At 51.7% G+C, this 262,513-nt stretch overlaps 1 protein-coding gene and 2 long non-coding RNA genes across 3 annotated transcripts; 2 read left to right on the top strand and 1 right to left on the bottom strand.

Moving 5' to 3' along the window:
- Nucleotides 1–20,752: 20,752 nt before the first annotated feature.
- On the bottom strand, nucleotides 20,753–231,006 carry GALNT17 (polypeptide N-acetylgalactosaminyltransferase 17). Its single transcript, XM_032129759.1, has 11 exons — nucleotides 230,372–231,006; nucleotides 172,062–172,245; nucleotides 148,148–148,314; nucleotides 139,497–139,671; nucleotides 137,649–137,846; nucleotides 89,243–89,360; nucleotides 36,206–36,391; nucleotides 33,026–33,163; nucleotides 30,997–31,092; nucleotides 24,116–24,283; nucleotides 20,753–23,426 (listed from the first exon to the last, which is right to left on the bottom strand). The coding sequence occupies exons 1-11, from the start codon at nucleotides 230,607–230,609 to the stop codon at nucleotides 23,298–23,300; spliced, it is 1,797 nt and encodes a 598-aa protein (XP_031985650.1). The 5' UTR covers nucleotides 230,610–231,006; the 3' UTR covers nucleotides 20,753–23,297.
- On the top strand, nucleotides 194,296–198,574 carry LOC116453845. Its single transcript, XR_004243946.1, has 3 exons — nucleotides 194,296–194,308; nucleotides 194,822–194,827; nucleotides 198,195–198,574. It is a non-coding gene; the product is annotated as an uncharacterized LOC116453845 (long non-coding RNA).
- A 511-nt stretch (nucleotides 231,007–231,517) lies between the features above and the next one.
- LOC116454108 lies at nucleotides 231,518–236,403 on the top strand. Its single transcript, XR_004244009.1, has 3 exons — nucleotides 231,518–232,044; nucleotides 235,236–235,320; nucleotides 236,237–236,403. It is a non-coding gene; the product is annotated as an uncharacterized LOC116454108 (long non-coding RNA).
- The last annotated feature ends 26,110 nt before the right edge of the window (nucleotides 236,404–262,513 follow it).

Here is a 262,513-nt window from a genome sequence, read left to right as displayed (position 1 = left end):
AGCTGCTCGGCTGCCCCAGAGCTGGGGGCATTTTGCCCCAGAGCTGATGCTCTGCTGGGTTCTGGTTCCACTGCTTGTTTATCCAGGGCTCCCCCACTGCTCCGTGCTCCTGCCTTGGGGCAGTTGGGGTCATTTGTCCTTCCCAAGAGCTGTGCACACGTGGAGCAGACGAGCCCGGCCGGACCCTGCGTGTCCTGAGGAGCCGAACTCCTCCTTGTCCTGCAGCTCTGGCAGGGCTGGGCCCTTCCCCAGGCCTTGTCCTGCTCCTTGGGCTCTGCTGGCCCCTCCGGAAGAGGAGCAGAGACAAGGGGCTGGAGTAGGGAGTGCTGAAGGAAGGAGGAGGAAGGAAGTGAAGAAGATCCTCAAGAGGACAGAGATTTTGCCATGGTTTCTGAAAGCAATCTCACAGGAGGGGATCTCCACGAGCACAGCACCCATGGGTGTCACAGGTTACAATGTAAGGTGTAACCAAAAGTGTGTATTCTATCGCCAGCTGCTAAAACCAGCTGGGGCAGGGTTCTTTGTCTCTCCAGTGACACATCCCTGATAACTCCCTCCGGAGGGAAATCTTCTGTTACTGAGCCATCCAGCCTCACTGCGTGACTCTCAAAATTACATCATCCCACTGTGAGATGCTCCACCCAGGGGGAGGAACCAAGCATTCCATCCTGGATGTAATCTGAGGTTTGGAACACCGCAGTCAGCCCTGACCTACTGGATTCCCGGAGGACAAGAGCTACATAACCACCCCTGGACCTTCAGAGGAGACCAGACCCTTCTACAGGATCACTGCTTCAACAGAACCGTATCTATCACTTCAAAGAGGACTGCAGCCACCACCCAACAGGGTGTTGGGTTGTACCCTGACTCTGTCAGTGTTTCTGTTGCATTTATTTTAATTTTCCTATTAAATTGTATTTCTGACTTGGAATCTCTCACTGGTTTGCTTTCAAACTAGTACAATGGGTCATGCTCCCCAATTTATTTCTGACCAGGGTTCAAGGGAGGCAGAAGGGTGGGGACGATGTCCAGGCAGAAGGGTGGGGACGATGTGTTTTGCTTGGTGGGGCTGGCTGTGCTCTGGCCCCTCTGACATCCTGGGGACGTGTCCCAGTGGGGGCAGCTCTGAAGGGCCCCAGCAGGTCCCGCTGTCCCTGTAGCCCGTGCAAGTGGTGAGTGCTGGGGCAGGAACCCAGGCAGAAATCCCTTCACTGGGTTTGTTACTGCTTCAGTTTCACCAGTGCCGCCCTTCCAAAGGAAGAATTAAATTAACATTTAATTCTTGTTAAACTTAGCTTAGGGGACCCTGACATCCTGATGGCCTCACAATAACTGATGGAGACGTCCTTCACACGCTTGCAGAGGGAGCTCAGTGCTCTTTGTACTCTCACCCCTTTCACCGGGTTTGACTGGGAAGGTTCGTGATGGAATTGTTGGAGAATGCCCCCGGCTGAGCTGAGCTTCCAGCAGCAAGAACCAGCCAAGACCCAGTGTTAATAAAATCAATGAAGCATCCTCACAAGGCAGTTTCCCTTTACAGCTCACAGCCTCCTCACGCTGATAGAAGATGACAATCACCAGATGTGGCAACATCAGCTGAGGGCAGCTCCAAAAAGCTGCCTGTTCAACACATCCCAGTTCCCACTAACTTATTTATACAGCCACAGACATTTTTTAATACTTTTGGGACACCTTATCTCATTGGCTGCACAAATCCCCTTCTGCCTGCATCACGTCTAAGTGTGAAATAATGCATTGTTGACGTCCCTGTGACCCCGGGGACAGAGGAGCCCTTCCAGCCACCGTGACCTCATTAACAAAAATCCCTTGTATCGAAATGGTCCAGCCTTGCGGAGGTCTGGTTGCACGGCAAAGAAATCCTGGGATAACAGCACCCTCCTGGCATTCCAAACACGCCCCGCTCCAAGACATGATCTCACCCAAGGTTTTAGTGCCTCTGGCTGAGACAGTGCTGCTCTCTGGATCCCAGGGAATTGCTCCTTCCCTGGCACGCTGAGGCAGGCTCAGGAGCAGGGCTGGCTGCTCCTGCTCTGTCCTGATCCAAACCAGGAGCACTCCGCTGCCTTCCCGAGCCGCTGCTCAGCAGGAGGAGACTGCCTGCCTGCTGCCTCTGGAAAAACAGGATGAGGAATTGCTTTTCCAGTGGCATTTGCAGCAGGAATGAGGCTGCAGGAGAAGCCTCCAGCCAGGAGCACCTCGCAGGCCACCACAGGCCCTGAGGTGTCCCCAGTGTCACTGGGGTGGGGTGGGCAAAGAAAGGAGACATTCCCGGACTTATTCCAACCACAGCACTAAACGTCTTCCCTTCCAGGTTTTGATCCTAACCATGGTTACCCTGGAGGAGCCGCTGGTTTCTGAGAGCAGCAGTGAGACACGGGCAGTGTTAATCAGCAGCGTTAATCAGCAGTGCCAATGGGCAGTGTTAATCAGCAGTGCTAATCGGCAGTTTAATGAGCTGCTCATCCAGGCAGTGCCCCACACTCGTTGATCCAGGATAACAGGCCCAGGTGAAGCATCCAAACTGCACCCATCCACTTCTTCCCATCTGAAGGAAAAAATGCTGGGAAAACTTCATGGTTCTGCCAACCTGTGTGGATCTGAGTGTCCCTAGCACCAGGAGAAACTTCCCTGTTTAACAAACAGCTCAGTCCTCTCCTCTCACCCTTGTCCCTCTGCTAGAGCTGACATCCACCACAAGATTCCGAGGCCCATTTTGGGAGGGATCCCCATTCATCTTCCATTATACCCAAACACTTTTTTCCCCCAGAAATCTGATGCACAACCTGGTACAAACCATGTTGAGCCAAGTTCTTATTTCCACAAATCTTTCACTGAATGAGAGACAAAGCTGACCTAAGCATGAATAAAGAACTCCTGGTCACTCTGAGTCCCACAAATTCCTGGTGCCATTTCCCTTTTCAGGGGTAAATGAGTGTAAACAGCACAGTCTCCGTCTCTTCTGGAGCAGGAGAACAGCACATTCCTCTTATTTGGTTTGGTTTTCCCATTACTCTCTGCATATAGAGGAGCTGCCTTAATTAATGTAAGCTTATTATGAAATTAGAGCACTGATATAATTAAAGCATTGATTAAAAAGCCAATAAAACAAGCAGCTCAAGCTCTTTTGAAAGAGGAGCAGTATGAATCCTCCTTGATTAAATATTACAGATCAGTCAATATTTAACCATTCCATTGTATTGACTTAATTTCTCCATCGAGCTGGGAATCAGCATCCCTTGGGACCTAATTATGGCAGGTTTGCTTCCCTTGTTGTTCTCGGAGTTTGTGGGCTTGCTTGGTTTATTTTGGTATTTCTTAAACTTCTCACAGAGTAGACCTTCCATCCCGGGGAACCATAATCCATGGAGGTAATTCATGGGTAATGAGCAGTTCTGATAATTGTGTTTATCTTTGGAAATTAACTCCCAGAAATCCACCCCGCCCATGAGAACACGTCCTGCCTCCTTCGGCTGGCTCCTGGAATGGGGTTGTTAAAGAACTGAGCAGCCAGGTCAAACCAACAGCCCTGCCCCACATCTCCTGAAGGTCCCTCTGGGGTTTAGTGGAGACATTTCCTTCCCTCCTTTCCACATCCATCCACAGAAACATTGGAGCAACATCCAGAGCCGCCTTCAGCTCCTCGATTCATTCATCTCCATCCGTTTCAGAACTGACTCCCTAAAATGACACTTCCTCTTTGTTACCCCTCCAAAACTAAAACCCCACGTGTGGGGCCAGGCTGTCCCCAGAGCCCTGCCCCACACCAGCCCCGGGAGTGGGGAGAGCACAGGCAAAGTGCTGGAGCTGCTGCAGGACGCAGATCCCTCAGGCTGCAGCTGATTCCCCTCTGTGCTGTGCCACACCGTGGCCAGGAACACGCTGGGGACACGGATCAGAGGTGGCCTTGGCAGTGCTGGGTTCACTGCTGGACTTGGGGGAGTTGGAGGTCTTGTCCAGCCCTAATGATTCCGTGATTTATGAGGCTGTGGCAGTGTGATCCAGCACTTCCCGTGCTCTCCCCACCTGAAACAACATCTGGAGCACCAGGAAGGCTGGAGAGCCCTCATCCCAGGGTTCTCCCTGAAACTGTGTGGGGTGAAGAGAAACCTGTTGGGGCTGTCAGACATCCCCAAAGCTTCCTCTGGGCTGCAAGATGGATATTCTGGAAGAACAAAGGCTGCGCTTCGGATCCCTGCAGCCTGTTTGCTCTGAACAAGCAGCACGACTTCATCTGCCTTTTCTTTCCCTCCTGTTATATTCCCAGCTTTTTCCTTAGGGAAACAGAACAGCTCTGAGGAAGCACCACAGATGAAAGAGCAGGAGGAGGTTTTCTAGCCCTTATTTTTTTAGCTCAGCATTTGTGTTGGATCTGTAACTGGGTCTTCAGGAATGTCTGATCTCTCCCAGGTGTGCAGGGCCAGCACCTCCCAGAGCAAACGCAGCTCACACACAAATATGTGCTTTTCTGTCAGGGACCTGGAGATCTCCCGGAGACAATCCAGGGCTCTGGCACCACCCAGGTGGAATCTTGTCTGTCCCTTGGGCCTGACAGGGCTGCACAGCTCAGAGCAGGGATTTGTCCTCAAATCAAACCAGGGTGAAGTGTGGGAATCCATGGTTTCTGCTACTTGGTCAGCACAGCTCCTCCAGCTCCGGAAAAGCTGGGATGCTGAGAGAACCCTGGAATGCTTTGGACTGGAGGGACCTCAAAGCCCATCCAGTGCCACCCCTGCCATGGCAGGGACACCTCCCACTGCCTCAGGCTGCTCCCAGCCCCAATGTCCAGCCTGGCCTTGGGCACTGCCAGGGATCCAGGGGCAGCCCCAGCTGCTCTGGGCACCCTGTGCCAGGGCCTGCCCACCCTCCCAGGGAACAATTCCTTCCCAATATCCCATCCAGCCCTGCCTTCTGGCACTGGGAAGCCATTCCCTGGGTCCTGTCCCTCCATGCCTTGTCCCCAGTCCCTCTCCAGCTCTCCTGGAGCCCCTTCAGGCCCTGCAAGGGGCTCTGAGCTCTCCCTGGAGCCTTCTTTTCTCCAGGTGGACATTCCCAGAGCAGAGGGATTTGCTGGGTCACTGCCCAGTGCCTCTGTAGGATTCACCATCTCTGGACAAAATGCAGCCTGCTCTGGGAGGGTTGGGCTGGGTTTGGTTTCACCTTCCCAGCCCCAGCACAGAGCAGACACACAACGAGCTCTGAGCTGGACTTAAGTGAGCTAAGCTAAACCTCACCATTTGTTCTGCTCAGCAACAGAACAAATGTCACCACCGCTTCAGGGAAGATGCTGGAGCAGCTGAAAGTTAAAAATGCAAATCAAAGCCCAAAAGAGCTCTGAGCTCGCAGCAGACGTGCCACAGCGTGGCATTTGCAGCGTGGCAGCAAGAATGTGCTGGCACGTGTGTGTGAGGTGGCAAAAAAAGCGTGAAGCTAAGCATGACTTAGAGGGGAAAAAAATGCCCAAAATCCAAAAAAGAGGAGTTTATTCAGGGATTATCAACGTGACTGCCTTCATCAAGCGATGGAGCAGCTGAAAGCACAGAAAGCAGGTCTGAAAATGAGGAAAAAGAGCAGTTTATGACATCTAGTGGCAAGAGGAGATGTCTCCCCCCCACCCCCCCGTGGAGCTCTGGCTGTGCAGGTTCACTGCACTCCCCCTGCACCTCTGATAATAATCTGTGTGCAAAGCCAGAACCTTTCTGGGCAGGCCTATCAAAGCCAGGCCTTTACATGGCACAGCTGAGTGATTTCAGTTCCAGGCTGGGCAGGGAGAGCAGCCCTTCGTGTGGGCTGATCCCACACCAGCAGCAGCGCTGCCAGCTTTTATCACAGCCCTCGGAGCGGCTCTCACAAACCATCACTGCCTGCATCCTGTGCTGCTCTGGAAAATGGCCAAGGCACAGGGAGAAAAAAGCCCCAGGATGTCTGAAGTGAGCAGGAGCACTGAAAAAGGGATGGGGGCACCCCCAGAGGCTCTGGGACATCCCAGAGCACACAGTTCCAGCTGTGCTCTTCTCTGACTGCAGCACCAAAAGATGGCACCTTTGGGCAAAACCATCCCTTTTGTGCCCTTTATTCCCACCTTGTCCTCCAAACAGCCAGTTCCTGGGATTCCTTCTGGGCCCCTGGGATCGTAACAGGCTGTTGATGCAGGATGCAGGATAATTTCAGCTTTCCTGGGCCATTCAGTGCTGCCCTCCATGGAGGTGCTGCCTCAGGCCTGCAGGAGCCCAGGGCTGGCAGAAATCCCATGGAGGACATTGTCCATGGGAAAAGGCTCTGCCCCAGCAGGGCCTCATCCCCTGCCAGCTTCCCTCAGAAGGGGCTGTCACGGAATCATGGAATGCTTTGGGGTGGAAGGGACCTTAAAGCTCATCTCATCCCACCCCTGCCATGGCAGGGACACCTCCCACTGTCCCAGGCTGCTCCCAGCCCCAATGTCCAGCCTGGCCTTGGGCACTGCCAGGGATCCAGGGGCAGCCCCAGCTGCTCTGGGCACCCTGTGCCAGGGCCTGCCCACCCTCCCAGGGAACATTTTCTTCCCAATATCCCACCCAACCCACACTCTGTAAATTTGAAGCCATTCCCTCTTGTCCTGGCACCCAGCCCTTGTCCCAAGTTCCTCTCCAGCTCTCCTGGGGCCCCTTTCAGCACAGGAGGGGCTCCCTGGAGTCAGTGTTCTTTCCTCCAGGAATCCAGCCCAGATCTGGGCTCTTCTTTAACAACCACCCCCTAAATCCAGCTCTGTGTCTGTCCCCTCTCTGTCCTCAGGCTCTCATCCCTCCCTGCACCCAGGACCTTTGCTGGCTTCCCACAGGCTCAGCTCTGCTTGGACCCCAGAATCCAGCAGGGATTGGCAGATATCTGAAGATGGGTCTGAAGATGAAAACCCCTCACTCAAAGGGCCTCCCACACCTCGGGGGCTGAGGGCAGCATTTCCTGCGAGTGATGGCATCCATGTCCATGGAATCACCGTGCCCAGGGCTGGCCAGCACCTCCTCCAGCCCACGAGACCTGAATTCCCAGCTGGAGCACGGGCTCGGTCAGGGTTTGCTGTGACAGACATTGAGAGAGAAGAGGGCGGGTGATGGTGCCCGGGGCATGGGAATCAGGGAGCCATGGAGCCAAGGAAAAGCCTGGAGAACGGGACGAGGGGAGGAGAAGGGGGAAGGAAATACAGCAGTGCGCTCCCGGCCACCTCCCAGCCTCGTGGGGACGTTCAAATGGCACTGCTGCCCCCAGTGCCTCGGCACAAAGCACTCCCAGCTCTGAGGTGGCCGGGTGGATTAATGAGGATCAGGTCAGGACAATATCAGTGTTTGCACGGACTAAGCTCTGTCCTCAAGGCCTTTTAAAGCAATTCTTCCAACTGCTGGAGTATTGATTGGAAAGGTCTGGAACGACTTCCACTGCTGCAAACCCTCTCTGAAGAGTTCCCAAACTCAAAGATCAGCAAAAATCCCGAGTTTCTGCCTCAGACTCACAAGCCAATATCTTTGGGAGCCAAGGGAATGTGGAGATGCCGGGGGAAGGAGAAGGTGACCCACCCTTGGCACAGAGGGACTTCTTCAAATGCCATTTGCACCAGGGCAGGTTGGGGTTGGATGTGAGGAAAAATTTCTTCAGTTCCTGGAGGAAAGAAAGCAACAACTGCCCCCAGCACAGAAAGACGTGGGTCTGTTGGAATGAATCCAGAGGAGACCACGGAGATGCTCCAGGAGCTGGAACTCCTCTGCTCTGGAGCCAGGCTGGGAGAGCTGGGGGTGTTCAGGATGGAGATGAGAAGGTTCTGGAGAGAGCTCAGAGCCCCTTGCAGGGCCTAAAGGGGCTCCAGGAGAGCTGGAGAGGGACTGGGGACAAGGCATGGAGGGACAGGACCCAGGGAATGGCTTCCCAGTGCCAGAGGGCAGGGCTGGATGGGATCTTGGGAAGGAATTGTTCCCTGGGAGGGTGGGCAGGCCCTGGCACAGGGTGCCCAGAGCAGCTGGGGCTGCCCCTGGATCCCTGGCAGTGCCCAAGGCCAGGGTGGACATTGGGGCTTGGAGCAGCCTGGGACAGTGGGAGGTGTCCCTGCCATGGCAGGGGTGGCACTGGGTGGGCTTTAAGGTCCCTCCAACCCAAACCATTCCAGGATTCTGTGTTAACAGAATGGGATGTGTTCTCAGGAATGTGTTCATCCTCCTGAGGGGGTTGTGGGCACAGACTGAGCCCCCCCTTGGCTGGGAAAGGGGAAAAGGCTGAAATTTGGACATTTGATCCCAGCCCCTGGAGACATCCCGACCCCTGAGGAGAAACAACCTCCCCACAGCTGCCTCGGTACATCCCATTCCTGAAAACCCTGGCTTTCCTCTGGTTTGGCTCCTCCCTTGAAGAGTTCCCAGACCGTGCTGGGAGCACCTCAGCTTTCCCAAACCTGCTGGGAAAGTTGGGATCTCACCCCGAGGATCCAGACCCGAGCAGCCAGGGATGTGCTGGAAGTCTCCTCTGGAAGAGGACGAGACCTCTCCCCACCGCTGCTTCCAGCCTTGCTCCTGCACGCATTTTCCAACTGGTTTTTTTTTTCCTCAGGATCCTGGGGACCTCTCGTGGTGGAAAGTGAAACCAGGTTTATTTGGGAAGGGCAGGAGACGTCCCGGCTGGCTGAACGGCTCCTCTAAAGGAGCTTTAGGCTCGGAAACCAGAAGAGAAGAAATTCCCAGCCGGGAACAGCTGCCCCTGCCCTTGGAAAGCTGCAAACACCCACCCTGCAGGTTCCAAGGGATCCAGTGGATGACTCCTGGTTTTCCAGCACAAATACACAACCCTGACAGCTGCAGGGGTGCCAGGCCAGCTGTGCCATCCTTGGGGGTCACCATGAAGCCCCTGGGAACTGGAATCTGACGGTGTTTCCGTGCAGGAGCCTCCCTGGAGGAGCAGGGCCTGTGGCTGTGCACAGCTGGAGCTCCTCGTGCTGCTTGTTGGTGTCTCAGCCCTCCAGTCCCGTGGATCTGGCTCTGCTGGACATTTAATTGGAGGCTTTTTCCAGTAGGAAAAAATTCCAGTGAGGACGACCTGAGCTGTCAGTGAGTGGGGGCTGTTCCACCACTCCTCCTGCAGCTCCCAGCTCCTGAGGCTGGAGTGTGGTGGGTGAGATCAGGACTGAGGCCTCAGATAAGGCAGGAGCTCACCACAGGCACCCAGGAGGGCAGGCTGGACATCAGGAGGAATTTCCTCCTGGAAAGGGTGGTCAGGCATTGGAAGGGGCTGCTCAGGGAAAGGTTCTTCCCCCAGAGGGTGCTGGGCACTGCCCAGGCTCCCCAGGGAATGGGCACGGCCCCGAGGCTGCCAGAGCTCCAGGAGCGTTGGGACAGCGCTGCCAGGGATGCCCAGGCTGGGGTTGTTGGGGTGTCTGTGCAGGGCCAGGGGCTGGGCTGGGTGATCCCTGGGGGTCCCTTCCAGCTCAGGATATTCCAGGATTCTCAGCTCCACAAGGACTTGCTCACTATGAAGAAATTCCAGTGCGATTTAAAGGTTTTTTCCTAGTGGATGCTCCTGCTCAACACCTGCAGGAGCCCAGGACAGCTCCAGTTGGGGGTTTCACTTCCCATGCCCCTGGAATTGCCCACCCTGGCCCCAAGGAGGTCCCAGCACTGGGAGGTGCTGCTGAAGGCAAAGCCCTCCTGCAAGTCCCTCTGTCTCCTCTGAGCAGCTCCAAGCCCCCTCCCCGCCCTGTCAAAGCTTTTACAGTGAAGCTCCAGCCCTGCAAACCCCAGCCCCTCTCCCTCTCCCTCATTCCCAAGGGTTGGATAATTAGCACACCATGGATTGCCTGCAGTGCCTCTTCAGAGGCTTTGGGGCCATGCTGCTCCCGGGGACCCACCCAGGACACCCCGTCCTTCAGCCTGTCTCCCACCTGGCAGGAGCTGCAGAGGAAATCCAGCCTTTCCCAGGGTTTGTCCCAGAGCTGCAGGACAGGATCATCCCTCTGGGCGCTCCAGAGGTGGCTGCTTTGGGAAACCCAGGCCTTTTGCCCCAGGTGCTCTTTCCAAAGGGCAGATTTATGATTCTTCCCTTCTTGCTCCTTCCTCCTCCTGGGTTCCCTTTGCCCCTTTTGAATCCTTCCCTGTCACTCGTGGTGTGCAGAGATGCCTCTAATGAAGGGTTTCCAAGTAGTTCAGGTGGAGTTTTAGGAAGCTCACAGGATTTCTGTGTTGGAAAAGTCCAAGATTCTCAAGACCCAGGAATTCCCAGTGCTGGTGCTTCTGCTGCATGCACAGCACTGGGTCAGCTCTGGCTGCCCCAGCTCCCTGTTTTCTCCAGATACTTCCAGCCCCGGCTCTTGGCCCTCCCCTCTCCCTCGTGTCCCACCACTGGGCTTTCAAGAGGTCAGGCTTTCCTCCTTCCCTGGAATTCCCCACTTTGACAGACAGGACATGGAGCTCTTGGAGCAAGTCCTGAGGATGCTCCCAGTCTGCTCTGAGCCAGGCTGGGAGAGCTGGGAGTGCTCACCTGGAGAGGAGGAGGCTCCAGGGAGAGCTCAGAGCCCCTAAAGGGGGTACATAGAAAGGAGGGGAAAGGACTTTTTACACGGGCAGGCACTGACAGGACAGAGGGGAGCAGATTCAAACTCGAAGAGGAGAGATTTAAATTAGATATTGGAAAGGAATTGCTCCCTGTGAGGGTGGTGAGGCCCTGGCACAGGGGGCAGGAGCTGCACCCTGAGGGTGCTGGGGCACAGCCTCCACCTTTGTGCCCTCTCCAGCTGGGTGAACATGAAGCATTTTTAAACCTTCAGGTAAGGCTGGGCTCAGCCTGGCTGGTTAAAGCTTCACCTGAAGTTCCCAGCGGGGGCTGCTCTGGAGGGAGCCTTTCACAGCTTTATCCAAAAGCCTTTTTTGGCCCCATTTGGGATTTGCCAGCCCCACAGGGATGTCCTGGACTTTGCCATCCCCCTGTGACAGCCCTGCACAGCCAAAACCAAACAGGGCTGTTTGGTTTTCAGGCACAAGGTGGCACTGGAGGAGCAGCTTTGCCTTTGCCTTTGCCTTTGCCTTTGCCTTTGCCTTTGCCTTTGCCTTTGCCTTTGCCTTTCCCTTTCCCTTTCCCTTGCCTTCCCCTTCCCCGTGCCTCATCCCTGGCCAGCACAGCTCAGCCTGGGCAGGCCCCCAGTGCCCCCCATCCTTCAATGAGGGGCTTTAAGGGATGCAAAGAGCCCTGAATCCCAAATCCCAACCCACAGGATATGGGATTTGGGATTCAGGGCAGGAAGTGGTTCACCCATTTCCTGAGCCCCGTGGGGTTTGGATCCCACTCTGGAGAGCATCACCCCAGGGACAGGGATGTGGGGGCCGGGGGACACGTCCTGCCAGTGCCACCTGGGGCACCAAACCCGCCACACTCACACCTTTCCCAATTCCCCTGCCCTCCTGAGCTCTCCGAGGGCACTGGGCATGGGTCACCCCCCCAACCATGGGTGAAAACCCCACCATGGGGCACCCCCACTGCCCCCCTGCTTCCTCTGCTCTGGTGATGTCCCCAGCAAGGTCACCCATCCTCTTCCAGGCCATTCCTGCACTTGGGGTTTCTGACTGCTTTGGGGGAGGTTTTATTATTTGAAACTGATTTATTTTCTACCTGCCAGCACCTCAGTGTTTCCCTCCAACCGAGGTGGGAGTGCTCTGTCCTGGGACACGAGGGAAGGGTCCCTCTTGGGTGGCACCAGAGTCCCTGGCCAAGGGGCACCAGCACCTGCCCGGGGCCACCTGGGCAGAGGGACAGCTCTGGGGCACGCAGGACAGTGGGCATGGATGGGGACCCTCGGGAGCCTCGCTGCAGAGGGGACAGGGAGTGGCTTTGTGGTGACAGCAGCGCCCTGTGCCACCTCCCAGGTGAGAGTGTGCCAGAAGTGAGGGCTGTAGTGGGAATGTAAAGCACAGCAGAGATTTGGAGATCCCTGCGGCTCAAGGGGCTCCAGAGAAAGGGGAAAGCCCCAAATCCAGCAAGGGAGAAAGCACCCACCCTCCCCCCTGGCTCTCCAGGGGCTCCAGAGGTGAGCACATTGCACACAGGCATCTCCTTGGAGCAGGACCAGCTCTGCCCAGCTCCAGGACCATTCCCAAACACCCTTCCCAGTGCTCATGCCTCCCTCAGGAGCTGCAGCTCCATCACTCCCAGCCCAGGACCATTCCCAAACACCCTTCCCAGTGCCCATCTCTCCCTCAGGAGCTGCAGCTCCATCACTCCCAGCCCGGGAACACCCGTCCGGCTCGGGGCACGCGGGGTCTGTCCTGATGAACACCCGGAGCTGAGGCAGGCAGGAGGCTGGGAAATAACAGTCATGAAAGGTTTAAACGCTGTGGAGAGGAGCAGGAGCCTCCCAGGCAGTTTTCCAGCCCAGTGGTTCCAACAAGCTCTCGGTGTGTTTACACACAAATAACAATAATTAAACCAAACCCAACAGAACCCCGGGTGCTCCCCCCCCATCACAGCCACGGCAATAAAGCCCTCTGGAAAGCAATCCCACCTTACCCGTGCTGTTCAGAGTCTCACACGAGTCCAGGCTTTGAGTGAGACATTCTAGGATGCAGTTACACAGGTTAAGGCCCCACTTACCCGAGGACCAGGCTCCCCAGGGAATGGGCACGGCCCCGAGGCTGCCAGAGCTCCCAGGGGTGCCCAGGGTGGGGTTGTTGGGGTGTCTGGGCAGGGCCAGGAGCTGCACTGGGTGATCCCTGGGGGTCCCTTCCAGGATGTTCTGTGATCCCATGAAAACTTCATCCCTCTTGCACAGGATGGGAGCAGGAGGAGTTTTGGGTTCCAGGGCCCTGGGCATGGCTGGGTCCCCTCAAGGACCAGGACCGGCATTTTTGACTGGATGTGTCCCAGTGCAGTTCAACAGCAAAACCACAGAGAAACGGGGCAGTTGATTACTTCCCATAAATTCCCACACAGACTGGTGGGGTGGGGGAAATCCTTCCTCAAAACAGGAAAAGCAGCTGGCTCATCCCAATGTTTTAAGGTTTAAAGGCTTGGGTAATAAACAGGTTTTACCTCCCGCCTCTTTGCAGGGAGGTTTGGAGCACGCTGGGCCCTTCATTCCGTAGGCCATCAAACATTAAGGGACATTTTAAGCAGCGTTTCCCCCTCCTCACCCTGCAAATCCCACCGCTCCATGATTCCTGCCGGACTGAGGGGCGAATCTCCCTCTCCTCTGCCCGCCACGCCTGGAGAAGGAAATCGGTGCTGACGGGGATCGGCGAGGGCTGGGAGGAGGTTCCGGGCCGGGAGGAGGTTCCGGGCCGGGAGGAGGGTCCGGGCCGGGAGGAGGTTCCGGGCCGGGAGGAGGTTCCGGGCCGGGAGGAGGTTCCGGGCCGGGAGGAGGGTTCGGGCCGCGTTGCCGGCCGGGCTGGCGAGCAGCCAGCTCCAGAGCCAGCTCCAGAGCCAGCTCCAGAGCCAGCCCCAGCGCTGCTCGGCGTTTGCGGAGCGCACCTGAGGAAAGCCCTGCTCGGCCGGGGATCGGATCGCTGCTGCCGGCAGCCGGGGACAGCCGCCGGCTAATCTGCGATCTCCGGAGCGCGGAGAGATCCATCAAAGGCCTGAGGAGCGGGCCCGGCGCTACTGGAACAGTTTAACCACTGATGGCGTCCTAATTACCGCGCTATCAACTGCGGCAAAGGCGCTCAGCAGGAGCTGCTCCGCTTCAACGCGGGAGGCGAGGAAATTATCCGGGCGGGGAAGTGAATGGAGAGCGCGGCCTGGCTGCGGTAATTAACGGCGTTGATGATTTATATTATTTATTATAACGGGGCCAAGCTCTCGTCAGGCCGTTGGATGGGCCCTTCCAGCGCTTCCCAGCCGGGATTCGGCATGCGCGAAGCCCCTCTGCACCCAGCGTGGAGGATTTCTGGCTCCAGGGGCCGTGGATTTATTTCATAGATGCTGGGAAGGAATCCCTCCCTGGGAGGGTGGTGAGGGGCTGGAAGGGATTTCCCAGAGAAGTTGTGGATGCCCCTGGATCCCTGGAAGTGTCCAAGGCCAGGCTGGAGCAGCCTGGGATAGGGGAAGGTGTCCCTGCCCACGGCAGGGGTGGAGTGGGATGAGCTTTGAGGCCCCTTCCAGCCCAAACCATTCTGGGATTCTGGGATCCATGATGACCAGAGGGTTCTGCTGGTCTGGGATGGGGAAACACGGAAGAATGGTGGCTTGATCTTTTCTGGATCAGAAGAAGCCTGACACGGGAAATAAGAACAGAAGGAAAGAACCCACGCAGCCTTCCTGTCAGGGCTGGGAAGGGAGAAAGGCTCGAGTTTGCCATTCCAGCAGGAAAATTCAGCCTGGACACACAAAGCCCATTTCTGCCAGGGAGGACAGGGGTGCCTGAGGAAGCAGCTCAGGACCAGATGGGATGAAAATCCCCCAGGAAGGGGCTGTGTTTGGCCACGCTGGGGGACAGAGCAGCTGCCCAGCACCTCCCAGCCCAGCCCCAGGTGCTGCTGGTGGCCATGGCAGGGCTGGCCCTTCGCAGCTCCCTGTGCTGGGTCAGGCCCTGTCCTCTGGCCAAAGCCAGACCCATCCCAGAGGGAGCAGCCCAGGGATGAGCCCAGTGCTCATCTCACCAAATCTGGCCCTCATCCCTTCATTTCCCTTTCTTGATTCCCCTTTTCCTGCCCCACATCTCCTGGTGTTTCCCCTGGAATTCCCACCACCACAGGGCACCTGGGCAGGCATTTCTTCTGCTCCTCTCATTCAGCGTAAAGACTAGTAGAGGATTTTTGGGGGTTTTATCCTTATTAGAAAAAAAAAGACAATCCCAGCCTGTAGCAAATCCAGGTTCCTGAGACTGACTTTGTCCCATCTCATCCCTTTCCCCTCTGGATGTCCACGGGTGATCCAGACCCTCACAGGCTCATCCCACCACCTCAGAGAGATGTGTCCCCAAGCATCAGGGATTTCTGCTGCTTGAAACCAGGATCCACCCATGGTCTGCACCTTCCCATGGCAGGGGGGTCTTGGAATCTGGAAAATCCATGGCATCCCCACCTTCCAGCCTGTGCCAAGGCACTGCAGCAGGATGGGCACCAGCTGTGCTGATGTCTCCTTCTTAGCAATAAAAAGAAAAAAAAAAGGATTTGGATTGATTAAAATTTAAGGAAAGAAACGCAGGCTGATTTCCCACCCAAAATGAGAACTTGGGCAGGAAAGCGGGAGGTGAGGAATCCAAACACACACAAAGAACAAAACCATCAGGAGAGAGAACAAGACTGAGCGGGAAACAAAGCAAGAGGGAAAAAAAGAAGAGAGATAAAACAGGAAAGAACGAGAAAGAGTGAAAAAAAATCTGAAGTGGAAATAAGCAATCAAAAGGAATAACAAAGGAAAAGGAGCAAAAAAAGGAAAACACACAGAGCGAGAGGGGACAGGGACGGAGCAAACTCCTGCAGGGAACAAAGAGGGGACTCGAGGCAGCCCTAGACACAAAACTGAGACAAGACAGCACTGAAGACAAAGGGAAAGCGGGACAAAAATAGCACCGAAGTGGAAACATGAAGGGATTGAAGGTCCGGGGAAGCTGACTCTGGTCAAGGGGCAAAGCTGAGCACGGGGTGACAGCGGCGCAGCCACGGCTCCTGCGCTGCCCCTGCACTCCCAGCACAGCCTGGGGTGGGGAGGGCACGGGAGGGGGCAGAGGGAGCCGGGGAGGACAGAGGGAGCCGGGGAGGGCAGAGGGAGCCGGGGAGGGCAGAGGGAGCCGGGGAGGACAGAGCCCGGCTGGAGCTGTCCCATCCCTTCCCAGGCTGCCGGAGAGGAGACAGCTCTGCCCAAGAGACCCCTCCGAGGGGGAGCATCCTCAGAGGCTCCGAGCTGCTCCAAGAAATGGAGCCCTCCTTTCCACAGCGATCCCTCCTTTCCACAGCGATCCCTCCTTTCCACAGCGATCCCTCCTTTCCACAGCGATCCCTCCTTTCCGTAATGATCCCTCCTTTCCGCAGCCATCCCTCTTTTCCACAGTGATCCCTCCTTTCCATAATGATCCCTCCTTTCCACAATGATCCCTCATTTCTGCAGTGATCCCTCCCTCTCTCCCCAGCCCAAGCTGTCCTGTCCTTGCCCTCCTCCATGTGGGGTCCCAGTGTGAGTTCAGGGTCCAGCTGGCTCCAGACCAGCCGTGCCAGGGCCAAGGCCAGCACTGGAGCTGTTGCCACCTCTGGGATAACACATCCAGGAAAGGGTAAAAATCACTGTGCAGCTGCTGTGGGAGAGAGGAGGGAGGGACACGGCTGAGAACGAGCCCAGCAGAGATGAGGAGCTGCTCCAGGGGCAGAGATTCCCCCAAGATTCCATGGAGCAGCTGGGCCCCTGCAGGCCCTGGAGATCCAGAGGGGAGCAGAGACCCCCCTGGAGAGCCCCCCCCCAGAGCAGGTTTTCTTTCAGGAGCTGTGGCCCGTGGGGGATCCACGCTGGAGCAGCTCCTGAAGGAATTTATCCCACGGGAAGGCACCCCGGGATGGCACAGGGGGAAGGTGTGAGGAAGGATCCACAGGCAAAGTGTGATGGACCAACCCCCATCCCATCCACCTGCACCGCCTGGAATGCCAGAGCTGGGAATGCCAGAGCGAGGCTGAGCCTGCAAAACAGGGTTATTGGGGTTTCAGTTTGTCTCTCACCACCCACCCCATTTTTAACTGCACTAAATCAAATCACTGTTCCCCAAATCAGTGCCTGGGGAGTGACCTCCCTGCCCTTCTCCCACCCCAGGAGATTTCCATGTAATTTCCTCCCCCTGCCGTGCTGTGGAGGGTGGCTGGGAGCAGCTGGGTGCTCTCCAGAGCCAGCCAAGGCCATGCCCAGCACAGCTCTCCCAGCCCAGCATCTCCACAGCCTCGGGAAGCTCCTGCACTGCCGAGGATCCCTGGGCTCCCTCTGCCACCCGGAGCTGCATTCCTGGGCCCGTTTTCCAAGGATGAGGCTTCAGGCACTTCTTCCATGGTGGGGAACCCTGCAGGAAACAGCCCAGGGAGGCTGGAAGGATCCCTGTGCTGGCTGTGGTTGTGCAGCTCAGCTCAGCCCCTTGTGCCCCTCTGGATTTTTTCCCTCCCACATTTCCAAGAGCACAATCAGAAATTAATTCCTGCTTGGGTTCTTGCCCATAACAATAAAACCTGGGATTAGAACAGCCAGCAAAGACATTTGGAGAGCTGTGACCCCTGACAACTCCCAGCCACCAGATGGGACTGAAATAAGAATTCCTCCTCTGGAAAGCTCCCAGGGTTATCCCATCTTTCTCCCTGTTCTTTGCCTGCTGTCAGAGGAACTCCTGACACAGAGGATCAGGGTGGCTGCTCCAGGCTGGGAGTCCTGAACAGCTTCAAAAGGAATATTTGGCACTGTAGGAGCCCCTGGAGCCACTCCTCAGGCTGTTCCTTCTCCCTGCCCTGAGCATAGCCAAGCTCAGCTCAATGGGATCCAAAGCACCTGGGCTGAATTCCCGGCTGGGGTTTGCAGGAGTCACCTGAACCAGCAGAAAATGGGAACTGACCCTTTTTCCTGCCATAAATCCCCACCTGAGCCCTTCCTGGGGGGAGGAGCTGGGATGGCTCCAGCTGAGACAGACAGGGTTTGTCACACTGGTCCTCTGGGATGTGACACGGAACCCTCCTGCTCCTGACAGGATTTCCTGGATAACTGGAGGTTGCTGGGCTCTGAAGCTCCTCATTTCTGGTTTTTTATTTGGTTGTGTTGCTGTCCAAAGGCACAGCCGAGCTTCCCAACGCAGCAGTGCCAAGTCCCCTGAACTCCCGAGAGAGCTGAGGAGCTTCCCTGGCTCCAGGGGCTGTGTGGCTCCTGCCTGCAGGGAGACTTCGAGCCATCATTAATTTGGGGAAGTTTCTGATTGATAAGGGCAGTGATTCCAGGAACCTCCTGCCCCCAACACTCAGGATCAGCTGCCCCACAAGATCATGGCCTTGCAGTAAAAGGAGCGCAGCCCCTCACCTTTCTCAGCTGGAAGGGTTTATTGCTGTCCCTGAAGTGGCCCAAAGTCTTTCTGATGTTTAAAGGACCGTTCAAGTTTGGCAGTGACAGGGGAGAGGCCTCAGTCCTTCATCCCAGTGTCCTTGGCAATCCAGCTGAGACTCCCAATGGCCACAGATGCTTTTCCCAGCCCCAACCCGAGCAAGGATGGCTTCCCATCTGTGAGGAGGAGCTGCAGAGCTCCCAGTGCCTCGTCCCACCCCGGAGTGCCCAGCTCTGTGGCATTAGCAGTGGATCAGTGCCCAAACTGCTCTGTTGGGGAGGATGAAAGTTTGGTAAGGTATGTAGGCTTGGCAGAAAGGTCTGTGAATGTAGAAACTGGGGATGAGGTGGCAATGAAAGCAAGTTTTGATATAGAATAAAGAATGTTTTGCTGAAACAGTGATTGCTGAGTAACTGAGAAGGCAAAGGTTGGAGATGAGTTGGAAGGAGATTTTTAGGAGCAGGACAAAGGTATGTGATTACAAACAAAGACATGTTTTTCACCAAGTAAGTAAGTCTCAAGAAGAGCATAAGTAAATAGAAAACGTGTCTTTACCAAAAAGAAAGATATGGCAGGCAAACAAGAAATGTTGATGTAGCAAGAAGAAAGGTCTAAGAATTTTCCACTGTAACTTGTTAAATTGTAACTTACTTTTGTGATTGGATACTAATGACTAGAATATGGTGATGGTAGTAGCTATGATAGGCTCTAGGCAAATGTAAAGGTATTGTGTATGGTGCTTATTGGTTGTTATGTGTTAAGATACTCTGCAAAGAAAAGTATCTGATGCTTTGTAATTTGAACAGCAAGCGGCTTCAGGTCTGCCTACAGCTGTAGATGGCAGCTGTAGGGCTGGCTCTGGATAGCCACTCCCTGAGCTGCTGTAACCTCGCCTATGCAATAAACAGCTTTCAAGAGAGCCGCCTGAAGTCCAGACATCCTTCGTGAAACTTTCTCCTATACTGCTCCGTGCCCGAGCAGAGGCTTTGCCACTGGGAGTGCAGGAGTTCAACTTTTGGCTTTGAAGTGAGAGTTGGGCTTCGTTTGAGGGCTTAGAGAGAACCTTCTGCAAGTTCTGCTCTCTGCCCTGGCAGCACAAAGCTCCTCAGAGGAAGAGTCCCTGGTGCCTCCAGAGGGTCGTGGTCAATGGCTCAGAGTCCTGCTGGACATCAGTGACCAGTGGTGTCCTCAGGGTCACTTTTGGGGCCAGTGGTGTTTAAATAAATATCTTCATCAACGACACACGAAGGGATCAAGGGCATCCTCAGCAGGTGACACCAAGCTGAGGGTGCAGTGACACCCCCGGAGGGCGGGGCCATCCAGAGGGACTTGGACAGCTCCAGAAGTGGCCCTTGGGAATCTCAGGAGGTTTAACAAGGCCAAGTTCAAGTTGGGGTGACCCCCAGGATCAATCCAGGCTGGGATGAAGTTGGAGCAGCCCCGGGAGAAGGCCCTGGGGGAGCTGTGGGTGACTCTGGACATGTCCCGGCCCTGAACCCCCCAGCCCTGGGCTGATCCCAGCATGGGCAGCAGGAAAGGGACTGGGATTGTGTCCCTGTGCCCCTGTGCTCAGGTGAGACCCCACCTGCAGAGCTGCCCCAGCCCTGGCCCAGCCCAGGGAGGAGCTGGAGCTGCTGGAGGAGCCCAGAGGAGGCTCCAGGGTGATCCAAGGGATGGAGCAGCTCTGCTGGGAGGAGAGGCTGGGAGAGCTGGGATTGTTCACCTGGAGAGGAGAAGCTTTGGGGTGACCTCATTGTGGCCTTGCAGGACCTAAAGGAGCCAAAAAGGAGATGGAGAGAGATTTTGGAAAGGGATGGAGGGACAGGACAGGGGGCAATGACTTCCCAGTGCCAGAGGGCAGGGCTGGATGGGATCTTGGGAAGGAATTGTTCCCTGGGAGGGTGGGCAGGCCCTGGCACAGGGTGCCCAGAGCAGCTGGGGCTGCCCCTGGATCCCTGGCAGTGCCCAAGGCCAGGCTGGACACTGGGGCTGGGACAGTGGGAGGTGTGCCATGGTGGCCCATGGCAGGGGTGGCACTGCCCACAGGATGGGCTTTAAGGTCCCTCCAATCCAACCCACTCCATGATTCTGTGATTCCATCTGCTCTGAGGCCCCTTAGATTGAGCCATTTTCATTGGATGTTGCCCCAGAAAAGCCCTGGGGGTGTGAAATGCTCCCCACAAGGCTCAGGTTTCCATCCTGTGCCATCCTGCAAGAGCCCTGTGGCTGCAAACCAGGGCTGGATGTGCCCCTGCCCCGGTGAGACTCCCCTCAGCTGCTGTGCCCCGGCTCGGGGTGGGGCAGAGCTGCTGCTGCTGCTCCCTTTGGTCACACGGTGCCTCCACAGAGACCCTTCCCCCCACCCAGGACAGCACCAAGCCGGTGTTCAGGAGAACAGGGATGGAAAGAAGGGGGTCCAAGGAGTGCCCCGAGCTCCAGGTGACATCTGGGGACATTTAGGGACACCCGGCCTGGGCTCAGGGATGCAAATGATGCTTTACTGCCCACATTCCATCTCTTCCCAGCCCGTGGGGTGTGACTGTTATCCTGGCAGCAGCAGGGATGGATGGAACGCGAGTTAACCTGTGCCCACCATCTCTCTTGATCTCTCCTTCATTTCCATTTCTTTCAAAGACGGAAGTTTCATTAAAACCGCAGCGCTCTCCTATTAAATGAGTAAGGGACGGGAGTGACTGCCTCTGCATCTCAGCGGCGAGAGTCTTTTGAAAATCACTCAAGAGGCACGGCTCAAATCAGATATTTAATAAGAACCACTTGGAGATCACTTCTTAAAGCAATTAACAGATGATCAGAGATAAGCGAGATGCAACAATGAGGCCCAGATCTCAGACAGGTTTCTCCGGGGCCGGGGTGCAGCCCGGCGTCACTTTGCAGTCACAAACGGCGTCAGGACAGAACAGCAGAGGCAATTCCCACTTTTCAGCCTGATTTTGCTCCTGACTCTGCTCCTTTTTGCTCTTTCCAGCGGCTTGGAAGCTGCAGGTGGAGCAGGGAGAAGGGGCCAACACCTCCCCAGGGGCTCTGCCCCACCCGAGGCTCCTCGAGCCCGGCGTTCATCTCCACCGCCCCTTCCTTGTGCCGAGCCAGGGGTTGCTTTTCCTTCTGGAGCACGAAGGAAAGGCAGCTCTGACCCTGAACACTCCAAAGGATGCCAGAGCTCAGCAGCAGCAGGATCCTCACCCCCGCCTGTCCTGTGCCGCCTGGCACGGGGACATCGCCGGCCCAGCGCCTGTGCCAGGACACGCGGCCATCCCAGAGGGACAGGCAGGCACTGGTACAGAGCTCAGCACGGCCAGGGCCGGAGCCAGGCAGTGGCCACAGGTCCTGTCCAGCCCCGCTGCGGGAGCTGGGGCTGGGGCACCTCGGCGCTGCACCGTGCCGTGTGGCCAAGGCCATCCGCTGCCACCCTGGGCGCTGGCAGGGCTCGAGCTGCGCTCAGTCACAGCACAGCCGACATCCCAGGGCTGGTGGGTTGCTTATCCTGACCCACTCAGGCTCTCCCCTCCGATATCTGCTCAGTTTAAGGGCGTTTGAGCAGTTGGGCCAGAGCTGGGGGGGTCTCAGATCCCTCAGGATCCGCCAGGAAATTGCTTCTCTTGGAAGGCAGCAACAAAGGCAGGGGGAGCTGGCTCATGCACCCACAGACTTGTGGTCATTTTGGGTTTGGAAGTGCTCAAATTTATTACACAAGAGATGATGCAACAGCGAAAAAGAGAGCAAAATTCTACATTGACTCTCTACTCTGCAAGTCAGGACAACTAAGAGGTTTTACTTCATTAAGGAAGGCAGGGAAAAATCAGAGACGGCCCCAGTGGTTGAGGGAGTCTTGTAAAGCCTAAATGAACAATCAGTCCTAGGTGATGCTCATTGCTGTAGAAGGAACAATGAGAGAGATCTGCTTCTGTTCAATAAATTACTAAAACATCATTTATAAACCTGCTGCATGGCATTGGAAATTCAGCTCGTTAAACATCCAGGGATGTTTAGGAATGCAAATGGAAGACAGGCATGAGTGCTCTGCAGCAAAGGACTCTGTGCACATCCCAGCTTGGGAAACATATTTACACATACATCTCATATATTAATCTATTTTAGTGCACCCTAGCCAGAGGGCAGCCACGAAGAGGATTATTCTGGGAGAAGGACAGGAGATGGGCTGGTTTCTCCTCCCTGCTGAGCAGAGCCTGCGTCCATCCATGTACAGCAACTTTGCAGGACCGTGTTTCCCCTCTCCAGGCAGCCACACCTCAGGACCCCGAGCAGAGGTCTCCCAGGTGGATTTGGTAGCCAAGATTTGGTAGCCAGGATTACTGAGAGCCAAAAAAAGATCAGGAGAGATCCCTCCACCAGAGTAACAAGCCTGAAGGGACTTCAGGGCACAGAGTTTTGGCCAAGCTGCCATTTATTGGTGCCTTGGCCTCCCTCCCTGCCCCTCCCACGGCTCAGGAAGGGTGATGAGCTTTGGGGGGACTTGGCCAGGACTGAGCAGGCAGGCCAGGGGTGCTCAGGGCTCAGGAGAACATTGCTGCTGTCACCAGCAGGGCAGGCAGACATCCCAGGCCATTCCCGGGGAAGCCCTTCGGGGTCTCCATGGAGGGCGGTGCTGGCCTGGCCAACAGCAGCGTCTGGGGGATGGGGAGGGGGGCAAGGGGAGATCAGGGGTTTATTCCACTGCGTTTTGTTGGATAACTGCTGTGATCAAGGGTTGGAAAGATCCCTGGGAGCTACTGAGGTGCGTTTTGCTGCTCCAAAACTCAGGGAAAGGGCTGCTGGATGCAGGGGCAGGGAAGGGAAAAGAGAGCGAGGACCCAGCAAAACACCAAATCTTCCAAACTCGGCTCCTTTGGGGCTTGGGAACCTTTTCCTCTCCCAAGCTCCTCAGTTTCCACACTTGCCAGGCAGGTCTGTCCAAGGTCGTGGTGCAAACCTCCCCAGCCCTTTGGGAGAGCTGCGAGTTGGGTGGGAAAGCAGGAATTCCCTGTCAGTAAACGCTCACAGCTTTAGAGCCGTTCCAGCAGGGAACGTGGCACCTCTGGGAGTGCTGGCCAGAGGCAACAGCAGTTCCAAGCCACTCCACACAGCTGGGAGCAGCTGGGGGAGACTCAGATACAATAAAAATAAAGCCACGAACGCCCATCTCCCCCAGGTCCTCTCCCAGGAACACGAGTAAAGCTCTGGTTGATATTCCATCCTTTCCAAAGGAATGCAGTCGCATCAGTCCCAGGCAGCCGTGACTCAGGTCAGACTCCCCTGACTCTTTCAGCCTCTACTTGATGAAGTTTTTAATTGTCCACCTCTGCCCCGTGCAGCTGCGAAGGATCAGGTCAATGCCAGCCATGCCCCTGTTCTCCACCTCCAGGCAGCGGCCCGTGCCCTTGTTCAGGATGGCCCCATTCTGCAGGGAAAGGGAAGAGGAAAAGATGGAAAAATGAAGACAAGATTGGCCTGTGAAGCAAACCAGGGGCAGGAGGGCAGCCCTGGGCACTGCTGGAAGGGGCACTCAGCTGGGTGAGAACGCAATTCAAACAATAAAATAATTCCCCAAATAAATGGAGTGAGCATCCGTTGGCCCTGGCAGCACCCAAGGGACACCTGTAACCTTTAAAGCCCACAGCTGGTGGGAGGGTGGGGCACTTCTGTGAAAGCTGCATTATTTACACTCTGCTTTGGGGCAGAAGTGTTCTCATGAATTTCACTCTTTATCCACAACGACGGAACCTGGAAGTCATTGGCAGACCAGACACAACCAGATCCACCTTGCTGCTACCAGACAGGAAAACTGAGACTAGAAATTGTCCTGAAATGCTGCCCTGATCCCTCTTAACCTTTTCCCTCTGCCCCAGGAGCTGGAACTTGCTGTTCCATGGCACCATTTCCCTTTTGTCCCACCCCATCCTGCTGGCTGTGTCCCATCCTACCCCATCCCGTCCCATCCCGTCCCATCCCATCCCATCCCGTCCCACTGGCTGTGTCCCATCCCATCCCACCCCATCCCATCCCATCCCATCCCATCCCATCCCATCCTGTCCCACTGGCTGTGTCCCAGCCAGGTTTGGGAAGCAGAGCAGCAGCCCCAGGACCCACCTGGATGAAATTCCAGCGCTTGTGGAGGCTGCTCTTGACCTTGTCGCAGTCCAGCAGCTGCGGGAAGCGGCTCTTGCCGTTGTCCACCAGGCAGCGCGTGTCGGGCAGCAGCGTGGTGGTGCCCAGGGCCCCCAGGTGCAGGAACCCCTCCCTGGTGTATCGAGCCAGCTGGGGACAGGGGACAGCAGGGACACCGTCAGCACCCTCACAGCACCGGTACAGAGGGACAGAGGACAGGGCGGTGGAGCAGAGCCCCTGGAAAATTCCGTGGGGATGCACGGGGAAAGCAGAGCTGGAGGGAACAAATCCCAGCTTTCCCCAGCCTCTTCTCCCTGTTTGGGGTGGTTTTCTTCAGATGCAGGTGAGGAACTGAGACGCAGGAAGGGGTAGGAATAATTCCAAGCCTTAAACCCTCCCGGAGCAGACTCCTCCAGCCTCCTGGAACGCTGCGGGATGGGGCAGTGGATGGTTTTCCCTGGATTCCAGCTGGAGCCAGCTGGCCTGGCTGGTGCTGCTGGCCCGGCTCCTGGTGTGCTGGGTGAGCCAGCCTTGGCTGGGCCGGTGCCTCTGGGTGCCTGGCACAGCCCCCAGGGCTCCAATGGGGCACCAGCACCGGCCAGAGGGACCAGAACCGGGATGGGAGCCTGGATCTGTCCCACGGCTCAGGATTGCAGCTACCCCTGGCCATTCCCACCAGATCCAAGTGCCCAGAGCTCCCAGGGGCTGCCTGGGCTGCCCAGGGGTGCAGGATGGGAGCACCGGGCAGGGATGATGGTTTTGGGGACACCGGGCACACAAAGGACTCCTCCATTTCAAGGAATGCCACCACAATATTTCCCTAAACACACTTAGATTCTGGAGTGAGGAGGAAGGGATGCCAGTGTCCTGCCTTTTATAGTTCAAGGCAAAGATCTCCACAGCTGCTTATTTAAATTATGAATCAGGCCATTATCCAGCAGACAAGTAAGGAGGATTCAGCACGTTAATTAACTGAGCATATCTGTGACCCAGATGCCAGGGAAGAGGCTGTAAATCCCACTGGGAGTTTGGGTTATCTGCGCTGGAATAATTAAACACTGGAAAGCAAGTTAAAACAATGTAGCAGGGTCAGACTCCAGCTCACAACCCCAGATCCAGCCACGGTGCCCGGCTCCCTTGGGCTGGGCCTGGCTTTGCTCCCAGGTGCTGCTGGAGTTACACTCGGAGTGAAAATGTTGTGGATCAGAGCAGGCCCTGAGCTCCTCGCATCTCCCTGATCCTCATTTGCCAGGTGTTCACCACAGCAGGGGTCAGGAGCAGCCCAGACCTTGACCACAGAATCCTGGGATGGGTTGGATTGGAAAGGACCTCAAAGCCCACCCAGTGCCACCCCTGCCATGGGCAGGGACACCTCCCACTGTCCCAGGCTGCTCCCAGCCCCAATGTCCAGCCTGGCCTTGGGCACTGCCAGGGATCCAGGGGCAGCCCCAGCTGCTCTGGGGGCAAAGCTGCCCCATCTCATCCCCCTGGGCAGGATGTGCCCTTCTGTCCCCAGAGCCCTTTGCAAGACAATCACAGAATCCTGGAATATCCTGAGCTGGAAGGGACCCCCAGGGATCACCCAGCGCAGCCCTGGCCCTGCACAGACACCCCAACAACCCCACCCTGGGCATCCCTGGCAGCGCTGTCCCAACGCTCTGGAGCTCTGGCAGCCTCGGGGCCGTGCCCATTCCCTGGGGAGCCTGGGCAGTGCCCAGCACCCTCTGGGGGAAGAACCTTTCCTGATCTCCAGCCTGACCCTCCCTGACCCAGCTCCAGCCGCTCCCTGTCTCTGGTCCTTTCTGTTCCCCTCACCAGGAAGTTGGAACTGGGATGAGTCTCCCTTCAGTCTCCTCTGCTCCAGCTGAACATTCCAAGTGCCCTCAGCCACTCCTCACGTGGCTTCTCTTCAAGGTCCTTCCTCATCCTTGTGGCCTCCTCTGGATGCTTCAATAAGCCGAGCCTGGAGCCACACGGTGCTCTCAGCCTGGCAGAGGGATTTGAACCATGCAGCTCATCTGAACTGGCATCTGAGCACTGAATTCAGAGCATTCTGGTGCCCCCAGCACAGGAAGGACATGGAAATGTTGGAGCAAGGCCAGAGGAGGCCTTGAAGTTCAGGGACTGGAGCACCTCCCCTATGGAGATGGGCTGGGAAAGCTGGGATTGCTCAGCCTGGGAAAGAGGAGGTTGTGTGGAAACCTCACAGCCCCTCCCAGGGAAGGCAGAGAGGGACCCTGCATCAGGAACTGGAGGGACAGGACAAGGGGAATGGGGTCAAACTGATGGAAAGTGGGTTTAGATGGGATATGGGGAAGGAATTGTTCCCTGGGAGGGTGGGCAGGCCCTGGCACAGGGTGCCCAGAGCAGCTGGGGCTGCCCCTGGATCCCTGGCAGTGCCCAAGGCCAGGCTGGACATTGGGGCTGGGAGCAGCCTGGGACAGTGGGAGGTGTCCCTGCCAGGGCAGGGGTGGCACTGGATGGGCTTTAAGGTCCCTCCAATCCAGACCATTCCAGGATTCTCTGATGATGCTTCCAGCCTTGCAGGAAGGAAAAGGTGCAAAAAGGCCCAGACAAAACAAAGACAAACCCTGTCCAGGACAGAGGCAGAAGTGACCGAGATGTCCCCAGTGGGCAGTGCCAGTCCCCTGCCATCTCCTGTCTCTGAGATGTTCCCGGCCCGTTGGGAAGGAGCGTGCCAGGCTCTTCCCTTCTGGATGGCTTTTGGCAGCCTGTCCCCAGCCAGCTGGCCCCATGCCCACAGGGCACTGGCATCTCTGCTCTGACACGTTGTTGCCCAACGTGCTGGGGAAAATAAGTCGAGCACGAATCCAATCCTTGCCCGGGAAGGGAGCAGGGTGGGGATGAGCTGGGGAACAAACAGGGATGGGATGCACGAGGCAGGGAGTGCAGCTGGCAGGTGGGATATCTGCTCTGGGAACAGCAGGGAAAGGGAGCCCCAGCACGGGCTGGGCCAGCACAGGGCCTGAGCCACCCCCCAAACACAGCAGGGCCTCAGCAACCCCCACTGCAGCCTCCAAGCCAGCCCTGAGCGGGGTTATTCCCAAAATTCCCATCTGACCTGTGAGTGCAAGTCCCACCCAAGTTTCTGCTTTTGGGATGTCTTCAGAGAATCACAGAATCACTGAGTGCTTTGGGAGGAAAAGGGGCTTTAAGGATCATCTCTTCCCACCCTCTTCCCCTATCCCAGGGTGCTCCAAGCCCTGTCCAGCCCGGCCTTGGACACTGCCAGGGATCCAGGGGCAGCCACAGCTTTTCTGTGCTTCTCTGGGCACAGGAGACAATCCCTTCCCAATATCCCACCCAGCCCTGCCCTCTGGCACTGGGAAGCCATTCCCTGGGTCCTGTCCCTCCATGCCTTGTCCCCAGTCCCTCTCCAGCTCTCCTGGAGCCCCTTTAGGCCCTGCAAGGGGCTCGGAGCTCTCTCCAAAACCTTCTCATCTCCATCCTGAACACCCCCAGCTCTCCCAGCCTCTCCCCATAGGAGAGGTGCTCCAAGCCTTAATTCCTCTTTTGTTGTTTTGCTCCTCTCCAGAGCGAGCCAGGGGTCCCAGCCCAGCCTGGGACAGGCCAAGAAACAAGGGAAAGACCAAGTAGGAAGGACTAGATGAAACAGTTTAAAACTATTCCCAAGCCAAGCATTTCAAAGTGGCTAAAACTGATGAGGTCTTTAACCCCTCCATGGGGTTAAAGCCACATCCCCAGGCAGAGGCACTGACTCACACCCTCAGCCCCTGGGAACATCCTTCCAGTAAATCCCCTCCAGGAAACTGCACCTGGCCACATTCCCACCTTCAGGTGTCCCTGGGGGGAATCCCAGCATCACTGGAGTTGGAAAATCCCTCCAAGGCCACGGAGTCCAAGCTGTGCCCGATGCCCACCTTGTCCCCAGCCCAGGGTACTCAGTGCCACCTCCAGGGATGGGCACTCCAAACCTCCCTGGGCAGCCCCTGCCAAGGCCTGAGCACCCTTTCCATGGGGAAATTCCTGCTGCTGTCCACCCTGAGCCTCCCCTGGCCCAGCCTGAGGCCGTTCCCTCTCCTCCTGGCCCTGTTCCCTGGCAGCAGAGCCCGACCCCCCCGGCTGCCCCCTCCTGTCAGGGACTTGTGCAGAGCCACAAGGTCCCCCCTGAGCCTCCTTTGCTCCAGCCTGAGCCCCTTTCCCGGGGCTGGGGCTCATCCCCCCGGCAAAGCAGCACCTCCAATCCATCTCCTGTGATTGCAATTTCTGCCTGGCTGCATCTCAGGGATGGGAGAAAGTTAATTAGACATCTTAGCACCTGGGAAATAAAAGCCTTGATGACCTTCATTGACTCGATTGGAAAATAATTTAGGGTTGTTTAGCTTCCCTTCTGCTCCAAGCAGACCATCAATTAGCAGCCATCAGTAAAACGTTCAGGATTTGCCTTTTACCACAATTTAATCTGATTAAAGGGTGCTGTTTGGTCACCCCTGCTCCTGCCGTGTCCCCCATGAGCTCAGTATTGATGGCTTTGTCCTCAACTTCTGCTGCTTAAATGGGCAAAACATATTTTATCCTATAATTAAATGAAATGCTCTGCTGGGTGAACATTATCTTAAGTTTTATAGTATTATAGTGCCTTCTATCACCTTAATATATCAGCATGGCTGTGTCACTGCAGTGAGCTATTGCTGCGTTATTAGTGCCATACATCATTACAGCAAGGTGCTTCCAGGAGGGATTGCCTCCACGATGAAGCCATCAAGCAGGAAAAAAATCCATCAGCAGCCTCAATATAATTACAGGATAAAGGGATGATGATGGAATGTCATCATGATTTGACCTGGAAGTGAATGAAAGAAAGAGAATGGAAAGCTGAAGGGAAAATGAGAGAAAAACCCCCCCAAATTTTTCCTCACTGAGGGATGAGTGAGTAAAGCCAAGATCTCATCTGCATTCAGAGGCACCACCCTGAGCTGCATCCAGGCTCAGCTTAAACCCACGGGCAGCCACAGGAGAGAGCAGGAATTGGGGATGGGACACAAACTGGCCTGCCCTGAAGGGCACAAATCACCCCCCTGCAGATACAACATTCCCCCCTCTCCCAGCTGGGCTGCTCCTCCACAGGCTGAGGGATGGCGTGGGATTGCATTTAGGAACAGGGAGGGCTTCCAGGGAAATCCCACCAGCCCTGGCATGGCAGGAAACGGGAGCCACAATCCCGCTGTCCTCGTGATGTGACAGTGGCAGCAGGGAGCCCATGCCTGCCCCTCCCTCCTTCCTGCCAAGGCTGGCAGGGAAACCATCTCTTCAGTGTGAAATAAGGAATGTCTGGGATGCCAAAATGTCTGGGATGGGCCCCAGGATCAAGGAGGGAAGGGGGGACACATTGAGCACACGGGTGTGCTTTGGGATGTAACTCCCCAGGAGCCCAACAACTCCTTGTGGGGTTTCATATACACACAAATAAATAAAAACTAAATATATATATACAAACCAGAGCTTGCATTACTTCTAATTCCATTCCCAGCCATCAATTACAACCTGCAGCCCATTAATTAAACAGTTGTAGGTAAAGTCCAATTTCCTTCATGGTGTCACAAAGGCCATTTCCAAGCTTCTGCACTTGCTGATAGCAGCTTAAAACCAGCATTTTCCAGGAGTTTCACTAATTGGATGTATCATGAAACAAAGGAACTGCCAAGAACTGGCTCTCAGCTAAAGAGGGAAGGGACAATGTGCAGAGGGAAGCCCAGGAAGGATGAAATGGGCAAGCTCCAGGCAGCCAGCAAAAGTTGACTTCAGAACTTCAGGCAGGGAAAGAAAACATCATTAAGTTTAATCCCAATAACACAGAGGGAAAAATAAATAACCCATTCTCAGCCATTCATCCCAAAGCCCAGGGTCAGCACCAATGTCAGCCCAGCCCAGTTTCTCCCACAATAACGCACTCAGAGGTTCGAGTTCCCAGCCACAGAGTGCAAAAGGCAGGTTGTGCCATTTAAGAGAAAAATGGGGTTGTTTGAGCAAGAGCAGGTTCTGTTTAGCAGGGACTCCATCAGCCCCAGGGGCTGAGCTTTGCTTAAGGCAAGGATAACCCAAAGTGGGATTTTCTCCACCCCACAGCTGGTTCCCAGCTCCGTGAGTTCCCAGTCCAGGCTCAGATGAACCCTGGGATCACTTAGTCCAGGGTGACTGTGCAGTGAGAACAGGATTTTTATGCTTTTCCATCCCTTGAACTGTACATTTTTTTTCAGCTGAAAATGAACCTCCTTGAGCCTGCTGGGCCCCAGATGCTCCAAAACATTTGGAGAGGCAAAAGGAGTGCCGGAAAACAATTCCCAGCCAAGCAAAATGGCTCATTACCTCAGCACTAATTGTTTTCTTTACCCCATTGGTCTGGGTTTATTCTTCTGGGTGGAAGAGAAAGAATCCCACAATGGGTTGGGTTGGAAGGGACCTTGAAGATCATCTTATTGCAACCTTCCACTGTCCCAGGTGCTCAGAGCCCCATCCAAGCTGGCCTTGGGAAAGAAATGCTCAGATCATGTCCATGATTATTGTTATCTGCCTTTGTCTGGAAGGTTTTATTTTAAATGACAAATTTCAATTTTTTTTTGTTTGTTTCAAATCGCAAAAATTTCAACTTTTCAACACTTCCAAATTACAAAGATTTCCAATTTTTTTTTTTTTTCCCCAAGGCTTTTCCTTGCAGCTCTGGCAGGATTGTGGCAATCCAGAAAACACTGAAGGAGCTGCTGGGAGAACTCCCTGTGCTATCTGAGGTGTGTTTAACGCCGGAGAGTGAAGGGCACAGCCAAGCTGCAGGGCCCCACCCTGTCCCCTGTGGTGCCACGTGGCTGTGGCAGTGCCACCCTCACCTGTGGGCCCCAGCCATGGCAGGGGTACAGTATTGCTGTGTGGTTCTCCTGCGGGCCCTGGTCCAGGCACACGTCCTTGGCCTTGTTGTTCCGGAGCTGGGAGGGAAAAAGGGCAGAGTTATGGCACCAAAAAGGAGCAGAGTTATGGCCCAAAAGAGGCAGAGTTATGGCACCAAAAGGGGCAGAGTTATGGCACAAAAAAGGGCAGAGTTATGGCCGAAAAAGGGCAGAGTTATGGCACACAAAGGGGCAGAGTTATGGCCCAAAAAGGGGCAGAGTTATGGCACAAGAAGGGGCAGAGTTATGGCACACAAAGGGCAGAGTTATGGCCAAAAAGGGGCAGAATTAAGGCACAAAAATGGGCAGAGTTATGGCACAAGAAGGGCAGAGTTATGGCCCAAAAAGGGGCAGAGTTATGGCACCAAAAGGGGCAGAGTTATGGCACAAAAAGGGCAGAGATATAGCCCAAAAAAGGGCAGAATTATGGCCGAAAAAGGGCAGAGTTATGGCACACAAAGGGGCAGAGTTATGGCCCAAAAAGGGCAGAGTTATGGCACAAGAAGGGGCAGAGTTATGGCACACAAAGGGGCAGAGTTATGGCACAAGAAGGGGCAGAGTTATGGCACACAAAGGGGCAGAGTTATGGCACACAAAGGGGCAGAGTTATGGCACAAGAAGGGGCAGAGTTATGGCACACAAAGGGGCAGAGTTATGGCACAAGAAGGGGCAGAGTTATGGCACACAAAGGGCAGAGTTATGGCCCAAAAAGGGGCAGAATTAAGGCACAAAAATGGGCAGAGTTATGGCACAAGAAGGGGCAGAGTTTTGGCCCAAAAAGGGCAGAGTTAAGGCATAAGAGGGGCAGACTTATGGCACAAGAAGGGGCAGAGTTATGGCATAAAAGGGGCAGAGTTATGGCACAAAAAGGGCAGAGTTAAGGCCCACAAAGGGCAGAGTTATGGCACAAAAGGGGCAGAGTTAAGGCCCTCTCTTATCAGAGATACGCAGGAAAATGCTGCACAGCCCTCTCTATCCTCTCCACCCCTCACTGCTGTATCACCAGGAATAACCAGGCAGAGAAAGGTTTAGAGCTCTGTCAGTTTTCTTTAAATCCAGGTTAATGATGACTGGTTTTGGATAATAGCCCCCATTCCGAGGGGCAGTGCCCCTGCACATAGCTGGCTTTGTGTTTGGTCACGGGTGGTGGTGACAAACCCAGGTTTGGGCTGCAAGGAGCCTGAAATCGATGCAGAACCCCTCAGATCTCAGTGAAATCTCAAAGTGCTCAACGAGGAAGGGAAAAAAGCCCAGCTGGAACAAGGATCCCCTTGGAATCATCACATCCTTGTTCCAGCTGGGCTTTTATCCAACCCAAACCTCTCTGAAATTTCTTTTTTCGATGAAAATAGAATTTTTGGGGAGGTTTTAGCTTGAAGACATTCAGTAACTTTGATAACAAATCTTTCCTAAAATGAATAACCCATCTGGGGTGCCCAGGCTTCAAGAAGCCTCCTCCTGGTGCCACTCCTCCATCAATTCCATTGCAGCAGAGTATTTGTTATTAGCTCCCATAAATGACTCTTTCTATATTCCCAGAATGGTTTCAAAGCCAGCAGAGATTGAATTGAGTCCCCTTATTTTATCTTGTCCTTAAGCTGTTGTGACAAGGCAATGAATCCTCCAGAGACCTTGTCAGGCATTAGGCTGAGTTGAAGTTAGAAGGTTTTAGAAGATGCCTGAGTATTAAAAATACAAATACAGCTCCTTAATCCACGGAGTCAACGGGAAATGGGGATAATTTCTGTCATTTTACTAAATGATGGATTAAAATATTTTACTTTATACAGTCTCCAGGATCAACAATAAATCCCCAAACTGGTTTTTAGAAGAAACTGGGAGCAGATGGGATAATTACAAATTGGGATAATTACACACAGAAAGTCAGTTTTGATTCACACTCCTCTCCTTTGGGGCTGTTTCTCTCCAGGGACTGCAAACATTGCCAGGCTGAGCTCAGGGACTGAATTACCTCTCCATAAGCAATGGTGTTGTTGTATCTCCTCATTTCTGGATAAACATGGTCCAGGTACCACTGGAAGTTTTTACACTTCAGGCTCTTCCTCAAGGCTTTTCTCTCGGAAACATCCCCAATGTCAATGCCTGGGTTCTGGAAAACAGCAACAGGATGTCACTGAACGGTCACACTTCCAAAAAAAGGTAAAAATGAGAGTATTTCCCTGAGCTTTGAGATGCTTTCCAAACTCAGCCAGTGGCTGAGTAATTCCAGGGACTCTGGGATGAGTGTCCAGGCCTGAAATCATCAGGAGGAAGCTGTGGGTTCCAGAGCCACGGCAAGAAGGGGACACCAACTTCTCTGCAATGGCCACAGGCTGGTGCTGGACAGGCTTCAGTCCTGGGGGATGATTTACAAAAGAGGAGCCAAACGGAGAAGAAAAGGTTTGGAAGAAATGTGGGAAGCGCAGTGAAACTCTGGGGAGTCTTCTCCCCAATTCCCCTGGGTTTGGATCCATCTGAGATGTTTAAATAAGGTGTTTTTAAAAGCTTTCTCCTCCTGTTTGGGTTCTGAGGCACAGGACTTCCAGGAGAGCTTAGCAGCAAATGGAGATCAGGATTTCAAAGATGGAAATGCAAACCCTGGCTGGGCACTGAGCACCAAAACCCTTCCCTGAGCCCACCGTGACCCCACTGAGACACAACCCAGAGGAAGGGAGGGGTAAAAGGTGTAAAATAAATGGGAAAAGAATGAAGAAAAGAGAGAAAGGTTTAATATTCAAATACAGCAGAGGCAGACGGCTGAGAAGAAAGGATAAAAATTGCATGAAAAGAGAAGTTGAGGCTGAACCTCCGAGAAACCTCTTGGCAATTTGGGCAGTTCCAGGGAGGAATGGTCTCCCTGGAGACACGGCAGAGCCCCACTGCTCCTGCAGAGGTGAAGCAGCCAAAGCTGTCCTGGGGAATAACCCTGCGGGAGCTGCGGGCAGGGCTGGAGAGCTGCCCCCCTTTATCCCAGCGTGGAGCCTGCGGAGCTGAGGCAGCGGGGCAGCCACAGCAGCCCCTTCTCCTCTTGCACTCTGCTGTGGCTCCTGCTCTTGTCTTTCCCAGCGATCATTAAACACAGCTGGGGAAGCAATTTTCCATTACAACGCTTGTAATGATCTCCTAATGAATTATTCACTCTGCTTTAGGAGAGGCACTGTTTCAATGTGCCACTGGTCGCTGGGAGGCAAAAATAAAGATGATTCGGTGGAGACAGGCTGGGATGGAGTGGGCGAGGTGGGGCCCAGCCTAGGCAGGCAGCACCTGGAACAGTCAGGGCAGGGCTTTGCCTTGCCATCCCAAAATAATCCAGTGCACATCCATAAAATACCCCCCATCCAACCAGGCTTCCCTCAAATTAAATCTTGATTTGATGGGGAAAGGACCTGTATAAAAATCTCAAATGGGTTTTGGGGAACCCAGACCTATTGGGAAGATCTGCATAAAATCCCGAGTTAATTTTGGGTCACCCAGGCCTGTTCCCAGCCCCAGAGCTGATCCATGTGGCCCTGCCTTTCCCCAGCTGTACAGGATGGATTTTAATCCTTTCTGCAAGGCTCCAAAGCTGTTCCTGAGCAGGAGCATGGTGCCTCGCCTCTGAAAAGGAACCAGCCCAAGGATCAGGATTTCTGATGCCTGCCCATGAGCATTTGGATCTTGAAGCCTCTTTTTAAGAGACACCCAAATTCCCTCAGTCCTGGAGGCAGCTCCTCCTCTCCCACCTGGAGCGGTGCCTGTCCCAGGCAGAGCCCTCCTGCAGCTCCCTGGGAGAACAGTTTTTCCTTCCATCCCTCTTCCTCTCTTTCCTGGCATTTTCGTACCTCCTGGCCCTGGATCCCCCCACCCCAGGACCACGAACCTGCAGCTCCTGGCCCTTCCCAGGCTGCTCCCAGTGCAGCACAAAGCTGTGACTCCACGGCTCCAAACGCCAGCAGCTGTCCCCAGACGGAGCCTTTGCTCAGAAAGCTGCAGCAGCAGCTCAGGTTTTTGTGTTTCCCTGGTTTTCCAGAGGCCTGGAGCAGACACCAGCCGGGAATGCTCCCGCAGCTGCACCAGGACTCAGCAGCTCGTTGGGCCTTTGCCAAGCAGGAAGATTTTGTGTTCATTTTTAGCACCAAGGGGTGGCTGGAAATAATTCAGCTCACAGTGGGGCTGGACACTTGTGGCACCAGTTTGACCTCTCAGTGAAACTGGGCAGCCCCCAGTGCTCGTTCACCTGCTCATCCCACCCGTAACCCCGGAGCGTCGCTGCCTCCCCATCCCCAGCTCCCTGCTCCTCCCCTGGCAGTGCCGGGGGCAGGAATGGGGCATTGATCCTGCCAGGACTGCTCCAGGCAGCGTTTGGAGCCAGGAGATGCTCTTGGCTTCCAGGATTAGAGACCCAGGGAGGGCAGAGTCCAAGGAGCAGCTTTGGACCTGCAGAAATTCCTCCTGGAGCCTGTGGAGCTTTCCCAGAAGTGTAGGGAGGGATCCCTGTCCCTGGACATGCTCACCTGGAGCTGCTGGTGGCACCTCATGGGTTTCCAGACTCACCAAGCTGTGACATGGCAGGATTTACACCAAAATTATTGTGTCAGATCCAAGAAAACCTGACCATTTCTGGGCAGAAACAAAAGGATCCAGCAAAGCTCTTTAAGGAGAAGATTTAAAAGGAAGGGGATCCCCTTCTGTGAGCCACCAACGTCCAATCCTTTACCTTTCAACTTCCCAGCACTGGGAAAACAAACAGCCCCAGCCAGCCCTGGGCCACACATCCGTGGGGAGCTCTGGGCAGGATCGGTGTCCGTGAGCTGGGAACCCGAGCTGGGCTGGATGTGACATGGAATAAACCTGAGGCTCTAACGCTGCTGACAGCAATAATCTCCGAGGCAGACTCCATCTGCAGAGCAGTGTCAGGACATCCCCTCACACTGGGCAAACACTCAGTGGGGAGACAAACACCACAAGGCAGGTTTAATTCCTAGAACCACACAAAAAAGGCTGGGGGAACAGCAGGAATCCCCCCAAAGCCTGCAGGGTTTGGAGCCTCTCCCCCAGAGCCGAGGGAGCTCTGCTGGGGCTGAGCCCTGGGGGCTTCAGGCTGTGCTTAGGGACACTAAACGCTCCATAATTCAGGGTTTAAGCACACAGTGACCACGAGGCCGGGCTGTACCTCCAGGGGCAGGTTCCAGGCGATGTAGACGTGCCACTTGTAGTCGTCCATCCAGACCTCGGCCACGCGCAGCGCGTTGCGCTTGGTGTAGAAGCCGATGTTGTTGTTGTAGGGCTTCTTCTTGCGCTCGATGTGGGCCACCCTGGAGCAGGGCAGCACCTCCATGCTGCCCCCACACAGCCACACCTGCAACACAGCCACAGCTCCCTCAGCACGGGCACGACCCCCGTGGGCAGCAAGGGAAAGAGGGGAGTTCGGAGGATTCCACACCATCCCGGCGAGCACAGCGTCACATCTCAAACTCCAGCGCGACCCCACGGCCACGTGAGGCCTCTGCCCAGCACCGAGAGAGTCTGGGGAAGTTTGAGATGATCTCTGTGCCGCTTTCAAGCAACTCTTGAATTAACCTGTGCCCAGAGCAAAACCTGTGCTCAAAGCTTTAGAGGGATCAGGTCTATCCCTCAGCTGGTGTGGGACCTGTGTTTCCTCTCAAATACAAAGCACTAGTGACTGGAATAGTTCAAACAGTTCCAAGATCCCCTCCTGCAGAAGGGATGAGCCAGTGAAACATATGGCAGGGACAGATTTCTCCCACTTGAAACCATTTGTTCACTATTGTTCTTTCACGTGCTGCTTCAAACTCCCTTAAATCCTGGTTTACAAGTTAATACAATCTTGTAAGATGCTCTTTTCATCTCACACCCAGGGGATTTGCAGGAACACTTGCCATACCTGGATTCTTCCCCACCTGTTTGTCAGCAGCAAGAAGTTATTTACCTTCCAGCCAGGACTGCAGCCCCCGGGCAATCATTCCAAACCCCGACTCCAAGCAGGCCTAATAATCCCAGTTTTGCCTATTTTGCAGGCTGCTCTGCATTATCATTTGGCACAGTTATTGTAACGCGCAGCGTGACTGGGATCCCTTCCAGGCTCACCACCTTTCCTCCCATCTGCAGTCCCTGATCTTCATGGACCCTGCTCAGTTCCCTCTTCCAGCAGCACCAGGAGCCTCCTGCCTGGAGCAGCGCCAGGCGTCACCTCCCGGGGGTGGCTTTAGCCACACGTGCCCAGGTGACCGCAGAGACAGGACAGCGAGGGGACACCTTCCCCTGCTCCTCCTGCTGTTCCCACCTGGATTGCTGCAGAAGAGGAGCCCCCCCCAAAACCTGAGCCTGTTGTGTCAGCTGGTGCATAAACATGCAGAAAAAAATCCCATTTTGCTCCTGCTCTGTGGTTTGACCTTTCAGGACACGTTAAAGACAATTTCATGCCCCAGCGGGGATTCAGAGCTGGTCTCTGGGAGAGGGACCTGCCTGCCCCTCCCTGTCCCTCCCCTCCCTCCTCCCGCCCCGAGTCAACAAGGGCCACTCAAGTTTTGCAACAGGCAAAGTGAACCAGAGCTGAACTAGGCAACCCCAAAGGACAAAAAAAATATTTTTAAAGGAACATTCCGTAGGCAGAAACTTCCCGTGGTTCTTTAATTTCTGCTCAGTTCTTTAATTTCTCAACACCTTGGTGAAAGAGGGGAATGAGCTCTGCCCTTGGGTGCTCCCAGAGCTGCTGGGTTCAAACACTACACTGAATAAACCCTCCACTCCAGAGTGACCCCCAGCATCTCACAGTTTTGTACTTTTGGGGATTTGTTAGGCTTTGTCTTGATTTAAAATTAGAATAATTACTTTAAAACTATTAAAACCATAATTAACATGCTTTTCTAGCAGCCTGCCCCAAGTCACCCCATTGTCCTGCTGTGCTTCAGTTAAACAATTCATGGCAGCTTCCTTAAATTTCAGGAATATCTGTACAAACCACCTGGAAATTCGCACACTGGAATAACCTGTGGGGGCAGAGAGCTGGGCACTGAGCAAAGGGCATTGCCTGGGTACACATCCACAGCCTGGCCCAGAGGGAGCCATACAAACTTAACTCAGGAATTATCCAAGGGAAGAGCACACATCACCTCCTAAACGGAGCCTGAGCTGGCATTAGGAACTAAAAAATCCCTGTTTTGAGAAGGTATTTAGAAATATTTCTGCTGGGAACAACAGAGCAGAGAGAGCCATGGCCCAGGGATGGCTGCACAAGTCCCACAGGATCACTGTCCCAGGAAGGAGTTGCTTCTTCCCACGTGGCCCCACAAGGAATTTCTGCCCCTCCTGCACCCAAACTGCAGGTGAAGAGGTGCACAGGGAGCTGCAACCCAAGTGAACCCCCCAAGGCTCTGGAGCTGTGCCTGCCCCACAAGCTCAGTGTGAGGCCCCAGGCCTGCACTGACCACGGCTCAAGGGCACAGAATTCCTGCAGAATTCCACAGCCAGAAGAGCCCAGTGGATACCAATCCTCCCAGCAGGAGGGGAGGCACCTGCCCCAATGTCCCAGCCCTGACTTCACCCCTGTGGCACCCAGCCCTGAGGGCAGGAGGCTCTTTGGGAACCTTGGAGCAGCCATTGATCCCAGGAAAGCCCTTTGACACATGGAGTACCTTCCTACTGAAGAATCCTATTACATTGTTCATGGAATCCAGAATGCCAGGATGGGTTGGGGTGGAAGGACCTCAAAGCCCACCCAGTGCCACCCCTGCCATGGGCAGGGACACCTCCCACTGTCCCAGGCTGCTCCCAGCCCCAATGTCCAGCCTGGCCTTGGGCACTGCCAGGGATCCAGGGGCAGCCCCAGCTGCTCTGGGCACCCTGTGCCAGGGCCTGCCCACCCTCCCAGGGAACAATTCCTTCCCAATATCCCATCCAGCCCTGCCCTCTGGCACTGGGAAGCCATTCCCTGGGTCCTGTGCCTCCATCCCTTGTCCCCAGTCCCTCTCACACATAGCCATGTTCGGAGGCTCGGGGTACAGTAGCTCAGCAGGTTACATTTGATGAGCAAGTCTCCAGGTTTCCCTGTTTTCTGACATTCCCATTCCCACACAATGATTAAATTGCCACTCCTTCACCCGTGAAGTGATACAGAACTAAAACCAGACCCATTGCCCTCAGAAAAGGAGGGTGACTCAATAACATCTCCATCGATCCACACACAGGAGGAATCAAAGCCGTGGAAAACACTGGGATTTATAAACAACCAGATAATGGCAAACTCTAGTGAAGGAACCCCAGAGGAACAAACAGAAACCGAAGCCATCACCCAGAGACCTTTGATGTGTTTTGCAGAAAGCTGCTGGGGGATAACTTGTAACTCTTTTCCAAGGAAAATGTGACTGTCCTCAGCATGGAAAAGCAGTGCCTTGTCTCGAGGAGTGAGATGCCCCAGCACAGCTGACACTGCACTGCTAAATCTGCTTTCCAGGAGCTTCGGCACGTGAGGGAAGGAGGCTCAGGGGGACCTTCTTGGTTTCTACCTGAAAGGAGTCTCACGACAGGTGGGGGTTGGTCTCTTCTCCCAGGTGACAAAGGACAGGAGAAGGAAGGGCTTCAGCTTGTGCCAGGGGAGGCTTCGGGTGGATATTGGGAAAATTTCTTCCCTGAGAGGGTTGTCAGTCGTTGAAAGAGGCTGCCCAGGGCAGTGCCCTGAAGTCAGTGTCCTTGGAAGTGTTCAAGAACCACGTGCATGTGGCACTTGGGGACAGGCTTAGCGGTGGCCTTGGCAGTGCTGGGGAATGGTTGGACTCAGAGGCCTTCTCCAACTTCCTGATTCCCTGTGGGAGGCACACTTTGGTTATGACAAGCTCTCCTTGTGACAGGATGTGCTCCAGGGATGGCGCGAGCCAGCTTTGCTTCCCAACCACCCTTTGGAAGCACGGTGCTGCTGTGGGGGTGTGAGAGCGTTTGTGCAATGGGAGGAACCTCAGGGCCTGCCCAGGGCCAGCCCGGGCTGGGACAGGGCTCAGCGGTGATGCCGAGGGGCAGCAGAGCCCCAGGGGAAGCCCAGGTACCTCCCTGGGCACGGGGAGCTTCCACCAGCACCAGCATCTCCTCTGCCAGCACACTGCAGGCCTCAGCTGCAAAGGGAAAGCTGCTTTCCCAGTGCTCTGAGAGAGCTGGGGGTGCTCACCTGGAGAGGAGAAGGCTCCAGGGAGAGCTCAGAGCCCCTTGCAGGGCCTAAAGGGGCTCCAGGAGAGCTGGAGAGGGACTGGGGACAAGGCATGGAGGGACAGGACCCAGGGAATGGCTTCCCAGTGCCAGAGGGCAGGGATGGATGGGATTTTGGGAAGGAATTGTTCCCTGGGAGGGTGGGCAGGCCCTGGCACAGGGTGCCCAGAGAAGAGTGGACAGTGACCACCCTGGGTGCTGGCCGTGGTGTGACACCCACGATGAGCACCCACAATGAAACCCTGCCTTTACTCGCCCGTGGCTTGGCCGAATTTTAACTATTCAGACTGAAATCTATCGTGGACCAGCTGGAGCTCTGCAGTTGATGCAAAGCAAGGGAAACTTTGCATCTCCCAATGCATTGTGACAGAAGGAAATGGGGGAAAGCCTTCCGTAACTTTGATTCCACCCACTCCTGGCTTTTCGGCCGATAACTTCATTTCTCAGGTGATTAGCAAGCCCCTGCCTTAATTAGACATAGATTTCCCATTTACCAGCTTTGCCTTATCTTTGCTCCCCTTCCTCCTTTGACAAGTGCCTTCCAAAGCTGAGGGGGAAACACAATTACTGGGGCAGCTGAAATAATTCCCAATGTGCCAGGACAAAGGGCTAAATAATCCAGCTGAGAAACAGCAGAGAAGGCAACAAAAGAATCATTTCTCCTGCCAAGTTCTGAGCAACTTTACCTCTCCAAGTTACTGCTTTTGTGGGAACAAACAACACGTACAGCCACATTGCCAGCACTCCCATCCTTCCTGCTCCCCCTGGCTGTGCCCCATCCCACGTCCCCACAGCACACCAGGGCAGGAGGTCCCCAGGGCCAGGCTCATGCTGTCAGCAATGGGATGAAGAAGTTGCTCCCCAGACCTCTGTGCTCCCTGCAGAACCTTTATTTCCATGGTTTCTCTGGCACGAGGCTTGTGGAATGGAGCAGTGGGACACCCCCATCCCAGCCAGCTCAATCCCAGTTTGGGGAGATAAACACGTCCCCATCAGCAGCTGGTGGCCCTTTATGGGTGCCAATCCCATCCCACAGCCCTCAGCCTGCAGGCTGGCTGGTATTTGGTATTTCTCATGGGTGCATTTCCATAGAGATGGGAGCTGGACCCTGAGTCATCACTGGGTGCTCCTCCAGGCTCAGCAAAGGTCACATCCAGCCCCACATCCAGAGCCGGGGGATGGAGAAGGAACAAAAACCCTCTGGCACATCCTTGGCAGAGGCAGCAGCCCTGGGTGGGCCCACCAGAACATCCTGCTGCAAATCCCTGCACAGCTCTATCCTGAACAGCTGAGGAATTGTCCTGGAGAGCTGCAGGGAGAAGTGAAGGAGACTCCACGTCCTGCAGCTGGAACAGGAAAAGGAATTTCACTGCTGTACCTGTAGACTTCTTTCCTCTTTCCTGAGGCCACAGAAAACCTTTAGGGAGGCTCAGAAGCAGCCAGATCAGGCCCAGGATCCATCCAGATGTGCCATCTCCCTAAAGTGGGATTTCTGAATGGACCTGCCCATCCCAGCCCACATCCATTCCAGCAGAGAATGGAACTGGGAGGACAGGGTTAGAACACGTTTTAAAAACTTAATTCTTCTCTTCTTTGGCTCTCCTTTTCTCCTGTTTTATCGTCATGGATGATACCACTTTGGACAGGTTCCCATGTGTTTTGTGCCAGACCAATAACAGAAATGTCCCAATTGTCCAGTGTCCAAATGTCCAATCTTTCCTAAATTAATTCCTTTTGTAATGGCATCTAAAAATGCCAAAGGAGAGTGGAATCAGATGTACTCCACTGCCCCTAGCCTGCAGCAAAAATGGGTAATAACCACTTTTCATCCTCAAGCAACATAAAGACTTTAAATTTGACACATTGAGAGGGCAGAATACAGCCAGATCTCCATGTGTTGTTGGGGTTTTAAGAGGTCTAGTTTTTTTTCTGTTAAAGGAATTTTCCCCCATTCTGTTACTAAGATACAAATCTCAGGGTTCTTAAGAGAAAACAAAAGACCTGGCTACTCTTTTGTTTCACCTGGGTGTGAGGTCAGTTCGCTCTCGGTGTTTGGAGAGAGAAGCTGCAGAGAAAGGAGTTGCTGGTTCTTTTTGGCTGTTTTTCTTTCTGCGGAGAAAGATCCCAGGACCTCCGGCCCACCTTCCCTGCCCCGCTGGAGGCCGGGCTGTGGCTGCCCTGCCCCACCGCTGCTTCGAGCCTTCGCTGCGTTGTAGCCGTGCTCGCCCTGCCTGCCCTGACCTCCGGGGGGTTCCCCGCTTGGATACACCTCGTCTGCCACCCGGGATTTGTGCTCGTCCCTGCTGTTCCGGCCTGCTGTTCCCGAGGATCCTACTGAGGCACCGGGATCGGCTGCCCAGGGGTTTGTGAAGCCTTTGTTCCATCCCTTCCCGGGATCCCAGGGCACCGGTGCCGCGTGCTCCCCGAGCTCGCTCCGGAGCGCCCCCTGCAGCCGCGGGGGAACCATCGCACCTGCCCTGCTCACCGGGAGCCGCCAGCGCCCCTGCCGGCTGCGAGCGGAACTGCACCCGAGGGGAAAGGGCCCGACAGCCGAGAAGGCTGGCGCTGGGTTTGGGATTGTTCGCTGTTACTGCCAGAGTTGTTGCTGTTTGTTCGACTGGTTATACACATATCGATATGTAATAGTAAAGAACTGTTATTCCTATTGCCCACATCTTTGCCTAAAAGCACCTTGATTTCAAAATTATAATAACTCAGAGGGAAAGGGGTTTCATCTGCCATTCCAAGGGAGGCTCCTGCCTTCCTTAACAGACACCTGTCTTTCAAACCAAGACACGTGTGCAGAGCAGGGATTCTCCAGGAGAACATTCCCGCACACTGCCATGGAGGTTGCCCCAACTGGGGGCTTTTCCAATGGCAAATTTCCGCTGTGATACTCTGACAAATGCAACCCAGCCTGCTTTGAACAGTGCCTCGCTCCTGGCTGCAGGAGGGACTGATCTGACCTTAGCACCTGCAAAGAGCCGTAAGAAGGGGCTCGGTGGGAAGCTGCATTTCAGAGACTCCGATCCCAAAGTACAGCACGGGTAGGATCCTCTGCAATGATGAATGTCCACATCCCCTTGGCTTGGGAAAACTGCTGGGAAGCAGCATTCCACCTCCCAGTGCACCAGGAGCGATACCTGAATTTCTGCAACATGAAAGCACAGCACCCACAGCTGCTGCAGCTTTGTCATTTCCGTGCTCCCAGAAGTTAATTTTTTAAAAAAGAGGAGCAGAGTATTTCTAAATCCCATCTTGGAGAGATGCTCTCCCAGCTGAACTCGCAGGCTTTGCTGGAGCTGGAGCCCAGATCTGCCTCCTGAGCCCCCAGCTGGCTGAGAGCACATCCCTGCAGAGCACGGAGCTCCGGAGAGCTTTGGAACGATCGCGGAACAAATCTGGGTCTCTCCTAATGAGTTTAGAGCTGAAACTCCTCAGTGCTCTGATGTTATCTGCTCAGCTTGGCAGCGTGACAAGGACCTGATTATGTTGTAATAGCATAATGCAAAGATTATTACAGACTCATAAAAGACAAGTGCCTCAAAACCAGCATCAACAATACCTGGAGGCCCTGCAGAAGGAGCCGAACACGCTGGGCTCTGTGCACTTCCAGCACAGAAATTACCTGCAGGATCTGACCCTGATCTGCTTGGAAGTTGCTCTTTTTTTATTATTTTATTGCCAGTAATGTAGCAAAAGCATCTTGATCTCATTTTCCTATTACCATTTCTGTCAGAGCTGTAAAAATAAACCAGCATAAATAGCTCCCCGGGATTTTGATCTATTTTTCATGCACAAAAAGCCTTTGGAGGAAATGATCCACAGCCGGTTCTTCAGCCTAACAGGATTCCATGTGGGGAGTGGCAGGAGGACGGGGAAGGTGCCAGGGAGTGTTGGAACCATGGGAGGTGGCTCTGAAACAGAATTATTTATGCACAGAGAGGCAGCTGAGTGATGGAGCAGCTCCTGAGCTGACAGTGCCCGGCTCCACGGAGCTGCTGCCAGCCTTTGGAGCTCCATGCCCACTGCTCTGTGATCTGTAACTGCAGATATTCCCACCACTCCCCATGGGGAAGCTGCTGAGGGAGCCAGGCTCCTCCATGGATGTTCCTGCATGGATCACATTGGCTGTGACTCTGCCCATCCCGCTGGAACACTGCTCAAGGAACTTGTCAAAAGAGCAGCTCCAGAGTTTAGAGCAGGAAAATGCAGAGGGAGGGACAGAGGCAGGGTCTGAGTGTGGGGATTGGGTGATGGGACTGTGAGCAGGGACACCCAGGGACACACCCAGGGACACACCCAGAGACACCCAGGAACACCCAGGGACACACCCAGGGACACACATGGACACCCAGGGACACCCAGGGACACACCCAAGGTATTTTACTCCTTGTCAGTGCTCAAAGCCACACTGATGGTGCTTCCTAAGCTCATCCCACCCCTGCCATGGGCAGGGACACCTCCCACTGTCCCAGGCTGCTCCCAGCCCCAATGTCCAGCCTGGCCTTGGGCACTGCCAGGGATCCAGGGGCAGCCCCAGCTGCTCTGGGCACCCTGTGCCAGGGCCTGCCCACCCTCCCAGGAAACAATTCCTTCCCAAGATCCCAATTCTTTCCCTCTGGCAGTGGAAGCCATTCCCTGTGTCCTGTCCCTCCAGCCCTTGTCCCCGGTCCGTCTCCAGCTCTCCTGGAGCCCCTTTAGGCCCTGCAAGGCCACAGTGAGGTCACCCCAAAGCTTCTCCTCTCCAGACTGAACACCCCCAGCTCTCCCAGCCTTTCCTCCCAGCAGAGCTGCTCCATCCCTCGGATCACCCTGGAGCCTCCTCTGGGCTCCTCCACCAGCTCCAGGTCCTTGCTGTGACGGGGCCTCTGGAGCTGGACATTGTGAATCCCATTGCTGCATTCCAGCTGAGCGTGGGTCAGACAGGAGGGAATGCCCAGTGCTGATGCCCAGGAGAGTCAGAGGGAGCCAGCACCAAAGCTGCTCTGGTGTCCTGCCAAGGCCCAGGGACACTGCACTGCCACCAGCTGTCCCTGCAGTGATGCCCAGGCAGGGCCAGGGGGATCTGGGACCCCTCAATAGAGAGGGGCACCAGGATGTGCCCATTGCCCAGGACAGATCCGTATCCGGGGGCTGTTCCTGCCACTGCCCAGCTGCGGGCTGGAAACGTCCAGCCAAGCTCCAGACCAGATGGTTGGGGACCAGGAGCTCTGCCACAGTTTTGCCACTCTCTGCGCCATCTGCTTGCGTTCCCTGGCAGAGTTAAAATCCCCTCTCCAGCAGAGCCATGAACACTGCTGAGATGGATCAGGAGACAAATTCCTTCTGGTCACGCAGCAAGCAGCACACAAGGACCTGAACTGTGCTCGGGGTCTCTCAGAACAAAGGCTGGTGACAAACTGGAGGCTTTTGAAGCTCAATCTCTACTTCTACTGATCAAAGACTTCCAATAAAGCTCTACCAGAGGAGCTGAATCAGGAGAGCTGAGCAGCACAGGCACACTGCCAAGCAGGGAGGGATAGACCTTAAGGAATTCTGACAGGCAATAAAAGCCCTGCTTTCCTGAGCAGTCAGATCCCTGGGGGGAATTAAACTGTGCTGGATATTGGTGCAAACAGTCATTTCTGCACGAGCTGCATCCCGAGGCTTGGATCAAAGCAAACCAAGCCACCTCTGCAGGGGTCATGGACTCAGCTCATTGATTTATTCACAAGGTTTAGGACCTGATATTACTTATTTTGTGTGAAACGTGCAGAACAGAGACTGTGGGAAAACCAGACAGGAAAACCTTCCTGCATTTATCTGACAGGACTCTGTTTACTCCTTGGATAGTGCCGGGCTTTCTCTCCTTCTGTTCTGTGTGGAAGTCTCCCTAAATATCAAATACATTTTAAAAATTTCAGTTCTAAGTCCACAACTGCATAGTCATTATTTAAGGTCACCCAACATCCATTTCTTTCTATTTCCATAACACAGCCCTTTTAAAAAATCACTAATTAATGTATCCCTCAATAATAAAAAAATAAAAAAATAAATATAAATGATAAATAAACGATGCCCTGACTCCCTGACTCGGCCCTGCCAGCCTGGTTAGCAGCACCAAATCTCCCCCAGGCCTCATCTTTTCCCTGCCTCCTCCTGTCCTGGATCTCCCAATTAGGGATAAGAGCAGTGGAAGGGATCCAGCCCCCCAGTGCAGTCAGACTGTCACCCAAAGTGCTACTACAGGGCCATAAAGGAGCTCCTCTGGAATTCTTCTTCCCAAGGGAGCCTGTTGATAAAAACAGCGACTGTTTCCATTTATTTCTCCGTGTCCATTCACAGGAGCTCACACACTCAGAGATTTGATTCGAACAGAAGGGATTCATTGCCATTCCCTGGAAAAGAATCTCAAAACCCACCAAGAATAGGAAAATGGTTATTGTTTAATCAGACATTTCCAGGAAGATCATTCTCACAGATCATTTCTCACACGGGGAAAAGGCATTTCCTCAGCCCTTCCCCTTCCCGCAGCTCCATGACTGGGGAGGGCTGAGGAGCAGGCAGGGAAGGGAATCAGGCTGCTGGGGAGGAGAATTGCTCTCCCTTCTTTCAGGTAGAGCCAGAGAGCAGAGAGTGCAGGGAAAGGCATGGATTTCTTATCATGGATTCCTCACCCAGGGAATCTAAGGCAGGTTGGATGGGGCTTGGAGCAGCCTGGGACAGTGGAAGGTGTCCCTGCCACGGCAGGGGGTGGGAAGAGGGGGATTTTAAGGTCCTTCCCCACCCAAACTGGTCTGGGATTCTGGATTCTCCCACATCAGCAGCTCTCTGTGCCCCAGCAGCTCCTGGGGAGCAGCTGAGGTGTGGGCAGTGAGAGCCATGGGAAGAGGATGGGGAGTGAGAGCTTCCAGAGGAGGAACAAACAGGGAAAAACGGACAAAGCGGGAGCCCAGGTGGTGTGGGTGGAGCTGCACAGCACCCTTGGGAGAGCACCCCTGGCACAGCACCCCTGGCAGCTCCTGGGTGTCTGGCCAGGCTCTGCCTCCCCAGTGAAGCCATTCACAGAAGGACCCCCAGCCCATCTGCAGGACCTTGGTGACACCAACCCCCCGAGGCAACAAGCGCTGGGTTCTGGAGCAGGGCACAAACGCAGCAGGGCACTGGGAACAGTGGGACAACAGCCTGGGCTGACTGTGGGACAGAGTGGCTTTGCCAGCAGATGTGATGTCCCCAGAAAGCAGCGAGCCTAAAGCTCTTTGTGATGTCACCCTCTCACCTGGCCAAGTTCCTGGTGCAAACCTTTCTAGAGATTTCTCCCTGTGAGGCCCACAGAGGGCACATTCCTGTCCCCTCTCTCAGCTGGACCAATCTTTTGGAAGTCACCATGGGCCAGGACAAGGCTGGCTGGGGCTCTCTGAAGGAATTTTGTGAGGGACCAGCGAAGGCCAAGACCAAGGCCCAGAGGAGCCTCCTGCCCTGGTGGGATGGGTGCTCTGCACACCCCCAGCCTTTCCCACTCTGCAGCGGGAGAAAGGCTGTGGGAACAGGCACTGGGAAAAGGACAAGGGCAGGAGGCTTGGACATCCCCCATACAGCAAACAGGGCCAGACTGTGCCCTTACTTTGGTCTGAGAGGCTGGGAAAGGTGGGAGCTCCTGATGTCCCTGTCACCAGATTAATTCATTCTGCCACGTTTGCCATCTCGTCTGTGGAAATCATTCCGGTATAAACGGCTTGGAATTCCCCAATGAATAAAGAAATGAAAAATGAAGCACCAGGTCCTTCCACACAGGAGGATGGGGGTCACCCAGCCCCTTCCAAATTCTGCCTCATCTCAAGCAGAATTCCATCTTGCTCTGAGCCCCCGTCAAGCTGTGCTCCTGTCTCTCCCCAGCACTCCCAGTCACTCACACATCTTGAGCCGACTTTCATTAAATTGAGATTAAAAGGACTTTCTCCACAGACAAAATCATAAAATGGAAAATGTCTCATTTCAGCTTTTCCCTCCAAATCCGAGCCTTGCCATTCAAGGGCACCCAGCACTAATAACTTCCCTGCTGAAGCAGCTCCTTCTGTTTGATTCCTTTCAAACACACGACAGAGGCTCCAAATCCCAGAGCGGTGGCACAGGACTCGTCCTCACGCACAGATTTACAGCCACACGTGCTCAGACCCCAGGGAAGGGCTGGGGCTGGCTCAGGGCAGGGTTAGGTTGGATTTTGGGAAAGGTTCTTTTCCCCCAGAGGGTGCTGGGCACTGCCCAGGCTCCCCAGGGAATGGGCACGGCCCCAAGGTTGCCAGAGCTCCAGGAGTTCCCAGGGATGCCCAGGATGGGGTTGTTGGGGGGTCTGTGCAGGGCCAGGGGCTGGATCCATGATCCCTATGGGTTCCTTCCCACTCGGGACATTCAATTATCCTATAATTTAGTTTGTGAGACTCCACTGCACCCTGAAAACAAAGGACATGAACATCTCTGCTCTAGTCTCACACTTTTCCCTGGCAGGGATTTGCTGTGAATTCAGACTGCCCATGTCTGAAAAACAGAGATGAGTCAAAAGCATCTAAAAGCTTTATCTTCAAAAATCTGGAAAGTGGTGGTTCCAGTGAAATTCTGCCAGAAAGGAAAGGGAGCTTTTCAACAGAATGGATGGAGCTGCATTTAGAGCTTGTTGGAATGGAGGGTGTCTGCATGCCTGGGTTTGTGTGAAGTTCAAAACTCGAAATAATTGATAATAAAAATAAAAGTGGAGCAAAATTTCAGATTTAATGCAACCAAACATCCTCATCAACTCTACATTTCCGAGCTGCAGTTTTGGAAACTTCTCAGGCTTTTTGCTGAAATGCATTTGCAAACCCAAATAGAAATGATGCGTTTTGGAAAAGCAGAATGTAGAAAGCGAACAAGGCAGAGGAAAAGGGACAATGAGCAATGCTGTGTCCTCAGGTCACACCAAAGTTGTGACTCATTCCTTGCTCATTTGTTTAGATTTCAACACTAATTGTTATTAGTTCCTAATTCATCAGCATCCCTGGGCTTGGCACGAGCGTAAAATGACAAATATAGAAATTTCCTGTGAACACACAAAACCAGAAGAGATGGGAACAAAGCAGAAAATCAGAAGATTCCACTTTGATTGCTCCCAGATTTATCCCTAAATTTTTCTGCTGGAGAAAGTGCTCTTTGCTGCAGCTTCAGGGGTGGCTTTGCTGCATCCCTCTGCTCCCTCAAAGTCACACAGGAGACAAACTTCTCCAGCACTGCTCACATTTTGCAAGCCACGCCAGCACATTAAGGTTATTCTATTTTATTTGTTTGATTTTATTTTCCCTGTGAGTCACCAGGCAGCCTTAAAGTCACTGCAGGACTTAAAGCAAGGAAAAGCCTTCAACCAAATTCCCTTTAAAATGAGACCTGGGCCATGTTCTGGCTCTGCTTCAAATTACACTTCCAAAGTGCGAGCCATGTTCCTGAAGGCAAATGGAAACACTTCCATCCCCTCCAAAAGCCCTGGGCACCATCCCAGCCCCTGAACTTGGCAGTGCCAATGCCATCAGCACCCCCCACCAGGGCTGGCACTCCTGGCACAAAACACTGGCAAAAGTTTTGTTTAATTAAAAAGCTGCATTCAGGTGCAAAAGGAGCTGCTCCTCCGAGGCCCTGGAGCTGGAAACGCCTCTCAGCTCTTCACTGGTTTAACTGGAGGCTGCTCCATCTTCCTCACTGCCATGGACAGCTCAGACAGGCTGGGGTTCTCCTGCTCCTCCCTGGAATTTCGGGGTGTTCCAAGCCTTCTGTCTGAGGGTACAGACTCCTTCCACCACCTAATGGTTCCCCTGGGTTTTTAATGGGGAGTTTCTTGCTGAAAGCACCAGGACAGAGTAGCTGAGTTTCTGTTTCCAGCCCAGCTCAGAGCCCAGGGAGCTGCTGGGAAACAAAGGCTGAGGTGTGATGTCCCCAAAGCTGCCCCAACCCGGGGAGCACAGCACAGGCACAACACACACAGCCCCTGTACCAGTGTTCAGGGATAATGGGGCTTTGTGTGTGCTCAGCAGGCATTTAATAACTCACCTTGTTCTCATTTGCTCTCTGCTGTCTGTCATGGTTTGGGTGCTTTTAAACGTCTGCAGAGCTATTTAGAATTACTCATCCTTCTGCAGCATGAAATGAGAATCTGAGCTCCAACTGCTGGGACAGAGCTTGTCACTGATGGGTTTCATCTCCTCTAATTACTGCTGAGACAGATGTCTCCAGCACAGAGCCGTGACTCAGCTTCCCAGGGACCCACACTCCCGTGCTCCAGAAAAAAACAGGAGGAAAAAACTTCTCTTTGTACTTTGAACTGCCAGAGGGCAGGGATAGGTAGGATTTTGGGAAGGAATTGTCCCCTGAGCGGGTGGGCAGGCCCTGGCACAGGGTGCCCAGAGCAGCTGGGGCTGCCCCTGGATCCCTGGCAGTGCCCAAGGCCAGGCTGGACATTGGGGCTGGAGCAGCCTGGGACAGTGGGAGGTGTCCCTGCCCATGGCAGGGGTGGAATGGGATGGGCTTTAAGGCCCTTCAAACCCAAAGCACTCCAGGATTCCATGAGGGTGTTTGGGGTGCTGTGCTGCCTAAACCCCAGCCTTTGTCCTGAGCTTTGTTCTGCCCAGGAGTCCAAGCCCAGCCTGGCTTCAGCGAGGTCCCAGCAGCAATCCCATGGACAAGGCTCTGCCCAGTCAGGGCCGACCCACCAGGCACCAGCAACTCCCTCTCCTTGAAAACACGATCTGGAAATTCCTTTTCATCCTCACCAGTCCCAGACAAAGACACCAGAGCAGAACACAAGCACAGGCACTGCGCTGCTGGAGCTTGTCCAGTCTGCCCACTGCTGGGATTTACTGGGAGCACTGGGAGGACACACACAGGCTGAACTGTGGACGCTGCCCACCAGACTCACACAACCACAGCAGCAGTGAACCCTACGTGGTGGCAATCAGCCTCACAGCAGCTGATTGAACTTCCCCTCAGCTCCACACATGCAGGACAGAGGCAGGATTCCACTCCACCTGCCTTAAAAGCAGATTTTGCTGGGTCCCACATGTGCTGCTCAAAGCACAGCAATCCTTGGTGCTGCCAATGGCATCGTGTGACGGTGGCAGAGGGACTTGGGCCTAGTCCCAGACCTGTAAAATCCCTTCAAATGAACTAATAGCAGATGTCAAACAAATGGGGGATTCAAAGGCAGCATTTAATTTCTTCATTGTCAGGGGTCACAGCCCACATCATCTGCAATCCATAATTAAGGGGTGTTCAACTCCCTCCAAAAGGCAGCAGCAATTACTCAGGACAATGAAACTGTAGTTGCTGTTTTTCTCAAAAGTGCTTTGCTTTGCCCAAACCCCATTGTTGTATCTCATTTTCACACCGGTCGTGTTTCCCCTTTTCTGCATTTTCTAAATGAAAACCAAACCTCAGAGTTTTCACACCCCGAAAAAGGAAAAGAAAGCTGAAAACAATTCTTTTTCTCATTTTCCCTTCCTGTTCTGGAAATAAAGCATTTTAAACAGCCAGAGGGCAGGGCTGGATGGGATCTTGGGAAGGAATTGTTCCCTGGGAGGGTGGGCAGGCCCTGGCACAGGGTGCCCAGAGCAGCTGGGGCTGCCCCTGGATCCCTGGCAGTGCCCAAGGCCAGGCTGGACACTGGGGCTGGGAGCAGCCTGGGACAGTGGGAGGTGTCCCTGCCATGGCAGGGGTGGCACTGGGTGGGCTTTGAGGTCCTTCCAACCCAAACCTCTCCTTCCACTTGGATCCCTCCCACCCCCCCAGACAGCCCAGCAGTGGGGCCAGACACAGAGAGAGATTTCCAGAGAGGTGAGATGGGTATTACAGAGCTCATCCTCACGTGGGATTGCTTAGGAAGAGCTGAGGTTTGGCACCCCCACCCTCCTGGGTCTCTGCCTTCACCCCTGTGAGCACCCGGTGGAAGAGGCATTTTTTAGGCCTAAGGCAATGCCTATCAAAATCAATACCAAATTCCTACAAACCTCACCAGACACTGAATAAGGACTAAAATATTCAGTCACCAGCGAGAAGCTCAAGCTGTCGTTAAGTCCTTATTAAGCAGAATAAATGGATTAATAAAAAAAAAAAAAAAAATTAAAATTAAAAGCTTTTGTCTTTGCAGGCTGGAGACAGCCAGAGTGTGAGTGAGGATGTGAGGCCTGTCCTGTGCAGGACCATCCCGGGGGCAGGTGGGAGCAGGAGAGTCAAATTCCTCCGAAAACAGAGATTTGTTGGAACAAGTTTTAAGCCAGACTCATCTGGTTTGCCTTGGCTGTGCACAGGAAAGGCCCCTGGTCCCTGAGGGTCTCCCTGCTGTGGAGGGAGAGGGATGGGCACAGCTGGAGCTGCACCCAGGGGAGCACTCAGCTCCCCCCTTCACTAATTAGGTTAATTAAGACTAAACAGCTAATTTCTACACAATTCTGTTTCAACAGATGCCACGGCAGAGACTCTGCCTGCCATAAACCCAGGGAACTGAGCTGTGAGTGCAGGCCCAGGGCTGTCCCACCCCTGGTGGAACCTGCAGGTACAACCCCAAACTGCACAGACACAGTCATAGTGACAGTCACACTGTCACAGCCACACTGTCACAGTCACACTGTCACAGCCACACTGTCACACTGTCACAGCCACTGCTGGCCAAACAATCACAGCTTTCTGAGCTCATCTACACCATCAAATCAAATCTATAAACCAGCCGGAAACCTGCAGAGAAACACGGGAAGAAAACATGGTTGAAAACTCAAGCGGTGACTCACTTGAGGAGTGCAAGGACTGGTGAGAACTGGGATGACGAGAGGATTAAAAAACAGAATAATGAGCCCCAAGTCTCAGAGGTTGAGCTGTTAATCCATGACTCACATGACTGGGGGGGTGCCCGCAGGCAGCACCCACTGACACCCCTGAGAAGGGCAGGTCCAGGGACCACTGGGCACTTCTTGAAACTCTCCACGGCAAGAGCCACCAAAATGAAGGAGAAATCAAAAATCCAGAGCTGGGCAGATCAAATCTGGCAGTCTCTGATCAGCCCCATGTGATTTCACTCTGACTCTTAAATCTGTTGGCTTCAGCCCAAGGTAAAAAGACACATTCAAAGGAAAGGCACATTCTTACAGAGCTCTGCTCTGCCATCTGCAAATCATTATTCCTCCTTCATAAAAATAACTAAGTGCAAACGGCTACAAGAGGAGGAAGAAATTCCTTAGCTCCCTCCAACAGGAATTTTTACCAGCAGCCAAAAGGAGGAGAAAAGACCTGGGTGCAGCATGTTCACTTCCAAAGCTGAGGGGAAAGGGGAGCAAAAAAGGAACAGAAAAAGTCTGCATGAGTACAACACACCCCAAACCTCCCCAGAGCAGCGACTGAACTGACAGAAGAGAGCAGTGCATCAGATACTGGGGAGAAATCCTTCCCTGGGAGGGTGGGCAGGCCCTGGCACAGGGTGCCCAGAGCAGCTGGGGCTGCCCCTGGATCCCTGGCAGTGCCCAAGACCAGGCTGGACATTGGGGCTGGGAGCAGCTTGGGACAGTGGGAGGTGTCCCTGCCCAAACCAGGTGGTTTTTAAGGGCCCTTCCAACCCAAACCATTCTGGGATTCTGGGATTCTCTGGCTGCTGACACAGCTCTATCCACACCAGACAGAAAGAGCCAGCAAGGAACCAGCTCGAGGGGTGTCTGACCCGCAGCCAGTGCTCAGGCTGGCAGGACAATTCGTGTCTTTGGCTTCATCCTGTCCTGGGAATGAGGGGATGAAGCTTGGCCCAAAGAAAGCAGCTGTTCAGCTGCTATCTCATGATCTTTTAGACAATTTTTTTCCCTTTCCAGTGTGAGTCATGAGCCTGGAACAAGTGAGATTGTAAAACTAAAACAGTTATCAGCTCTCCATCACTGGAACCATAAAACCCCTTTCCTCTCCAGTGACAATTAACAAGGAGCAAGAGCAGATAAACTGGAGCTGGCTGTTTCCATCCCTACCTAATCTGCAGATAACTATTTCCTTAACCCTCCCAGAACTGCTGCTCCCTGTCTGCAGCACGGTCTCTGCAGATGAGGCTGTCTCCACAAAAAGGATAAGGATGTACGGGTAAAAAGCAGATAAAGAGATGGGGGAAATGCTAAAAAAAGAGGCAAAAATCTCCAGAGCTGTTGGTGAGAAGCAGCACAGGAGGGGGGATGAGAGGGAACAGATGAACTCCTGGAGCTGGGATTATGAAGGTGCCATGCACAGCCTGAGTTCCTGGGGCCTCTTCCTGGGAGTCTGTGGGAACATGGAATTAGCAGCAGCTACAGCAAGGGGGGGTTGAAGATTAAATCTCAGCTCCACGTTTGGCTCACTTGGCTGTGCACGGCCCTGCTGGGCTGAAGGGTTCGTTGTCACAGCTTGGGTACCTTAAAAGTCCTAGAATGGTTTGGGTGGGAAGGGACCTCAAGGATCATCTCATCCCACCCCTGCCATGGGCAGGGACACCTTCCACTGTCCCAGCATGATCCAAGCCTGGCCTTGGGCACTGCCAGGGATCCAGGGGCAGTCACAGCTGCTCTGGGAATTCCATCCCAGCCCCTGCCCACCCTCACAAGGAATGATTTCTTCCCAATATCCAATCTACACCTACTCCCTTTCAGTTTGACCCCATTCCCCTTGTCCTGTCCCTCCAGTTCCTGATGCAGGGTCCCTCTCTGCCTTCCCTGGAGCCCCTCCAGGCCCTGGGAGGGGCTGTGAGGTTGTGCTCCACACAACCTCCTCTTTCCCAGGCTGCACAGCCCCAATTGCCTCAGCCTGTATCCATAGGCAAGATGCTCTAATTCCCTTTTTAGCTTTGTGGCCTCCTCTGAACTCGCTCCAGCCTTCAGCCAACCCGCACCTTGTGATGAGCAGGGGTGTGCCACGGATGAGACAGAGCCCAGGCGAGGACTGTGCTGATTCCCTGTGCAATTCCATGTGTCTGCCCTCAGAAAGCCCAGCACTGGAAACACCCACCTGTCCTGTGGGAATACAGAAGCCACTGGCCTGCCTGGAGCAGTGGCCCTGATCCCAACTGAGCCCAGCTCCTGAGTGTCCCCTTCCCCAGCGGGGGTGTCACAGGAGACAGTGACAGTGTCCATACCTGTGCCCTGCTGTCCCTCACCCCTGAGCCTGACAGCTCAGCACAGAAGCCTTGGTCACCTATGACTTCCACTCATAAATCCATGTGGGCTCTTCCTTGTGGCCTTTTTGACCTTCAGATACCTGGAAATGGCTCCCAGGATCAGTTGCTCCATCCCGTCCTAGGGATGGAATTGAGGCTGACTGGCTGTAATTCCGATTCTCTTTCCCACCCTTCTGGGACACAGGGGTGACATTTGCTCTCTTCCAGTCCTCAGGAACCTTTCCCAGTTGCCAGGAGCTTTCCAAGACACTTGAGTGGCCTCTGGATGCCATGAGACAGCTCCCTCAGCATCCCTGGGGGCCCAGGGGTTTGTGTGTGTCCAGTTCATTTATGTTCCCTAACACAACCCTCCTGCACATCTTGTTTACTCCAGGGCCAACACGACTCCTCCAAGTCATCCTTGCTCCAGACCTTCCTTCTGGTCCTGGGGACCTGGGGGTTCTCCAGGACCAGCCTGACCAAGATGAAGGTGGCATTGGGGACCTGACCCTTCTCCAGCTGCCCAGCCCCATCCAGCAGCAGCCCCACACTTTTCCTGGTCCTCCTCCACCTCAGAATGACCCACAGCAGGTTTTGGTGTTGCCCTCCACATCTTCCACCAGATTCAACTCCAGGTGGGCTTTGGCTTTCCCAATCCCACCCTCACACGCCTGGAGAGTGTCTGGATTCCCTCTGAGTGATCTGGATCTGCTTTTACCCTTGAAATGGTTTTTTTATGTGTCAGGAGCTCCTTCTTCACCCACACAGACTCCTGTGACCTTTGCTTGATTTCCTGCATGTCCCAATGAGCCATGGGCACATGATCCTGGAAAATCAGCCCATCCACCTGGGCCTTGCTGCAGTTTGTGTTCTTTATTTTAAAGAAAGGCCAATCTAAAGTAACTCAGAGCATGTCCCAGCCCTCTTGGATCTCCTCCCTGAGCTGAGAAGTCCCAGCAAGCTCTACCAAAGCTGCACTTAGATATCACACTGCTAAACTACTACAGATCAGACACCACAGAGAGATGATTTGGGCTTTGTTTTTCTTGAGCATAAAAGTGCTGGAAGCAATTTTTCCTCTCTTTTATCCAACCCTGAAGCATATTATTGAGCTCTCTGGATTCCATTAAGGCATCAAAGCTGTGTTCCACACCATGGTTCTTTCAAAAAAAAAAAAAAAAATTCCAAACTCCAAAGCCTGCTTTCAGCTGGAACTGTCAAAATATTTTCCCGATGCAGCGCAGGTACACACTGAGGACTGCCAGTCATCCCAGATACCTTCCCTGGAAAGGACCACTTTACCTTCCTGCTCACTGAGCTTTTCATTCATTCTGTGGGCACACTTCATCCCACGTTTCCACACGAGGTAGGTAAACAAGCTGTGATTTGCACAGGACGCCCACGGGACGAGTGTGAGAGACAACACAGCAGACGCGTCACTGCTGCTCCCACGGAGACACCAGGAGAGGGATAAACGCGGCAGCAGGGCTGTGGCTGCTCAGCAGCTGTCGGGACAGCGGTAAAGTCTCTGCTGGACCCCTCTGAGCCTCACAAGGGCTGGTTTCATTCGACTTTGTGGGCACCAGCAGCCTCTTCTGTTCAGCTGCCACATTTCCCTGTCCCAGAGTATCTGCTCTGATCTCAGCTTCCTGCTTCCATCTTTCCCCTCCTGCTGGCTGCTCCCACATGGGGCTCTCTTTCCCCTGCCCCGCCACCCCAAACACTCCCAGATGAGCAGACCCAAGCGATCAGACGGGCGTTTGATACACCAGCCCAGCTCTTGGGAACTGCTGGCAATTCCGCATCCTCCAAGAGCTTCTTTTGCCTTTCAGATGAGGACTCGGGGTCACACTGAGACCCCTTGTGACCAGTTCCATCCCTTTGACAGTTTTTATATGAAAAAAGGGTTGAATTGTGGCATCCTGGCCTCCTCAAGATGCACCCGAAACCAGGCAACCTGAGCCCAGCTCAGTGACAAAGTGTCAGGGTGATGAAAGCCCTTTAAGAGAGGAGCTGTTCCCAGCAGGAACAGCCGCGTTCACCAGGCTGGCAGCAGGGTCACGGAATCACAGAGCCCCTGAGTGGTTTGGGATGGAAGGGACCCTAAAGCTCACCCAGTGCCAACCCTGCCATGGGTAGGGACTGTCCGACACCTTCCGGCAGAGACGGGAAGGGGCAATCCCGGTGCAGGGCCAGGCCAGCAGGCGCCGCGTCACCTCGCAGAGAAGAACTTCCTCCCCCTCCCCAAGTGCTTCAGCCCAAAGGGAAGGTGGGGCCAGGTACCCCGTGCCCACCCTGCTGGCTCCAGGCACACTCCTGGATCCACTCCGGCTCCGAGGGCACAGCGGGATCACAGCGGGATCACAGCGGGATCACGATGGGATCACCGTGGGATCACTGTGGGATCACAGCGGGATCACTGTGGGATCACAGCTGGATCACAATGGGATCACTACGGGATCACTACGGGATCACTATGGGATCACTACAGGATCACTATGGGATCACAGCAGGATCACAACAGGATCACAGCAGGATCACTATGGGATCACTACGGGATCACTGTGGGATCACTATGGGATCACAATGAGACCACTACAGGATCGCAGTGGGATCACAGCGGGATCACAACAGGATCACAATGGGATCACGATGGGATCACTATAGGATCACTATGGGATCACTACGGGATCACTATGGGATCACAACAGGATGACGATGGGATCACTATGGGATCACGATGGGATCACTATAGGATCACAATGGGATCACAGCAGGATCACTATGGGATCACAGCAGGATCACTACAGGATCACAATGGGATCACTATGGGATTGCTATGGGATCACTATGGGATCACAACAGGATCACTATGGGATCACAGCAGGATCACAGTGGGATCACTACGGGATCACTGTGGGATCACTGTGGGATCACAGCGGGATCACAGCGGGATCATGGGATCACAGCGGGGTCACTGTGGGATCACTATGGGATCACAAGGGGATCACTATGGGATCACTATGGGATCACAAGGGGATCACTATGGGATTGCTATGGGATCACTATGGGATCACAATGGGATTGCTATGGGATCACTATGGGATCACAGCAGGATCACTATGGGATTGCTCTGGGATCACAATGGGATCACAATGGGATTGCTATGGGATCACAATGGGATCACAACAGGATCGCTATGGGATCACTATGGGATCACAACGGTTGACTGCCCAAACCCAAACACTGCATTGTGCTCTCTAAACAAACGCCCTGGAGCCAATCCCCCGATGCCTCTTTCACAAACAGAGCTGCTTAATTAGCCCAGGATGAGTGATTGCATAATTAATGGGCAGCCCCTGGAGCAGCACCGGGCTGTGCACGGGCCCAGCGCAGGCTCCCAGCCACGCCAGCACCCTGCAAAGTCACGTCAGTCACAAAATCTCCAGGGTCTGATCTTCAGGGCATTGAGTTTTTACCTTGTTGCTTGCCCTGCCAAGGCTTCCCAGCTGCTTGAAGAGCAGCTCAAGCCTATTTTGTCATATTTAAGACTTCTCTTGTTCAAAAGCGTGGCACTTTGTGGTGTGGTTCAGCAGTTCAGGTTGGACTTAAACACTGGAAGTCTTTTCCAACCTTAATGATTCAGTGATTTCCTTTGATATCAGTTTGATAACAGCATGAATATTCAAAAGTAGATGGCAAACAGGCCAAAATACCCCCACAAGCTGCTGCCACCACTGCCCAGCCAGGGCTGTGATGTGTTTTGGTGCAGCACTGCCTACTGAGTCCTTCGAAAAATCCTCATTTTCAACAAACCTCAAAGCTCAGACATGAAAATACACTAAGGTCCTCACGAAGCTGTTCCTTTATCTCTTAAACTCACCAAATCTGGATATTCTGAGATTCCATGACCATCAGCTCAGGGTACCACGTGACTTTTATTCTTGGAATTAGTGGCAATTCACTGGGAGCTGGATTTGCAGAGTATTGTGGCCAAATATATTCCCTGCTGCATAAAAAGGCACAGAAAAAGACTCCTGATTCCCATTTTAAAGACGGGGAACCAAAGTATAAAATAGTTGTTCAGAATTCCAGAAGGAACCTGCAACAGCCAGGCCACGACTCCAGTGCTGGTTTGTGCAAAGGACTGACCTTTCCAGTGCCCTGGAAACAGGTGAAATATTACATTTGCTACAGAGAATAAGTGAGGATGGTAAGAATTCAGGGGGAAAAAAGGAAAAAAATCTTGCTCTTTGCTTATTTATAGTCCCAATCTGTGCTGCTGAAGACTCTGTGCCTGCTCACACCCAGGAGACTGCACAGAACCACGGCCAGATGGGCAAATTCCCTACAAAAGGCTCAGAGGGGACGTGGAAATGGATCTTTTTTCCTGATCAGGAAGCTCAAACTGACAACATTCACTTTGCAGAAAAGTCATTTTGCAGCTTTGAGCCCTGCTTTGCAGCGAAGATGGTGAAATTCATGAAATCCCTGGAATGAATGCAAGCCTGGACCAGGCCAGGATGTTAAACCTGAATCTCATCAGGCAGGAGAAAAGGCTGGGGTTCAATTCATGCTCTGAACTTATCCCAGCTGCGAGCAGGAGGGAAACAGGGAAACAATAAGTTATGCTGCTTCAGCATTTCTGCCTTCAGGCTCCCAAATTCAGCAGTTTCAGCTGGTGTAAGGCTTGGTCCATGGAATCTTCATCCTCAAAGAAATTCATGGCATTTAAATTAATCATTAATGCTGCCACAATTTCCCTCTCCCCAAAAACAAAGCAGCCCTGACTTTCACAAGGAAGTTAATCCACATAATAATATCTATAATAACATTTCTACCCAATATATAAGCACTGATGTATAATCCTGCTGGTGCAGGGCTGCTCAGTCCCTCCTGGGTGGGAGCATCCCCAGCATCCCAAAGGTTCCCCGCACGCAGGAATTCAATTAAGGCACTGCAAGGCAGCTCCTCGTAGCGCTGTGCCCAGACAGGCACAGCAACTCCTGCCCACAATTAACCAGGCTGAGAAAACAAAATGAAAGCTGAGAGCAGCCCTCATTCTCTATTGACTAAAATTCATACTCTGCTTTCAGATAAAGGCCACTGTCAATCTCCCCCCGTGTCGGAGCCACTGGGAGGGGACCGAGGGTAGGAAATGCTGGAGCTGCTTTTCAAACCAGGGGAAGCTTCAAAGTGACAAGAGAGAGGAACAGAAAGGCTGTGGGAAGCAGAGTGGTGGGAGGTTACAGAGGCCCTGAGGAAAAATGGGATTATCTCAACAGCTTTGAGGACAAACACCTTCCTTGTGATGGGCGACGCCAGGAAATTGTTCCCTTGCTTTTCCAAACCCCTGCTCTTCAGCCATTGAAATTCTCTTTACTGTCCTGCTTGTCATGTTGTCCTCTTCTCCAGTCATTCTGACTCCAGTCCAGACTTGGGAAACACATTCCTGGTGACAGGGAGAGGACTGTGGTCCCCCGCTGCCACTGCTGGGACAAACCCTGTCCTGTCCTCTCCTCTTTTAGCTGCCTGCACTTAAAACTCATCAACTGTGATATTAAGAGAAAAGGTAAAGCAGAGACAGGGCTTATTCATTGATCTTGCTGCTTCACTTATGAGACATCACCAAAGCCAAGGCTGCTCATCAAAATGTCCTTTTATTGCAGTGACTTTTATAATGTGAAATGTTGACTATAATCACATTTATAATGTGAAATGTTGATTATAATCACATTTATAATGTGAGATGTTGAGTTAAACATTTCACCCAGATCACAAAACTGATTTTATTTGGTGCTTCCAAGCAGTGTTAAAGTCTGGTGGGCCCCTCCTTCCTTTTCTCAGTCTTGCTGATAACTGAGTGTCCTGGAGAGCCTGGAAGTGAACTCCTCCCCTGGGCTGTGCTCCAAGAATCCACAGCTTCTGCTACCCCTGACAAATTCCCACTTTAAATTGTTTGAATTCATGGAATCTCAGAGCGGTTTGGGCTGGAAGGGACCTTAAAGCCCATCCAGTGCCACCCCAGCCATGGGCAGGGACACCTCCCACTGTCCCAGGCTGCTCCAAGCCCCATCCAGCCTGGCCTGGGACACACCCACATCCTTCTCCAGGCTGAACACCCCCAGCTCTCCCAGCCTCTCCTCCCAGCAGAGCTGCTCCATCCCTCGGATCACCCTGGAGCCTCCTCTGGGCTCTTCCAGCAGCTCCAGCTCCTCCCTGGGCTGGGCCAGGGCTGGGGCAGCTCTGCAGGTGGGGTCTCACCTGAGCACAGGGACACAATCCCCCTCCTCAATCTGCTGCAGACAGCAAACACAGTTCAGTTTGTAATTAAACTCTGAAGCATCCACAATTTTCCAAGCTCGTACTTTGAACACATAAATCCACTGCCACGTGGAATTTCATCCAGATTTACAGAACTGCACGGACACGGCTGTTCCCAGAAAATCCCAGCTCGGACAGCAGCTCCCCCTCACCACACTGGGGCAGGGTCACTGCCATGTCCTTGGCAGGCCCCACACTCAGCTATCCCAGATTTATGATGGGATTTATTATGGGATGCATGGATTTGCGCCTGCCATGCTCCACAGGGATTCCTCCAGGCTCCTTCCATGCCCTCAACACACCAAGGACTCATTCAGCCTTGTTTCCTGGCCACTTTGCAGGGAAAGTTTGCCCTGAAAGAGCTGCATCAGGGGTAGAAATTCAGGCACAGGGGTGTGGTGAAACAGCTGTGGTACCCCCCAGCCAACAGCTTTCCTTCTTGAACAGCCAGCCCAGGGTTTCCCTTGGGCATTGAAGAGACCTTGAGATGTTGAGGGCACCCTTAGAAGGCAACACCGAATGCTGCAGGTGAAAAATGCTTGGGCAAGTCCTCAGAGCTTATGGAAGAGCCACAGTAGGCAAAAATGATAAAATCAAATATACTCCAACACATCCCCTCCCTGTCATCCTGAAAACAGAGCTGATGAAGGATATTGGATTCAGATGTGATTTCATCCAACACCACAAACCCCTAGGACATGCTGGCTGGAGGGAGACGAGGGCAGCCTGAGCCAAAGCCCTGACCCAGTTTTCATTTACTCCTTCTAAGGAACAGAATGTGAGCCCTGTGGGCTCAGCCCTGCTCTCATCTGCTGCGCAGGAGGGAGGGAAGAGAAGAAGAGGGTGAATGAAGCACTTTTTTTTCCTCTGAACAACAGCCAGGCCAGGAAAGCAGAGGAGCAGCAGCACAGCCAGAGCTGGAGCAGCATTAATGGGCCATGGGAAGAGCACAGCCACCAATCCCCCCAGGAATGTGGCTGGAATCCCTGGAGTGTCCCAGGCCAGGCTGGACACTGGGGCTTGGAGCAGCCTGGGACAGTGGGAGGTGTCCCTGCCATGGCAGGGAGTGGAATGAGACAGGCTTTAAGGTTCCTTCCAACCCAAACAATTTTGGGAGTCTGATGACAATATAGGGAAGCAGCAAATCCAACACCAGCCCTGCAGCCCCACCTGTAGTGAGAGCTCGCAGGCGATGTGGTTTTAGGGACGTTGGACAACTGGGACTTGAATCTCTGAAACCTTAACTGGGTGATCTAAACCCCTTCCTTGGTCATACCTCCAGCACTCCAGCACCCTCCTGCCTCTTCAGAGATGACCCCAGAATCCCAGGATCGCTGAGGCTGGAAAAGCCCTCCAGGATCATCCAGTCCAAGCTGTGCCCGATGCCCACCTTGTCCCCAGCCCAGAGCTCTGAGTGCCACCTCCAGCCCTTCCTTGGGCACCTCCAGGGATGGGCACTCCAAACCTCCCTGGGCAGCCCCTGCCAAGGCCTGAGCACCCTTTCCATGGGGAAATTCCTGCTGCTGCCCACCCTGAGCCTCCCCTGGCCCAGTCTGAGGCCGTTCCCTCTCCTCCTGGCCCTGTTCCCTGGCAGCAGAGCCCGACCCCCCCGGCTGCCCCCTCCTGTCAGGGACTTGTGCAGAGCCACAAGGTCCCCCCTGAGCCTCCTTTGCTCCAGCCTGAGCCCCTTTCCCAGCTCCCTCAGCTGCTCCTGGGGCTCCAGCCCCTTCCCAGCTCCCTCAGCTGCTCCCCAGAGTCAGGCCCGAATGACAGGAGCTCAGTGGGGCAGGGAAGGTCAGGTTGGGGGGGGTCCCAAACCTCCAGCCCTCCTGCAGGGTCCCCACGAGCCCCAGTGACCACAGCCACCCCGGCCTTGCAGACAGCTCGTTCCTCAGCAGGGCTGTCTGTGGTGGGCTGGAGCATTTTTACTCCATGCCAGATCCAAGGATTTACAGGAGCTATAAAAGCAGGGAGCTGCTGCATCTTCTCCTTGGTAGCAGCTTCCACCCATCCAAGAGCCCCCAGTTCAGGCCACATCTTTCCTTTGTCCCTCACCCCTCTCCACAAGCGCCAGTAGCATGAGCCTGTTTTCCTGGCAAAAACAAGCCCGGGAGTCAGCGGGAGTTCAGATCCATAACAAGAAAATGATGGAAAAAATTGGAATAGAAAGAGCCAGGATGATTTCTCCGTGGCTGCTGCTTGGGAAGGAACAAATTCTCGTAGCCAGCTCAGAGTCACAAGTCAATAATTTTCTGTACTGGTTTAAACTCCATAAAGATCATGAGCAGCAACTGCACAAACATTTCAGCTCTTCCCGTGGATTCTTCTAAATGAGGAAAAATAGATAATAATTGCTTCAATAAAAGCCTTTAAGGAAAACTAACTTGGAAAAAAGTGGGCACTAGCAGGCAGTTAAAGGCACCTTTTGTTTGTGCTGGGCAGGATGCCCAGAATTCCTTTTCTTTTCCCTGATCAAGCAGGCAGCCATTCAAGTGTCCTCAAGGCCCAGCCACAGGGGTTGGGAAGTGATTAATCCTGCACCAGCTGCCCCCCTGCCATCCTTCATGTGTTTTTCCAGATAAAATTAGAGAACACTTCATTCCCCCTTTAATTTGCAGGATATTCACCTGCATTCCCAACACTTATTACCACATTCATGTCGGAATAACTCGGCTCCAGACCCGATGTGAAATTGAGTTTCATTTCCCAGGCTGTCCATTATATTTTAATTAATTCTGCTCGTGGCTATTAGCACAGTGCCAGGCTGGGACTTGGATGTATACAGGAAATTCCAGGAAAGCCATTTCTGCAGGAGTATTTTCGCAGGGAAGCGTTTTCCCGGGTCCCTGGGTTTCTGTGGAATTTGGGGACAGTGGGAGCTGCCCAGGTTGGCTGACTGAGAAGCCAAAGGCACCGAAGCTGAAGGAAAAGTGTGGGCAAGGCTCTCCCAGATTTGCACTTGTGGCTTTTCCAGAGGAAATGAGAGCACAGAAGCTGGGAGACACCTTCAGCCCACAATGGTAACTTCTCACCCAGCTGGATCCAGATATTCCATATCCATGTGGGGTTGTGGGGCTGTTACATGGAAAGAGGAGACTTCATTAGACTTGGAGCTGCTGGAAACTCTTTGGGAAGGAAGGGCAGGTGGATCCAGCCCCTGCTCCACTGGTGGTGGGAAGCAGGGAAGGAGCACCGAGAATTCCCTGTATCCTGAGCTGTGGAATCATTGGAATCATCCCATGGCATTCCAGCAAGAGTTCAAGGTGCCATAAAAATCCTGTCCTACATTCTCTTTTGAGGCAGGTGATTTCTCAGCAGCACAGCTTTCCATCAGCTGTGTGGAACCAGTGAAAACATTCCCACAAGGAGAAAGTTTCAGGGTTTTCTTCCAAGGAATTTTGCAGCCAATTCAGGGCAACACACAGAACCTGCACCACAAGAGCTCTGCCTCCCTGTGCCTTCCTTCTTCTTAAACAAGAAAAACCCTTCATCTCCTAAACACTGTTTCCATTTCGTGGTCAGGTAAATAATATTCCAGGTGTCCTCTCTCCTCAGGGAAACTGTTCCACACAGTTCCTGCAGCACCTGGGTTCATTTCAGGGATTTTCTGTCTGGCAAGTGTCACAGCTGGGACATGGGATGGGAATAGGAATTTGCAGTATGATTATTCTGACTTCTGGAAAGCTTCAGCAAGGTCCAAATGATCCTTTTGGACAGAGAATTTGAGTTCTGCTGCCAGTGGTTTCCCCCTGAATTCAGCCCAAAGACACAAATACCTGGAAAAACCAAGAGCTTTAGAGTCCCTTTTTTAATGGAGCCTTAAATAATTCTGCGTTTCTATGCATGGCACAATCTATATTTGAACAGGACGAGTGGGAAAGCACATGAAATCCAGTGATTTGTAACCGAGGACCGAGAAAAACCAGATATTTTATGGGAGGTTTTAGCTTTTTACTGTGAAGGCAGTGGGGGGAGAAAATGCAAGTGAATTTATAACACAATTTTCCTCGAAATCCTCCCCAGAGAACCGAGATAGAATCAGGGCTGGGCAAGGTTTGGATAAGCAGCTTTCCAGCACAAAAATAATGATTTTTGTGATAATGTTGGCCAGAAGAAAGTGGCTGTTTCACTACGACCTGGAATCCCTTTCAGCAGGATCTGGTCAGAAAACTTCATCCAAAGCCACAACAGCCTGAAGTTCTCCACCACTTCCACCCCAAACTGCCGGGGTAACACCTTCAGGGATACAGAGGCTTTGGTGACCAGTGACGAGGCTTTCCCTGATTTTCTGCAGCACCAGAGTGATGGAGCTTTGGCTGGGGAAGAGGATGCTGAATTCCAGCTTCTTTAAGGTTGGAAAAGCCCTGGGAGGTCACCGAGTTCAACCATTCCCCAGCACTGCCAGGGCCACCACCACTGCCCCACGTCCCCAGGTGCCACATCCATGGGGCTGTTAAACCCCTCCAGGGACGGGGACTCAGCCCTGCCCTGGGCAGCTGTGCCAGGACTGGGCACCCTTTCAGTGAAGAAATTCCTGCTGCTGCTGCCCACCCTGAGCCTCCCCTGGCCCAGCCTGAGGCCGTTCCCTCTCCTCCTGGCCCTGTTCCCTGGCAGCAGAGCCCGACCCCCCCGGCTGCCCCCTCCTGTCAGGGACTTGTGCAGAGCCACAAGGTCCCCCCTGAGCCTCCTTTGCTCCAGCCTGAGCCCCTTTCCAGCTCCCTCAGCCGCTCCTGGGGCTCCAGCCCCTTCCCAGCTCCGTTCCCTGCCCTGGACACGCTCCAGCCCCTCAGGGTCTGTGTTGTCCTGAGGGGCACAAAACTGACCCCGGGTGACCACAGCAGTGCCCAGCACAGGGGACAAACCCTGCCCTGGCCCTGCTGCCACCCTACAGAAGATGACTCCTTTTCAGGGAGGTTTCTTTAGCTTCCAAATTTCCCCATCTGTTAATTCCCAGGATTAATAATCACTGGCTGCCCAGGCAGCATTTGCCACTTCACTCCACGTGTGGCAGATCCCTGTGACTGTGGCAGAGCCCAGGATAGGGAATAACACGGGGTGCCCTTCATGGAGCAGAGCCAGGCTGCTGCAGCTCGGGGGCTTATGCTGGTTTAGTGTAAATACAGAGCTTTAAACACAGCCGCTTCTGATCTCCAATCAGAGGCAGAATAATAAAATAATCCACTAAAGATGGGAGCTCGAGAAGATGCAGGCACTAAAAGCATCCTTTGTTGGGAGGCTCAGCTGGCTCTGGACCAGAAAGCTCTGCCTGGAGATGGAGAAAGCAGTTAATTTGTTCTGCTGCTAAAACACAGATTAAAGTACAAGGCTAAAGCACAGTAAATAACATCGTGTTCCTTATCAAAGCCAATTGAATGCTTGTATAAAACAAACAGAAACATTTTATAATTCAAGTGGAAAAGGGAAGGAGCTTGGATTTGCACAGACAGACCCAGGCATGGGCTTTCTAAAGGCATTTTCTCTCCAGGAGAGGAGCAGTCCCAACCTGCCTTCATTGAGGACACACTCGGCTGTGGACATAATCCATCACTTGGAGCCCTTTCTTTCCTTCAGTAATTATTTGGAGTTCACAGTGTATTAATTGAGCGGGAGATCTCATCTCCACAGCATGCTAAAAGCTCATGTGCCATCAGGAAGCAGCAGCAGCTCTCCCTGGGCTCTGGCATTTGCCTGCTCCTGGCAGTGCTGGGGAAGATCGAGGGGTTGGTATTTGTGGGCAGGCAGACAGGGCAAGGTGCCCACACCCCAGTAACTCACCCTCAGTGACATGGCCACTTCCAGGCTGGGCCAGCACCGCATGGGGAGCGGTTTATCCCGCTCCAACAATAGATCTGATAAAGAAAGAGCCTCAAGCTGTGCCAGGGGAAGTCTAGGTTAGATATCAGGAAAAAATTCTTCACTGAAAGAGTGATTGGGCACTGGAATGGGCTGCCCAGGAAGGGGGTGGAGTCAGCGTCCCTGGAGGGGTTTAACAAAGCCTGGATGTGGTGCTCGGTGCCGTGGTTTGGTTGATGAGGAGGTGTTGGGTCATAGCTTGGACTTGATGATCTCAAAGGTCTTTTCCAACCTGGTTCATTCTGTGAAGCGGTGAAAGAGCTGAAAGAGCACAGATTTGAACTGGGTATCAGGAAAAAATCCTTCCCTGGGAGAGTGGGAAGGCCCTGGCACAGGGTGTCCAGAGAAGCTGTGGCTGCCCCTGGATCCCTGGCAGTGTCCAGGTTGGATGGAACTTGGAGCAACCTGGACCAGTGGAAGGTGTCCCTGAGATGAGCTTTAGGGTCCCAAACCATCCCAGAATTCTCTGGTAGTGATGTACAGGAGTGATCTGGGGATAAAGCCAAGTGTGAATGACAGGGTCCATCAGCATTTGTGAATCCTCCACATCCCTTTCCAAAGCACTGCTCCCGAAGGAATGCCCCGCTTCCCTCCCAGACTGATGCAGACCCAAAGCCACCACTTTGCTTTTCATTCCAATCACCAGAGACACTCGAGGAGGTAACAAACGGAAAGGATCCTTGCCCTATATATTTCCACAAGAATAATTTGCTTTGCTCTATGCAAAACCTGTCATGAATATGTATTCCAGCAGCAGCAGACATAAATCAGAGCTGGGGGTGAAGGTGCAGCATGCAGCTCCTCAATTAGGAATCTTCCTTCCCTGGAGATAAGGCAGACTTTGCAGGAAGGCACCAGAAGCCACCTTGTCCAGCGCAGCCAGGGTTTCAGAAAAGCCCTGCCCTGCTCATTTCCCACTGCCAGCATTGCCGTACTTCCCTCTCGGAATTATTTTAGAACGTGCAGGGTTTGGCAGTCCCAGCCACTGCCAGGTCGCAGAGGTCACCTGAGGCTCCTCCTCAGCAAAAAGCCCCCGTTTGAGTGGGGCTGGTGATGCTCTCATGGCACTCGGGTTAACAGAGGGATGTACAAAGGTACCAAGGCTCTGTTCTCCTTCAGACTTTTCCAGGTTGGAGCAGGCCCAGGGAGAGAGATGGTTTTTTAACGTCATTTTTAAACGAAGAGGCAATATTCATCATTGCAGCGTATTTTACCTGGTGATGGAAATGAAGAGATGGTGCTGGTGCAAGCCACGTTCAGCCAGGGAGGATCTGGCACCGTGGTGTTGATGTTAACCCACCCTGCACGCCTGCTGCAGAGTGGGCAAACCCTGCCTGGAGACACAGCCGGGCTGGCTCAGACTCACACACAGCTCCTGGGAGTGAAACCTCCCATCCCTGACACCGTGGCTCTCCCCTGACACACCCCTCTCACCTGGAGCTCTCTGGCATTTTTTTCCTGCTGAAATAACCCAAGTTACATCTTCTCCTGCTTTCAGAACATGTGCCCAAGCTGTGTTTCTGAGCAAGGGGAGCAGGAGTCCAGGGGAGCCCCAGCAGGGGCATGGGGTGCCTGTGCTGCAGGGAGCTGTGGGCACAGCCACCTCCACCCAGCTGCAGCCCCGTGGGGACATCAGGCCACGCACTAAATCCCTTCACAAACCCCTCCCAGCAGCCTGGAGATCCTCACTGGCTTCTGGCCACTTCCCAGAGCACCAGGAGCGGGTGCTCCAGAGACACAGTGAGAACGGAAAGCAGGCCCAGATCCTGGAAAATACAAATCTGGGAGGACAGAGCCCAGGGAAACCTCGTAAACCACCAGGAGAGCTCAGCCAGGCCTGAGCTCAATCCCTGCTTGTATGCAGATCCCAGGTTTGGAAGGGACTGTGCTGTGGAACCGTGATGCCAGCAGTGCACAGTGTGGTTGCTGTCACCAGCGTCCATCCCGCAGCCAGCAGGAAGGCTCAGCTCTGCTGGGACTGCTGGATTCCCTCCCACGCCAGCCACAAGCAGCACTCCACAGCAGCAGCGGCTACCCAAACACATGCTCAGGGAAAACACATCTGCAAGTCCTGCACTGACCCCCCTCAGCCAAGGGCAGCATTTGCTGTGCTGGGAGGGGGCAGAGTCCCACATCTCCCGAAGTCCTTGGGAGCAGAGCAGGGCTGAGTCCCACGACTGCATTTACTGGAACATCGATACCGTAACGAGCAGCATGCCAGGAGAACTCCCACAGGGATGAGCCCGCTGGATCACAAAGGACAGCCACATGCCTGCCCCTCATTCTGCTGCCTGTTGGATCATCCAGAAAGGGGAACAGCAGAGCAAAGCCAAGAGGCTGGCGTTGGATGCCCTGGAAGTGATGCCTGTTAACATTTTTGGGTGCTCCCAGGATTTCTGGCACAGCCCAAGGCTTTGCATTCCCATGCTTAGGGACACACCGTGCTCATCATCACTTCAGCAGCCCTTACTTCATCATCAAACAGCAATAAACTTGGGTTCTGTGGTTCCTTAAATTCAGGAATACTCTGCCCTGAGGACCAGCCAACAATAACAATAATAAACAATAATAAAATATATTAAAAAAACCCCATAAAGACCCCCGGGCTCCATTTACCACAGGCACTGCCACATCCCATTCCAAGAGAAGATTTCTACCTCCTCTGATAGTAACCAAGAGAAACAGGAAAATGCCAGACTAAAGACTGCCTTTTTGCCTTTTTATGCTTGCAAGACTCAGAAATTCAGGTGAGTTTACCCTATTTCAAGATTTCCCCTTAGCAAACACCACGGAGCTGCCACTTTCCACCTCCAAGAGAATTTGTTATGGATCGGTTCAAAAAGCAGGAGAGCAGAAAAATGGGCATTTTCCGGTGACTTTAGTTGTTACCTGCTGCCCTGCACATGTTCATGGGGAAATAGCAGCATCTGCTTTGAGATCTGACCCTGTAACTGCCAGGACAGCTCCAGGACTGGAGCAGCAGCTCCCGGGCACCGCGAGGCGAGACGTGGCGAGAAGTGTTTGATATCTGTACCTGCCCGGGAGAGCATCTGCTGCCTTTAAACAGCAGTGCCTTCCAAAGGAACCGAGATGGAGCAGGGAAAGGCACAGTGAGGGACAGTCTGGGAATGAGGCTTTTGCAGGCCCTGAACAGGACAATCCCCCAGAGCTCAGTGCCTGGCCAGAGCCGGAGCCCGTTCCCTGAACAGCTGATGCAGCACGGAGTATCCATCCCGAGGTGGAAGGAACCCCAGAGATCATCGAGGCCATCTCCTGGTTGTGCACAGGCCAGCCTGGGAATCAGTTACAGCACAGGCTGGTCGGGCTTGGGAAAGCCGAACTTTGAAATGATAGACACGGGCAGGGTTTGCTGGGTGTGAGGGGTGTGGCTCCCGCAGTGTTTGGGATGCTCCAGAACAGAGCACCGATGGTCAGGGCTCACTGCAGGGCAGGAGCTGTCTCCCACTGATGGCTCCGGCTCTGGTGTCACCTCTGCTGAACGTCTCCAGACGTTCCACGTGTCCCTGCTGGGCCAGGGAGTTGTGTCTGTGCTGACCCGACCCCGGGACACGGACACACCAGCTGTTCCACTGAGCCTCAAGCATCCTCAATGCTTTTTCTTTCTCCCTTTTAAAAGCAGCATTTCAATCACTCCTAGAAGAGAAACAACTTTTCTGAGGTGGAGACTCAAAGCTGCTTTTCTTTGCACTATAAATGTGTCCTGCAGTCTCTTTTTTTATCTGAGCTCTGCTGCTGCATCGATTCTGTTCATCTCCTTTCTAACCTGCTGTTCGTGTGGAAGAACAAATCCTGGTAATAACAGCAGTGCCAGAAAAGCATTTTATAGAATCACAGAGTACCCCGAGCTGGAAGAGCCCCACAAGGATCATCCAGTCCTGCTCCTGGCCCTGCTCAGGACAGAGATTTGAGCTCTGCTCTGTAAGCTGCATCTCCCCAGCTCATCGAGCTAGAGAGCCCATCCCTGCTGCCTCGGGGTACCTGCAGCCTCTGTGCCTCAGCTTTCAGCCCAGCCCCGGCTTTTATGGCCCAGCTAAACCTCCCTGAAGTCACTTAACGGAAGCGCTGATGCATCGGGCCTCGCTGCAGGGCCCCGGTGCCAAACACAGCACCCACAAAAGGAAACAGATTCCATCTCCCAGCATCTCCACGAGAGAGCCACAAAGGAAGGGTCAAACGAGGAGCAACAGCAGGAAAAAAAATCAAATTGAAAATTCTGTAGCATCTGCCTTTTAACTGGCTCGGCTGGGCTAGCAGGGACACAGCGAGGAGGAGGCAGTCAGGCCCCCTAATCTGATTAACAGCTGATTAAAGGGCAGTGGCTGAGAAGGGAAGGGGGTAAAGGGTTAACAAATAGCACACTCCTCACTGCGGAAGAGAGAACGCTGTCTGCCTTGATGATGAAGTGAGTGTAGTTGTGACAGATCTGGGGCTGCTGTGCTTAACCTCTCCTGCAAGGAGATTTTGAGCTGATTTGTTCTGTCAGAAGAAATCCTTCCCACTGCCAAGCACTTCCCTCCATCTGAGGGTTTAGCTGGCGGCAGGGAGCACAAACAACTCGGAAATCACTTGCTGTAAACTTGTGGGCATCTCCTGTGCTCTCGGGCTCTGCCAGAGCTGTCCTGCAAACACACAGGAGCTGTGGAGTGAGGCCACACAGGCAGAGGGCAAACAAGGACTGAGATCCATCCCTCCTCATCCCCAGAGCTGAGCCACCCTCAGGCCCTTATCCAAACTCCCGGAGCAGGAGTGAGACTTCAGCAGGAGGAACCACTCCGGGCCCAACTCCTTCTTCTCCTTTTAAAGCACAGGAATAGCCCAGGATTCTTCCATGAGGTTTGGAAGAGGAGACCCTTCAATAAGAAGCCCAGAGCACTGCAAGGCCACAACCAACACGCTGCTGCGTGCTCAGCAAAATGAGGGGGAAAGGGCAGGGTGGAAGAGGCTGAGCAGAGGCAAAATCCTGGAGTTCTCTCTTTGCCTTCAGCCAAATCCAAGCCCAGGTTTTTTACTGGGAAGTGGTGCTGGATGTAGCCAACAGCTAGTGCCTGGTGAAGAGGAGGAACATGCAGTTCTGCCACCCCAGAGCTCACTTGCAGCCTTGGGCAGAGATGGGGGTGACATTTAGAGCCAGAAGCAACCTTCTCTGCATTTAATAGCCCTCAGTGGGCTTTTCCAGGAATTAATGCAGGAACTTGTTGAACAAATGAACCTTTAGCAGCAGCCAAGTACCCATGCACAGAGTAAAGCAGCACCTTCGGTGTTTCCAAACCCCTCTGTGTTCTCAGGGCAGGGCCCAGGGAAAAGCCTTTTTGCTTCCCTATCACTTCTGATTTAGAGCTTTCCCACATCCTCCTCCTCCCTCCAGGCTCCGGACTCTCTCTGCTGAGCACTCCCCCCTTGATGAAGGAGCCCTTCTGTGCCCTCCATCACCTCCTCTGAACCATTTCCAGCTTGGAATCACCTTTGAGCCTGCAGTCCCAGAGCAGGCAGGGTGTGGGCAGCCAGAGCAGTTTATTCCCAGCTCCTTTCCTGATAAATCCCCGTGGCTTTGCTGCCACTGACTCAGAGGTGCTGTTTGCAGGAGCTGCCATGGTGACACCTCCATGCAGAGGAGGGGACAGAGTTTCACAAGGCCCAGGAGGGACACGGGCAGGGAAATCCATGGGGCTTGCAGGACCCTGCATCAAACGTGGCTCAACCATCACAAAACTTCCACCTCCGAGGGAGCAAACACCCCGGGAGCAATTCTAACAGAGAAACCTGCTTAGCTCCGAGAGCCACAGCCCTTCCAGGTGATCACCAGCAGCATCTGTACAGTGCTTTCCACGCCTTTCAGCTGCCTCCATCAGACACTCTTCACTCTGCTCTATTTCCATTATCTGCCAGGAGCTAAATGCTCTCCCTGACAACAATTGAGCTGCTCCTCTAGAGCACAGCTCTCCTTTCTCCCTCCCAGTGATGATTCCCAGTAAGGAAAGCAGCCCCAGGACTTGCTCCTAACTGGAATGGAAATATGGAAACCCAGGAAAAGGAATCTTCTTTGCACTTCCTGAGGTTGTGCTGAGAAAAGCTCAGCAGGAGCAACATCATCCCCTGAGATCTCCAGCCTTGGGTCATGTTTCCTTGTACCTATAAAGAATATTGCTCCTCTCCTTCCATAAAGCCCTGGATTTACACCAGCAGGGTGAGAACTGCCTGAGCAGAACCTCCACCAGGTAAAACACACCTCGTTTATCTGCAGCTCCAGTAATGGACCTGAGGGCGTAGATCAGCTTGGGGAGCAGGCACTGTGCACTACCTTAAACGCTGCTATAAAATAAGGAGGTTTATGAATTCCTGTTGTTTAGTTAATCATCGGTTTATTTCAGAACCCTGCACACTGCAAGGCAGATCAACTTGAGGGGAAAAAGGAAAAGAGATACAATTTTATGGGAAGATAAAAAAAGAGGTTTATTATATATAACCATTAGAGTTCCTCCTTCAGATGTTTCAGTGTCTAATGAAATTTAAAGCTCTCTCTGTGTTTTCCTCTCTCCTCTCCAGCGATGATTGCCTTTAGAAATACACCCCAGTTACAGTAACATAACCAGAAATGATGGCATGCCATAGGTATTTTATTATGCATTCAGTTTTTTAGGGCTCAGATTCTATCTGCACCACAGAAACATGGTCAGTAAAGCTGCCAGAACTTCTGCAAAGACAGCAAAACTGACAATTCCCCATTTCATATCACATTTTCAAACATATCTCCCTCTTAAATGTTACAGGTCTTCTAAATTTGATGCCAATAAACACATTTTCCCCTTTTAAATGTGTCCCAGAAAGCCAAGCAAATCCATTAAACACAGTGAGTGCTACCCCTGGAGCAAATGAAATCAGGTGTCCCAGGCTCACACTCCCCTGGCTGCTCATTTTTGGGAAGATACTTCTCAATTTTATTGGACATAAAGGTGTGGGAACAGGTGAGAAAGATTCAGTGTCTACGTGTTCCTCCCAAAAAATGAAAATACAGCTGCTGTAAATGCTTATAAATTTAAATATAACAGAGATTTCAGAAGGAAGAGGCACTTTGAAGCAGGACATAGGGCCAAGCTCCCCACCCTGGGGTGCAAATCTCCACCAGAGGGTTTTGGAGGCAGGGATGACACAAATCCCACACCTCCTACCCCTTTTGTCAGGAGCTTTTCCCTCCCGAGGGAGTTGGCTCTTGCCCAGGTGGTTCCCAGCAGGATCCTCACCTCCCCAGGGCACGAGGCTCCCCTGGCACCAGCTCCTCAAACCCAGCACCCATCAGAGCAGCAGCACCTGCTCCCAGACACCCCGAAGCAGCTGAATCCAAACCTGTCCCCAGTCCCTCACCTCACCTGGGGACACCAGACACCCCCTCCGTGGGCTGGTCCTTCCACTGGGGATCCATCCACGCTGGATGCAGCTTCAGCTGCCACATCTGAGCTTATACAGCAGGAAAAAATCTATTTCCTGACAGTTCCACCTGAGGTAACCACCCTGCTCCTGCTCCCGAGCACCGCTCGGATCACACCAGTGCTAATCCCTGAGCAACTGCTTGCTCCTGTAGTTTAATCTAAATAGACAACAGAACTCTTGTAAAAATGAGACAAAAGACATGACAAGACACACTTCCGTGTGCCTGACAGAAGCAGCAAATGATGGAAATGAACAGTTCTGAAGGGCTTTTACAATGGTTCACTTGGCTGCTTTTGGGCTGTCAGCAAAAATTACCAGTGAGGTGCCCTGGTGGAGAGGGTCTGCCTGCTGCTCCTGCTGCTCCTGCTGCTCCTGCTGCTCCTGCCATCCACACAGCCCGAGCCACGGGGACCTGGGTCTGCTTCCTGAGCCATTTGGAAGCCTGATTTGGAAGCTTTTGCTCCGTGGCCTTAGAAGCAGTGGAGATGCAGCTCCGGGCAGCACAGGAGACAAACCCTTGGCCAGGAGGTGCAGCCCAGCTGCAGCAGATGGGGTCAGTGACGGGGCTGGGAGAGCCTTTAGCAAAGCAAAGCCACGGAAAAGTGATGCCGTGCTCTGATGGGATGGTGTGGGATGAGGGGGCAGCTGAGCAGCACCACGGACAGTGGAGTGTCAAGGTCCCCAGTGCTGGGCAGCAGCTCCTCCCTGTGCAGGCAGCAGGAACCCAAGAAAACTCCCGGGGACTCGGTGGCTGTGATGAAATTGGACTGGAAACGTGGTTGCAGCCCCTGGATCCCGTGGGTAGCTCGAGCTGTGGAGGGAGGTTGGTGTGGGGAACGTGGCTGAGCAGCATTTTGGGTGCCCAGGTGCCACAGCCACACTCTGCCCCTTGCTCGGGGATTGGGCTGTGGCTGGAGGAGCAGGAGCTGCTGGGAACATCAGGAAAGTGCAGCTTTCTTCTAGCTCTGCTTTTTTCAAGGGTGGAATGAAGACATCTGTGCTGGCCATGGAAGCAGGAACCCCTGGGCCACAGCCTGGGCCATCTCCTGTGCCTCCCCACCTCCGAGCACCCTCTGGAACAAGCACAGAGAAGGAGAAAACAATTCCTGCCAAAATCCGAGTTCACCAGGATGGTGAGAGGTTACAAGATCTGGAGCAGAATCCAAATGCTGGGGAATGCTGGGGTTTAATGTTCGCAGCCAAAGGCCAGGTTCCTGATCCTGGAATAATCCAACGAGGAGCACGAGCTTGTTGCAGACCCACAGGGTTTCAGAATGGCCAAAGCCAAAACGCTGAATAGAAACCAGGTGTAATTCTGTACATTTAGATGGATTTAAACCCAAAATCCTAGGAAGGAGAGGAGAAGCATTGAACTTCCAGATGCAAAGTTGGTGTTTGTTTGCAGCTCTACAGCTGCGGAGTCGACCAAACCCAACCGAATGGGGGGTGACAGCTGAACCCCAGGTGTGGGTTTGGGTTCACTCTCCTGGAGCTCACACTGATTGGAGGGGACTGGAAAGAGGGAAATGTGTCCAGACAGCACAAAAAATCACAGGGGAACGGTTCAGTCCTGGGATTTGGATCAATTCCCCCCATCCAGAGCTCTGGGGACAAAATGGGCAGGCACAGGAGGAATCCAGAGCAGCTGGGGTTCACACTGGGAACCTTCCTGGGCCACCTGAAAGGTGAAAATCAACAGTTGTGTCCCTTTGGTGGGGGGATAACATCTCTGGATGGAAAAGACCAGAGAGCAAGCACAATTTGCCAGCTCTTCTACAAGGCTCCATCCAGCCCCTTCCCCCCGTCCTGGCTCATCAGTAATATCCAATATTTCCTTTGGGAAGGAAACAAAATGCATCCCACCAAGCGATTCTGAGAACCCTGCTCTGCCCTCAGCACCATCAGTGCTGGAATGATGCCAGAGGTACAACCAGATGCAGCAGCTGCTGCAGACAGGTCAGCCCCAGGCCTGCCCACTGCCAAAGCTCCTCCTGCAGGCAGGACCCCCTGCCCTGGCCTGGCAGCTGTGCAGGACAGGGGTGTGCAGAGTGCTGGGCAAAGAGCTGAGGAATTTCAAAGCTGAGGTGCCAGGAGCATCCCCAGTGGCTCTGGCAGTGGCAGCCAGGGAGCAGGGAAGGGACAGACCACCCAGGATCCCCCTCTGAGCACTTGTCACACCTCCAGGGCAGATCCTGTGGGTCCTGCTGTCACCATGTGCCTTGGAAAAGCAGAGCTGCAGACTCAGAACTCCCATCTTCCATCTGATGTTAGATATATTTAGTCCAAATGTGAATTTATGCCTAACTGTCTCTCTCAATTTAACTCTGCTGCTTTGACAGAATGAAACACCTCCTACAAAAACAAACGGGGGTTCTTTGTGCCTGAGGCAGGCCCAGACAGTTCTCTCCTCCCTGGGATTACACAGGAATTCTTCATTATCAGCTGCATCATTTGCAGTGGGTTCTGCAGTGCTGGGAGATTCTGAGGCTCTTTGCAGGCTGAACTTCAAGGCACAGATCTGGTATTAAGGAGCTGCAGTCAGCACAAAGCTGTATTTCTTGATAAAGGAAAAACTCAAAAAAAAAAAGGTGATCGTGGCCTGATTGATGCCACTTCATTTGCATATGCCCACTAGCAGCACTTCGGTTAATTAACACGTATTTTGTGTCTGTAGATGAATATGGAATAATGGCTTTGGGTATAAATTTCAGCACTGAACAGGTTCACTTCCCTCCTTCTGTATTTCCTGTGTAAATAAGACATCATAACTCCCTGGAAGGTGGTGACACATGACAAAAGCCAAGAAGGATGTACTTGTATTTTAAAGCCAGATGAGTTAATTAGCTCATAAAACGGAAGCACTCGTTGGAGGGACGGGGATGAGCAACACCACCTTCTTCCAGGGAGAATTTAATTCTGGGAGTATTAACCCTTATGGCTCAGGTTCAGTCCAGAGGCCTCGATCCAGAACTTCACTTAAGCAGGTGAAATAGTGCCCCAAAATGGAAAGGGCTGCCCAGGTGCCCGGGAGTTAAGTGCTCTGCTGGATCCCAGCCTGGGCACTCAGAGGTGGAATTCAATTTCATTTTCTGATCTGCTTCCTGCACCAGCAGCTTCCACCCAGCTCAGGCAGAGATAGGAAACACTGCTCCAACCCCAGTGCAGAAAAGCCCCAATAGATCCTTCAGTTCCATGGCATCCAGTGCCTCAGTGGTCGAGTTTTTAGGCAAAGCCAAGGAAGTTTGAGTAAACCACTGAGTCCTTATGGAATTTGAGGCAGGATAGGGCTGGGGCGTGAGCTCCAGCAGGAGGAGGCAGCCGAGGAGGTCAAGCGGCAGCATCTTCCCAGCTGAGGGACTGCTGAGGAAACCCTGGAGTCAGGAGAGGGATCAAAGAGGTTAAACACCTCTCAGGCCTTAGGCAGAGGTGCATCAGAGCCATCAGATCAGCCCTGAGCCAGCAGTCTGGCTGTGAGGAAGGAATCACCTCAGAGCACAGGAAGTTCACCGCTGTGAGGGAGTTCCTTTCCCAGGGAGCTCCGCCTGGGAATGCTGCTCGGAAGGATTCCCACAGAGCTCCGTGGGGATCATGAGGACACTCCAGACAAGGATAAATGCACAGGGAAATGCCAATCCTGTCCAGTTGTTCCCACTGTTATCTCAGGGGTGCTCAGGGCAAGGCTCAGTGGTGTCATATCGAGGGACACGCGCTCAGGGCTGGGCTCCTGCTGCTCATGGAAGGGAAGGGGGGATTTTCCAGGATGGCTGGAGGAGATAAGGGATGAGTTCCTGCTAAATTTGGCTGGGAATTTTCTCCTCCTTGTTGCACTGAAGCAGTCCCTCAGGTCTGGGAAAACTGTGGGAGAAGGGAGCCAGTGAATGTGAGAGGACCAAGCAGCTGCTGCTCCTGAGCACTGCCACGGATCCTGGCAGAGCCCAAGGATGCCAACGCCTTCCCTACACACAGGAGGTGCTGTAATTCCTACCCCAACCAAGCTTCAGGCACACAAAATCCACCTGGACATGGCAAACCAGGCCCAGCGAGCTCAAGGATTTGTCTGGATCAGAGGGAGCCACAGGCTGGATGTGGCATGATCCAACAGGGATCTTCCAGAGCCTTTCCCAAAGCCTTGGAGCCAGGCAGGATCGTGCAGCCAAACTCCTGCTCTGCACTCCAGGCACGTGGAGCTGGTGCCAGCAGCGGGAGCATGCCCAGCCACACCTCGGGCACAGGGCAGGAGCAGGGACTGGAACACAAACCCTGGGCTGGGTTTGGGGAGCACTGGGGGCTGGGAGTGGCATGATCCATCCAGCCTGGCCCTGGGCTGACAGCAAACACAGGGCTCTAAAGCACCCCAAACCCAGGGATTTGGGTGTCCAAGGGGGATGCAGGAGGAGCTGCTGGGTGCTGCAGCCGCAGGGGATGGTGGAGGAGGCAGAAAGGCCTCCCTGACTCTGGAGCGCAGCTGCCTCGCTCCAGGGCCGGGGCAGTGTCTGGTCACTGTCTGACTGTTGTGTCACCGTCATTCCCCGCTGGCTCCGCAGGGCTGGGATGGATGTGGGCAGGGAAATGCTGTCAGTCTGTTCCCTGCCATCCCAGCAGCCTTCCAGCTGCATTCCCTGGCCAGGGGCAGTTCCGAGGAGAAGGAAACGCAGCTTAGCCAGCTCTGAGAGCCTCGACTGCAGCGAGGGCCCATGGAAAACAGGGGGTTGTTTGTAAAAATGAACAGGTTTGACCTCAAAGTCCTTGAGAGAGGACGACAGCAAAGCCTCACAGAGACCCCAAACACACCAAAAGCTGCCTGGAAATTTTTAACTCCAAGCTTCTGGGTTGAAAATCACAGGAGTGGAACAGCATTGATTACATCTTACCAGGGATAATCCTCAAGCTTAGGAGAAATCTGGAGTCAAGAGAGACTCTCATCCCTGGAAAAAGCCAGCACTCAATGAGCCAGGGCTGCTCCTGCCCTGCCTGAGTCATCAGACACCAGAAGAGGGTTAAAACCAACTTTGTGGCTCTGGCAGAAGTGGGAAGAGACCTGTGTGTCCCACAGCCCCAGCAGGTGCATCACAAGTGAGTCTGCTTGTAAGAAAGGACAGACAAAAAGACAAAAAATTCCCTTTGCTTTGCAGTCATGCCAGGCAGGGAGATTTCCAAAGGCTTTAGGAATGTAATGGGATGAAAAAACGCCTCACGCCTCCCTTCAGTTCATTACGAGCCTCATTTCTTGGTGGGTAGCTCCACGTCACATTTTCCTCGGCATTTCCCAAGAGTGGCTTTTTGTCAGAAGACAAAGGTCAGTTTTGCTGGGAGTTGGATTTTAGGGAGAGACAAGCCTGGTTTTTCTGATTTCTGGGGTAATTTCTATCCCAGACACCGCAGCACACGCACAGAGCGAATGTGCTGTTGCTCACCTTGCACGGGGAGGAGTGAGGGCAGATTTCAGTGCTTGTTCCAGGCACCCAGGAATGCTTTGGAGGACAGTTGTCCTCCAGGGAGAGCAGCTATAAAACACCTTCCAGAGGGCCTAACTTTGCTGCAGCTCAGCAATTCCTGACCCAATCGCAGCCTCCAGGCACTCGGGGAGCCAGGGCTGCTCCAGCTCATGCATCATCCCTGCAGTAATGAGATCTCAGGGCTGGAAATGGGGCCGTGGCCCAGGCAATGGGACAGGAAGGGCTGGCCCAGGGCCCAGGGGGCCGATAAAGAAGGGAAGCAGTGTGCCTTGCAGGATGCTGGGCAGGATGGAATTGAAATGATTTATTTCCCTGCTGGCACCCCCCGTGCCAGCTCCTGCTGCAGGGAAGTCCCTGAGTCCTCCCCACACCAGCACGGAGCGGCTGGGGACAGGTCCTGGAAGGGGCAGCACTGAGGGATCCCTGGGGATGAGATGGAGGGATTCCTGAGCATCCCAGCCTCGGCTCCCAGGGAACAAAGGACATGGCCTCAAGCTGCACCAGGGGAGGGTCAGCTTGGACATCAGCAGGAATTTCTTCCTGGAAAAGGCTGCCAGGCACTGGAACTGCCCAGGGAGGTTTGGAGTCCCCATCCCTGGAGGTGTCCAAGGACGTGGCACTCAGTGAAAGGGGGAAACTGCAGACTCAGCACCTCCTTTGCCACCTCCTTCCCCACAGAGGATGGAGAGCTGGAAGCCCAGGAGAAGTAAAAGGGATGGAAGTCATGCCCAAGAAACACAGCGTGGGATGGAAAACCAAAAATGAACTGTCCTGGGGGCACTGGAGGTGTCTTTGGTGTCCCCAGCCTGGGTGTGGGCAGGGGTGGCAGCACCTGCTGGAGGAGCAACCTCAGTGGAGAGTCAGTGAGAGCCAAACCCTACAGCAGGGGAAATTCAAACCTCCCCAAAGTTCAGTGGGAAGAGCAACCTGGATGAGTTCTGCTGAGCAGGAGGAGCAGAGTCCGAGCAAAGCTGAGCACGGCGGGAGCTCCCTCAGGGTTTGGGTGCCATTTTCTGAAACCCCTGGCAGAGGGCACAAACAAACCAAACTCTGCCAACCCAGGAACCTGCCCGCCCCTCGTCCTGCTCCCCACAGCCCAACAGCCACAGCGATGCTGTGCCTGCTCTGCACATCTGGATTTCACCACCCAGGCCCCTGGGTAGGCTCTGACCATGGCCCAGTGTTAAACCAACCCCTGACAAATCCCAACCACTGCCTGCCAGAGGCACCAATCCCATGAAAATCCATAAAAAGCTGACACCTGCCAGAGTTTCAAGTGACAACGAGGCATGGCTGAGTCCTGAAATGGATTTCTTCACCCACCAGTGACTCTCACACGGTTATTGCACGGGCAGAGCCGTCACATTTCCCAGCAAAGATGATCAGTGTCTTCCCAGCATAAAAATCAACTTGTCAGGGACAACAGGAGAATCAGCTGGGGTGAAAATATCAGTCTCTTCTCCCTCCCCCCCCAATCCCATCTGCCAGCAGATAACAGGGGTGACAAATCCTTTGCTATCAGGAGGGAGTGAGCCGGGAGCCTCCTGCCATCCCCTTCCCAAGGAGGGACAGCCACAACCCCCAGCTCCTCCTGCTCAGAAACAATCCAAACACGGCTCCATCTCCATGGAGAAGGCTGGGATGAAAAGCATTTTACCAGTTTAGAAAATGAGAGCAGAGCTTCAGCTCAAGCACCCTCAAGCACCCACCGTAAATCCTGAGCTGACAGCTCAGATGCCAAACCTCGGGGCTGAACTCACACTTGTGCTGATTCCTGCTCTTAAAATAAATGCAGGCAGTGATTGGATATTGTTCAGGGGTGGAAATATTTCTTCCAACCACGCCACAATCAGTCCGAAGAGCAAAATCTCCTCTAACAGGGGTCCAGGTACAAATAAACAGATGGAGGTTGTGTATTCCTGGTGTATCAGTGTTTCTAGGAGCTTTTCCAAGGTCAGTCCTACCCTGACTCTGATTTTCCTCCAAATTAACTTGATTTTTATTTGGAAACATCCTTAAGCCCCAATTTCTAAGTGGATTTTGGTGTCTGACAGATAAAACACTTACACAATACTGGTCTTGAGTTTATATCGTGGGCAAGTTTGGGTTGTGGGGTTTTTTGTTTGATTGTTTCAACCTCTTTTGATGGGTTTGTTTTTATGTTTGCTGATCTGCAGGAATCTGCAAGGTCCCAGCAAGGCATCCCTGGGTATCCCAAGGTCTGGGGTAGCTGCTCCATGCCCCTTGTGCCTGGAGATGGAGGAGGGAGAGCTGATCCATTCCCACACAGCTTCATCCCACAGATCAGACCGGGCCAGCTGCGACTCCCACGGCTGATAAATAAAACTTCTCCAGGTTTAGTGGTTCCCCTGTTGCTTTTCCCACATCTTGCTCCAACTCCAGCATTTCTTTCCCTGATAGGTGAGCACAGGGTTTCATTCCCTGCTGGAGGGAGTCCAGCTCAGGGGTCCCAGCACAGGAAGGAAGTCCAGGGGAAGCCCAAGGGGCACCTCTGCTCTGGAGTCAGGCTGGGAGAGCTGGGGGTGCTCACCTGGAGAGGAGAAGGCTCCAGGGAGAGCTCAGAGCCCCTTGCAGGGCCTGAAGGGGCTCCAGGAGAGCTGGAGAGGGACTGGGCTCAAGGGCTGGAGGGACAGGACACAGGGAATGGCTTCCCAGTGCCAGAGGGCAGGGCTGGATGGGATTTTGGGAAGGAATTGTTCCCTGGGAGGGTGGGCAGGCCCTGGCACAGGGTGCCCAGAGCAGCTGGGGCTGCCCCTGGATCCCTGGCAGTGCCCAAGGCCAGGCTGGACATTGGGGCTGGGAGCAGCCTGGGACAGTGGGAGGTGTCCCTGCCCATGGCTGGGGTGGCACTGGATGGGCTTTAAGGTCCCTTCCAGCCCAAACCAGTCTGGATTCTGGGATTCCCCTCCTGCCCACAGCCCCACTTGAACATCCCCTCCACTGGCTCTGCCTCATCTCCACCTGGCCAGTTTTGGGAAGACCACAGCTCCTCAGGGATGTCCAAAGAGTGGATGTTTGAACAGTACACGGGCCCCAGAGAACAAAATCCCCGGGAATTCTACCCCAAAGCCTTCAGCTGGCCCAGGGCACGTTCCCTCCCTCCCTCCCTGCAGCCAGGGGTGCCCACACCTCCTGCAGTCAACCACAGAGCAGAGCTGGGGAGGCACCTGCAGCAAACTCCCCTTGTGCTGCCCCAAGCCCATCCCTCGGAAACCGGAGCGGATTTGTTCCCACACGTCCCAGAAAAGCCCTTCCCTGCAGCACCCGCAATTCCATGACTAATTCAGGCTCCTCAAAGTGAGGTGGGCAAAAAGCCCACAAGGAACTGGATTCATCCCTGTCTCCTGTGAACCCTGAAAGCCTAATAAAGCCTCATGAATAAATTACAGGCTTTTCCAAACAATGCATCATCCTGGATCCCACCACGCTCCACATCCCGCATCCCCTGGTGTGCCAGGAGAGGTGACAGTCCCTGGGAATGCTGGAATTCACACCAGGCACTGATGGACAGGGATTCTGGGTGCAGTCTGTGTCAGCTCCCTCTGCCTGCACCCAGACTTGAATTCATTAATCAGAAGCACTGAGAGGGAGACGTTGGAGGATGATCAAAATCCCACAAACCCCATTTCCACAGACATGTGGCAGAGGCAGAAAGTGCCTCCGTTATAACAATTAGTTCCACCCTAAGCAGGGATGTTTCTTCCATTTTGGTGACAGGCACTCCCTATTTTTTAGATATAAGTTCCTTGCAAGCCCAAACCCAGCCCAACCTCCATCCAACAATGGAACAGTGCCCCCATTACACTCCCACCCACCACTCTCCATGGCAATTCCATGCAAAGCCTCATGGAGCCTGAGTTCCCAGTCAGGCTGGCAAGGCCAGTCTGTGCTTGCAGTGCATTTGCTTTTATAAAAACAGAGGAGAAAAAAACCCAAATAAAACCAAAGCCTCTTTCTCCCAGCCGGCAGCTCTGCTGTCCTCCCTCTGCTCCCACCCACGGGAACCCTCTGCTCCCATGGGCTGCCCAGCCCTCACCTCAGGCCCCCCAGATGCTGGAAGAGCTGCTTGCCCTGAACACCCTCACTTGGTTTCTTCCCAGGAAGAGACAGCAGAGTTTTATGGAGAATGCAAGCAGGAAGAGAAAGATTTGATTCTCTGGATGCGGAGAGAGTCAGGCTCCCGTGTAGAATTCAAACACACTTTTTGACAGCTTTGCTTTTGTTCTTTTGCTCTCAATATTTCAACAATGAACAATCATACTGATACCAACTAAACAGGCAGGAGGTTTGTCCCATTTAAATGCCATTACATCTCTTTGGAGGGTTTCTGAAATTGAGAGGACAGAGCCGGGGTACCCCTGGGAGGATCGATGTCCCTGCCAGGGCAGGGGGTCACTTTTGCCTGAAGAGCTGCAGGAGGAGGCTCTGATTGCTGAAATCACCTCTAACAACAACTTGTTGTACCCCTTTATTTCCAAAGCTGCACATGGAGCACTCAGGAAAGGCTGGGAGAGCTGGGATTGTTCAGCCTGAAGAGGAGAAGCTTCGAGGTGACCTGACTGTGGCCTTCCAGGACCTGAAGGAGCCACAGGAAAGCTGGAGAGACACTTTGGAAAGGGCTGGAGGGACAGGACCCAGGGAATGGCTTCCCAGTGCCAGAGGGCAGGGCTGGATGGGATCTTGAGAAGGAATTGTTCCCTGGCAGGGTGGGCAGGCCCTGGCACAGGGTGCCCAGAGCAGCTGGGGCTGCCCCTGGATCCCTGGCAGTGCCCAAGGCCAGGCTGGACACTGGGGCTGGGAGCAGCCTGGGACAGTGGGAGGTGTCCCTGCCATGGCTGGGGTGGGATGGGATGGAGATCCCTTCCAACCCAACCATTCCATTATTCCATGACTCCCGTGCCTGGGAATGCCACTGCATCTGCTCCATGCACATAAATCCCCTGGCTTGGCAGCACCAGAGATCTGCCCTGTTGGATCTAGAGGACAAATTCTGGGGGAAAAGTCTGGGATATAAAGAGGAGATGCCACACTTTTCTTCTGGAAATACTTCTAAAGATCCACCCTGACCCTCAGCCCATTTAACAGCAGCAGTAAAAGCAGCTCAAGTCAGTCGTAAACCTCAAAGGGATCCCTGAATTGTGCTTGACTTAATGAATCCAATAATCGATTCCTGCTGCACAAATAAGGTGTGGGATGGATCAGCTAATAAGCATTCTCAGTTAATTGCTTTCTTCAAGTGACAATTTGTACAAATGATACCATCAAAGTAGTAATAATATCCCTATTGATTAAATTAATCTCGAAAAGACAACTCAAATAACTTTAATTAGCAATGCATGACACCAGCACGAAATGCTCTGAAAAGAACCTTGCAGCCCATCCCAGAGCTTGAAATCGTGGCAGCAGCCATGGCACAGACTTTGGCATCTTTAGTCCAGCAGATACACACAATTGCATGGAGCATCTTCAGGGAATGTCTGTGAGTAACCATGGAGAGCCACGGCTGCTCCCTGCAGAGCACAGGCAAGGCACAGGGCACAGGCTGCCTCCCCCCTTAATCACACACTGAAAACCACAAACAGCTCTGGAAGAAACAACTTTTCAATGGAAGGAGCAGGAATGGGGAGTGAAGTCTCTGTGCCAGAATTCCCACCTGGAGCTGCTGGGGACCCACAGCAGCAGCAGCAGCAGCACTGTCAAGCCATGAGAATTGGGCACCAGGTTTATGAAATCAGAGCAGAAACCCCTTCAAACAGAAAAGGGCTAAAGAGCTGGCCCAAAGCTCGTTCAGAGAGAGCAGGAGGAGCTGGGCCAGGAGAAGGGGACGCAGCACCCACGGCACCCACAGACCCCAGTGACCCCACAGCCTCCCCAGGAGGGCAGGGGAGCCTCGAGCGATGGAACTGTGGAATCCCAGAGCGCAGAGAGCCCAGAGCCACGCTGCAAATGGGACCGACAGGGCTCTTCCTTTAAGGGTTTTTAGGGGGTTTTAAGAGGCTCCTGCAGGACTTTCCTCATTCTGCTCACTGAACTCGGCACTGACAGAAACACAAGGCCCAGGTGTTTCCCCACAACAGGCACAGTGCAGCTCATTTTACACCATGTATGGAATCATGGAATTCTTTAGGCTGGAAAATTCCTCTGAGGTCTTTGAGTTCAACCGTGCCCCCACAGCACTGCCAAGGCCACCAGTGGCCCATGTCCCCAGGTGCCACATCCCCACTGTTAAACCCCTCAGGGATGGGGGCTCCCCCACCCTGAAGCACATTAATAAAACAGGACCCTTTACAGGGCTTTGGCCCTTCCAGGTTAGTCCAGCCCAACCCTCTCAATTCTTTATCTCATTATGGTTTTCAGATTCCTTGATTGAATTTCCCGTGACAGGGTTAGCTTCTGCTTTTGCCTGAAACACTCCACATTTTCCACCTCCTTCTTGTGGCCTCGATGAATTCATTGTTTCCTTTTTGTTCTTTGGGCAGTTCTGGCTTTAGATTTTTTAGATGTTTTGGTGCCAAAACCACTCCCAGGACTTGAGGTGAGGCTGCACCAGTGCAGAGCAGAGAGGGACAATCACATCCACAAAACATTTAAAAAGCATCCCAGGATTCCCAGAACGATGATGGAATTTGCTCCATCATACAAGCAAAGAAACACTTCCTGCATTTATATTCATCCAGGAATCACTGAAACAACCAAGGAACCCCCAAATTACTTCTGGGACTCTAGACAGCCTCTTCTCAGGCAAAACAGCAAAACACCCCCAAAAAGCCTTCGTAATTTTCTATTCACTGATCCTTAAAAGCATTTTATTAATAAAGAGTCCTTCTTTACCACTGTGCCACGAGATCTTGGTCACTAAAGGAGACACTTGCACAGAGATTGATTTCTGGAGCTCGAGAATCTTTAAAATTCTACTCTGTGTGGTCTTACAAGGCAGGTTTTTAAGTATTTTGGCTCTCGAAACCACCCATAATTTAAAAACCTTGACCAGAACCCACAGCCTGAGTGGGAAAAGGTATCGCTTAGAAACTCAAGCTTGGGAAAGTCAAACTGGGGAAGAGAAGGATTCCTTTTTTTTCCAAAAGGATATTTATTGGCCTTATTTAAAAATCCAGCACGTGAAAAAGAAGAGGACAAATGCTCACCACTTTCTCTGAGACATCCATCTGATTTTTCCAGTTAAAAAGCCAATCTTGAGTGAAATCCCCCCAAACCAGGCAAATGAGCTGAATTACTGTGAGAAGAGCAGCTCCACGATGAGACCAAAAATCCCAAATCCACACAAACCAGGAGAGCCACAGGAGGAGCTGGGTTTGGAGAGGGATCTCTCCAGCCCCACTGCAGGATGAGCAGGAATCACAAGGAGAGGAGCTCTGTGGCACATTTAGAGCCTTCAACTTCCACTCCCTTGTTTAAGTGAGGTTATTGCTCCTCATAGCCAACAACAGATTTCTGAAGGTTCCTCTGCCTTGCCAGCAAAGCAAATATCCTCTGGTAAATCTCGGAGCTGAACAATGATTTTTCATTTTCACAACAGCATAATCAATGCAATTTCCCCAGTTAGAAGTCTCCAGCCTCCCCCTGTGAGCTCGTTAATGCACGAGTGTTGCACTCCAAACCATGCCTGGGAGAATCTCCGCAGACTCTGCCATCCTGGGTTGCTCTGAACACGGAATTCATCGCTGATGAATCACTTCAGTGTGTGTAAACACTCGAATCACTAAGCCAGATCTAATACTGTACACAGTAATCAAGGGATGGTGTTGGGGCGGCGGCACTGAGGCAGCTCTGAAATCCTGGCTCGTAGAGTTTTGATGCCTTTTCCTGGTGTTAAAATCAAGAGTCATACACAGTTAGAAGGGGAAAAGGGATTTTACCTTGGTATTTATTTTAAGGATCCTTAGGTGCACACGTCCAGGTCATATGCACCGAGATGCACCCCGCCGAGTGTGTGTGTGCCCTCAACATTGGGTATAACCTTATAGGTGTTACTAATTAGCAGATCTATCCAAGATTCCCCAATGAGAGGCTCAAGTGAGCCCCCCCTCCCCAAGGAACCTTCCCCTGGATGGTTCTATCTTGGTTTACAGAATGTGTTCTGGAGAGGACCTTGGGGTCTGGGGCACACTGATCCCCAGCTACGAAGCTTCTAAAATGTTGAGTCTCTCAGCTTGACAAACAAGTCCAAGAATGTTGGCAAAAGCACTGGGAATACAGAAGTTGTAAAAAGGTATAACAGGGGTATAAAAGAAAAGGCAAAAATCTTCATGGCATCAGTTTCACTGCTCAAAGCTGTTCAAAGCAGGTTCTGTGCTTGTGAACACATTTTATTTGCAGATGCTAAATGCCTGGAAAAGATTTGCAGGCTTTGTGTCTTCCCGAGACACTCACAGCAGTCTCAGCACCCCCAAACGCTGCTCACCCAACCATGTTTCTCCTGGTATTTAAGATCCCTGTAACTTCCAGCAACACTGTGGCAGCACAGCCAAGTTCAAGCTGGAAATGCCCTTTCATTTCAGCAGCTTTTTGCATCGGGTCAGACAGATTAAAATCCAAGGCAAAAAATTAAACTCACCCCTAAAACCAAGGCATTTTTCTCCCCTGAAGTGAAATTAAAATGCTGTGAATCCCATCACCTCCCAGCTCCCCTGAAGGATTCCAGTAACTGTTCAGGCCAACTCAGTAAGAGCTTTGGGTTCCTTACAACATGGTGAGGTGACATTTTTGCTGCCCAGGTGGCACAAACCTTGATGCCCAGCTCGATGTTCTCCCCTCCGTACACGTCCATGCCGGGGTCCAGCAGCCCGATCTCCCCGAAGAATTTCCTGTTCACCACGAACGAGCAGCCGATCATGGCCGGGGTCCTGCACCGGGAGAAACCACAGGAATGCACAGTCAGGGACGTTTCCCAGCCCTAACTGGGCCATGGGCTCATTTCTGCAAAGCTGCTGGGTTCAGGTGCTTCCCACCACTGGTTATCCCAAAGACTTTGTGGAAGTGAGTGAGCTCTGTGCCTTTGAAGACATTATTTTACCACTGCAATCAAATTGTCCAAAATTTTTACCGTTGCAATGAATTGCCCAAAATCCAAGCTCATTTCAAAATGGAGAAAGGGTTTTCCTGGGGTTAAATTCTGGAGGAGCACTCAGGTTGTGGCTTTGCTGGAAATCCCTTGGGGTGTCTGTGGGCAAGGGTACAAGCTCTGCCCATAAACAAGGGAAATACAATAATGCCCTTTCCTTTCTCTGACGTCCAGCATGGAGTAGATTTTAGGATGGAATCTACTTTTTAGGGTGTTCCAGGAAAGAGGGTTTCCAGTTGGAAAGGAGCCATCACTGCCAGCAACAAGCTCGCTGCAGATTTGCAGCAGCAAATCCTTTAAGAACTGTTTGCAGAACCATCTGTGGGGTCGCTTCCCAGCCGCCCCAGTACCAGCAGGGCTCTGGGTTTGGGATCAAGGTGTCACATCCATCCTGCACCTCGTGTGCTCCAGCTCAGAGCTCTCAGCTCACACTGCAGGAGTGAGGAAGCTGGGAGCACCCATGGAATAGCCCACAGAGGGAGGACACACACAGTGCCGGGGTGAATCTGTCGTAACTGTGCAATTTTAAGGACGTTGTAGAGGGCTGTGGTTCCTAATGACCCTCATTACTTGCAAACCCCTGGACCAGCTCTCCAGCTGCCACAGCTGCCCTGAGATGAGGATGCAGTTGTGATTCACACACTCTGAGATCACATTTCAGGGCGTTTCTGGAGCGCTTAGCGCTGCCAACCCTCTCCCTAAAACTGCACTTTGCCCAGAGCCCAGCGCTGAACAATCCCGAGCGGTTCTGCTCGGGCTGCTCGGGGGCACTCAGCTGCTGCTGCCGTGGTTTGTGTTTGTTTGCTGTGCACAGTTTGCCCCTGGCATGTTCCCTGGGCTAAAACAGAAACATGAAAAGCTATAGGAGAAAGTTTCACGGAGGATGTCTGGACTTCAGGCGGCTCTCTTGAAAGCTGTTTATTGCATAGGCGAGGTTACAGCAGCTCAGGGAGCGGGTATCCAGAGCCAGCCCTACAGCTGCCAGCTCCAGCTGTAGGCATACCTGAAGTCGCTTTCTGTTCAAGTTACAAAGCATTAGATACTTTTCTTTGCAGAGTATCTTAACACATAACAACCAATAAGCACCACACACAATACCTTTACATTTGCCTATAGCCTATCATAGCTACTACCATCACCATATTATAGTCATTATTATCCAATCACAAGAGTAAGTAAGTTACAATTTAAGCTTACAGTGGAGAATTCTTAGACCTCTCTTCTTCTTCCTACATCAACATTTCTTGTTTGCCTGCCATATCTCTCTTTTTGGTAAAGACACGTTTTCTATTGACTTATGCTCTTCTTGAGACTTATTTACTTGGTGAAAAACATGTCTTTGTTTGTAGTCACGTACCTTTGTTCTAATCATAAAAATCTCCTTCCAACTCATCTCCAACCTTTGCCTTCTCAGTTACTCAGCGATCAGTGTTTCAGCAAAACATCCTTTATTCTATATCAAAACTTGCTTCCATTTCTACCTCATCCCCAGTTTCTACATTCAGAGATCTTTCTGCCAAGCCTACACACCTGTGAAACTTTCTTACCAAACTTTCATCCTCCCCAACAAAAAGCACTCTCCCGTTTGCCGGCTGCTCTCTGAATCCGTGCTGTAAAGGAAAAACCCAGGGATCCACTGAGTCCAGCAGCGAGCTGCCAATGAATTTCACAGCGAGGTCCTGCCAGAGTTTGATTTTTTTGGGGAGTTCCAGGACTTCCCTGCCCACCCTGAGCTCCGAGCTCTGAGCAGGGGGATGGGATGGCCCTTGGCAATCCCACACCACCCAGGAATGCCTGCTCTCCAGAGGGAAGCTGCAGAGGTAGGAACGGGGCAATAGGATCCTGTGTTTCCACAGCAGCCCCCAAATCCTGCCTCAAAGCCCATTCCAGTCCTGTCCAAGGCTGGACTAAGCAGGTTTGGCCTGCAGAGGTGGAGAACAGCCCCAAATTCACCCAGCCCTGGCTCACAGACAGCAAGGCCCAGGCTCCATCTGCATCTCACACAGTGCCCAAATCTGCCACAGGAGTTCCTGGGGTCCCCGGGGCAGCCCAGGGCTCAGTAATTCCAAGGATTTCACAGCTCAGCTCCACCAAGAGCCACCAAACTCACCTTGGTGCAAACCACGAGCTCCTTGGATGAAAGCGTCTGCCCACTTTAATATTATTTATAGACATTTTAATTCTTCTAATAGAAAGTAGAAGAGCTGGGTGCTGCTGCCATGTTAAATTAGCTCCAATTGGAATCCATCAGAGGGTTTTTCCAATAGATTTCTTCCCTGACAGCTGGCTCAGCCTTCCTTCCACGGAGCAGGATAATGTTTCATGGTTTGCTGCCACGCTGGTACTTAAGATTTCAATTCTCTTGCTTTATTTGTAGCAAGTTAACTGCCATTAACAGAAACAATTCCTTCTGAAATGATAACCACCTTACAGATGCCAAATCTAATAGTTCCATTATCCTAGATTACCTCCTGAATTTAAGAGAAGGGAAAATTGCTCTGGTTTTTTCCAGAGTATGAACAACCCAGTTCATCTCCTCCACCAGGAATAGGTGTGGAAACCTCTGACTTCTCCAGTCAAAACCTGTTAGAGGCACTCAGAGAAGAGGCAAAAGCCAGAAAAAGAATCCAGGTGAAAGTTTCAGACAAAGGAAATTGCATTTTGGACCCAATAATGTGGATCACTGGGAACTCTCAACCAGGTAAATGAGCTTTTCTGGGCTGGAAACAACTCAGGAGCCATGAACAGGAGCTGTACCCTGAGAGGGCTTCTCTCATTGTTTTTATAAATCATGGAATGGCTTGGGTTGGAAGGACCTTAAAGCCCATCCCATTCCATCCTGCCAGGGGCAGGGACACCTCCCACTGTCCCAGGCTGCTCCCAGCCCCAGTGTCCAGCCTGGCCTTGGGCACTGCCAGGGATCCAGGGGCAGCCCCAGCTGCTCTGGGCACCCTGTGCCAGGGCCTGCCCACCCTCACAGGGAACAATTCCTTCCTGAGACTTCACAACATGACTTCACTTTATAAAGCACAGAGCCACCAATCCTTCCTAAAATTCTGCTGGAAGCAGCTTAACTGGGATTTAGCAACTTCACCTTCACGTTTTCCTCTTTCCCATTGTGCTGCACATCTTGTTCCAGCCCAGGACACCGGGAAGCTCCCGAGGCATCGCTCCTGGTCCCTCAAGCAATCCAAATTAAGTGCTCCATTCTCCTCTCTAACAATGCCTCCACATTAAATAAATGAGGAATCCAGCAGCGCTCAACAATTTCAATAAAAACACCATTTGATTTGGTGGTAAATCCTTCAAAAAGGTGGCCGCTGACAATAATGGATCGCTCATCCCCAACGAAATAATGGCCTGCAGACAAAGAGCTGATAAAGCCTCTTGTTCCTCTGCCCCTTAATTAAAAGCATTAACAGAGCTTGTTTTTAAAAATCACCCAGCTCAGCCAAATGCATTTTTATTTGTCCCCACAGCTATTCTCCCTGCAATGAGAAAGGAAAAGCAGAAGTTGGCAGGGAGGAAGAGCAGAGATGTCGGGCAGAATTCTTGGGTGTGTATCCAGAACTCCACAGTGTTCCTTCCTCGCCATTCTTTTGGTTGGTTCCTCTGTAGAACAAGGGAAGGAAGGTCAAGAAGAGCAGCTTTTATGAAATATCCTCCTCATGGATCTCTAAATAAAGATGATGGAGATACTGGGAAAAACGTTTATCCTGCTCTATTAAGTTACTTTAATGCTCTTCCTTTCTTTAGCTCACAGTTATCATCTAATGATTAAAAAGTCTCAAGGAGATTGCTCCTTCAATTCGAGGAAATTAATTTTCCCCCACAATTGGATTTGGCTTCCGATTTTACACTAAAGAGCAGGTTATAAAATATGTAGAAAAGAGATATTAAAAAAGTAATTAGTGGTTTTACCATTGACTGCAAGAGGCTGAGAACACACTGGAAGAACTTCCAGGGTGTCCAATTCCTGTTAAACTGCTGCTGCTTTTAATAAACTTGGATCATGGAGTTGCTCACCTTCCACACCACAGGGCACTGCCCCACAGTTGGGACATTGGGACAGTCCTTTACCTGCCCAGAGGAAAGTTCTTGGTCCCTCTCCCAACCCTGCCATTCCTAATTTAACACACTCAACTCACACAATTCCAATCAGGGAATTCTGGAATGGGTGGGGTTGGAAGGGACCTTAAAGCTCATCCCATTCCACCCCCTGCCATGGGCAGGGACACCTTCCCCTGTCCCAGGCTGCTCCAAGCCCCATCCAACCTGGCCTTGGGCACTGCCAGGGATGGGGAATCCATGGAATAACCTCTGCCAGGGCCTGCCCACCCTCCCAGGGAACAATTCCTTCTCAATATCCCAGTTAAACCCACTTTCCATCAGTTTGACCCCATTCCCCTTGTCCTGTCCCTCCAGTTCCTGATGCAGGGTCCCTCTCTGCCTTCCCTGGAGCCCCTCCAGACCCTGGAAGGGGCTGTGAGGTCTCCATACAACCTCCTCTTTCCCAGGCTGAGCAATCCCAGCTTTCCCAGCCCATCTCCATAGGGGAGGTGCTCCAGTCCCTTTATCAACTTCATGGCCTCCTCTGGCCTTGCTCCAACAGCTCCATGTCCTCCCCACACTGGGGACACCAGAACTGTGCAGGACTCCAGCTGGGGGCTCATGGAAACAATCCCATTTTCCATTTGGAGATTTCCCACTCCTGCTGCCTCTCTGCACTTCCCTGATCCAGCTGGGGCTCACTGGTGGGACCCAGCATCTCAGCAGGAAACTGGGAGCCTCTGAGCTCCAGGGCTGAAATTCAACCAACTCACAATATGTAGAAAACATCAGGTAAATTACCAGACTAAAGCCCCTGGCTTTAATTAGTGGCCTATCCATGATTTCCCTGTTGACAGCAGGGAAGGGAAGAACACCACCTCCATTTGCAAGTGACACTCTGGGATAAAACACTGGATTTTCTCTTGGCCAGAGGCAAGATTAAGGAGCTGCTTGCAAAAGAAACAACTGCCAGTGCTGTCCCCTCTGTGCTCAGGGAATAAATAAATATTAAAGCCTGGGATGAGAAACATAGGTTTGTACCAGGGAATTATTTGTGTGGAAATGGAACACAAGGATGTGGCATTAGGGATTGACCCCTCTGCTGATCAAACAGGGACAGCCAGAGCCTGCCCCAGGCAGAATCCATCCAAACCCTCTGCTCCACTGGCAGCCAGCTGTGTCCTGGGAATCAGGGATGCCAGGATGGAGCCTCCAGCTCTGACTGCTCCCTGACCAGTCCAGCCACTGCAGCACCACACTGGGTCCAGTCTGAGCTCAGCAGGACAGCTCTGGGGGGGCTGAGGGGCAGCATCCCTGCTGAGTGTCCCCAGGACACCCTGGAGCTGCCACCATGGCCAGGTGACATCCTGTGCTCAGGGCACCTGCAGCCAAGCCCTCTGCACAGCCACGGAGGAAAGCTCTGCTCCCTCAGGGCCTGGGGCAGAGAAAGGAAGAGGAGAGGAGCTGGAGGAATTTAAAAGTCACTGGGAAGCAGCAGGCCTGGTTTCCAGTGGCACTTGGCTTCTGGACCATCCACTCCCTTGGGAACTGTCCTGCAGAGCCTGACCTGGCCCCTGGGGTCCCTGGAGGGGGAGGCTGGGATGGGAGAGGTCGGGCAGAGCCTGGAGCTGGAGTGAGCCCGTTCCCTGAAATGGGATTGGACTGAGAGAAGTTCCTGCACAGGGAAATGAGGTCCAGCAGAGCAAACCAGAGACCCAGAGACAAAGCTGGCCCTGCCCATTGTCCCTGTCGGCTTCATCCCACTCCCTGTCCTCAGAGAGGGCTGGGCCACATCCAGGAGGCAACAGAGAGGGTGAGGATGAGGCAGAACGCCCCTGCCTGGCCCTGGCCCTCTCAGCCTTCTCCCCACGGGCTCCTCAGCCACAACCCCAAACACGTGGTGCCTCCATCCCAATCCCTGCTTACCCCATCCCAGCTCCTCCCAACCCCAAACCCATGGTGCCTCCATTCCAACCCTTCCTCTTTTGCATCCCAGCTTCTCCCAATCCCAAACACGTGGTGCCTCCATCCCAATCCCTCCTTACCCCATCCCAGTTCCTCCCAACCCCAAACCCACAGTGCCTCCATTCCAACCCTTCCTTAGGCACTGGAATGGGCTGCCCAGGAAGGGGGTGGAGTCACCGTCCCTGGATGTGGTGCTCGGCGCCGTGGTTTGGTTGATGAGGAGGTGTCGGGTCATAGCTTGGACTTGACGATCTCAAAGGTTTTTTCCAACCCATTCAATTCTGTGATTCTGTGATTCCTCATTTCCATCCCAGCTCCTCCCAACCCCAAACAGTGGTGCCCCCATCCCAAACCTTCCTTACCCCATCCCAGCTCCTCTGAATCTCAAACACCCCAGGCAGGCAGGATGCATTTCATGGAGTGGGGTTTGCTTTGGAAGTGACCTCAGCCCGTGGATTTCTGTGGGAAGGGCCGAGTGTCCGAGCCCAGGGCGGCAGCAGGAGGCGGCTGCTGGCACTGCCCAGGCAGGAGCCTGATGGCAAAAGCCCAGAATGCAGCGTCACACACAGAGCATGTGTCCAAAGCGGAATCACACCTTCCCTCTGCCTCCACTGTGGGACATGTCCATGCAGAGCAGGAGCTGGGAAGAGCCACGCTCCCAGCGCCCCTTCACTGCCAGGGGAATGGAGAAAGCTGGACCTGTTTGCCAGGAATGTTCATGAGGGAACGGCATCTCAGCCCCCAGCAGCGTCGCTTCCTTCATCCCATCCCCAGGGCAGCATCTCCAAGAGCTGTTCCCCGCACGATTCCGGTGTCCCTGCCCCAGTGCCCCGGGTTAATTGTCTGTTTCCAGCGGGTTTATTGCCCTGCTAAGTACCACAGAACCTGTGAAACAAATTAAAAATAAGAGATACCACATAAAAGAGATGCTGGATTGAATGGCTTCACTGAATTTACTGGAGATTAATACCACTTAAACTTTGAATGGCAAGGAGGCTGTGAAAACTGGATTTTAAAAAAACCTCTTACATCTACCCATGCCTGTGACCTTGCTGAACACACATTTGACTTTGTCACTGTTCTCTGCTCTGGGACTTCAGGTGAAGCATTTAACTCCTTTATGCCTCTGTTTCCTCCTCTGTCAGGTGAGTCTAACACCTGGCTGCTCGTGAGAAAAACCATTTCTAAATCAGTTCAGTGCTTTCCCTGTTGGAATGCCGAATTCACTGCTGATATTGCCGTGGCTGCCAGACCCCTCAGGCTCTGGGGAGAAAAGCACTGGTGGTAACAACCTTCTGAGCAAGGACTGGCTGTTTCCCAGCCTTGCTGCCAACCCCAGCAGCATCCAAAACTGGTGCCCACCCTGAGCTCAGGCACAGCCTGGGAACCACTGCTGATTTCGATTTCCTCCTCCAAGCTCAACAGCAAAATTTCCCCTCCAAGATGAAAACTGCTGCCTCAGTCACTGCCTAAAGCCTTTTCCTTCCTGGTGTGTTCTAAAACCCCAAGGATGGCCCAGCACTGAGGATCCCTGGATGCTTGGACACCTCCTTCACACCGCAGGCGCTTTTGCAGGAGCTCCCCGATGGATGTGCTGCTCTAGGCTGCCAAAATGCTCACGTGCAGGGAGCAGCTGTCCCCAGCTCTCTGTGTTTTGTCACCTGAAGTGAAACTCCGGCCCCAGGATCAGGGCTGATCCCATTCCCACGGCAGGAGCCCTCATGCCAAATCCCATCCAGCTCTCACATCCACCCAGCTGGGACCTCACAAAAGGCACCAACCTGGAAAAGCGTTCCAGGCTGAGAGCCATGAGCTGGGCTGAGCCTTGCCCAGGGCCAGGAGAACGTGCAGGAGGTGTTTGGGGCTGTTCTCCATCACTGCAAACAGCCCCAGGTGACATCTCCAGTGCTCCTGGTGCTCCTGTCCCCTCTGTCCCAGCAGGGGCAGCATTTGGGGGCCGCACTCTGAGTCCCAGAGTACAAACCCCAGAGAAGCCACCTTGGCCAAGTATCAGCAGTATCAGCAGTGAATTCAGCAGCTCCAGTGGGGAAAGCACTGAACTGATTTAGAAATGGTTTTTCTCACGAGCATCCAGGTGTTAGACTCACCTGCCAGAGGAGGAAACAGAGGCACAAAGGAGTTAAATGCTTTGCCTGAACTTGGCCAAAGTCAATTTGATAATTTCCTTCCAATGGTGCTGTTGAGAAACAGAGGAAAGAGCTGCAGTGCCAGGATTGTCCCTCGGGATGAACTTGGAACAGGGCTGCTCGTTTGAGCCCATTTCCTGGCAGTTGCAGGAGGCACTCAGGGATACTCTGTCCTTCACTCTGGGGGGACCCTCTGGCACACAGGGATGGGTCCAGGTGCCTCCCCAGAGCTCAGGGGGCTGAGGGTCCTTCCCACAGCCCCTGCAGCACATCTGCAAACATCTGCATGCCGAGGGTTTGACCCTTAATGGGCCCCATTTATCCACCAAGGCAGAACTGGGGGAATAACTGTGATCACTCACTGGGATTTATTAGGGACACTCCCACAGGAGAGGCCACACAGAGTCTCAGGCTTGGGGCTGAGATAAAGCAGAGCAGGATTTTCATTTGTGCACTGGCTCATACTGGAAGCCACTGAAAGATGCAAGAAAAACACTTTCCCTGCCTGGAAAGGCACTGCAGATCAAGGCAAGACACAAAGGGAGCCCAGATGAGCAGAGATGAGGAGTCAGGAAGGCTCAGTACCTGGTAAACCTGGTTTTATTTTCCCTCTGTGACTGGTCCCCTAAAGCTGTGCCCCTCAGAGCAGATCTGGAAATCGCTGTTCCCTTTGCCCCACACAGAAATGATCCAGCTCATCCTGTGAGCAGCCCCAGGAGCTGAGCCCCAGCCTGGGCTCCACCAGGAGAGGGATGTTCGCTGCTGTCTCATCAGTTAAAACGTGGTCACCAACAGGAGATAAAGCTCTGACAAAAGCGGGCACTTTGAAATTCTGATCTGAGCCTGGAGGTGAGGAAATGCAGGTGTCCCCACCTGGGGATCACTGCTCAGCAAAGCTGCTGCTCCAGAGATCAGTGCCATTCCTCTTTGAGTATTTTTATATTCAATACAAATATCTGTTTCCTTTCTATTGCACCTGATCTCTAGGGTTTGGTGAGGAGAGGTTGAAATGAGATGCTCTGCAAGGTTCCACCCTGAACCATTTTGGGACTCTCAGAAATAAAAGGCCACAAAATCTTTGCCCTTGCCAGAGGTGAAATCTCAGCACCCACGTGCTGTCACTGGGGAGTTCGAAACGGTGTGAATCCAAATCCTTAATGTGGAATTTATGATGAGACTTCACTGTCTCTCGAGGAGCTGGGGACTGGTTGGAAGGTGCTGCGAGTGTGAAAGCCCGGATCTGGTGGGGCCCAGAGCTGGGCCAGAGTGGCTGCCAATTAGCACAAATGAGCTTCTAAACTACTTCTGGGGGCCTGGCAGGTAAGGAGAGCACACCCCCGTATTAACCACCCTCAGCAACCATCAATCATCAGCACCCAGCCCCGAGCACCTCCTCCGAGCTCCTTGGGGGCTGCAATCCCAGGGGAATTCTCCATTAAACTGGCAGTGTTTGCCTATGCAAAGAGGATAAAATCAACCAGTGGCTTCAAAGTTCCCCCAGAAGTAGTTTAGAAGCTCATTTGTGCTAATTGGCTGCCCTGGAGGGATCTCTGCTGAGATAAGAGATTTTGCAATCGCCCAGCAGAGATCCCTCCAGGGCAGGGGCTGGGCATACCCCACAATTGGCAGCCACTCTGGCCCAGCTCTGGGCCCCACCAGATCCGGGCTTTCACACTCGCAGCACCTTCCAACCAGTCCCCAGCTCCTCGAGAGACAGTGAAGTCTCATCATAAATTCCACATTAAGGATTTGGATTCACACCGTTTCGAACTCCCCAGTGACAGCACGTGGGTGCTGAGATTTCACCTCTGGCAAGGGCAAAGATTTTGTGGCCTTTTATTTCCAAGAGTCCCAAAATGGTTCAGGGTGGAACCTTGCAGAGCATCTCATTTCAACCTCTCCTCGCCAAACCCTAGAGATCAGGTGCAATAGAAAGGAAACAGATATTTGTATTGAATATAAAAATACTCAAAGAGGAATGGCACTGATTTCCTTAACACTTGGCACTTACAACCTGACCGACAACAAAATGAAGTGCAGCAAAAGGGAAAGAGAAAAGGGGACCAAACAGTTCCTCAGAAATCCCTCAGATGGTGACCAGAGTTTGGGTGGCCAAGACTGCACGTGCTCATCTAATCCCAAATCTAATCCTAAATCCACTCCCACTGCCTTTCAGGTGGGAGCACCTCGTTCCTCATGGCCAAGGCAATAGGAACCCTGCAGGTTTGGGGTCTCTGCTGCCCTGGGGGGCTGGCTCCTGGTGCTGCTCACACTCCCTGAAGGGCCCTTCCAGGAATGCAGGAATTCCTCATCAGGAGCACGACCCTTCAGCAGTAACTGTGCTGTAGCTCCATCTCCTTGCACTGCTGCCAGAGTGCTAATTAAATGGTAATTACTCTGGGATGTAATATGTATAACTATCAGGCACTTAACAGGGACGTGTTATTTACTTTGCTGTTTTTAACATGAATGTATTTTTTCTCAAGGGCAGCCGAGCAGCTGATTTTCAGGCGTGTTCTTCCTCTCCACTGAGCATAAAAATCACAATGAGCAAATTTCACAGATAAACGAAGTTCCCTTTGTCTCAGGCACAACAACAACCGTGCCCTGGTTAAAGCACCGAGCTGGGGCTGAAGGATCACAGTTAACACCCTGAGCTTGGTCCCAAAGTGGGACTTGGGCAGCGATTTCTGACCTATCTTCCACTGAAATACTCCTGCAGCTCCTCCACTTGCTCCAAGTGACATCAGCTGAAAGAAACTACAATAAACTGACTTGTAAAGGTGAAGATGGGCTCGGGTGAGCATCTCTCCAGAACAGACCCGCTCTGTTTACGGCTGAAACACCATTTTTAATCTCTGAACACTCAAACCAAACTGCAGAAATCAGGAGAGGAATCTCCCTGAGCAAATCACTGCCTGGAACAAAGGTGCTGCGAGCCCGAGCTGTGCATCTGGGGACAAGCACACAAAGGAACTGTGGCCTGCCACAAAGCTGAGTTGAGAAGTAATTCCCTTGACAGGTAGAACAGAGCACAAGTTCCTGTCAGCTCCTAGGACCAAGAGGAACAGCAGAGCAGGGAAAGGCTGAGGCCATGGTTCGGTCAGGTTGTGCTGGGGGAGCAGCCCCAGAGCCCCTCTGCCACCACAGGGTGATTTTGGGGTGATTTTGCACGGTCACATTCAAATCTCCAGTACAGCCACACCTCACCCACTGGTCCCAGTCCCCTTCAAACCCTCAGCAGCAGCTCCTGAACACCAATTCCTCCTCAGCTCTACATTCCAGGTGCTGCTGGAAGCTTGTGGTGGGTAATGCCATCAGCAGTGGGTTTGCACAGCCCCTGGTGCTCTCTGAAGGATCCCTGCAACAGCTGGGAAAGACTCAGGAGCCTTCAGTCCTGGGGAATTTCAGGGATATTCCTGCAGACAGAGTTTAGGTGAGCGATTTCCATGCACATCACGGGGTGTGAGGAATGGTTATTGACAGCTGGAGCAGCTCCACTCGCTGGGAAACGAGGGAGCAGTGAAAGAGCCCCGTGAGCACCTCGAGGAGCTGAGCGATGCATTTATTGTGACACCTCCTTGATAGCAGCTATTTCTGGGGAGGCAGCTCCCAGCTTCATCTCACCCTTCACGCATCCCTGGCACAGCAGCACAATTCCAGGGAAACACAGCAGATCCATCCTGTGCCTCCAGCCTTTACCAGCAAATGTCACTCTCATTGCTCAGCGCTGGGTTTGTTTTGTTTAAAGCACCGAGCGGAGCTGATGGGAAAGAAAAATGAAAATGGGCAAAACTGCAGCGAAATGGAAATGCAAGCTTGGTAAAGATGATTGCCAGGGAAGGGAACTCAGGGGTGGAGAAGATGGTTGGGATTCACCTCCACCTGGATTCGTGCAGATCCACCCAACCACAAAGCACAGAGCCCGATGTTTGCACAGAGATTTATCCCAACTGCTTGTTTAGGGTCAGGCAACTCAGAGCCAGCAGCTCCCAAAGCAGGAACCCCATCCCAGGTACCCTGAGCATACCAGCAGACCCATGGAAATCTGTGTTTCCTGCCTCAGCTGCACAGGCTGGAGGCACAAAGTGATGCAAGAGCTCTTTGTACCGGCAGAGTGGAGCAGTGCTGAGCACAGGGCAACCAGGAGAGTGCTGCAGATCAGCTCCTGACTGCAAACCCTGAGCACCAGCACAGCCCTGGCTGACCTCTGCTGGCCTGGGGCACACTCACCATGAGCCCCCTCTGGGACAGCTGCTTGGGGCTTTTACATTCTTTTCTCGAGCAGGGAGGGTGCTGGTGTTGCTTTTTTTAGTTCGCTTTGGCTCATTGTTTGTGGGGTTTATTAATCACCAAATGCATTGATTTTTTTAAAAGCATAGAATCACAGAATGGTTTGGGTTCAAAGGAACTTTAAAGCCCATCCAGTGCCACCCCTGCCATGGGCAGGGACACCTCCCACTGTCCCAGGCTGCTCCCAGCCCCAATGTCCAGCCTGGCCTTGGGCACTGCCAGGGATCCAGGGGCAGCCCCAGCTGCTCTGGGCACCCTGTGCCAGGGCCTGCCCACCCTGCCAGGGAACAATTCCTTCCCAAAATCCCATCCAGCCCTGCCCTCTGCCAGTGGGAAGCCATTCCCTGGGTCCTGTCCCTCCAGCCCTTGAGCCCAGTCCCTCTCCAGCTCTCCTGGAGCCCCTTTAGGCCCTGCAAGGGGCTCTGAGCTCTCTCCAGAACCTTCTCATCTCCATCCTGAACACCCCCAGCTCTCCCAGCCTGGCTCCAGAGCAGAAGAACTCCAGCCTTCTGGAGGCTGAGCCTCCTCTCCCAGTGGAGACTTGCATTCAAAGCTCTCTCAAAGTTGTTGGCAAAACCCTCAGCCAGCTCCTGGGTGACAAGAGTTCCCCTTCCTGTAGGAAATATGTAAGAAAAATGTAAAAAAATGTGTTTGGCTCACAGACTGAGCAGCCAGGGGCCGTCCCCAGGCAGCTCCTCCCCTCTGTCACCTGGCAATGAGGTGCCAAGTTGGGATGAAGGGGCTCAGCCGTGTGTCCAGGTGGCATCAGCCCAGGCAGAACTGGAGCTGAAGAGCCAGGATTTAATTCCACACTGCACGTGAGGGGAGCTGGTTTGCTGCCAGCATTCAGGGAGCAAAAGAATGCAGGAAACGGGGCCCTTTCCCCTCCAACTGTGGTCCTGAGGAGCAGAACCCCATTCCCTGGCTGCACACACAGCACTCAGCAGCAATGCTCCTTCCTGTGCTTGCAGGGCTTCCTTGCAACTCACGGCCAACGTGGCAGCAAAGCTCCAGGGCTGAGAGGGAGCGGGACAAGGCAGTCCTGGTTCCCCAGTCCCAGGGCTGGCACAGCACGGGAGGGACCTGCCTGTCACTCAGCCAGTCCTGCTGTGAGGGGTGCATGGGGGGGTCTCCCAGCTCTGCAGGGCAGGTTTGGAGCCTGAGGGATAAAAACGCAGCTGGGAGCAGAGGGAGCTGCTCCCACCTCCTTGGGCAAGGCGACACCGTGGCCCGGGGAATCCCAAGGGCTGCACCGTTCCCATGTGGCTCAGGAAGGATCTGCCTCACGCTCCAGGAGTGCTGTGGCCAAAGGGCTGAGTCCTCCTCGTGTTTTGCCTCGAAGCTGAGCAGTGTCAGATTCCAGGAGGGAAAGGATCTGCAGTCTGCCCTGGCACAGCTCCAACAGGCTGCAGCCTTTAACCAATCCAGACTGACGGAATCCACAGGCTGGGAAGGACTGGAGAGGGGGAGGTCAGTGCCTGAAGTCCTGAAAAGAAGCGGGATTGGCAAGGAACCTTTGCCAGGGGATCACCTGCAGAGCCCTGCACATCAAAGGCTGGGGAACCAACCCAGGAGCTGCCGTGAGTTCATTCCCTAAGGACATGCTCCAAGAATTCCAGTCCAGTTGCCCTCTGGCTCTTGGACAAACCTAACCTGCATTTATGCTGTGGCTTTGCAGAGGCTTCCTGCTTGTGGGAAACCAACACAAAAGCTCCAGTCTTGTGCCAGGAGCCACTGCTGGTTTTACTGCAGGGAGGAACAGCTCTGCCCTCTGTGCCCTTTTCCTACAGAGCACCACATGTTGAAAGAGCCAGGAGCACTTTCACTCCACTCCAGCTTTTAATCAGGAATTTTAATCAGAAAAAAGGTGCTGATTTAACAGCCTAAGGCAGAGCAGAGGAGAAGCTGCAACATCTGGGTGCCAGATGCAGGGGCAGGAGGTGGAGATGTTAAGGAGGGGATTGAGACAACCCCAGGCTCTCCTGGAGCTGTGGGATAAATGTGTACACAACCTCCATGGCACGAGGGCTGCCATGGAAAGGTTCCTAATCCCCACCTGAAACACATCTGAGCACTTCAGTGCTGCTGCCGAGCTGCACAACATCCTCCTCCAGTTCCCCCTGCTCTGAGAGGTGACACTGACATTTTCACAGGTGACACTAAATTGTGGCTGGCAGGCTCTCGCTGAGGAATTCACTGGGAATTAAGGGAACCATTAAACCCCAAATTGAGGGCTTGTGATGCATTTTAGAGATTCTTGCCTGGAAGTTTTAAAAAAATCCAGTTCTGTCCCAAAAAAACCTGCCCAGATTCACATTCCCAGGAAGTGCTGCTCCCTGCCTGCAGCTGGGCAGCACCAAAGGGAAGCAGGGGCAGCAAAGGCACTGAAATAACCTATGCTGGGGAAAAATCTCCCAGGCAGGGGAGAAACCAAAGCAAAACTTTGCTCTCATCAATAACCCTGAACCATCACAGAGTCCCAGACTGGTTTGGGTTGGAAAGGACCTCAAAGCCCATCCAGTGCCACCCCAGCCATGGGCAGGGACACCTCCCACTGTCCCAGGCTGCTCCCAGCCCCAATGTCCAGCCTGGCCTTGGGCACTGCCAGGGATCCAGGGGCAGCCCCAGCTGCTCTGGGCACCCTGTGCCAGGGCCTGCCCACCCTCCCAGGGAACAATTCCTGCCCAATTTCCCAATTCCTTCCCTCTGGCACTGGGAAGCCATTCCCTGTGTCCTGGCACCCCAGGACCTTGTAAAAGTCTCTCTCCATCTTTCCTGCAGCTTCTTCAGGTCCTGGAAGGCCACAGTGAGGTCACCCCAAAGCTTCTCCTCTCCAGGTGAACAATCCCAGCTCTCCCAGCCTCTCCTCCCAGCAGAGCTGCTCCATCCCTCGGATCACCCTGGAGCCTCCTCTGGGCTCCTCCAGCAGCTCCAGCTCCTTCCTCCCTGGGCTGGGACCCCAGAGCTCTCTGTCCCTCAGCATTTGGAAACAGTTTGGCCAATTTTGGTTCTAATCTTGCAAACAGCACCTGATGTTTGCAATTAGAAGATATGAAAGAACCCCAAAATATGTATTTTCCCCAGGATCAGTGCTTACTCCTGATCTTCTCTTCAACTCAGCAAAACTCTAAACATGTCCTTGGCATCAAGTTCCAACAGCTTCACATCCCTGATTTTATCCATTCCAGCCTAATCCTGCTCCAGAGCTGCTTCCACTGAGACCAAACCAGCTCATTCTAATTAACACTGACAAACAAAACTGCTGCCTTCCACCTGGGGGTCTGGGAACTCCTCCCACCCTCCAGCAGTTTTTAGGGGGCAAAGGAAATCCATGACCAGGGCACTACTGATGGAGCATTCCTGGGGTAACATGGGATTCTAGCCCTTCATCTGGAGCATCTCTGGAGAAAGGAAAAGGAAAAGGAAAGGAAAGGAAAGGGCCTCTGGAGAGGTGGCAGGAGAAGCTCTGAGTTGCCCATAAAAAGCCAAACCAAAGCCATTTCCAGAAGGACAGTCTGGGTTCTCAGACATGCTTAAAGCCATCAATTCATTTCCTCTCCCCTTGGCTCATGGTCCTTGGCAGTGCAAGGAGCAGAAGGTAAAAGCAGTTGGCTGCTGCCCTGCCCTGCCCTGCCCTGCCCGCTGCCCCCTCTACCTTCCTCATTCCCTGCACAAAACTGGGATCTGCACCCACACGTTCTGCCCCTGGGTGGCTGCACAAGCTCATCCCAGTGCAGTTGTGACTGGGGCCACTGGATCTGCAGCTGCTTTCCAGGTCCTGTGCTGGCTGCAAAGAAGGAGATGACTTTGAGTGATGTTAGAAATGTCAAACTGCCCCAAGAGAGTCAAATCTCCAAAGCACACATGCAGGGCTCTCTGTCCCTGGCTGGGTTTCCATCCCTGCCCCTCCCAGGTGCTTTGCTGGGAGCTCCAGGTGGGGAGGCACCTCCCTCACACTCCCAGAAGCTTCCCAGCTATTTTTTGATACAATTATTTTAGCAGAAAAGCTTATCTGGCCAATGCAGGTATTGGAAAAGCCCCGTGCATTGCCACAGGAGATCAGCCCATCACACACGTGCACACCCCCAGATTCCACAGCTCACCTTTCAGAGCTGGCTGGAAAACTCAGCTCTCCCTTCAAGCACAAAAATTGCTGCTCTCTTGCCTTTTCTGAGTGCCCTAAGTGCCTTGAGAGTTGCTTTTAAACCACACTGAGAGTCAGCTGCAAGAGCCAAAACTCTGCAGTTCCAGCCTGGGATTTGGAGCATCTGTGTGGTCGTTTTTTTCTCCCCATTAATTTAATTTGACAGAAACGAGCAGGAAAGCTTCTGGCTCCCGTGTGGGCAAAGTGGATAAACAGCAAGAATTTTAAGGGAAGCTGAAGCTAAACTGAAGAGAAAGAGGCTGGTGCCCTGGCTAACAGCCGTGTGTGCTTCCTCCTCCCCATGCCAGGCTCCGTGCCCTGTGTGTTATAATGAGACTCTTTTCCTGCTCTCCACTTGTTCCAACCTATCCTTACTGTTTGATTTGGACCATTTTGACTGGAAAAACACCACATCCTCTCCCAGGATGGATCCCAGGATGCAGGAGGAGAGGCAGTGCCCCACCACTGCCTGGCTGCCCCCAAATCCACCAGATTTGGACTCTGGAGCAGCAAATTCTCATCCTACTGCTCTGGAAAAACCTGCAAGAGTGATTAATTCCTTAATGGGAAGACATTTGTGTAGGTCTGTAGTGAGAACTGCATGAATTTAACATCACAATTATCCTTGCAGAGTTGACCTCAAAACCTTGTTTGGTTTTATGATTTCCCTGTTTTCCAGCGTGGGCAGCACTTGGCCCTTCCACCCTGGCCCTCCTCCTGGATGCAGCAGGACACCTTTAAGGGATGGTTGCTGGCTCCAGCTGATTCCCAGCCTGTGGAGCAGCCACGGGATGGATCCAAAGGGGAACGTCCTGACCTCTCTGAGCCCAAGCTTGTCCAGGCTGCAGCACTCCTGGATTTCTTCACAGCCATCCCAATCTGAAACGCATCCAGGCCCGGAGGAGGCTCGGGGACTCATCCCAGTGCTGGATTGGAAGCTCTGCTTCCAGGGGGCAAGGCACAAAGTGCCTTTGTGTGCTGGCTGGAAGGGTGTGCGGGAGCTGGAGCTGGGAGATGTGCACAGGCAAACAGGCAGGGCTCTCACAACAATCGGTCACGCCAGGCCTGAGCCTGACCCGTCCCTCTCCAGTCAGTGCAAAATCTGGGCTCAAGAGGAGAAAGGGTTTTGCAATCAGCTTCAGCTGATTTGGTCCAACTTGGCCTTCCAGGGGCCCAGGGGCAGCCACAGCTTCTCTGTGCCAGGGCCTCCCCACCCTCACAGGGAACAATTCCTTCCCTATATTTAACCTAAATTCCTGTCTATCAGTTTGACCCCATTCCCTTGTCCTGTCCCTCCAGTTCCTGATGCAGGGTCCCTCTCTGGCTCCCCTGGAGTCCCTCCAGGCCCTGGAAGGTGCTGTGAGGTCGCTGCACACTCTCCTCTTCTCTGGGCTGCAAAGCCCCAATATTCAACACCAGCTGCTTTGGGATTTTCCACAGGGTTATCAGCCACTCGTAAACAGTCAATAAGCCCCTGCTCAGAGAGATGGCAAAGGGTTTAGCGCTGAAAGAGGGTGGTGCTGTGGCAGAAAAAGCCACTACAACCCTCTCTGTCATGAGGGACAAACCCACTGAGAGTCCAAGCACCGGGACAGGGACGCACAGGGCTGTGGTTGTGCCGTGATCTCTGGTGGCCCTGTGAGAATCAGGATGCAGACACACCACAAAGCCCTTATCAGCTCTTTATCGACCAGTTTGGTTTTATTTTACCCACTGCAAAGACACCACAACCCCTTGCCTGTTGCCCCTGCAGCCTTCTTAACTATTTTCTCTTAACAATTCTCTCTTAACTTCCTGTTTCGAAAACTTTGATTAGATAAACCCCCCCGAAAACCCCCAAAGTGACATTTTTGTTTCAGGTGACATCAATGCCTGATTTCCCTTCAGCTGCACAAAGACAGGGTACGTCCTTCCCACCAAATAATGATGGAAACCAAAATCCCTGACCAAAATCACTGAGAACTGAACAGCTGCCTTGGAACATGATGCAGGCTTCAAAATTGCCATTTCAGGAGCTGCCAGCAGCAGTTCTCCTGCCCACAGCAGTTCTCCTGCCCACAGCAATCCAGGCAAAACTAAAGTGCACTTGCCCAAAGCAGGGAATCCTGTCCCCAAGGTCACCCACAGCACAGGTACCTGCTTGGGGCTCTCTCACGTTAATGGCTCGGCACAAGTCAAGAACAAAGTGGGGTTGGAGGGCACTGCCTTTGGGGCTGGGTTATTTTTAACCCCAATGCAAAGAATAATTCATTATGGGGACGATCAACACAGAGGGATCAGGGATTCTGGTTGCAAAACAAGCAGACGGCTCCAATTTAATTTTTAAAAGAAGGTATTTTCATTTGTACAAACACAGAAATCACTTTAGTGCAGTACTTCAGAAAAATTAAACTGGTGGTGTAAGGGTTGTTTCCATCAACCAAAGAGGATAAGAAAGGCAATGCGATTTCTAATACCTCTATTAATAAAATTTATGCAGGTTTGAGACAGGGAGAATGGCTCTTGTGAAAATAACCCCCTGCAGAAGCCAAGTGCACTCCCTTAGTTCGCTGTTCCACATCTGCACTGCATCTCCCAGGCTCAGGAAAGGGATTTAAAATCCTTGGAATTCTTTATGGAACGTGAGAGCTGCCAGCAAATGCCACTGTCTCAGTTCTGTATTCCTGAGCAACAAAGAAAAGATGGAAACCCAGCAGGAAATAGAAGGGGTGCTGGGGAAGCACTGCCACAGAGCACAGGTTAATCTTCTACAACTTCATCATTCGGGTAACTAATTTCCTGATCTATTTTCATATTAAATGTTTCATGCAGTGCCCTGATGCCCTGACAATCAAAACATTCAACATCACGGCTGAGAGGCAGATCCAGGGTGGTTTCCAGCACTGTTTTCTTGGAAAGGACTTTGCCTTCGTTCTGCTTGAATACAACATTTCAGTCAAACCCAGCATCCAGATGGTGCCTCCTGACATTCCCAGCCAGCTCGAGAGCCCTGTGCTGCTCCATGTGGGGCTGAACTGGACAGAACTCAGTACAAGGATCAGCACAAAGGAAATTTGGATATTGGGAAGGAATTGTTCCCTGGGAGGGTGGGCAGGCCCTGGCACAGGGTGCCCAGAGCAGCTGTGGCTGCCCCATGATCCCTGGCAGTGCCCAAGGCCAGGTTGGAGCAGCCTGGGATAGTGGGAGGTGTCCCTGTCCATGGAACAAGATGGGCTTTAAGGTCCCTTCCACCCAAACCATGCCATGATTCTGTGAGGCTCAGCTCCAGAGGTGACATTAATGCCAGGGGTGATGCCATCCCCATCACATCTCGGCTCTGCTTTCCTCTGACACCATTCCCTGCGCAGCAGCATGGCAGCAACAGCTCCCCTCTGCTGGTTAAAGGTGATTCACACTCAGGACCTCGAGAATAAAGAGGCAAAATTTTAAAAACAATTTGTCTGCACTGCAAGCCCCATTGCAGGCAGGCTGGATCCAGGGCCACGCACAGCCAATAAATTTACCACATCTTCAGAAAACAGCTCCCTGTTGCCCTTGTCACCACAGGATCACTTTGGGGCACAGCAGATTCCTGCCCCAGCACTAACACAAACCATTATTCAACACATGGGCAAGTGCCAGCAGGACCAAGCACAGCTGCTCACTCCAGACATTTGACCTGAAAATCCCATCAGCCTTCCCAGGAATGCACGGGGCCCTCTGTGTGCCCACATCTCCTGCTGCCACTCCGGGAGCCAGGGCGGCTGGGCACAGCTCCCAGGGCACACACAGGGCACTCAGGCACCGGGGGCAGATGCTGGCAGCCCGTCCGAGGGACTGGGTGCACTGAGGAGCCTCAGAAGCGGGGATGACGGTGACAGGAGTGAGCAGATCTCCGAGCTGATGTCCTTCGGGGCAGTGTGCACTGCACACGGGGATGAACTCTGAGGAGCTTCCCTTTGCCCTCGCTGCCAAAGCTGCGGGAGGATGGGCTGCCAGCGGCTGACAGAGCAGGGCAGGGGCACAGGGCCCTGTGGAGGACAGAGCCGGGATCATCCTCGGGACAGAGCCAGGCTTATCCTCAAGGCAGAGCCGGGCTCATCCTCGGAACAGAGCCGGGCTCATCCTCGGGACAGAGCCGGGCTCAGTCCCTGAGCCGGGCTCACCCTCGGGGCAGCGCTGGGGTCACCCTCGGGGCCGAGCCGGGCTCACCCTCAGGACAGAGCCGGGCTCATCCTCAAGGCAGAGCCGGGCTCACCCTCGGGACAGAGCCGGGCTCACCCTCGGGACAGAGCCGGGCTCATCTCAAGGCAGAGCCGGTCTCATCCTCAAGGCAGAGCTGGGTTCAGTCCCTGAGCCGGGCTCACCCTCGGGGCAGCGCTGGGGTCACCCTCGGGGCCGAGCCGGGTTCACCCTCAGGACAGAGCCGGGCTCACTCTCAGGGCCGAGCCGGGCTCACCCTCAGGACAGAGCCGGGCTCACCCTCAGGACAGAGCCGGGCTCATCCTCGCCGGGCTCACCCTCAGCCAGCAGCTGCACACAACCCCTGCAGGGAGGCAGAGCGGATTTCCTCAGCGCCTCTGCACTGCTCCCTGAGACCCTGAACATCCCCAGACTCTCCAACACACCTCTGGCTGCCCATCCCAGCCTGGTTAACACCGAGGTGGCTTCTCCAGGAGCAGCGATCGCCCCCCAGAGGGACTGTGATGGGAGAGAAGGCCCAGCCCAGGGCAGTGGGTTCAGCAGAGGTCCCCGGGATGCAGGAGGGTCTGTGGGAGCAGGGCGGGCCTGGGGAGGGCACGGCCTCGGGGACACACACCTGCCAACAGACCCGGGCTCTGCCCCCCTTTCCCAAAGCCAGGTGCTCAAAGTCATCCTGATTAAACACTCAGCTCCTCCAAGAGCTCCGTCCAACCCCTGCTCACGGACGCAGCAGGACATGCTGCAGACAGATCTCTTTGTTATTTCCCAGGTGGAATCCCTTTCCCTTCCAGTGGCCCTCATATTTTCGTGTTTCTGATTTCACTGCTACATTTTTTGGAGCATCAAATCTTCCCCGGGTTAGGGTTTTAATCCAGGGAAAGTTCTGCGTGCCATATGTGAGGGGGAGCAGAACATGCTGAGTGCGCGAGTGGGTGGAAAGGTCCGGGGGGAGCTGCAGCAGAAGGAAGGGAAGACACTGCATTAAATATTGGTGTTTCAAAGCTGCTGAGCAAAGGAGGAGGGCTGTGGCAGCCAGGTCTGACATCCTCCCCTGCTCCATCACTCCAGTCCCCAGCAGCAAGGCACAGAGTGCAGAGCCTGATGCCCAAAGGGGAACATATGGCAAGTAATTCCAAACTCATCCATTTTCCTGCTGAAAACTCAGCAGATAAATATGCCTGTATTTGTCTGATCCTTCTTCCTGCACAAAGGGGCAAATCCTGTGAGGTGCTGAGCACCAGAAACTTTTTTGAGACAGATCCCAGAGCTGGATCTCGTGGGTGATGAGGATGCTCAGCACCTCGTGTCCAGCAGGATTCCAGCTCAGCTCTGGGAGAGTTTAACTCTCCTTATCCTTGACAACCTGCATTTGCAACTCCACTGCCTCACTTCTGCCCCCCTCTCTCCTTTCAGAGGCTGAATATTGAGCAGGGTGATGCTGGATGAGTACATATTGATCTCAGTAAGAAAACCAAGGGATTCTGCTGGAATTCTGGGGGCAGGAGCAGTTGTCCATCGAGAAGTTCATTTCCTGTAAATGTTTCCATTGACAGTGAGCGACAGTTACAGGAGTTCGTGAAGTTTTGGCTCATGAGGAAGGGCAATTGCATCCCAAAACCTCAGCTCTTCATTGCAGCAAATCACTCAGCAGTGCTCAGAGATGCTCAGAACCAAAATCCAATCTCCAAAGGTGACCTGGCCACCCACAATGCTGAACCTCATCGATTTGGGGCAGATCTCTCTTTTCTCTGACTGCTCTGACAAAAATGGCTCTGAAATCCATCCCACTGGCTTCCCAAATACTGCAGGGGAAGCTTAATATTAGTGAGGTGTTACCCCACAAATTCCCTCAGCTGGTCACCTGGTTGTTGTCAGCAATGCAGCAGGAAGCTTTCCCACGAAAATACTTGGAGAGAACTGGGCAGCAACCTGCATTTTCAGGTGTCTTCCCTGCTCTTCGTGCCTTTGGGGCTGGGCCCTGACATCCCACACTCACCAGCCCCTGCCCAGCTCTGCAGCTCAGGCGCTCCTCGTGTGCTGGAGCTCCCAGCGGCGGCAGCGAGGCCACTCAGGCCATGGAGAAATCCCAACCATGTCCCCTGCCACATTCACTCCATCTTCCCAAGCCTTTCCAAAGCTGCTCTTAAATCCCAAAGTTTGTTCACCCAGCAGCCAATTGTGGTTGTGCCAGGATTTTGGAGCCATTATGGGCATACAGCAGCACAGCCCTGCTGTTGGGAAGTACAGATATTCCAGAGCCTTCCCAAAGAAGAACTTTTTTGGGAAAGCCAGTGTCACTGCAGTCCCTCTTTCCAAAGCCAGGCTGTCCTTGTGGCTTGTCCCATCAGCCTCTGATTTGGATGAAATCACTACAAACTCTTTATATAAACTTTTCCACAACTTGAAATCTCTCCACAGCTGGACTCCCTTGGTGCCTCAGGTGCAAAAGGTGGGAAACACCAACACCCAGCACCCCTGGAGGCCCTGCAGGAGCAGTCACAGGTGCTTTCAGAAAATGTCCCACCTGTGACATTTGCAGCTTCTCTTTAGCAGCAGCCAGAGCCGAGCTCTGCCAAAGCCCTGGAGGGCTCCCTGGAGCTCCTCGTGACACACAGCCCCAGGGACCTGGTTCTGCAGTGACAGAGCTGTCACAAAGCCAGCCTCATGGATTATACATCAGAGTCCCTCCCCTGCTGCTGTCAGTGCCCTGCCAGGGCCAGCAGGGTCCTGCTGGGCCACTGAGTCCCCTGGTGTGCCTGGGGGTCACCAGGGCACCCTCACTGCAGTGCTGAGGGCTCCTGGACCCTCCTGCATCACTCCCTGGGGTTGTTCAGGTTTTAGGACGCCAAAGCTGCTGCTCTGGGTGTGCCAGGAAGGTTTGTGGGTGACACCTCCACCCCTGGCAGGGTTTCCAGGGGATGTCACGTACCACAACGGGCTTTTCCCAGCGGGATCAGTTGTTTTCTGTTCCACGCTGTGCCAGACTGAGAGCTCAGCCCAGCCCTGCAGCGAGCTGAGCCCAAAGGAGGCAGCTACAGCACAGAAACCTGCTGAGACTGGGAACTGGAGTCTGGCTCTCAGGCACAGCCTGGCTGCAGTCCTGCCACCCAGCCTGATGTGACGTGATGCCTTAGGACTTCCGCTTTTATATTTTTCATATCCTGTGATTCTTTAGTGTGTAATTCTAAACTCCACACAGCCTGTTAGCTGCTGTTCTCCCATCCTGGTCAGACAAAACAATTCCTCTCCAGGCCTGGAACTCGAGGACACCTCACTGCCTCAGGCCTCGAGAAATGTAAACCACAGTGAGTTGGGGAGGAGCAAACTCAGGGTAAATGACTTCATTACCTGAAGCTGTAATCGGAGGATTAACCCCCGATATGCAAATGGAGCAAACTTACAGAAGTATGAAAAACCCATCACCCCGTGGTCCATTTTGGGTGTAGCCCCCGGGGACTTTGAGTGCTCTAAATGTACCTGAAGGCCCTTCAGTAAATGTAACCGCTTGTGTTCTCGTAATTCTGTCTGCCCTCTGTTTTTAGGCAGCCCCTCAAGGCATCAGATGGGTGCCTTGGGGGACCTCTGACACCTCACTGCACCTGGGAACACCTTTCTCCAGCCCTTCCCGCTCCCAGGCCTTTGCACCACGGGCTGCTCCTGCTGTGGATTCCACACACGGCTGCTCAAACTTTTGGGACCTTTGTTGGGAAGTTCTGTGATACAGAGAGAGACAAAACTCCCACCAGGGTATCACCAGGTCAAGGAGGGAATGTGTAACACAACCAGAGCTTGGGGTTGATGCTGAACACCCTCCTTCCTCCCAGGGAAAGAAAGCAAAAAAAGGAGGATGAGGAGATGGATCTTGTGGACCAAAAGGAGACTCCCTTGGCCAAGCTGATAACAAGGGCTTGCCATTGCCACCAGTAAATTAAACTGGTAACTCCTAGAGCAGCCACGATGCTTTATGAACCATCTGCTCCTGCTTCCCTTTGCTGCTGGCTGTAACTGATGTTTGCAGCTGGCAAACTTTGTCATTTCCAGACAGTTCCTCGCTGCTGTGAATTTATCTGGGCCTGGTGACTCTCAGTGCTGGCAGAGGATATCCTGGCAGCAGGACACTTCTCTGAGACAGAGGAGGCACCCAGCCACTCCCTGGCATCCTTCTGCCTCATCCCAGCCCCACCTTGTTCCCTGCCACATCTACAGGCAGAAGAAGGCTTTTCTCACCTGCTGGTTAAAGCCCAGATCCTGTGGTGGGAAACCCCAAACCTTCCACAAAGACCCCTTCCAGGAGCTCACCCTTTCCATGACTTTTGAAAGAGCATTTGCACACAATTAATACTCCCTTGCCTTTTTTCTCTATCACACAGAACCAGACAAAAAGAAAAAACCCTCTCCTTCAGAAACTCCAGGACAAAAACCAAGCAGGGCATTTAATGGCCCTCTGTGCTGATACCCAGGGAAGATTCCTCTTTTCAGGGAGCATCCTTGATGTGATGCTAATGAGAGATGATCTTTCAGAGCAGAAGAGCTCCTCAGAGATTTTAAATATCCATGTCTCAGGATTTCAGAACTTGAGTCAATATTTCACATCTACAAGGGATGAAAGGAAAGCTCATGGGGCCTGTGCAAGCTGACTTCCAGCTTCCTGCTCTGGTCCCTCTCCTCTTAGAAACATTTCTGTGAGGCAAACCCCAGTGGCAACATGCAGGGGGTTCATAATTCAGGATACAAATTCTCTACCACCCATTACCATTGCCCAGAGTCTCACAGCACTCCCAAAGATTGTCCCCTTCTGTGCAGCATCCTTCACCTTCACCACCTGGGCAAGGAAGAACCCAATGGCCACTCCATTTTTAGGCTGTGGGATGAGGATGTTGATCACCCTCATCCCACCTCTCACATGTTAAAGACAACAGAAAAGAGTTGAGAAATTCATCCTGCAGAAGCACTGAAGGAGCCAGTCAGGGATGTTTGCATTGCTCAGTGAGCTGCTCATCCAGCAGACCTTTGCATGAGCTTTTTAAGTTCACTCAGAAGTACAAGACCATGGATTATTTCCTATAATGTCTCCCCTGTGTTTGCAGGGAGCAGAGGCAGAGCTGTCACACATCTCAATATGCGGGTGTGGGCAAGGGGAGCTGAAAGAGTCCAACAGGGATATCCTGCACTGCTGGGACTCAGGAGGTGTTCTGGCACTAGGTAGTGCTGGCAGGAGAGATCAGGATAAAATCATGGAGTTCTTTGGGTTATAAAAGATCACTGAGTCCAACTGTTCCCCCAGCACTGCCAGGGCCACCACTGCCCCACGTCCCCAAGTGCCACATCCACAGGGCTGTTAAACCCCTCCAGGGATGGGGACTCCACCACTGCTGGACAACCCTTTCATGAAGAAATATTCCCCAAAATCCACCCTGAGCCTCCCCTGGCCCAGCCTGAGGCCGTTCCCTCTCCTCCTGGCCCTGTTCCCTGGCAGCAGAGCCCGACCCCCCCGGCTGCCCCCTCCTGTCAGGGACTTGTGCAGAGCCACAAGGTCCCCCCTGAGCCTCCTTTGCTCCAGCCTGAGCCCCTTTCCAGCTCCCTCAGCTGCTCCTGGGGCTCCAGCCCCTTCCCAGCTCCTTTGCTCTTTTTACACCCAGCAGTTCTCCAGTTCCAGTCCAATTCCTGATGAATTCCCAGGTCAGCTGTGCCTTGCTCCCAGCCCCTGCCCAGAACTCAGGATCTGACACTCAGCCACCTGCCCTGGGCTCCCTCCAGAGTCTCTGTCCCTGCAGAGCAGCCCAGGCTGAGGATATGCTGCAGCTCCAGGTGCCACCAAGCACACGGGAGCTTCACACTCAATCCTGTGCTTGGTCTTCTTTAATCTCTTAACTCACCCCCAGAGAAGCAGAAAGCTGAAGAAGGAGCTCCTGCCACACAAGGTGGGAAGTTTCTGCTCTGTCCTTGCTCACCCCAGCCCTGAGCTGAACTCCCTGCAGGGCCTTAGGCTGGCTCTGAGCAGGACAAGAGCAGAAAAGAGCTCTGCCCAAACTGTGGGACAGCCCTTCCCTAAAAATCCACGGTGCATCCTCAGCCAAGGGGGTCTGGCAAACCAAAGGGCTCCAGTAAACTGATGGAGACCCCTTGTCTCTGAGGCTGCTCATGGAATCAGAGTATCCTGGGCTGGAATAGCCCCACAGGGATCAGCCAGTCCAGCTCCTCGCCCTGCATAGACACCCCAACAATCCCCCCCTGTCCCTGAGAGCATTGTCCAAATGCTCCTTGAACCATGGCAGAGCTGCTCCTCAGCAAGCCCTGAACTCTGCTTTATTCCAAGCCCCAGCTCCCAGAGTTTGCTCTGGGGAAAATAAAGAAACAAATAAATAAAATTCCCTTTGCTTGTACACAGCAAGAAAGATAATGCTGTTTTGCTGTGGAATAAAAATGCCACCAGTTATTTATCCAGGTGAGGAATTAGGCACTGCACGAGCTCGGAAAGCTCAATGAGAAAGTAAATCCTTAGGATGGAGCACACGGGGAAAAAAAAAGATTAATTGATTTGTGACTACAAGGAGGTTTATTCAGAACCATATTTATCACTACAGTGTGTTTGAATTCGGCAGGAACTCCACTCAATTTTCTTCTGCAGCCTTTCTTTGCTGTTCAAGGAAATATATCAGCAAGAAGAGAGAAATGACACTTCATTTTAAGGAGCATCACCTTCCTTTAGAGAAGAAACTCTCCCTGGAGCTGTAGCTCTGGGACACTTGCCCAGCTCACACCCAGGTGGGACCTGGCAGCTGACAGACCTCTGCTGCCACAGTGAGGGCCCCCAGCTTTACATTCCAATTTGAGTCACTTTTCACCTCAGGGGGCTGAAGGTGGCAAGTTGCTTGGAGTGGGAGAGAGGGGAGGGAAAGGGAAGGATGGAGGGAAAGGGAAGGATGGAGGAAAAGGGAGGATGTGCCTCTGTGCCTGCCTCCCCTCCTGCAGCAGGAGCACCCATGGGCTGTGCCAGGGACCCTCTGGCTCTGCAGACCTCAGCCCCGGGGCACTTGGTCTGTAAAAGGCACAGTGTGGGCCTCGTGTGGGTGAGGACTGAGTCCCATTCCAGTCAAACAGCCCAAATTCTTCCTCAGCACCAGTGCCTTCTCCACCAGGGAGGAACTGGCCAGCTCCTTCATTTCTCTGCATACAGAAACGGCTCTGTCCTTCAAAGAACTCCCAGGTGACACCCCAAAAATCACCTCAAACACACCTGAGCCCCGGGCTGTTACACCCATCCCACAGGGAAGCTGATAGCAGGAACAGATAACTGACCCCAGGCAGCAGCTGGGCAGGTCCTGAGCTGGGAATTCTCATGGATTCTGGTTCCCTGATCCTTCTGTCCCTCCTCTATTGCCTGTTCAAACACACATTTGCTCCTATTTACCCACTTCAGCCTTAAAATACATAGCGATTTCAACACTCTAAAGACAAGTTAATCATTTATTTATTGTTTGCTTCTTATTTCAGAGGCCTGAATTACACCATAATTACTTGGAGGGAGGCTCTAACAACCCAAGCTGTTTGTCTAGCAGCCTCATTTATTTTTGCATGGCAAAACCATTATTCCCCCCCAAAAATCAGAACAAGATAAGAAAAATACCCTTGAGCACTTCATCCAATTTTAAAGCGAGAGCTGGGTTAGTCCACACAAGAGCCAGCAACTGAATTCCTGCTTACAGGACAGATCCAGCAATAACCCTGGATCATCTGGCACAGCTCAGGCAACTCAGGAAGGAACAGGCAACTGCAGGAACTGGGCTGCCAAGTGCTTGGAAGGAGCAAACTGGGGGAAAGCTGACGTCCTGTGCAGTCCCGTGAGGGCAGGGAGGGGAAGCCCAGCCAGCCCAGGGGTGTGTCCAGTTGTGCTGTCCCAGCAGGAGGAAGGAGAAGGCATCAGGCAGGATCCCAGGAATGCTGCAAAGCCCTACCACAGATGTGCTTTGGGCTCCCTTTGTGCTTTGGGCTCCATCACTCCCTACCCCCAGCCCGGGAACAGGAGCTGTGGGGTCAGAGCCACCCCCTCCTTCCTCTTGTCCTGCTGATCCCAGACATCCTTGGGCTGCCTGGGTGCTGGGTGAGAGCCCTGTTCCACGGAGCTGTGCTCTGCTTCAGATGGACAGGGAGAGGTATCCACACCCCTGGCAGTGTCCAAGGTCAGGCTGGACGGGGCCTGGAGCACCCTGGGACAGTGGAAGTTGTCCCTGCCCCTGGCAGGAGTGCAATGGGATGGGATTTAAGGTCCCTTCCAACCCAAACCTCTCTGGGATAAACAAAAATTCTCCCCACAAACACTCAGGGCTCCCAACATTTGTCCCCGCACAGTCCCGGCCGTGCCTTGCTGCGAACATTTAAAGATGTTTTCCCTTAATTCTCAGTTTTCCCTGCTTCTTCTGGAAAATGAGCCATGACACATGAGCCATTTGCAACGCGCTGCAAGTGTGACATTGGCTGTATTTCCATGGCAACTCTCCCCCCTGCATCCCCAGCCTCTGGATGTGCATTCCCGGCAGACCCGGGCTGCAGACACACATCATTATATTTAATCTGAACAAGTGTGTACCTGAGTTGACTTTATTTCATGAAACTGCATAAGAAATTAAATTTCTCTCACTATTTCCTGCTCTCCCATCCCGGTGTCATTACTTGCAGGGCTCTGCCATTACTCGTTGGCATTTTGCATCAGTACATAATGATACAATATCAGATAATGTTAAGATGCAGAAACCACTCCAAACACCAGACAGCAATTTTCTGCTCAGTTTCCCAATTTAACCTGAATTGATACTACACTGTAAGTCTGGATGAGGTTCAGGGACTGCTCTAATTAGAGCAGCATCTTGGGCAGCAGCACTCACTTGCATCCTGCCTTTCTGGTCTCGGCCTTGATTGGGCAATTAAGAGGCAGAAGAGAGAACTCCTCTCCAAGATCTGTCCTAATGAACAGCTCCAGGTCCTGTTACACCACGTCCTCTGATCCTCCAGCCCAGCACAGCTCTCAGCTCTCATGGAATTCGTTGTGTTTATAAATCCCACTTCCAATGGACAAGTTTAACTTCCCCTGCCCAGAAAAACGCCGTGGGATGGTGAGCACACCTCGTGGACACAACTCCTGCAGCTCCTGCAGCGAGGCCAGGGCAGCTCAGGAGTTAAAAAGTGCCCAGCAGTGGCACCAGAGCACCGGGCAGGGCCTGAGCCCAGCAATTGCCCTGCACAGGAGGCAGAACTGCTGCCCTGGGCAGGGCCCAGCCCTGAACAGGCTGCCCAGGGAGGGGCTGGAGTCTCCCTCAGCGGGGATATTGCAGAGCCCTCTGGGCACAATCCTGTGCCCTGTGCTCTGGGATGGCCCTGCCTGAGCAGGGAGGTGGCACCAGGGACCCTCTGGGGTCCCCTCCAGCCGGGCCCAGCCTGTGGTTCCCCACCTCTCCTAACCACTGGCATAGCAAATCTTCTCCTGTTGACTCAACTCTGGTCTTTTCCACCCCAAGAAGAGGTCACACGTGATGGCAGCAGCCCAGCCCGAGCTGGGGATTCACCCACTGCCCTCACACGAGACAACAGCAAATGCATGGACATAACCACAGGAGGGTTCTTCCCTGCTGTCAGTCCAAGGAACCTGTGGGAGCTGTGCTGACTCCCCCAGGAATCCCCCCTTGGCCCCATGAGCCCCATGCAGGCAGAGGGACCCTGCCCACACCTGTGGGATGGCAGCAGGTACTGAGCTCCCGGGGACTGAGGGAGGAGCTGCTCCAGGAGAAATCCTTCTTCCACAGGGAGCACTGAGAGCTCCACCTGATGAGGAGCAGGGAGGCAGTGAAACACCCTCCAGAGTCACCATTAGCCCCTTTTCCCCACAAAACTGTGCATGAGCCCAGAAAATGGCACCGTTCGGACAACGCTCTCAGGCACGGGGTGGGATTCTTGGGGCTGTCCAGTGCAGCTGGACTCTGCTGATCCTTGTGAGTCCCTTCCAGCTCAGGATATTCTGTCCAGTGACTGTTTTATGAGAGGACCCATCTCCCAATGTGCTGAGCACACACAGCCCCACTGCATCCACAGGCCTAGGTTCCAACCCAGGGCATTCAGTGAACAACTCCATGGGGTGTGATAAAAACCACTGGGTAGAAAGTGCCTGAAGGAGCCTTGGCTGCATTCTTCCCTCTTGGAAAGCCATTGGCAGGAGCTGCCTTCTGTGCCGCTCTGTGGCCAAATGCAGGAGGAAAGCTGGCACGGGGAAAGGCAGCAGGAATGTTCCAATCAGGGACTGAGCCTGTTGTGCTGCCTTCATCTGAACTCAGTGGGGGGATCCCTGCAGCCCCAGAAACTCCTTTTAGCCGATGCCTGTGGATAGAACTTCCTGCGTGTCCAGCCAAGCCTATGAGGATACAGAAAATAAACCCATCACACCCAGCTCTGACTGCCCCGTCTTGCAGAAACGGAGCCTAAATGAGGCAAAGCCAGGATGAGATGAAAACTAAACAAAGCTGGGATTTGCTAGTTTAAGCTATCAGAGATGCATCTTGCATCTCTCCTCAGGAACACTTCCCTGTGTTCACAAGGATGCTTGTGGCAGATGAAAAAATCCATGTGGAAAACATGGAAGTTTAAGTGGATGCATCCAAACCAAAGCCACGGCAGTATTTGGCCACACATTTGGTGTGTTCACCTCTCATGCTGTGGTTTGAGTGTCACCTGCACAGACACGACCTTGTGTTATGTCATTTATCACACATGGGGCAATCTGAGAATCTGAGTCAGAAATGGCCCCATCACAGGTGTAAAAAAGTGTCAAATCCCAACAGGAACCAGGGGCCACACTTGGAATTTAAGCCACCACCTCCCACCACACCCAGTGACACCAAGGGCTGGGGACAGGGAAGAAAAAAAACTTTTCCCAAGAAGAGAAGAAAGAAGGATTTCAGCATTTGTTTCACTCTGACTGGATGTAAGATTTATTGGCTTTTCCCTAGGGAAGGGGGAAGGATGAGAAAATCCCAGAATCACTGAGGTTGGAAAAGCTGTCCCAGACCAAGCTGTGCCCAATGCCCACCCTGTCCCCAGCCCAGAGCTCTGAGTACCACCTCCAGTTCTTCCTTGGGCACCTCCAGGGATGGGCACTCCAAACCTCCCTGGGCAGCCCCTGCCAAGGCCTGAGCACCCTTTCCATGGGGAAATTCCTGCTGATGCCCACCCTGAGCCTCCCCTGGCCCAGCCTGAGGCCGTTCCCTCAATGGCCCTTTCCAAAGGACAGCACTGTCCCAGAGCAAACACGTGCAGTACCTTGTTCAGGATGTTGATCAAAAATGGGAAGCATCAGCTGCTTCCAGCAGATCTCTGTGCAGCCTCATCCTGGTGGCTGGGAGAGGATCTCGCTTTCAGCCCCTTCCCATGTTCGATGAATCCCACAGGTTCGAAGGGCTCCTACCAAAGGCCTGGAAGCAAACCCAAAATGCAGAACACAATCCTGGCACTACCCAAGCTTTGCTTTCCCATCCTTCAGCTCCCTGCCCTGGCCCAAACCAGCCTGCAGGCTGAGAGGTTTCACACTTCTCCCAAAAGCCGAACCCAGGAGCTCTGGGCAAGCTTGGCTGCAGCTGCTGAGGCACCACTGAAACTTCCTTTGGGAAAAAAAATGGCAAAAAGAAGGAATTTAACCCAACACTTTCCCACCTGCACTCCAGAGGAGCCTCTCAGGTGCCACCGCTCTGGCTGAGGGTGAGGCCAACACCAGCTCCTTTCTGGGGCCCCAGACTTGGGCTTCCAACTTTAACCCCTCTGTTGTTCCATCTCCACAATAACAAATCTTTTCCCTTTAAAAGCAGCTGCTCCAGTGAGACTGGAGATGAGTTCACTCATGCACAAGGAATTAAGACATGTTACAGAACTAATTTATGTGCCCTGCTGGCCACAGAGGCTCTCTGGACACAGACTGGGGAAGCATTTCCACGTGTTTGAGCTGAGTTTTTCTAAACAGTGTTAGAAACAGCTGGAAAGTTCTGAACTTTGTTTTTCCAAATGAAAAACTTCATCAAAATGGGCATTTACACACAGTTGGGGCAGGGCAGGGCAGGTACCATCAAACGTTCCATCCCTGAAAAATCTCCCAGCTTTTTCATTTTTTAATACTGAGGGTGCAAATCAGCCCAATTTCCTTTCATTAGGACTTGTTATGTTGTTCTTGCTTTCTCCAAAAAATTTCACAGGAGGAAAAGAATTCCCGGCCAGCTTTAATTTGAATTGATTCCTATTCAACCCAATGAGGTCATGCATGTTTAATTATCATCATCCCTATTACAGACAGAAAATCAACTTCCTCTGATGTTGCCGTGCTAATTACCATCTCATTTGTTTGGCAATGGCATCCCGTAACCGATGGAGATTATGGAAAACCAAGAGCAAAGGACCTGTACAGAGCACTACAAACAGTGGCCAGCACTCAGCAAAGTCCTGGATGGATCCCACGGATCACATCCAGCACCATTTGGAGATTCCTTTTAGCTCTCCAAGGCAGGAACATGCTCAAGGATTTTGCCACAGTGAACTTTCAGTAAAATAAAGAGGAAAAACGGGATGAAAATATCATCCCATTCCTTGAAGTGCTGGGAATGGAGGGGGAGAGGAATTAAGGATGAGGCTTTGAAAGGGAAAAAGCATTTGTGAAATTCAAGGCTGCTCCAGACACCAGCTCAGGGCTCTCAGCCTGGGAATGAAACACAGAATCCTGGAATGGTTTGGGTTGGGAGAGGCATTAAAAACCAGCTCGTTCCACCCCCTGCCACAGCAGGAACTCCTTCCCCTGTCCCAGGCTGCTCCAAGCCCTGTCCAGCCTGGCCTGGGACACTGCCAGGGACCCAGGGGCAGCCACAGCTGCTCTCTGCCAGCCCCTCCCCACCCTCCCCTACTCTGGGCACATTTCTGTAAATCCCTGGCAGCACCAGTGACCATCAGGCCCCTCCATCCCTTTGCCAGTCTGTCCCTGGGAAGTTCCCAGTTCCCTGTCAGTGACAATGACTTTTCCCCCTGATGATGCTGTTGCTTCGAGACTCTTCAAAAGTGAGCTGGGGTCAGGTATGAGAGCAAACAAAGCCAACCCAAAACCTGCCAGTGGACTGGAAATGCTCCTCTTTGCTCCCAGGGAAGGAGGTAAACTTGATGCTAATCTCTGCTCCAAGCAAGTGTAATCCTTCTGCATCCCAATAAACTGTGGCATCTACAAGTACAGCTCCAGCACATCAGTGCAGTGATGTGTGTGACCCAAAATAAGAACATGAGGACCAGGAGACTGCTCTCCAAAGCAGCTGGGTGTGCAGAGCTCTGCAGCAGTTATTAGGCTCATTTAAGCACCAAATTAAGCAAAGAGTGGGAGGAAAGACTGATGAAACCAAAATCTGATCTCCTGCTCCAAGTTTAACCTTAACTTGGCAGCTCTGTCTGCTTCTATGCTTATTTTTAATTTAGTAATGCTCTGATGATTTATTTCCATATTAAAGCCTGTTTCACAAAAGCTGAAAAAGAAACGACTGCAGGGGCAGCAAATTCTCCCTCAGAGCTGAAACAAAGCCACTTCTGCAGGCACACAGGGAATGCGGGCTGATTTATGGCCAGCTAGGCCAAGGGAAGCACTGCTGCCTGGAAAATAAGCACTCAAACGACATTGTCTGCCCTGCTAAAACAGAAAACGTGGCTCTGCTGCAAGCCCTGAGCACTGCTGGGGCTGCAGAGCCTCTTGCTTTGTGTCAAGGCCTGCCTGGAAATCTTGGACAGGGCTGAGAGCCGCTCTGGATGGAAGATGTGGAGGCACCACCAGCCTGGTGCCACAGCCCACAAAAACTGCTAATCCTGTGGTATGCTTGTTCCCATGAATTCCCAAGTGATTTCTCCTGGCAGTAACTGCAGGTTCCCATCCCCAAATCAGACGGAACAATCCAGCAAAGCAGCCATCTGCTTCCTCCATCTCCTCATTCCTGTTCCAAAAGGAATTGGGATCGCTCCTTTCCGTCCTTTCCACTTTATTTTTAGAGCGTCTTCAGCCAGAGCTCAGCTCCCCACCCTTAAAACTGCACCCTGTGTGCTTCTCTCTCCTTCCAACCAAGTGTTCTTCCAGCAGGAATATTCTAGTGGACACAAAATGTTTGGTGACCAGTGGACAGAGAGCTTTGCAACACAAAGAAAACAAACCATCTTGTGGATTAGACAGACCTAGATCCTGAAATTCACACTGAGGATGGGCAAAGAGCTTCAGCAGACTTTGTCATCTCCGAGAAAACCAGATTTTTCATTTTGTTCCCTCTCAGAAAAGTGACAAACCCATGACTGCCCACACACAAGTGCAGCTGCCTACGGACACAGGGAAAATACAGAACTCACAGCTCCTGGAGTTTGTTTGGTTTCTGCTCTGGAGATGATACCCACACAGCTGTCAAGTGGAGCAGAGAGATAAGCCTAAACACGAGGCTGATAGAGCTCTCAGGAAGTGCTCCCATCCCTTTCCTTCCCCAAGAAGAAGCCAGCAATGCACTGAGACATCCCAATGCCCTGGGAAAGAGAAGGAGGCTCAGGGGAGGTGCTGTATGAGGTTAGTGGGGACACTGGAGCACCTCCCCTACGGAGAGACGGGCTGGGAAAGCTGGGATTGCTCAGCCTGGGAAAGAGGAGGTTGTATGGAGACCTCACAGCCCCTTCCAGGGTCTGGAGGGGCTCCAGGGAAGGCAGAGAGGGACCCTGCATCAGGAACTGGAGGGACAGGACAAGGGGAATGGGGTCAAACTGCCAGAGGGCAGGAATGGATGGGATATTGGGAAGGAATTGTTCCCTGGGAGGCTGCCCAGGGAAGCTGTGGCTGCCCCTGGATCCCTGGAAGTGTCCAAGGCCAGGCTGGACGGGGCTTGGAGCACCCTGGGATGGTGGAAGGACCAAGGCTTGATCCCTCTGTGAAATTCCACCACATGCAGGGAAGAGCAGCTTTTAACACTCCCATTTTCCTGCATCGACTACTCCATCCCAACAGCTTCTTATCATGATCTGCCTTATTGTCCCTTCCAGTGCACACAGCCCACCAGGGAGCTTCCCAATTCCTCCAAACCTGGAGCAAAATGCATCAAACTTCATCCTCACACCCTTTCTCAGTGCCAGCCTTTGCTCCTGCCTCTGTTTTGGCTGCAAATGTTCTTGACACATTTAATGGTTCAACTGCAGTCCCACTCAGGACTGCCACAGTTTCAAAATCTCACGTGGCACCTTCCCTGGAGCCTGTAGCTCTCCAAGTTTTTAGTTCTGCCTGCATGGAGTTTGTACCAAGAGAAATGCACAATTCCTTGGCACCCTGCCTTAGCTGACTTCCCACATCTCAAGAAAAAGTTCTGTCATTGCAACAGGAAAAAAAAAAAAGAACTTTTCCCTAAAAAAGAAGCCAGAACCACGGGATCACGTGGCCATTAAGTCCCATTTGTGGAGAATCTTGGAAACCTGTCAGCTGCTCTTTCCTCCCAGGGCTGGGCTTGACAGAGCAGCAGTGATAAACGGGGAGGCAATCAGGGTGCACATCTGGGGCTGTGATTGATGCCTTTCCTCACTGCCAGCAGAGCAGAGCTGTGCTGGTGCTGCCAGGGCTGGTCACAGGGGGCCAGGGCCTCTGCAGGCACCAATCCCCTGCTCAGCAGAGGGAAGAGCTCCTTCCAAACAGTCCCAGCAGTGACTTTGGGAAGGACTGACAGAGCAAACCTGAGCCTGCCTCTCTGCAGGGAGTGAGGAGCCTCTGTGGAGGCTGCTCTGGGTATGGAGCCCACCCTGTGCCACCTTTTCCCAGCACCAAACCCTCCTCCTAAGCCCGGGTCTCCCATTCAGATCAGTTTGCTGCAGCCACTGAGGTCTTACGGCAGCACTCAAAAACGCTGGCAGATGTTCACCTAAGTATTTCGTGTCCTTTTCTTTTCCCCTCCCAGAGTACTTTTTCCTGAAGGGAAAGCACAGAGAGTGCAGAGAGGAGGGGGAAGGACACACCAGGCTGGTGTTCAGCAGGGCTGGCACGGCATTAACCCAGCACAGCCCACAGCTGTGGCTTGCAGCGTGCCAGCTCCGTACCAATGCCTCAACACCTGCAAATTTAAACCAGGCCTAAAGAAGGGAGGGGATGGGCTGCAGGGCAGTAAAAGGCTGCTCCCCAGGGCAGATGAGCCCGGAGCAGCCCCAGCCCCTCGCAGACACCCGATTTCTCTGTGTCCTGTGGCAGGCTCGCAGCAGCTCCGTGTCCCCAGCAGAGGCGAGCGTGCCCAGGCATTGATCAGAGCAAAGCGAGCACGAGTCAGATCAGGCTCAGAACAACCCCAAGCTGTGCTCATTAGCAAGGACCTGCTCGTTTTCTGACAGTACAGCAGCTACAAGGCACCAGGGATTGGAAAAGGTGTTCATTAAGCACCACGGGGCTCACGGCTCCCTCAGCTGTCACGGCACAACCTCGGCCAGAGCTGCTCCCACCAGCTGCTCCCAGCCTCCATCCCCCTGCAACAGACTTTGGCTCTGCCCAGGCCCTCTCAGCACTGCAAGCACAGAGGGTTTCTGATTTGGAGACCCCAGAAATCCTAATGAGCTCTGAGGACTCCTCCACACCTCAGGTGTGTCCAGGTAGGGTTCGTACCCCTGAGCCAAAGCTGAGGAGCTCGTGGTGGGGAAGGGGGAGCAGGGATGATCCAGCACCTCCCCAGGCCCTTCAGGATGAGCAGGGCTGATGCTCACCTGTGAAGCTCCTACAAATGGGCTTCTGTGGGTAGAGAGCCCAGAGCCAGCCCCATGTACATCATTTCCAGGCACTGACAGGATCAAAACCAGCAACTAAAACATGTTCCTGGGTGACTTCACTCACACAGGAATGCCAAAATTCCCTGGCAGCAGTGCAGGCTGCAGTGCTCGAGCTGTGCTTTGAAAGAGCCCAGCAGTAACTCCACCAAGAGCTGGTGTGGGTGCAGAAGGCAGCAAATCCCAACTCTGGAGTTGTTCATCCCCAGAGGGGAGGTGGGGAAAGGGTGGGGGCACCCACAGGTGTCATGGAATCCCAGAATGGGCTGAGTTGGAAGGAACCTCAAAGCCCATCCAGTGCCACCCCTGCCATGGCAGGGACACCTCCCACTGTCCCAGGCTGCTCCCAGCCCCAATGTCCAGCCTGGCCTTGGGCACTGCCAGGGATCCAGGGGCAGCCCCAGCTGCTCTGGGCACCCTGTGCCAGGGCCTGCCCACCCTCACACCCAGGAATTCCATCCCAATATCCCATCTAAACCCACTCTCAGTTTAATGCCACCTGCCTTGTCCTGTCCCTCCAGGCCCTTGTAGAGTCTCCTTCCAGCCCTCCCATAGCCCCTTCAGGTCCTGGAAGGCCACAATGAGGTCACCCCAAAGCTTCTCCTCTCCAGGTGAACAATCCCAGCTCTCCCAGCCTCTCCTCCCAGCAGAGCTGCTCCATCCCTTGGATCACCCTGGAGCTTCCTCTGGGCTCCTCCAGCAGCTCCAGCTCCTCCCTGTGCTGGGCCAGGGCTGGGGCAGCTCTGCAGGTGGGGTCTCACGGACCATCAGGACCCTCCCAACTGCTCTCCCTCAGATTTCCCATTTGCAGATTTTCAAAGCTGTGCTGGGAACCCGGGATGAAGGGAGGTGCCCCCCTGGCTTTTGGGTTTGCCAGGGCCCTGCTCCCATCCCTGGGAAGACACTCCACAAGCACCAGGAAGACATTCCAGGGTGGAATCTGGGGGAGATTCAGTCCAGCACAAAGCAGCAGGAGGGGCTCTGGGCAGGGAGGGACGGGAGAGTTTGGAAAACCTCCCATGCTCCAAGGCTGAGGGGCCGGGAGCTCCCAGGGCATCCAGCACTTACTGCTGCAGCCCGTGAGGATGAGAGCAAGGATCTATTTTCCCTTTAATTTAATCTAGGCCTATTTATGCACTGCTGGCTGCAAAGGACAGTGAATTAAAGTGCACATGAAAGGAAATCATAGCCCTCAGCCCTGGTTCTCAAACGCTCTCTAAAGTCTGTTTGATGAAGGGCTGCTCTGCTTTGTCACCGAGCGCCCCTAGGCTCCATTATCACTGCTTTGTTTGGAGTCCCCACCTCCAAAGTCATTAAATACTTGCATTCTAATGAAAATGGATTGGTTTTGGCCAATAAATCACTTGAAAGCCATCTGCCAGTGAAAAAAAAAAAAAACTTCAAAAAGCCAAATTCCCCCAACTCCTCCTCGCATATTTTTCCCCTCTGCTTTCGATTTTAGAGGGAAAATATGTTTGGATAATCCATCAATGGCAGCTTTCTCCTGGGAAGTGTGAACAGACCACAGAAAAGGCTCAGCTTGGCTTTGGCTTCCAAAATCACTTCATGGACCACTCGGAAACAATTCAGGCAGCGGGGTATGAGCTCCGAATATTGGTGCTGCCCCAGATTGTTTTGTTTTTATTAATAAGATTATTGCAGTGAAAACAGGCTCTCTGAAGCTTAATTTTCCTAGCAATTGTTAAATAATTTAATACCCATCTTTTCTGTCTCTTTAATGCCTCTGAAAAAATCAAAACCCGTCACAAATTAAAGGCCAAATCCTGTTTACTCTTTCCATTTCTAAAGCAACTCTGACATCAATAAAGGCTGGTTTTGTGACTTGGGCTCAGATTAAAGTTCTGTCAGTGCAAGTAGTTTTATTTTTTCAACCAGGAGCATAATTTTTTTTTTCTTTTTAATCAAAATAATTCTCTTATGCAAAGCTCTAAAAATACAAAAGCAAATGCTTCCAGTATGGCCAGCGTGGTTTTCTTCATGAAAATGGATTACATGAACATTTCCTGCCAATAAACTACAGCTCCCTTCAGGAAGGAGGATTTGCTCCCTTGCCTGCAGCTCTGTTCCCCCCCTGGAGGGACAAGCCAGGGGCTCAGTGTCCCTGCCCAGTTTCCAAGGCCTTTCAGGGGGAAGCTGGGCTGACTGGTGCTTGAGGGATTTCAGCTTTACTTGCAGTAACACCTTTAATTTGGCCTAGAGTGGTGGTTTTGTAGAATCACAGAATAACCTGAGCTGGAAGGGACCCACAGGATCAGCGATCCAACTCCTGGCTCTGCACAGACACCCAACAATCCCACCCCTCCTGGCCCTTCACCACCTCCCTGTCCCTCCCTTGGATCATCTCCAGTAACTCTGGATCTTTCTTACACTGCCCCCAGCACAGAGCAGAGAGGGACAATCACAGCCTTAAAGCCTTTATAAGTGTCCCAGGATGCCCAGAACGATGATGGAATTTGCACCATCATCAAGAGTTCCTGCATTTATTTTCATCCAGGAATCACTGAAACAACCAAGGAGCCCCCCCAAATTACTGACTCCAGCCAGCCACTTCTCAGGCAAAGCAGGGAAATGTCCTGGCAACAACAAGCAGCCCCACCCAAGGCTGGGCAGGGCTGCAGGGGGTTCCATCTGCACCAAGCTGGCCTGGAGCCTCAGCCCCCACGGATGGATGTCCCCCGTTCCTTCCCTGGGGCAGGTATTTCATACTGAACCCAAATCCCACTCCATGCCCCCAAATGTCCCACCTCAAGGGTGCTCAAACACTGCTTTTGCAAGGTCACTTGGCCAAACCAGCCAGGCAGGAGCCCAGCTGGGTCCCTCTGCCACGGCGCTGTGACAGCCCTGCCCCCAGCACTGGGAAGCTACACAAACACAGCTCCTCCACTCCAGAAGCTTCTCCCTAACCCACAGAAGAATCACATGGCTTTGGGCCGTCCCCCAAACCCTGGTGCTTGGTGGGGACCTTGCCAGGTTTCAGCAAGGATCTTCTGCTCTGGGTGCAGCCAATCCCAAGGAGATTCCCTTCCAAGAATACCAGGATCCAGCACTGACATCCATGGAGAGCCTGCTCATCCCACGGGCTGCTGCCAACCAGCCCCGGGTGCACAGAGCTCAGGTGCCCCCTCAGCAGAGGCTCTCCAGGCAGTGACATCAATCTGCTCATCTTGTAAAACCTGACACCACTACAAGTTATTACAGAGCCTTCTTTACACTTGGCACTAAATTAGGTGACATTAAAAACCAGCAGATGAAGAATTCCTCGTAAAGGGGCCCAACAGCAGCAATCTGAGCTCCAACACGTCCGTGGCAGCTTTCTCACACCACAGGGAATCTCTGGGAAGTTTAAGAGCTTCAAATTAGCACACCAGGGAGTGAAGGCCACTTTGTGCAGCCAGTTGAGGATCACTTCTCCCAGTACCGTTAACATAAAAACTGAGAAAGTCAATTAAAAGATTTTTTACTATGTGGCCTCAAATCATCCCCAAAAAACCCTCAGCATTAAAAGGAAAACCCAAACTGAGAACACTGAAGAGGTTCTTGCTGGAGTACTTTAGAAGCTGATAAAGCACTTGATGGTTTTAATTTAATCTGGAGATGGATGACAAAGTTATTGAGGTCATGATTCTGACCTAAATCTTCCCTCTCCTACATTTCGAGCCCAAACAAGACTGATGCTAATTAAACAAAAAAAAATCCCTCCATTTCTTCTCTACTAGACCAGGCTGGACAGGGCTGGGAGCAGCCTGGGACAGTGGGAGGTGTCCCTGCCCATGGCAGGGGTGGCACTGGGTGAGCTTTAAAGTCCCTTCCAACCCAAAATATTCTGGGATTCTTCTGTTATTTGTTTTCAAGATTTCAGAGCTTCATTCTCTGTGGCAGCCAGGAGTGATCAGACCTTGGGTTTCAGCTTCACACCCCTGGAAGCACAGCTCTCCAGGAGCTCAGGATGGATGGGTTTGATTTTGTTCAGGTGTTTACACAACAAGATGTTTGCAGCAGCTCTTTCCAGAAGCACCAACAAAGCCTTGCCTGGGGAAGAATCACAGAATCATGGAATGGGTTGGGTTGGAAGGACCTTAAAGCCCACCCAGTGCCACCCCTGCCATGGCAGGGACACCTCCCACTGTCCCAGGCTGCTCCCAGCCCCAATGTCCAGCCTGGCCTTGGACACTGCCAGGTTGTTCCCATGCTGGACCAAGGTCTGGCCCAAAGTCCTTTGGGGCTCCAGGGATTTTGCTGGAAATGATGCTGAGCCCTGGCATGGAACTGCAGCCAGTGCAGGGATGGAGGAGAACCAGACCTCAAGGGAGATAAAGCCTTTGGGTGGCCAACACAGAGCTCTGGTCTCCTTGAGCTGCTCAAGGAGAGGGCCTGGCCTTTAGAGCCTGGGGTGGATCACCAGTGCCAACATCTTATCTTCCTGTTTGATTTAAATTTTATCTGTTTAAATTTCATATGAAGCCATTGAAGAGCTCCATGAGCCTTCTGCAGCTGTTGGGACATTCCCACCCATCCCATCCCATCCCATCCCATCCCATCCCATCCCATCCCATCCCATCCCTCTAAGCAAACACCACCATCTTCTCACACATTCCAGATGAGGTTTCCAAAAACAAATTCTCATTTCACTGCCCCACATCTGGCTCCTATGGAAATCTTTCCCTCAACTTCCAAATGCCAGAAGAGTGAGAACATTTTAAACCATCTTCACACAGAATCAGGGACCTTCCTGCAGTTTGGAGATGTTAAAGCCAGAAAGAACCAATTTAAAAAATATTCAGCATTTTGTACAAATGCCTCAAGTTTTTTTCAAAACAAACCAACAGAAACCCAGGACAAATCCTGAAAATCCTGCCTTTTCCTCACACCTGTGTCCAGGCACCATCCCTGAGATGCCTTCTGCCACCTTGAGCAGCTCAGTGGTGATGAAATTATTTATAAGAGTTTAAGCAAACCTGTCTGAATCTGTTACTGAGGGTCTGATGTGCACCTTGCTCACCCTGCAAGGGTGTGGATGTGGGATGTGCCACAGGAACCACTTGTCCCAGGCACGGAGATCCTTTTCCATCTTTTTATGGCAGTAGAGGTTATTCCCAAGAGCCCATAGCTACTTCAGAGGTTGTGCAAATCCTGTGTGCACAGAAGTTTCAGGCTGTTACAGTGAATTCCTAATTCCTAGGAATTAGACTAAATGAGGAAAGAAACAGCATTTGTTTAATTAAAACAAAGAAAACACCTTTGGGCTTTTGAATGCCATCACGGGATGGTGGCTGCAGGAAGCCCCACGGAAAAATCAATAGTTAGTGGTTTCTGGAATGAATAAATAAATATGATAATGATCCCACCACAAATCCCTAAGGTCCAGTGAAAGCCCAGCCACCAGAGAGGGGCAGCTCAGCACCCCCTGAGCTCTGTGACTGAGGAACACTTTAATTAAACACAAACTCTTTGTTAAGCAGCAGAACCTTCTCCCCGCTCCTGGGCCATACTCAATAACCTAAAACCCCTCTGTTTTTCCCATCTCCACCCCTGCATCATTCCCACACCTGGGATGAAGTTTGCTCTTTCCTAAGTACACTGCAAGAGCAAACTCATTAACATTCGTGAGGCTGAGACAGCAGGTAATTGGGTGGGTTAATTAACATTATTTTCATCTTTATAAAAGAACCCCAAACCTATCAGCCCTTCTATTCTTTCCTGATCCATAACTCTCAAACCCCATTTCCTCCTCACAATTATCTTCGTTCTAATTAAATGAGCTTTTGTCTTCCAGCACCAGTAAAGATGAAGTGCCACATAAAACATCTGCAGCACAGCCCTGTCTGAAGCCCAGTTTAACCTAAAAGCTGGCTCCCAGCTGCCATCTGTGCATGGCAGGCTTGGAAAGAGGCTTCTTGTCACCTCTGGAGCCACCTGAGAGCTTCTCCAGCCCCAACACCTAATGGGGGTTGCTCACCAAGGGAGCCACTGAGGCTCCGCACAGCCACGTGTGGAAAAGGCAAAGAGAAAGTCAGGAAATCCATCACGTTGTAAATAATCCAATCTATCCAGGGAGAGGGTGCAGTCAGCAGCCCTGAAGCGTTCCAAGAATGGGCAGACCTGGCATCTCACAACGTGGTTTTTTGGGCATGGGGGCACCTGCTCAGGGGCTGGCCTTGAGGGTCTCGGAGAGCTTTTCCACCCTCAGAGGCTCTGTGATGCCAGTGACAGCGGCTCACTGCCCTGTCCCCCCACCACTGAGGGACCCAGGCAGCAAAGATCCAGGTTGCACAACTCCTGCCAGCAGAAAGGTGTGGCCAGCCCCATTTCCACGCTCAGGTGAGTGTCCCTCAGCCCCAGGGCTGCTCAGTGTTCACTCATGTGGCTCCTGGATGAGATCCAGGGGCAGGAGAGCGTTTCATTGTTTTCCTGGACCAGACCCCTGGAGCCATCAGTGTCTCACACCTGTAATTACAAATCCTGGGGCTGCCTCTGAAGCACCATCAGCACATGGAGCCAGAAACCTCCCAGATTTCAGCAGCTTTTGGACCAAAGCTGATGCGACACAACCAAACCAGGTCAGGCTCTGGGGTTCACACCAGTGAAACAACAGGCTCCAGACCTCAATGAACCTCAAAAAAGCTCATGTTTTGTCAGGGGGAAATAAATCATTCCTGAGGATACTAAAAAGCTGGGTCCCACCATGGGATACGCCAAGACCAGGTCATCAATCTGCTGTTTCACAGCATCTCCAAAGATCTCACTTGGATTTCGCACAGGTCACTGAAAGCATCAGCTTTCTTCCATTTTTTGTGGCCTCACAGGTTTCTGGGCCCTCAGCAAACTCTGATCAACACCTGTCATCAATAACTGGATCAATCCTGGCTACATCTCCACAGCAAAGCACATCCAGCCACGGAATGCAGGCACAGATTCCCTCCTAGCACTCAGCAGGAAATCCCAGCAGCCCTGCACCTCGCTGTGGTGAAGATCAGGATCTCTGTGATGACCATTTCCGATGTCATTTTCTGTCTGCCTCTTCTGGGAGAGCTAATTCAGCCACGATCCATTACCCTGGGATCACAGCTTTATCTCCTGCACAGAGGTAGGCAGAGCCTGGCAAGGCAAGCCTGGCTGTGAAATCAGGCCCAGCTAGTGCTGAGACTGGGGGGATCTTTGGTGTATCAGCATTTTAAATGTTAATGTGACAAAAATACAGCAGCAGATGTACTGCAGAGCCCAGGTGTTAGAGCAGAATTCCCCCCAGGGATTCAGTGAGGCTGTTTCTTGCAGGGTATTACTGGGTGAAGCAGGAGCCAGTTTGAGACTGGGCCATATTTTAGACGAATTTCATTTCAAAGAGGCCATCAGCTCTCTGCCTGGATAATCATATCTGGGAATTAGCCACGAGAGAAAACTGCCCCAAACATAGCCACAAGTTCTGTCTCCAGTCCCCACTGAGTGAATTTGGTCACTTGTGGGCTCACAGGGCTGGAGCAGCTCTGGTGGGCAGGGAACTTCTGGGGCTGCCACAGTCCCCACGCACCGAGAGGAAACCCAAAAATAAGGGAGAAGCTCTTTACTTCACTCCCATCCTTTCATCCTAAAATATCTCTAAAAAACTAATGTACCTCTGTATGCTGTAACTTCCAAACTTCCTCTAATCCCATGCCTAGGCACGTGGAGCACTGCACTGGCATCCCTTCCATGCAAATATTGCTGCAAAGTGCAGATTTTCACAGCATTGTGTGGCACAGAAAGAACTGCTGTCGTTATTTCTGGTCTGTGTGTGCTTCCCCAACAGGACAGAGGTGCCATTAGCCTCCTGCTGGGGACACTGCCCATTTATCTTCTCTAATCCTGCCCCAGTGCCTGCCAGCAATGATATTTCAGGTGTTTGATTATCCAACACGGCTGGGAGGTTCCTGGGTGTCTCAGGGCTGTGTCCTTCGCCTGGGCTTCCTCAAACCCCTGAGGCCTCTGCAGCAGAATCCACATTTCAGATGCCTTTAACAAATCCAGGTGTCTCCAGAACCCTCCTCTGGTCTCTTTTCCATGGAGCTGAGCGGGCAGATCCCTGGGATTACCAGGCTGTGGATGTCCTGGGGATAATGGGGCACCCCCTGCTCCAGGGTTGTGTCCAAAAGGGTTGTAGGAACCCCAGATAAAAACCTCTCTCAGCTCCTCCTGTCAGTGACTGTTTGCAATCAGATGAAATGCATGGATGTGATGCTCAGTGTCCTGCCCAGATTTTAGCACCATGCCTACATTTTTTAAAGATAAAACAAGCACCACAAAAACCTAACAGGACCTTCTGGCCAGCAGGAGCCAACTCCCACAGAAAACCCTTCCCTTCTGTGGGTCAGCAGCAGATCCATCCCCAGGCAGCACCTCTGGTTCTCTGCACCAAACCAAGGACAAGAAATGTGTTGTGGAAGTGTCCAACATCCCTGTGACCCCATTTACTCCTGGCTCATTGGTAACCCCAAACTGGTTCATATCTGGGGAGCCTGGGGCAAAGCCACATCCTAAAGAACCCAAATCCTCCTTGTGTAGGTCCTGACCTCCCCATTCCAACCCTTCATGATCACCCAACCCTCCAGCTCCCCTCAGGTCTCAGCTCAGAAACTCCTCAGCTCAGCACTCTCTGCCTTCTCATCTCCCCTCACATCAAACACCTTCCAAAAACCAACATCAAACATCTTCCAGAAACCAACCAACCAAACCTCACCTCCCCTGCCCCCAAACACCTTCCCCAAACCAAAGCTGTCCCTCTCCACGTGGCTCTGCCCCAGCTTCTCCTTAAGCACCCCTGAGTGCACTGACACAAACTCCAACCCTGTTCTGTGAGCACAACAGAGCAGAAGGTGTTGCAGATCTCTAAATGTCACATTGGGGGCTCCAGTTGCCTCAGTCACCTCAAGGGACAGGTTTTGAAGCCCAGCCAGCTCCCAGGGTGGTGCCACAGTCACAGGGGACACTCCTGGGTCTCCCAACTGCACCACTTTGGTTTAATAAAAGAGGTTGTTCTTCCTTGACTGCTGTATTTACTGGCTGAGAAAGGTTTATCCCAGCAGTGTTGATCCCCTTTTATCACCCTCCAGAGGCTCCAGCAAGAGCTGCCAGCACCACACTGCTCACACCTCACCTGCAAAGGCTTTTGGATTCCTCAGCTTTGGCTTCTGCATGGCCCAGCCATCCTTAAACAAGTCCAACAGCCTGAATTTGGTTAAAATAACTGTTTATTTGTCAAAGCCCTGATTCCTGTCCAGAATAAACTGACAGTTCCTCCTCTGAGGGCTGAATGAGCTGCCTGGAACAAGGGAACCAAAGGAATAACAAGAAGTCTCAGTGTGAATGGGGACAGACCTAATTCCAGCTCCCAGGGATTATGTCAGTGAACAGAGCAGAGCTGCTTGAGTCCAGGATTCCCAGCAGGCAGGGACCACATCGTGCAGCTGCTCTGGGCCTCAGGACGAGGCTTCTCCAGATCAACCACGCCAGGAGCCAGGGGGATCCGACCCTGCTGGCCAGACACCACTCTTGATAGAGCTTCACCTGTGATCTCTGGGGGCCGTGGAGGGAACACCTGTGAGCTGTGCACACAGAGCAGCCCCAGCTCCCAGCCACACCCAGCTCTCCCCTCCCCTCCTGCTCTGGGTTTGGGCTCATCCCACCCCTGAAGCCTGGCAGGGCTGGAGCGCATTTCAGAGCTGCCAACCCTTCAGCTGGAGTGTTACAACAGCCTGAGACACATTTCTCCAACGCTTGCCCTGGGAGGAGAGGGACTTTCCATTCAGGAAAACACAGTGCTGTGTTCCATGGATCCACACTCAATCCATTCCATGGGAATAACCTCCCCATTCCTCATGGTTTGCACAAACTAACACTGGAACTGAGGCAAAACCGCTTTGTCACCTGCACTGCAACACCAGACTGGCCAAACCTGCACAGTTCTGCACCTCCCCAGTGTGTTTGTTACCAACACCCTTTTCCAAACCCCAAACCCTTCCAAACCCTCCCTGGCTCATGTCACACAGCTGGTGGGGGTTATGACGTTGTCCCTGACTCTCCAAGGTGGCTGCCTCACTTCATCTTCCTGCATTTTCATAGAACCATGGAGTGGTTTGGGTTGGAAGGGACCTTAAAGCCCATCCAGTGCCACCCCTGCCATGGCAGGGACACCTCCCACTGTCCCAGGCTGCTCCCAGCCCCAATGTCCAGCCTGGCCTTGGGCACTGCCAGGGATCCAGGGGCAGCCCCAGCTGCTCTGGGCACCCTGTGCCAGGGCCTGCCCACCCTGCCAGGGAAGGATTCCTTCCCAATATCCCATCTAACCCTGCTCTGTCTGAAGCCATTCCCCTTTTCCCTGTCTTTCCAGGGTTCTGTGTGTCCCTCTCCAGCTCTCCCACAGGAGCTGGATGCCTCCCTGCCCTCGCTGCCGGTCAGTGAGTGCCCCCAGCCCTGGCCGTACCTGATGGGCAGTGAGGGGTCCCCGGCGTCCCACCAGTCCTTGGGGGGGCTGATGTACATGCACCACAGCTCCCAGCTGTAGCCGTGAGCAGAGTTCTCGTAGCGCTGCACCTCGAAGTTGTCCTGCTTGATGTTGTCTATGGAGGGCAGGATCACCCTCTTCCTGTTCTCCTGGATCCGGGACAGCACCGGCTCGGCCCTGGGGGGACAGGGGCAAAGCACAGCAGGAGAGGGTCAGTTCTCTGCAGCTTCCATTCAATTCCTCCCCAATATCCCATCCATCCCTGCCCCCTGGCACTGGGAAGCCATTCCCTATGTCCTGGCACTCCAGGCCCTTGTCCCAAGTCCCTCTCCAGCTTTCTTGAGGGCTCCCTTTGGTTCTGGAATTTCCTCAGAGCCTTCTTTTCTCCAGCTGAACAACTCCAGCTCTCTCAGCCTGTCCTCACAGGAGAAGTGGTCCAGCCCTTCACGTTCCTCCTCTGCACCCACTCCAACAGCTCCATGTCCTTCCTGTGTTGGATGCAAACATGATCCATGGGCTGGGAAGCCTGGCTGGAAACCTTCCCTTCTGTAAAGCAAGGCCAAGAAGGGTCTGCTTGGTTTAAACCACGCTTGAACTAGTCCAGACTCCCCCCAGACTTCCCCCAGATCCCAAAACCCCAGGCAGAACAGGGTAAATTCTTGAAAGCAGGACTGTTGGAAGGATCTTTTTTTCCCTTGGGATGCAGTTTGATGATATACAGCTAAAAAATTCATCTCTGGGATGCAGTTTGATGGCTTTATAGCTAAAAATGTCATCTCTGGGCCATTTGCACGTGTTCAGAGCAGGGGATGTGCTCAGCCTCACCTCTGCAGCCAAGAGCCAGCTGAGCTCAGTGTGCCCACACCAGGGGGAATCTGGGGGAACTGGTACTCCCAGTGCCCCCAGTAACAGCAGCAGGTGGGAAACATAGAGAGAGCCAAGCCCACAGTGCAGAAATGCCTCCTGTCTATCCCTAAAAAAGAGCTACAAGAGCTCAGTCAGTGGGAGCTCCTCAGTGAATCAGGTGTGAGGATTGAGTGACCAGAGAGAGGAATGTTCCTCTGGGAATACAGATCCCAATATAACAAACAGCTCCTGAAAGACCCCCTCCAGCTGCACTGGCACTAAAAAGGATTCAGTAGCTGTGCAGAACTCTGGCTTTAACAGCTGCAAACAGGTTTTTTGTGGCTGTTACTGTGTTCAAATTCAACACAAGCTTAGCTTCTTCCACCTCCACTTTTCTAAACATGGACCATTTACTTTTTACTCTTTGTTAAAGAAAAAAGAAATCCCTTTCAGGCTCCTGTCATGATATAGATTCAAACTTGAGCCACTTGAGCTCAAATATTTTGAATCTCTCTGAAAAAAAATCCTTATGAAACACCTCTTGCTGCTTCTGCACCTTTGCACTTATTCCCAGCAGCAGAGGAAACAAATCAATCCAAAGCATCTGAGCCTTCCCCACTGGGATCCAGCAAAGGGCACAGAAGTGGGAAACACTTTCTCCTTCATTCCTTTGCTGCCTGGGCTTTTTTAAACTTGCAGGAATTACTTAAGGCTAAGGGAATGGGAAATCATCCTGAAAAATGTAAGTAGGGAGCAGGGAAAGTGCAAGCATAAAGGCAAGGAACAGAGAAGGATTACAAGGACCAAGGGCAAGGAGAGGTTTTCCTCGTAGGTTCCCATCATGCCATTCCATCCAGAAGGAATCCTGACGGAATCCTGGAGAAGGATTAACAAGGCAGAGGACTTGTGTGCCATTCCGCAGGGACACATCCCTACAAAAGGATGGACACTGCCTGGTTACTGCAGCCCCCGAGCACCTACCAGCCAGCAGTGAACTCCACGTGGGCATCGAAGAAGCCGGTGACCTGGCCCGTGGCCGCTTTCCAGCCCTCGATGCGGGCTCGGATCAGCCCTTCCCTCTTCTGGTTCCTCACGACCTTCACCAGCCCCGGGTAGCGCTTGTTGACGTATTCCTCCAGCGGCGCCTTCAGCTCCTCTGGGGACAAGGACAGAGCCGTGGGGAAGGGCAACAACAGCTGAGCTCTCACCTGAGAGAAACCAACCCACTGCGGGGAGGGCTTGGAGCAGCGTCATGGGGCCGAACTCCTCCTGCCCACGCGGTCAGGCAGCGCTGGCTGGCACAAGAGGCACTGAGCACAGCCAACACTGAAGGAGTTCGAGGTGGCCCAAAACGCTGCTGCTGGGCCAGTGAGGGGCCCACAGGCCACCTCAGAGCAGGGCAGTGAGGGGATGCTAACATTCCTTTGCACTAAGGGAAATGGAGCTGAAACACGAGGACAGAAAGAAGGCACCCATGGACAGCAAACACTCTGAACTCCTGATGGGGGTTTGAGCTGAATGCGTTGCTAGAAATGCTGCAAAACCCACCTGAAGTGACTCAAACTACATCAAAACCGTGTGGGAGCTTCACTGCCCTCTTCTCCCAGCCTCACCATTACAGCCTCGGCACTTGCTGTTTGTTTTGCCACCAGAAAAATTGAAATTCCCCTTGCTTTTATGAGGGGATGAAAGGGATTCGGGCTTTGTTCAGGAGATCCTCCCACCCCAGATCTCGTGTTCACTGCAGCTCATGTCCCTCTGTTGCCCAGGCCTGTGTGTGCAGTGCCTGGCACCCTCAGGGACCTGCAGCCCTCAGCCACCCCCAGCACAGAAATTCTTGAGAGTACGAGATTTGAGCATAAAAGACACAGAGGACTCTGAAGGTGGGAGCAGATGGAAGGTTGCAATAAAGGATAAACACGAGTGTGTTTTTCAGCCCTTTGGAGAAGTGCCAGTTCTCTGCCAGAGAAACCTTGGTCCTTTCAGTGCCTGCTGCACCAGCTCAGTGCACAAAGCTCTGCTGGAGAGAGGAACTAAAAGCTCAGCAAAGCCACTGGGCACCAAAACAAACTCTCAACACCATGAAAGCAGTTCCTGAGAGTATCTTTTATCCCTGTGAGGCTTCAGGACAGCAGAAAATTAAGGCATGATCCGTGACCTCAGATTATAGTCTACTGCCCTTCACTGCACTCTCTGTCTCCAGGACAAAAAGTAAAGAGGGGAAAAAAAAGTCAGCATTAACCACCCACAGGGTGAAATCCTCGAGACACACGAGCACACGTGGGCTCCCACATGAAGGAAACACACAATGGAGAGCAAAGGAGTAAACAGCAAGGCTCATCTGCTTTGAAATCTTCAGAGGAGAAGGATTATCTGTTCCCTTCCCCACCACGCCTCCTCCCAGGCACAGCAAATGTGCTTTCTCCACACTGCCTTTCTGGGATGCTTCCCCTCATATCTCCATTTCCCCAAAGTCTCCTTTCTCTTTTATGCTGAAGTGGGAATAAAAAGAATAAAGCAAATGAGCCCCTTCCTCAATTCAAAGCATCTGCATCACACACATCCATAACTCAGCAACTTCCATTTTGTGCTGAGCCACTCGGAGCAAAACCAGGATTTTATGGAGACAACAACTCTCCCAAATGGTTTTAAGGAGACAGAGACACCGATTTTTTTGACAGATGAAGCCCCACAAGCACAGCACGTGGAGCTTTGGCAGCAGGTAAGTCATTAATGCAGCAGACCAGTGCACCACGGAGTGATTAAAACAACTTTCACATTGGAGCTGGAATCTCAGTGGAAGGAAAACAAGAAACTCCTCTGGGGAATTGTCTGAGCAGCTCAAAGCAGAGCAAAGCTGCAGTGAAACAGAAGAGCTGTGATGTCACATCTCACAGGCAGCAAAGGGTCAGACCTGAGAGACCCCCGTGCTCACCCTGCTGTGTGACAGCAGCTCCTCAGAATGTCCCCAGGGAGCCAGAGCAGCACCTGGGGAGTGGCACCAGGGGATGTGGAAGGTGCCCATGGTTGGCACCACTCTGCCCCTGGTCACTGGCAGGGGGCAGGGCCCCTCTCCTGCCCACAGAGTGTGACACAGGTGTCCCCACAGGGCTGCTGCTACACTCCAGGGACACAAGCACTGACAGCTGTGAGAAATGCAGCTCCAGGCCCTCTCTCCACCAAGGGTTTCCTGTACAGCCTCACACAGATTTCAGGCTTGCTCCCTCCCTCAGCCCACAGCACACGGCTTTTGGGGAGAACTCCCTTTTCTTCCACACCTGAGCAGCCCTTATGGAGAGGATGGCTGCACCCCTGCACTGGGCCAGCCTCACCCTTCTGAGCTGTCCTGCAGCTCTGTGAGGAGAGGGCACAGAGCACAGCACTGTTCTGATATTCTGGGATACATCCCTGGCACTCAGATGGGGTGGGCTCTGTATCTCATTTCCCAGAGCATCCAGAAGTGCAGGAGTGGAAAATCCAGTGTTGGCTAACAAAAGTGAAGTGCCAGTCTCCAGGAATCCCAGAATCCTGGAATGGTTTGGGTTGGAAGGGACCTTAAAGTCCATCTCATCCCACCCCTGCCATGAGCAGGAGCACCTTCCATAGCTCAGGTTGTTCCAAGCCCTGTCCAGCCTGGCCTTGAACAATTAAATTCTCTGAGAAACTCCAGCAAGCCCTGGCCCAGGGCCCCTTGTCAGTGATGTGGCTGTGTGGAAAAGCATCAGTGGGAACCCCAGTGCCTGCACAGCTGCACTGGCACAGCTCCTCTGCTCCTGGGGATGCTGATCCTGTGGGACCACACATGCTCAAACCTCTGGAAACCATCACTGACTCACAAATCTCATCCCACTCCAAGTCAGGTGAAGTTATCCCTAATTTTACCCCATGTTTTCCTCAGTCAGCAGTCACTGAGGAACACCCAGCTCCAGCCTCGGGACCTGCAGAGCTGCTGCTGACCTTGAAGCTCTTCATCTGACCTGTCAGCTCAGATGTTTCCTCCCCAGGGAGGTTGGGAGGCCTGGAATAGAATGCCAGGGATTTGTGACTCGCACCAAGGGACAGCAGCAGACAGCGGCTGTCACACAGAGGGGCAGCCTGGCCCCTGGATCTGCTCCTCCCAGGACCCCACACCAACCACAGCAGGGCCAGAGCATCTCCAGCTCAGGGCATTGCTCCATCCTCACCCCTGCCTGGCACGGGGCCTTGGTGCTGCACTCACAGGGCTGACAGAGAGAACATCCACAGGATCCTGAGCCAGGATAACCAGCCTGGAGTTCAAAAACTGGGACTCTGGATGTGAAGGAGGTCAGGAGCCAGGATGGGAGCAGAGCAGTGGCCCCCAGCTCCCCTCATCCTCCCCAAGCAGAGGAGCACTTCCTTCAGGCCTGCACTCCTGAGGATTCCCAGGGCTGGATCCACAGGGGCTGCACCACCAGCAATTCCCTCCAATCCAACACTGCCCCAGCCCCTGGAGCCTCCTTCCTCTCCTGCACCCCATGGCCCTCCTCCCACACACCCCCAGGCCCCCTCTGAGGAAGCCAGCTGGACCATCCCCCAGAGCACACCCCAGCACCTCTGTTCATTCAGGGTGCAGTCTGGGAGGGTTTGATCTCTGCCATTGACAGAGCTGCTGCCTGGGAAGATCTGCAGAGAGAAAGCCTCCTGAAAATGCCAGCAGGTTCAATTGCAATGCTGCCTTTTGTTCTCCATCTGTCCCTGCCGATCTTCCCTGAAGGGCAAGAGCAAGGAACTCGAATCCAATGGACCTGTTGCTCCATTAAAACCCCAGCTGCTATCACTTATGTTACCTATTGCAAACTATTCTGTCACCTACACTGGCTGGGAGATGGGGCTGCCAGGGAAATGGGGCTGCCAGGGGCTGCCAGGGAAATGGAACCACCTGATGCCAAGGAAAGTAACCCCACCATGGACATCAGCCCAACTGCAAGCACAGAAACACCCACTGCTCCATGCCCACCCCAAATCCTGCCCAAACCTCTCCAAATCCCGTGGTAGCCCCCAGAAGTAAAGGTGGGAGCTGCCTGTAGGCACACAGAGAAAGGAGCAAAGGCCAGCAGCACCAGGGAGCTCAAGGAATTACCAAGGGCAGGGAATTCCTTGTGCAGCACTGGGCCTTGGGCGAGGACCACACCTCCTCTACACCCCTAAGGAAAACACCCCTGTGTTTGCCAGGCTCAGCTGGGTGGGGAAAGCCTACAGAGCCCGAGGTGTTATCAGAAACAACAGAGGGCTCAGGGCTGGGGGTGCTCCAGTGCCATGGGAGACCCCAGGCACCCCTGTCCCAAACTCTTACCTGCCTGAACCTCCGAAGCCATCAGGGCTGGGATTTCTGCAGGAAATCACTAAAACAGCTCATTCAACAGGCAATAAATAAATAAACGGGAACATTTTTCAGGGAGACTCAAAGCCAGGGGAGTTTCTGAAGCTTTTTACCTGCAGCTGGACCAGAGGAAACTGTGACAGGGGGAGCAGGGGGAGGCATCAGTTCTCACAGAGAAAGCTGCTCCCGGTCAGGGCATGCAGCTCAAGCCTCTGGTCATTGGGTTCAGCAAAACCCAAAGAGAATCACAGAATGCCCTGAGCTGGGAGGGACCCACAGGGATCGTGGAACCCAACTCCTGGCCCTGCACAGACACCCCAACAACCCCACCCAGTGCTCTCTGCTGCTCTTCCCTATGGAGCCCCGAAAGCCTCGGGGCTGGACACCAGTGGGACAGCCCAGGTCAGCTCCAGTTAAACACCCCATCCTCAGGCTGGAGTAATTCAGCACTGGGAAAGGCTGGAATGGGACTCAGCTCCTTGCAATTCCTCCTCTGAGCACAAACACCCAGACAGGTCCCGGGAGAGCGAGGCACAGAGTGCTGCTGTTGCTGCTGGAATGAGCTGCAGAACAAGAAAGGGATCCCTCAAGTCTCACTAATGTGCAACGCCGAGGTAAATTACAACCCTGAGCGTGTCTCCCCTGGTGCAGCCAGCTCCTTTAAGCAGCCTTTTATCCAAAGGGTTTCCTTTATTCCGAGAGGTTTGCTTTTCAAAGAGATGTTATCCCAGATTAAAAACACTAAAAGACACAACAACAACTTAAAAAAAAAAAGCAGGTGATGATTAAACAAGAGACTCAGACAAAGTGTGCAGCTGTGAGATAACACAGCATCTCAGGGGCACGTGGCTGCATCCTCCACCAGCCCGGGAACCTCGTTATCGCCGCCAAACACAACCTGCACACTGCCTGTGGAACTGCAGCCCTGCAACAAGCACAAACAAAAGCAGCCTCCAAAGGAGTCTTTATGAAGTGTAATGTGCAGCTCAAGGGAGAACGGGGTTCAAACTACAACTCCCCGAGCTTTCTCCTTCAAGGAGGGATTTTTTTTTCCCCCATTACAATACATTGACATCTTTTATCTATTTACAGCTCAGACATAAAGCATCAGAATGCCTGTGTTCATTAATTTAATCTCTCACTGCACACTTTTTGTGTTGTGCTGTGCTGTTGTACAACAAAGCTGAGAGCAAGGAGTGTCTAATGAGGCTTCAGGAGCTCTTTGTTCCAGCCTGAAAACCTCACACCAGCACCAGGCTCTGCAGTGGCTGCGGCACAGCTCTGCCTGGAGGGCACAGAGCCAGGTGGGCAGGGCAGGTGGCTCTTGCCTCTACCCCTGGGGCTAACCTTAACACTTGATTTGGAAATCTCTGCTAACTTTGTTCTCCAATTACCCAGATCTGCTGTGGTTCCTCTTCCCCCTGACAAACCCACACAAACCCCAGCCAGGGACTGTCCTGAGCCTTCAGCAACTGCCCCGAAGCTGCTTCTGGTGACCCAGGGGACAGCACAGCTCCTGGGCTTGGGCACTGCTCCCTGGAGTCAACCTTCTCTCACGTTACACAGCTGAGCCCCCAAAGGCTTTTCCTGGGCTACAACCACATCCCCACAGAAACTGTCCCTCACTCACACCCACACGGCTGCTCCCAAAGAGGCTGAAGAAATTCCTTCTCTTGCTCAATCACAGCCTCCAAAGTCATACCCACACAGCCCCATCCTCTGCTTGATCCTCCAGGATTCATCTCTAAATCTGAGAGCTCATGAGGAACTATTTTCCTGTAATTATTTTCCTGTAGAACCCAAATCTATTTATTATGATGACTTTGTTTGTAATATCCAAAGCATCAACTCTGCGGTGTTGCTGTTGCTGCTCAAAATTATTGCCTACCATTAGTGGGAACTCTGTGACAATGTTATTGCCATTAATAATTCCTGGCTGTCACTGCAGCTCCTCGAGGATGCTGAGAGGGAGCACACGATCCCAGAGCTGCGTTCTGGTTTGTATCATTTCTTTTACATGAGAAAAGTAGATTATTACACGCTTGGGAGGAGCTCTTCATAAACATCTGCCAAGTTACCTCATTATCTTCCTTCAAATCCCTCCTTAAAAATCTCATTTGTCATGAGGCCTGCAAAGCCTCAGCAGCAAACACTGGCATGATTAACTCACCCTCCCAGCTGATGGCACCACCTCGCTCCCCACGCCGCTCTCCTTGTGCACCTCCATCCCAATGTTTCTGAGGACAGAACCCCTCAGGGATGTCCAACCCTCAGCACAGCCCTGGGCCAGCATGAGGGACCCTGGATGCTCCTGATGCCAGTCAAAGCACCCTCAGGGTGGGATGCAGCCTAGGTGTGCCAGGAGACTGTGATTTTCCCACCTTGTGCCCAGGATGTCTGAACTCGTCCATCAGCTGGGGTCATCTCCCTGCCTCTCCCTCCCTGGTGCTGTACAATGCTCCAACACAGCCCTGGAGGTGTCCCAGGCCAGGCTGGACATTGGGGCTGGGAGCAGCCTGGGACAGTGGGAGGTGTCCCTGCCATGGCAGGGGTGGCACTGGGTGGGCTTTAAGGTCCCTTCCCACCCAGACCTCTCTGGGATTCTGTGAAACCCCAGAGCTGGAAGCCCTTGAACACAGCCCAGTCCTTGGCCACCCCTCTACCTGCCCTGCCACCCCCCAGCCCCACCCAGCCCCAGCACTGGCAGACCCCGGGGACGGTGTTGCCCTGCAATCCCACAGTGGATCCGGGGATTCCATCCTGGTCCTCACTGCCAGCTGCAGCCTCGGCCCGTGGAAGAGGCAGATGCTTTTGGAAGGATTTGTTTTGTTGTCCTGTGCCTTTCCAGGGTCTCCAGAGCACCTGGCTCACCTCAGCCCCTCAGTGAATGAGGAAGAGGCTGTTCAGAGACATTTCTTTGTGCACAGCAATGAGGGGAGAAGCTCGGGGATGGGCACCAATGGCTTCTCTGTGAAAGGGTTCTTCCCTTTGCCCCATTAATAGGATAAAATTTGCAGAAGGAGCCTCTCATTTTGGTATTTCAAGCCCTCCAAGTCCTGAGCACTGTGAGCAGCACCTCACCTGCACTTCCCCTTCACCAGCCAAGTGGTTCCAGCTCTGAAATCCCATGGCTGCACTGTGGACACCATCCAAGCTCTGCCCTGGAGCTGCTGTGATTCCCACCAGCTGAGGAGCTGCCCTCCTGATTCTTCTCCTGGTAATTAGAACTCATCATCTTTCCATGGTGCTCATTACTGTGGTGCTTGAGTGCCTGTTTTTACAGCCTGAACAGCTCGCAGTGCACCAGCTCCTTTGCTCACAGACAGAGAGCAACCTCTCAGCTCCCCCTGGAATGAGCTCTCCACATCCTGCACCCTGCCCTGCTCTCCCCTCCAATCACTGCGTCCACAGCACTCCTTGATTAATTTTTTTCAAATAACACTGAAAGGAGGAAAAGGCAGCACAGCTGAAGAAGGCAGTAAACAAAGTCACTTAACTCTTTGCTGTCCTTGACGAGGATTTTAACTGCCCTGGTTATGTTGTCCAAGGGTATACTGGGAGAAAAAAAGACCTTGGAAGAATCTGAGTGTGAAAATGCTCCCTGCAGTTCTGTGTTATCAAAAGCCAGAAGGGAAGGGATGAGAACAGTGACGGAGAGCAGGGTGAACCAAAGGACCCTCATGTGCAATGTGGGAAACCAAACATCCCCTCCAGGCTGTGGCAGGGCCTGACCTGGACAGGTGGGCTGGGACTGTTTCCTCCTCTTCCACTTTCCTTCTCCTACCAAAAGCAGAACTCGGGGAAGGAGGGTCTCTGCAGGGCACCAGCCATCCATCCATAAAGCCCAGGATGGTATTTTACAACAGGGAAACCAAGGCACACACAGAGGAAATACCTCAGTTAACACTGGGAGGTGCCAGAGCAGAAATCCCTCAGGGCTCCAGGCTCTCGTCCTGCCAAATACTTAGAGGTGCATCTCTGCAACAACCAAACTGTTCTTATCAGAAACAAGGATACCCTGAAACCAGAACTCCTGGATGCTACTGAAGGGAGAGGTCAGATGGCTCTCTGGTTTCCTTCACCTCCCAGCTCTCAGATATGCTTTCAAACCACAGCTCTCTCAGATTTACCTGTGGTTTGATCTTGTTCCTCGCCAGAGAAGCTGGAGAGAACTTTGTGCCAGCAGCACACCCACCCCTTACACCACGTGCCCCTTCCCAAAGAACCCTCCTGGAGATTCCCAGAGATGAAACCCCTCCTGGTGGAGCTGGGAGCTGCCAGCACTGCTCACCCTCATCGCTGTTGTCATCCACCAGGATGATCTCCTTGAGCAGGGGTGCCGGCGTGTGGTTGACGGCGCTGTGCACCGAGCGCAGGATCACCGACAGCGCCTCGTTCACGAAGATGAAGATGATGGAGATCTGCGGAAGGTCCTTCCCGTATTTCAGCTCTTTGCACCTGCAACACAAAGGGCAGAGAGAGACACGGGGTCAGCAGAGCTCACAGGGCAGTGCTTCCAGCCAGGCACATGGGAAATACCCAGGGGAAGCCCACAGCTGCCAGCTCCCAGCTGTGCACAGCCAGGGACCCCCAGTGCCTGCAAACCCATCCTTGAATCCCTGCTGCTGGGAAGACACAGCAGCAAAGCAGAGCCTTCCCGGGCTCAGAGAGCACAGGCAGAGCTCACCTGACCCAGGCTGTGTTCCTGTGCTGGTGGGCAGGACCAGGAGTGGCCTCCAGAAATCAGCAGATGCCTTTAGCAGTTCAAGGGAAACTCCCCAGCCCCACTCTGTCCCAAGATTTCCAGGTGCTCAGAAATGAGCCTTGTGCTTAAGCAGCACTTGGGAATTTTCTTCCCATTTGCTTTGGAAAGAAATGAACGTAAAATGAGCCTTGGTTAAATAGTCTCAATAAATGTTTTTGCTCCCTCAGCAGATATTTTTGAGCACACTCCTGTCTCTGAAGCAGAGGGGAAAAGGGGAGAGCAACCTTGAGCTCAAACATCACTGGAAAGGCCAGGGGAGAAGCTGTTGGGAACAGTGGGAATGGTGAGGGTGTGGGGGGGGAAGTGATGGGGTTTGCGGTGTTGGGTGATTTGGGTTTTTTCTTTAAAGCATTTTTAAAGACCTGGTGTCTTTGTACTCCACAGCCAGGATGGTTAAACCCAAACACTGGTGATCACCCCCCTGGGTTTCAGGAGTCACTCCTGAACTCGGGCAGGGTTTGGGGCTGGCTCTCTGCTCACACACACTGCCCAGCAGGACAAAGCCCAAGCTCCCAGGTTTCCACCAGCACCATCCCTGGCAAGCAGCGGGTCCCTGTTACATGGACACACAGACCTGGAGAGAGGGACACCCCTGGAGCAGGGCTGGGGCAGCTCCAAGGGAAGGGGTGTTCCGGGTGACCCCCAGCTCTCCAGGGAGCACAGGGACATGGGTGTTGTTCCTCTGCCACATTTCATCTCAGCCAGACACCTCCTCTTAACAGAGCAACTGTGGAAGGCAAACAGGAGATCTTGAACCACTTCCAACAATTTAATTCAACTCTCCAGCTTCCCCTTCAATAAATCCACAGGGGGAAGGAGAGAAGGAGCCTCCCCACATCCATGACAGATCAGACATGGGAGCAGAGTTCCCAGAATTACAATGAGCGTGCACAGAACAAACCCTGCCCAGATCAGCAGAGAAAAACCAAAGGCAGAGTGACATCCCAGCAGCTCCTCAACTCCCCAGCAATGCCTCTGCATTGCATTGTCCTGGGGGTTTCTCAGGCAACAGCAGGCGTTCTTCAGACTCCAAAACGAGACTTGGGAGACAAAGATTTCCACAGAAACACAGTTTTCTTTATGAGTCTCCTTTAGTTAAACAAGTTTGCTGGATGAAAACATGGTTGTGTTTCTCGATTTAACTATTGCCTTCCCTACAGCAAGCCAAGAGCTCGACAGACAGCAACCAAAGGATCTTCCAAAGGGAAACTTTCTTTAAAATGAATGAAAGAACAGTCATGATGGGGCAAAGTGACAAGGGACCCTGAAATCCTGCCAAGAAAGTCAAAGTAAACTGACTCAGACATTAAAACCAGCTTTTGGTAGATGTTGATACCTGCTCCTATGAAGACAAGGCTGTCACAGGAGCAGGAGCATTTCCTTTAATCATTGCTCACCTCTGGGCAGCCTTCCCCCGAGGAATGCTGCGGGGGATAAAGAGCTCAGCCTGTGATCAAAGAGCTTTGGAGGCAAATCCAAACCCAGCTCTTTGAGGTTCATCTCCTGCTCATTGGCATTCTCCCTGTGCCACTCCTATCAGGGCTCTCCTTCCCCAGTCTCCGAGGACAGGCGGACAGAGATCCAGGGAGAGGAGATAAGCCTGGAAAGGAGGAGTGGGAAAGGCAAACCCCGCATTGCTGGGGGCACAGAGCCCCAGTTCTCCAAGGGCAGGAGAGGCTTTGCATAAGCACCCTGCTCTGGTGGCTCTGGCTGCACCCACAGGGGTGAGAAAGCAGCAATTTTAAGCCCAATTCACGTCAAGTTTGTTGTGCTCCTCCCACGGGGTCCCTTCAGTGCTGGTGCCAAAAGCTGTGGGGTGAGCGATGCTCTGCCACAGCCTTTGGCTCCACCAGGCTCTTCCCTGTGGACAAGCCAGCAAATATCCCTACAAGTGTGCAGGAAAACACCTGGAGCTGCTGGGCTCTCCTGGGGCAGGGAGGGGAAAAGGGGAGAGCAACCCTTGAGCTCAAACATCACTGGAAAGGCCAGGGGAGAAGCTGTGGGAAACAGCAGGAATGGTGAGGGCACAGGTGGGGGGAAGGGGTGGGTTTGGGGTGTTGGGTGGTTTGGGGTTCTTCTTTTAAACCTTTTTCCTAGAAAAAGGGCTGATCTGGATGCTTGGTCATTCTGCCCATGTGCAGGCAGAGGCACAGGTGTGGCTGCTTTACTCTGGGAACACTCAGACCCTTCAGGGAGGACTCACTGCTGAGTCTTGGGACAGGTGAGGCTGCAACCCCCACACCTCCCTCCTCACCTGCACCCTCGGGAACAACACCCTGCCCACCCTGAGAGGCCCTTCCTGCAAAGGGGGGAAGGCACAAGATGGGCAATTCCTGCTGCCTTCAGTTTCAAGCACAACCCTGAGGAACAGCACAGAGAACCCAGCACTGAGCCCAGGTGCCAGCAGGAGCTCCAGAGGCTCAGGGACAGTCCCAAGCAATGCACCAAACCTCACCTGAGACACCTGGCACCCTCTGCCCACAGTTATCCCCCTCAGCCTTTGGCTGTGTGCCAGCCAAGGCCTTTGGAATTCAGATCCCAGGCCAAAATACTTCAAAAGACCTTCGAGCCCCTTCCATTGCCTAACGGGGGCCTACGGGAAGGCTGGAGAGAGAATTTTTGCAAGGACAAGCAGTGACAGGATAAGGGGGAATGGTTTTAAGCTCGAAGAGGGTCATATTGGAAAGAAATCCTTCCCTGGGAGGGTGGTGAGGCCCTGGCACAGAGAAGCTGTGGCTGCCCCTGGATCCCTGACAGTGCCCAAGGCCAGGCTGGATGGGGCTTGGAGAACCCTGGGATATGGAAGGTGTCCCTGCCTGGAACAAGATGGGCTTTGAGTTCCCTTCAAGCCAAAGCACTCTGGGATCCTGTGAATCTCAGGTTCTGTTTCAAACACCCAGCTCACGCTATACCTGGCCAGCCCAAATCAAGGCTCCTTCCAGGAAGCTGGATGTTCAAGGGAACACTCCAAACACTTCAAAACTTTTAAATTTAAATTAAATACAAGGGACAGACCACCACGATACGCTCCAGGGCCAGTGATCAGTTACCCAGCTAAGGCCCAGCCCATCATTTGATGTTCCATTTAGCCCACGACCATCATTCCATCCATACCAAAGGCTGCCTCAGAAAGTTCTCCCTGCCCATGGAGCCGGTGCTCTCCAGCCACGTGCACAGCTGCAGCTGGCCCCAAGGCAGAGGTGCTGCCACATCTGCAGGACACAGGCACTGGGCCAGTTGGCAACAGGGCCTAACTGGAGAAAACGGAGGGAGGCTGCAGGTGATCCCTCCCCATCCCTGCTTTGCCAGGGGAGTAGCACCCCCCTGGCCCAGCACAGAGCCCCTGCCAGCATCTGGAAACGAATCAGTGCAGGTTACACAATTACATTTTACCCCACTAAGTCCTGCTCTCTCCAATTAAACCCAGGCTGGCACCTGCTCGTAGGATTTATATCCAAATATCGTGAATCAATAGCGGAAAGAAAGAGCCCCCTTAGAGTTTTGTCTCTCCTTTAGATCAACGGGATATCAAAAAGGCATTTTATGTCCCATTAAATCATGCTTGAATATGTTCCATTAAATCATGCTCACAAAACTCTCCAAGTCTGAGGAGGCTGGGGAAAACCTCCCCATGTTCAGCACTGAGTTTAATTTAAGGACCTCGCCAAGGTCTCATTGAGAAATGATCTTGGCCTTAAACAGGGAAAAAAAAGGGGTTTCCTCTGTCCTTGGTCCAAGGCTCAGGCATGAAGGGAGAGGTTTAGGCTGGATATCAGGAAAGGTTCTTCCCCCAGAGGGTGCTGGGCACTGCCCAGGCTCCCCAGGGAATGGGCACGGCCCCGAGGCTGCCAGAGCTCCAGGAGCGTTGGGACAGCGCTGCCAGGGATGCCCAGGGTGGGGTTGTTGGGGTGTCTGTGCAGGGCCAGGGCTGGGCTGGGTGATCCCTGGGGGTCCCTTCCAGCTCAGAACCTTCCAGGACACTTTCCTCACTTCAGAACTCTGAGGAGCTGATGACTGACACCAGCCTCTGCACAAACCTCCTCCCAACATCCTCCCCAGCCCCTCCTCCAGGGACACAGGGGCTGCATGGGTGCAGAGGTGACAGCTCCTGGACTGTGAGCACCACCACGTTTTTGGGTCCAAGATCTTTACCTAAAGCCCAGGCCTGCAAACAGGAGAACCTGCAAGGAAACCCACAAACCAAATGTATTTACGGAGAACATTTTTTCACCTGAATCTTTGCAGTTCCTGTTTTATGTAAGAAACCATCCTGAAACAAAGGAAGGCTGAGCAGGGCAGCTGGGGGAGGGGGGAAGCAGGGCTGAGTTTCTGCTGAACAGCTTGGCACACATCAGGCTGGATTAATCAAGACAGCCAAATTCAAAAGACAAAACAGCACAAACCCCCAGCTCTGCTCCAGCGCGTGTTTGCCTGCTGCAGAGCCTGCTTTGAATCCTCAGATCATTTGTTTTCTGCTCAGCACACAGCTGTAAATCCACTCTTCAGAGCAGCGAGTCAGATTAGGATGTTTATTGTCTGTCTCAGTAACAGGAAAGGGATAACCCAGCATTTACTGCCTCATGATCCCTCAGCAGAAAAATCACCTGGAATCACAGCGAGCACTCCTGGAGCACAGAGAGGCACAAAGTGGCAGCTAACAGTTACAAAGCACCTCCTCCTGCCCAGGGACTTAACGAGATCCACTCTATTACCCAATTAACACCTTTCACCTGTTCTCTGGGGCACAGAGCCATTTCCATCAACCACCTGGAACTGCACTGCCTGGCACCAGCCAAACCCGATGGCTTCTAACCTTCCCTAGCCCATATAACCCATTGATCAACACCAATCAAGGCAGCTTATGGACAGCCTGGAGTGTGGACTGTTCCAGGACAAAAGAGGCACTCCTTGGCTTCAAGGAGTCTTCACTCCTTGGCCTTCACATCAGGCCAGGTTTGCACAGAGCTGCCAGGGAATGTCTGTGCCGTGGCTGGACCTCCCCCAGGTAGCCCCTTTCAGAAAGAAAACAATTTAAGGAAAGACATAATAATATATTCAAGTTTTTCAGGAGAGTTTTAGGCTGGAGATCAGGGAAAGGTTCTTCCCCCAGAGGGTGCTGGGCACTGCCCAGGCTCCCCAGGGAATGGGCACGGCCCCGAGGCTGCCAGAGCTCCAGGAGCGTTGGGACAGCGCTGCCAGGGATGCCCAGGGCGGGGCTGTTGGGGTGTCTGGGCAGGGCCAGGGGCTGCACTGGGTGATCCCTGGGGGTCCCTTCCAGCTCAGGTATTTATGGATCTGTGATGCCCTGAACAACACAGAGCCCAGGGAGGAGCTGGGCAGTCAGGCTGCAGCTTGCTTTGCCCCTCAGAGCACTGAGCAGAAATCCTGCTAATGCTGAGAGATTGGGAATCTCTAATCCCAGAGGCTGCACCAAAGATTACATCCACCCTTGGCCACAGGAATTGTCTTCCCCCTTCCATGCTGTGCCATGATGTGTCGTCCACTCCTGACAGCTCCCACATCTACTCTGCACAGGAACTCAACATTTCCAGACTGCCACATTCCCTTAACCTGTGCCTTTGGCATGGCCCCTTCCCCCAGTGCCAACATAAAATCTACCAAAGCTTTAAGAAGAGATGGAATCCCATTAGGTGTAGCTGTCCCCATTCCCAGGGAGGGGGCAGCACTCCATTCCTCTGGAAGCCTGCTCTGGTCAGAGTTCCCTGGTTTTCAAATATGTCCAATGTTTGAAAGGGAATACTTGGATTCAGACAAAAACCAGGCTGCCACAGGCCATCTGAAATTATCCAGCAGTAATTTGATTTTCCTAATGACGCCCTTCTAATCAATCCAGCCTGGAGCCCTCTGGAGCCACCTCTCCATCTGAGGGATGGGGGGCACAGGCAGAGCTTGGCAAGATCCAGAGAGACACAGACTGGGAGGAGCAAAGAGGTGAAGAAGTAAAGAGGTGTTAGAAGAACACCCCTGAAAGAAAAGTGGCTGCGGCTCAGTCTCAGAGCACTGATGGTGGTTTAAAATCACAGTTCTAATAAACAAGGTAGGAAAAAACCCAACCTCACCCTCACTGTGCCTTAAACACCAGGAACAACAGTCCCACCCTCTGGCTGGAGATGTATTTGTGCATTTTATGGAACCACAGATAGAACGTTTTGCCCTGAGCTGTTTTATCCAGGCTGGTGCCGCAGCTGGAGCTCAAGCAGAGGTTCTGCTGGGAGGTTTGGCCATGCAAAGAGCCAGCCCAGAGCTGGGCCCAGCTCAGCCCCAGCAGCACAGTTCCCCCTGCAGAGGTCACTGCCAGCCCCGCTCCGGGCTCGGCCCCTGCTGCCAAGGCCTTGGGATGCCAAGGCAAAGGCCAGGGAAGCCAAATGGGAAGTGAAGAAATGCCAATGGAAATCGGAACCCTCTCATTCAGGGAAGGGCTCAAACGTGCCCTACAACCCCAGGGAAGAGTCACACACAGGGCTCCCGGGCTTCCTGTCCTTCCTTGGGTGTAAATCATGGAATCACTGAGCTTGGAAAAGCCTTCTTAAGGTCACTGAGTCCAAGCACTACCCCAGCACTACCACCCTGTTCACCACTGCCCCACGCCCCCAAGTGCCACATCCACAGGGATGGGGACTCCACCACTGCCCTGGGCAGCCCCTTCCAGTGCCTGAGCACCCTTTGAGTGAGGAATTCCCCCCAATATCCACCCTGAGCCTCCCCTGGCCCAGCCTGAGGCCATTCCCTCTCCTCCTGGCCCTGTTCCCTGGCAGCAGAGCCCGACCCCCCCCCCAGCTGCGCCCTCCTGTCAGGTTCAAGCCTCTACAATTGTCCATCCCTCAAACCCAGGACACAGAGGACACCCTGTGCAGTGTCCGTGTTCCACACAGGATGGAGCAGGTGCCACACAGGATGGGCAGGCCCTGCTCTGCTTCAGATGGATGTCAGGTCAGGAAAACACACCCAGGAGAAAAGGTCAACAAAAAGCAGCAGGGAAACAGCAGCCTGCTCTGTGCAGCCCCTGGAACAACTCCCCTGGCCTGACTGATGCCCGGCACAGGCAGGGATGGGCAGCACGCTGTGAGATCATTTGGAGCACACAGCATTGTGTTGAGCTCTTAGAGAACGCATCCATGGCCGGTGCAGGAGCGGGACCTGCTCTGTGCTGCCTCACTGCGAGGGTCTGAGGAGCAGAGTCTGCTCAGAATGATCGATGACCTCAGTGTCCATTTAATAACTGCAGCACCATCAGCTCTGATGCTGCACCACCCCTCATCTTCCCAGGGATGCCCCTCAAGGCTGGTCAGGACACAAATGTCCCCCCTACCTGTCCTTCTGAAATGCCACCAGCAGCAACCACCATGGAGAGGGCTGGACATCCCTGGTCTGCACAACACCCAGGGTTCTGGGGCTCTGTGCTGCTCCCACATCCTCTGGAGTCATTCCTACAGCTCCTAATGGGGTCCTACTGCACCATCTCCATCTCTGTGGGATCAGCCATGACAGACACTCAGCAGACATGAAGAGTCAGACATGGAAATCTGTGCCAGCTGGCACAAAACAGACCCAGATCATGGAATCATTGAGTGGCTAGGTTGGGAAGGACATTAAAGATCATCTCAGCCCATCCAGATCCTGTGCACCTGTGGAAGAGCAAAGGGCAGACAAACAATGTGCTGGTTCTGATTATGGACATCACAGCGCCTTATGAAAGCAGATCCTGATGATGGCTGTTCCAAGATTTCCTCCTCTCCTCCATATCAGAGTGCCAGATCTCCCCCCCTCTTTATTTTTAATTCTGAGTTCCCCAGAATGGATCCTGACTTATTAATAATTCCTCTTTTGGCCATCACACTGAATAAATCCCGCTAACGTGCTTATCAGGAGCTTATCCCTTCCTGACATTTCAGTCTTGTATCAGACTCAAGGGTTTGCATATTTAAACAGGCAAATACTCTTTTCATCAGCAGAACAAATGATTCTTGTTACTTCCTTCCTTAAAGACACCGTGAGTATCATGGAAGTGCTCAGCTCTGCTGGCACAGCTTCCACGGAGTTGTGGAGCTGTTCCTGTAAAACATGGCTCAGGAGCAGAGAGAGAGTTCAGCTCAGACATATTTAAATGCCTTTTCTACAATGAGCTGTGGAACTGCCACAGTAAAGCCAAGGGTGCGTGAGGGACAGCTCAGTCAGATTAGTGCACAAGAAGTGGAATTCTCCCCAAAATTCCCATCCCAGAGATTGCTGCTTCAGGGAAACATCAACTTGGAACTGTCACCACTGCATCTCTCAGTGCTGAGGTTCCCAAAACTGAAAGCACTCCTCAGATATGAAGTCCCAGCAGTTTACCCCATTACAGATGCAGAGATCAGCACTCTTCCAGAGGAGCAGGATCCCATGGCGTGGTGCAGGAGCCCAGAGCCAGCCAGCGTGTCCCTGTCACCTGTCACTTTTCAGGACAGCACAAGTCATGACATCCACCCCTTGGCTCCTCATCAGTCCCAGCAGGACAAGGCAGAGCAGGACACAGCTCCAAGGTCTCCTCATGGCCACACCTGGCCACATCTGGGGGCTCCCAGCTTGACAAGTCCTCAGGAGAAGGAGGCCGCTGTCCCCTTAACCAAGGCATCAGGGATTCAAACACAAGATGCCAAAGTTATGGTGCTCAGGGATGAAGTGGTCAGCCCCGGGGGGACAGGAGGTCAGCAGGGCTCAGGAGCAAAGCCTGCAGGTCCTGCTGCCTGGCTGTTGGCTTTTCTCTCCTCCCAGGCAAGTCAGATTGGGCAGGGAGGAAATTCAGGAGCATTTTTAATTCTGTTTGTTTTGAAACAGTGCCCTGCAAACACAGCTGAATGCTGAATGATGTCCAAACGGGCAGGGACTGAAGGAGCAAGCTTTGAAATGCGTGTCTGCAGCATTTTACACCATCATGACCTCAGAGAGCAGCACCCTGGCTTCCTTGGCCATGAGGATCCCAAGCTGTGGGGCAAGGGCAGCTCTGACTCCATCACCCAGTGCTGAGCAGTCCCTCAGGGAAGGCACAGGCAGGGAGCCCTGACTGCTCCCCAGGGACAGCACCAGATCCTGGCCACTGGCAAGAAGGTGAGGTGTTGGGGTCCCTCCCCTGCCATGGAGCCCTGGGAGAGGGGCCCTGAGGGCACAGACACGGGGCTTCCCTGTCCCTGCTCAGCCTCGTTCCCATGGGTTGGTTTGTGTTCCCTGCGCGGGCAGAAGGACCCTTGGTCCCGTGACTGGAACAGTTCCTGGGCAGAGCTCCGGCCATGCGGCTGGAGAAATAAACATCTCTGAAACAGCTATCAGGAATCTGTCTGTCCATATATATTTCCTTTCCACGGGACTCCTGGTTTGATATATGCGTGTTGCAGGATCCCCACTGCAACAGGTGAGTGAGTGCCCAGGGATGAAAGGCACTGTCTCAGGTTACAATGTAAGGTGTAACCAAAAGTGTGTATTCTATCACCAGCTGCTAAAACCAGCTGGGGCAGGGTTCTTTGTCTCTCCAGTGACACATCCCTGATAACTCCCTCCGGAGGGAAATCTTCTGTTACTGAGCCATCCAGCCTCACTGCGTGACTCTCAAAATTACATCATCCCACTGTGAGATGCTCCACCCAGGGGGAGGAACCAAGCATTCCATCCTGGATGTAATCTGAGGTTTGGAACACCGCAGTCAGCCCTGACCTACTGGATTCCCGGAGGACAAGAGCTACATAACCACCCCTGGACCTTCAGAGGAGACCAGACCCTTCTACAGGATCACTGCTTCAAGAACCGTATCTATCACTTCAAAGAGGACTGCAGCCACCCCTTAATCGGACTGCTGCCACCACCCAACAGGGTGTTGGGTTGTACCCTGACTCTGTCAGGTTAAGCCAGTGTTTCTGTATTATTGCCTTGTTATATTTACTGGTAAAGAACTGTTACTCCTATTTCTCATATCTTTGCCTGAAAGCCCCTTAATTTCAAAAATTATAATAATTTGGAGGGAAGGGGGTTACATTTTCCCTTCCAAGGGAGGCTCCTGCCTTCCTTAGCAGACACCTGTCTTTCAAACCAAGACAGGCAGCAATGTAAAACTGTAAATTATCAGTAAAATGTAAATTACCAATAAGCTGTAAATTACCAGTGCATGTTCTGACAGCCTCTGCTAGAGGCAGCTGCTGCTCTGTACCTGCTCACACAGGCACAGTCCTGGATGAGGCAATTCAGAGCCATCTCAGCTAAGGCAGGAGCCAGAGCTCCCTTCAAGGTCAGTGAAGTGACACTGCCACTGCCAAAGGACAATTCACTCCACCTCTCCATCCCAGGTATATTTCTGTCAGGGATGTCACTGAAGCTGGTTTTTGGGTGGGTGAAAATGCCTTTTTCCTCCCCTGATCAGAGGCAGCCCCAGGCTGAGCATTCAGACAAACACATCACTGAGGGAAGGGAGCCCTTCGTGTCCCAGCTGGGGATTCCAGGGTGACAGTCCCACAGCAAACACAGCTCTGCTCAGGCAGGTGGGGATAAAACTGGCACTGCTGTGAACCTTCCCTCTCAAACTGAAAAGGAAATCCTTGGTACAGAGCCTGAGGTGGGAGTGTTTCACTCAAATACATCTCACGGGAACCCAGGATTTTGACATCCCCAGGACAGACTTGGGGCAATGAAGAAGAAAAGTGGCCACCACTTGTGCTGCCTGGAACAAGGTGGAATGATGCCACTGCTGGAAGAGCTGGCATAAAAATGATGAACTTGAAAGGCTCAATGGAATTTTAGAGACAGCTCTTCTTCCCTGTGATCACAGAGCCACGTTGCTGACGGCTTTATGAACTGGAAGATGGAGAGGTTTTTAAACCTTTCCTGTTACGTACAGAATCACTGGATGAGTTTGTTTAGCCTCTGCCAGAATTGGATCGGCCTCGGCAGAGCGGCGCCCCTCAGCCCTGGCTGCCAAATTCCTGAGTGGGGAGTGCCACACAGGGAGGGCTCTGCCATCCCAGCAAGTGTCACACAGGGAGGGCTTTGCCATCCCAGCAAGTGTCACACAGGGAGAGCTCTGCCATCCCAGAATCCCAGAGCTGGCACCAGGGAGAGCTCTGCCATCCCAGCATCCCAGAACTGGCTCCAGGGAGAGCTCTGCCATCCCAGAATCCCAGAGCTGGCTCCAGGGAGAGCTCTGCCATCCCAGCATCCCAGAACTGGCTCCAGGGAGAGCTCTGCCATCCCAGCATCCCAGAGCTGGCACCAGGGAGAGCTCTGCCATCCCAGCATCCCAGAGCTGGCACCAGGGAGAGCTCTGCCATCCCAGCATCCCAGAACTGGCTCCAGGGAGAGCTCTGCCATCCCAGAATCCAGGAACTGGCTCCAGGGAGAGCTCTGCCATCCCAGAATCCCAGAGCTGGCACCAGGGAGAGCTCTGCCATCCCAGCATCCCAGAGCTGGCATCAGGGAGAGCTCTGCCATCCCAGCATCCCAGACCTGGCTCCAGGGAGAGCTCTGCCATCCCAGAATCCCAGAGCTGGCTCCAGGGAGAGCTCTGCCATCCCAGAATCCAGGAACTGGCACCAGGGAGAGCTCTGCCATCCCAGAATCCAGGAACTGGCTCTAGGGAGAGCTCTGCCATCCCAGCATCCCAGAGCTGGCTCCAGGGAGAGCTCTGCCATCCCAGAATCCCAGATCTGGCTCCAGGGAGAGCTCTGCCATCCCAACATCCCAGAGCTGGCACCAGCACAATCTGCCCCAGCACAGGCTGCTCACCAGGGCACGCTGATACACTGGTGAGTCATTTGCACTGCTTTGGGTGGAAAGGAATAAAAACAATCCCAGGCACTATGAAAAGAGTCAAACCAGCAGGTGGGGCTGATTTAGATTTGCTTTTCTGCTCACATTGCAATGTCAGGTACCCATTCACTGAAGGCAATTAACTGCCCACGAACACGGGTGCCCCTTCATGCAGGGGCCATCAGGTTAACAAACCACAAGACCACACACAGGCATTCACTCCAAAGTGCCAGAAGTTTCTCTTCACTCCACAGAGGAAGCCCCACACCAGCCCTGCTCTTCTGTGGAGAGATTTGTGGCTGCATTCTCCACCTCTGCCAAACAAAATACACAACAGGCAGCACTGGGAGACAAAGGTGACCAGTTCAGAGCCTGAGCACACACAGGCACCCAGTTTAACCCAGTGCAAAACTGCAACACCGTTAAATCCCTCAGAGCAGGGGAGGGAGGGATCCAACCCAACCCAGCCTGTCAAACAAAAGCTGAATTACCACAAGGGTCAGAAAAAAACCCCCACAAATAAAAATACCCCAACCTCCCTGTCCCCTCATAACACCCCAAACCAGAGCACTCTTGATTTTTAGTGACAGGCTGGATGCCCCATCCTTTTTGGTTTCACAACCCTTTCGTTGTGCCTGCCTTTACCTGCAGGGATCCAAGGACAGCAGCCACAGCTCCCTCCCACAGACGCTTTGCACTGTTCCTCCATCCCTGAGAACAGCACTGGGGCTGGGGATTTGTTCTCTGTCACACCAGAGATGCTGACAGGAGCACCAAAAGCCTGACACAGTGACACAGCTCCTCTGTCACCCTGCCACCAGCCCGGCCCCACAGGAGCCAGACGTGGCTGTGAGCACCCTCTGCCTGCCTGGCTGTGTCTGAGGAGCACTGGCCGTGGATGTGGCACTTGGGGACATGGTGGTGGCCTTGGCCGTGCTGGGTTGGACCTTGGAGGGCTTTTCCAATCTAAATATTTCCATAACACATTTGACAAAGCACAGCAAACTCATATCAAAATATGTGCAGAAGTACAGGATGAACTTTAAAGGCTTAGAAGTGATTTCTGATGAACGTAACTCTAAACCTGCCCAAGACATCCTTGTCACCCGCACACCCCAGAGGTTTGGATGCACACCTGAAAAGTGGGCAATTCTGGACTCCTCTTCCCTCTCACCCTCACCTTACCAAGGCCATTGGACTTTTTCCTGCTTATCACCAGCCTTAGCTCCCAAGCTCCCACCACCTACACAGCCAAACACATCCATGCACACCCAAGGCTTGGCTTTGCTGCCTGCAGCTCCTCAGGAACCCTCCTGGCCCACAGAGAACCCACAGGAACTTTGCAGCTGAAGGCCTGGGAGGTAAATCCTGGTCCATGCATGAGGCACTGGTAGGACTGGATGATTTCCCCATGGCTGGGCTGCAAAGCATCGTGGCTGAAGCACAAAATGCTGTAAATCCCACTGCAATGTTCTGCTGTGCCAGCACAGGCAGGGTCAGGCTCCCTGGATGCTTTAATCCATAGGCGTTGCTTCCCAGTTCTTCCCTACACATCTGTGCTGCTTTTGCTTGAAAACCTCAGCAGCAGAGGAAAAACCCTCTGGGTTTGTCCTTCTGGTGACAAAGAACTCCACAAAGGAAACCCACTGGTACCAAACAAGCTCCGTTTGTGCTCCAAAATAAAGCTTCACCAGGAAATGAATTGATCTCCATTTGCCTTTTGTAAAGATTATGAACAGGCTTAAAAGAAAGCAAGTGCTCAGCCTGCTATTCATCCTGCCACTTCCTCATCATGCTCCATTCATTAATTGCTTATTCTAGTTTAGATTTTGCTGATTTGGTGCACATGTCTGCTTGCAAAAGGGACTGACAACATTAAATCTATTGTGTCTATCCTATCATGTACATTTTTTGTGACCCAACCATCTTAAAACACCTAATGCTGTCTGGTACAGTTCATTGTTTACAGATCCAGGTTCTCAAACTATTTCTGACTGCAAAGCCTGGAAACTTCCTCACATTTCCCTGGAAAGCTCAATTTTAAAGCATCGACTTTATTCCCAGTAATTCTTCTTCAGAAATGTTCAGCTCTATTTTAGAATTAGGGTCTCAAGAATAGGCATCACAATTTAGGGACATACAGACATTTCTAAAGGCACATTACTTGGCAAGCCCTAAGAAGAAATTATCTGCAAAGTTGTAAAAACAGAATGTAGAGAATGGGATTTACCCTGGCGAGAGGCTCTTGTAATAAAGTTATTAGGTTCAGGCAGATCTAAGGGAGATAAAAGCCAGAGCAATTCCGAGTGTCACATCCACTTACCCAGCTCTGCCTGTGCCCAGCTCTTTCCCACACACACAGAATAAGTCATTGACACCTCCTTGCTCTTGGATTTTCCTGCTGGAAAACTGCACAAACGGCTGCAGGACCAAGGCTGTCAAAGCAGCAGAGCCTGACTCCCCCTCTGCCTGGTCTGGCTGGGAACGTGCTGGTTTGGAACAGAAAAGCTCTGGGCAGTCCAGGGGAGCAGGTTGGTGGCACAAACAAACACACAAGCCCTGATTTCCTTGGAAGCCAGCTGGAGGGAAGCATATCCAAAGCTTAAATTGGTTCATTTATTCTCATAAGCACAATTTAGTCAGAAGTATTGATGATAACACGGGTATTTTTCAGCAGTGGAGTTCAGAGGAGCACAAAAGCGAGTTGTTAAATTACACTAATCCCATCCTCTGCCAAAGCGATCATTTAATACTTGTGTTTGTGTTAGGAGATGTTTTATAGCACGCTCCTGCCACAGAAGTCTTCCCTGAAGCACCATGTTCCCAACTCACAAGAACAGGTAATAACTTTGTAGTCAGGAAGGGAAAATTGACAATTAGTGGGATGTGTGGCATAAAGAACCCCGAGGTGCTGTGCTATAAATCCATGGTCACAGTGTTTGCAGGTGACACTGAGCAGCACAGTGGAAATAAGAGACTCTCTGACAGCCTCTAAACAAACTCCAGCTGCTCTCCCCAGAGCACTCTCTTCCCCACTGGGGTTCCAGAAGATATTGGGGCTTCAAGCACAAAAGACTTCTGACACACTCCTGACCCCGCACAAGCTGCCCAAGTGTGCTCCAGTGACCTCTGCTTCCAAAGGAAAAGAAGGGAAAAGCTGCCCTGTGTCCCCATCTAAACCCACAACAGAAACACAGCACAAACCCCTGAACTTTTCCACAGGGAGTCTGACAGGTCCAGTTCTAGGGGGACTTCTCAGCTCCCTGGAGCCAGCTCCAGCTGCCTGCATGTCCAAGGAGCCAGGCTGCTCCTGCAGGTCACAGGAGCAGGCTCAAATAATAACCAACAAATGTAAAGCACAGCTGCAAAAGCATGTCTTTAGAGTCTTTACTTGCCCAGTTTTCAAGAAAAAGCATTGCTGGAAGTCAGGAGCAGCATGTCCAAGCACACTGAGGAATAAAGATCAATACTGGTATTTATTCAACTGCCTGCTGGTTTGTATTAGTGCTGGAGAAGCAGTGGAGCAGCAAAGAGGCTTCTTCCTGTCTGCAGATCACCCCAAAGGCAGCAGAAGCTGCAGCCCCATCCCTGGAGGGGCAGGAGGGGCACAGGGCACCAGCAGCCCCTGCACACACAGCGCAGCAGCAGCGGCTCCTCAGAGCTCAGGGCCCTGTTGATGCAGGAGAAATAAAAACCTGACTTTGTCTGGAGCTGGGTTTGGAAGTACCTTCTACCCCTGTGACCTTCAGAGCAGGGAGGGGACAGCCTGGGTACAGCCTCGAGTGAGACCACCAGGACCTCACTGGGCTGCAGCTCCTCCCGAGGGCAGCTCTGATCTCTGCTCTGGGGACAGGGACAGGGCCCAGGGAGCGGCTGGAGCTGGGCCAGGGAGGCTCAGGCTGGGCAGCAGGGAAGGGTTCTTCCCCCAGAGGGTGCTGGGCACTGCCCAGGCTCCCCAGGGAATGGGCACGGCCCCGAGCCTGCCAGAGCTCCAGGAGCGTTTGGACAGCGCTGCCAGGGATGCCCAGGGTGGGGTTGTTGGGGGGTCTGTGCAGGGCTGGGTGATTTTGCCCCTCACTTTAAGAAAGGCATTGAGGGGCTGGAGCGTGTCCAGGGCAGGGAACGGAGCTGGGAAGGGGCTGGAGCCCCAGGAGCGGCTGAGGGAGCTGGAAAGGGGCTCAGGCTGGAGCAAAGGAGGCTCAGGGGGGACCTTGTGGCTCTGCACAAGTCCCTGACAGGAGGGGGCAGCCGGGGGGGTCGGGCTCTGCTGGCAGGGAACAGGGCCAGGAGGAGAGGGAACGGCCTCAGGCTGGGCCAGGGCAGGCTCAGGGTGGGCAGCAGCAGGAATTTCCCCATGGAAAGGGTGCTCAGGCCTTGGCAGGGGCTGCCCAGGGAGGTTTGGAGTGCCCATCCCTGGAGGTGGCACTCAGAGCTCTGGGCTGGGGACAAGGTGGGCATCGGGCACAGGTTGGACTCGATGGCCTTGGAGGGATTTTCCAACCTCAGGGATTCTCGGATTCTCCTAAGCTGGGTGCCTTCCAGCCTGGCAGAATAAACCTGCCTGGACCACACAGAGATGGGACAGACTGGGCAGGACAGAACACATGGACAGAAAATATCCAACAATCCATCCCTGAACTGCAAATCTGCTCTGGCTGTGGTTGAGCCCTGCTCTGAGGCACAGCTCCTTCATGCCAGAGCTGTGACACTGATACTCACTGCTTGATTTCTCTACTTGCTCTCCCAGAAAATTTTCAGGTGGCACCTTTCCAAGTACTGGAAATTATGACTTTTCCTTTTTTTATGGCTGAAGCTATAAAAAGCCAAGGACAAGAGTGTTTTTCACACAATGCTGGATCAAACCCACAGCCATCTATTAGGAATGTGCACAACCAGTCCTGGCTTTTTCCTAGAGCCGTAAGGATCTTTTAATACACTCCCACATGTGATTCAAAGGGAATTTCACATCTGAGAAAGTAATTTTTTTTTCATTCTTCCACTGTCTTGGTTCCTCTCTAGTTTTGCCTTCAGCTGTTTGATGAAGAAAAAGCCCTACATCTTGCCTCTCTTTTCCTGGCTGTTGTCTGGATGTAGGGCTGAAGCCCATCAAAGCACTCTTTGCAGAAGGTAAAATAATGAACTGCAGTAACACATTGTGCATGCAAGAGAGAAGGAGCTCTTCTGACCTCCTTTGTTTGCAATAAGCAGCAATCACAACAAATAAACAGGCAAGAAACTCTATTTCCCAGCAAATACCACTCTCATAATTCAAGTAGTTTGTTTTTGTCTGCTCAAACGTTGTCCTTCTCCTCAGACTCACTGCATCAAGCCTGGCTGCCCAGCCCAGGGCAGGACACGAGTGACCAGCCCATCCCCACAGATGTGTGCTCAGGGATGTCCCAGGTCCTTGAGGAGACCATCTCTGAGCTCTCCCACTGGCTGCAGTAATATCTGCACATCTCAGACACTTCTGCCAAAGCCAACATGGTCCTGTGGGGGGAGGGGAGAGGAAAAAAGCATTTTGTTTCATTAAAGGAGGCTGTGTAACCTCAGCTTTGGGGAGGAAATGAGATGAGATGAGATGTATGGAGCAGTGACAGGGGCACCTCCTGCCCAAGCTGTGGCAGGTGCTGAGAAAATACCTCATTTCAGAGCCTTGGTACCAGAGAAACCTGAGCCAAAGGCACCTGCAAAGCCAGGGAGTTGAGTTACTGCCACAGCAGAGGAGATCTGCTCTTCCCCACAGGAAAATAAATATGATGGCACATGAAACTTCCCCATCAGAGCCAACCAGAGGGCACAAACCCCCTGGCACAAACCGTGGCCAGGGTGGGCTCTGCAGGAACATTCTGGATCCAGCACAGGAGAGGGGAAAGCAGGAGTAGTCTCATGGGCAGGAGACTCAATGCCTGGTCTCCTCTTGGGCAGTCCTGATGTGTGTCAGTCACATCCACACTCACCACTCTCCAAAGATGCATTCTGCTATGGTTATAAAGCCAAAATGGAATTCTTGGGCCCTGCAAGCTGAGGGGAGGCTGAGGCCCCAAGGCAGCCCCACGGCAGAGGGCAGGAGGCCCTGCAGGGATGGGGAGAAGCCCCAAGGGGAACAGGGCCTCTCTCCACCCCACAGTGTGCTCTAGCACTCAGCAAGTGCACACTGAGAGCCCACAGAGGCCACACACGGACCACTTTAAATAAAAATTAAATCAAGGCTTGATTTCGTTTCTTCAAGTTAAGTTGTCAACCAACCACCCAAAGTCTACCCAGAAGCCGAAACTCTCCATGTTCTGCACCATATCCCAAAGAAAGGCTCTCAGCTTGCTGCTCCACAGGACCCTGGTAACAAAGCAGCCGAAGGCAGATGGTGCTGAAAGGCCCAGTTGCTGCCCGGCTCCCATGGCAGCAGCTCCGGAAATAAACGCGTGATTCAGGCACTCAAGACAGGCGTGTGACAGCTCTGAGTCAGCCCCACACACGCCGCAGTTAAACCAAGCCAGCGTGAGGAGCTGTTCCCTCCTGAGCTGATGGCGATGGGAAGGCTCTGCCCAGGGCACCTCTCCAGGCCTAGGGGGCCCACGGCAACCACAGACCGAGTGCTGTGAGAACACAGCAGCAGATCAGGCACCCAACACCTCCAAAACTTTTCCATCACAGAATCGTGGAATGGTTTGGGTTGGAAGGGACTTCAGAGCCCATCCTGTTCCACCCCTGCCATGGGCAGGGACACCTCCCACTGTCCCAGGCTGCTCCCAGCCCCAATGTCCAGCCTGGCCTTGGACACTGCCAGGGATCCAGGGGCAGCCCCAGCTGCTCTGGGCACCCTGTGCCAGGGCCTGCCCACCCTCCCAGGGAACAATTCCTTCCCAAGATCCCATCCAGCCCTGCCCTCTGGCATTTTTAAGCCATTCCCCCTCATCCTATCACTACACCCCCTTGTCCAAAGTCCCTCTCCATGCATTTCCTGCCGCACGTGCAGGACCCCGAGGCAGACAGGGGAAGGGGTTGTGTCTCCAGGCTGGGAAGCCCTCAAAACATCTGAAAAATCAAACTGTGGGAGTTGCTTATCTCTTACACCATCCTTGATCATCACTGTAATACCTCGAGGATCTCCTGCTGAGAACAGCTGTCAGGAGATTTGCAGCAGCAGGAATGTGTCATCTCCACCCAATGATCCAATAGTCCGAACAATTGTGGGTATTATTTCTCTTAAATCTACCCCTTAATCCTATAATGCCATAAAATACCACTGAATCAGAGCTTAGCAGGATTCCAGAAAGGAACAGACTTTTAAAGAGATAATGAGAACTCCACATTTATATTGGATAGGATGGAAAGGAGAGAACGGGGGAGGCAGAACATACCAGATGGGCAGATTATCTCACAGTTTTCCTTAATATGATTTCTTCAACCTGAAGCATCTGGTAATTCCACTATCAGAGATTAGATACCGGATAAGATGGACAGGCAGGCTGATCTAACAAAGCAATTTTATTTTCTGGCTGCACACAGGAGAGGTTCCCATTAAATCCTGTATCATAGGATAAAACAGAGGTGCATAAAATGCTGTCTCCAAGCAGGGAACATCTGCAGGCCCTGGGATCCCATGTAAATATGCTTCACTTTCAATATAGAAAACAACACATCTCCCTAACCCCCCTATCCTCCCCAGGCAGGCAGCGTGTGCTGAGAATGGATGAACAATAAAACTCACTCAGCAGCCTTATCCTTCAGAGGGTTTTGCAGAAAATTGAAGGAAATCTCTCCAGCTCACTTTTGTGGAGATTTGTGTAGAAGTCCTGCAGGCTGCAGGCAGCACCTTGGGTACTTCCAGTCTGGAAGCAGAGATTGTTTACCAGAACAAGATTTCCTGATTATAGGCAAAGAAATAAACTGTATTTTGGGACTTGTGGTTTTTCCTTCCATTGTTTGTGCTAATTGCAATGAAGAATTAACAGTTTTAGTACAAGCAGTTTAGTACACACAGGAATCTCATCCTAAAGTGACAAAACCCAATCAAGCACCATAGAAATGTCTTCCCAGTGCCCTTCTCATTATGGCACTGTTTGGCAGCAAGTTCTGGGTTAACTCACCCCAAAACACCAGTCCTGCCTTATTTGGCCCAAGGACAAGCTTTCCCAGCCATCCAAACTGGAATCTATTCTTTGATTAACTGGAAAATCTCATGCACACCCAGCACAGCCCTTCCTGCTCAGCAGAGGGTCGGGATCAGGAACATCAGTGAGGTCCAGGTGTGAACAGGCACAGCTCCTGTTTGGAATCAGCTCCACACACGTCATTCCATGGATCCAGAGCATCAGCACCACTGCTCTGGGAACCAGCCCAGGGCAACACCCAGTCCTCTCAGTGGGGAACAGCAGGGAAGAGTTTCCACCTCCCAGCACAGGTGAGCAGCCCCAGCAGCAAGGGGGTAAGGGAAAGGGGAATGGGGAAAGCAGAAAAGGGGAAAGGGAAAAGAGGAGAGGGGAAAGGGGAGGGGGAAATGGGAAGGAGAAAAGGGAACAGGAAAGGAGAAAGGGGAAGAGAAAAAGGAAAGGGGAAAGAAGGAAGGGGGGAGGTAAAAGGGAAACAGAAAAGATGAAAAGGGAAGGAGAAAGGGAAAGGGGGAAGGAGAAAGGGAAGGGGAAGAGGAGAAAGGGGAAGGGATAAGGGAAGGGGAAAGAGAAAGGGGAAAGGGAGAGGGGAAAAGGGAAGGGGAAAGGCAGAGGATAAAGGGAAACGGATAAGGGAAGGGGAGAGGGGAAGAGGTAAGGAAGGACAAAGAGGAAGGGGAAAGGGGAAGGAAATCTCTCAGCTGAAGCAAAGATGATAACCCAAACAACTAGAAAGTGACACCACAATTCCCCAAATCAGGACAAACAAGGTATTTTGCCCCAGCTCCTGGTGCTGGGAAAGACCTGACCTTCTCCTGAACATCACCCTCACACCTCTGGGACCATTTTCCCCAGGGAACCTCCCTCCTTTCTCTGCCTCTGGGCAGGACTGAGAGGCCCTGAGCTGTGAGCTGGGCTGGCTCCTCCTCACCAACAGCACCTGACATCCCTTGGAGCAGGCATATCTGAGTCCCTGGACCCTCAGTGATGCTGACCACGAGGTGCAGGGAGCCTGGAGACACAGAAATACACACAAAATGTGCCAAACTTCCCCTAAACTCTCCTCGCTCTGCTTCCCTTCGGCCACAGGCACAAAGAGGGAGCAGGAGCAGGCCTCAGAGCTCTGACCCAGCACTCAGGGCACGGACACCTGGCCACGTGAATCTTTCCTTAAAAAGAGGGAAAACAGAGGAAAGGATGGGGAGTGCCAGCCTGTGCCAGGACCAGGCCCAGTCCATTGGCATTCCAGACACTCAGCAGCCTTTAGCTGAACCACACAGGCTTCACTATTATATTTAAAACTACTACATGCTTTGTAATGCTTATCAGCTGGAGGGTTTTCAACAGTTTTTCTCCACTAATGCTGCAATTTCAAAGCCATTTAGGCTAATTTCCCTTTACTTGAATCTATTTTAATCAGAGACCAGGATACTTGACTTAAATGGTTTGTGTTCAACCCTTCATAAAATCAGCCATAAACCTGAATGCACTAAATAGCAAGGGAGCCCTGAAGCCAGAAGTAGGAAAAGCTGAAACTTTCCAAACTCTCCAGCAAACTCCAGCCTAACCAACTGTTCTCTTGCAGTACAAAGACAATTGATCCCCAAAACAAAAAGAAAACCAATAAACAAAACGCACTCCTGAAATTCTTACACAGATAAAAGGCACTAAGTTGTGCAGCTGCAGTCAATACCCACAAGTTCTCTCCCAAGTCTCAGCCCAGCTCCAAACTGAAGCATTTTTAATGAACTGCTGTGCCCTGTCCTCTCCCCCACTCTCCCATGGAACGATGGATAGCAGAACTGAGGAAAAATACAACGCGAGCCTAAAAATGTCAGAATTAATCCTTTTCTTCCCCCAAAATCTGAAAAGAAACATTACTTCTCAAATTAATTCCCACCAAGTAATGCTGGCTCTGCTGGAAGTCAGAGTTGTGGATGAGAAATGGAAATCAGCAGCTCAGCCTCAGGTAAATGCTGGAGAAGGTCTCGCTCCAAGGATTCGGCATGGTGCTGGGATTTGCATATCAGAGAGGCAGAGGTGCAATTTGCACCTGCAATTCAGCGTGCCTGGAGGAGCTGCAGCAGCAAAATGCAGGCTGGGCCTCCATTCCTTTGGAAACTCATCCAAGGATTTCTGCTCTCAGTGGTTGACAGCCCGGAATGCTCCAAGGAGCTGCTCGGGATTCAGGCAGCGCCCGGAGAGGGGAAGGAACAAGAGCTGCCCCTGCTCCCAGAGCCTGGACAAGGTGCCAGCACCTGGGGACAGAAGGAACAAGAGCTGCCCCTGCTCCCAGAGCCTGGACAAGCTGCCAGCACCTGGGGACAGAAGGAACAAGAGCTGCCCCTGCTCCCAGAGCCTGGACAAGCTGCCAGCACCTGGGGACACAGAGCTGCATCCCTGGCTGCATGATCTTCAGTGCTCTGCAGATCCCAGGCAACAGCTTTGTCACTGCCCCAATGGCACAGTGATTGGGCACAGATCTTTCACAATTGAAACCTCTCTCAGCTCATTTTTTTATCAGGGATTTCACTCCAGGCCTGGACAAACTGACACTTTCCTATTTTGAAGAACACTCTGGCAGCCGTATCTAAAATGAACCTTCACAAAGATAAACTTGCAGCATGTCTTTCCTCCTCCCCTTAACAAAATGATGTGTCACCTCTTTTAAAGCCTCTTCTGTGCTGCTTGGCAGGTAAACACCACCAGCACCTTAAAAGCTCAATCAAAAAAAGGAGAGGAAGGATATTGTCACTGTAAAAACTCCCTTTAAAGGCCCAGATCTCCAGCTGGAGATCCCAGAGTGTCCCAGGAGGATCCCTGTGCTGAGAGGAGCCCAGGGCCTCCAGAGGTCCTGCAGGGACGTGAAGGAGCTGACAAGGAGGGAGGGAGAATCTCTGCACACTTTTACAGGGTAATAAACTCCAAAGGCTCAGTGAAAGCAGAGCTGAGCTTCTGATGGCACCAATTCCACCCAAAATCCTGTACTGCTTTAGGAAAACAGAGACAGACTGGGAAGAAATTCACTCCTTTCCCCTGATAAATCATCTTGATGAACTCTCTCACTCTCACCAACTACCTGAAACAAGGGTGGGGCCAGGTGGGGATCACTTTCTTCTCCCAGGTACAACTGACAGAACAAGAGGAAACGGCCTCAAGCTGCGCCAGGGGAGCTTCAGGTTGGATATTGGGAATTATTTCTTCCAGAAGGGGTGGTCAGGCCCTGGCACAGCTGCCCAGGGCTGGAGTGGAGTCCCCATCCCTGGAGGGGTTTAACAGCCCTGTGGATGTGGCACCTGGGGACATGGGGCAGTGGTGGCCTTGGCAGTGCTGGGGAACAGTTGGACTTGATGATCTTTGAGGGCTTTTCCAACCTCAGTGGTTCTGTGATTCTACGAGCTCAGTTCCAGCCCAGCCACCCCAGTTTGAATGATGAGGGAAGAGCCGACAGCACCAAACCTGAGTGTGAAAGCCACTGGCACTGCTGGTGCTCAGGTGACAGCTGAACACAACTACTCCCTCCTGGAGCACCTGGCACTCACTTGGTTGGGCGATAATCCGGGATGGAACGGTCCAGGGAAATCTTCTCGCTGAGGTAGGAGTTGTAGCCATACTTCTCGTGGGGTCCCTTTGCTTTCTCCTCCTCCTCGGGGGACAGGGTGGCTGGGAGGCCACCCTTGCCACGGCCACCATAGCCCTCAATGAGGCCAAGGGACTTGGACAGACCTGAGGGAAAACAAAAACATCATCACTGGTAAAACTCATCATTGGAAAAACCCATCCTTGCTAAAACCCATCCCTGCTAAAACCCATCACAGGTAAAACCCATCCTTGGTAAAACCCATCACAGGTAAAACCCATCCCTGCTAAAACCCATTGCTGTTATTTCCCAAAGAAACAAGACTACTCCAAAACTCCTGGGTGTTTGGGTTCCTGGGTGTTTTGGGTTGGTTTTCTGCAAACATTCCAAATTCTCCTTCTTTGGCCCAGTGCTGGAACAGAAGTGACTCAAGTCTTGCAGTTCCTCGTGGCTCAGGCACGCTGCTCCTGCCAGCCCTGCCCCTGGCGGGCAGCTGATAACCTGTCCTAGGATCTGTGTATTTATTCAGTTGGTGGGGAGGTGATTCAGGCCTCCTTCCCACTCTTGGAGAGGTAATTACATGGAAGGTTAGATGTCCCCAGGAGAAGGATAGGTTGAACACAGAGCAGGAATAAAATAGGGTTGGTTAAGTGCCTGCTGAATGAATTTTTGCTCAGTGTGAACAGTGAACAGCATACAAATGGTACGGATTTAGAAACAATTTCCCCTCAAAGCTTTCTTATCTTTTAAAGTACAGCATTCCCAGACCCTTATCAAGGGGAATTATTTATTTATATCTGCATAGCTGAAGGACATAGGCAAAGTTCAAAATGAGCTGCACATAAAGAACTCCATGGATGATCTGTGGTGCCTGTGGGAAGCCGAGTCCATGCTCATGTTATTATTCATTAGACAGAACACCTGGAATTTTAATATTTTTCATTAGCAGAGATTCAGTCTCCTTTTGTCAGAAACATAAAAATAATAATGATGGATTCTGTTTTGCTTTTTTGTCTGTTTGGTTGTTTTTTTTTCATAACAGACACCAGGGTATATTCCCATTGTTTCAATGACAGAGGCCTGACAGAACAGGACAGGTTTTGTCATCTCCGAAGCTTCTGAAGGGACAATAACCTTGAGGCTGGTCCAGTTCCCAAACCTGCCACTGACTTCCATTGTCCTGGACAAGACATTCCTGCCTCCCCACAGATTTAAACACTTTTTTCCTCAAAAAGTAGCACTGAGAGGCAGGAAAAAATCAGCTGGGAATGTAAATCACAGTCGGAAGCACAGTTTGAAGAATTATTATTAATTATTTTTATTATTATTATTATTATTATTCCTTCTGACAAGGAAGCTCTGAACATCCTTCCCTGCTCCACCAGAGCTGACAGAGCCCCTCTGACCACACTGGGCTTGATTAGGTTTTGTCTGAGGACAGCAACAACAAATCAACTGCCAAGGTTTGCTGGCTGTGACGTGGGGATGGATCCCACATCCAAGCTGCCTTTCCCAGCTCCAGGCTCAGCAGGAGCCAGTGATCACTCAGGAAGGCTGGGAAAGGAGGCACTCTGTGGCCTGCAGAAGGTCAGCAGATCCCTCTGTGAACTTCCCAACCCCAAATGCTTCCACTCCAGGAACCCTCAGCATCTCCCAGTTTGCTTTTAAAGCTTAATTTAACTTTTCTTGATTCATTTGAACCCATTTCTCACTGCCCCAGTGCTTCTGCTTTTGGTGCTTTGAAGGCACACACCTGTAAGAGGGGCTGCAGGGAAGTGGGGACTTTCTGAGGAGGGCAGAGGCTCCATGCATGGAGGACACTCAGTGGGATGTGGGAACCAGGAACATCCCAGCACCTGGCTCTGCTTAGAGCAGGTTTTAAAAACACAAGCTCTGGTTATTATCAACACTAATAACAGATAATTAACTCAGACACCAAGGCAGTGCTTCTCCCAGAGCTCCACACTTGAAGCCAGCAGGGAAAGATGATCCCTCCAAGGCTAATCCATCCCCTACAAGATCCCAGTCAGCCTCCAGAGGTTCTTATCTCTGGCTCAGCTAAGGGAATTGTGCTCCCAACCACAGCACCTCGGTGAAGGACCTGGAATTCGAGGTGAGGAACCTCCCTCTGTTCACAACACCACCAGCCACAGAGGCCACGCCGGCCTGGGGGCCTGAGCTGCCCTTTGCAGCAGTAGGAGATGCCTGGAGCAGGGATGTCTTTGCCAGGCAATTCAAACTGACAGGCTGGGTGCCCTCTCCAAGCAGCCAAACTCCAATCCTGCTCCACCAGGAGAGGAATGGGAGCTGCTGGACAGCCCAGGACACCTGCCCTGCACACCTGAGCTTTTATCACACAGTTCAGGTACCCCAGTGCCCACTCTGTGCCTCCCAAAGCACAGCCAAGGCACGAGCAGAGCCAACCCGTGCTCCCAGGCTCGGTGGGAGGCTCAGTGTGAGGGTCCTGCTGAACTCTGCTCCCTACAGAGGCACCAGAGAAAGGCCAAACATGACTTTATACCCACCAGCTTTGAGTGGCAAACCTGTAATGCCATTAACTGCTTTATTCCAAACCACAATCAGGGCAACACTCAGATCCCAGCACACATTTCTCTCTGCTCACTCGGTTTGTTCATGATTTCTGCATATTCTGTCCTTCTACTACTCCAAGTCAGTAAATGCTGATAAACCAACATCATTTAACCAAAGGAATCAATCAAATGGATCCATTTGTGCTGGGCAGGGCTCACCTCGAGCCCACCATCCTCCCTTCCAGGAGAGCACCAGGACAGGCCCGCAGGGAGAGTCATGGAGATGAATATTCCCAGGTGGGATGTGCCAGGCAGGATCCTCTGGCTGTCTCTGTGCTGGTTAAACATTTCCTCTCCAGTCCAGGCTGTCAGGAGGGCTCAGCAATGTCACTTTGGTGTGTGGCACTCAAAGCAGGAATCAAGGAACGTTTGGCCAGGAAGATAATCCATGTCCAAACAGAACAGGAGATTTGTTTCCAGCTGGCTGAAAAGGTGCCTCAGGAGAGGCAGAGCTGAAAACAAATGGTCACAGCCCATCCTCATCCAGTCAATCCATTCACTGGCTTTTATTCACCACATTTTTGGGCACCTTTCTGTGAACTTGAGGTGCCTCTGCTGTGATGTCAGGAATTGCCCTGAGCCCAGCCCATGTGGCTGCTCAGGATATTCTGGGATTCCATGAAACCTGCTTGAAATTGGCCTGGAAGGGCCAGATGTGACACACAGAGACACCATGAGCGAAACAGAGCAAGAGCATGGTGCCATCAGCTCATTTCCTGGGAGAACAGGGCTGAAAGCACAGAGCCAGGGCTGTTCCCGAGTCACAGGGCGAATCCTTTGTCATTCCGGGCAGGCACAAAGCAGGAGTGCTGAACCTCTGCCAGGAAGTCTCTCCTGATGCCTGCTCCAGCCTATCTCTAGTGATAAACACCACTAATCCCCACAAAAACTCTTGATCTATGGAGTGAATTCAGCCTCCAGGGAATTCTGCAAGCTCAGGAGATGGGAACGGGCTGCATGGAGATGAGGACTTGGTGCAGATCCCAGCTCTGAGCAGCCACGAGCTCCACTCATCCCAAAGCCCCACTCACCCAAACCAAAACCAGGACTTTTTTTTTTTCAGAATCTCCTAAAAATTCAGAACTTTGGAACAAATAGAATATATTGCTATTGTACTGCAGGAATAGAAGGGAAAAGAAAAACCACGACACCACTTGGAGCTGCCGAGATCTGAGCCCCTCCTGCTGAAAGGGCCCTGAGACAGGGGATCCCTGGGGACTGGCAGGAGTTGGTTTTCTTCAAGATGATATGAAAACTTAATCTCTACAGCAAAAATATTCCTAGACTGAGCACAGTTAGAGTAAATATATCCGGTTCTTCTCAAGCTGAGTGTATTTCAGGAGGAGCCAGGAGTTTTCTAGGACAGAGAAAACCTTTAGTGAAATACAATCTAATGTGATTCCCAGCCTTCATTTCCAAAGGCTCCCTGGGAGCTAGAGGGGGAGAAAAGCTTTTTGCTCCACATCAGCCTGGATGAAGGAAAACATTAACCCTCCCATACAACCCTCAGCTGAGGAAATTTGTGACTGAGGGGGCTGGGGAAGAAGGAAGAGCCCTGAAATGAAAAGGCATTTCTGAGAAACAGGTGCTGAGTGGGGGCAAGGAAGGAAAAGAGCATCAACCTTGCAGTGCCTAAGGGGGTCATAGGGGGCTGGAGAGGGACTTGGGACAAGGGATGGAGGGACATGACAGGGGGAATTAGATGAGATATTGGGAAGGAATTCTTCACTCTCACCCTGGCACAGGGTGCCCAGAGCAGCTGGGGCTGCCCCTGGATCCCTGGCAGTGCCCCAGGCCAGGCTGGACATTGGGGCTGGGAGCAGCCTGGGACAGTGGAAGGTGTCCCTGCCCATGGCAGGGGGTGGAACTGGATGACCTTCAAAGTCCCTTCCCACCCAAACCATTCTGGGATTCTAATAAAGGAAAGATATTTGGAAAAGCAAAATTTTTAGCTGCATCCTTCTGTATTTATATCTCCTGCAGCACGAGCTACAGAGCACACACAGCTCAGGGTGAAAGCCACATTCCAATGGGAAGAGGAACACAAAGCCCCCCTTCTCCAGAAGAAATAAATAAATAATACTGAAATAGTCCTGGAAAGCACAGGAACCATGAAAACAAAACCAAAGCAGATGTCTCTGCAAAGTGCAGCCCTTACTCACTTAAGCACAGTGCATTTTCCTGCCCCAAGAGCTCTCACAGGGGTGTTTGTTCCTGGCCTAAGTCAGCCACAGAGCTGAAGGCCACCAAGCAATCTCTGGCGTGGGGAAAAAGCCAAACTGGGAGGTAAATGGCCCAATGTGGGAGTGTGTGACCTGCAGGGGACACAGAGAGAGAGGACACAGCAGAGAGGCTCTCAGGGCATCGATGAGAACCAGCTACAAAGAGCACAATGTCCCAGGAAATGCTGGAAATGATGGGAACTGCTGAAGTTTTTAGTGCTGTGCTGCTGATCGCTGCAACACAGACTGTTAAAGGGAGGGCTCATTGCTGAAAAGGGGCATTGGCAGAAGAACAGGCACCAGCTTTCCTCTGCAGCTTTGGTGGAACCTGGGGCATGGGATTTTCTCTCCTTGCAGCAGTTTTTCCACCATTTTAGCCGGTCTTTGCTCAGAGCTGTTGTTTTTGGGGTAAATAACTCCCACTCCTCTGGCTGTACCTGTGTGCCAGGGAACGCTGTGCTGCCACAGGGCTGTGGGAACTGGGCAGGGAATACCAAACACAGCTGAGCCTGGCAGCTTCCCTTGCTGTTACTGCCTCCCCAAAGCATCCTTATAGTCCTGCAGGGGAAACTAAAAGTAGCAGTAAAGGGATCACAAGCAGCGAGTTTGCTTTCTCCTGGGGGAAAAAAAAAATATATATATATATATAAAGTTTTAAAATGAGCTTAAACAGTAGAGCCCAGTGAAAAGCCAGCATTTCCCTGAACCCTGTACAATTCTATTCACTGTACCTGCTAAATTGACTTTTTCCAGGGCTGACCACTTATCAAAAGGTTATCCCCCAAATCAGATGCTGCAGCTAAAGGGTCAGTGCTTCCCCTTCCACTGAACAGTCCTTTTCCAGCAGCTGGATTTTAGCATATCAGAACATCTCCCCCAGGGCACAGAGCTGCCTGCTGTCCTTCACCCTGCAAATGATGTGTTGGTTTGCTGCAGAGATTACCATGAGCATGGTGACTTTCAAAAGTGGGGGGGTCAAGAAAACTCCCACCCTCTGCCTTCACGCTGAATGACAAATGGGAACTCAGAAAAAGCAGCAGATGAATGGGCCCAGGCTTGGCAAGCAGTGATTTTAGCAGACACAGACTGGAAATAGAACATATTTTACCTGTACTCCAACATATTGCATCTCTGAAAAAGCTCCTGCCTATGAAAAATAATGTGAATAATGCTGGCTGAAATGAATTTGTCCAACAGAGCATTAAGATTTCACTTAAATAATTGTGACAGGTGGGGATGAGGGAATTGAACCCATTTTCTTGCAGCCCAGCCAGGCAAGGACAAAAACCAGGATGGGAACAGCTCATTGCTAAATATATTTAATAATACAACCTTTTTAATGCCAGGCTGGATGAGGCTTGGAGCACCCTGGTCTGGTGGAGGGTGTCCCTGCCCATGGCAGGGGGGGAATGAGATGAGCTTTAAGGTCCCTTCCAACACAACCACTCTGGGATTCTCTGATTTAAGCTTAGATTAAATGACGACCTGTAGAAGAATGTTTTAAACCCAGCAGTGCTTAAATCATTATGGGAACAGCCAGAAACATCGAGGTTTCTCCCCACCTTGCACTCCTTGGAAAGGAGGGAGAAGGGAGCACGGTCATTGCACAGGCTTGAAGTCTCGTGTGAAATGTTTAAGCACAAATATACATTTATATATCCACACCCACAGGGATTCAGAAAAGAAGTTTTCTTATCAAATGGGAATGGAAACAGAGGGAAATTACCTTTGGAGCCAGAGGGAGGATGAGCACCCAGAGCAAGGACAATACAGTCATCAGGACAATGTCAAAGCCTATTTAGCCTATTACACTACCAAGTTCTGCTTCCAAATTATCATTTCCCAATCAAGATTTGCCCCTGGCACAAAATAACAGAAATCCTTCCCCAGGCCGAGGCTATTTAGTTCTGAGGAATGATTTATTTGGTTCCAACACCTGGGACTAGTAAAAGAGCTTGGACATCGCTCTGTCCTCCCTGAAAGTCCAAAAATAGTGGCATTTACCACTCTGTTCACATTGATGAAATAACTTGTTGAAAAAGGCAGAACTTGGCAGCAGAGCTGGTGCAGAGCAGAAATCCATCAGCTAAAGAAAGCTCTGTGCAGCTCAGCACTGCTGCCATGGGAGTCTCAGGCAGAGAGACCTTGTTCAGACACAAAACACGAGACTGAAGGTGATTCATGTCCCAGGGAAAACCTGCACACGTGTGAGGCATTCCTGGCGATGTGAGAGCAATGCCCTTCCCTGTGGGTACAGCCACCAGCACCCCAGGAGCTGTCCTGCTGCTGGACCGCCCCTCCCAAAGGGGAAATCCCACTCAGGAAGCCAATCCCTTACAGCTGTTACAGGTTTGTCCCAAAATGACCAGTTACACCCCACTGCCCTTCGTGTTCGTTCACATTCACAGCACCCGCAGCTGCCTGGGAATTCTGGAGAACAGCCTGGGATCCAGGAGCAGGGAGGGATGAAGGGTGCTGACAGAAAAGGTAAAGAAAAGAGTTTGTTGCAGCAATCTCACCTGCATGTCATGACACAAATACAAATTTACACCTCGGACTGACATATGGGATCATCACATTCTGGAAATACTGGAGGAAAGGGAGGAAAAAGAGGTGAAAAAGAGCAGATCACAGCGTGTAACAAAAAGGAAAATCAGGGTTAAAACCATCGCTAAGACCATTTAGTGAGACAGCTGACTCCAGTTACACCACACCTGTGTTTGAGATGTCAGAGAACTCCAGAGAACTGGCTTTAGTGAGCCCTGCCTAAGGGCTGCTTTCAGGGATTCAGTATTCCTGGGATTCAGGCACAAGCATTTCCCCACCAACACACAGCAAGGTATTTCCATGAGCTGGTCAGAACAGTCCAGAGCAACCTTCCCATTGGCTTCTCCCTGGTCTGTTCCAGTGGCACAAATCTCCACAAAGCACCACCATGCCCAGGCAGCAGTGAGAAAGCACAGCGGAGCCTCAGAGAGGGGAGGGAGCTCTGTGAAGAGCACCCAACACAAAATCCCAGACTGGTTTAGGTTGGAAAGGACTTTAAATCCGATCTCATCCCCACCCCTGCCATGGGCAGGGACACCTCCCACTGTCCCAGGCTGCTCCCAGCCCCAATGTCCAGCCTGGCCTTGGACACTGCCAGGGATCCAGGGACAGCCACGGCTGCTCTGTGCCAGGGCCCCCCAGCACAGCCAGGGACAAGTGAGGAGACCCAAGCAGGGAGAGAAGACATGCCCCACAGAGCAGAGCACATCCCCCAGCACAGCCCACCAGGACAGCAGCTTCATCCAAGGCACCAGAAGCACATCTGCAAGGCTGGAGCACCCTTGGTGAGACCTCTGCCATCAGCAGCCTGGGCTCAGTGCAATTCCAGGACCTTCATCTCTACCACTGTCACTCGGCAGACAAAACACTCCACAGGCTCCTCCCTCTAGCCTTTGGGCCATTTCCCCCTCCTCAGACGCCAGGCCCATGCTGGGGGAGCAGGGCTGGCTGCTCCAGCCCAGCCTGAGCCTGGGGTCACCTGCTGAGGCTCCAGGACCACAGGGGCTCTGGGCCCACGGCTGCTGCTGTGGATGCTCCGTGAGAGGAGGATGGAGGCAATTATGCCAGGCTCTCCTCACCCTGCCAGCAGCCAGGGGAAAGAGCCACACTAAAAGCTTTGCCCAGCCATCCATCTGCTGGGAGGGAACCCACAGGGAGCTAAAACCTGATGAGATATCGTAAGGGGAGTCTGTATTAGCAGCTACCAAGGCCACAGAGCACAACCCACGGCAGGGCCTGACGCTACAGATCTGACACTGTTCCAGTAACTTCAGAGATCAATCCAGGGCCTGTCACCATTCCAAAGACAGACAAGGTCCCTGGCCCCGGCACCTAATGGGGTATTGATTCTCCACACACCTGAGTGTGAGCTTTGCTGAAGGGTGGGCTTTGCTGAAGCCCCCAAACCGTTCCCAGCCATGTGCCTGGCTCGGTGCCTGTGGGTGGCTCGGGACACAGGAGCGCGAGGGAGCAAGGCCAAGGGCAAAAACAACCTTGCACATTTACACCGGGCAGCCAAGGGCCCATTTGGGTGATGAATTAAGCAATTACCTGCAGCTTTACTTTTAGGAGGCAGGCTGCAATTCAAGCAAGAGAGAACTTATCTTGCTCTCCTCTCTGAGCTGCCAGGACATCGCTCTGGCAGGACACTCTCCTACGTGCCAGGCTGCTCAGAGGCCGTGGCAGGAGCAGCTCTGTGCCCAGGGAAATCACAGACATCCCATTACTGGGAGTCTTCAAGGTCAGGCTAGATGGGGCTTTGAGTGACCATTGGAACAAGATGAGCTTCACAGGTCCTTTCCATGCTGAGGTTGGAAGAGTCTGGAAACTTCCTTACTACAGGCAGTTTCAGAAGTTCCCAAACCCTTCCATCCTCAGCAGCAAAACATCAGCCCTCACATTTGTGCTCAGGGAGTGATTTCAGAGGCCAAACTGCAAACTGTTCATCCCCAGGCAGTCACTCCCACCACCACTCCGGGCTCAGGCAGACCTTTTGTTGAGCTTTCATTGCTACTTTTATCCTCCAGTGCAAAATTTCAGTTCTTTGGGTAACGCAGTCCATTCCCACCCAACCATCACGACCCTTCTGCTTCCAGGCAGAGCTGCTGCTTGGGCACAGAGATGTCAAACTTCAGTGCCAGCCCAAAACCACACAGCCAAAGGTGGAGAAACAAGGATTTCCTAAATCCACCTTTTCCCAGAGTAGCTGTGAGTGGAGTTGCACCTGCAGTGTGATGGGATTACCACAGGAACTGGAGCAGAACCACGGGAACAAGCATGGAAGCGGGGAAAGAACAGAACCCACAAAAACACAAGCCAACAGTTTCTGAACCCCATTCAAAGGTTATAAATAATATTTAGCATTTTTATTTTCACAAGGAATCTGTGATTTCCAGATCGTGTCTCTATAGCAAGCTGTTAGTGTTTGTGCTTTCCTCCAATGCATGTGCCTGTTTTCCTTCTGAAAACATTTCCTCTCTGTATAGATTGGCCTCTTGGAAAGGGGAAAATCGTTGCCATTTGGCAAGATAAGAAATAAAGAAACCCCACAGTGGAAGTGCAGACGTCATCAGTGCAAAAGTGGCTGCTCAGGTTTTGGGCTGACTTTTGTGGGTAGGTGGGAGGTTACACAACGCTGTGAGCCCCGTGCACAGGGCACCCCCTCCACAGAGCCCTGGGAGAGGCAGAAACTGCAGATGGTCACCAAAACACCTCCCAGGCTACAGCACCTTACAGAGGCCTCCCTGTTTCCCACTCCTGAAGTGTGGGGAAGGGAGGAAAACGCGGGTGGTGTTTGTAACCCAAGGCCCAAGCAGAGTTCGAGGTCACTGAGACAGGCTGGGCACCAGGGGACAAAGAGGGGACGTGGGGGTGTACCCTGAGAGCCCCACTTGCACAGGGGCCCTCAGAATGCTGCCAGGTTTCTCCAGAGGGGCCCTTTGGTCCAAATAATCCCTCCCTGGGCTACCTCGAATGTGCTCATTCTTTAAAGACCAACAGATCAGAGAAGGGATGACATTGCCCAAAATTGGCTTTCCCCAAAAAAGAATGTAATTTTGATGTGAGCATGGCTGCAGAGAGAGGGTTTACAAGTGCATCATCAGCAAGTGTGTACAAGCTTCATCCCACTCATGGCATTTTACTGAGCTGTGAACGCACTAATTACTTTTTAAGGTCAAGAAAGTCCATTTGGCAAGGGTTTGCTTGGTGCATTTAACTTCTGTGCTCAGGCACTGTCCTCACTCAGTGCCCAAGCCCATTTACTGCTGGTTTTGGGGTGTGCACTCAGTGCTCTCAGACACACAGAGCACCCCAGAGAGTGCTTGTGCTCTTCAAGCTCCTTCCGTCTGTTTGTGCTCTGCCAATGGGCCGTAGGGGTGACACAGCCAAAGCCAGAAATAAAGGAGCTAATTTGGCCATTAGAGAGAAATCTTCTCCACTGCAGTGCCTTTATCCCTGCACACATCTGCAGTCTCCTGCCAAACACGGCAGCCACGGAGCCGGGCTGCTTTATGTAAGGGATGCGTTGTTGGAATGAGCACAGCAGACGCCTCCTGGACACAAACCTGGCATTGTCCCAGTGCCACCCAGTCTCTGTGTGGGGAAGGCAGAGCTTTGTGTGCATCCAAGGACCCTGCTACCAAACCCAGCTCGCTGAAACCACTCAAGTGCTCAAGGAAAGCATGAGCTGAACTGCTTTGCCTCGAGGAGTGAGCCGGAGCTCACCCTCCACCATCCACGCACATCTGAGAATGGTTACACTGCTCAGCATTGGGAACAGCTCCTCAGAGGCCCCAGATCTGTGACTGTTTAACTCTGTGTTTCTGTAGAGAGCTTCTGATGATAGACACTAAGTGCTTTAAAACCATAATTAATGCTCAAAGCACTCCTGAGAGGCAGCTAAATATAGGAGTGGGAGTTTCAGCTACCTGGAGTAGGACTGTCCTTGATCCTTTGTAGAACTCTTGGTACAATTCACAGTATAATAGGGTCTCGGTCCCATTGTGTTTGAGGCTCCCAGAGAATTCAGGGGAAAACACACCTCACTCCTTATCTAGGTGTCAAACACAGAAAATAGTTTATCCAAGGTGACTTAGCCAAGGATTAGTGTTTACAGACAGAACCTGATCTCTTAGGAAATTAGAGAAAGGAAATTCGAGAACCTGCCATGGCAGGGGGTTTCCTCCAGAGGCCCTGCCCTCTGGAGTGACCGCACCAAGTGACAGGTGGCACCTGAGCACTGACCACTCTGCTTTGACTGCCAACCCCTGGCTCTGTGGCTGATCTGGAAGGACCAGATCAATCCAGAGGGCCTTGGCCACTCCAGCACTTCACAGGATCCCATTTTTAGCCGAAGAGGAGCGTCTGGAGCTGTTTTGTGAGAGCCAGGTGTTCAATGAGAAGAAGCCCCTGAGCTGGATCATGCACCCAGGTGTGTGGTGTCCCCATGGGCCTCCCTCAGCCTCGTGCCCTGTGGAAGGGATTCCCAGATGTCCTGGGGAGTGCCACCAGTGCCAGGACAGTGCACCCCTGCCACTGCATTTTTCACTTGGGGAGCAGAAGGCAAAGAGGACTCACAAAACGTGGCCTTTGCCAATCCTTCCCTCTGGAGGAGCTGCATGACTTCCCAGGCCAGCACAGTCCTCATCTCCATTCTCCTTCCCACCCTCCCAGCCCTCCAACACACACACACCTCCTTCTTCTGTCATTCCATCCTGCCTCCATCTCATTTCCACCCCTCTGAGTTCCAGTCTCCTTCCACACCACATCCCCTGAACACTTCAGTCCTTGCTCCCCACAGTCCCCTCCTGTCCCCAGCACTGCACATCCTCTGACCTGCCCTGGAGCAGCCAAGATCAGGCCTGAGACTCCCACTCAGACTGCCATGAGTACTAATTAATTCCCCCTAAAACCCGTGCTAATGAGTAACCCTGCAGCTGCCCAGCTCACAGGCAGTGACTGCTCTTTTTGTGTTGATACTTACAGTTTAAAAAAAACCTCTAAATGCCTTCCCATTGCTTGTCCTAGACAGGCAGGGAGAAATCCAAATTGTTAAGGCCATATTTTAATTAATTCCCAAACTGATAATCTTAAACAATTTGGGAAGTATCTTGCAACAGCTCAAAGTGAATTATATCCTCCCCTCCCTCTTCCACCTCCCTGAGGAACACAATCAGCACCCACCTGCCAAAGCTTGGCCCTCCTCACCCTGCAGCAAACTGAAGGAGTTAAGAGGGCAACAAAAAGTGTTGTACAAAACCCAGGGTCAGCAACCTCCTTTAGCAGCTCCCTGCCTTTGCAGGTCGGGTTTAGCAGGGAATCTGCTGCTCTCTGGAAAATGCAGCCTCGGTGGACACGGAGCTGCCAAACCCTGAGCCCCATCCCCTCCCAGGCCCAGGAGCTGCTGTGGAAAAGATGCCCTAAAAAGAGGAGAGTCGTGCTTAAAATCCCCAGAATGAGAACAAATCCAAGCAGAGAATGAAAATCTGACCTCACTGGGAACATGGGACAGACGAGAGAAGCTGAGGACCTGAAGTGGGGACACCTTCCTCTGTGGGGACAGGTCACTCTCTCCCCTGACTCACTCGAGGGCTGAAGGGGATCATTTCTTTTCCCCCACTCTTTCCTAAAGACATCTTTCCAGGATCTGCCACTTTTTTCTTCCGTCTTGCCTTGGCCAAGCCTTCCACACCCTCAGTGTGCAGACTGTGTTGTCCTTGGGGAAAGGACATATTTTAATTAATTCCCAAACTGATAATCTTAAACAATTTGGGAAGTATCTTGCAACAGCTCAAAGTGAATTATATCCTCCCCTCCCTCTTCCACCTCCCTGAGGAACACAATCAGCACCCACCTGCCAAAGCTTGGCCCTCCTCACCCTGCAGCAAACTGAAGGAGTTAAGAGGGAGGAAATATTAAGGGTATTTCCCTTCTGAGCAAAGCAGCTCCTGCTTCAGATGGGCATCAAGAGAGAAACCACAAGCATTACTTCCACTTCTCCATGTTTACTTATTAAGGAAATCCCATTTTTGGACAACACCTAAGAGCAACTTGGATCTGTAATTCAAAGAGAATAACAAATGGTGAGCAGGAAGTGAGGAAAGGCAAGTTTTGGGCTCAAATCTTGCATTTCCTGTACACACTTTCACAGTGGAAGGTGACTGCAGGACTGCACTTGCTCTTCAGTGCTGCTTTTCCAGTCTAAAGCTTCCCATCACACCAGAAATTCCCATCCTGCTTCCCCTTTCCCACAGTCACCCTGTGCTCACAGCCCTCCGGCATCTCCACAGCCAAGTGGCTTCCAGCCCATCCCCACGCACAAATCCTGCCCTGTGCACCAGCCAGCCCTTCCTTTTCCTTCCTTTTCCTTCCTTTTCCTTCCTTTTCCTTCCCTCCCCCTCTCCTCCTACACTTTCTGTGCCATGATCCACCCTCCTGCCTCAGCCGTCTCATCCCTACACGTGCTCGAGGTCCTCAGGAACATCCTCCAGTGCCACCGACCTGCTCCAGTGCCTTTTTTGTCTCAGAGAGGGAGTATTGGTGTTTCTGGCTATTAAAGCATCTAATGGCAGCATTCATCCCCCTCTTCCTCAAAACTGACCCTTCTCACTTCACCCTACCAGCAGACAACCCTGGGTACCAAAACCCTTTTATTCTGCACATCCAGGTTTTATTCCTCTGGATACATTTGTCTTCAGTTTTCAAATTATTGATGGAAACATTGCCTTCAGAAACCCAGAATCCAAACCACCAAGGTGAACATCTTCAGGGGCTGGTGCTGATTTGGCATCAACTACAATTCAGCCTTGAAACAAAGACTGCAGGACTTTGAAATCCGAAATTTGGAGTTGAACTTTCTAAGTCTGTGAGAGCCTTCCCTGGAGGAAAGGCAGGAAGAACCGTGAACCTGATGCGCTGCTGTGCTCTGCAGGAACTTCACAGTGAGCCATTAGATTCATTTGCATGAGTCAAAGTAAGTTTTGAGCCTCAGAACCCACAGCTGGGAGCCCTGGGTGCAGGGGGACAGCACCTGAAGGCATTGCAGCATTGGCAAGTACTCTGCACACCTTCTGCTGGGGATTAAAACAAGCAGTGAACTCCTGAACCCGAGGTGCTGAAATGGCTTTGGAGCAGTCTGACCTCCTGGGAGTCCTTCCTCTTGCCTCTGTGAGCCCCAGGACACATCCCTTTTATCTCAAATGGGCCAGTTTGCTGCAGGTCAGGGCTTTCGGAGGGGAGCGTTTACTGAATCTCATTTCAGACCCAGGAAAAGTTTTCTCTGTGGCACATCACCCCCATTACCTACTTGTGTCCATCATCGCTTCCCTAATTTCAGTACCAGGCAGAGAAGGAGCAGCTGGAACCAGGTTTTTTCCTCTGTTTATGCAGGGGGCAGGGCAGGGCAAATAGAACACACAAAAATACAGCACAGAAGTAATAAATGTATTTGTGCTGCTCAAGGTTTCTGCTCCAAACTGGGGCTGGCAGGAGTTTGTGGTACTAGGAATTATCTTGCTAAAAAAACAACAACAGAACATCCTTTTTAAAGGTCAGATTCTCAGGAGGATACATTTAGAAGGACAGTATCACATCCTCTAGGCCAAGCAATTTGTCATATTTTCAATACATGCTTGGAAGGGATGCGCTGCTCATTTCAACTAGAGCAGCCTCAAAAATCAATTGTTTTCAGACCAAGGCTTTTGAAACAGCACATGTGCTACACCCCAAACTCCCCAAAATCCCCACCCCGTTTGCCAGCACAGGCAGAGACCCTGCCAGCCCAAGGAGAGGCCTGGGAGGGGAGTGGAAACTGGAAAATACTCTGCACAAATGAAGGCTAAATGGACATTTCTGGCTGTGCTTTGATGTCCCAGCACGGCTGTTCTTCTGTAACCCAGAGCAGAGGGAGAAACCTCAGGATGAGAATATCTGACAGAAAAAAGACAATATATGTTTACTAATGTTTCAAAAGGTCCCAGGGCAAATTGCCCAATTTTGCACAGATTAATTAGAGTCATTAGTTAAGTCATTAACTGTAAGGTCTGTGAAGCACCGTGTTATTTTATTGTTCTTTTGTACTCAATGAGATCTTGATACATGACTGGGTTTCCTGAACACCACCTACGCACAAATAACCAATGACAACAGCAATAAATGAATATATTTAAGGTGACTGCAAGACTCTGGGGCAAGCCTCTGTTAATCAGCACAACTTTATCACCCTCAGGAGGGAGGTGAGCCTGGCCTGGGGGCTCTGTGTGCTCGTGCCACAGCAAAGCCAAGGAGCCCCACAAACTCCCCTGGGTCTGAGACTGGGATTATTGCATGGCTGAGACTGCAGGCACTGAACGGAATTTTACCAAATCTGCTTTTATCTTTTGCAGTGTCAAAACTCTGATCTGCAGCCAACGCTGACTTATTTTTAAACACTTGCCAGTGTGTTATAAAATGAACATCCCTCCCCTCCCCAGGCTGGGGAGAGGAGCTGCTCCTCCTCCAGGAGCAAACCCCATCTGCTGCAGCTCCTGGGATCCACCACGTGGGAGGAAGGCAGGGCAAGAGCCTGGTGGATCCAACTGCACTGAGCACTCAGAGCTCTGGGCTGGTGGGGATCAGCCAAAGGCTGGACTTGATCTTGGAGTCTTTTCCAACTGGGATAATTCTATCAATCACCAGCAGGATGCTTTTAGGAGCACCTGACGGGCAGCCTGTGCCCATTTCTTGGTATCACTCTCTGAGAGCTCATGGAGCTTCCTCATGTGAGTTGACTGCACTTTGTGCTGTAAATACAACTTCCTCTTATTCTCCACCTTAATGCCTACAACCCCCAACATTTCCATCAAGCTCTTCCCTCGCAGAGGCAATGAAACCCCAATGAACCCCCAAACATCGGGGCTGTGTGTGGGCTGTGCCAGCCCCTCAGCGCCGTGGTGTTCGTGCTGCACAGGAATGTCTGTCCACAGAGCAGCAGGAGAAATGCTTCCCATATGGGCCCTGAAATAAATACCTCATCCCATAATTCCCCATATGTTACATGCCTGTAATTGTCTGCAGAAAGTAACTTGCTCTTTATGTGAAAAAAAAAAAAAAAAACCACCAAAACCCTGCTGTGCATATTTCTGGCTTTTATTCAGCTTGGCTCTGTGAATGCTGGGTTAGGCCATGCATTAGTCAAATGAAATAATAAACAGCTGAAAATCATTACACAAGGCCTAATCCTATCTTAAGGATAAGTCTATATCCTAGACTTAGTAATCAAGTACTAAGTCCTATTTCCTACTATTAGTAACGGAAAAAAAGTGTGATTCTGGTAAAAGTTTTCAGGGAATCACAATTAATGGCCAGGAAAAAAAAATCAGTAACTTTTCTTCTCAGGTTTGATTCTCTATTCAGAGTAATGTGGCCACTGCTGCCGTGCCTAAAACAAGCACATCATGTTTTCATTCACATAATTCCCTGTTCTGTGAAATTTAAACAAAATCCGTATGTTGGCAGCAGCTACCAAATACCTCATGGCCCAGATCACCACCAGCAGCTCCACAAAGCCAGTTTTTCCCTCCTTCCAGCACGCCACCCTTCCAGGCCATCTCCTCTGCAAAGCCACACTGGAGCAACAACACGTGGCTGCAATACCTTGTCAGCAGAGGAGGGAGGGAAATCACTCCCCAAGGATGCTGTGCCCACGGTCAGGTAGAAAAGCTGACATTTGGGTGCAGCCAGCTGAGCTGGAAGAGCCCAAAGCTCTTTGCAATCACATGGATTAAAACTCTCCAAGTTCGGAGCTCAGCATTACCCAGCACACGGGGCTGGCTGAGAAGGAGTCTGGTGGTCCCTTCCTTTCCATCAGGGCTGGATGGTACCTCTGGATAGACAACTCTGAGTCCCACCTGGGATCCTTTGTTTCATGGGCAGAGGTTGTTTTTAATCACCAGTTGGGTAAGGTAAAGGCAGAGAAGGAATTCCCCCCTGCACTACCACCAGAATTAGAGGCAAGTGGTCCATGACCTTTATAAGTCCTTTGTGTCACATACGCTGCAGAAATACAGAGAAATAGCCTAAATCACTCTTAGATTGGAGACTCACTAAGACTGCTCAGGCCTGGAAAAACAGAGAGTTTGGAGAATTTCCCCCTCAAAAGCCAAAGCTTTGGGCAGCTGTGACTGTGGGAGCACAGTCCCTCACAGGAACACTCCGGTCACACAAGTGTCACTCCCCAGTGTCCCCAGCAGAGCAGTCCCACCAAACATGACATCAGTCACACCCCACAAGTCCACCCTGAGGAACACGTCTCCAGTTCCCTCACTGCTGGGAAGGAGCACTTCCAGGAACCAGGAATGCACCCAGGAACAGGAACAGGCTCAGAGGAATGGTCAGGTTGGACTGGATGGTCCTTGTGGGTCACTTCCAGCTCAGGATATTCCATGATTCTGTGAGCACTGAAGGCAGCCAGCTGGAGCAGCAACAAAGCCAGGAAGAGGAACCACAGATTTCTTGCATCTTTCTGAGCACTTGACTTGGGCTTGGCTATAAAACATTTATAGGAGTTAGGATGCTGCACAGCAAAGGCAAGAACAATGCTGTTATTCCCTCTCTGCAGTAAGTTTGGATTCTGCAGCTTTTGCTGGAAAAGCAGCAGGCAGGCACACAGAGCAGCCAGGCTGGAGGCTGAGGAGACTCTCCAAGCAAAGGGAAAACATGTGCCTTCCACAGCTCACTGGCAATTCTCCCACTTTAAGGTTATCCGGCAATAAATTTAGTGGCAGATCTCTGGGTTTTGTCTTTTGAGGCACGAATACTTCAGGCCTTACAGTGCAAGTATAAATATAATGTAGGTGATGGCAAAGGAGGAACAGTTCTGCTATAAAACACACACAGCTAAATGCTACTTTGAGGGAATCTGAAGGAGAATCAGTGATTTCACAGGATGAGTTTTCCCCTGGAAACCTGCTCGTTTTCTAACATCTCAATACATCTGTGCAACCCTTTTAAAAATCCAGCCATCCAACAGATCCAGCCGGGGCAATGCTATCACAAACACTAAATAAAACCCCAATAACATTAGAGCAGTGCCTTTCACAGGCAGCAAGCCGTGATTAAGATAAGAAAGGTGAAGAAACCCCAGAGATTCGAGGAAGGAGCAGCTCCAGGGGTGTTTGCTGGAGTGGATCCAGCAGCATCACAGCCCAGCTATCTCCCATGTCATCGCCCCATCAGATTGCTGCAGCACATCACAGCCTGTCACACACTCCCAGCACAGCCTCCAGCAGCACATCTGTCATCCTGGGAGCTCTTCACTCATCTCTGCTCCATCTTAGGCCTGTGCATGATGCTCACATGTGCCACAGCAACTCCTCGAAGCAACAGATCTTCCTTCCCACTGAGGCAGCACAAATGGGTTTGTTACCTTGGCTGGAGCTCAGTGTGAACAGCAGAGAGCCTGGCTGTGTGTAGAACACAGAGCCAGAGCCAGCTGGGGCTCAGGGGCTCTCTCCTCTTACTGACCACCTCTGCATGTTCCCAGCTCTGATAAAGAAACACATTAAAAAGGTTTCCCAGCCTCAGGCCAAATCAGAGCTCTGGTTTAGGCCTATTACACACTATTTACATTTGGAGAGAGAATTTCCAGGCAAGCACCCACAGCCAGGTGTTTAAGGGTATTCAGACTCTGATTTCCACTGATTTCACTACAAGTTAAATCATATTTAACTTAAATCACAAGTACTCCAGAGTTCAGTAGGTGTTTGGACAATGCTCCCAGGCACAGGGTGGGATTCTTGAGGTGTCTCTGCAGTGCCAGGAGTTGGACTTGGATGATCCTTGTGAGTCCCTTCCAGCTCAGGAGATTCCCTGATTCTGTACTTGGAAAGACAAGTGATCTGTGAGGGCCTGAGCCAAATGACTTGCCTGAGGTCACAGGAGACAAGTGGAAAGAGGCAGAACCTCAATTTGGTCCACAGCAAACTTAACTGATGACAATCTTTCCTCCTGGCACATCAGAGACCTTCGGGGCACAAAAGGAGATGTTTCAGACACCATCTGTGTCCCACTGCCAGGGGATCCTGGCTGCACCTGACCCCACAGCTCTGGATGCCTTTCCCACCCTGGTTTGGGTTGGAAGGGACCTTAGAGCCCATCCAGTGCCACCCCCTGCCATGAGCAGGGACACCTTCCAGTGTCCCAGGCTGCTGCAAGCCCCATCCAGCCTGGCATTAAACACTAAAACATATTTAATATGAGCTGTGCCCATCCTGCCCAGCCTGTTTTGGTCCTTGCCTGGCTGGGCCATTTTCCTGTATCAAGTCACAGAATCCCAGGCCGGGCCAGGCTGGAGGGGACCCCAGAGGGTCCCTGGTGCCACCTCCCTGCTCAGGCAGGGCCATCCCAGAGCACAGGGCACAGGATTGTGCCCAGAGGGCTCTGCAATATCCCCGCTGAGGGAGACTCCAGCCCCTCCCTGGGCAGCCTGTTCAGGGCTGGGCCCTGCCCAGGGCAGCAGTTCTGCCTCCTGTGCAGGGCAATTGCTGGGCTCAGGCCCTGCCCGGTGCTCTGGTGCCGCTGCCGGGCCCCGGAGCAGAGCCTGGGCCCTGCCCTGAGCCCTCCCTGCAGCCAGGGACAGCCAGGGCTGAGGGCCCCTCTCAGCTGGGGCTGCTCTCGAGGCTGAGCAGCCCCGGCTCCCTCAGCCTGTCCTGGGCACGGAGATGCCCTAATTAATGAATTTAACACTGCAGATGTGCTTAAATGGGTCTGGGTCTTAAACCACTTCTGTGGACCAATGAAACGAACAGTGGGACACATCTGTACAGGCAAGAAAGGAAACCCAGTGCCTGGCTGAAAGATAGGCCCATGGATTGGTACCTGCTTCATGCTGTACCTGGAACAGGTACCCCCTCCTTTCCTTTCAGTGAGGGCTGACAGTTTTTCATGGGAGAACACAATCCAGCGCTGCTTCATGCTCACACCACATGCACCTGCACGCAGAACATTGCCTGGCACTGGGGGAAACTTCCTGTGCTCAGCATCCTCACAAATCAAGGGGCAGGATCTGAGTGCTGGCAGGGAAATACCTGCAGCTCTGTGATCCATGGTGTCAGACTGGAAATAGCTCATCCACTCCATTCATGTTCTGAAGAGATGGATGCTGGAGGGGTTTAACTGCGCCCTTGATATTGCAGCCTGTAATGGGTTTTTGAAGTGACTGTAAGTCTGAGGGAAGGCACAGCACTGACACTCTTGGAAATCTGAATCACAGTCCCAGGAGCCCTTGTCAGGGCTGAAATCTGCACTTTGAAGAAGACAGCTGGATAAGTAAGGAATGGGGGAGCAAAGCCATGGACTGAAGGGCTGGGATGTGCTCACCCTGAATGACAAAATGCTCACTTGTGTGGAAGGGCTTCACTGCAGCTGCACTTTCTCCTGCTCTGGTCAAAGAGAAAAGGAGGGGAAATGGAAAAGGTGGGAAAAATGGAAAAGGAGGAGGAAAGGGAGACAGGGTGAAAAAGGGAGAGGAGAGGACATAAAACCCAGGAGCAATGGTAAGTCCTTTAAGGTTTGCAGTCTAAAAGGAGGCCAAGATTTCACGTGGGCTTCAGGGCCAAGGCCACACCGGGCTCCTTCATGACCCAAGGTGTCACTACTGGTCCTCTGTCCCTGCTTTTCTTCTCTAACTTTAGTCAAACTGCCTTTGCCCACACCCTGGACTCCAGCCCTGCCAGACCTGGTGGGTGAATCCCACAAGTCCCCCAGACTTCTGTGTTGACACCAAAGTCAGTGTCCAGAGATGCTGTGCAGGACCAGCACCAGAAGCACTGGTCCAGCAGCTGCTTTTGGCTGCTTATTTGTGTTTGATTTCAAAACCATGGGTATTCCCATGGCATTCAACACAGCATCTTCCCCTGGACTTCAACTGCAAACAAGGAATCAAAGTCCCTAAAAGGCCACAAGTCTGTTCAAGAGGACACAGATACTTTGTACAAAAGGCATGAAACACTCAAACCCATCCCTTAGAGCAGGATTAACACCAAACAAAGAACCGAGCAAAAACCTCAAACGGTAACAGGGTCAAACAAAACACCAAGAGCTGCTTTAAGGGGAAGGGCAGCAAATGAAAAAATGTGGCCTTTAACAAGGTACCAAGGGTAAGACAGAAGGACAAAATAAAGGCACCAGCATCACTGACTGCTGCTGGAAAATTGCCTTTTTGCTTCAGTGCTTCCTACAAACCATAGTATCTGTCCCAGGGCCGCAGATGTAATTTGGTACAAAAGCAGACATGAATATGCTTAAATAATTCAGGGCGAAAATCTAAAGAATATGGGCTGCCTTGGGTACTTCCTGACATTCATCTTCAAGACACGAAAGAGACCAAACAACTCATGAGTGGTGTAGTTGGCCTTATCAAATCCGTGTCTCCCCTCGCACAGATTAACGTCCCAGCAGATGCAGCCCGCCGTGTGTTATCCGCGCTCCTGCCGGAGCCGTGCCACGGCAGGGCTGTCAGCACCCCACCTGCCAGCTGAATATATGAACCTGCCCGGGGGGGAAGCCTGACACACCAGCTTCTGCCTCGGAGCAACTCTATTAGAGATCCTTCTGAGGTAGCAAAGAGTAATAGGAAAGAAATCTCTGATACTATTTTTATTACTAATTGTAATTACTATAACCTTTAGACAGGATGGAGAGAAGGGCAGAGAAGAACTGTCTGAAGTTCAACAAAGGCAAATGCAGGTCCTGCACCTGGGGAGGAACAGCCCCAGGCACTGGCACAGGCTGGGGGGGACCTGCTGGAGCAGCTCTGAGGAGAAGGACCTGGGAGCTCATGGTGTACTATGACCTGTCCCTGAGCCAGCAGAGTGTCCCGGGGGTCAAGAGGCCAATGATACCCTGGGGGCATCAGGAAGAGCATTCCCAGCAGGTCAGGGAGGGATCCTGCCCCTCTGCCCAGCCCCAGGGGCACCTCTGGAGCTGTGTCCAGCTCTGGCTCCTCAGCACAGCAGTGACAGGGAGATCCTGGAGCGGGGCTGGTGCCGGCTGTGAGGATGAGGAGGGCCTGGAGCATCTCCGTGCCCAGGACAGGCTGAGGGAGCCGGGGCTGCTCAGCCTCGAGAGGAGCCCCAGCTGAGAGGGGCCCTCAGCCCTGGCTGTCCCTGGCTGCAGGGAGGGCTCAGGGCAGGGCCCGGGCTCTGCTCCGGGGCCCGGCAGCGGCACCAGAGCACCGGGCAGGGCCTGAGCCCAGCAATTGCCCTGCACAGGAGGCAGAACTGCTGCCCTAGAAAGAGCAGGAATAAAGAATTTGGCAGAAAATGAAGGTGCAGATAATGTTAGAGTAAGGGGAGAGTGGCAGAAAATAGTGAGAAATTTGAGAGGAACTGGTTAGAAAAGTACAGCAAGTGTATGTAAGAAGAGATGAGGAAAAGGCAAAAGCAATGGCAAAGGTGATGGCAGTTGTAAGAATTGTGGACGTTGTGGTTAATAGGTTTGGGTGTTTAGTTCCCTTTTCTGCTTGGTGTTTTGTGCGGAGCTGTAAGGCTCCTGTTTGGAGGAGACCCGTGCCCCTGTGCCTTTTGTGTTTTGTTGTGAAAAGCCAAAATTGGCAGGTTTCAGTCCTGAGGCCAATCCGGAGCTCCTATCTTGTGGGGAACCCTCCCCTGCCACCAGTCTGTGGTTTATTGTGGAGAACTAGAATTGGCAGATTCTAATCCTGCAGCCTTGTGGGGATGGTGTTGTCCCTGTGCAGCCCCAGGCATTTGTCATGCAGCCTCATCTGCGGGGGCTGTAGAAAAACCTATGGGGAAAATGTTTTGCTGTCCTTCCTTGGTTAATTTGTTAGTCACCGCTCTACTCCTGGGGTGGACTTGGAAAAAAAAAAAAAAATTGAGATAAGGAACAATTGGTTACTAAAAGATGATTGATTACTAAAAATGTGATTGGTTATTAAAAAAAAAAAAAAAAAAAGCAACTCAAATGCCTGATTCACAGACTGCAACTCTTGCAAAACTTTTAAAAGCAGTCTCACTCCCTCCACTGAAGAATCAGTTGGAAGAAACCTCACTGAAAACCTGTGGGAGACAACAAAAGTGGTGCAACAAGCACTTCATAGAATAAAAACTAAAACTCCACTTGAATAAGTTAATGCAATTAAACTCTTGTTTCACTCAGACATATTTTTCTTTTTTTTTGGGGGGGGGAAGTTTGTTTCTTTTTTCTTTTCTAGGAATGTCAAATGCCCCGACATCAAAGATAAAGAAAGCAGTTTGAGAGCAAGGAAACTGCAAGCAGCAAAATCACACCTAAATGTGATAACCATTGCTTCACTGTCACTTTGTGTTAGCCCCAAAAAGTTTTACTTCTTTTTTAATCAGTCTAGTGGGCCAGATTTTCACTTTTCTTTTCTAGGAATCTACCAACACATGAGATGGAGCTGTGTGAAAACCAATGAAATTTAAAGTGTCACCATAATTGCCTGCATTGTCAGTTGGTTAATGTTTGTAATTTGTTTGTGTTTTCATTGCAAGTGACTTGGTGAAAGATCAAATAGTAGTGAAAGCATTCTACATATTCTTGAGTTTAATTTTTGTCTAACTTGTTTTGTCTTTTTACTGAAAAATGGTGTGGCTAAGGTCTTATGGATGTATAATTTGTTTCAACCAATATTATCCTGAGAGTTGGTATAAGAATTTACACATATTTGAAATCCTACAAATATGTTCTAACCTTCCCAGTTCTGCCTCAGAAGGCTTCAAAATTATTATAATCTGGCTAAATTTTTTGAATTTTCTAATTAGTGAATTAAAGAATCTTGACAAAACACAAGCAAATGCTACATGAGAAATGATTGAATCCCCCTTCCTAAACCAAGAGGGATATAGAAAAGACTTCTACCAGCTCTCAAACTAAAGTGCTGTTCAATCTCATGCCATATGTCTTAAGAAGGTGTTTTAACTTTTCCTCACCCCTCCTATTTATAGCACATTCTGCAATCTCAGTTGTAGGTGCAGAATGGGATGAAGGCAATTTATTCACTAAAAATTAAAAAAATCCCAAAAAACCAAAAAACTAAGTTTGAAAGAGAATTCATTTCATTTTTAATCCCACCAAAAATAAAGCCACAGTTTGTAGTTTGTGTCAAGATTAGATGACAAGAGTGCTATAATCTGTCTCCTGGAAAACAGAGCATAGCCCTGATATAAAGATATGTTTGCATGAGAACATTTTGTATGGAAATGTTTTGTGTGTAAGTTTTGTATCATAAAAACTAATCCTTCATAATGTATAGAATTATACAGCAGAGTAAGAATATTATTATAACAAAAACTGTATAAAGAAGCTACAACCAAAGAAGCCTCCCTGAAGATACCTGACTAGGACTTTAAAGTGTAAGTTAAACCACTAAGATTAGATAAAGGGAAAACCCATTCTTTGATCAACTCAGGCCTAGGAAAAAAAACCAAACCAAACCAAAAAAAAACAACCGACCAAACAAAGAAGACTGAAAAAAGAAAAATACCCATAGAGAGTAAAATAACAAATCAAGTGATCCCATTAGTAGGAGATATTGAAATTCCAGGGAGATCAAAATGGGCTCCCCCAGTGATTATTGAACTACTGGAAGGGGCACAACCAGTGTCAGTTAAACAATATCCACTAAGGCATGAAGCACGAGTAGGAATAGAACCAATAATTACTAAATTTATTAATCAGAAGTTGTTGAGAGAGTGTAGATCTTCCTGCAATACCCCAATTCTACCAGTGCAAAAGCCAAATGGATCAATTAGTTCAAGACCTGAGAGCGATAAATACAGTATCAAAACCACTACATCCCATAGTAACCAATCCTTGCACTTTACTCACAAAATTACAAAGTGACTGGGTGTGGTTTTCAGTTTTAGATTTAAAGGATGCTTTCTTTTGTCTGCCATTAGCTGAAAGCAGTCAGGAATTTTTGCCTTTGAATGGGAAAACCCCAGAACAGGGAGAAAAAGTCAGCTCACATGGACTGTATTGCCACAAGGATTCAAAAATAGCCCCATGATATTTAGAGGTCAATTATCCCAAGAACTGGAAGCCTGGACACTGCCACTTAGAGAAGGTACACTCCTGCAGTACGGTGATGACCTACTGATAGCAACAAGGACCTGTGAAGACTGCAAGAACTGGACTGTAAGTTTTTAAAATTTTCTGGGACTAAGTGGATATAGAGTCTCTCCTGAAAAGGCTCAGCTAGTCCTCCAGAATGTTACATATCTGGGGTATGAACTGGCAGGAGGGGAGAGAGCCTTGGGAGACAACAGGAAGGAGGCAATTTGAAAAATGCCCTGGCCAACTACAACCAAAGAACTGAGAACTTTTCTGGGAATGACAGGATGGTGTAGATTATGGATCTACAGCTATGGACTCATTGTGAAACCTTTATACCAACTCCTAAAGGAGACTGGGGGAACTCACCTATGCTGGACACCAGAGACTAATAATGCATTTGTAACTCTGAAACGTGAGTTGATGCAAGCTCCAGCACTGGGCATACCAGATGTCACTAAACCTTTTCTGTTGTTCTCACATGAGAGACAAGGACTGGTGCTGGAACTTTTGGCACAGAAGCTGGGACCGTACAAAAGGCCAGGGGCTTATTTCTCCAAGCAGCTGGATGTGGTCAGCCAAGGATGGCCCACCTGCCTGCGTGCAGTGGCAGCTGTGATCCTGAACATAGAGGAAGCCCTCAAATTCACACTGGGACAGCAGATTTTGTCTCTCACACAGTGTCAGCAGTGCTCACACAGAAAGGAAATCACTGGTTAAGCCCATCTCGCTTTCTCAAACACCAAGCTGTCCTAGCAGAATCGGAGGATGTGAGTATCCAAGTAACCAACGTTTTAAACCCAGCAGCCTACCTCCAGGGCAAGGCTGCTGAGGAGCCTGTACAGCAGGACTGCATTGAAAACCTCGAGGCAGTTTACTGCGGCTGCCCGGACCTAAAGGACTCTCTGCTAGAAAATGCAGACAACTGGTTCACTGATGGGAGCAGTTATGTCAAGGATGGTAAGCGGCTCGCTGGGTATGCAGTTACAACCACAGACGCTGTCATTGAGGCAAAACCGTTACCTGTGGGGGACATCAGCTCAAAAGGCCGAGATAATAGCCCTAACTCAAGTCTTGGCGTTGGCCGAAGGAAAACCTATCAACATTTGGACTGATTCAAGGTATGCTTTTGGGGTGGTACACGCTCACGGGGCTATCTGGAAAGAAAGGGGTCTATTAACCTCACAGAAGAAATCAAGCACGCTACTGAAATCGTACAGTTACTGGAAGCAGTGGTAAAACCTTCCAAAGTGGCTATAATGCATTGTAAGGGACACTCCCAGGGTGACACTGTCCCTGAACTGGGAAATGCTATGGCAGACAAAACAGCAAAGGCAGTGGCCAGTGGGGTTCAGATCCAAGCCCTAGCTCTAATTCCTTCTAGCATCCTTATAAGTAAAAAAAAAACCCCACCATACGACACTGATGATTTAAATTGGATACAAGAAGACAAGGGACAAATGAGCACAGATGGGTGGGCTAGGCTAAAGGGTCTCATAATCATACCCAGAAAACTATTAAAATTATTTATCCAAAGCAAACATTGCATCAGATCACCTTAGATGACACTTCTTGAAGGCTTAAAGAGGTATGGGACAAACTTACAGCATGGTTACCCAACTTATCCTGGCTTAAACAATTGTTTGGAATAGCTATTTGTGTTATTGCATTGTTACTTAGTGTTTGTATTAGTAGTTACTGTTGTATGATATTATGTACCTGGAATCGCAATGCCTATGCTCAATGGCACAAGCATAAACTTAGAAATAAGATAGAGAAGGGTTCTTACTTTAAAGACATGTGAGATTTGTAAAGAATTACAAATAACCAAAGAAAAGGGGGGGATTGAAGAAGGGGCAGTCAATAACTAACTCATGTAAGCACAAGTTAACTATTGGGAGACAGCAAATGTTAGTTCAGACAGAAGATGTTAATTACAAAGCCTAAGAAGCCGAATTCGCCCTAATCTTGTCAAGATAGAGGGGACAAGGATCATCTCCGAGACCGCTGAATCATTCCTCAAAGGACTACGCATGCCCAGGGAGAAAGGTGAAAAGTTCACTGGGAGGATGACTACTGGTCTTCATCAGAAAGACCCCCGAGGAAGAAGAGGAGCCTTCCTCAGCGCGACCACCAGGACACACAGCGCATGCGTGACCCGCATGCTAATGATATTAATGATTTCTGAAAAATAATTTGTATAACCTGTCCCAAGGAATGTGATGAATATTCATAATTTAGCCCATAATACTGTGTTGTAGAGAGCACCAGGTGTGTGTGTTTGGAGGAGCGATCCCCACACACCCGGCGCGCCGAATAAAGCAAATACCCACTTCTCTGACTCTGTCTCTCAAGTGTCTCCTGGCCCGGTTGTGGTGCGATTCAGCAGCTCTACTGATGAAGTTCATTTAAGCAAATGCAACTGAGCCTAACTTCTGTAAAAAACTCTCACTGATTTCTGGTAAAATCTGGCCTTCAGTCCACAGGGATTCTTTGGAAAAGGTAGCCTTCGATTCCTCTTGATGTCATCTAATGCTGTGCCCTTGAAAATCTCTTCCTTACGTTGTCCAAACCACCACTTCCAAATCCTGCTTTCTGTGTGTCTGAAAGACTGACCCTGTTCTTCCTCCAGCATGAGCTGTGATATTCCTTACCAGCTGCACTTGCAAGATCTCTGTGGTTTTTTAAATCGGAATATTAGTGAAGATTAAAAGGTGTGTTATGAAAAACAACCAACATGGAGATGCGAGACAGGATAAGGAAAGTGATTTTTCCCTTGCAGTGACTTTAATATAAACATTTTGTTTATGTTAATGTAATTATGTTAATGTAAACAGCAGAACATCAGCATCAACAAGAGCACAACAAATCAGGAGGGGTGACACACCCCCTGTGGGGCAGGAGGAGCCCAAGTTCTCAAGCACAAATCGACTCCTCAGGCACAGGGGGTCCCTAATGACCCCTGGGTGTGCAGCACTGTCCATGTGTGGCCATAAACAATCCCTTGTCCGGCAGTCCTGAACATCAGGCAGCCCAGGCAGAATTTAAATTATGAGCCAAACAATTCAATCCAGCTCCAGCCCCGTCTGGAAGAGCACAAGCCAAGCTCTGTGCACACCTTCTGCTCCCCAAGCTTTAAAGGTGTAAATGCAGTACCCTGGAAGTGCCCAAGGCCAGGCTGGACAGGGCTTGGAGCAACCTGGGATAGTGGAAGGTGTCCCTGCCCATGGCAGGGGCTTGGAACAAGCTGAGCTTTTAGGCCCCTTCTGACACCGACCAGTCTGAGGTTGGATGACTCTGAAATGTGGGAGCTCACACCCCACCACAGCACTGTCCTTACGCAGGGTCACCCCTCCAGCAGCCACCCTGGCTGAAGGCAGGCTCCTCTGCAGGCAGAGATGGCCACCAGAGGAAAGCTGAGAGGGTTCCCAGGGGGCAGAGGAGCCAGAGCAAAGACACCCGTGGCTGGAGCACTGAAAAGAGCACTGGTGTGGCCAGCAGGAGCCAACATGGTAACGATCGTTCCCCTCGTCAGCTCCTGAGCTGGAGAAACCCTGCCCTCCTCCCCAGGGTGAAGTGTGAGGCCATCCCGCAGGGAAGGAGACAGGGAGCTGGGGGAGCTCCGGGGGAGGGCAGCATGCAGGCTGGTGTGAACAGAGGGAGCCTTTGGGCCCCACTGGGTCTGTCTGCACCCCAGCAGCCAGAGCGGAGTGGGAAGCTGCCAGGCCCTGCCTGCCCCTCCTCTCCCTCCCATCTCCCTCTGCTCCAGGAACGTGGGGGATCAGCACATTTCCCTCCTGAAAACAGAGACAAAACCAATTCCTAACTGCCCCAAATGTCCTGGGCATATAATATAGATTCAGCCAAGGTTCAGCGGGTGGCAGAGGGTGATATTAATCAGGATTGAGCCTCTCCCGTGGGATTGCTGCTCATGTCACCACCACACCTGCCTGGAACACCGTGCAGAACCACCCTCATTAACCATCCCCTTTGTGCAGCGCTGCATTCATTCATGAGCTGTTAAGTGGAAAGGAAATGCATTGATCTCCAGGATTTACAACTACAGCCCAAAACACAGCTGGGTTTATTAGGTGAATCAAGCCTACACATGCACAAAAAACGACCCTCTGTGAGCTACACTTATGAAAAACATCAATTTCCTTGGGAGGCCTGCGCAGTTTCAGAGCACACAACACTCCTGTGCATTAGTTAAAGAGCTGCAAGCCTCTAGCACCATCAGTTTGCTCCGATGGAGGTGTTCCTATCCAGTGTCACAAAGTGAGGATTATTGAACCACTCTGTAGAACTCAGCAGAGCCACGGCCCCTCCTCGGTTCAAACCCACTCAGAAAGGCTCTCAGTCCCAGCCACCTCTGCAGGTTCCCAGGCACGGTGGTTTCAACCACAACATTATTGCCTTTCTCCATGAACACTGCTGGATTACCACAGTCAAGTTCTGTGGTTGGGTTTTAAAGCAGACTATTAATTTTTCTATAAAACACACATCTAAAACCTTTAGACTGTGATGAAAAGTCTCAACCAAAGACCCAGCTTAACCATTTCTCATAAACATAAACCTGTAAGTGCTGGGTCCTGCACTTGGGTCACAACAACCCCATGGAACACTCCAGGCTGGGGCAGAGGGGCTGGAAAGTGCCCAGTGGGAAAGGCCCTGGGGATGCTGGTGACAGCGGCTGGACATCAGCCCAGGGGTGCCCAGGTGGCCAAAAAGGCCAGTGGCACCTGGGCTGTGCCAGGACCAGGGTAGGGATTGTGCCCCTGTGCTGGCACTGCTGAAGCACCTTGAGTGCTGTGTTCAATTTTGGGCTTCTCATGACGAAAAACCCTGAGGGGCTGGAGCGTGTCCAGGGCAGGGAACGGAGCTGGGAAGGGGCTGGAGCCCCAGGAGCAGCTGAGGGAGCTGGAAAGGGGCTCAGGCTGGAGCAAAAGAGGCTCAGGGGGGACCTTGTGGCTCTGCACAAGTCCCTGACAGGAGGGGGCAGCCAGGGGGGTCGGGCTCTGCTGCCAGGGAGCAGGGACAGGAGGAGAGGGAACGGCCTCAGGCTGGGCCAGGGCAGGCTCAGGGTGGGCAGCAGCAGGAATTTCCCCATGGAAAGGGTGCTCAGGCCTTGGCAGGGGCTGCCCAGGGAGGTTTGGAGTGCCCATTCCTGGAGGTGCCCAAGGAAGGGCTGGAGGTGGCACTGAGTGCTCTGAGCTGGGGACAAGGTGGGGATTGGGCACAGGTTGGACTGGATGGGCTGGGAGGGCTTTTCCAACCTCAATGATTCCATGATTCCATGAACAACCCTGTCGCAGAGTGCCCTGAGGACAACCACAGCAGTCCTGAAGATGCTCTTCCTAGAGCCAGTTGCTGCTGTGCTGGTGAAAGCTCTGCAGAGACAACTGATGAAGGTTTAAAGTGGGTTTCACTCAAGAGGAGCAGAATAGGCATTCAAGCACAGAAAAAGCAGCTGGAGGAGAAGCAAGTGTTTAACATGCAAAGGCAGAGAAATTGTCACAGAGCCACAGAATCACAGAATGGGTTGGAAGGGACCTTAAAGATCATCTTGTTCCACACCTGCCATGGGCAGGGACACCTTCCACTGAAATGTCAAGGCTGCAATGGCAGCACAAAAATCTGAAGAGCAGCATGTGCCCCACAGAGAGCAAACCACCCTCCAGATGAACTTGCACGGACAGACACACTCCCAGTGTTTCTAAGATGTAAGAGCCACTCTTGCAGCTCTGAAGCAGTCCCTGGTTCAAGGTCAGATGCCAGGAGGATCCAGGTTAATCAGTTTTCAGAGCCTGCAAACGAACGTTTGATACAGCAGTTTTCTCATCAGAAAGGTCCTACTGACCTGTGATCCAAAAAGGGACAGAACTCCCCACAAGGGCTCCAGGTACCCCTGCTGCCCCTGTCTCACGCGAGCAGCCACGTTCTGCAGTCACTGACAGAGCTCTTCCAGCTGACCAAACGTGCTGAAATCACAGCAAAGCGAAAGGGCCACATCAGTGCTCTGAAAAAATCGCCTTTCCTCCATCTCTCCCCACTCCCTACCTTAGATTTATTTGCTCCTGGCAGAAACGTAGTGAGGGTGACACTTGAGCTGATGGCAGAGAACGACATCAATTTTCCCTACACCTGACAAATGCACCAAGAAACCAGGGTCAGAACCAGCGGTCAGGGTGTCTGCAGGACTGCAGGAGGTCAGCCATGCTCATCTTATCCATATCTAAAGTTCTGACGGAGAAAAGTGCTGTTTAGAGGGTTTCTGATACAGACCTGAGGCACTCTAAGGGTTAATGTCACCTGTCTGTCACACAGGAAGTCTGAAGAGGGGAAAGGGCTCATCTCAAATGCCACGGGGGAAAAAGAACCCATGGAGAGCAGCAAGGAGAGGCACAGTTAGTGCTGAACTGATAACTCATCCAGCCTGGCTAAACAGTGATGCATTTTGTGAGTTCCAGGCACTCTCCCAGGAACACTGATGCAGCTTTTTGGTATGAGTCCAAGGGACTTATCTCTCAGTCATTCTGCCTCCTTGCTAAAGGTAGGAAGAAAAATGTCCTTTATTATCAATACCAAATTGTTCTCCAGCTGAATTACCTGTGAGGAGGTGAGGTTATTTTAGAAAATACACGGAGTTCTGTATTTTTAGCTCCATGAACCTACCCTGTAAGAAGCTGAAGATTGTTGCTGATGTTTTTCAGTGTAAGGAGTTCCTGCCTTTTGGCTGCTCCATCCACCCAAGGCTCTCCTGTGGGGATAAGGGAGGAGGGCGGGGGGCCCGAGGAAGGACAGAGTGTCAGTGAGCAGATTTAACCTCAGCCTTGGGCTTTATCCACACGTGGCAATAAAAAGCAGGAAGCTGCACAACTTCCCAGGTCTCCTCTGAGCACTGATTCCATGTGAGACCTGCCAGCTTCAGTGTGTGCAGCTCAGCTGGCTGGGGCAGGAGCAAGGTGGGATGTCTGCAGGAGAAAGCTTGATAAAAGGGCTTGATAAGGGGCTCTGATGGAACAAGAAGTTCCTCCCAGGCTGAGGAGCATCCCTTCTTGGCTACAAACTTCCAGGGAAACAGCCTCCTCACGTGCACACAGTGTGCTCTCCACACTGGGCACGGATATCTCTCCCTGTAATGATCATTCAAGACTTGTGAGTGCACCAGGAAAAACATTAAACCAAACTTGGTGGAAGGTGCTTTACCACAGGAGTCGTGTTGGACACTTCAGGGGTTTTTTTTGGCTGCCTCTGAGCTGAAGGTTTTAGAGCCCTGGCTGTGCCTGCACACACAGAGCAGAGATTTCTCATTTCATACATCATTTACTCCTGCAGTGATTCCACAAAGTCACAACACATCCCTAATACTCGGAAGAGGAGAAATCCATTCTTCTCATGATAATGGCTCCAGCTGGAGATCCTGAGCAGAGATTTCTCAGCACAGCAATGCCTCTCGCTACAGGATAATCACAGGTCCTTAATAGAGAAATACAAGGCGAACCCAGGAAAACACCAGCTCCTGGCAGCCAGAGGATCACGGTCACAGCAGGAGCTTTCCCTCAGCTCTGAACAAGTTATTCAGTGCACAGCTCCAGCCCCAAGTGGAGCCTAATTCTCACTGGAATCTGTCAGTGTTCCAGAGAAGAAAAGCTGCCTGGGGGGGTCAGTAGACGGTAACACGAAGCATCCAGACCCCTTTCCATAACTCGGGGTACCAGCAGCAGTTAAATCAATCAAAAGAGTTATGACACATTTGCAAGCTCAGTTTTGGTTTAAGTGTCTTCCAGTCAGGATTGAGCTGGTTTTAACTTGAGCTCTGCCATCCCATTGCTCCTGTCCTGCTCCCTGCCAGCCCGGCAGACAGAGTGAAGCTCTGCAGGATGGGCACCCCTGGCCCATTGCTGAAGTTTCAGCCACGTTGTGCTACAGCACAGCTCCAACAGGCACTGTACTAAAGGGGAGAAATATCAAAAAATACAAATAAAAATAAAAGAACAGAAAGTGAGAGCAACAGAACTAGGAAGGAAAAGGAGGATGACATGAAGAGCGAAGAATGGAGATGTAAAGGGGAGCACTGCAGCTCAAGGCTGCAGGGTGTGACCAGGAGAGCTGCCAGGCTGGGCGAGCCCTGTGCTGGGAATCCACCGGTGCTGGAGCTCCTGGGGAACAGCAGAGACAAGGAGCAAGCTGAGCTCCATGCCTCACCCACCCCAACAATGACTGCAGCAACCCCCAGGGCCTTAGCAAGGTGTAAAACCTCACCAGGTAAAGCCCCCAGGGGAAACTCAACACAAAAATGGGTTCAGGACAGCCATCATGGAAAAAACCCAGAGGTTACAGGGAATTTTACACCCCAGAAGGCAGCACTGCCAAAGAAATGAGCTGCTTCCTCTGCTGCAAGTCTCACCAGAGATGCCCTGGTGAGAGTTGACAGGAAGGTAGCAAAGCAAAATACTTCAAGGCAGTGGTAAATGAAGTTCACTGACTTGTAATAGAAATTCGTGCCCATCTTCTGAAAAAAAGTCAGAATTTTCTTTGGAGGATGTGGGGGGAAAGAAAACAAACTTTAATCAGATGCCTAATGATCCATCCCAAATCCATTTGGAAAAGTCTGCCAAAGGAAGTACACTTTAAAGTGTTACCAAAGGGAAGGGACTGGCAGTAGGACAGGGCATGTTAAAGTGAAAAATTAAATTAAAAGCTCAAGGGGAAACGTATTATAAACCTATTACTGTGAGATTTTTCATGCCTCTGTTTGGTCTCCAAAACACTGATTTATTAGAGATCAGCAAAGATGGGAAAGGACATACAAAAGAATTCATTGAGTAATATATGAATCTTCTATAATTTATACAAAATCTCTCTGCGTGGTGTCCTGAGGGCCTGGGATCCTTCTGTGCTGCTTTGGCAAACAAACAAGACCCCAATTAACTCTACCAGACACAGAGCACAACACAGCTCCTGCACACCCCCTGGATAAACACAGACACGGAGCAGCAATCAGCCTCTGGGGGCTCTTCTGACCTCTGAAATGAGGAGGAAATGTTTGATGCCCAGCAACAGGGGAATTATCCCAAGGTTGTGAGGGGCCCTTGGGAATATCTGACTTCCTGCCCTGGACCGGCTTCCATGAGCCAAGCAATTGGTCTGGGAATCTTCCTGGGGGCTGTGTAGGGCAGCACCTGCCCTGCCTGGGGGTTCCATCTATGTGACCTGAACCCAGACATTCCCCATCCAATGCTCCAGGCTGGGCAGAGTGGCTGGAAATGGGTCTGGTGGGAGGTGCTGGTCAACAGCAGCTGAACATCAGCCCAGGGGTGCCCAGGTGGCCAAAAAGGCCAATGGCACCTGGGCTGTGCCAGGAATAGTGTGGGAGCAGGACCAGGGCAGTGCCTGTCCCCTGTGCTGGCACTGGTGACACCTTGAATCCTGTGTCCAGTCCTGGGCCCCTCAGGACAACACAGACCCTGAGGGGCTGGAGCGTGTCCAGGGCAGGGAACGGAGCTGGGAAGGGGCTGGAGCCCCAGGAGCGGCTGAGGGAGCTGGAAAGGGGCTCAGGCTGGAGCAAAGGAGGCTCAGGGGGGACCTTGTGGCTCTGCACAAGTCCCTGACAGGAGGGGGCAGCCGGGGGGGTCGGGCTCTGCTGCCAGGGAACAGGGCCAGGAGGAGAGGGAACGGCCTCAGGCTGGGCCAGGGGAGGCTCAGGGTGGACACTGGAAAAAATTTTTTCACTGAAGGAATTGTAAAGCATTGGAAGGGGCTGCCCTAGAAAATGCCAGTCTCCTTCCCTGGAAGTGTTCAAAACAACACATGGGTGTGGCACTTGAGGACCATGGTGGTGCTCTGGGTTGAGGGCTGGACGTGACGAACTTAAGGCTTTTTTCCAACCTGAACAACTCCATGATTCCAAAGCATTTGAGGGCAAAATCTCCCACATGCAAAACATGCTCTACAAAAGAGCATCCCTTAGTTAAGCTCCTCAAAACAACTCCCTGTAGCTTCTAACACACAACCCCTTTGCACACGTTTGCTGTTTCCAGCTGGATCCAAACTGAGCCTGGGATCCACCTTTATGTCAGCCCTGTATCATTCCTGGGATTCCACGGAAGGGCAGCCACGGGGGCTCAGGCAGCACCAGCTGATCGAACACAAGGAGCTCACACTGCGTGAACCCCTCTGCCGCATCCCCCTGCACAGGCTTGGCATTGGCACCTCCAGGCTCTGCCACTCCAAAGGGCTCCCAACAAACTCTCGTTACAAATTCACAGCTGCAGCTGACCCCCATTAGGAAGTGGTTTATTAAATTAAAACCTCAGTCCCAGAAAGAGATGTTTGCTTAACAGATGTAAACGATTTGGAGACCTCGTGCTGCAGGGCATGAAATAAAATCAAAGTGTGGCAAAGCCCAGGGAATTAAGCCATAAAGGGGAAGCAGTGGGAGGGATGCAGGGACCTCTTGCCAAAGCGAAGCTGCTTATCACAGGCTTGGTACAGAAAGCTCCCAGAAATGCCACATGTAAACAACAAAAACCTCAGCAATTACCAAGGCATGCTTGGACAACAGGTACTAATGACATTTGAAAATGTAAAAAGCCTGATTTTACAGCTCCTAAGTGAAGATTTGCTTTCTGACAGCTTTCCCCATTTGCTTCTGTACAGAACTGGGTACATCATTTACCATTATAGATTACTGGGCTTTTTAACAAGAAGATTGCATTTTTTTAAACAAGGAGGTTCCAAGATGTTCAGGTGAAACCTACCCCTGCTGACTCCCTCTATCACTGCTGCACACCAGGCTACAGGGCTTGCAAAACCCCAAACTGAACAAAATGGCAACAAATGGCAACAAAACCAGCCAAAAACCCCAAACTGGACAAAAAATCAGACTCCAACCTAAAGAACCAACATGCTCCTTATCACCTCACCTCCAAACCCAGAGAGGATTTTGGACACTGCTGCATCCCACATCTTTCACTTCACTTCCTCTTGGAGGTCTGCATGTTCCAGCTCTCAGTTTTTACACTTCAAGAAGGCTCAGCTGCCTCTGCCCCTTTACCTCCACAGGAGGCACTCAGCTGGTGTCAGTCCCTGCTGCTGGCTCTGGGATCTCTTGGGAACACCAGTCCCAGTGTCTCCTTGGAAGGTCACATGAGCAAGGACCCATCCAGCTGCACAAAGTGCAGTCCAGATTGTTTGAAGGGCAGAAACACCCACCAGGATTTCTTCTCAAAATCCAAACCTGCTTCTCCTCTTGCCCCTAAGAGAGATGTTCTCTCCAATCCCAGTTTCTTCCAGAGTGAAGCCTTTAAAACTGCCCTCCCTTCTTCCAGAGGCCCAGGTGGGTACAGTTGCAGCCTGCACAGCTCAGAGACATCCCAGTGGCTCTGACCCTTTTGAAGTGGCTGCATCCAACCTTTTTCCTTACCAGGATAAGGCATCTAAGTCATTTTGTGTCTCTTTATCCATTCCATGGCTTTGGAAGGTTGTGAACTCTCGTCATTATGTACCCAAGGCAAGGCTGAGTGCTCTGGCAGGCAGCAGGGGCTGCAGGCAGCAGTGGTCCAGCCCCAGGGAATTGCAGGAGCTTTACAGGAGCGTCACCGGAGCAAGAGAGAGGGAATCAAAAGGCTCAGTGGTGCAGAAGCTCCATATGCAACAGCACAAATTGTCAGTCCACACGTATTAGGAAAAACATCTAGTTAATTAATCTCCTCAAGAAAAGATGATTTCCAGGGGTTTCCAGGGCCTGGCACTCTCGGAGCTCCACTCCCACAACAGACAGGCGCGGAACACGCTCGGTTTGCACACAAGGGCCCATCTGTTCCATCTCCCACAACTGCATCCAAGAGCTCCACTGGCTGGATCTGCACTGCCACCCCCACGGGAATGGCTTTATCCTATGGCACAGACAAGCATGTCTCACAAAGGACACTGTCATCATCCTGCTCAACTGTTTGTGCTCTTTCCCTCCCTGGAGCTGAGCCCTGCCAGCTTCCCGACTCTGAGGACAGGAACTGGGCATTCAGCAGCAGCTTCATTTGTCCAGTGCCATCCACACGGACCAACTGATAACGGCAATTTAGCTTTCAAAGCCCCAGGCTGAATCCTTGGATTTTATAATCTCACCACAGAGCAGAACAACTGAGCTGAGTGATGGTGAGAAGCAGAGGACCTGCTGACCCACAGCAAGGGTTGAGCTGGGGGGGTTCTCCATCCAGATGTGTGCCAAGCCCCAGGAGAGACCTCGCCAGTGCCTCAGAGTCCAGCTGTGCCATGGAAGCAGCTCCCAGTGTCCCACAGTACCCTGGGTACCTCTGATCCCAGATCACTGTGCTGGCACTGCTGGCTGAGGGCCACAAACACTTGGAAAAGGGCTCCCAGCCACCCAAAGCCATTATCCACAGCAAACTGCCTTCAGCTCCAGGCAAGAGGCTACAATCCTAAATCTAAGGATTTAATCTAAGGATTACCACCTGTTTGAAGACAGCTCTACAACAACAAAGGATAAACCAGTTTTCACTTCTGATTCTCTTTTTGGGTATTCCCCAGTTCGTACCAATCCCCAAGTGCTGTTTTCAGGACAGCCTTTCCCAGAGTTAATCCTGACATGGGCCAGAGTCCCCTCCTCCCTCTCTCTTCCCAAGGGGCTTTCTGGTGAATTGAAAACATCCTGTTTTGGGAAGCGGCAAACGCTGGGTATTTGGGCAATATCCTGCCTTTCCCAACCTCTCCTTTCCCTCACTGCCAGTGAACCTGAGCAGCTTTTGGACCCTTCTCTGGGCAGGGCAGACACTGCCAGTGTAACAATATTTTGCCTGCAGATGTTTTCGCCCAGTGTAAGCTCATTGCATCCCACCAGGATACTCCTGAATACACAGAGCCACAGAGCTTCCCTGCAGGAATTACTGCTTCCCACTCCATCTCCCTGCTGGCTCTGACAGCCCTGGCAGGTTGACACCAGGCTGACGAGCAGACAGAAGCTGCACCCTGGGAGCAGCAGGGGTTTTATCTCTGCATCCTGGCACATCCATCCTGCTGCTGGGGCTGGCTTGTGCAGAGGCTCTGCTGCCCTGAGAGGGGCTCAGGGTGACACCCTGGCCCTGAGCCTCACCTCACAGCAGGGACTGGGGCCAGCACTGAGGGCAGAGAGACCTCAGGGCTGAACCCCACCCTGAGACTCCAGTCATGGACATCAAACACTCCCCTGCACCTTACACCCCTCTAACAGACCACCCAGGGCTACGCCTGAACGACTTCATTGGTATTTCTTAATTCTTTAGTTCTCTAAGTGCTCTGCAAAAATTAGATTTTTAATAGAACCTACTTGTTTTACTGTTCAATCAAATGACAAAACGTCTAAGGAAGGCATTGTCTTGTTTGGTCTCCAACAGTTGAGCAGATTAAAGTGGGGTTTTAAAAATATTATATCAAAATAAATCTTTCTGAAAGGAATCATTAAATTCCCCCATAGACAGCACTTGTTTTAATGCCTCAGAACGAGGCTGTAAGAGGTTTTCCATTTCTGTTTGGGTTGTTTACACTCCCCAGCGTCAGGACACGCAAATCTGAAGTGCATCCTATCGACACACACATTAAACATAACTGCTCCCAAAGATAAATCACAGCTTTGCTGGAGTCTGCCATCAGCAACAGAGGCCAGTGTGGGATTGGGAAAGCTGCAAGGATCACTGAGCAGGAGGAAGAGCTGAGGATGGAGACGGGGACGGGGGCAGATCTGCCAAATTCTACCCAGAGAGAGCTCCCAAACTTCCACAAGGTGCACGTTCAGAGAAAAGGGGGGAGATCCCTCTGCAGCCCCACTGACCACAGGTAAAACACATCCTTGGGGGTGCAGGGTCACCCCAGCTCCTAAGATCTCCATAAATCCTGATGGTGACAACATTAATGGCCTCGAGTTCCACAAGTGGCCCAAGGCCGTGTCATTCTGGGCCTGGGTTTCAGAGTTTACTTTGATTTTCTGAGACACTGAGGCTCGACAGACCCTGCCACGCAGCTCAAGGATTTGGAACATCTTCCGGCCCTTCCTTCTGGACAGGAGACATGGTGGGACAAGGAGGACTGAGAAGCACTGGAGCCATTCAGGTTCACTTCTGTGAGACACTGTCCTGTCCATCTGAGCCCTGGAGCCCTTTAAGAGCAGGAATGAACAGAAATTCCTACGTCACTAGCAGGAGTTATGGATACAGGAATGTTTTTGAATTTCCAGCAATTAACTGGTGCCATTTTGCCAACATCTGGCCCAAGTATCCCCCCCCTTTCCCACCCAGACTGCTGGGTGCAGCCCTGGGCAGCTCCAGGTAAAACCAAACAGAGAGAGAGAGAAAAAAAAAATGTAGCAACACAAAGCAAGAGGATAGCAAAGATTTAAAAAATGCTTTTTTAGATGAGGAATGAAATAAACTGGGACTCTCCACCCCGGGAGAAAGGCAGATGAGCTCAGAGGACAGGAGAACTCTGCAAAGCTGAATGGAATAAAAGCAAAAAAAGCAAGATACAGCTCCTCATTGCACCTGGGGAGGTGTTCACACATTTTCTCAGAATCCCAGAATAGCTGGGGTTGGAAGGGACCTCTGGAAATCACCCAGTCCAAACCCCTGCCAAGGCAGGGTCACCCAGAGCAGGTGACACAGGGACACATCCAGGTGGGCTCGGGATGTCTCCAGGGAGGGAGACTCCATGACCTCCCTGGGCAGCTGTTCCAGGGCTCTGCCACCCTCCATGGAAAGTTCTTCATCCTGTTGAGGTTTCCTCTCTGCATTGAGTCAATAAACTTATTTTTTATAAATGTTACTTCAAGCAGGCCACAGATTTCCTCTAGACTTCGCAGATTTGCTGTTCTCAGTGAAGGATGGAAGCCTAAAAGAGCTGAGTTTTGACTCAGAGAAACAGAAATGTTATTAAAAAGCAACAGGGGACAGTAATTGCACAGAACAAAGTTGTTACAGGAGCACTGATGCCCCGAGGTGGCTGTGAACACGCTTTTTTCACCTACTCGTCGGTGCTTAATTTTTAACTTAGTTCCCAGATCCTGCCAAATTCCTGACGGGCTTTGTTAACTCAGCAGATGGCTCCAGTGAAACCCAGCTACCCACAGGGCAGGCGCTTCCAGGCAGAGACAACCAGACACGCTGCTCTTACTAAATATTTGTCCCTCTGCAGGGTAGGCAAAGAAAACTTCTTAGTGCCTTGTCTGCCTCAATGAACAAATCTTCATCTCTTCATAAACACGATCAGCTCAGACCAGACTGTCCCAGCCAGCAGCTCCAACCAACAGCCTGGACATTCAGGACATCACACTGGACATGCAGGAGTGTCCAGCAGTTCTGGGCCTGTGAAAGCTCACATCATCCCAGCTTCATGCAATGCCTGAGCTGCACCAACTCTGGACATAGAAATTATTTTGCAGGTGATGCAAGTGGAGCTGAGTCACAAACCCAGGAAGCAGAGCTGGCAGGGCACAGCCAGCCCTCAGCCACTGAGAGAAGTGGTCACAAACCCACGGGGGCAGGAACATCAGCTCTTAGGGTACAAATGATGCATTTCCATGGCTGGTGTGACCATGGTCACTCTGGTCCAGATGCACATCTGTGTCCCTGCCCATGGGACACTGGGCATTGGAAGGGGCTGCCCAGAGAGGTGGTGGAGTCACCACCCCTGAAGTGTTTAATGAAGCGTGGATGTGGCACTCAGTGCCATGGTCTGGGTGACAAGGTGGTGTCAGGTCATAGGTTGGACTCAATGATCTCCAAGGTCTTTTCCAATCTGGCCAGTTCTGTGATTCTGTGACCCCAGGGGTGAGGGGCTTTAAGTCCCTTTGGCCCCAAAGCCCCCTGTGATGACTCTGGGACAAACTGACTTCACCCCAAGGACAAGGACCAGGGACAGCACTCTGTTCTGCAGAGGCAGGTCCCCCACTGGGGTGGCACCCAGCCAGACACAGGTTATTACTAAGAGAGCCCATTTTAAAGAGAACAGGCCACAAACCCCACACCCACCCAGGCAGTGTTCACTGATGGCACACACGTGACTCCATGCATCACCTGGCTGCCAAACCAGGAGTGTGCAAAATCAGGAGCAAACACATCTCACCAGCCACCTGCTGCTCCAAGCCATCCCCTGCGGCATCCCCGGATCCCCAGAGCCCCTTGGCAATTCCCCACAGGGATGTTCCCGTGCTCTGAATGTGACCCCCAAGACCCCAAAGCGAGGCACCCCCTCCTCCTCATTTAAGTGAGGCAACCACGCAGGTTTCCCACAACGTGAAGCCAAGATGAGCGTTCCCCAAAGCCCTGTGTGAATGGTGCCACTCCCCAGTGCCCAACGCCAGGCTGGGCACACACAGGAGATCCTTGTAGGACACGGCATTTGCTCAGCTCCACGTTCCCCACCGCTGGCAGCTGAGTGTCAGGAGAGGGCTCAGCCAGGGGAGCTGACGCAGACTCTTGGAGATTATATAAATAAATAAAGAGCCCACTCCCAGCCCCGCTCGCTCTCCCTCTCCCTTTAAGTAGGTCACTCTGCCTGCTATGGAAATCAGCTCATCTTCAAAGCAGGTTTGTTCGTCTTCTTATCTCCTCAATGTAAGGAAAGTGCAGAGCATTGTCAGAGCAAAGGGTGATTTCAGACTAATTTGATTCACTTCTGTCACGGGTATAAATATGAAAGTGTCCACACTTGTCAGAAAAACCAACTTGAGACACAGACATGAAGGACAGCTGGAAGGTGGCTGCCCTACAGGTGGTTCTGCTTGTGGCCTGCAGCTATGTGTCCCTGACAGGTAACACAATGCAAACGGAATACAAAGGCTCCTCGTGACCTAGCAAGGGGAAGAAAGAAGAAAGAAAAATCTCTTGAATTAGACTGAAAAAGCTCAGGGGACTCACATGAGAGAAGCCCAGCTTACATCAGTTTCAGCCTGAAAATTAGGCCCTACCTTTTTATTTCGTTAGCCTAGCAAAGAGCATTCCAATTCGTCCTGGCAATTAATGAAGCTCAGGAGCAAAGCCTGATCCTAACCCTGCTGAAATCCCTGGAAAGAGCAGAGCTTACACCTGCAATGATGAAACCAGAGTTGCTTGGGTTTTCCGAACCTCCCACATGAAGGGATGCAGGCAGGGCCCGCCCACTCCTCAGAAAAATTTACAGGTTGGGCTGCAGGGTTTTAAACCCTGCCAGTGGTTCCACGGAATCCTGGAATGGTTTGGGCTGGAAAGGGACCTTAAAGCTCACCCAGTGCCACCCGTGCCATGGGCAGGGACACCTCCCACTGTCCCAGGCTGCTCCCAGCCCCAGTGTCCAGCCTGGCCTTGGGCACTGCCAGGGATCCAGGGGCAGCCCCAGCTGCTCTGGGCACCCTGTGCCAGGGCCTGCCCACCCTCCCAGGGAACAATTCCTTCCCAATATCCCATCCAGCCCTGCCCTCTGGCAGTGGGGAGCCATTCCCTGTGTCCTGTCCCTCCATGCCTTGTCCCCAGTCCCTCTCCAGCTCTCCTGGAGCCCCTTTAGGCTCTGGAAGGGGCTCTGAGCTCTTCCTGGAGCCTTCTCCTCTCTAGGTGAGCACCCCCAGCTCTCCCAGCCTGGCTCCACACAACAGGCAATACTGAAGGAATAAGGAAATTCCTGAGCTGTGCCCATGCACTCACAGAACACGTTCCTGCTGCTCCCAGTTCCAGCCCTGGTCACTGGACAGGTGACAAGGGACACCTGGGGAGCCGAGCTCTGCCCCAAGGCCAGGCACCCCGGGCTGCTCCCACCCAGCTCCTTTTCGGAAGCTCTGGGAGCGTGGCAGGATCGAGTGTGCAGAGTGCAGGGAATGCACAGAAGGCAGGAAAAGGAATCCCAGGGCTCACAGGAGGCAAGTACTGGAAAGGTTTTGTGTAGCAACATCTAAAAAACGAGTCAAAGAAAATGAACCACAAAAATTTCATTATTACTTCAATGCCCCTATCAGCAATTTTGTTTTAAAAAGTAAACTAAAAATCAGCATTTTAAAACTGAAGTAAAAAGGAAGTTCCTTAGACTGGAAAAGCTTTTGCCTTATGCACCTCTGAAGATAATCGCCTGTACAAGCTCCTGACACAGCACGAGCAAACTTCTCCTGACTCCCAATTGTGCAGCTTCAGCCTGTTCTTTTGCTCCATTGATCCAGGCAGAAGACTCCTGGATCAGCTTTTTTTCCTCCCTCCCCAACTTCTTGAGTTTCAACTCCGAAGGCTTTAAGCCAAGGCTCAGCGTGGAGGTGTGGGAAATGCCAAGGAAGGAGCAGGTGAGAAAGGGGAAGTCTCTCTTCTTTTTTAATACTTTTGGGAGACAGAGTGAAGGGCTGCAGGTTGGATTCTGCCTCCAAGAGCAGCAGCATTTTGCCTTCTAGACTGCAGAGAGGGAGCCTGGAGCTGAAAGCAGCAGGAAATGAGCTCAGTTTAAGGTACCCACAGCAGGTGTGAGCAGGACCACACCCAATGCCCAGCACCAGGACCTGCAGCACATCCTACCCCTGGCATCACAGCCCTTTCTGCCAAGTCAAGGAATTCTTTCACAGGATGTCAAGTGGAGAGAGTGTATTCCAAGTTTTCACTCACACTCGAGCTTCCTTAAGAGTTTAAGGTTTTAGTTGAAGACTCGAGTCCACCCAGCCCCAAAGCTCTGCCCTGGGCCATGCTCATGAGCTGTGTTACTGCCTGGGCACACCTGCCAAACACTAAATAAAAAAACCCATAATTGCAGTATGCCTGGAGGCGTCTGAATGTGGAAAGAGCATGATTAATATTAATAAGTGTGATTTCATAGTAGGCAGAAGTACAGAAAATAGACAGCACTGTGCCTTAAGCCCTAGAATCAACTGGGATTTTGGCAGCACATGCTGGAGAAGACAGTAGCAGCTGTCAAGTCACAGCTGGAGTTGCCTCTGGTGAAGGTGATTGAGAAATGGGATTAAGGAAAAAAACAACACAACAAGTAAAATTCAAGGTAAAATAACAGGCAGAGGGAACAGACGGCTGAGCTAACAGGCCTGCCTTGCTCGCACAGCAACCCAACAGTTCCGAGTCGCACATTTCCCTTTTTCCTTCAAGCACAGCCCCAGCCTAACTCACACTTTACAAGCTGTTTTTTAACCACTTCTCTGGCATTCTCAGCTCTGTTCTGCAGGGAGGTCACTCACACAAAAAGGCTGTGCTGGGGTGACCCTGGCTGGGCACCACCAAGCCCCTCTGTCACTGCCCTGGGCAGGGGACAGAGGACACAGGGAAAGGCTCTGCGTGGGATAAGGGCAGGGAGAGATCCCTCAGCAGGTGCTGCCATGGGCAAACAGGCTCAGCTGGGGGAAATCAGTTCCATTTCTTGCCCATCAAATCAGAGCAGGAAACTGAGAAATAAACCCAGATCTTCAAACCCTTCTCCACACCCCTCCCTTCTTCCCAGGCTCCACTTCACTCCGGATTTGTTCTCCCTCCTCCCCCTCAGAGGCTCAGGGGATGGGAATGGGGCTCTGCTCAGTCCATCACACGTTGTCTCTGCTGCTCCTTCCTCCACAGGCCTTGGACTCCTCCCACTCTGCCCCTGCTCCAGCCTGGGGTCCCTCCCAGGGCAGATTCTCCAGGAGCTGCCCCAGTGTGGGTCCCTTTATCCATGGGGTCAGTCCTTCAGGAACTGCCCCAGTGTGGGTCCCTTTATCCATGGGGTCAGTCCTTCAGGAACTGCCCCAGTGTGGGTCCCTTTATCCATGGGGTCAGTCCTTCAGGAACTGCCCCACTGTGGATCCCTTTAGCCATGGGGTCATTCCTTCAGGAACTGCCCCAGTGTGAGTCCCTTTATCCATGGGGTCAGTCCTTCAGGAACTGCTCCAGGGATCCCTTTATCCATGGGGTCAGTCCTTCAGGAACTGCCCCAGTGTGGGTCCCTTTATCCATGGGGTCAGTCCTTCAGGAACTGCCCCACTGTGGGTCCCTTTATCCATGGGGTCAGTCCTTCAGGAACTGCTCCAGTGTGGATCCCTTTATCCATGGGGTCAGTCCTTCAGGAACTGCCCCAGTGTGGGTCCCTTTATCCATGGGGTCAGTCCTTCAGGAACTGCCCCAGTGTGAGTCCCTTTATCTATGGGGTCAGTCCTTCAGGAACTGCCCCACTGTGGATCCCTTTCCATGGGGTCACGAGTCCTTCCAGCACATCTGCTCCAGTGTGGGCTCCTCTCTCCACAGGATCACAGGCCCTGCCAGGACCCTGCTCCAGCAGGGGCTTCCCACGGGATCACAGCTCTCCCAGGCATCTCCTGCTCTGCCCTGGGCTCCTCCAGGGGCTGCAGGTGGATCTCTGCTCCCCCATGGATCCCCCTGGGAGCCCCATGGAGCCGGCTGCTGTTGGCTCCTTGGACATGGGGGAAGCTTCCAGCAGCCTCCCCAATACCAAAACCTGGTGACACAAACCCCACACAAAGGTCAGTGTCCTCACAACACCTGCGGGGCCCTAAATGAGATCACCTGGTCCCATCCCACTGTCCCCTGGAGCAGCAAAATGGGCCATGAACAAACCACTCTACTCTTTTCATTCCCACAGGCTCCTTGTGGAGCTGCTGCCCAGGCTATGACCTCTCAGTCAGCCACATTTCTGCTATTATAAAATTGCCAGAAAATCCTAAGGATTTAAAAAAACCAAACAAACAAACAGAGCAGTAAGTCCCAAATCACAAAGGGCCCCACAGCAACCGCCCCTGGACACACCCTCGCTGACTCACTGGAGTTTATACCACAAAACAATGCTCACAGACACTTCCCGTGTTCTCCAGCACTGCTGCTCCTCTGCCACATCTATTTTTGCGTCCACCGGGGGTCTGGACATCAAAAACCTCCTAATAAAGAACAATCTGAGGTGAGCTCTTCATGCTAGCCTCCAAAAATCACCAATAATACACAATACTTCCTTAAAGCAAAAAGTCACTAGCTTGAAACTAAAACAGCAGCAGCATTTAAAACACCTACTACAAATGCAAACTGCTTCGGAACATCATAATTAGTAAATGGCAAATATTAGGAGTTATGGGAATAGAGATCGTTAAAGCAGACTTTAATCGCCCAGCATCTCTTCCCTTCCGTGTGAAAATCCAGTCAGCACACACTTGCAGCATTAAACCCACATTAAGAAACAAACTGCTTCATTTCTGGAGTTGTAAAAACAAAGGTTAAATATCTGCTTCAGCACAAACCCTGTAATTTTTCCACAGCAACTGTATTGTTTTGCTTTGCACAGCTAATAATACCTGCCCTGCTTTGCACCCACTCATCTCCTGAGCGAGGCTCACGCTGGAATCACCAAACCAGAACAAACATCCAAGGACTACATTTGCCATTAAGGCTTCTGGAAGTACCTCTCCTTTCAGTTACACTTCATTTATATAGAGTAGCAAGTTGAAAATACACTTTTTTTTTGCAGCGAGCCCTTTTCCCACTATTTGTAACAAAACAAGCAGCTGCACAGCAATTCAAATACTCCTGGAGCAATCCAGAGATGCCCCCAGGGCTGCTGCTCCTTGCCTGGACACCCTGTCCCGTCCCCTGCCACCTCTCTCCCTGTCAATTCCGAAGATCCCCACCCATCTCAGCCTCCTCATCTCCCCCCTTCTCTGCTCCCATGGTTTCTCAGCCCTATTTTTTTTGAGCTGCCAGTTCAACCACTCCACTCATTTTCCCTTTTTAGCCTCTTTTGTCCCTCCATGGGGACAATGGTACCTGTTCTTGGTACATGGAACAGGGAATGGGCACGACCCCAAGGCTGCCAGAGCTCCAGGAGTGTTTGGACAGCGCTACCAGGGATGCCCAGGGTGGGATTGTTGGGATGTTTGTGCAGGGCCAGGAGTTGGACTGGATGATCCTTGAGGATCCCTTCCAGCTCAGGACATTCTGTGATTCTTCTCACACATCACTTCCAGAAACATCTGGACCAGTTTGATGGAATTGAAGATAAACATGAACTTAACACTACCTGACCATCTCAGTCTAATGGGAAAAATTATAAACAAATTAAAGCAGTTTCTCATGCTGGAAAAGTCTGGGCAGCCTCAGAATAAAACACTACCAGAGGTGTCTCCACCCAGGTCTGCAGCTTCGGAGTGGATTTCGATATCCAAATCCAATTTCTTTGGAATTTCTGGAATTGGAGCTGGGTGTTTCTGGATATGCAGAGCTGGACATTGAAGGGAATTCCAGGATTTTCCAAACAGCTGCACAAAGAGCATAAATTATGCTGAAGGCCTCCAATGGGGATGTGATGTCCAAGTTTTATTCCTCCCTGTTCTCTGTCCCCACCGCAGCCTGGCAGGCAGCTCTAATCTGCAAGGCCTGGTGCTGCTCTCGATCAAACACACAGCATCAGTAGGAAGGGAAATTTGTGGAAGGAACATAGCATTAATTAGTACTTGGAAGTTGAGCAACTTACTAGGAAAAGACTGATAAAAGTGTAAAGTCCCATTTTACTGCCTAGCCCCTTTCATGTCTGTCAGAACAGCAGTTAAACTCCCCCAGAAAGTCATTATTGATTCAGAGCTTGATCCAAAGGCAACTCAAGTCAATATGACCCGACCCTGCAACACCTCCCATGTCAGACACTGCAAGAGGCCCGAGCTACCTCCAGACACTCCTGAGGGCAGGTTTGGGAGGTGTCTGCACGTCCCTAAATCACCTGCATGATGCACCTCACTCACTGTCCCCTCCTAACACAGCACTGAGCAAACAGCCCCACGTCTGAACCATCCCTCTTCGTGCCAGAGAGTGCAGCTCCCCCATCCCACGGGGTAAATCAATCATTTATTTCTCCAGAGACTGAAGGTTTGTTCCTGACCTCCACCTGAGGGGCCTGAAAACCAGACAGCCAGGGTCCACCCTGCCACTTCATCCACAGAGCCCCTGCCCCACCAGCAGCACCTGCTCCTCCAAAGTGACACCTCTGCTTCCCCCAGCTTCCCACAGCCAGGGTCCCTCTGTGTGTCCCTTTATTAATTAGTTTATTAATTGCTGGGGTGTCCTGTGCAGGGCCAGGAGTTGGACTGGGTGGTCCCTGTGGGCCCCTTCCAGCTCAGGATATTCTCTGATTCTATTAGTTCATTTTCTAACATTATCTCCCCTTCAACCTAATCAACATGCAATTAATACAGATTTAAACCAACTGGAGTTTGAAATCCAAAAGTGACAGGGAATTAACACAACTTTAGGTCTAATTCTCCCTCCTCCCAATCTTCTGCCTCACTCTATTGCATGATTTATATTGTTAAGTGGTTTGGGAACAGCCCGTTTCTCACTGGTTTAGAGAACCAAGTATCAGGGACAGGAACCAGTCAGGGCCACTGGGCAACGTCACAGCCTAAGGGAGAGGGGATCACTTCATCCAGGGCCATTCCAGCCCTTGGGTATGGATGCCCAGCAATTGCCCTGCACAGGAGGCAGAACTGCTGCCCTGGGCAGGGCCCAGCCCTGAACAGGCTGCCCAGGGAGGGGCTGGAGTCTCCCTCAGCGGGGATATTGCAGAGCCCTCTGGGCACAATCCTGTGCCCTGTGCTCTGGGATGGCCCTGCCTGAGCAGGGAGGTGGCACCAGGGACCCTCTGGGGTCCCACAGCCTGATCCACTCTGTGGGATTCCCTAAGGAGGAAGAAGCAAGCCCAGCATCTCTCCTGCCTTGCTTTTTCTGTTCCCACCTCTCTGATGCCAGTTCCAAGGATCCTCAAATAACCAAAATTTGTCTGCAAGGTTTTCTTTGTTCTCATATCATTCCCCACATAAAAACCTCATCTCTTCCCATCCTTGAGACATCCCTTCAGTAATACATAAGGGAACATAAATCCTGAGCTTACATATTTTTTCTAATACTACTATGTGTGACTGGTGGAGCATCACACAAAACATCAGAGTTAAAACTGAGCCCTGAGCCTTTCCTGCTGGATCCTGCTGCCCTCAGTGGTGACACCAGTCCCCTCTGATGACAAGAACAGCAACTTCCAGCAGACTGGAATCCCACATTAGGGTTTTGGGCTACACTTAGCAAAGGGAAAGGCACGACGTGGTTTACACCAGGGTAATGGTTATTACTGTTATTGTCTTGTCAGAGCAAATAGGGAAAACTGAAATAAAATCCAGCAGAACAGGGGGTTTATGTTCCCAGATATTTAAAGCATTCAGTGTTCCAGCCCACCTCACTGAATGCAGCAAATACTAAAAACACACAAAGGTCAACAAAAATTATTTAAAATCCAATAATGGAATATAAGCGAGCTTTAAAATTCATTAAATGGCTTTTCACTTTTTTATTCTCCTCCTCTGCTTCGTGTTTGTAAAGTGTGATCAAGCAACTGCTTTGGAAGAATTAGTAGTAATTTGGTGCAAACGTGAGTGCCCTCATGATTTCATTTAAAGTGTAATATAGGCAAAGACCCAGAAAGGAATTCTTATCTTAAAATTAACCTCTCACTTTACCTTTATGCTCTGAGAACAGGCACAACCACGGTGGGCCACTACCCTACCCAAAATAGTGCATGAGCTCATGAAGATTAAAACTAAGGTAAAGTCAATTCTGAACCAGCAGGTAAGAAGCTTTGCTCGGCTCTCTGAGGCTCGAGGAAACAGCCAGAGTAACTCGGCTGGGGCACTGCTGGTGTCTGTTAATCCACTGCTGATTTCTCTCTTGTAGTGCTTTTCTGCTTTCTGTGTCTCAGCAGCACTTGGACACACCAAGGAACAGCAATTTGGATTCCAGTGCCCACAACACAGAAAGGCCCTGCTGTTCCATAGAGGAGATGGGAGCAAAGGAAGCCCGGTATCCCATTTGGGTGCTGGGGAACAGAGTCAGAGGGATTAAGGATGCTCAGAGGCAGCACATGGCACAGCTCAGCCCTTCCCAGCCTGAGCCTTCCCCTTCCAGAGCCAGGGAACTGCTGGGGGCACTCACACCTCAAACCACAGGAAGAGACCCAAGACCAAATGGCTTTAAACTGCCAGAGGGCAGGGATGGATGGGATATTGGGAAGGAATTCTTCACTCTCACCCTGGCACAGGGTGCCCAGAGCAGCTGTGGCTGCCCCTGGATCCCTGGCAGTGCCCAAGGCCAGGCTGGACATTGGGGCTGGGAGCAGCCTGGGACAGTGGGAGGTGTCCCTGCCACGGCAGGGGTGGCACTGGATGGGCTTTAAGATCCCTTTCCAACCCAACCCATTCTGTGATTCTAAGTCATTTCCACTTGCACATAGCTGAGGGTACTAAAGGGGAGAGGGACCAAGGCCTCCCCTTCCCTCCTTCCTTCCCGAGCATCCCATGCTGACACATCACACTGCTGGTTCTCTGCACTGGAATTAAGTTCCCATGTGCACCATGGCACACCAGCTGTGAGGGAAGATGTGCTGACTGACTGCGTGTGACATAGCCCCAGAGCTCCAGAGCTCTCTCATTTTCCCTGCCAGCAGGAAGAATGGTGCTCCTGCACACCAGCCTGGGTCACAGAGCCCAGGGAGATCCCTATTTTTAACACATCCATTAAAGCAGAGTTCTCAGATTACTCCCCCAGCAGAGCCAGTGATGCTGTCGGTGTTTCCTGTTCCAGGGCAGAACAAGTGCTGGGACATGGCAGACAGCCCTTGGCATCGCTCTCTGGGGTATCAGGGATCAGAGTGAATCCCAGGGAGGAGCCCCTGGGAGGGCAGGATCACAGCAACGGGGATTCATTACACAGCGAGTGCCGAGTATCAGATTTTAAAAAGGAAAACGCAAACTGTGGTTTTTATCCAACTCACCAGGAATTTTATTCCTTTTTCAGGCAACTTTGCATCCCCTCAGGGACCCGAGCAGCAGAGCCCTGAGCTGCACCCCGAGCAGGCTGTGATGGCTCAGCACAGCCCTCTCCTCACACAGTTTTATGTCTCGTTGCATCATTCCTGCATTATTTTTAGATAACCATCAGGGGATGTCAGAATGTGGGTCGATAGCTATTAGATTTATAGGCAGAAATAGCAAGGCTTGTAACTTGTAACTAAGTGTGTAAAGCACTCAACAATTTCTAGAACAAATCTGACCGTGGGGACTGGGGGCTGGAAAATACAGTTGCTTGTACTCCCAGAACTGTTTAGGAAAAATAATCTCCGTGCTGCTCGGATCCATTTCTGGAGTTGAATCACTGCTGTTGACTCACAGGAGGGTCAATACCCCAAGTATTCAGCTTGAACAGCCCTTTGCAGACTTTGATAAGGACACCTTACCAAAAATAAGCCTCTCTTTTAAATTTAATCTATCAACATGCAGAATGCCCTCAGCTACATCCCGTGGCTCAGGCATGTCTGGAGGAGCTGGAAGCTGGCAGCCTGCCAGCAACATCTGGAACAGATGTTCCATTTTAGGCAAAGATTAGTGGTGTGAATCACAAAATCAGTAAAGCCTCCTTGGGTACCTGAGAAGGCTCATTTCCCTCTGCTGTTGTGCCCTGTTAACAGGTGGGTTTCTCACAGGCTGCATTTTCTGATCAGCAACACTCGTGCTCTCTGCCAGGAGAGGGTAAGGAGGGAGGATGGTGGCCTGGAATGGACCAGAAGATTCTCCAGAATCCAAGCACATGGACAGCACATGCCTAAAGCCAACTTCATCCATCAATCCTGCCTGGTGAAGAGGGGAGATCTCCAAGACAGCAAGCACAGGATTGCTCCTCAGCAATTCCTGCTGCCCTACAAAGGCCTCAGGGTATCCAGGATGCTTTGGGAGCCCAGCAGGGGAGACCTCCACCCAGGCAGAGTCCTGCCCTCTGGAATGGCAGCTGGAAGCCTGTAGGCATTGAAACATCTCTAGATGTGCCTGCTTCTCCAAATACATCCAATTCTCTCCCTGGAGACACAATAGGACACGGCTGATCCAGACTGAGGCTTGCAAACACCACTGTTATTCACATAATTACAGCACCTCTGTAGGTGTTTTGTATCCTTGGGGAGATATTTCTCACAGCTGCACAACTGAACAGGCAGTGTAAATCTAATGTACCTGTGTGAATTCTGCCAGCCAGGTAAGCTTCTGTTCTCCATTCAGGGAGACCTGAATTAATATGCAAAACTAAAACACCACTGTTGTCACTGTGTTCTGGTCACTGCTGTTGCAGCCCATGAACCCTGTGTTGTCTCTGCACGACAAATGCATTACTGGCTTATTACTCATTCGTTGTCAATGACAGGGAATATTTGGACCATGATGCCAAACAACCATCAAACCCCCAAATTATCTATCAGTTCCTTGTCAGATGGGTTGGAAACTAAATGTCACATTCATGTCTGAGCTTCCAGATGCTTCTAAATGTCTATCTTAGCCTCATCTTTTAACTCTGTTATTTCTCTAAGAAGTATTTCCTTTATTCATTCCTTGATTGGTATCAAACCCAGTTCTCAGGAACCTGCTAGGAATAATTTACAGGCAGCAGCTCTCAGGTGCCTTGAGCCTGTGCAGACCTCTCTCCTGCTGTGAGGAAGTTTAGGCTAAGAACTTCTAAAAGCAGGTACTGAATGCATAATTTGCATTATTCCTACTAGGGAATACGGCAACCAAACCTGTTGGGTACATCCTAAACATTAAAGTGGCAGTTTTCATCAAGTTGCTATATAATATGTAAAGGCCATACAACATAATACAGTTATTTTCTACTTCAGAAACATCCTGGGAGTGGGATAGACAGGCAAGCACCATCCCAGCTGCTCTGTGACAACCATCAGTTAACACAGCAGCCACATCCCCATCCTTTATCACTTATCTCCACATCACCATTTCTTATATCAAAGGATTTCACCCACCAAGGCTCTGCTCCTATGAAGAACTGTTTTAGTTCAGTAACATCATTAAAGTTTGGGCCCTTCTGCCTACAAACAGCTTTTCCCTGCTCTCAGTTATTTACACTTAGTTATTTATCTTAATCAGGGGATTTCTTAGCATTTAAGTTAATATATTACCTACCTGTTAAAACCTTAATATTACCAGACTGTGGGTGTAGTGCTAGTACACTCTCCTAAATGCTGATAAAACCACTTTTAATCTGACTTATTTACATATATAATTTCTATACTCAGTGGTTAGCTAAGTTTGTAATGTGTTTGGAGGATGATAAGTGTTAGAGAAGATAAGCATTATCTTATCCTTATGGGAAGCAATTCCACGTATCTCCAAAGTGTTTTAAGTTAATTAAGTGCCACTTTACAAGGATAGCAACACCGTGCTGAGGGCTGTGATTCAGTGTCAGTTCCATGTCCATATGCAACCCTCCCAAAGTTAATTTCCTAATTGGATAAGCAGATGAGAGCAGAGCCAGAACACAGGAGGCTGCTGGCATGTGCTTGGCCGTACCTCAGCACATTCACATTATTCCATGTGCAAAAGCACAGATGCAGGCTGCCTTAAAAAATGAACACAGGCTTATTTCACCCCCAAGGAATGTAAAGTTCCTCTTCAACATTTAACATTTGGTAAAAGCAGCAGTTTAACCTGTGCATTTCTTTAGCATGGGGGAAGAAGCCTTCTCTGCTCACCCCTTTTCTGGCCAGCTTCACTTCAGCACTCCTTCATCACTTCTCTCTCTTTTACAGCAATTTACAAAGAGCTGTAATTCTCCCTGATCTTATACATCAAGTTGGACGGGGCTTGGAGCACCCTGGGATAGTGGAAGGTGTCCCTGCCCCTGGCAGAGGGCTGGAACTGGGTGGTCTTTAGGGTCCCCTCCAACCCAAACCATTTTCTGATTCTATGATCTGTTGAGAGACTCTAAAATAAAATGTAACAGAAGAGCTCTGGATGAGTCAGCAGTGCCCTTCTGTTCTCTGTCTTACCAGTATTTAGCTTGAAGTTCAGACTTTTTGTACTATTTTCCCTCACTACTCAGGTAGATGCCACATCATCCCTGTGTCATTGGCTTCCAGGCAGCTGAGCACTTACTGGAGTCTGCTGCTGCTGTGAACCCACCACTATCCACCACCATCCAAAGCCCTAGGGAGGGAGCTTGTGGCCTTTGCACTGCTCAGAGGCTTTAATCCAAGAGCCAGACCTCTGCTGGACACAGAGCTGGAAGGTGGCTGCCTAGGAGGTTCCTCAGGTCCCCAGTGAGCAGCACAAGTAACCTGCTCACATCTTTTCCAGGTGCTCAGCTATGGCAGGTACAGGGGATGGCTCCCCACACCCAAAACCAGGGTTTATTTAGTGCTCTCTCCCCCCTGCACCCCCTATTTTCCAGTGGCAGCACCATTTACTGACCCACCCTACTGAGAGGGTCTCACAGTACCTTTGGACACTGGACACAAACACCAGCTGTCCTCAAGCCATGTCACTCACCCTACAGCCACTGTGATGTTAAAGCTTGGCCCACCTTTGCTGTCTCAAAGTCTTATAAATGCCCAATTCCTCAAATTCCTCATGGTCATCACTGAGTCATACATACATTAGCCTCAGAAGAATGGCATTAGCTAATGGGAAGACTTTGCCCAGCACTGCCCAGGAAGCAGCACACGGCTCCTGAAAATGCTGAATGCTCCCTTCTGAGTCTCTGCTCCCTGCAGCTCCTCACCTGGTCACATAGCACAGAAACCCTCTCTTTGTAAGCACAGAGACAAACTGAAAAGTTCATTTGTGCAAATCTCCGTGACGTTGAAATAATCTGGATCACAATTTGTGCTTATGTAAATGTCAGCACACAAAAAACCAGGCTTGGATCAGAAAGACAAGTTGTAGTTAACACCCAGAGTAAAATACACACATTCCTTTCTGACCTTCATTAGCTTTCTCTGGACATCTGCTGGACAAAAGAATTCCATCCATAGCAGTGACTGCAGAAATTACAAATCCTCTGAACTCCCAGATCACTGCCTGCACATACAAAGCCCTCCATTCCAAAGGGTGCCCTCGTACCTCTCTGTGTGGGAGCCATCAGTTAGAGACCAGCAAAGAGCAAACCCCACACAACCTGTGCAACGAGTTAAAGGGCTTTCAGAAATGAACAGAGCAAATGTACAGATTGAGCCACGTTTGGGACAGCTCTCCTTGCCCAGAGAGGAGTAAGAGGGAGCCTGGTGTTATTTCCAGAGTGGCATGGCAGAGAAACGTCATTCAGACACTACGATTGTGTCAAATCCCTCCTTTCCCAGCGCCAAGGCAGTGTTGTTTAGGTGTTTTCATGGCTGACCTTTACAGAGATAAATAAATACACAGACATAAAACATGAGGGCTGCTGTACCACCGAGAGCTGTTATTTCCAATCTGCTTTACACTACATGACTCACAAACCAAACCCACAGCAACGGTACGATCAGATTGCTCATTTCATCTGTACAGAATGGAGCTTTTGAAGAGATTCAGGTTTTTAAAGATGGCTTCAACTCCCACTGAAATCCAGCCAAGTCCTATAATGCAGAAGAAATCCATAGCTGGCTGCACCCAGACTGGGTTGTAGTTTCTCTCTTTGGCCAAACACTTCCCAATGCTCTGTGAGGTGCAGGCTTTCCACATGCCACCCTACGAGATACTTTATTCCACGATTTTGTAGCTGCTAAACCACAGGTCAGAAACATGACCTTTTAGAACCAAATGAAACATGACCTTTTAGAACCAAAAGAGAAATCTCTCAGTGGGTCGTTGTGCAAGGAGCTTGGCCCAGAGCTGAGGAGGGCTCCAGCACAAAACTACCCACGTGAAAATCAAGGAGAAGTGGTGAGCTCCTATTTGCACACTTCCAGCAGGCAGGAGATTTCAGAGGTGCTCCTCAACTGCCCAGGATGAATGCTGATCAAGGCACAGAAAATTCCTGGAGGGGAAGCCAACCCAGCTGCTCCTCATCCTCAGTCCCTGGGACTGTCCCAGTGCCCCTGACGGCTTCCTTTCAGTGCTGGTGGGTGGTGGTGGGGTTCACCTGGCCCCCCACATCTTGCTGTAAACCCGAGCCCTACTGAAGCACGGCTCACAGCCACCCCTCAGAGCACTGAGCACACTGAGCTTCTCTCAAAAGCACATGTACCAAATATACACTTGACCCAAAGTTACATAAGCGCCGTGCCAGAGCTATTTTTCAGCCAGACTGATCAGCGCTGCTATAAATCACCCCAGGATGCAGAGGCCAGACAAGATGTCACATTTATGTGCTCAGCTTTCTGCCTGCCCTGAGAAAACGTTTGTGATATGCCAACATATCTATTCCCTCTCTGCCTCCCCTGGTGTGTAGGTGCATGACTGCTGCTCAGCACTGAGCAGGCTCCAGCACAGCGCTCCCCGTGCCCACAGCAGCCTGGGGACAGCACTGAGCTGTCCGTGCCCCTGCAGCGCGTCTCAGCAGCCCCGGCCAGCGCCAAGAGCAGCCCCCAGGGCAGGGCAAGGAGCCCACGTTAACCTCCACAGAAGGGCAATAACCGATAACCTCAGCTCACCCTGTGTGTGTGCAGGGATAGCAGACTGCTGCATGATCCCTTGTCCTATCCTAGTCCAACGCCCTGGTGTAAGGGTCCTGTCCTGAGCTGCAGTTACTGCCCAAATAACTGCCTAAATCCTCCTGGAAACTTATGCCCTAGCAGGATCCAGAAGCAGGCAATTTCACAGTGTGACTGCAAATAACATTCAACTTTCTACCTTATTCCTTGTTATTCTTACGCTTCACCTCTGTTTATCACCCAGCAGTGCTGCTTCAACATCTCGTGGTGCCAGGCACAGGCAGGGCAGGTTTCTCACACGAGTGTATAAAGTAGGAATATCAATAACACTTTCCTCCTCAGCTGAGTGCTCCAGTGCTGTCCCCAAAGCCACTGCCTGAGCCAAGTGCTCCAGGAAAGCCACGCTGCATCCCTGCACCTGCCTCTCCTCCTGGTGCAAAGGGACACCAGCTACAGCCCAGGTTCAGCACAGAGACACAGCACACACCAGCTCTTGGTTCAGCACAGCACAGAATGGGGCATGAGCTCCATATTCCAAACTCAGAGAGGGAATCACACTGACACTGCCAGAAACACCAACTCTGCTCATTCCGACACACAGAAACTCGCAGGCATTAAAACTACGGAGATTGGAAGCAATAAGCAAGACCCTGGATTGAAATTGCACCCCCAGTTGTGAATCTGTGGGGAACAACTTTTAAAAAATCAGCTTCCACAGTGAGTGTTTTAATTAGATACCTCACCTAGATTTTCTTACATCTCTACAACGTGTTTCTCTATCCTGCACAGCATCTCTAAAACTCCCTTTCCACATCTCAGAGCTACTGAACCTGGTGAGATTTTAATAGAAATCCCTTTTCTGTGCTATAAAGAGAAGCATTACTTGAGATTTTAATTAGCAGTTGTCAGTGCTGAGCCATAGGAAATACTGAATAGTTTGCTTAACTTCTTAGAGAAAGTGCTTTTGCTTTCTGACCTTCTGCACTCAAATGATGCAACACACTTGAGCCATTAAAAACTCCTTTCCAAACCCAGCTCTGTAGGAGTAAAAGCCATTCCCTCGATCGATACACACTGTGCTGCTCCAACCCGTGTTCGCCCACTGCACACCCGGCTCGTTTGATGCAGAAATCGTGCCACTGTCATTTTCTGACCGCCGCTGTAAATCTGAAAGGCAGCATTCTGTTATTACCATTTCCCTCCATCCTGTGCAAGGTACCCCGGGCTTTAAACACACACGGAACTTGGAAATCAGATGCTAAATCGATTCAGTGCGTCAAGAGCCCGTTTGCACAACAACAGAAAGGAGAGCAGGGGTCCGTCATGCAAACTTCAGGCAAGGCGGGCACCTGCTCCGAGCCTCGGTTCACCACCGACCCTACCCCAAAGACATTAAAGAGCAGGAGAACTACTCCTACCATTCAGCTGCCTGTAGACAATGTCTTCTAGGAGCGAGAGCCTCTTCAGCACTGCATCCTGGATGGAGCTGATGCCGTGGGCTGTCAAGTTGGCCACTTCTGCCCTGGGATGGATGTCATGGAAGGAGTCGCTGCTCTTGGTCGTGATGGGTCTGCACTTGGCCAGGAAGAGGACGAAGCCAGCCACGGCGATCAGGTTTAACACCAGCAGGACTTTGACTCTCCTCAAAGAAGCCATCAAACTTCCCGAGGGCCCCCGCCAGCCGCCGCGCTGCCGGCAGGGCTATGGGAGCGGGCAGGCGGCCGCCCGCCGCTGCGCGCACATCGCGGGGAGCGCGTCCCGGCCGGCCGGGCTGGCCGCACGACCGCGGCGGCGAGCGGAGCGGGAGGGCTGGCGAGCAGCGGCACCGCTCGCCCAGGCGCGGCGAGCCCGCCCCGGACTACGGCCCCGCAAAGGAGGCGCGGCCGGGGCCGCCCGCCGCGCTCCGCCCGCCGCGCTGCCGCCGCCGCAACTTCATGCCCCGCGCAGGGCGGCCGCGCCGGGGCTGCGGGGCGGCCGCGGGGCCGAGGAGCCCTGCGGGGCCGAGGAGCCCTGCGGCAGCAGCGGCGGCAGCGCCGGCTCCAGCGCCGACCCCCGCCCGCCTCCCGCCTCCGCCGGCCCGCGGGGCCGCTGCTGCGCGGCGCGGGCCGGGCCGGCGCCCTCTGCGCGGGCGGAGCGGGGCCGGGGCCGGGGGCGGGCGGGGGCGCGGGGCGCCCGCCCCTCACGGCGCCGGGGAGGGGGCGGCGGAGCGGCCGCGGCGGAGCCCCCGCCCCGCGCAGGGCCGGCGGCTGCGGCAGAGCCCCCGCGCAGCGCCCGCGCCTGCGGAGAGCGGCCCGGCCGCCGCCACAGCCCGGCACGGAGGCCCGAGCGCGGCGCGGGGGCCCGGGGGCCGCGGCGGGGCCGAGCGGGCAGCGCGGCCGGGCATCGCTCCCGCCGGCCCTGCGGGGTGCGGAGCGCCGGGGCCGTGCGGGGGATGCGGAGTGCCGGGGCCGTGTCGGGATGCGCAGTGCGGGGTGCGGAGCCTGGGCTGCCAGGGCCGTGCGGGGATGAGGAGCGCGGGCTGCGGGGTGCCGGGGACCGGGGCCGTGCGGGGATGCGGCCGCGGGGCTGTAACGGGGGGAGATGGGGCCGCTCGCGGTAACGCGGTCGGGCTGCTCGGTGTCACAGAAAGTTTGAGTCCCCCGGGCCGGTGCGTGGCCCTCTCGTGGATACTGCTCCCCCCGTTCCCGGATGGAAGCTTTGTGCTCTCCCTCGGAACCCTGGCTTTCCCGACCCCGGCACGGAATGACAAAGAAAGCTTCCCCAGGCTCCCCAGGCCTTCCGAGCCGGAGCGAGAGAATGACTTCAGAGCTGTCACCACTCTCCTTAGTAAGGATCGTCAGTACCTCAAACCCTGACATGAGGTAAAGTGATAAACATCATAAACTACAATTCACATCCAACGTTTTAATGGCAGAAAGCTGAATCCTCTCATGAGAGCACAGCCACTACTGAACAACCCCACTAACCCCCCTCTTCCGAGCTTTATCCATGTACCACAGTTAACCCTGCCTTTCAGAAAGATGGCACCAACACGGATTAGAAATTCAAACAACCTTGAGTCATTGTATCCTACAAGGCAACTTTTCAAAAGGTAAGAATAACCCCCCTCACCTTCAAGCCGTAATTAAAAAAAAAAAGAGAAACAAAAAAATCAATGCCATGGAAACAAACCTAAAATTGCCTTGGAGGATTTGGAGTTTTAATTTTGTCCTAGCTGTACATGAAGTCTTTTATGGCTTCTGTGTTCAGACCCAGGATCCTGCTACAAACCTGGAGAAGAGACAGGCACATAACTCATAGTCAGACCCTAAAATACTGTGGTCAGTCCATCATCCACAGCAGGTTCATTATTCTGCTAAGACGGTGAAAATGTGAATGATGTGCGTGACATAAAGCTAGAAGTACCTCAGAAATTGCTGAAATCCAGCTTTTGGCAGGCACCGAGGGGAAGCTGGTTTGGGGGTTCTACAGGGGTGTTTTGGCACATGATAAACAGAAGGTTTGTTTCCAAAGCTGACAACTGAGATTTTTCTTCTCTATAAATAAAAGCACTTTTTATTAAACAAATAAACAAACACCACCCCAACTTGGCAGAGTAGTTTACCAAAAAGGGAAACCACATGGCCTCAACTGCCAGGAGCAGAAATACTTGTGCAAGCAGAAAAGTACCTGCTGCTTATTCTGAAGCAGTCTGGGATAAAGACTCGTTCCCGTTGTCCTTCACTACCACTGCTCCCACTGAAGTCAGGCTGGTGCATTACACAGAAGCAGCAAGATCTATTTTAATTATAAACCAGTTTGGGAAAAGCTGGATTTAAAAACGTTTGGCACGTGGCTGTTACAGATGATCCCAATGGAAAAAAAATAATCTTAGGATCTTAAAAAAGAGAATGCAAGAATTTGAAGCAGCTCCTTGCTGAAGCACAAGGTGAGCATTTTTGCCACCAGTTTCTTTAAGAAAGGAGCAGAATTAAGTCCCCAAAAAAGCAGGAGGGAGGGAGAAAGCCACAACTGCCCTTAGGGCGACAGATGGCCACAGGGCACCTGGCACCGTGAGTGTGTGTGGTCCCGGGGAAGACAGCATGGCAGGAGAAAATAAAGATGTCCCTAAAAAATGCAAGGAAAAAAATATCTCTGTGGGAAATAACATGAGAGCAAAAAATTCAGAATACACATATGCCAACAGCCCCCCTGCCCTATCCGGGAGGATTAACTTCCAAAAGCTCCCCAGGTGTCTGTTGTTGCTGCTGCTGTTCTTTTATTCGGGGGAGAGGCAAGCAGCAGACCTTGAAGCTGTGCTGGCTGACAACGATCCCATCACCTGGGACTGTCCCCAGCCCAGCTACATCTGCCTGCAGGAGAGCTGGCCCTGCTGCTGGCCTCGGGGGCAGCTGGGCAGTGCTTCCCTTTGCAGAACTCCTACGGGAACCAGCCTGAGGAAAATCTGATCCCCCTTCCTGAACTGGTTTGCAGCATTCCATGTTCCACAGGCCCCTTCCGCCGTGCCACTCTCAGAAGTAATGATTTTCCCTTCCTTTCTTTCATGTGGGAGAAGTTATTTTGGTTTTGTTCAGTTGTACTCCAATCACTTGTGGCCTGAGGACCAAGCAAACCCCAAAGTATTCACACCAAGCATCACATTCCCTTCAGTGTGTCCTGAGAAGCTCCCCCCAGCATGTTCTGAACAAGGCTCAGCTCTCTGGGACTGCCAAGGAGCCAAATGCCACCTGTGCCACCAGAGCTGCAGAATTATCCACAAACAGATCCCTCTGTACCTCCCCTACAGCAACAAGAGAGCCGAATGCTTTAGATAACAAACAACAATCAGGATCCAAGAGTCCGCTGAGTCAGAGACTCACAGAATCACCGAGGCTGGGAATGACCTCCAAGATCACCGGGTCCAAACATCAAGGCCGCCCCATCACCCTGCTCAGCACTAACCCCTGTCCCCAAGGACCACATCCACACATTTTTGGAACACTTCCAGGGATGGTGACTCCACCCCTGCTGTGGGCAGCCTGTGCCAGGCCCTGACCACCCTTTCAGTGATGAAATTTTCCTAATATCTAATTTAACGTCAGCTTGAGGCTGTTTCCTGTCACCCTGCCCTGAAGATGGACACCAACAGGACACGGCTGTAGGAGACCAGGAGAAGTTATGCTTTGTGGCATTCCAGTCCTGAGAGTGGCTTCCCCACCCATATTTCCTTAGAGCTTTGCACCCCCAGAACAGTGAACTGAATCTCAACAGCAAATCCAAAATGGTAGCTTGAAAATGTTTGACAAGACCCCACTCTCTAAATCAGGGTTCAACCAAGGCATAGCTCAGCCTCCACTGGAGAGTGTGGAGGGTTTTTTTCTATTTGTCATCCTTTCTTTTTTTTCCATCTTCATTACATTCCTACCAGGGGAAAAAAAAAAAAAAAAAGGCTTGAAACATTGTTACTAAATAGAGAGGAAGAACTAAAGGACATGGCTCAGTATCGGGCAGAGATCAGTTTGCATGTCTAATAGAAAAATTCTATTTTTGCCCATTCCAGTGGAGTTCTGTGAAAAGCACACACGCACTTTTCAAGTGCTAGCCAAAATAATTACTTCTCTCCTTCTGTGGGGGGAAAAAATCCACTAAATCATGAATATTCAATGGATTGGTTAATGACATAGTAATGCTTTAGCTGAAATCTTTGCTCCTTAAAATACAGCCAACACGAGCTGCCAGTTACAAGAAGAATTAAAAATACAAAAATAACTTGATTTGCAGAAGTTATCATCCCCCGATCGCTTCAGGAGTGTGTGATGGTAGCATGATACCATGACAGATCTGGGGCAGACTGTCTTCACAATCTGCAAGATGTAAAACAGGCCGGAAAAAATAGTTTCTGTTACTCACTGGAGCTTCTGCCAGTGCTGGGGGTTCTGCAGGGCACGGGTGCCTTCCCTCAGCACCAGCTCAGCTCTCTCCCAGCTGATCCCAGGCCCTGCACCCAGTTACATTTCCAGCCTTGTAGCACCAGCACAAAGGAAAAAAAAAAAAATGCTTGGCTCTTTTAGCTAAATTTCCTTGAGTTGCATAAATGAGCCTTTCTGTGACCAACTCCCTGTATGAGAACAGTAATCGGCTAAAGAAAAAAACAAACAAAACCGAGCAAAAATCTGCAGAAAAGGTTCAATTTAAAGCCAGTTTTGGTTCCTCTGAATCTTGCTGTGAGTGCAATTGAGTTATTTCTTTGTTTTCGGGCTTCAGGTGGTGCTTAGGAGTTGCATCTTCCCTTTCTTCTCTCAGGCTCTCAAGAATTTCTGATTATTCAGCCTTCATTTTGTTGCTTTGCCACTCAAAACCACCTCTGAGAAAGCCCCACGTCCATCAGGTAGGTGAATTCAAGCCTCCATGTTGCTTATGAGCTCTCTTTTTCCCACTGGAGTTTTCTCCATGCCAGAATCTGCTCCCTGCAAGGGTCACCAACATCGCTGTGAGGCCCGGGCTGGTGAAATGAGTGAAACTTGTATAGAAAGATGTTTTATCATTTTCAGAAGCCAATATTCCAAAGCTGATGGCTCACTCTGCTCTCTCTGAGCCATTTCTGACAGTACTTCAGGCACGTTTTTAACATCAAGGAGTGAACCCTTTATCTCCAGCCTTAACGTTCTTCTCCACTGTGGGAACAGCTAATGCACAAAAGTAACTTTCCTCAGTGTTATCTTCAAAGCTGGGAACATATTTAGTTCCCTGTTACAATAACTCCATTCATATTTCATGAATGTTTAAGTTCAGCCTGTGAGCATGGACAGCTCATCACTGATATATTGGGGAAATGCTGTGAAAAAACAAACAACTTATTGTACTTTTAGCTTATGAGATTGCTTTATGGCTCCCTCAAGGATATTAAAAAGATCTTTGCTATGGTTATCAATAAGTATCTTTCAGGATCAGCATTTATAAAGCTTCTAGAATGGCTTCAGCTCTTGGCTGACTTCAGAAATTAAGGACCTCACTCCCAAAAAAACAAAATCATAGCTTAAAGTCAACTATTCTTCAGTTTGGTTGCTTTGAACTTCAATATTCATCTTGATGACCAGAGTCTAATTCTTAAATCATTTTATTATTAGAGCTGGTTTGAAAAGCTTCAGCTTCTTTCTTGAAAAACAGGGGGGAAGGGAGAAGAGCAAGAGGAGCAAGTTCATTGAAATTTTGATAAATCATCAAAAAATCAGAAAATCCATTTTAAATATTGACTTTTTGTGTGACTAGAAAATAAATTCTCTCTTATTTCTTTTTCATTACAGAAGATACTTATATGGCCTAAGTTATTTCAGCACCTAATCATCACCTGATAGTCCCTGAGCCAGGGAATACCATTGTTTCTTCACGTTACACCAGCAAAGAAAAAGATGCCTGAAGACCTTTGAAAAAAACCACAGAATCTCAGACTGGTTTGGGTTGGAAAGGGACCTTAAAGCCCATCCCATTCCACCCCTGCCATGGGCAGGGACATCTTCCACTGTCCCAGGCTGCTCCCAGCCCCAATGTCCAGCCTGGCCTTGGGCACTGCCAGGGATCCAGGGGCAGCCCCAGCTGCTCTGGGCACCCTGTGCCAGGGCCTGCCCACCCTCCCAGGGAACAATTCCTGCCCAATCTCCCATCCAGCCCTGCCCTCTGGCACTGGGGAGCCATTCTCCTGGGGTTTAAACTCCCAAGGGAACCAAGAGATGACACAAAGGAGCTGGCCAGGACTAAAGCCTTTAGGAGCCTTGAGGACAAGAGGTCATTTTGTCACCAGACCCTTGAGTCCCAGGCTGACACACTCAGCTGACACACTCACCAGCACCACAGTACGGCCATGCCAGTGGGGAGCAGGGAAATGCTGAAGGATCCCAAAGCCAAACGGCAGCATCCCTGTTCCTGTGAACATCGGGACTGCCTTTCCATGGCTGTCAGAAGGGCAGATCTGCCACTGCAGCCAAGACAAAGCCCAGAAGTCAGTATCAAGACAAAGATCAGAAGTCAGTGTGCTTGGATGGAGGAAACCCCTCAGGGCTCAGCTGTCTCCCCAAAAGCCTGGTCTTGCCTCCTGTAGCAATCTGGCCTGTCCCACAGCAGAGCAGAGCCCAGAGATGGAGCATCCCCTCTCGGCTGCTACTTGAGCCTGGCTCTGAGGACCTTCTGGATGCTACAGCTCATGCTCAAGAGGGACTTCTTTTCCTGTGACTTAGACCAAGCCCTCAGCTTAAGGTCAAGGCTCAAAGCCTTTTCTGAGCCCACGGACTCCTGGGGATGCCCTGCAGGGCTCTGCCCATGCTCCTGCTCCCCCCAGCAGGACAGTGCTGGGCAGGATGAGAGTCCAGAGTCACGGAGATGGCACTGAAGGTACAAATCCAAGACTTGGCCATAATGCAGCCACAGATGCCAGTTGGAAACTGACACCTTGCTTTATTCCTTATCCATGAGAACCCTCTGTGTGTTGATCTCAAAATACAGTGTTGTATTAAAGAAAGCAAATTTTTAAAAAATCCTGTGTGTTTTACAAGCCACTTTGCACGAACACTTGCCTGCTTATTTCTTTTCATGTAAATCTTCTTTTGCAGCACTCAGATGTCTCTTGCACTGTGCTTAAACTGTATCCCAGCCATGCCAGGGCAGTGTTTATCCTGCTGTGGTTATGAATGATGGGCGGACCATCTGCAAATAACACACTGGTTTAACCCAAAAAATTTAAACCTCCCTATAAAGAGGAACCACAGATGGCAACAACTGCTTGACAAATGCCAGTGTGAACTGCACCACACTGATTAAGTATCACTGATTGACATCAATAAATTCTTGCTGCAGAATTTAGAAGATGCTTCTCATAAATATTTCAAGAGGTCTGCATCCCAGAAAAAACAGTAATTCAGAGCAGTTCTTAATGTTTAGAAAATCAAGTAGGTCAAGAAACAGACATATATGTGTTTACACTCTGAGTTAAACAACTGAATTTCCCTCTCAGGCAGCCTTTTGTTTTATTTTGGGACTCTATATATGAACTGTGTTCCCAGTTCCCAAAACACACTGAGTGCCTGTCTCAGCAAAACCTCACAGGTGCTGTGTACCCTTGCAGAGTTCAGTGAAAGGTAGAGTGGGAAAACCAAAACCAAACTGGATTTTATTTCAGATTTGCTGTTGATTCATTGGCTGTGTCCAGGCAAAATGCCCAGAGCTGAGTTTTCAGGGTAGTTACAGAACTGTAGCATGGCTTGGATTGGAGAAGACCGTAAAGCCCTTCTTGTTCCACCCCTGCCATGGGCAGAGACACCTTCCACTGCCCCAGGCTGCTCCCAGCCCCAGTGTCCAGCCTGGCCTTGGGCACTGCCAGGGATCCAGGGGCAGCCCCAGCTGCTCTGGGCACCCTGTGCCAGGGCTTTGTAAATCCTCTGTCCCCACCTTTCCTGTCAGCTCTCTCAGCCTTTCCTCAGAGAGGAGCTGCAACCCTCCATGCCTCTGATCATCTTGTCCCTCTTCTCATGGGTCAAATACTCAGACACTCAGCTGAAGGCTGCAGCGTCAGAAGGGCTGAACAGCCCGAGCTCCTCAGCTCAGCACTGGTGCCAGCCACAGGGGGTGGTTGGTTTGGGAGATGGGGTCGCAAAACTGCCAATCCCAGTGTGGAGGCCCCCAAAAGGAGCTCTTTGCAGGTAGGAATCTCCTTTTTACTGCAAATATTCTCAGCTGGGGAGTCACTCACAGAGAACCCTGCTTAATGTTTAGGTGAAACTGCAGTAGGAGATTTGGGACAAAACAAAGCAGAGTTTTGGCTGGGAGGCAAACCGGGGGAGGGGCTGAGCCTGCTCCACTCCCACCAGGCACTGGATGGCGAAGCTGCAAAGGAAAGCAGATCCCAAGGCTCAGTCAAACCTGTAACTTCCTCCATCCAATGAAAACTGGTGCCCAAAATAGGCTGTGATTTCTCCCCCGCCACAAAACCAGGCTCCAAGCACCATTCAGCGACCAAGCCCAGCCCACCATGCCCCAGTGACAGACGACTCCAGCCACTGCCAGGCACAAACATCTCCAGCCTGATCGAAGAGCTGAGTCTCGATACTTCACAAGTACAAATTGGCTGTTTTTGTATAGCCTGAGTAGTTACTCAGCTACCCTGAAGGGATTGTTCTTAGCTTTGAAGATTGCTGCTTTCATTTCACAAGAACGGCCAGAAAGATTTTCCATTTTCTTTCCAACAAAAGCATTTGTTGTGGGGGAAGGATATGACATCTTTAAGGAGACAGGGAGAGAAAATGATGTGCTAGACCCTGCCTCTGAAATAATTCTGAAGGAATATACATTTGCATCTAGGGCTGAAGGTCTCACAGAGTAGCTTTTAAAGGAAAAAACCTGTGCTGAGCCCATCCAATTCTCCCTCCTCTAGTCTATCTCATCGCAGCACTTGGGAATTTCCCTTTGTCTCCATGTAAAAGAGGAATAAAGTATTATGGAGCTATTCATCCAAGTTGTACCCACGGTTTGCCACGGTGCAAGAAGCTGGGGTGTCCTGAGCCCTGCCCTCCCACAGCAACTCTCCGCCTTTGCCCTACCCTGCAAGAACCATCTGGGAGCAGTGGATGCACTTCCAAAGTCCTGCTTTTGCACTGCCTCAAATCCCAGAATCATAGAAGAGAATCCCAGACTGGTTTGGGTTGGAAGGAACCTCAAAGCCCATCCAGTGCCACCCCTGCCATGGGCAGGGACACCTCCCACTGTCCCAGGCTGCTCCAAGCCCCAATGTCCAGCCTGGCCTTGGGCACTGCCAGGGATCCAGGGGCAGCCACAGCTGCTCTGGGCACCCTGTGCCAGGGCCTGCCCACCCTCCCAGGGAACAATTCCTGCCCAATATCCCATCCAGCCCTGCCCTCTGACATTGGGAAGCCACTGCCCCCTGTCCTGAACCTCCAGGCCCTTGTAAAGAGTCTCTTTCCAGCTCTCCTGTAGTTCCTCCGGGCCCTGCAAGGCCACAGTGAGGTCACCCCAAAGCTTCTCCTCTCCAGGTGAACAATCCCAGCTCTCCCAGCCTTTCCTCCCAGCAGAGCTGCTCCATCCCTCGGATCACCCTGGAGCCTCCTCTGGGCTCTTCCAGCAGCTCCAGCTCCTCCCTGGGCTGGGCCAGGGCTGGGGCAGCTCTGCAGGTGGGGTCTCACCTGAGCACAGGGACACAATCCCCCTCCTCAATCTGCTGCTCACGCTGTTTTGCTCTCATCACTTGAAAAGATCAGGATTGATTGACACCAATCCAGCAGATGCCATTCTCTCAATCCTGCTGCTCCCAAGGACAAGCTCAAGGTTTGGCAGTGACTTGGGCTCCCCCACTTTGCCTGTTCATTGTCTAAAGGCAGACACTCCTCCAGTAAAGCAGGTCTGCAGCACTTAAAGCCTTGGGCTGGCTGGCTCCTCAGTCTGTCTGGGCAAAGTGATTCCTCCTGCAGTCATTCCTGCAGTCATCCCTCCCCACGCCCCAGCACTGCACTTCAAAGGCCAATGGAACATCAGAGGGACACACTGCAGTGCTTTGTTTTCCTCTCTCCTGAACTGCTTTTTTAGCATTTTAAAACACAATGTGCTCATGAAAGGTTGTAAAATTCCTCATAAAGTTGACTGTGCCACAGGATTATAGAATACCTCTTGGAACAATGGATAAACAGCTAATCTTGGATCTGTCACCAGAAAACACCAATATATTTCAAAAAGCTATTAGCCCTTAAACCAAAAGTAACAGAGAATTTGATTTTGGGCAACAGGCTATAAACCACTGAAATTGTTTGGCAGCTCTGCATTGAAAGCAGGTGGAAAAAGCTGTTAAGAGCCCTGGCATTTATTTTATTCAGCTATTTAAGGCATAGTTTACATAGACTCCACAACATGTGCATGAAAACTAACACTAAGTAAGGACACTTGAAAAAAACAGGGGATCAATTGATTTACCACACATTTTCAGGAAGCAGAACAACATCTGCTATGTTATGCAAGAAGGGAGTGAAAGGCAATAAATATTACAGATAAAAAATAATAAACCATCAATGGCCTTCACAATTTTTACAGCATCATATCTTTAAGGAGCTTTAGAGCCATCAGCTCTGACCATAACCTCCAGATGAGCAATATCCATTTTGTGGATGGAAACACTAAAGCTCAGCCATTAATCCTGAACGCCCTGGTCAGTTCTGAAGGGCTTTGGGACAGGGATGGCCAAGATGACCAGGGATGGTGAGACAGGGAGGAAATATTTGGGGAATGCAATGGGGAAATAGAGTTTGAGATTGCCACATAGAAAGCCAAAGACTAAATGGGTTTCATACCTTGTTTCTTTCCCTGGTCTTGATAATATCTGCTCTTGTGTTTTGTCTTAGCAGTGGATCCCGGAATCCCAGGCTGGGCCAGGCTGGAGGGGACCCCAGAGGGTCCCTGGTGCCACCTCCCTGCTCAGGCAGGGCCATCCCAGAGCACAGGGCACAGGATTGTGCCCAGAGGGCTCTGCAATATCCCCGCTGAGGGAGACTCCAGCCCCTCCCTGGGCAGCCTGTTCAGGGCTGGGCCCTGCCCAGGGCAGCAGTTCTGCCTCCTGTGCAGGGCAATTGCTGGGCTCAGGCCCTGCCCGGTGCTCTGGTGCCGCTGCCGGGCCCCGGAGCAGAGCCTGGGCCCTGCCCTGAGCCCTCCCTGCAGCCAGGGACAGCCAGGGCTGAGGGCCCCTCTCAGCTGGGGCTCCTCTCGAGGCTGAGCAGCCCCGGCTCCCTCAGCCTGTCCTGGGCACGGAGCTGCTCCAGGCCCTCCTCATCCTCACAGCCGGCGCCAGCCCCGCTCCAGGAGCTCCCTGGCCCTGCTGTGCTGAGGAGCCAGAGCTGGACACAGCTCCAGAGGTGCCCCTGGGGCTGAGTAAGCCACAAACGAGTAGGATGCAGGTCATGAAATAAAAAAAGAGGATGGAGGTGAGTTTTCTGAGAAAAAAAAAAGACATGAAAAGATCAGGCAGATGGAAAAATGCTTCACATGAGGAGTGCAGGAGTTACCTTCTCACAGAGCAGAGATACTTTTGTCAAGTACTTTGAGAGAGGTGATCTTTAAGCTCTTCAAATCCTCACAGAAAGGGAAAACAGGAGCAGGACTAAGGTGAGGAGTTTCAGGCTTGTGGCTGAGTGCTGGAGCCGGAAATGGCTGAAGAATCCCAGCAGCACAGCCAGGACTGTGCACCAGCAGTGATGCCATCCCAGTGTGGGTTTGTTTGGGGCCTGAACAGTGGATTTGCATTTTATAAAGAGAAATTACTGCAGAAAGGCTAATGTTCAGTGGAAGGATATTTTTGGTATTTCTCTGGAAAATAACCTATTGGATGCAAGACTTAATCTTTTTTCCCCTTAAAAGATATACTCATCTCAGAGCCTCTTAAGGAAGGGAGGTATCAGAATAATTACCCAGAGCGTTGCTGCTCTTGTGTTCCTGCTTTGGCAAAAGCTGGGGCACACAACAGCTTCTCAGCACAGCAGTGCTTCTGGTCTGCACACATCCAGGCCTGAGAGAAGGGAACGGAGCTGGGAAGGGGCTGGAGCCCCAGGAGCAGCTGAGGGAGCTGGAAAGGGGCTCAGGCTGGAGCAAAGGAGGCTCAGGGGGGACCTTGTGGCTCTGCACAAGTCCCTGACAGGAGGGGGCAGCCGGGGGGGTCGGGCTCTGCTGCCAGGGAACAGGGCCAGGAGGAGAGGGAACGGCCTCAGGCTGGGCCAGGGGAGGCTCAGGGTGGGCAGCAGCAGCAGGAATTTCCCCATGGAAAGGGTGCTCAGGCCTTGGCAGGGGCTGCCCAGGGAGGTTTGGAGTGCCCATCCCTGGAGGTGCCCAAGGAAGGGCTGGAGGTGGCACTCAGAGCTCTGGGCTGGGTCAGTCACAGGTTGGACTCGATGATCCTGGAGGTTTCTTTCCAACCTTAATGATTCTGGGATTCTGATTCACATGAGGCTTTGGTGATTTCTTTCTGTCAATTAGACACACATACCTATGAGAAAGCAGTGAATCCTATGATTCTGTCAAACCCAGGGTTCAGTAATAAGGAAATTATGCCTCCAGAACCCTTTGATTCACCAGCCTGAAAGCAGCATGGAGCTGACTCATTCCATGGGGCTGCTACCAGCAGTCTCTAAGTTTCCTACAGGAAGTTCTTGAGTTACAGGGGAGGCACTTCAGGAAAGAAAAGAAAGAAAGGTTATTATGACGCACGGAGGTGATAGGAAATAAGGAGGCACAAAACCCCAGGTCTGAGAGGCTGGAGACGTCCCACCAGCAGCTTTCCAAACTGCTCTGCTCTCCCTGGGAAACGTTTCCCCATTTCCAGAAATCACCCTGAAAAGTCACAGGGTTTGGAGATCTCTGAGCACTCACACTCATCTGACTGTCCCTGTTTGGGGGAAAGAGGCCTCCTTTCCAACCGAGCATTTGTCATCTTGCACAGAAAAATTCCACAGATGGATTTTTCCTGTACCTAACTGCATGAAGTAAAAACTGAGCAGGTCACTTTGAAATGATATCTATGCATATACATTTAAAAAAACAGAGAGAAAAGCCCTCAGCTCAGTTTAGCACTAAGTGGCCTGTGGTGGTTCAGTGGGGATGGAGGAGGAATCAGGGCTGGGATCACAAGGAGCCACTTAATAGGTTCACGTCAATGGGCTCAGAGTGCACCCAGCACAGAGCACTCACTGCTCAGGACTAGCAGCCACACAAGGGCCACATATCAATTATTTTGCAGTCTGACTGGAGCACCTCTTGAGATAACTGAAATGAAGGACTTCAGGCCTTAAGCTTCCCAGTTACACCTTCCAGCTGAAATCAGAATATTCTAAAAGAGAAGGGACACACAAGGATCATCCAGTCCAGCTCCTGGCCCTGCACAGACACCCCAACAACCCCACCCTGGGCATCCCTGGCAGTGGTGTCTGAATGCTCCTGGACCTCTGGCAGCCTCGGGGCCGTGCCACGGACAGCCCTGGGGAAGTCAATGATGCTGCTCATTTAGACAAAATGTGCTCCACCAGTAAATGCTGGGAGAACTGGGATCCCAAGAACTGGGTTTTGGAATAAAGCTTTTGACCAGGCTTGGGGCAAGTTACTCAGATGGCACAATTCAGTGAATAAAACATCATTTACTGGATTTAATTCTCACATCCATGTCTTACATTTTATTTCTTTAGTGTGAAGAATCTCAGTAGTGCACTGGAAACCTGAAGGTGTATTAGAGCCATCCCTGTGCAAATGGCCAGGGCAATACCTGCCCCTCACTCAAACCCATTTAAACCCCATATTTTAAATTTCACCACAGTAGCTCCCTGATCTCATCAGTGACCAGTACAAACCTTTGAGCTGCCTTGTTGTTTATTCAGTTCCAGCTTGGTTTAGGAGATCATTTGTGATGAACAGCTACAAGGTCTCAACATTAATTTGGACCACAAGCCTACCAGGGAACAAAATAAATTTTGACAGATACAAGAAATGACCCAAAAAGGGTTAATATGAACTATGCTAATGTCCAATAAATGGTTATTAAAATTCTACAATAATAACTTGATAGTCCTCCTTATAAAAATGACAATTCTCTACCTCATAACTAATTATATTTAAGCTATTCATGGCCATAATTTATCAATTATCCAGCTACTAGATTTCATATTAAAACATACTCCTACTGCGAAACAGCTTTCTGGATAAAGTCTGAATAAGCAATCAAATGGCCACTCCTGGGAAGCACAGAGTGTCTGTACATGGAATGGGGCCTTAGGGGTGTCTGCAAATCACTGCAGAAAAGGTAGAATATTTCTGTGTACTTGATTCTGCTGCCACTGCCTGAATCTCTCCTTTTTGATGCAGGGATGCTGGAAAGGATCCGTTTTTCAGCTCTGCCTTGGGTGGGATAATGAAGGGTCTTTCAGCAGCATTAGCAGGAGGAAGGTTTACTGGCAGAGCTTCCAGCTTTTCTTGTAGGTGTAGCTTTAATCACTGGGGACTGTGCCGAGGCTGTTGATGTTGATTTCTGAAAAAAAGAGCTTTTGCTGCTGCTTTAAAGAGCTGCCAGTGCTTGCAAGATGATTATGTTATATATATTTATATATATATATTTATGTGTACATAGAAGCATTCTGCTTTGAAAGAACATCTAGGTCATGCTTTCCATACTGATCCACCTTCAATCTGCATCATCAAGGGCACTTTCAGGGAAGCGAGAGCCTTCTAAGAGATCTCTGCTGCTGCTGCTGCTTATTCCCCAGCCTGAAGTTTAACCCTCACCAGAATTTTGGGTTAGACTGGGGGAGGGAGGGGGGGTACAGGGATGGATTCCGTGAGAAGCTGCTGCAAGTGTCTGATGGAGCCAATTCCAGCTGGCTCCAGGACAAACCCACTGCTGGCCAAGGCCGAGCCCATCAGGGACTGTGGTAGCACCTCTGGGGTAACTGAGGTAAAAATGGAGGGGAAAAAATCCCAAAACTGCCCCAGTACAGCTGGAGAAGGGAGGAGTGAGAACATCTGAGAGAATGAACTCTGCAGAGACCAAGGTCAGGGAAGAGGGAGGAGCTGGAGCTGCTCCAGGTGCCAGAGCTGAGATTCCCCAAAGATTCCAGGGTGCAGCCCCTGGAGAGGCAGCTGAGGGCACAGGGAGCAAACTTTCCCCTGCAGCCCCTGGAGGAGCCCAGGGCAGAGCAGGAGATGCCTGGGAGAGCTGTGATCCTGTGGGAAGCCCCTGCTGGAGCAGGGTCCTGGCAAGGCCTGTGATCCTGTGGAGAGAGGGGCCCACCTGGAGTGGGTTTGCTGGAAGGACTTCTGGCCCCATGGAAAGGGACCCACACTGGGGCAGTTCCTGAAGGCCTGACCCCATAGATAAAGGGACTCACACTGGGGCAGTTCCTGAAGGACTGACCCCATGGCTAAAGGGACTCACACTGGAGCAGTTCCTGAAGGACTGACCCCATGGATAAAGGGACTCACACTGGGGCAGTTCCTGAAGGACTGACCCCATGGATAAAGGGACCCACACTGGGGCAGTTCCTGAAGGACTGACCCCATGGCTAAAGGGACCCACACTGGGGCAGTTCCTGAAGGACTGACCCCATGGATAAAGGGACCCACACTGGGGCAGTTCCTGAAGGCCTGACCCCATGGATAAAGGGACCCACACTGGGGCAGTTCCTGAAGGACTGACCCCATGGATAAAGGGACCCACACTGGGGCAGTTCCTGAAGGAATGACCCCATGGATAAAGGGACCCACACTGGGGCAGTTCCTGAAGGACTGACCCCATGGATAAAGGGACCCACACTGGGGCAGTTCCTGAAGGACTGACCCCATGGATAAAGGGACCCACACTGGGGCAGTTCCTGAAGGAATGACCCCATGGGAAAAGGGACTCACAGTGGGGCAGCTCCTGAAGGACTGACCCCATGGATAAAGGGATCCACAGTGGGGCAGTTCCTGAAGGACTGACCCCATGGCTAAAGGGACTCATACTGGGGCAGCTCCTGAAGGACTGACCCCATGGATAAAGGGACCCACACTGGGGCAGTTCCTGGAGAATCTGCCCTGGGAGGGACCCCAGGCTGGAGCAGGGGCAGAGTGGGAGGAGTCCAAGGCCTGTGGAGGAAGGAGCAGCAGAGACAACGTGTGATGGACTGAGCAGAGCCCCATTCCCATCCCCTGAGCCTCTGAGGGGGAGGAGGGAGAACAAATCCGGAGTGAAGTGGAGCCTGGGAAGAAGGGAGGGGTGTGGAGAAGGGTTTGAAGATCTGGGTTTATTTCTCAGTTTCCTGCTCTGATTTGATGGGCAAGAAATGGAACTGATTTCCCCCAGCTGAGCCTGTTTGCCCATGGCAGCACCTGCTGAGGGATCTCTCCCTGCCCTTATCCCACGCAGAGCCTTTCCCTGTGTCCTCTGTCCCCTGCCCAGGGCAGTGACAGAGGGGCTTGGTGGTGCCCAGGTGCCCAGCCAGGGTCACCCCAGCACAGCAGAAGGATCTTTTTCACCTCCCCAGAACTAAACAACAGCAGCAGCTTGCCCAGGGGAGGGGAGTTGTATTTTAAGGGAAGGCAAGAACACCTCAGCAAAGACAAACAAACAAAAGATTTCATAAGGTGCCATTAATAAATCACAGGTCAAAGCGATATTTTTCCATATGCTTCCCATATGGACCTTAAATGAAAACCTCACTGGGCTCTGCAGTTGCTGGGAACAGGGAATGTTCAGAGGGAATGCTGGAGGCTGGGATGTAACATCCCTCACTTCAGTACAACCTTGGCTATAAAATACAGCACTTTTATGGGGTATTAGATATAAGATAGCCATGAACACAGCAAAAGCCATCACCCTCCACCCAGTACCTGCAGTTTTGTTATGGACTATCATTCGACATCTTTATTTACAACTCCATAGTAGTGTTTTACCTGCTAAAGCCTATTTATATCCTGGAACAGATCTCCAAGTACCTGTTCACGTGTATCTGACCAGAATAGCAAAGCCTGGTCCCCTCTGTGTATATTAAACACAGCATTCCCTGGTGAATCAGCTGTAATTGCAGTGATTAACAACCAGCAGGTTCAGCCCTCTCCCAAATCCTGACCCACACAGCTCAAGGATCACTATCTCAGCCCCTGCTGTGCTTCTCAGCCAGCTCAGCTCATGTTTTGGGCCTGCAGTTTGTGTCCCAGTGCCTCAAGGCTGCAGCAGGCTCACCTGCCCCTCTGGATATCCTGGCACATCCCTGTGCTCCTGGCACATCTTAGAACTAGAGGCAAGAACAACAGGAGAAAACGGGCCTGTGCCCAAAGAAAATGGTGTTGGCAACAATGTGAAGGGAGGTGATGGAGAACCATGGAATGGTTTGGGTTGGGAGAGACCTCAAAGCCCATCCAGTGCCACCCCTGCCATGGCAGGGACACCTCCCACTGTCCCAGGCTGCTCCCAGCCCCAATGTCCAGCCTGGCCTTGGGCACTGCCAGGGATCCAGGGGCAGCCCCAGCTGCTCTGGGCACCCTGTGCCAGGGCCTGCCCACCCTCCCAGGGAACAATTCCTTCCCAATATCCAATCTAAGCCTATTTTCTCCCAGTTTGAAGCCACTTGCCATTGTTCTTTCACTCCAGACCCTTGTAAATTGTCTGTCTCCACCTTTCTTGTGGGCTCCTTCAGGCACTGGAAGGAATCAAACCTGAGAGATTTTATTTGTCTCAGTTGAAGATACTCCACAGGGACAAGGCAGTTATTTAAATAACCAAATTCCAAAGCATTTTCTGGGTGTCTTTTTTTCTGTTTGTTTAATTGCCAAGCCCCTTATTATATACGCATTTTAAAAAGTGATGCTGACAGGCTTCAGGAGCCACTGGGCAAACAAAACCAATAAATCTGCAAGAAAAAAAGGATACTTTACAGAGATGACAAATTAGGGTGAAAAAATGCTCAGATTGCACAAAGTGCTTGCTGGGGAAGTTTAAGTTTATTGTTCTATTTACAGCTTCTGAAAACGTGACACAGAGAAAGCTGCTTTCTCTTCTCCCTGAGCTGCATTTCCTGATGAGCATCCTGAGAGAATATGAAATTGTGGCTGTGAGGGAGGGCAGCCTGGGCTTGTGCCCCCGGGTGGGGAGGAGCAGGAGGGAGCAGCAGGGCCCCTTGCAGGGCACAGACCTGGCGTGTTTGGGCTTTTTGTGCCAGTGAGGGGCAGCTGAGCAGGAGGGCTGGCCCTGGGGCTGGGGACAAACAGCAGCACTGGGGGACACGGCGCAGTGGCACTGGCAGAGTCTGTGGTCAGTGGTGGCATGCTGGGTGCACTCACTGGCCTGGATCAGCCTGGCAGCCACCAGGACAGGGATCCCTGCAGAGCTGGCTCTGCACAGGGAGAAGAGAGAGGCAGCAGAGCTCAAAGCAGGTGACAGCAGGGACCTGGTTGCCCTGGCTGGGGCAGGGACAGTGGCTGTGAAATCCATCACTGCTCTGCAATCCACTGCAGGCTCACGCCACTGCTGCTCACAGCTGCATTTCTTCACATCTCAACACCGGGGTTTTGCATCAATTCTTGCTAACTAATGCAAGTTATCTTTCTCCCTGTAAGTTCGGAGAAAAATGAGGTGAACCAGGGAAGCTGATATAGCAGTGCCAGAGACAACTTAGCAGGGACTCAGTTCTGTGTGAGAGGGGAGCTGAGGTGCAGGGGATGAGGTCCCACAGACCACAGGGCCAGGTGACATTTCCTGCACCCACTGCCCAACCTCCCACTGAGTTTCAGCGAGAGCTGCAGAGCGCAGTGTGAAAAATTCAAGCATGAAAGAACTGGAGCCTATTCATGGCACACCCAGGGCTGCAAGGTTTTCCTTTCTCAAGTTAAAACAAAAGCGTGGAATCGATTTTTTCTGAGCCAGACATCTCCTGTGACAAATACAAAGCTACAATAAAATATCTGGCGACTTCACTCTCCTCCAGCTCAATGTAAGAACTCAAATCACCTGGGACACTCGAGCTGAGAGCTAAAGCACAAGGAGATGATGTGCACTTAGAAAGGCCAGTCTCAGGCTACAGAGGGTTGGTTATTTCCTATTTCCCCTCTTGTGAAGATTGTTATACTGTGACTTGCCTACTCCAGAAAATACAGCATGAAGTTTACTTTAGGAAGATGTTTGGTTTTCCCTAAAAGAGCAACACCATTAGAATTTTATCACTCTCTTTAGCTGTAGCCTTCTAAAAAATTAAATCATACACATTCCCTTTTGTGACGTCTAAGTCTTCAATATCAAAGCAAGAGTCTTTTAGAATATAAAACAATGTTTCAGACATCACAGCTTGATACAATATTTGGATTTTTTTTCTTGTGATGGCATCTGTGTATTTACAAACTGGCAATGCATCACAGCTCCCAAGGGAGCAAAACTTATTTCCTCAACTAATCTCTTTACTGAGAGAGCAGTGGAGATCTCAGCAAATATGCTGAGCTATAAAAGCTTTTGTGCCTGGGACAAAGCACATCAAACCCTGGTACACAGATTCACTAGACAGAGGTGAGGGAAGCATGATCAGTCCTGCTGGTTCCCACAGTAAGAATCCCAGAATCTCAGACTGGTTTGGGTTGGAAGGGCCCTGAAAGCCCATCCAGTGCCACCCCTGCCATGGGCAGGGACACCTCCCACTGTCCCAGGCTGCTCCCAGCCCCAATGTCCAGCCTGGCCTTGGGCACTGCCAGGGATCCAGGGGCAGCCCCAGCTGCTCTGGGCACCCTGTGCCAGGGCCTGCCCACCCTCCCAGGGAACAATTCCTGCCCAATATCCCATCCAGCCCTGCCCTCTGGCACTGGGAAGCCATTCCCTGGGTCCTGTCACCACATAGCCCTTGCAGAAGCCCCTCTCCACCTTTCTTGGAGGCCTCCTTAAGGTACTGAAAGGCTGCTTTAAGTTCATCCTGGAACGTTCTAACTCCAGGCCTGCACTCAAAATCCCATCCATTAAACCCATCCCAGACACTGTGGGATACAAAAGCATCTGGACAGAGCCTTCTGCTCCTCACCAGAAGCTCAGAGAACCACAGCTGGAAGTTGCAGATGCTTTTATCAGAGCCCAGGCATCAAACAAGCTCTGCTCAACTTCAGTTTCAGGATGAACTGACAACGTGAAATTCCTTCATCCCAGCAGAGAAGCTCTGAGCAAAGCATGTAAATATAAAATGAAGTAAAAATGATCCTCCGTACAGGCTAATTAACTCATGCAAGGCAATGTGTATCAGGCAACAGCAAATGTGAATTCCAGAAATCTGAGGCTGAACTCTGCATCTTCTGCTCAGCTCCATCTCTTACTGATGTCAAGGGAAATTCTGATAAATAAGAGATTCAGCACCTGGCTTTTCATCCAAAGTTCAAAAATCCACAGTTACTTCTCCAAAGGAGCTTCTCCAGATCTGTCTGTGAGGCTATTCCAAGCAGAAAGCCTGAATTCCCAGGGTGTAAACCCCAAGAGGGAATTTATGGGACCATCAAGGAATGGCTGAGTGCAGAGCACTGCATTGCTGGCTGCAGTGGGCAGCACCAGAGCAGACTGCAAACACCATTCCCATTCCACATCTGCTGCTGCTCTGTCCTAAGAGCTGATCCCTGGGGAGTGCACAGACTGAGTAGAGTACAGCCCTGAATTCAGATGTGTGCTCGGAAGGAGAGTTCCTGGAGAGAAAAAAACCACCAAATGCTAGAAACTGCTGCTGGCCCCATTCCTCTGCTGGATCTGAGCCAAAGTGACACCCACAGGTCAGAATGGTGTGCTGTGAGCTCTGTTTTAGGGGAGGCATCCAGGGTTAGGATCACCTGGCAGCTGCAGGGAGCTTCCAGGAGGACTCCAAATGTTACGAGCAGCCAGGGGTTTTCTACTGATTGAGGTCACACCAAGAACCAAAAATTAAGGAAAAATGAGACCAGCATGGAAAAATGAAAATAAGAGGTTGAGAATTGTAGTTCTGGACTCTTCCCAGTCCTTTTTGCCTGTCCTGTGTGTGGCATTTTCTCCAGGAACATCCTGTTAACAATCACAGACTCTGAGTATTCACAATTTCCTCAGGTCAGAGGTGCAGCTGTGTTTCACTGAGACCTTTTTCAGGAGGAGCCTCTACTGAGACTTCTTGAGAAGGAGCCAGCACCTCAGGACAGGTATTTGTGACTTGAGGATGCCCTTGTGCAGAGGCGAGTGTCTGTCCCTGAGGTGTGTTGGGTGCAGACCCCTCAGCTACACCACCAGCTCCTCCAGGAGCCTTTCCCTCAGCCCCGGAGGCAGCCTGGCCCTCCAGAGATCTGGGGGCTCTCTCAGGCCTGGGCCAGGTCCCACTTTGCTCTCCTTTCCAGTTCAAACACCTTTCCCAGTCCAGTAATCCCAGTCAGACCCAACATGGGGACAGGTATGGACATTCCAAGTCCTGACATCCTCGGAGCCCTCTCCACCCTGAGTAGCTCTGTCCTTCCTGATTAACCACAGCAGGCAAAATACGCCCCTATAAATCACAGAGATATTTTATCATATAAAGTCAAAAAGGCAGATTTCTTACACCACGTTTGCCAAATCTCTCACTTGTCCCACAATTGTTAAATATGAGTTTCTCTTTCAACTCAGTCTGTATTTTTATCCTCCATCTTCTCCCAGGTTCCCTTTGTACTCCTGCATTTCTGTACCACATCATTACCCACAGCCACCACTTGCTGTTAAACAGATGCTGCTTTTTACGCCTGCAGCAGAACTGACCTCTAGATGTGGGTGTGCTTTGTTTTTAAAGCATTTCTTTCCCTCTGAATGAAAATCACGAAATTAAAGCAAGGTATTTCTTTACCCCTTCTCAGAGTGTAACAGAATGCAAAAACATAAATCAAAGTATGTTTAAACACCTTTTCCAAATCACGCAAAAACCCATCTATCTTGCTAGCAACTGAGCTCTTCCCACACACTGAAAACAGCAGATGTTAAAAAGCTGTTTAATCTTCTTTAGAGCACTTTAGGTAAAAAGCTGTGGCTTTCAAATATGTACAAAGAAGGTCAGAAAAGTAAAATGCCTTGAAACGGTTTTGCTCAGGGGCCATGGGATCTGAAGTGACCTCTAATTTCTTGAGTTCCCAAACTTCATTACTATCAAGGCCTCTTTCCTTTTTGATGTTTTAACTATGCTGAAGGTGGGTGTTGCTGGGTGGGGGTTGTAGCTAAACCTTTTAAGCATTTTTGATTTATTCTCCTTGCAAGGTTAGTGTACCTGAGACTGACGTTAATGACTGGAGATCCACCGAAGTGGAGATTTACCACAGTCACTTTCCCATCCCCATCACAAGGATGGTTTTACAGTTTCTCCTGGATGTTCACAAAAATAAATAAATAAATAAATAAATAAAGCTGCAGCCCCTTGACATCTCAAACCACACAACTATTTCCTAAAGTTACTGCTGTTAGAAAGGTTCCTCTTGCTTTACAAAAGGGTCCTGCACTCTGCACTGGTTTATTCCCATGGACACTGCCAACATCTGCACCAAATCCTTGAGAACCTGATCCCCTTTGAAAGCAGCACTACTCCACCTCTCCTGCCCTCAGGGGTCCCACCAAACACCAAAGCAGGTTTATACCAGGGCCTACAAATCACCCCTGTTCTTTTTACAGGCTGTCATCTCTCCTGGTAGGATGTATGGCTGTCAGTGTTTATTACTCTTCTCCTGAATAACACAGACCATTTTCCATAAGTACACACACAAACCTGTTAAATCCAAGTTATGGCATTCCTTGATGCAATTTAGTTCCCCTCTGCCACACCAAAAAAAAAAAACCAATCAATGATTCAATCCAATTTCAGTTTGGTCATTGATCCAAAGAAATGCTAACTTCCTGTGGTTTTTCCTGCACTTACAGTTTAAAACCACCAAGACCTTTGGTTTTTTTTTCTTTCTTTTTGAAAAGGAAGGTTCCCCCTGTTTAATTCTCTCTAATATTATATTGTAGCTTCACTTGAAAGAAATAGATCAGGAGAATGTTCTGCATAAGAGGTGAAGCAAAGTGTAGAACAGCACACCATGAACAGCTGGAAAATGGGAAAAGCCAGAACTAAGGGAGCGCTCGTGCACACCTGCACTGCACGGACAGAGCAAGGGCCCAACGCAGCGAGGGCACAAAAAATACCTATCTCTCACAGGCCCTGGGTGAGACCTCCCTGCACAGCCCTGGCGCGGGCTGTGGTTGTTCTCAGTGGTTTCTGCAGCACATGCTGTCCCTGGATTCCCCGGCTGTCCCCGGAGTCCCTGCCCAGCACTGAGCACACAGGGACAGCGGGGTCGCAGCCTCCTGTGCCTGCAGCGCTGGCTCGGGGCCAGGCTGGGGCACTGGTGTGGTTTGTGCTTTCATCAGGAACATGCACTAATCCCTCCCTTCCCTCCACAGCAGGGCCCCTGCCCAGCCCAGGGCTCCAGCTCTCCTGCAGGATAACCCTCACACGCTCCTTCCTCTCTGTCCGTGTCACCAACGCTCCGGAGGCTCCCGACTGCCCGGGACATGGAGTGGGACCTGCCTTAGCAGCTGCCCACGGCCAGCTCTGACTCCAGATGTGCTCAGCAAAGAGCTCCTGGCAGCTGGAGATGCCTCGGGAGCCGTCCAGGAGAGGCAAGGCCAGATTTCTCCATGGAGTGGCACACAGCACCTGGGGAAGGGCACAGCACCTTCACTCACAGATTTATCACCCCAGTGCTGCAGGCAGGAGCCCTTGGCATCATCAGCTCTCAGTTTTCAGGCAGCCCTTCACTGGCTGCCTCACTCAAGCCAACGAAGCATCAGTGCCATGCTCCACAAAAGTTACAATTAATTATTTTTAGCACTGAAAGGGCGAATCATGTGAATACTGGTGCACTTGACAGCTTGCTCATTTACGTCAATTTAAATAATTTATTAGAACCAGGCCCAAAAGCTGAGTTTTCTAAAAAAAAAATGTATTTGTTTCCCTATATCTGCTCAACAAAGCAATAACAGAGGCGTTGTTGCTGGCAGCTCCTTGAAGGAGTAATTAAGGAAACATGGAAGAAGCTGCCTTTCAAGACTCCACCTCTATTCACCTGGCTCAGCACCCGGCTGAAATTAATTCTAAAGAGGTACACAGAGATCTATTGCACTAACTGGCAATTAAACAGGGAAATAAGGGGAGTCTGACAGACTCTGAAATCCAGACCCACTCCAAAGCCAAGGCAGGTTAACGATGGCTCTTATTTTCAACTTTTCCTTGTGTTCTCCAGTTTGCAACTTGAACATGAAGAATGTTTCTCCCCACATCATTGCAAAGAAAGAAATAATTGAGTCAACCTTTTATCCCAGCACTTGCCCCAGCTTCCAAAATCTACCAAGCAGCTCTGGGTCAGCAGGTCTGTGCTCGCTGACTGATGTCATACATCCAAAATAGCTCACCTCGATTAAGAGAGCACAGAAGGCTTTGGGCTGCAAAAGGCAGCCCCACATCCACGGCTGTGAGGGATCTCTAGTGAAGCCATGACAAATTGTACCTTTATTTACATTAAAGGCTGCCCCAGTGGTGCTCAGATGATGACTTTATTGGCACTGTTGGAGCTTTTTGAGCAGCAGAGCCCTCTCCAAGCCTGAGGAGGTAAAGAGGTTATTCCTGCAGCTCTGCACCATCTGCTTTGATGTAGGTTTGCAATGGTACTGAGAGCAGATTGAAAAGTGTTGAAGATTTCATAAATGTAATGAATGATGGGCTTTAGAGTCCTGGAGTTGGAGTATCCATGACAACTCTGCTGTGCCAAGGGACTTCCAGTCATAAACTGAGAAAGTCACTTAAAGCCTGGTTTTGTAAGATGCAGCCAGGGCCAGGTGGGATTTTTCTCTTAATCCCTAAAGACTTCCCTGCCTCCAGCTGTGATGGGAGACAACATCCACAGCTGTGGGGTTCCTCACTTTCAGCTGGCCCCAAGAGTAGTCACAGCGTAAAGAAGATCTACCTAGAAAATTGTTCCCAGAAGGAAGCCCCAGTAATCCACTTAGCTTCGAAAACCAAAAATACAAAAAACCCCAAACCACGCACAAAACCCCCCACTTAAATCTGTTCCCATTGTAACATCTGAAGAGTTCACCCAGTTCAGAGCCCGAGGGGACATAAAACCCAGGCATGGCACATCCCACCTAAGCCCACCAACACACAGCCCCCCAGTGCTTTTTAGAAACCCCTCTTTTTCTGACCAAGTACTGTGATTTGAGTGCTGGGGCATGGCTGCTGTTTTCCATTCAGTCAATCTAAAGAATTACTCTTTATTCTGTCTCATTAGATGATGAGCATTTAGAGGCACATCTGAAAACACTTCCCTTGCAAAGCTTGGTGACACAAGCATAGGTCAGATGACAACTTTACAACTTTGATCTATAACTAATTCTGTTTTCCAGAGTGATCTCAGAGCACAAGCCTCTGCCCCAGCCAACTCCAGCTGCTGTTGCTGCTTGTTCCTCTCAAAGAATGAACAGAAGTGGCCTCTTCCCCTTCTGTTTCCCAACAGTGAACACTAAAGGGTAGCACACAGCCCATTCCCTTTCTGTGATTAACTGATTTGCCCACATAAATTATTCATGAGCACTTGAGGTTTTAATTGTAAAACTCGACCCTTATGTGGTGTAGGATTGTCAGCTGTCTTGGAGATTCAATGCTGGACTGTTCAGGATTCCCAGTTTCCAAGCCCCTAACCCATCACTGAAGTATTTACTAAATTCAACACTTCCAGGGAAGCCTGTGGAACCAGGTGCTCACATCCTAAATTTAGACATTGCACAGGTGCTCTGAGATTCAGGCAGAGTATTCAATGCCTTAGAGATCCAAGTTTTCCACGATTTTATTAAAAGGCTCCTGAGAGCTCCAAGTCCCAGTGGCCTGACCCTCACTCCACACCTTGCACACACAAAGGCCACACAGCCCTGAGGACTGGACAGCTGGGAGAGTGTCGAGCTCTGCTCACCAACAGCAACACTCCTTCCTCAGGGACCAAGGGGCTTCATCTGGGGAGACACAAAATGATTCTGGGCAGGAACCTGAAAGAAATGCCCCAGGCTGGGTCCGGCTGGAGGGGACCCCAGAGGGTCCCTGGTGCCACCTCCCTGCTCAGGCAGGGCCATCCCAGAGCACAGGGCACAGGATTGTGCCCAGAGGGCTCTGCAATATCCCCGCTGAGGGAGACTCCAGCCCCTCCCTGGGCAGCCTGTTCAGGGCTGGGCCCTGCCCAGGGCAGCAGTTCTGCCTCCTGTGCAGGGCAATTGCTGGGCTCAGGCCCTGCCCGGTGCTCTGGTGCCGCTGCCGGGCCCCGGAGCAGAGCCTGGCTCCGAAGGTGACCAAGGTCACACCAGGAGTGGCACAGCAAGGCTCCTGCAAAGTGAGCTCCATCACATGGGGAACAGGGAGGCCCTTGGGCTGCAGGTACCTGGGGGCAGCAGGGATAAAGCCCCAGGAGCCCAGACTGGGCAAGCTCTGCTCATTAGCCCTGGGTAATGGGTAAGAGGTTAATTAACCACCCAGCACCACAGCCCAGCCTGCTCCTGTTACATCGAAACCCAAACAGGAGCGGCACAGCAGCAGCACCACCTCGCACACAACTTACAGGGCTGATCTCCAGATGATTTATTGACTCATTTATGCTTCTTTTGTCACTAAAGTTACCAAATTTATCCAGTGTCCATGGCCAGCACAAAACCCAAACCGACCAACCCAAGCCCACTCAACAAAAGAGTTTCCAAAAAGCTTTGTGGTTGCTGCTATTTGCAGTCCTGAGGGTCTGCAGTTCAGCAGCAGCTTTTGATATAAAAATGCATTATGGAAATCTGGTTCACAAGTAGACAGCACAGAAAAAACTGTATCCCTACCAAACCTAATTTGATTAGCATTTATATAGAGAGCTCTCAGTATTTCGGACAAAATACTGCAAAAAATAAGTTGATAGGCTTTTGCCTTGCTAAAAAACAAACCATGGGCTGGGGCATATTTGAAAAGTTCTCTCTATTGAGAAAGAAGCTTTCCACACTTCTCCAGTTACAAATTAATAAAAAAAGCAAAGAAAACTTAATGAAAAGCAGATGTAAAAATATTTTTTAAAAATTTAAACCCTTCTGTGAAGTTGAAGATTATCTTGGAACATAGCTTTTAACTAATAAGCTCTTAGAGCCCAAATGATATTTTTAAATAAACCTCCTAATTTCAAATTGTTATGACTTTGGGGAATTTTCTAACTGGGATCCAGGTAGCTTTAAATGGAAGTAAAGAGGCAAGAAAAACGATAACAGAAATTAAGTAAGGGAATTAAACAGAGTCAATTGATTCCTTTCATGTTCAAAGTAATGCAAGGTCTATATTCAACAAATGGGAAGGTAAATCAGAAAATTTCCTTTATGTCCACTCCTTAAATCTGCACCTAATTGATTTCATGCACTTTACATCTTTATGAGCTTACAGTTAACAACATGTTAATATAAATAAAAGACACGACTCCAGTAATGGCTTCACTAAAACTAAAATACCATGGGAGTGCTGTAAGTGATCTTTCTTGCTGACAATATTGAATTTATACTAAATATAGAAGACAGTTATATAGATCTACTGGGATGTGCTCCTGCAGAGGATTTCAGACAACTGGGAAACATTCTGATATAGAGACTATCACAGAGACCTGAGTTTCTGCAGTTCATTGTGGGTTCCCTGATAATGGGGGATTAACTGAAAGGAGGGAAGAGTAGAGATGTGGCCCTTCAGGGCAGCAGGAGCCCTTATTCCCCAGCCAGGAGCAGCGAACCCTCGAGAGAAGTTACACAGTGCCAGATAACTCTGTTTCAATCCTTGGCAATCCTGCTGGTTTGCAAGCTGAAGTTGTTTGAGTCGCTTTAAAAAGATGGCTTTTATCGTCTTTTTTATCTGCTCATGTTCTGAGCAGACACAAGTGGTTGTTAGTGCTGTCCTGCTGCAGACCGGGGAGACACCCGGGCACTGGGTTCCTCCTACAACATGTTTTTGGGACTTCTTGCACGCCTCCCATAGCTGCAGCGACCAGGGCAGCTCTAACACACAAGCAGAGCTGCCTAATTCACAATTAAAAATCCATTATATGTCACAAGAGTAAATTTCTTTAATTCAAGATGAAATCAGAAGAAATATTTGTTTTTTCCAGAAATCTCATGATTGACAGTTCCAGCTATTCCCTTCCACAGGGTCTGTGCACTAAACTGCTCAACTTTCTTGTGCCCATTTATGATGCCTGAACTTTGAAATATCAGAGCCAACCACGTTATCAGTACTGAATCCTGACAGGAATATCTAAGCCACTCCATCTCCTCCTGCCTCACCACAAAGGCTTGCCTGCTTGAGGTGTCATTCCTTGTCTCTTTGGTTTAGTTTTTAGACAAGCCATTGGTCAGGTGTCCCCCTGAGGTATTGACTACGCAGCCTGAAACATCTCGCTGTCAGACACCAGCCTCCTCCTTGCATTTATTTCATACCTCTCTACTTTCACCTCGCTTCTGTCTTGAATATTGTCTTCAAATATTTATAGTGGATTACATCCATTCCTCTCTCTGTCACCCTCCACACCTTGTAGTGATTTTCCTTATTAACCAAACCCCCCAAGCTCCTGTTCCTTTCCCAGCTACTCTTCTCTGGCCATCTTCTCCACTCCAGTAACTTCACAGTGAGCAAAATGTCATTTATTTTGGGTGCACTACATCAGCACTTCCTAGGGAAGCATAGCCCAGTGGAGCCAGCTGGATCCAGGTCTGGCACTTGGACATGCACCTTGCACCAGGAGGGCTGTGCCAGGCAGCCACAGCAGCCATTTGGGGACAGAGAATGACAGGGGTGGGTGCCTGACGAGCTCAGCTCACACCCAGCTGCCCCCTCTGGTTTCTGCTCCCAGCCCCAGTGCTCCCCTCTGGGTAAGGAACATTTACACCGTGCAGAAGTTTCCTCTGGCAGCCAGACAACGTCAACTTTACACACAGGAGCTCCTGGAGACATCAAGGAAAGAAGGATAAAGAGGAAATCATCCTGCCTGTCCTGTCGCCTGCAGCATTGCTGCAGATGGAAGGGAGCCTGGGATTTGCAATTATAACCTCTGCAATCCTGCTCCTTTCTCTTTGGGGGTGGATTTATGTCCCTGGGCTCAGAGACTCCTCACCCGTTCCATCTACAATTCAGCTTTCAGCACCTGGTTTACATTTCCAGTGGCTCCATCCAGGATGTGTTTCAAATGCAATAACCAGGAATTCTGCATGCACAATAAAACCTGAATGTGCTCACAGATCATGGGGGTTGAACAAGAAGGAATGAATGAGACACTGAGTGTCAGTAAGGAAAACAAAAATCCAGGCAATAATGGAAGGGGAAATAACAAACTCAGCTAAGCTAACTTTAACGTATCAATGTTCTTACGTTCACAAAACAAAGCCTATGTTTGACAAGTTCATAGGCAAATCAAGCTTCATATATTTATTTCATACACATTTCTTTATTTTACTGTTACCTACATATTTAAGTATATTGCTTCAAGAAATAAATTCCTTTTAAAAAGAGAAATACCTCAGTGTTACTGTAAAAAACGTTCTCCTCAAGTCTGTAGAATTTTTGGTAGACACCTCTTAATCTCAAGTAAGATCAACAGTGCTAAGCTCTCCAACAGGGGCTGAAGTGCCCTTTTGGCCCAGCCCAGGCTGTGCTGCTGTCCCCTCACAGTCTGGTCTGGCATTTCCCTGCCCACATGAGCTGACTCCCCCACCCTTCACCTCACTCTGTTTTCTCCTTAGAGTCCCTGCACATGTTGGGTTCTCTTGCACTCTGTGAAAAGCACTGTGAAGCACTAGGAAAGTATCTGTTCTATGCAGAAGTTCACCAAGTTTTCCTCTTGACCCAGATCCTGGAGCCATTTCAGTTTCCAGTTCTCATGAGCTGAAATTCTACATTCTTGTTCATGTACTTTCTTCAGCTGTTTTAAAAAAAAACAACCCCAACATATCACATGCAGCAAAATACTCTCCCTTTCACATATCCATCCCACGACCTCTGGAATGCAGCTTTTTCCAGAACAGACAGGAGGAGCTGGCCAGATTTATTTAACCATATGAATTCATTCAAAATGTTCTTGCTAAATGGTGAAGAAAACAGTTTAACACTTGGAAAGTAAAGGTAAGTGTGAGATGGTGGCAAAATGCAGGAGTGTGAAAAAGTTACTGCTCCCAACAATATTCAGCAGTGTCCTTAGGGGTTTTGGGAAGCAAACTTGGCAACAAGAGCAACACTGAAAGGACTATCACTCAATAGCTGAGTGAAATAAATGTTGGTTTCTGCTACTATGAGCCAGCTGGGTTTATCCTTGTCAGGAATCTCACACATGGTTGGCTCACAGTCTATTACAGAGGGGCAATGACTCAAACCAGGGCTCTCAGGGGCCAGCCTGTGCCATCTGTAACACCAAGTGCCATATATAAGATTTGCTCTGCAGATGTATAATTAACATGAAAAATTAGTTTTCAAACAAAATACCACTGTTAAAACAGCTCTAGTTCCTTTTCCTCATGTAAATAAGGAGTTCTGCTTCATTATAAACCAGTACAACAGAAAGTTGTCCCCAAAAATCCATCCTCTCCCCTCCATTCAGAAACAAATAGCTCAGCCCTCAGCAGAAGAGAGTATCTCAATTCATCATGATTTGAATTCCTTAGTACCAGTTTCAGTATGGCAAAAAAGGGGAGAGGCTCAGAGAGGTAAAAATGAAACTCTCCTTTTTCGTGCTGGTTCATTCCCAAGCCCAGGAGAACAAGCAAGCACTGGTGGAAGGGATGAGGGGAGGTTGTGCTGCTGAGGGTTCTGTGACACTGCAGTTTGGGCCAGGGTGTCTTGGGCAAGCCTGGAGCTCTCCTCGCCTTCCCTCACTGCTCTGGGAGCTTTGGCTCAACCTGCCCAAGCCAAACAGCTGAGCTGGGGGTCCTACACACCCCCTGTGGGGCTGCTCTTTTAGGGCATCTCTGGCTGTGTCTCGTGTCTTTATGCAAAGCCCATCTGCACGAGACACTTCTCTTTTTGCAGAGACATTGGTAAGTATCAATTCCTTCCACTGAAGTCTGGAACTGCTTTCTACTCCTGGCCAGCACCCTCCCACAGCAGGACCTGGGCCTTGACCTCCCTGTCTGACAACATTTCCAAGCACAGACCCAGACCGGCAGACCCATTTCCACTGGAAGTATAACCCCAGCCTCCCCACCCTGCCTCACCAGGCTCATGGCTTGGCCATCAGCTTCAGTTTGACCTTCCAGAAAACAGCCCAGTGCTGAGCCACATCTCAGGATATCACCATGGAGACAGACTAGTGAGGCTGAAACTCTGGTCAGGCCAGCAACCAACATCTCCCTGTTGCAATTCCCATTTCCCAACCTTGGCAGAGGTCCCTGCACCCTTTCACAAAGCTGCTGCAAAGTCACATCTGAGGAAGCTGTGTGGTTGACACCTGTTTGAGGAGCAGACTCACTTACACATGAGATTTAACTGAAAGAGCACAAAGAGAATAAATTCCAGGAGCGGAGATGGTGTTACACCAGCCTTCCCCCAACCAGCAACCTGGAAACCAAGGCTCTCATATTAAATGTAGAAGGAAAATTTAAATGCAACATTTTAAATTACAAATTTTTCCTCTCAAAAGTATCGAAGTCTTGTGATTTCAACTGTTACTTCTGATGAAATTATTGTCATTATGAAATATTTGCATTGTGGAAAAATGTGGTTTTTCATTGTGGTTTCTCTTCCAATCTCTATGTAAAGCATTAAAGTGCCACCTTTCTGTTTACTGCATGAAAATTCTTTGTGTGTTTTTTTAAATGTGGAAGAAGCAAAAGCAAGCTAGCAGTAACCAAGACACTTCTAAAATAAACACAGACCTTCACAAAGTGCCCTACAGTCACAGACAGGATGTTCCCTGCAACGTTATTTCCACCTTCATGCCACCTTACCAGACTTCATTTATTATTGTACCTCCTGGAAGAACCAAGTTTATACACAGTTACTCACAGCGAGTCG

The sequence above is a fragment of the Corvus moneduloides genome, chromosome 20 (assembly GCF_009650955.1).
Source record: "Corvus moneduloides isolate bCorMon1 chromosome 20, bCorMon1.pri, whole genome shotgun sequence".
In the NCBI taxonomy this organism is placed as follows: Eukaryota; Metazoa; Chordata; class Aves; order Passeriformes; family Corvidae; genus Corvus; species Corvus moneduloides.
The sequence above is the reverse complement of the archived record's forward strand: the minus strand, read 5'-3'. Positions and strand labels throughout refer to the sequence as shown.

Bases quoted from the DNA above. Each gene is read 5' to 3' on its own strand.
- GALNT17 (XM_032129759.1), bottom strand. From the start codon at position 230,609: ATGGCTTCTTTGAGGAGAGTCAAAGTCCTGCTGGTGTTAAACCTGATC. The intron at 172,246-230,371 runs GTAGGAGTAGTT...GTTTTCCCTCAG, and splicing joins TGTCTACAGGCAGCTGAATG to GTCTGTCCAAGTCCCTTGGC. The intron at 24,284-30,996 runs GTGAGGGTGGCA...CCCTGTCCCCAG, and splicing joins GCCATGGCTGGGGCCCACAG to CTGGCTCGATACACCAGGGA.